The sequence below is a fragment of the Simochromis diagramma genome, unplaced genomic scaffold (genome assembly GCF_900408965.1).
Source record: "Simochromis diagramma unplaced genomic scaffold, fSimDia1.1 OVJJ01000487.1, whole genome shotgun sequence".
Lineage (NCBI taxonomy): Eukaryota > Metazoa > Chordata > Actinopteri > Cichliformes > Cichlidae > Simochromis > Simochromis diagramma.
Window position 1 is genome coordinate 3237399 of NW_024387305.1, and position 243052 is coordinate 3480450.

At 40.5% G+C, this 243052-nt stretch overlaps 17 protein-coding genes across 35 annotated transcripts; 9 read left to right on the top strand and 8 right to left on the bottom strand.

Moving 5' to 3' along the window:
- Positions 1-967: 967 nt before the first annotated feature.
- On the bottom strand, positions 968-26955 carry mafgb (v-maf avian musculoaponeurotic fibrosarcoma oncogene homolog Gb). 3 transcript variants are annotated; one of them, XM_040004483.1, is made up of 3 exons: positions 26545-26955; positions 11467-11532; positions 968-9031 (listed from the first exon to the last, which is right to left on the bottom strand). In XM_040004483.1, the coding sequence occupies exons 2-3, from the start codon at positions 11500-11502 to the stop codon at positions 8552-8554; spliced, it is 516 nt and encodes a 171-aa protein (XP_039860417.1). In that variant the 5' UTR covers positions 11503-11532; positions 26545-26955; the 3' UTR covers positions 968-8551. The 3 variants fall into 3 exon arrangements, with proteins under 3 accessions (XP_039860417.1, XP_039860418.1, XP_039860416.1); XM_040004484.1 differs by lacking the exon at positions 26545-26955 and adding an exon at positions 25635-26417; XM_040004482.1 differs by lacking the exon at positions 26545-26955 and adding an exon at positions 11664-26417.
- A 6708-nt stretch (positions 26956-33663) lies between these two features.
- On the bottom strand, positions 33664-43480 carry pycr1b (pyrroline-5-carboxylate reductase 1b). Its single transcript, XM_040004754.1, has 9 exons — positions 43327-43480; positions 42714-42797; positions 42525-42595; positions 42229-42408; positions 40621-40728; positions 40381-40494; positions 36954-37046; positions 35025-35188; positions 33664-34802 (listed from the first exon to the last, which is right to left on the bottom strand). The coding sequence occupies exons 2-9, from the start codon at positions 42778-42780 to the stop codon at positions 34625-34627; spliced, it is 975 nt and encodes a 324-aa protein (XP_039860688.1). The 5' UTR covers positions 42781-42797; positions 43327-43480; the 3' UTR covers positions 33664-34624.
- An 8815-nt stretch (positions 43481-52295) lies between these two features.
- On the bottom strand, positions 52296-57907 carry LOC120717087 (myeloid-associated differentiation marker-like protein 2). The gene is made up of 3 exons (XM_040004922.1): positions 57112-57907; positions 56602-57016; positions 52296-54839 (listed from the first exon to the last, which is right to left on the bottom strand). Exons 2-3 carry the CDS (start codon positions 56880-56882, stop codon positions 54188-54190), a joined length of 933 nt encoding a protein of 310 aa, XP_039860856.1. The 5' UTR covers positions 56883-57016; positions 57112-57907; the 3' UTR covers positions 52296-54187.
- Positions 57908-63780: 5873 nt separating this feature from the next.
- On the top strand, positions 63781-76883 carry LOC120716833 (UDP-glucuronosyltransferase 2A1-like). 4 transcript variants are annotated; one of them, XM_040004474.1, is made up of 8 exons: positions 63781-64198; positions 70208-70688; positions 70809-70957; positions 71042-71173; positions 71379-71466; positions 72179-72398; positions 72585-72878; positions 73494-76883. In XM_040004474.1, exons 1-7 carry the CDS (start codon positions 63944-63946, stop codon positions 72862-72864), a joined length of 1605 nt encoding a protein of 534 aa, XP_039860408.1. In that variant the 5' UTR covers positions 63781-63943; the 3' UTR covers positions 72865-72878; positions 73494-76883. The 4 variants fall into 4 exon arrangements, with proteins under 4 accessions (XP_039860408.1, XP_039860409.1, XP_039860410.1 ...); XM_040004475.1 differs by having other exon boundaries at positions 74972-76883; XM_040004476.1 differs by having other exon boundaries at positions 75779-76883.
- Positions 73982-96103, bottom strand: aspscr1 (ASPSCR1 tether for SLC2A4, UBX domain containing). The gene is made up of 17 exons (XM_040004473.1): positions 95969-96103; positions 95690-95745; positions 95125-95239; positions 92290-92390; positions 90009-90066; positions 89835-89908; positions 88272-88803; positions 87850-87909; positions 86288-86427; positions 85367-85448; positions 85218-85284; positions 84800-84862; positions 83567-83619; positions 79177-79228; positions 78958-79027; positions 76930-77117; positions 73982-74237 (listed from the first exon to the last, which is right to left on the bottom strand). Exons 1-17 carry the CDS (start codon positions 96056-96058, stop codon positions 74227-74229), a joined length of 1812 nt encoding a protein of 603 aa, XP_039860407.1. The 5' UTR covers positions 96059-96103; the 3' UTR covers positions 73982-74226.
- A 2822-nt stretch (positions 96104-98925) lies between these two features.
- On the top strand, positions 98926-107999 carry notum1b (notum, palmitoleoyl-protein carboxylesterase b). Its single transcript, XM_040004479.1, has 11 exons — positions 98926-99662; positions 100402-100454; positions 100550-100645; positions 102270-102330; positions 103299-103357; positions 105135-105237; positions 105316-105507; positions 105713-105810; positions 105903-106050; positions 106134-106181; positions 106934-107999. Exons 1-11 carry the CDS (start codon positions 99298-99300, stop codon positions 107265-107267), a joined length of 1557 nt encoding a protein of 518 aa, XP_039860413.1. The 5' UTR covers positions 98926-99297; the 3' UTR covers positions 107268-107999.
- Positions 108000-125441, bottom strand: tmc6b (transmembrane channel-like 6b). 2 transcript variants are annotated; one of them, XM_040004471.1, is made up of 22 exons: positions 125341-125430; positions 124198-124272; positions 120144-120307; positions 118467-118597; positions 118136-118297; positions 116424-116579; positions 116215-116323; positions 115864-115948; positions 113718-113969; positions 112760-112959; positions 112535-112679; positions 112250-112405; positions 111745-111917; positions 111559-111649; positions 111357-111454; positions 111119-111214; positions 110949-111024; positions 109959-110092; positions 109094-109270; positions 108925-109003; positions 108719-108805; positions 108000-108617 (listed from the first exon to the last, which is right to left on the bottom strand). In XM_040004471.1, the coding sequence occupies exons 3-22, from the start codon at positions 120197-120199 to the stop codon at positions 108603-108605; spliced, it is 2478 nt and encodes an 825-aa protein (XP_039860405.1). In that variant the 5' UTR covers positions 120200-120307; positions 124198-124272; positions 125341-125430; the 3' UTR covers positions 108000-108602. The 2 variants fall into 2 exon arrangements, with proteins under 2 accessions (XP_039860405.1, XP_039860406.1); XM_040004472.1 differs by lacking the exon at positions 124198-124272 and having other exon boundaries at positions 125341-125441.
- A 2382-nt stretch (positions 125442-127823) lies between these two features.
- Positions 127824-136537, top strand: tmc8 (transmembrane channel-like 8). The gene is given in 18 exon segments (XM_040004394.1): positions 127824-128151; positions 128940-129189; positions 130128-130276; positions 130360-130491; positions 130579-130631; positions 130720-130859; positions 130932-130986; positions 130988-131080; positions 131646-131814; positions 132900-132913; positions 132979-133008; positions 133081-133161; positions 133256-133353; positions 133488-133674; positions 134328-134485; positions 134641-134784; positions 134904-134982; positions 135287-136537. Coding segments are annotated over 18 exon segments (1947 nt in total). The 5' UTR covers positions 127824-128108; the 3' UTR covers positions 135359-136537.
- A 1434-nt stretch (positions 136538-137971) lies between these two features.
- On the top strand, positions 137972-147084 carry LOC120717046 (Fc receptor-like protein 5). Of its 2 annotated transcripts, XM_040004847.1 has the most exons (11): positions 137972-138213; positions 138308-138334; positions 139823-140104; positions 140196-140492; positions 140727-140999; positions 141887-142219; positions 142580-142630; positions 144299-144409; positions 144496-144520; positions 145490-145577; positions 146867-147084. In XM_040004847.1, the coding sequence occupies exons 1-11, from the start codon at positions 137991-137993 to the stop codon at positions 146885-146887; spliced, it is 1731 nt and encodes a 576-aa protein (XP_039860781.1). In that variant the 5' UTR covers positions 137972-137990; the 3' UTR covers positions 146888-147084. The 2 variants fall into 2 exon arrangements, with proteins under 2 accessions (XP_039860781.1, XP_039860782.1); XM_040004848.1 differs by lacking the exon at positions 142580-142630.
- Positions 147085-147191: 107 nt separating this feature from the next.
- Positions 147192-153221, top strand: si:dkey-93h22.7 (immunoglobulin superfamily DCC subclass member 4). Of its 2 annotated transcripts, XM_040004850.1 has the most exons (14): positions 147192-147454; positions 147552-147578; positions 147676-147802; positions 147885-148066; positions 148331-148514; positions 150059-150162; positions 150281-150553; positions 150650-150955; positions 151032-151133; positions 151219-151246; positions 152075-152123; positions 152224-152289; positions 152371-152449; positions 152773-153221. In XM_040004850.1, exons 1-13 carry the CDS (start codon positions 147424-147426, stop codon positions 152437-152439), a joined length of 1548 nt encoding a protein of 515 aa, XP_039860784.1. In that variant the 5' UTR covers positions 147192-147423; the 3' UTR covers positions 152440-152449; positions 152773-153221. The 2 variants fall into 2 exon arrangements, with proteins under 2 accessions (XP_039860784.1, XP_039860783.1); XM_040004849.1 differs by having other exon boundaries at positions 152371-153221.
- A 1884-nt stretch (positions 153222-155105) lies between these two features.
- syngr2b (synaptogyrin 2b) lies at positions 155106-163850 on the top strand. 2 transcript variants are annotated; one of them, XM_040004858.1, is made up of 4 exons: positions 155106-155407; positions 159351-159588; positions 160994-161130; positions 161699-163850. In XM_040004858.1, the coding sequence occupies exons 1-4, from the start codon at positions 155288-155290 to the stop codon at positions 161972-161974; spliced, it is 771 nt and encodes a 256-aa protein (XP_039860792.1). In that variant the 5' UTR covers positions 155106-155287; the 3' UTR covers positions 161975-163850. The 2 variants fall into 2 exon arrangements, with proteins under 2 accessions (XP_039860792.1, XP_039860793.1); XM_040004859.1 differs by lacking the exon at positions 155106-155407 and adding an exon at positions 155431-156229.
- A 272-nt stretch (positions 163851-164122) lies between these two features.
- tk1 (thymidine kinase 1, soluble) lies at positions 164123-168061 on the bottom strand. 2 transcript variants are annotated; one of them, XM_040004861.1, is made up of 8 exons: positions 167874-168061; positions 167703-167734; positions 167194-167307; positions 166530-166623; positions 165834-165923; positions 165147-165266; positions 164597-164810; positions 164123-164498 (listed from the first exon to the last, which is right to left on the bottom strand). In XM_040004861.1, exons 1-7 carry the CDS (start codon positions 167943-167945, stop codon positions 164631-164633), a joined length of 702 nt encoding a protein of 233 aa, XP_039860795.1. In that variant the 5' UTR covers positions 167946-168061; the 3' UTR covers positions 164123-164498; positions 164597-164630. The 2 variants fall into 2 exon arrangements, with proteins under 2 accessions (XP_039860795.1, XP_039860794.1); XM_040004860.1 differs by having other exon boundaries at positions 164123-164810.
- On the top strand, positions 167786-176342 carry afmid (arylformamidase). Of its 2 annotated transcripts, none has more exons than XM_040004857.1 (11): positions 167786-167804; positions 171063-171153; positions 171841-171945; positions 172038-172086; positions 172171-172256; positions 172367-172439; positions 172657-172754; positions 172876-172954; positions 174422-174557; positions 175042-175146; positions 175477-176342. In XM_040004857.1, the coding sequence occupies exons 2-11, from the start codon at positions 171105-171107 to the stop codon at positions 175504-175506; spliced, it is 810 nt and encodes a 269-aa protein (XP_039860791.1). In that variant the 5' UTR covers positions 167786-167804; positions 171063-171104; the 3' UTR covers positions 175507-176342. The 2 variants fall into 2 exon arrangements, with proteins under 2 accessions (XP_039860791.1, XP_039860790.1); XM_040004856.1 differs by lacking the exon at positions 167786-167804 and adding an exon at positions 169451-169960.
- An 871-nt stretch (positions 176343-177213) lies between these two features.
- On the top strand, positions 177214-186603 carry cant1b (calcium activated nucleotidase 1b). 4 transcript variants are annotated; one of them, XM_040004851.1, is made up of 6 exons: positions 177214-177480; positions 177791-177828; positions 181617-182204; positions 182289-182429; positions 183250-183453; positions 184550-186603. In XM_040004851.1, exons 1-6 carry the CDS (start codon positions 177443-177445, stop codon positions 184918-184920), a joined length of 1380 nt encoding a protein of 459 aa, XP_039860785.1. In that variant the 5' UTR covers positions 177214-177442; the 3' UTR covers positions 184921-186603. The 4 variants fall into 4 exon arrangements, with proteins under 4 accessions (XP_039860785.1, XP_039860789.1, XP_039860787.1 ...); XM_040004855.1 differs by lacking the exon at positions 177791-177828 and having other exon boundaries at positions 177224-177480; XM_040004853.1 differs by lacking the exons at positions 177214-177480; positions 177791-177828 and adding an exon at positions 178414-179558.
- On the bottom strand, positions 186484-194557 carry ogal (O-GlcNAcase like). Its single transcript, XM_040004846.1, has 17 exons — positions 194177-194557; positions 193955-194006; positions 193511-193608; positions 192598-192728; positions 192156-192327; positions 191942-192040; positions 191693-191832; positions 191454-191598; positions 190815-190913; positions 190470-190726; positions 190217-190391; positions 189674-189759; positions 189025-189117; positions 188851-188939; positions 188378-188498; positions 188159-188288; positions 186484-187407 (listed from the first exon to the last, which is right to left on the bottom strand). The coding sequence occupies exons 1-17, from the start codon at positions 194247-194249 to the stop codon at positions 187271-187273; spliced, it is 2097 nt and encodes a 698-aa protein (XP_039860780.1). The 5' UTR covers positions 194250-194557; the 3' UTR covers positions 186484-187270.
- A 1971-nt stretch (positions 194558-196528) lies between these two features.
- si:dkey-93h22.8 (uncharacterized protein LOC449943 homolog) lies at positions 196529-205988 on the bottom strand. Of its 2 annotated transcripts, none has more exons than XM_040004845.1 (11): positions 205866-205988; positions 203722-203826; positions 203481-203636; positions 201484-203170; positions 200840-200893; positions 199971-200751; positions 199695-199898; positions 199431-199494; positions 199223-199344; positions 198980-199131; positions 196529-197480 (listed from the first exon to the last, which is right to left on the bottom strand). In XM_040004845.1, exons 1-11 carry the CDS (start codon positions 205959-205961, stop codon positions 197380-197382), a joined length of 3522 nt encoding a protein of 1173 aa, XP_039860779.1. In that variant the 5' UTR covers positions 205962-205988; the 3' UTR covers positions 196529-197379. The 2 variants fall into 2 exon arrangements, with proteins under 2 accessions (XP_039860779.1, XP_039860778.1); XM_040004844.1 differs by having other exon boundaries at positions 199431-199497.
- Positions 205989-210718: 4730 nt separating this feature from the next.
- Positions 210719-238387, top strand: ldb1b (LIM-domain binding 1b). 4 transcript variants are annotated; one of them, XM_040004606.1, is made up of 12 exons: positions 210719-210837; positions 216462-216627; positions 229981-230083; positions 231519-231563; positions 231802-231877; positions 231966-232068; positions 232148-232320; positions 233613-233735; positions 233818-233901; positions 235047-235170; positions 235263-235411; positions 236168-238387. In XM_040004606.1, exons 2-12 carry the CDS (start codon positions 216600-216602, stop codon positions 236396-236398), a joined length of 1239 nt encoding a protein of 412 aa, XP_039860540.1. In that variant the 5' UTR covers positions 210719-210837; positions 216462-216599; the 3' UTR covers positions 236399-238387. The 4 variants fall into 4 exon arrangements, with proteins under 4 accessions (XP_039860540.1, XP_039860539.1, XP_039860538.1 ...); XM_040004605.1 differs by lacking the exon at positions 210719-210837 and having other exon boundaries at positions 216148-216627; XM_040004604.1 differs by lacking the exons at positions 210719-210837; positions 216462-216627 and adding an exon at positions 221678-224366.
- Positions 238388-243052: the final 4665 nt, after the last annotated feature.

A 243052-nucleotide genomic window follows, 5' to 3' on the forward strand; every position in this document is an offset into this window, starting at 1 on the left:
TTTCCTTATCTGGCTTTACTTAAGCCAACAGCACTAAGTTGTAACATGAAGGTGGTTATCAACTCCGCAATTCACCCATATCAATCCAGGTGTTCACCTGGGGGATAAAAAAGCAGTGTCAGCAGCATGTGACCAAACAGACACAGGGACTGGTTTACTGGCAGCAGAGCAGCAGACTGAAAGCAAAACACCTGCAGCAGCAGTATCACATTAACAAGTGTGTAAGGATGGACTATAATTAAATCTGTGTGTTCTGTTAAACTAACCGAGTGTTATTTTGTGTGTGTAATAGTTTTCCTGTATATCAGTGGTGCTCAATGGTTTAAGAACAAGTAAAGAATAAATATTTGTTATGGTTCTAGTGTAAAATAATCTTATATATAAAGTAATCAAGTACACAGCTTAGGTGTATGAAGGTTAACAGGTGCTCTATTTTAGATACTAAAGTTTACAAACATTTTTTGTACAGTGATCCATTTACAGAGGCTCAAAAGTAATGGGACAGTTGACTGTTGCGCAGTTTCATGACCAGGTGTGGGCTGTTCCTTCATTATTCCATTCCCGACCATGACCCATTTACACAGACAGACAGTGTGAAAAATGAAACTTTTTGCTTCCTTTTTTTGCTTCATTTGCTGTACAGCAAATAGTTACACATGTCATAAATGCTTTTATATATTTATGTATTTCCATATATGGACTATTTTTTGTATAAACTTTAATTTAATTGATTATACTGTATTTTTTCAGTACTACAAAAGGCTTTGCCCAGGAAGCTTGCTTGATCTCATTAAACCCTGTACATAACTGTCTTCACTAATCAATGCAGTTATTGCAACAGAATAATGCAACAATATTCAACATAATTGATGACATTGTACGCATTGTTTTTATATAATAAATGCACTATATTTGCTTAAAAATGCTAATAATACTAAAGATTCATGAATGACTAACACGTAGACAGTTCCATTTTAAAACATGTTTATTGGTCATATACAAAATAAAGTAAGCTGTTTATCAACAAACGTACACTATATACATCAATAAATTAAACAATGCATCGGACCGATGATGAAACAGTTAATTTCGTGATTACCCATACCTTGTCATCGTCACTATCTACAAATTGCAAAAAAAATAAAATAAAATAAAATAAAAAAAAAGAACGAGAGAGAAAAAAAAAAGACAATAATTTAAATTGGAAGATAAATATTAACAAAGACTGTCACATTTTAAGTAGTTTCCCACAGAAAGTACTGCCATAGAATAATTTATTACATCCCTTACAGAAATATTACAAAACACAGAATTTCCTATTACAAGGGCTTTTCTGATTAGGTTACACCATATTCACACAAACTCACTACTTTTCAAAGGCTTTAAACGGACCATTATTTATACTGTGTTTCCATGTGTAAGATTTAGAAACACAAAAAAAAAAATTAAATTAAAAAAAAATCCCATGATGAACCTGGCTGAATGCTCGCATCAAGAGTCAAATTTGACGGGGACACTGCTACAATAAAAAATAAATAAATACTAATTTAAATGTGCCGATACCTGAACTCTGTACGATTTTTTTTTTTATTTGTACATTTGATGCAGGCTGGGTATGAACCTGGGACGCAAAAAACAAACATCACTATTGATGCAAACACGAAACAAAATGATCAAAGGAATCCTTGGTTCATTTACTCCTATCGATCAGGATCAGCGGTGGGTGAAAGGGCTTTTAGAGTCCAGTGGCGTGACTCACTACACAGGAAAATCACTGGATGCCTGCATACCGATTGGCCAAGCAGCAAGATAAGGAGTTAATGATTTGCATCTTCTGGAAGAAGTGTGGGTTTTGAAGAAGGGCTTGGTAGGCTGCTGAGTTAACTAAAGCAGGAGAGAATAAGTAGAGTGGTAAATGGTTAAGAGCTTTATCAGACGCATCTCCACCACTCCTTTTCTGTCTCTGTAAAATATTTATAGATGTAGTCTGAGTAGTTGTTTTAGGGTTTGTGATGAAAAGCTTCATTATGACGAGGGTTCGACCCCTGCAGGGGTGGCAGAAAATAAGGTCAGCATGTCTTGACAATCACAGGAGGTCTGAGGTGTCAGCTGACCGTGTCTGCTGAGTGATAGTCTGGATTAAACTTGTGTAATGTTTAACCTTTTGTTTGTTTAGAGATGTGGCACATGGTTTCTCACTGGAAACGCCACAAGAAGTTTAAATGTGGAAGACAAAAATAAGAACTCTACAGGTCAGCAGGAGGCCTTGCATGACGGCTGCATCATTCTCGGTTAGAAACGGATTAAAAAAAATAAAATAAATAAAAACACAAGAATGCACCAATTGTGAAATTTTAAGCAGATAACAATGTTTAACCTCACTGGTGACTCAGCTAGGGTTAAGATTAGGTTTCTGAAACACATTTTTGCTTCTGAAATAATTGCACAGTCAAATGAAATCATTTTAACAAACTCGAAACAACAACCTGTTGCAGTAAGGTGAAGCGGTTTGAGGACTTTATGGACTTATCAAAGGAACAAGTCGCTGCAGTTCTACAAGCCTGAGAGGAGTTGGATGTTCTTTGTGGAATTTAATTAAATCTTGCTTTGTTTTTTTTGTAGTGACTGTATTACTGCATCGCTGCTACACTCTGTAGTCCTCTCACTCTCTTTTTTGTTTGTCTCTCATTGTAGTTACTGTCCTTTATATTTTTATTAACAACACAAAATTTAAAAACAAATGTTGACGTGGATTCTCTACAAATACAAATATCTGAATATCAGATGTAAAAGACTTCAACCTTTTTCATATGACATAAGAGATAAACTGCTTACAAGTCCGTTACTCATCTAAAGTGGGGGTTTGAGTTACTAAAACACACAGTATACTTTTGTTTATCAAATGGCCAAAAATATCAGGCCAATACTGTTATCGACCGAGGAACAGTTTTATGGCCAGGTGAGGCCAGTTCTTTCGTAATGAAACCTCATTGAGGTCTGAAGTGGTTTTGTTGCATTTGCATTTGGTTGCTGTTCTCTTGAAATCTAAATATGAGGGTCAACAGATGTGTCAATCTAAGTGAAGGAAGCCATCATTAGTTTCAGAAAACAAAATATTGTATTCTAGGTGTCGTCCAGACACATGCACCTGACTGGATGTGAGAGACCCATTCTGAGCTAGAAATGGACACCAAACTGATGGAGCACAACAAACAAACATCAGTTGCTGCAGTTTTTGAATGCTGTCTTATTTGCTGAATAAACTGATGGGAGTTGAAGCCAATATCTGCCAATAAAAATGGTGCATCCCTGTAAAAAAAAAAAAAAAAAAAAAAAAAAAAAAAAAAAAAAAAATCCTAAATAAATAAATTTGAAGACTTTGTGTTTTCACAGTTAACTGCTAAGTGAAAGTGGGTAAGCCACACCACATATGCCAGATTTAAACAGAGGCAAGCTGACATTTTAATTTACCAGGTATATTTAAAAAAAGAAGAAGAAGAAGAAGCTAAACACCGCACATTAGCTCTTTAACCTCGTCACATCACACTGTACAGTCAGGAAAACAGACAACTTGACAAACGACTACGATAGCGTCAGTGCTCCTGTGAGGCAGGAGTTTGGATTTTGCCAGTTTGCATAATTAGATGTGTCTATTTAACAGCAGCCACATGTTGACACATTAATGTTTACACAGAATGCTTCTCTCTTTTTTTCGTTTTTCTTTTTAGAAACCAGAGGAGCATAAAAACACAGAGAAGCAGCACACGTAATTGTACAATTTGACATAACTTACAGTCTCAACACAAGTTGAGTTTCCTCTTGTTTTATATGATGTCTCACACAAACACACACACAAGCCCATTCAGCTATCTTAGTGAGGACCTTCATTGACATAATGGCCTCCTTAGCCCCTTACCCTAACCATTAAAAATAAATGCCTAACCCTAAAAAACCAACCAAAAAAACCAACCAAAAAAAACCAACAAGGTTCTATTAGTGTAAGAAATAAGGTTTATAATTCATTTTTTAGTCAAAATATTAAAATAATTATATAAAAAAATATTATGTTGATATCGGATGGTTTAGACAGGTTCCCCTTCCACTGAGACTGCATGTATATTATAGAGTGTGTAAATAAAGTGTTACTTATAAAACTAACAGAAAATTGTGTGGATATTGATAAATACTAAAAAGTGAATGACCTCACAATTGATTTAACAGCACAAAATAAAGCACAAAAACTAAAAGACTCAGTGTTCTGTGGAGGCTAAATCCACTCCACACAGGGTTAGTGGGACCTGTCTACCTTTTTGATTTTAATATCATGTTTTTAGCTGATATTTTAATAGATACCGCTCTTTCTGTTAGCTCAAAAGCGGAATATCTCCACAATAGCTTAATACATGGATCAATTAGTCAGAAGGGATCGACTACAATACAACGCCAAAGATGACCGTCGGAGGAAGGAGAAGAGGAGCAGAAAAGCTTAACAGGAACTTTAAAGGAGAGTCTGGATGATCCAGCAGCCCCAAACTTTCTCTACACCTAACCATAACCTAGTTGTAACCCTGACACTAAAACCACATTTTGAGCCTCAAAAAGGCCTTCAAACTTGTGAGGACCGGTGTGTGTGTCCTCACAAGTGACTGTTGGTTCTCACAAGTATAGAATGCAGATTTCGGTCCTCACAAAGATAGCTAGACAGAAACACACACACACATGCACGCACAGCTGGCCAGTGAAAAACATCAGTGAGACAGGCAGGAAGCAGCAGACTGATGGAGAGGGACAGAATACATTTTTAAAACTCAGATAACGGCATTCAGGACGTACAAAACAGGGCGTTTTCTTTAATATGGAGAAAACACGTTAATACACTGTATGAGATACTGAAATTTGCTTGTTGCTCAATACCATTAGGTGTGATAAGTGATTTTCATTTGACATCTGAAGCTCTCTGGTTTCACGCCTGACTGAACGTGTGAACGTTTATCCGTTCAAAGACTACGGAGAAAAAAATATTTTCAATCACAAACCCATTTATCCTCCTGCGCCTTTTTCACTGTTCACCAGTTTGACTTCTATTTCTGTACAGATGAAGACACTCCTTACTTATCATAGTAACTGCACAGCAGTAGGCGAGCTAACCCATTTTTCTTCACAGTGGAGAAGTAGCAGTTCAGGTAAAAGGCTGCATGTATGTAATGTTTTCATCTGTGTAAATTGCTTCTCTTTCAGCTTTAAAATCAGGTTAAAAAATATTTGAGGCAATTGTACTCAAAGGTAAACCTCACTCTTTGACAGACAAACCATTAAATAGCAGAATAGATTTTTTTTTTCACTTCATAAAACACCATATAACAATTGTTATTTCACTTCCCTGACACTTCAAGAACAGTTAAAAACAAAAAAAAAAAAAACAGATACAACTGGAACGATGTTAAATACACATAACCGTGTAAAATACAGAAGCAAAAAAAACAAAAACAAAATATTTTTTTAATCACACACTATAAAAATAAGTTATTGAAGGAGTGGTTGTGATGCAGCCACAAAGGCCTTCAGCAGAGTTTCACATATTTGCTACTTTGCCTGATGACCTGAATACACAACACAACGCAGTGTGTGAGGTTAACCATAAAACTTCCTCATCTCGTTGGTCACTTTATCTGCAACAGGCTGCACAGACCAAAAATAAAGACACAGAGGCCTGCTCAGAAATACGTTGCCAACGTGAACTCTGCCAAAGTGCAGTTTAGCAAATGATCTAACACGTCTGCAGGGCTGGAGCTGAACGATGAGGGCCGGGGAGGACAAAGACTTTACGATTTGAGAAAGAGTGCAGTTACTCACTGTGTCATCACCCGCTTCAGCCTGAAATCAAACACGTATCAAAGTCATATCCATGAAATAGGGAACGTTATATTACCTCGTCACATACCTACACAGCACACCACACACTAGTTCACGGCTACACACACGTGCCTAGTAGCTAGAGAAAAAACAAAGCTATTCAGTAGTTAAGCCACTTTTGGTACAATTGCAAAATAGAGAGATACTGTATATCAAACAGATTTTGTTATACCTTTTTTTTGTTTTGTTTTTTTATACATGTCATTACAAACGATGCAAAGATAATTGTCTTTATAAAAATCCAGACTCCACCATACATAGACAAAGATTCTTTAAGTATAGAACACCACGTAACACTACTTTTTATGGTAAAGCCCGCGTGAAATATGTGAAATTCAGAGAAATGTTTGTCACCCATGCCCGCTGACTGCACTGTCAGAAATCACAGTTGCAGTTTGCAGTTGTAAGTTTTGCGGGTAAAAACAAGAAAAGAAAAGTGCAACCCAAATTGCTCTGATATGAGGCAAAGGTTTTCCTGCAGGTGTTGTAACCTACAGCAGACTTTGTTTATAACAGACAAATGTATTTTATGCAAAAAAACCCCAAAACAAGACCAAAAAAAAGAAAAGAAAAAAAAAAGCAAGAATAAAATTCAGGCTCTTTTTTTTTTTTGTTGCTAATCTCCATTTTTCTTTTCACTTAAAGAGGACCTATTGTGCTTTTCCTTTCTTTCTACATATGTATACATTATCATGGACAAATAACAAATAGAAAAAAACAACAACCTGTGAGTGAAACGCACAGACAGCTCAGCTTTAGACTGTTTTTCTACTTCTGGCCCTGTATGATGTCAGTGAGAGCAGATTCCCCTGGTAATTTCAGGGACATAGTTTGGACTGTGAGTACAGACAAAGATCTTCTATTTAGGATTAGCAGCCAATCAGAATACAGCCTAAATGAAAAGGGAATGGAGCTATAACTGAACTGAAGGGCTGCATACAGGACCAGTATCAGATAAACAAGCATTATTTCAACTCTGAATCATGCAAAGCCACTCTATGAAACCATGTTTTGAATGTTCTCAACTCATTGGTCAATCCTTCTGCTTACCAGAAGGTTGCCTTAAAAGGGTGAAGAGCTAAAGCAGCTCATGTCAGACACAGAAATGACCTGAAGGGCTGCATCAAGGACTAGTGTTGAATAAATAGGGATCATTTTGCACTGAGACTTATGCAAAGCTTCTCTAGAGTCCAAGAATAAAAATATAGAGATGCAAACGAGCAGAATAGGTCCACTTTAAACAAATGACTTGCCAAGGTACATAACCGTTAATAATCATCATCGTCATTACGTGCTATTACACAGCTCAAATAACAGTGTACGGGAAGAGTTCAATGCTGTCACTAGCTGACTCCTGATTGGTCAGTTTATGCTATAAAGCACAAGCATACGCAACACATCTACACTGACTCTCCACCATCCTTCCACAAGTTATCATATTATTTGTTCATCAGTTATCCTTTTGACTTCTTCTCTATGCATATCACTAGGAGAAAAAGGCACTTGCCCTTCCAAATGTCTTGAATAATCAACTTTGAAGCAAAACTCAAAGAGGCTTTTATCTTCATATGACCATTTCCCTGAAAATTCCCACACTAAAATAAGGTCAGCGAATTAAATAACGTCATCTCCTTTTCCTATAATATGTTTTGGTAAATATTAATTGCCTACCCCCTCCTCCTTTCATAAAATTCAGGAAGTACTGCATGTAATAATGGAAGCCAGTTGGAGTTGAAAAATCGAAGGACAGAGAAAAGAGTAGGTAAGAGAACGCGAGAGTGTGACTTGAAAGTAAAAAGACCATAAGAAAAACAAAGTAAAAATACAGCTACCCAAATATAGCAATACCAAAACGAACACGCGCCACAGAATTTCACAGAATTCCTGATATATAACAATTCACACACAGAGAATACACCTTGGACCTCATGTGAATGACAACACAGTACAAAACAGTAGAAATACAGTTACCACCATTGTATAATATATATATCTTCTATAGTACTTTTCTGAAAAAAGTTCTTGGCTAGGTGGAACAAGATGGGGCCTCTCTGCAGCCACTCAAATCAGCAGGTCACATTAAATTCAATGATTTCCATAGAACTAATCAAGAATAAATGCTCTGATTCTCATATGTGTTTAGGATTGTTTGATGATGTACCAAATTTCAATTTTATACATTTTATTTCGATCAGGCACCTCTTCAAATCTGTGTGCAAATTCGTGACATGGTTATTATGTACTTACTTAAAAAGAGATTCACCAGCACTGAGCACCGAAAACCAAATAAAAACTGTTGGAATTTTCTCATTTTGAGTATTTACAAATGTCAGATTATTTTCTTGATCAGCAATAAGACAGTTTTCATATTATTTGGGATTTCCGGGTCTTCAGTGCCCATAGGAACCCTGTGTATTTGTCCTGCATTGGTACAAGAGTTCTCCTCCGCTTCCATCCTTTCCTTCATCTGCACTGATCAGAAGTGATAACGTGACAGGAGCGTGCCGTGGCGATGCAAGCGAGGCCGCCCGGCTGTTTGTCTGTCAGTGCAGATGGAGGAGGAGTCCGGCAGAGGGGAAGATTGACTCAGATGCAGCTAAGCTCCATCCTGATGCACCTTCATCTCCCTTCCCTTCCCTCAAGACCGTGCGTCTGTTTTTGACTTCACTATTGTAATCACGCTCGTCGCCGTCGCCACCTTCCCTGGGATGAGCGGACCGATGACCGATGACGCCACCCCTCCCCCTCCCCCTCCAGCCCTGACCCCGACCCCGACAGTGGGGCTTCGTGCCACAGTCCTGGCGAAGGTCTGTAACGCCTCGTACTTAGACCTCAGAGCGTCCAGCTCAACGCGCATCGAAGCATTCTCATTGGCCAGTTTGTCCACCTCCTGCTGCAGCTGAGCCTTCTGCTTCTCCAACTCCTCCTTCTGGGTGACACGCTTCACCCGGCAGCTGGCGGCGTAGCCACGATTCTTCAGGGTGCGCCGCCGCTGTTTCAGTTGCAGGATCTCTTCTTTGGTGAGCCCTCGGAGGTGCTGGTTCAGCTCCCGCACCGACATGGTCACCAGCTCCTCGTCTGTGAGGCTGGTGCCATTCTCGCCCGGCTCACGCTTCACCTGCAGGACACAGGAAAAAGAGAGAAGTGAGAGAGAGAAAGCAGCAATGAGTTGACTGTAAAAAGCCCCGCCTGACACCTTTAAGACCTCATATTATCTGTTACTGCCAGGAAAAGTTTATGTGGCCTGAACATTCAGACCTGTATCAGACTCTTCAGTGGCCACGTGTCACCCTGCCAACCCAGAAAACCGAGATTTAGAAGAAGTGGCAGCTGTTGTGCTTTAAGCCAAACCATGACCTTTCTCTAAACTTAATTACCATTAAAGGTGGCTTGGTTAACAACATATTGAAAATAATTCACGTGTTAAATCTGTGACATGATTTAACCATCCACATTTCAAACAGTGGTTTGTGGTTTACCGATTTCTAAATCCTGAAGAACCCAAGCTTAACCCCAACAAACTCTGGCCCCTGGAGTTTTTATTAAATTGTTATCCTAAGTGTTGACAATCAGGGAACAAAGAAAATAATCATCCTACCATGCACTGTTTTGCTTTCTCCAAACTACTGGGTTAGGGTTACCACACATGATGACTCAGGCCTCAGTTAAGAGGCGAAGTCATTCCCTCCACCACCAAACCCTCAAGCCTGCAAATGTAGACTTTGTCATGCTTTAAAACGGGAAAATATTTCTTGTACAAAAACACAAATGAGTACATGCAGCACTGGAAAGATTTAATAAACAAAAAAACAAAAACCCCTTCATTACTGCATGAATTCAGGGTTAAACTTTGATTTAATCATCACAGTTTGGATTCCTCCATCAGCTGATGCAAAGGTCAGCAGATGACTGTGGTGAATGGCAACAGACATAAATGGACCCAGATCACCCTCTGCACCACGTCCTGGACAAGCAGCAGAGAACTTTGTGTGTGTGTGTGTGAGAGACTATGTATTCCTATCTTTGTGGGGACCAAAAATTAGAAGTTCACTATATTTGTGGGGACCAGCAGCCCTTATGGGGACCAGGATTCTGGTCCCCATAAGTTTGAAGGCATTTTTGAGACTCAAAATGTTTTTTAGTGAGAGCTAGTAAGGATTAGTAAGGGTTAGGGACTCATTTAGGCATTCATTTTTGATGGTTAGGGTTAGGGTGAGAGGCTAGGGAAAGTATTATGTCAATTCGATGTCCCCACCAGATATGAATACCACACGTGTGTGTGTTTCTTTTCAAGCTCCTTATTCAATTACATTTAGATGTTTAATTATTTTGTCACAGGTTGTGTTTAATGGTTTTAGTCATTTTATTTTGGATAAATTCAAAGAAGAGTTTTTAGAAGTAGTATAGGAGGTCCCTCTCCCATGTAACCAGCTCCCAGCTCCCAGGACTGGATCAGGTGACCCTGAACCATCCCTTAGTTATGCCGTGAGAGTCAGGCTGCTGGGGGGACTTCCCAGCATTGAGCATATGTTTTTCATGCCTCGTGTGTTTATCCCGCTACAACATGTGAATGATGTTTTTCTTCTCTACTCTGTAGTTTGTGTTTTGTTCTCCTTGTCTGTGATATCTCTGCGCTCTTTTTGTCTCTTCTTTTCCCTCCTCACCTTCCCATCTGCTTATTTAAATTCAAGTTCATTTACATAATCCTTTAAAATGACTGCCCAGAGGCATTTCAAAAAGCCCAGAGGTGTGCCTTCCTTCTAGCATCATTTTGGCTTCAGATGGGCATTTTTTTAAATTCTGCGGTCCTCTGAGAAAGTTTTCTTTTCTCATTTGATCTTTGACCTCAAACTGTACTGAGTTTGGGGTAGGTAATCACTAAAGGAGAAGCATAAGAAGACAAAATTGTCCATTAGGGATAGGGGTATTGATTTTGATGCTTTCCTTTTTTCTCTGCTTTCCCCTCACCCAATCTCAGCAGATAACGGCCCCTCCTTGAGCTTTGTTCTGCCACAGTCAACTTCCTGTTAAAAGGCATTCTTCCTCTCTGCCATCACCACCTCATATGGGATTGTCTCTCTAATATCTTGGGGTTTTTCCCTTACAATATAAATGGCATTGTGAATAAATATGAAATGAGTATTTACTGGTGTATCAGCATCCCTTAGTTATGCCGTCATAGGTTCAGGCTGCTGGGGACTTCCCGTGACCTGAGCACTTCTTCCCACTGCCATGCATTTATATGCCACTGCTGCATATCATTATCTTTAATCTACTACTTTGTGTTTTTCCCGTATGTTGTTATGGGCTCTGTGTCCTTTTCTTTTTTCTCTTCTCTTTCCGCTCATTCTCCGACCTTTAAGGGCAGATGTTTACTCCTTTCTGGGCCTGGTTCTGCTAGAGGTCTCCCGTTAAAAGTTTTCTCTTCCCAAAGTTCCTGCTGTTAGTGGACCATCTGATTGTTTCATTTCTCTAGAATATTGTAGGGTTTTTAACTTACCCAACAGCTTACCCTGTATAACTAAAATAAAATTGAAACATGCACCTGCTTACCTTCAAGGCTTTATTTCCTTTGTTAGTCGTCGTCATGCCACAAGAGCCTTGCTCTTCTGAATGAACCTGTGGAGATGCAGGAGAGCACAAAACATAAGCAGAGAAACATCACAGAAAAAAAACATTAAAATAAACTGTGTTTAAGGACACCCTCTCTTCTAACAGTCAATCAAAAAAAATTGCAAACCAATACCTACCAAGAGGAGTGGAGACATGGTAAATCTATATCTACTATGTTGTGGGAGCATGTTCCACTGTTGTATCGGGGTGAGATTGTATGAGTGAAAGTGACAGAAACTTTTCTTAGAATTTTCCTGACTTCCTGTTTCCTTGTGGTTACACTGACATTGCCCACTACCTTTGTGTTGTTGCGCTCTTATTGGCTGGCTTTCTGCCAATAGGAATGAAATGAGTGTGAGTGAAGAGGAAGTGGTAAAAACTGTGGGAAGGACTCCAGGGGAAAACCAACTGTTAGAACGTCCACACAAACACACACGTACACACACACACACACACACACACACACACGCACGCTCGCACACACACATTCTCCGTACCAAAGATGAGCAGAAAACAGATATAGCCCTACACCTACTGGGGATAAAAATGAAATCATTGATGCCTTTGCACCAAAGTGGAAACGAGACAAAAAAGAATGGAGATACAAATGTGTGAATCAGAAGTCAACAAAGACCGAGCGTGGAAACGCAAAGGATGAGATCAGCCCTTAGAGCGCACGGCTCCATGATGAGCATCTCCGCAAGCTCTCAATGAGAATCTTTGTTTGGTGACCTGTGTGTTTGTGTGTGTTCATAAAGGGCGGCTATTGTAGTTGGTGCTGAGCGATCATCATGAGACCAGTCATGATGACGCAGCAGATTCCGGATCTCTCTCCCTCCCTTCTCTCCTGCAACACAAATTTCTGCTCTCCTCTCTTGACTTTTTGTTCTTCCCTTCTTCCCTTTAAGGGGAGGACAATACAAGATATGGTTGTCAATCACGAGTCATTAGCCAATGAGCATGCAGCATCCCTCAGATTCAGAGTCAAATCAAGCCCGAAGTCGTCATATCCATTTTAAAAACAGAGACAGCAATGGCAATAATTCTCAGATTAAAGCCTCACAAGGGGACCTTACAAAGCAATGGACGATGTAAAAATTTACATCAGTCTTAAAGCCCCCAAATCACACACACACACACACACACACACACACACACACACGCACATGCACACACACAAAAAAACCCTCAAAGTGTCACAATCCAGAAAGGTTTCTTTATTAACGTTGAGCATTATTGTCACGGGATATATCACAGATGAATGCTGCCTTTCATTTACCTCAGAAGTCGTTGTTGTAGAAGTTGGAATTTTAGGTCTATGATGTAGGAGAGCAGCCGAAAGAAGAAGACAGCGTAGAATAACAGAAACAAGAACTGGTACCCTGGATGACTCAGAAAGAATCCAAGATAAAAGATTAGCCTTGTAACAAAGGAGACCTTTCATATTTTGACCAGCCACCTATCCTATCATATGGTGTTATAAGTTGAAAGTTTACCCTAAAATGTACTTTTTGAAGTTTTCTCCAGTGAATTATCAGAAAACAGATCAAAGATCCAGGGTCTATGATATATCCCCTGCTATTGATGCTTAAAGTTATAGAAAAAAAATATTTTCATTTAGACTAGAATCATTTGGAGTGGTTATAAAATGGATTTGGTTGCAGTTTTCAACAACGTTTAAATGTGTTTTTCAGTCCTGTCTAACTTATGTGGTTATTTCATGTACTCTTAGTTATGAGGGCTCAAATATGCTGGAAAACAAAACAGCTTTAGATCCACCCCTATGCACTCTGAGGGCCTGTAACTCAAACGTAACAGTTTCACAGTATGGTGGTTTGCATCATTTCATTATAATAAAGCTATTCTGAGGGGGTCAGGTGGAAACTTTTTTCACTGGACTAATTTCTACGAAGGCGTTATCACACCTTTCTTAGGTGTGATGACATTTAAATGATACCGGGCAACACGACTCTTTTCATTTTTTTCTATCAAAAGACACCAAATGTGTTAGTGAGCCTCCCTCACAACGCATCACTGCCTGCCTGTCTGTTTGTGAGGGGGCTTCAGTGTTTGTGCATGCACTGCCACAAATCCTACAGATATAAATAGCTGCAGATCAAAGAAAAACATACAAATAATTATGCATGCACACACACACAAAAGAACATGTCAAATGCACAGCAAGTTAAAAAAAAAAAAATCAGTTTAAAACTCAAGGAAGTGGTGAAGAGTGAAAAACAACAACAACAAAAAACGCGCAATAACATGCGAGGCTTAATCCGATGGAGAAATGGCACAGCTTCATTTAAAGCATTTGATTTCAGCACTTAAGGTTCTTCTTAATGAGTTACGATCAGTCAGTTAAACACAATCTTTTATTAAAGTGCTTCTTCTTGAGAGCTGAATGTGCCGCTGCACTCTTCTGTTTTTTTAGGATGCAGCCTCCCACAGCTGAGGTGCACGCTCGCACAAAAGATGAATCAAAGACATGAAGACTGAGGTTAGCTGCTGGGGGTTGGGTTGATGCAAACAGAGGGGGCATAAAGGGGGCTGTTTCCCTGACAGGCACTGGTTTATTTCCCTTGTGCCCAAACCCCCCCATCCTCCATCTACATAGAAACAAAAAGCATGCTGCCAAACACACACACACACACACACACACACACACATACTACCCTGCTGCTATGCCAGCGGGGCACAATAAAACACACATGCAAAATGGTTGACTGCGAGTACACAAGCGTTTTAAACAATGTCGTACTCGCATACTGCAGAGGTTTGATACCACATTTAACGTCGTAATTAAAAGCACTTTAAAAGGCACTTTAGATGTTTATATACGCAACATAAAAGGTTGGCATGGTGGTGCAGTGGTTAGCACCATCAAGTCACATTAAGAAGGTTCCTTGTTTGAATCTTTAGGGCAGCCGGAGTGTTTCTGTGTGGAGTGTACTGGCATCCTCCCACAATTCAAAGCAGTTAGGTTAACTGGTGATCCTGTGTTGGCTATAAATTTGTGGCTCATAGACATTTATAAATCAGTTTTCCACTTTATAAATGCCAATTAATTTCCAAAAAGGTGCCAGGTCTATTCTTGAATCATTCTGCTCTATCACAACACCACCGAATGTAATCAGATTTATAAACCGTAACCAAACACTGAGGAATTACAAGCAGTGTCATAAGACACAGTATAAACCCCCAGAACTTCATCACTTTACTTTTTTTTTAATGTTTTTTGTTTGTTTGTTTTTTTTAACATTCTGTTTACACCTGGAAAAAAAAGTGTGTAAAACTGCAAAACCACTAGAAAAAAAAACAGTGATAAAAATTTTGGGTGCAGCGCTCAGCATTAATTAATTGGCTCTTTGAGGGTGACTGCATACATAAGCATAATTTATCTGCAAACAGGTAAATCAGAGTCTGCGTTACCTTGTGTCACCTTTACAGAAGCAACACAAAACAAAAACCTGTATGTCCTAATCCATCATGGTTAGACAACAACAACAAATTTTAAAAAACTGACTAAGACCAGAGGATAAAACTGCAACAAACTGTGTCTTTTTGGGGCATCTGTAAGTCACCCAGGTTGAGGATCATCTGCTGAGCAAAGGCATCGCCATTCATCTTGGGTGGACACACAAACACAAAGGGCCAGGGGTGTCCTTCCCATCATGCTTGTTAGGTGATCGCTGCGGTGTGGTCAATGCCACAGCCACTGTTGCTACAACAGAGCTTTTTTTTTTTGCTGTGGCAGGCTGTATTTTTATGGAGCAACTGAAAGAACGCTGACGACTCAAGAGCAGAGCTGCTTACGGTTACAGCAGAGAGACAACACACACACACACAAACACGGAGGACGGGATGTGAGGACAGGGATGGCAGAAGAGCTGAGAAGCGGTGAAGATGAGTAGAATATGGTTGGAAGGCAAAAAAAAAAAAAAAGATGAGAAAGTCAGGAGGGAGAAAAAAGATAGCAAGGTGAAGACAGAAAAGAAGAGGAGGAGGAAGAGGAGAGGGGCGCTGGTGGTGAAGGAGGACTGAAAGAATGCTGACGTCTCCAGAGCTGATTAGCGTTACACAGAGACATCACACCCACAGCCGAGAAAAATGCTGAGTATGGAGAGAGGACAGGGTGTGAGGAGACGAGGGGGGGTGCAAATGACAAGGGAGAAAGAAGAGAAGAAAAAGAGAAGCAAGTGAATAGGGAGGAGCAGGAGGAGGAGAAGGACAGAGGAGGAAGGGGGGTGGGAAAGCATTTCGGTGAAAATGCATCCTCAACACATTTGTAAGAGCTTAGCTGTGGAGTACAGAGAGTGGGGGAGAGAGAGGAGGAGGACGAGTAGGGGGATAAAGCCCCCCCCCAAAACCCTGAACTCAGCAACGACCACAACTAAAACCTCCAATTAGAAAAGTTCTGAAGCTGATCCAATGCAATGAAACCACTGCTGACCACCTCCCTCTCCCCTCAACCTTCTTTAACACACAAAATAAAGAAAAGACTTCACATCTCTTCCTGTTGACAAATCAAATCCCACAGAAGGGACAGGGGGATAGTCTTGCAAATAAGAGCTATTAATAATAAAACCAATACATCCACACTCAGACTTGGGGAAAAAAATAAATAAATAAATTCAAGCATTTATTTTCCCCAAGGCTCATATTGCAACTCCCCGGGCAAACATTTCAGCGACAACTATCTGTCGGCTGACCGTCTTTCTCAACAAAAAAATTTCCACAACAAAAGTGGCAATGATAGAAGTTAACCGCCCTCTGGATGTCCTTGTGGGTTCAAGAATAATTTTATACTACCCTTTTTTATTGATTACAGCAAAATGAAATTAAACATTCTTGATTGGGAGAAAAGTAACCTGACATATCCTCCTTCATTCAGGCCTTTTTCTTTTGTTCCCCAATCTGCATAAGAGACACGTTGATCCCTGTATGAGCCTTGATTCCTCCTTATCCTGTTGCCTGCTAGAGGCAAATATTTATCATTTTTCCAGTTGACTGTATTCATAACACTGTGTTTCCATTGGCTATGCATAGTGAAGTATTATAAGCATGCAAGCAACCTACGTATTCAACAGCACATCTGACGGCAATGATGCTATGCAAAGGTAGACTGTTGACTGGTTGAAAAGTTTACTTGAACAGAAAAGGAAGTGGCAGCAGAGTTCAAAACAAAGATAGAAGCATAGAAAATACTGTTGTTTTTAACACTCAGTTTCACTTCACTACAGAGAAGTTCTTTGTTTCTTTTAACTTCTCTCTGTTAAATAGAAGGAGCTAAGCTGAATAACCAACAACATCACAATAAAGAACGAGAATAGCTTACAGGCAGGTCGTTTTTTTGACAGCGCCCCCTGGTGACAGCGCACAGTTATAACATTTAGAGAACGATTCGCGTATGACCAAAGCTCAACCAGGTTGCTGCCGTGATGCTAGGCAAAACTTCACTTCACATTCGATGTGAACTATTAGATTACTGGGTCCAACTTTCCTGGCTTTACTCATGACTGCATGATCTACTGGGAAGAGGCACGTTTCATAGTGTCAAAGTATTTGGTAGTAAGTTAAAGAGATTTTTATTGAGATAGTCATGCGCTGTCTCAGGCCTACCTTTTCAAGGGAGCTAGGGTCGCTTAACCACATGAACAGGCGTTTTACAATTTTCACATTCATTAGGCTATTAGGGTCCAGGCGATGTGTATTTTGTCAGCATAAGGTTTTTAGTGTACTTCCACATGTCTGTCCGATTTGCTTGACTATGCAGACTCGTCTGCAGAGATTTGACTTGACATTGCACCAACTATGCATGTGTAGTTGGCTTCAAAGACCTATGAAATGAGTTACAAGTCAACTGTAGTGTCTCCAGCTGCCCACGCTGCAGCAGAATATAAATCGCTGCTTAAAGGTGACTGTGCTTTTGGCATCAGGACCCCTCTGCACTGGAACAACCTGCCTGAGGAGGTCAGCCTCCCAGTAGTCACCTTTAAATCACCTCAATGCATTTGCAATGATTTTCTTTTATGCCATGACATTACACGTAAGATCTTCTTACTTGCTGGTAATCAAGCTTCCTAATTTTAGTTTTGCCATTGACTTTTATTTTTTTATCATTCTGTCTTGCACCCAGGATGAAAACCAGGGTAATAGTGCAGCAGGATGTGATCATGGGGCTAATAAAGATAGATTAAAAAGAACAAAGGACACAGCATGATGAGACATAGACTGCTTTCTCTCGCAGACAAACAGGATGATGAACTCTCTCTGTGCGGCTGGCTTCAGACGGAGCTCTAATTAATCTTGTTTGCGAGAACCTTTTGCCCCGGCCTCTACTGCCACACAGAGAGGAATTTCTTAGAAAGAGACTTGCTATTTAAGAGCCGGTGGCCTGCTGCAGACACACACAGTGGAAAATAAATGGCCAGATTAGGCGCTCCAAAAATGACCCGGGGGCTGCTACAAGTGGGTGTTTGCGCGCATAAACAAGTGAGCATATATAGCCAATGATCAAGAATAGATTGTAAGAGTCACAAGTCATTTGTGATGCAGTGGCATTGCTGCGTTTATTGAATAATCCGACAATAACAACTGCTTTAACTGTGTCTTCTCCTTCAGGCATTTCTCTAAGCAATAGCGGGGGGGAAACACAAAGGATGGCAGCTGAGTGAAGCAGTAGACGCGCACAGTAGGTCGTAGAGAGGACATGACAGAAAGACATAAAGGGAGCAAAACGTAGGGAGAGTGAATTGAAACCTCAGACAGTTACAAAACTCAGCTCCTGGCAGCAGTCCACCTTGGGTTTGTTAAAAAACAGAGCGAGTAGCTCTCATTGATCCCGTGTGGGCCGAAGATGGTGAGGGAGTCGGTAAATAATTAACGATGAGCTCTGTGTGGAGTCTAATTGAGAATTAGGAATCAGATCAGAGATAATGGCAACCTGTGTGTAGAGAAAAGGGAGGAGCAGCGATACAGGACCTTGGGTCTGAGGAGCTGAGGAGTGACAAGGAGAGAAGTCACTAGTATGGGCTATGTGTGTTTGAGAGTGTGTGTGCGTGTGTGTTTTAGGAAAGGAAGCTATTAACTGGAGGTTATGCAGAGCGTGAAATAAGCATGATAACACAGACAGAATGAGGAGATGGAGAAAACACAGGAAAAGTCATGGAGAAGAGGAGTCTAGACCAAGGGTGTCAAACATGTGGCCTGGGGGCCATAACCGGTCTGCAAAATGGTTCAACTCAGCCCACCCAAGTCAGAAAAAAATTGTAGTTACTCCAACTTTTGAAAAAAAAAAAAAAAAAAAAAAAAAAGAAGCATTGTGACATGAGCGTATGACACCGTACATCGAAAGTAACGTCACAACTGCTGGCATTCAGAAAAATGTAAGTTTCCTTCAGCTCTCTGGTTTTTTTAAGCTGGTGCTGGAGGCAGAGTTGTTAACACAACTAATTTCCATAGGTTAGTTTAAATTTTGCCCTTACTTTTCTGCTGTGGTTCACACCATTGCCTGTATGTAACCATTCTTGAATTCAAGATCATTTATCTGAATGTCAGGAGTAGTTCGTGCCCCACCCTCATCCACTTTCTCATCTCACATACCCCTCCTTAGCACACGTGGATCTGCCTCACCTGGGAGCTTGAGTTTCCACTGAGGTCCTCTTCAAAACACAGCCTAAAGAACTATTCTTATTGAACCTGCAATTCTCTTACAAAACATGTTTTCAAATCTAATTGAGGATGTGGTCCCTGCCAGTGAATGTGTGTTTGTATGTACTGTTTGTTGGCATATGCACACTTTTTACGCATTTCTCTTTTTAAAGCACTGTGTGTATTAAAAAGTGTTATACAAATTAAGTCATTATTAGTAATTAAAATCACTTTGACATTGATGTTCTAGCCCCTCATAAACCTATATAGAATCACTTTCACAGTTTACTGAGAGTTAAAAAGGGGCAGCGTGTGTGTGCGTGTGTGTCTGTGTTTGTGAGACAAGTGCGTTATTAAAGGCGAGAAAAAGTCCTGGCGTCGACACGTTTTTCCCATTCCAGGTAGTAAGTCGGAGTGTGATGACAAATTTCCCAACACAAGCAAAAAAAAACTGCACTGTCAGGCAATTGAGCTCTGGCGCCTTTTTTTCATAAGTGTTTTTTTTTTTGAAGAGAGAAAGCATGTAGCGCAGGTTAAGTCATTTCTCTGTGTGTGTGTGTGTGTGCGTGTGTGTGTGTGTGTGTGTGTGTGTGTGTGTGTGTGTGTGTGTGTGTGCGTGTGCATGCATACAAACAGAGCTGCGAGGGAGACAGGGATAAGTTAAACGACACTATAAGTTTATTTCACCCAGACGCCGTGCATCCCAGGTCAGCAATACAAACTCGAGACAAAGAGAAAGTTCGAGTCCAAGAGCAAAGTAAGCACGGCGCGACTCTGTGGGGAGGCATTCATCATTATCAGTCACATTAATGGGAAAGTATCATCAGAAAACCTTTACCACAGGGAGGAGGAGACGTGTTTGTGGTTTACAGAGGTGCACTCGGGGGCAGTGGTCTCTTTTGCACTGCGACATTCTCCGTGACTATTTTAAGGTTTTCCTTTAAGATGGTATGATGGGTATTACGATATATTTAAATGCGCACAGAGGGGCAGAGTATGTGGACATTTTACCGAAGCAGTGCTGCCTGCTTCCTTTCAATCTGATATTTATCCTCCTGCTAAACGCAGCAGTTTAAAACAACACATGACTAACAAAACTTCACTTGTAAAAACCATAAACAATTCTACTACTTTAAAGAAACACGATTAAATGCCAAGAATTGTGAAGTGAATAGTGCTGAAACAACTTCCTGATTTAAAAAGCCTGATCTTCCAGCTTTTCCCAGGCTAAAACTGGACCCATTATACTTTTTCTTTGTGTATATATGACATTATAAATACAAAATATTTGTACAGGCACTGAGTAACAGCCTCTTTGAGCCTGTGAGCCAAAAGCTCAGACTTCAGATTACTCTAAACAGTGAGTTTTAAGTAGATTTTTCTACTCTTTTATTTTGTATTTATCTGACAGTCACAGACAAAAAGCCCATTTCCAAAAGGGCAATTAGTGGAACTAACTTTAATATCTGTTATGGACTGTCTAACAAACAAAGCATTTGAAGATGTCACCTTGGACTGTGGAAAAATCATTACCACAGCTCAGACAAGAAATTACAGATTACTGCAGTAACATTACTTGGTGGTGAAAATAATCATTAGGTGCAGTCAGCTGCTTCTACAAAAAGGTCAAACAGATTGAGAAGGAATTAATAACATATATATATATAATTTTTTTTTCTTTTTTTCATGACTATAAGACGAAAAAAAGATGCAGAAAATACAATGAAACAAAGGTTCCATAGCTTCAGCAGGCCCTAAACGCTAATTCCTCATCAGCTACATTTGCTCACTCTGAAGGTGATTAGATCTAAAACATGCACTTGTTTTGTTTGAGAATAGGTCTGATGTTTACTTTGCAAGCCAGCCTTCAATATGAGGAGGGGAAATGAAAACTCAGTCGAGACACCGGAGGACCATTGTTGCTTGGAAATAATTTAATGCCACAGGTGATAGCAAAGCCGGTGCCACATTCAACGCACACGTATCTCTGTTCCCTCTCTTTGCTCCTTGGCATTGATCCACTCTGTTTGTGTGTGTTTTAAAGCTTCAGAAATTCATACCACAATCCTGGGATCGTCACACTGCAGTTAAAAAATGCGGCAAGTTGGCATAGAGATGATGCAACTGGTAGACAACCGCTGGTGCGGATACTTCTGTTACCAGGGCCTTGCATCTTCGCCGCTACAAGCCAATCACAATATCTCATGGCTGCATCACTGGTGAGGTATGGAATGAATGTGTGAGTGTTATTTTTTTTTAACTGGCGGCATCTCTAAAAGCTCCAAAATAAGCCCAAAGGCCCACAAAGGAAAAACTTGATAACTTTACTCAAAGACTACAATATCACTTCACCGATCACTGAAGTGCACGACACAATCGATTCAGGACCGAAATCTAGATCAACAACTTAAACTGAACTTCAACTTTTTTCCATTAAAAAAAATAAAATAAAAAAAAATCCCTTTGACATGCTGAAATGAGATTTGTCTCATTTTCATACACTTTCTGGTTCTCAGGGAGGTTATGAAATAAGCAGTCGAAGCACTTGTGGAGGGCGGGTACATTAAACGCACACACACAGACTCGGAGACAGAACAACACAAGGACAAGCTGCACACTCACATCGAAGCAAAAAAGAAAACTGAGAAGAAAAAAAAAAAAACAGTGGAGCACAGCAATGATTATGCACCAGATCTGCTTACACCATATTTCATCATTACTGTGGAGAAAAAACACTCAACTATTGATCTGCCCCACTGCTTCCTTTTCTCTCTTCCTCTCTCTCTCGCTCACTGCAATTCAATCTTTTATTCCCGTGTTTACTTATCGCATTTTACTTCCCTCTCACTCTTTTAGAAATCTGCAAGCAAAACAAGACTTCTGAAATGGTTCCCAGTAGTAAACAAGACCATAAACATGCAAACACTACTTAGAAATTATGTTCACAAACACCGAGTTCTTCCTCGCAGACACACATACACACACATACAGAGGAGGTGGACACAATATCAGAAACACCTGTGCAATCTAATGCAATCCAGAGCTGTAGCCCTGCAATAAACGCTGCCTTTGTGCAGTCTCTTTTTTCAATGCAATCTCAGAGCAAGAATGGATACAAAAATCATGAAAAAAACCTTAAGATAAAATTCTTTACTTTAGAACAAAAACATCATTAAACATCATGTCCTCAGACTTTGTTCACAGTTACTGGGTATGGATCTAAAATAACCTTTTGGTACTGACATCAATGTGTCCACATTCAGTTTAAGACCAAATTAATAGGTGCTGATGTATTTTAGAGGGAAAAACTAGATTTACAGTTCTAAGCCAATAAATAAAATATGTGTTCTAAGCATTAGTAACAAAACCGAGGCATGCTGTTGGCAACAGCCTCAGAACATTTGATCAGTTAGGAAAAAATATCAGTTCCACAAAAGTTTGATAACATCACTCTCACAGATGGAAAAAAAAAAGGACAGGCGGTGAAGATGAGGGATTATTTTTCGAAGCTAAGAAATGCTCAGAAAGGAAATTTAAAGGACATATATAAATATATATATGAAAATACACAGAGTCTCTCTAGAATTTTTTTCACTGGATCCACATACGATGTGTTGCTGATAGTGCTGGGCAATTCAAGCAGTCTTTTTCATCTGCCAAATTCCACTTTAACCTCTGTCTATAGATTGTGCTGACCATCTTGAATATACCCAACTCCTGTTGTAGCTCAGTAAATCATCCTTCCTTATAAACACAGCCAAAGGAGGCTTTACATCACACATGAGCAGAGCCTGACGGCCACCTCAATTCGACTCCCTACAACCTTAAAAGAAAACTAAACAACCACCCAAAAATCAATAAACACTGCGTGAAAGGAGGCACATGGGAACCCTGACTTCAACTGCTGCTGGTGCTCCTCGTTCTGCTCTGCAGCCTCTGTGAGTTAGAGCACAGCAGCACCCGTTCTCCACCTGCTGCAGGTTCAGTATGAGTGACCCTCAAGCTCAGAGCGGATCTCCAGAGTAGAACAAGAGCTACTGTCCCCAGCTGCATTAGATCTTGTTCTGAACTGGACTGCAGAATGACCTTAGTAGTGACTGGGCTTTCAAAATAAAAGCATGGGGGTTGTGAACTAGTTGTCTCAGGCTTGTTTTGGGATTTTTTTAAAACATTCAGGCAATCTGTTATATCTACCCAAATTAATGGATTTTAACATTCATCAGCAATATGTGTGTGTGATATTTTTATTCAGATGTTCCATGTGAGGCCCTTTGTTTACTATGACTATCACTGCTCTGCATGATGCTTCAACACCTTGACCACCGTACACGTAGGGCATCAAACAGTGTATATGAACACACATATACTTCCTTCCTCGTCGAGGCTTCAAGACAGACAAGAAGAGATAGAACGCAATCAACCACCATGCACCAAATGTTGTAATGGCCAACTGATAGTAAAATCACTTCCCTTTGTTACATCTCCTTTCTACGCCTCAACAGTGCAGGCAGGAACTCACACACAGCTTTTAACCTTGGTGCTTGGCATACGCACAGACACACACACAGCCCTACAGCAGGAAGATCTTAGCTTCTTGTAGGTGTTTTATATCTCCTGCTTTCTTTGCAACCTCTCACATGTATATACACACACTCACACACGCGCACGACAAGGCAAAGAAACTAGCTGTGGTAAGTAACAAGTGAAAACGCCATCTGTCAAGCGAGAGCGCATTTGCTTCGCCTCAGCATTTTCAGGGGAATGCCTTGAAGACAAAAAGGTCCTTGTTCTCAATCTCTCCACAAATCCCATCTCTCATTCTTCCTCCCTCTTCCTTCATCCCCCCCTTTTGCTCTGCGCGCCTCGCCGCTCTGCCACCATCAGCAAAGTTGCACACATAAGCATTGGTCAGCGTTCAATTACCGCGAACACCAGGGAAGGATGGGAAAGTACTTGACAGAGAAATGCACTTCAAGCACTGATTAAATACTGATACCAAGTATAAAAAGCTTAGCCCCTAGGTTGTGTGTGTGCGTGCGTACATGCAATGAGAAAAGGAAATGGGAAAAATCTGTGTGTGTGTGTGTGTGTGTGTGTGTGTGTGTGTGTGTGTGTGTGTGTGTGTGTGTGTGTGTGTGTGTGTGTGTGAGCGAAAGAAAGACAGTGAAGAGGGAGGGTTGGTGGTGGTGCTCTTCTCTCCAATACTGATACAACTGTTTCATCATTATGACCCTCTATTACAGTACTTGCCAACTTGCTTACTACATACTTTTGATACACTCTGCAGAGTGCTGACTCCAACTAAAGCTGCTGATATGGAGTCATTAGGGGGGTGAAGTTTCTGTTTTTCTTGTGCCCACAGAGCTTCCCTATTACTCTTCAGTGTTTAAGAGTTGCAGCGCTCATAGGCAGAAGATAATGGCCCATCCGCAAGAGATCAATCAGAGGAAATTCTGTTGCACAGCATTATAGCTTCCTTTTTTAGCACACGTCTCAGTGTGGGTTCATTAACCGCCATGGGAATCAGTCCTTCCCCTCAGCCTTCATTTGTGTCTGTATTTTTAATGATATTTACACAGGAGGTTCTTGTTTTTAATCTGGCAAAATCAGACTGTATTTATTTATTTTATTAAGAAGTGAACTAAAGGTTGAGGGGTTAACTCTATAAGGTCTGAAGCCCCCTCCATTCGCTCGTTTTGTATCTGACCCTGGTATGCAGTGGACCCAAGCTCCGGTTACCTAGGTAACTCTCTAATGTCAATCAGCCGCATGTTCCGCTCTCATTGGTGGCTTCTTCGTTAAATACCGTTGAAGTTGAGAAAAGTTAAACGGTAGACCCGCCCATTTCACATCGCTAACCGTTATTTCGCCCCTCTTCGCTCGTAAACGGTGAATGTCACTGACTTCTGGCCGTCAGTATCGTGGCCTAATTTATCAGAATGTGATTTTTATTAAAATTACTTTGGCTTTAAAACATCCGAAGTCTAGGCAATCAGAAAAAAACCCCTAAACAAAGGCTTGGGGGACTCAAACATCATGGGGTTAAGCCACTAGATAACAAACATCGTGCTCCAGTGCACATAAATTAACTAGTGTTTGCTGAATACTACAAAAATGTACACATTTAGGACCATTTTAAAAACACCTATCCTTGACCCCGACTCCGTGACCAGGTCTAATTTCACCGCCGTGAACAGACCTCCTTCCTTCCCTCTACGCCAGACCTTTGTCCGCCCGCCCGCCTGCCGCCGGTGCCATGTTGCCATGGCTCCCTCGTGCCTCCGCTCTGCTCGCGCAAACGTTGAGAAATACGAACGTTGTGATGAATCAGCATCTCTGCCGCGAGCTCAAGCCGGTGAACCAGCAGCAGCAGCACCGCGGCCGGAAAACCGAGTAGACTCTATGCGAGTAAACCCGGTAGTACAAGTCCTTAAAACGCCAAAAAAAATACTCACTGTTGCTGAGTGATACGCGAAGCGAGCGGCTGTCTGTGTGAAGCGGCTGACACAAAGCAAATGTCAAAACAGTCACTCGGGCAGTTCGGCCACAATACTCTCTCTCTCTCTGTAGCTAGCCGCTGGGCGTCTGACAGCTATCGACGCTCCAGCATGACAGCCAGCCGTGTTTTGCCTTGTTTAAAAAAAAAAAAAAAACAGAAAGAATTTTTTTTTTTTTTTTTACATATTTTTATATTTCTACCTACAGCTAAACAACCAGAGAGCAAACGAGACGCTCATATATGAGAGCCCTAAATCCCAACATAGCTAACAAACAGCTGACTAACGGTCATATCACATCTGAACCAGCAGCTGGATGTGTCCGGTCTGTGTGAGCGCCGCTGCCGCCGCTCCAAATGCGAGGCACAGCCAGAGAAAAAGCTGAGGTTATGTGCCGTTACCGAGGGGGGTTTCGGTGCTTTAAGTAAACACTATACATTTAGAAATTTAACAGGCACAAAACAAGGGAATCCCCGGGCACCGCCGCGTCTCCGCGCGGTCATCTAATTCCGACACTTCTTTTTCAGCCTGACAGCCACACTCATCCTGCCCCCTTTGTCTGTCTTATTATGAAATCACCGGTTGGTCGGTAGTGCGTGGCAGCTAGAGCGACCGACCGCGTTTCAGTAGCGCATGTACCAAAGACCTTGATGATGATGATGATGATGATGATGATTCAGCACTGCCAGACTAATGCCCTTTAAACAACAGCAGCGGCGGCGACGGCGGCGGCAGCGCACACCGGGACAGGCGGCAGTGCGCCCGCACTGAGCGGCAGCGACGGCGGCCGTGCACACTCAGCAAAACACCTCTACATTCAGCACTTTCTGAAGACATTTCAGTTTTGATTTCGACAAAGCTGACTCACCAGAAGTCAAACCGGCGCCTTTCGCCCACCCGCAGCTTCGAAAGGTTGACGTCCGCCGACGGTTCGTCGACCCGGTGTGGAGAAGACAGACAGTTGGAGAAATGTTTTTCCGCTCACGCCTTCTCTCGCAGGTCTCCAGATATATCCACTCCTTCCCCGCTTGTTTTAGTCTATGGTCGGAGGCGCCAGACGTCAAATGATGTTTGGATCACGTGGCTTCATTCATGAAGGATCTACGCAACCCGCTTTTAAAGAGACACGAGACACTACTACTGTGTGCTTTAACAACAGGCAGCGTGGAAAGCGTGACACGACAGCTGTGCACATCTCTATACTTAGAGCTAACATTTGAACCTCTGATCCAACAATAGGACAAAGAGCGGCGACACAACCATCTAACACTAAAGCAGCGATGCTCTGAGAGGCAATGGAAATTTATCACCCGACAAGTGAAAGACAGTGCTCTCCACATTTATGACTCATTTATTTTTAATAATGTTGTGTATTTTTAGGAATTTTACCCCTTTGTGTTGAACATGCAGCTGAAATAGGGACTAGGGTATGAAAACGGGTAAACAAAGAGATTAAAATAAAGAATTCAATGCGAAATATTTACCCACTTAAAAAAATTATGAAATACCTTAATGTTACAAGCTAGTGCAGGATTGTCAAACATAAGGTCCCACGGCCAGAGTGGGTCGGCAAAGAATTCAATTCTGTACACTGGATGGCTTTGAAAAAAGGGGAGGACATAAATTATGTCCTCCCCTTATGTACACGTTTTCACCCACTGCTCCTACCGATAAAGACCTCCTCGTGGCCTTTTATACTACCCCAAAGTAATTAAATTATAGATTTCTGTATTTCACACATTTACTTCGTACAATTTAAGCCCAAAGAGTCACAGATTTACTACAGCAGCATTTTTTCATCATGTAAGAATTCAGACATACCGTTTAAATTCTGCTTCATTTTCTTATATTGAGATATCTAATTGATTAAATTTGTAGTTAAATTTCTGTATACTGAGAGAAAGGTTGAGTTTCACTGGTCCGGTCCACATAAGATCAAAGTGTGTTGTATGTGGTTTTGACATCCCTGGGCAAGAGAGAAATACAAAAGAGAAAATTACAAAATACAGCCACTTTTTAGAAGAGGTTCTCTATTTTTTTCCCCAGTTTGAAAACGCGCGAATGTGTAACAAAATGTACCAAATACACTCAAATTAGTTCACTATTCTGTAAGGTGCTAAAGAAGATAAAGAAGAAAGGGGGGTAATTAACATGCTTATATAGCCTGCACATTCACCAGCCATTTAATAAGTTACACCCTGTACCAGCTTGTAATACCTTCGCCTTAATTCCTCATGTCACAAATTCAGCAAGATGCTGGAAAAATTGCTCTGGGATTTTGGTCCACGATAGCATGGTAGCATCACACAGCTGCTGCAGATTTGTTAGCTGCATTCACATCCATGATGTGAATCTCCCATTCCACCACATCCCAGAGGCACTTTATTGGATTGAGATCTGGTGACCGCAGAGGTCATTTGAGTACAGTGAACTCACTGCCTTTCTAAACCACCTATCTGCTCCATTCTGACGCTTAGTTTGAACTTTAGGAGTTTGTTTTGACCACGTCTGCATGCCTAAATGACCAAATGACCTGACCAAATAACCAGTGAGTGTGTATCAGAGAACCACGCAATATAAAATTCTCAAATTTATGCCTTGTATTAGCAAATTAATATTGCACATGACGATAGTATTTGACAAAATGATGGTGATGATGATGGTGATGATGATGCGTCTTAATGAGTCTCTTTGTCCCTAACTTGATGGTCTTGCAAGCAATGCTTGCTCTATGGCAGTAGTTCAAACACGTTGTGATGAGTACTTATCTAACTCTCATGGGGACATATCACAATCATTTACTTGTTCTTCTTTCTTTTTTCTTCTTCTTCTTAAAAGAAAAAAAAAGGATGTGTCAATGTGACACAGCATTATTATTAATGACTTAGCTTGTCAATTTCTAGAGAAACTGACTGCAGTGCTACACATATTGGGCTAGAAGAGCAAAGTATTTTTTAAATGTGTTTAATATCCAGTCCTAACTGTAGTGATTTGCAGTTTTTTGTTGCTTTTTTTAATGGTTTTCTGCCATGTCACCTTTAAAAGGCCACGACATGCAAAGCCACGAAACTGGAAAAACAAAACTTTTGTAATATAAACATTATTTCTTATTGAGTGTAACTTATACTCAATGAGGATTTATTTTTTGACAATTCAAGATTTCATTGATGCTTACTTTAGTGCAATCTTGGACACGCTGGCTCACCTTTTCCATCAACCAAGTCATAATAAATTGCGCTGTTTAAAATATTAGCCTCTCTCACATGAGATTTTGTTTCTTTTCTGCTCCGCAGAAGAGCACCTGTCTGGCCAGTAGTCAGAGTCATGCAACACTTCCTTCCCTGTTTTGTAACACATAAAACAGCCATGAGCTACCAATCCTCGCTTACAGTACAAACAAAATTAAGGGCTGATGTACATTAGTATATCAATATCCATTAGCATTTCTGAGGAATTAACGACTTCACATGCAAGACAAGGAAGCACTCTGCCAATATTAGCAGCCTATTTCCAGATAATGCCACTCAGTTTATAGGGGATAGCTGGTATTACATATTCATTGACCGATTATTTCCACTTGGCCGTGCACAGGCCTTTGAGGAGTAAATCTTTACCAGGCTGCTGAAAGTGAACATAATAATGGGGGGTGGGGGGTGAGGGGGGAGTTGTTATGAAAATGACTAATATATACATGAGGTCAGTGTAGAATTTGATTTAAGAGCTACCCATGCCAAGACTGCTGACGAAAATGTGAGCCCTTGTATAGGATATCAAGGAAAAACACAGTGTTAATGCTCTTTATATGTCGAAGCAGCCCCACTCTTAGTAAAAAATATTAAAATTATGCTAATCCAAATCCAGCATTATTATATGTATATTTTGTGTGAAATAAGCCAGTCTGCATAATGAAAATTCATTATTTTTTAATTTAATTAAAAGCTTTACCTACTTGCTCCTCCACTGGTTTTGCAGCCACACAAAAACGGAACGCCTGAACCACAAAGCTAGTGGTGGAAAGTAACTGATTATACTAACTCATGCATTTAACCATGACTAAGTAGTTGTAAGAAGCACCCTACCTCTAACTGCTAACCCTATGCTTTCACAATATGTGATTTTGAAATGTATTATTGAGAATGAGAGAATGAGAGTCTTGACAGTGGGAGCACAAAAAACCTCCAACAGTTCAAAAAACACGCATGTTAGGTTAATTGACCGTAGGTGTGAATATGAGTGCGCATGGTTGTCTGTCTCTCTGTGCCAGCCCTGCAGCAGACTGACGAACTGTCCAGGGTGTACCCTGCCTCCTGCCCCGTGATCACTGGGGTACGCTCCAGAACCTCCCACAACCCTGAATTTTATAAGCAGAAGAAAATGGATTGGAGTGGGCTTTTTTTCAGCTTCTGAAGAGAGGAAAGATGAAAAAACAAACAAACCAACCCTGCAAGCCACAGGGTGAGAGTAAAATTGGAAGTAATTTTGATTATTTTCATTTTTATTTGTTTTTACTCTTCTTGTTCTATATGAAAGCTATTAATGAGAACAACACACATGAAAAACAAATAAGTGTACTTCTATATAATACTGCTAAAACCGTAGAGAGGGTGCTAAAAAGCTGGTTGATCAATGCTTTTGGTACATCATGTACACACCTGTGCACCTGTCTGATTCCTTGATAAGTATCAGGTAAATAAAGGTCAGCGTTTCCAGGAATCCTTTCGCTCTGTACTTTGCAAGTTGGCAATAGAGGGAAGCCCATACTGCAGATTCACTGGCTGTGTGATAACCGTCAGTGTTTCCTCTTTCTGGGGCCGTTTCACCATACAGCTGCACAAAGCTGATACTGTATCAGCTCTCAGATCACACACAAACACACACACTTGCACACACAGATTGCTGACACCACACTTGAGTGCACAGAAAGCAAAAACAGAGGAACTTGAAAAACAAACACCTATTTACTCGCTTGTCTGTGTGAGTTTATCATTTTGGAGAGGATTAAATGAATGTTTGTTCCATCTATCCACTCCTCTTGGTTTCTGGCACTCCTCCTGGCCTTGACACAATATGCAAACAACCGTGTTACTGCAAAGGTCAGTGATTACACTGATTGAATGGGGATGACAGGTAGCATCTGGCCTACCTGTGGACAGAAATCCCATGCTGAGCGAGAGCGCACACACGCATACACACACACTATGCACAAACTTTCCACTCAGGATTAACTACTACTGAACTGCCATCTTAGACCCTCAGCCAGTGTCAAGATGATTGACACAGAGCACATCCTCTTCACCTTGGGTGGAAGAGAGCCGCCGAAAGCCGCCCGACCAACGAAAGGTAACAGAAGTCTAATAATGAGAAGCAAATGGAAGTCTCTTCAGGAATGGCTAATCTTAACGGACAGCGGCAGGAGCAAGCGGAGAATAACCTTACGGAATAAAAGAGGGATTACCAAGACACTTCAGCGGCAGAGAAAAACCATTGCACGCACAAATAAACAGCCAGAGTCCGCTGAGAGCATGAGGGACGCAATTTAATCAAGGGACACTGGTGTGTGTATTAGTTTAAGGAAAATAAACTAATCCTACAACAGCTATAAATTGTTCAATTATAATGAGGACATGGCTCTTCACAAACCATCACCCTTCTTCCATCATTTTGCTTCGCCATTATGCACCTGTGTATTGGCTGAATACACCCACAGGCCTATCTCATTCCAACACAAAGTGCCATTTGTTAATCCAAAATGTAGCAGCCTGGAGCGCAGTGATGGGCCCAAAAATCGGAAAAGTACTTTACAGACCTGAAGTCTGCAGTAGCTACTGTCTCTTAATTTCCCCAAATGCACCTGAACTTCTGCCCTTTTCTATCAGCTAATTCAAAACTCGATATTTAGGGCCAGATTTACTAAGCAGGGCAAATTAGCACATGCAAGAACATTTTTCTAGGGGTTTCCAGCCTGAAACCATTACTTACATTTGGGTGGCAAAGAAAATAATGTCCTGTTCATTTTTTTTTTTTCTTTGTGGAAAATCTCTGTAAGCCAAAGAGTTAATTTATTTTGGTCACTCACTGTTATATTTATGCATGCTTGACTCATGTCACAGTGGACCTCACAGACTGTGACAAGGAATGGGAGACGAGACTTAAAAACATGGGAATTCATTTACTTAAAAACTTATTAGACTTATAAGAACTTGCATTTATGGGCAAGACAGTGATGCAAAGAATGTATGGATGAGTAGCAGTGTCTGTAAAAAACAGAAGAAAGAAACTAAAGAGCAGCCGGTGGTAAGAGTCTGCAGGAAGGAGTAACTCACTGGGCCAGTGTAGAACTTAAGAGGCTTTTTACCCTCCAGTTAGCTCCTGCAGGACAAAACACAACACAAAACTGAGGCATCTAATACCCACATGGCCCCGATGTGAATTTCACCAGTTCATCTTGACCATGTCTACATACCTAAATACATTGAGATGCTGCCATGTGATTGGCTGATTGGATATTTGTGTTAACAAGAAGGTGAACAGCTGAATAACCTTATAAAATAACTGATGAGTGTAGAATTTATTTATTGGTTAAAATTGTCTGTATGGGAGCATCATCCATCAAAAACAAACATTTTGTAAAGAAATTCTGCTTGAAAAATAGTTACTGGACGTAACTCCAGTTCTATGAGTATTAACTGGGCTTCATTTTTGGTTGTATGGGGGGAATCACTAGAAAAAGCACAAATGGGAGTTTGAGGTTATTTGGGAGGATCGTCTAAGAGTGATCCAATTTCTGAACACATGTCAATTCATTTAACTAATAACCAACCCGGTTACTAACAGCAGTGTAAATTAGAACTTCACAAAATACACACACAGGCAGAAAAAATGAGTAATACACTAATAACGCGCACGAAAAGTGAATTCAGTTTAGGGCTTGCGCCACTCTCTGAATACAGGGAAATCTGACAAGTGATGCAGATTTTTGGGTGATAAACTGTTACAGAATATCTCATGACCTCCTAGAGCTAACCGCTTTCTGGTTAGACGCTTCGCTGGGAACCACTGAACTGATCAATCTAACAAGCTCCACATCAATAAACACGAAACATTTACACATTCATAAATCAGTAATAGTCTTTTAGAATGTTGAGATTCATTAAAAAATTTTTTATTTCGAAAATAATAATTTATTCAACATTTTTGAATAAACTCATGTCTAAATTTATAGCTTTGTGTATATCTGGTACATTTAATCCTAAAACTATTTCTCACTGAGAATTTATTTATTTATTTTTCTATTTTGGCAGTTTTGGTCCTCCGTAGATTTAAGTGGTACTTTTAGTAGCCTACCATCACCTGCTCCACCCCACTCATGTCTCTGATCTCGTCGAGGACTAAGGACACACGAGGACTGAATCTGGAGAGAAAAACCACGTCCCCCACCCTTGGTCATAAGTCTTGCTAACAGAAGGTGTCTAAAATTGGAGTGCGTTTCCTCTTCAAACAACCAATCACAATGCATCTCGAGGCCAGCAAGGAAACACCGGTCTACCTCTCATTATTTAAAGCACACACAAGGTCTAAATTTACCACACAGAGATCTGATTGGGAAAGAATTCAGAAGGCGGTGACCTACGAGAGGACATGATACGCGACACAGGGAGAGTTTAGAATGGAGATTGTATAAAACATGTAATTGTAGCACTACAGCTAATGCTCTTTTCCAATAAGGGAGGTGGTTTAGTTATATGTGATGCTATATTAAGGTTGATTTTTAAGCCTCTATTAACAGGCAGCAGCGTGAAGACGGTAATTTGATCTTTACAGGCGCGCTTAAATGGGTCACATTGATCAGAGGACGCCATCTGGAGGCCAGGGTGCACATTAATTACCAGCTAATGGACATAAGCGTAAACTATAAAAATGAAACATGCATAATGGCGTTCGGGAAACAGGGAAGGAAAAAAAAAAAAAAAAGAGGATGAACAAAGAAAACAGATTCTGTTTCTTTAATATCAACTTTTTGACTTGCATACCAATTCAGTGGCTGCTGCACCAGGTAAAATAGACATTATATGTAACATTATGGGGGTAAAAATTCAGAGAGCAATACAGAAGTAAACAGGACCGGCATATAATCCATATGATCTGTGATGCACTGTGTAGATGATTTAAGCTTTCTTGTTGCCCGTCCATATAGGAACATCACATTGTTCTCCATAAAAAAAAAAAAGAAAAATACATTAATTAGTGCCTTTGGGTTTTATAAAGCACAGCAATGCTGAAGTCAGAGGTATAACAGTTTGAAATGATCTTTGAATGTCCTTAAGTGTTTATATGTGACAGACAACAAAGAAAAAAAGTTAACATTTTTGTTCCATCTGCATTCAGTCTTTGTAACACTGTCAGACAAAGAGAAATGATAATTATTTGGTACATGATGATTTACATGGTTTCATTTCTTTTTTAAAGACACACATTTAAGACGTACATTAACAGCTTGATGTTGCAACCATCTGCTGCCTGGCGTGCACCAGGACCTCATGATGGCCCACTGGGTCATTACCGTTTAACAGCCCCAGAGACCGTAGAGCTAAAGCACAGACAGACAGATTGTTAATGCACTTTTGCTCTTCAGTGAGTGTATGCATACAGCAATCCCACATCACAACATAAGGCGATAACTGTGAGCAGCGTTCACAAGCACATCTGTGCTTGTGTGTAATGTGGCGATGTCATCAAGAGGTCCGCTGTCCGCACGTCAATCAAGTATCAATAAATAATTTTGCAAAGTCATTTGGATTCGATTTCGGAGCAGTCCTGAGTCTGTCTTTGAAATTCTATGGCTGAATAGATGTACAGCATGAAGGTCCACATGTGCACGTGCCGGCACACTTAAACTTGTAACATGTTTGTGTGTCTGTGTGTGTGTGTGTGTCTGCCACTCTGTGTACTCAGTTCTTCTTCTTGAGCCCAGAGCCGCGATTATTGAATAAGCTCAGCCCTGATTTGCTGTTCCCATTAGCCACTCCACCGACTGTGACTCCAGGCTGCTGCAGCACTTTGTCCAACGTGGTTTTCTTAATCGCTGCTGGAGAGATGCGCTCCTGGTCTGCCAGGTACTGCAGCTCCCTGCGAGGACAAGAGAAATACTAATGTCAGGAGTACAGTAAAAATGAAAGGTTGTCTGTGTGTGCCATGATAACTATAACTAAAGGATAAAGACAGACACACAATTTAAAATGTCACAAAACTGAGTCAGGACTAAAAGTGGAGTAAATGGGAAAATGGGTCAATTGAGAAATATACAGTTGCAATTTTTACATTTTTTTAACGACTTTCTGATTTTCTCACCGTGTCCTGATGCAAGAAGCCTCCACTGCATTGATAAGGAGGCTACGGAAGCCACCGCTCTCCAGAAAGTGCAGGGCGTGGATGGTGGCGCCCCCTGGTGAGCACACATTGTCCTTCAGCTGGCCGGGGTGTTGCTCCGACTCAAGCAGCATCTTTGCTGCTCCCTGAAAGTGAAACGGGGACATGAGAAATATGTAAAAATAAAGGAGGTATTGCAGAAACAGTGCAGGTGTTGGCATCCATTTCTATAGAGCATGGACAAGAGAATAAAGTCTGAGGCGTAGCTCAAATAATAAAGTTGCTCTGTATGCCACTAGGGGTTCCATCCATCCATCCATTCACTTCCGCTTATCCTTTTCAGGGTCGCGGGGGGCACTGGAGCCTATCCCAGCTGTCATAGGGCGAGAGGCGGGGTACTAGGGGTTGTGAAGCTTTAACCTCCTGCTTCTCAGCGTCTTCTCTCACTTATCGTTTGCAAATTCTGCTGATCTGTTTTATCCTGTGTCACTTCTGTTGTAAATGGAGCACGTACGCAATGCAGAATCACATTTGATGGCCCCAGCCAAATAGGTTTCCGGCACCATGCTGGTGTACAGCGAATATTTGAATGACACCTTAGATGATTGGTTGGTTACCATTTCTCTTAATTTACTGAGTAAGAAACAAATTAACACCACTTAAAAAAAAAAGAAAAAGGAAAAAAAAAGAGCAATATCATTACCCTTCAATCCAAGAACTGTCTCTAATTCTTCAGCTCAACACAAACTCTGTGTCGTTTTAACTCTCGTGGTTGAGTGAGTGAACCGTACGGCGAAATGCTGCAGGGGCTCGGGGTTTGATTCTTCCCTGCATGTCATTCCTCCCGGCTCTGTCCCTACTTTCTGTACAATAACGGCTACAAAAACAAACAAACAAACAAAAAAAAAAAACAACCCACCCCCCAAAAATACATAACTTGGAATACAATCGTCTTGGTGCTGCATACGTCAACAGCAGTCCTTGTTCTGCTGTGCAGCCTTACAAAGCTCAGGGTAACAGCACAAGAACCAAGCTCTGGTTAGGAGCTCAAATGAGCTCATTGCCAGCTGCAATATAAAACAAAGGAGATGGAGCCCATCCAAACATGGGGTGAAGAAGCAGCTACATGATATCGACACAATAGCCCCCCGCCAGCGAGTCAGCGGTGAAAAGATCCCCCCCACCAAAAAACCCCAAAACAAAACCATGAGATTGGATGGGTTAGCCCATTCAATAAAAGACTAAGGAGTTATCCTCGAGTAAATCAACTGTGGATGCTATTGTTCAACTAAAGGGCTAAAAAAGATACATTTTTATTTTATTTATTTATTTTTTAAAAAGACCAAATGAGTCCCCAGATGTATCTGTGCAGCCCATTCAAGTAATGTGTAGAAAACAATTCATAATAACATCTAACTTGTAAGCGCGCGCGCACACACACACACACACACGAAGCCTGAAGCAACTGCCATGATAACAAAAACTGAAATGAGTAATTTCCAGTAATGTCTCTGATAAACTGCCAAAGCCTAATCACATCCCAACAGCGCCGTATAAACAGAATCAAACTATAAGTTTAATGTTAAAAAGAGCAATTTAAAATTTGTGCAGACCCTGCAGAAAAAGAGCTGCAGGATCAAAATTTATCCTTTTCTTCTTCTTTTCCTCCTCTTTTGGCAAGCCCGAGTGCCCCGCAGGTGTTTATTTTTCTTGGGTTTCATTATTTTTTCGTTGAACAAAAGTCAGCAGTTATCAGACGGCAAAATTGCTGGATGCACTGAAAACAGCAACTCAAGCTTAATAATTTTGTTGCCTCCAAACATGCAGCGTAGCAGATCAAGGAAACTTAATATTTAGAATAAGTGCAACAGAAGAGACCTGAATGTGACACACAGATTTAGCACTACTGACCAACAGGGCCTGAGCTCCAAGTCTGACAGCGAGCCTCCTCGGCAGTCCCATCTTCACTCCTCCGTCTGCGAGAGCATCCAGGGCTGTGAACGCCTGTATAAACACAACATTTTCTATTATTTTAAGCAACAAGAAAGTCATCAACATGTCTTTAAAGCATCTAAACCCATCACAAAAATTCAACATCACCTGGCCCGTTTCAGACCAGAGCCATTCCTCCCTTGGCTTATTTTGAGAGCCACCCCACATTTCAACAGATTTGAGAAATACAATGTTACATAACGGTACGCAGGAAAAGTTGAGGAAGGAATAAAATCCTGGTGGACACAGTCTGCGAGCTTCATCTGCAAATCATCCAGTGCCATGGGAAAATATTTTTGGGAGGCAGAAATGTATCCAACTAGGTCTAAACTGGCCAGCAGCACCACAACAATAGAAGACATGAGGCAATAGTTGCACTGCACAATGTTATTTTTTTCCTCACAGTTCAATTCAGTTTTATTCCTGCAGCATCCGTTCATAACAGAGATCTCAAAGGTGCATTATAATATAAGGTAAGAAGATCGACTGTGAGTTGTACTTGGCGACAGTAGGGAGGAAGAACTCCCTTTTAACAGCAGAATGAATAACAGGGAGACACAACCATCTGCCTTGACTTCTTGGATGGTGAAGGAAACAATGACGGACAACAAACTACAAGTGAGGGTAGAGATCAATTTAAGCTACTGATTAGTTTTCTTACGCTTCTCCTTTATTCTTTACATTCCACTAAATATGTATAGTGTGAGGCAGGAAACTAAATGCTCTCCCAGAACTAGTTTTTACAATATGCTGTTGAACAGCCAGCTCAGAAAAAAGAAAATAATCCTCAGAGCCCGTCCATCCATTCGCTTCCGCTTATCCTTTTCAGGGTCATGGGGGACGCTGGAGCCTATCCCAGCTGTCACAGGGCGAGAGGCAGGGTACACCCCTGGACAGGTCGCCAGTCTGTCGCAGGGCTAACTCACATAGACAGACAACCATTCGCACTCACATTCACTCCCGCATTCATACCTATGGGCAATTTGGATTAATCAATCAACCTATCCCCAGAAACTGTATGTCTTTGGACGGTGCTGCACCGTCCTCAGAGCCCTTCAAATGTATTTAGAAATACCTGCCCAAAGCCAGAGTCCCACTACAAGCAAGTCGTGCCAAAGGCATGCCTTTTTAAACGCCCCTAGTGACTCATTTTGGAAGTAACTTTAAAGCTTTTATGTTCTGTTTATCACTGGAATTAAACTGCTTGTAAAGAATCAACACTCAAATCTAATACAAAACATCTACAAAAGTTTTTAAACACCTCTTTCCCCATGAACGTTTTACTTCTAACACCAACACCATCGTTCAAGAAGAAAAAGAAAATCTGCAAAGATTTCAAGTCAGGATTTTTCAAGTGCGCTTTCTTACAAGATCTCTGCTAAAGCTCAGATTCTATGCAGACATCAGCCAAAGACACATTTACTCTTGATTTCCTCCACCAGTGCTTACATCGGCCTGCTACACACGAAATTTGATGTGACATTTTCGAAAGCAAAGAGGACTGAAATTTGGAAACACACTCGTGGCACTACAGGTAATTACCAAGGACAGGATATGACAAAACTGCCCAAAAATACCACAACAGCACAAACACGAAAGGTCCTTTATATGGACAGGATATATACATACACACCTGCCAATGTTTTTTCCTTTATCTAGACCTCAAGCTTGAGACCATGTGCACAATATTACCAGTCACTGAAAAACAGTGAACACGCAAAGGTTTCTAAACAGTCAGCGCAGTCGTGACTAGCAGGTACGAAGCCAAAACAATGTGTTCTTGAATCAACCTAATCAGAAAAAGAGACATTTTCTGCTTACATCTATGAAGAAGTGCTTACTTTTCTCAACATCCTGTCATGAATCGAACGCTTCACATCATTATTTTTGACATCTTATAGACTAAATAATTTATCAAAGGCTAATGATTAGTTTCAGACCAGGCTGTGAAGCCTGACAGCTGAAGATAAACAGAAGTAATAGCAACCAGTCTTCGAAAAATACAGCGTATCAGATCATTCCTGCATCAATCCACATAAATCCCAGTAGCTCAGTGCAAAATGGAGAGGGTGGTTTGATAAAAATATAAATAAATTCCTCGTAAGACACACTGTAAGATGAAGGATGCTGCAAAATTTTAAAGGGGATCTATTACCCATCTATCAATTTTCTTCTCCTTCTCCAGTTCAGGGTTGCAGAGGAGCTGGAGTGGAGCTCGAGCAAATAAAACAATAACACACTTTTTAAAAAAGTGTTATGTTTACAGTGATGTTGCTCTGTATCATAAATACCAGTGCTGGGGGTGCGAGTACTCGCTGTAGTATAGTACAAAATCTCGACATCATTGGTGGTATAAAAAGGGGAGGAAGTCAGACCTGGAACCAAATACATTTTTTCTCTTTTCAAAGTTGTTTTTTGTTCCAGGAAGTCTCATCTTTTCAAAGTGTTGCAACATCTCCCTCTGTATAATGTGTAAATCTCTAAGCATCTGTACTGATAAATAACTGAAATTGCGATAAAAACTGACATGATCGTACACTTGTGTCTTCAGTCTGGCACAGCGGCCGACGCTGTCTGGTTGGTTTTATACTGATTATATACAGATTACAAGAGTTCAGCCCAGAAGCTAAGAGGTTTTTTTTTTTTTTAGACTGTACAGAGGGCCTGATAAACAAACTTTGTATTTCCATCATGCATAACTATTACTACTTGGAGTCCCATAAGAAAGAAATAAAGATCTGGAAATGAGAATACCAGATTTTGTTTAACTAAGAGGGATCTAAAACGGCTCCTTTCAGACGGTGGGTGAACTGAGGATTTAGATAAAAGCACAGTTTAAAGGGAATAACTGATTAATAATTAACTGAACCCCTTTACCTGGCTCAAGCTTGTCCTTAGGGGGGCTCACACCCGACATATGCATCACATGTCCACATATAGTCAAGATGTCACTGTTACCTGAAATCTACTGGCTGTCTGGAGATAATGTATTTAACCTTGAGCAAATAAAACAAGAATAACTTTTTTTAAAAAAAGGTTACGTTTATCAGATTGCTGTTGATTTTCTATTTGGGAAAGACTAAAACTTCTTTGGAGGCATAGAAACCTTTTTACGCACAAAAACCTATTCTAGCAGAGTCATAATGGGCTAGAATAGAAAATGAGTATAACAGGTCCTCTTTAATGAATGAATTCTGCACCAGGCTCCAATGTAGTCTATTTTAGGATGAAGGATTACTCAGATTATTTCATCTGTGCCAGGCCTCACTGTAATAGCCAAAACCTGGATCCATCAGACTTTACAGTCATCCTTCCGGGAAACAAAACCACCCCCGAAGTGACTTACGTAGGCAGGTCCGCTGCCACTCAGACCGGTGACAGCATCAATGAGGTCCTCCTCCACTTCCGTGCAGAAGCCTACGCTGGCCATCAGCTGCTCCAGTAATTTCCCATCCTCCACCTTGATAAAAATGCCACAGTGACAAAATGTATGTTAATGGGGTTAAAATAAAGCTGAAATCCCACTACCTGATCATACATCTTATCTTTTCTGACAATAAACACGAGGCGATTCATCCCTCTTTACCTCTGCATGTGTCCCAGTGGCATACACTGTAGCTCCCTCTTTCACCACCACTGGAGTGTTTGTCATACACCTCATGACTTTAGGAGCTGAGCGGTACTGAAGCAGCTTCTGTAAAATTAATAGGAAATGTAGGCGATGTCAGTAAATGAGACGTGTTTGAAATCACACCAGAGCAGCTTAATTTAACTTAGTGATATGCAAGACACATGGGTTGGGTATCAGACGCCACCTCTCTGGGGACATCTTAGGCCCTCCAAGGTTTGGAGGCCTATCTCCCCCTACCACCACTTCCCCTGCCAGTGGCGGACTCCCTCAGACATCGGTGCGTTGGTGGTTCTTTGTGTCTGGGGATGGGCGTCCAGGTACACACCGGCTCACTCCTTGGCGGCCCGAGCGAGCCTGGGGCTCGCTCGGGCCACTTCGGAGGTGGGGTGCCCCCGGCCTCTCGGCCTGGGGCTCGGTCACTCAGGCACAGCTGGCTGCCGGCGGAGCTCACGGGCGCGTCACTGCAACCCCCTCTGGCTTCTGCTCCGCGGCTGCTGAGTGAGCCCTCATCTGGGACTCTCCTCAGCTCTTTCTGGGACAGTGGCGCGGCTGCCCCTCTGTTAGTCTTCCTTGGTCTCTTGTGTTCTGGGGGCCTCTGGATGTCTGGAGTTTTGATCTCCTCCATACCTGCTTCATGCCCTGGAGGACGGGGCTGTGGCCCCCCCACACCCTCTAGCAGATCATTACATGAAGGAACCTTTTAAAAAAAACAAAAAAAACAAGCGCAGTCCATGCTCACAGGTGTACACACGGGTGATCACACCCACAAACTACACCCTTTTTGGCTCCTACCTCAAAGCACACTGTGTTCTGTTGATCTTATGTGCTGCACAATAATGTTTAATATTTAGTATTTACTGTCATATTCCCATATATCATTGTGATGTTGTTTATTCTATTACTCTTGTTCTCTTCTGCTTGTTTTCTTTTTTCCTTTCTCAACAGGTGATCCAGGTGATCAATAGATGCATTTTTTTTTCTTCCCATTCTGTTGGTTTTTGTTTTTTGCCCTTCTCCCTCGTCGTCCCTCTTCTCAGCTGTTTCTCTTTCCCTCTTTCTTTCTCCCCTTCTTTCCTCCAGTCAAGTCTGTCCCGTATTCAGCAAGTGAAAATAAAATAAACAATAAAAGGTGAATCAAATGGACCATTATGGCAAGGCTGGGATGGTCAATTTGGTAAAGTAAATCCGTTGGGCATCTTTCTTTGCCTTTAGACAATAATTCTGATGGCAAAAGAGCCAAACGGGACAGGCGCAAAAAAAAAAAAAGATATGCAAGAAACAAGTCAGGAGATGTAAAACACATTTGGAGCATTTACGGTAAGTGTGTACATTTCCTCCTTTCAAAGTACAACAAAGACCTACTTTATCAAACTTAACTCAAATCATGGTCTCTCTATTAAATTTACTCCCAGGAAAATTACAAACATGCAATCATCCACATAGAGAACATGCTGTAAATACCGATTTTAATGCAACATTATTCATATTTTAGTTTATATCTATTTATTAGTGCCGGTACAGCCCCTTTAATTGAAAAAACTGAACTAAGAGAGCAATGCTCACCTTTTCTATGGAGCTTATGGTAACACCTGCAGCACAAGACACTATGAGATGACGGTCCTCGATGTCTGGCCCAATCTCATCCAGAACGAAGGGGATAATGTGGGGCTTTACAGCCAAAAAGAGCACATCACTCTTGTTGACGGTCTCTTTGTTACTTGTTGTCAGGTTCACTCCCATTTTCTACAGGAAAAGAGGAAAAAAGACAGGGGTACTTGTCATGAAAACTGCAGATGTTAAGACGTGAAGAGGCGGGGAAGGACAGGTGATATCACAATAACTATGTGGAAACTTCTCACCCTCAGGCCCGATACCGTGGGCAGGTCTGTGTCTGGGGAGCTCGCTGTAATCCTGTGTGTGGCGATCACACCTGGTGACAGGTGGAAGCAGAGGAATAAATGGCAGCTGTAAAATAAGTCCTTACTGAGGCCCAGAGTCACAAGAAAGATGGACAAAGTGGAGAAAAAGAGCTAAAAGACTCATATCACCTGCAGCAGTGAAGCCCTTCACCAGTGCATGAGCCAGCTGGCCCGCTCCAATGAATCCAACACTCATGATGTGGCACTTCTGTCCTACAGTGGAGGAGGGGGGGAGAGTCATCTCAGTCCACCAGACTTTTCACATTTTACGCCTGACTAGCAGAGAGAAAACGTCCTGGAGCTGGCCCGGACAACAAATGATGGCCAAAGACTCATCTGACACTCTTCCAGCACCCATGGCTGACTCCAGCAGGATATGAGTGCAGTTACTGATTTACAGTGAGCTTTACATCTAAATAAAACCCATCTAAATGCCGTATATCATACAAATACTCTCAGCCTTTATTTGAATGTGCACGGAGCTAAAGGCACTGAGTTTGTGTTTGCAGTGTACAAATCCACGTAAACCACGATTTCACATGTTTTCAGTGTTAAATACTGACTTACACAACCAATTAGCAACTATTAGGGGGCGTTAATCTATGAAGCGTTATCCTTATTGAAATGATAAAGCCATTAGCTAGCCGTTGAGCTCCCTTCCCAGCTAACTTTTTTTTAGCTAGATTTACACTCATAGATGACTGAGAAACATGGCGGATACATATTAAACATGCTCAGATACCTTATCCAGACGCTCCAACTGATGTTTCTGCGTTGATGGATATAAAGTGTCGATGTGACCGCCTTTTCCCGGTGTCATAAAAACACACAAAAAACACCAGTTTTTTTGTGTCAACGTGGCTTCCTTTTTCTCAGCCCACATGTGAGCTCAGAGCAGCAGCAGACATCAAAGAGGACCAATCACGACAGACATACTCGGAGTCTCTGACCAATTGAGATGCTTGATTATGAAATATGGGCGGGGTGGAGTTGCATCAGCTTCATCCCGGGAAAAATACAGGTCACCCTGTGCGTTTCAAAGTAGGTCATGTTCATATAGTGAAACCGGAACTTCCAGCACATATTAAGACAATAATATGTGACCATGAACCGAGTGCTAATCTAATAGAGTATTTAGTCGAGTGTATTAAGTAACAATAACAGTTAAAACACAGAAAATGTCTGTTTTTTCACTATGTAGTTTAAATTTTTATATATATATATATTACCATGAGTTCATTGAGGAAACCAAACAATTTTTTTCTTTGTAAATTAATGTGAACTATTTTCTTCTAAGTGACATTAGAACAAACAACAAAAACTTTGCAGCTGACCAAACACACACATCCACACATGTGCAATAACATTAAGTGTAACTTTTTATCTGACAACATTGTATTTAATTCTATTGTATATAGTATGTTATTCGTTTTATCTTATCCTAGTCCATTGTTTTTCTTAATTTTTGCTGCTGTAACTTTGCACTGCCCACTTTCTTCTGCGACACAACAAATTTTTCACGTGTGGGACTTATCTTATCTTAATTACTACCATAGTGTTTTCTGCCATTTTATACATTCGTGCTGACAGTTTTGCTTGTTTACCACAGCAGCATTTCTTTATTATGTAGAAAAACTACATGAGACGTACTATCTACACTGACAGAAGGGGGAATTTTGCTGGTTTGGCCCACTTGAGATCAAAGTGGGTTGTACGTGGCCCATGATTTCGCATCCCTGATCTCAAGTGTTCAAGAGATGCGCCTGGATTGATAGTATTAATACCAATGCTGGTATTAATATCGGATTAATACTAGTGTTGAATTGAAATTAAAATATTTTTGGAAATGAAAAAAATATACCTTTAAATATACCTCAAACACATGAATTATTAAAAAAATAAAAAGTTATTTAAGAAGCAATTTTAAATAATACCTTTAGGCACTTTATTACTATCATCCTCTCACAAAAACACAATTTGTTTGTGTTTCTTTAGTCGATTCTAGAAAAAATGCCAACGATTACACAAATTGGCAGGGATGAAATAGTTTTTAGCACTAAGAAGGTGTTAAAAAGGAGCTATTAGCCAAAATCTTGGCATATAGTGGTTTGAAGTGTGTCCTTACAAGTTTCAGGAAACTGGAAAAAATGAAGGTTAAAAGAAGTGGCAAGCTTAAAAAACATTCACATAAGATGAACAGTATCTGAAAGTCATGTCCTTAAAAAATCTAGCAAAGACCTGACACAGAACCTGAGGGATGCATCTGACCCTTCAGCTGATCCATCTGTTCAACCAGAACCTCATCAGAAATGGTCTCAGTGGGAGGGTGGCTGTCTTAAGGAAGGGAAACTGGACAAATGTGGAGGTATGCCAAATTACACAAGAGCTGAACTGAAATTCAGTGATATCAGGTCTTAAGGGTAAATTTTGGACTGAAATCACTGTCATTATTGATGTCATTAAGATGATAGGGATGAAGTGGGCTCGGGGTCCGTGAGCAGTGTGGACTATTATTATTATTATTTGATGTGTGTGTCTTCTGCACTGCTGGTGTTCCTGTGTTCATGCTTGTGTACTGGCAGGTATGTGTGGGTGTGTGTGTGGATGCAGGTGTATCTGGGAGCACCTGTTTACAGGCATCTTCAGGCCTGGTGGGTGTGCCCTGCCAGGTGGCTGGCCACACCTAAGGAAATGATCACACACCTGCAGCTGATCAAGCATCGTCGGGGGAGCTACAAAGCAGTGTGGCTGAGAGCTCCTCGACGCTGGATCGTTGAGTGACTTTCCGTCAGTTCTCAGTAAATGTGCAAAGTAAGTGCCAGTCTGCTGTTATGTAAAGGTACGGCTGCCTTTGTAACACATACATATTTGTATGTGAAACACATACAAAGAAACATACTTGTTTCCCCTGGAAACAAGAAAGCAGCTGACGGACTGTACACAAGGAACGGAGACAGAGCACGGGAGTCGGGATCGCACTGGGGATTTATTGTTGTTTGGATTGTTACATCGCTGTAAATAAACGCACTGCCTTCATCAAAGAGTGCTGCATTTTGGGTCCTATTTTCCTCCACATCCCCACGGTCTGCCACGTGGACCGTGACATGAAGAAAGTTAGTAGGATAGATAGATACATTACAGATTACATTTTAACTCCTGATGACAGAGTAAAAAATGTCTAAGATCTACGAAACCCTAACCTATAACCTATCAATATAAATAAAGATTATTTTTCTTGTTTCTTTGTTTTAGTGCTCTGTTTGCCAATACTTTGGATATACATTTTGGTACAAAGACTCTGATATTACTTGAATTATTAGTTAAATCTGGGCTCATCTCAGTTTTAGCCAAGCATATATCACTGAGGACTCTGAGTATCTGAACAGCTGGCGCTTTCAGAGCTCAGCCTTGCATTCTGCTTTATATATAGACAGGAGCATAAGCAATCCCTCAGTGTGCATTCCTGTGAGAAAATAAATGGAATGTGGTCCCGTGAAGAAGACATATCACTTCTTCCCGTAGTGTGTAAATTTAGGCTGGTATGGAATGGGAAACATGAAAGGAACAGACAGGCATGATAGACAAGAAGAGGGTTGAACCTTTTAAAATGTGGAGAGGGGAGATTTTAGCATTAAACTGACAGTTACAGGACAAGTTCTTGGCTAATTCTGAGAATATGTGCTGGTGAAATACCAAGGGATAGGCAGCCAAACTGTATTCATACTCCATAGCTCATTAGCGTATGTGCTATTCAGTTCTGCTTTATTTCAAATTCTGTCAACTCTAAGGGGAAAGAAAAAAAAGAACTGGTCCGCAGTCTCCTGTTAGAATAACAATCGTCTATTCATATTCAGCTCCCTAAAATATCTCAAGCCAATTCTGGTAACCCGCAATGTTTTGATGACTCATGCTTTCCGTGCATTTGATCAAAACGTCAATCTTGTAGAAGATTTGCTGTCTGCAGCACAGAATCACAAAAATGAGGTGATGACTTCTGAAGTACAAAGACAAACCTCTATAAATATCAGTACTTTTGTGTATTTTTATGAAAAGTACTAAACCCACCAGTGTGGCAAGTGATGAAACACACAGTGTTCCTCTACCTGTTTAGACTGAAAATGTGGGATAAATAGAGACTGTGGAGAATTTCTGCCTGACGTGTCTTTAAATTTTCAGTATCAGGTCAATCTTAGCACTAGTGTAGGTGAGAAAATAGTGAAATACATAATAAAATATTACTCATTTAAAGGGGTAAAATTCTAAATACTGATTATTAATGATTATAAATACTAAAAACATACTTAAAGTGTAAAGTTTTTATAGATATGGCAATAAATGTTGTGCAGAGGATCATAAAACAAATGTCCAACTCCTGAAAAGTATGTTAGTTTCTTTACTCTGCGCTCCTTTAACATGAATCACTGCATCAGTGGAGTGTGGCATGGAGGTAATCCATGGTGAGGTGTTAATAGACCCCAGGGTGCTTTGATAGCAGCCTTCACTTTCTTTTTGTGTCGGGTGTTTGTCGTCTTCCTTTTGGCAATATTCCCCAGATTCCTCGTGGGGTTCAGGTCTGATGATTTGGCCGGTCGGTCAACCACAGTAATAACATGGTTAGCAAACATTTTGTAGTAGCTTTGGCAGTCTGTGTGGCACTGTCAGCAGGTGTTAAGTCCTGCTGGAAAAGGAAATTGGCATGTGTATAAAACTTGTCGGCAGAGGAAGAAGAACAGAGTGCTGCGAAATCTGTGCACTCTGTGTTAATATTGGTCAACCTTCATAGAAGTGAGGAAATCACTGTGGATGACTCAAAATAAATTCTAAGATTATTGTATTTATGTTTGAACATCTCTGTAGGAGCAACTCAAAAACGTTTCCAGATTTTGTTTACAACACAATATGCAAGATAAAAAATAAATACATTTTAGAAACCCATCATCACTGTGATCCATGATACTAATTTTCACCTCAACATTATTTGAGTATGCCATCATTTGGTTGACATTGTGTAGTATAGACCCAGGATTGAGCAGCTGATGGTTCTACATATCAGTATATCATATGTTGAGGTCAGCAAGGATTACCTCCAAAAATCCTTGAAGGGTGATTAACGTTTGAGTCCTCTCAAAAGTCCATCCATCCATCCATCCATCCACACTCACAAAGGCCTAGAAACCATTTGGCCAATCATCCAGAAAATGAAAATTCAGATTTAGATCAGTTACTTTAGGTCAGAAAGATTTTCGATTGCCAAAGGGTCACAGAAGCCTTTCCAAGCTGTTCCAAGGTGAGAGGAGGGATACAACCTGAACTAGTTACCATTGTATTTGTATTTAGTAAGTAAGACAACCACACACTCTTCACATCCACACCTACCTGTTGGAGGATGCTGAAGTACCTGGAGACAATCTACACAGGCAGAACATGCGAACTCCATAAAGCCCTCAGGAGACCAGTACATTCAAACCCACCACCATGTCTCCCCTGATAAAACACTCTCCTTACCTAAACAATAAAATTTGAGCATATTTGAATGAAAATAATTAATTTTTTGTGTGCAACTGCAAAAATGTGCATTCTTCCTCAAGCTTGTTAAATATCCCTAAAGCAACACAGACACTTTTTCCTTCTGCAGAAGGAGTGAGAAGAGGATTGTCTCTGCATTTGTATTCATTTATATTCAGAAGAAAAGGGAAAATTGTTGGGAATTAGGGAAAAATATTCCCTTCTGATGATACAAAGTGTCAGTGTTCTTCCTCTTGTTGGTTGCAGAATAAGCTAATTACCCACAAATCTGTTCCATGAACCTAATCTGAAACTAGCTGAAATTTACAGAGATATATCCCCACGACGCTGCCTCTCAGTCTGACAGACAGACAAAGTCAATTTACCACTGCCTGCCTCTGCTCTATCTATCACTCAGACTCGGTATGTGTGCTGAGGCGTGACAACACTCATTCTGTCTTTCTTTTTTTTGACAAAACCCCGAGAGATTTATTAAAAATACCCGTAGAGCACAAATCTTTTTTTCTCTCTCTCTCTTTTCAGCAACAGCAGAAAGCAGATCTAGGTGAAGCGTTCACAACAAATTGTTGCTTGCAGTGGTTAGGGGCCCGAGGTGTGTATTCGTGCTTGTGTTCTTCACGATGTGAGAACGAGAGAGAGAAAAGTAGCTTTGGTGAGTGAGGGGAGATGTGCATATTTAATATCACAGACAGACAGAAATCTTTCCCAAGTGTTGCCATACATCACCCTCCTGCAGTCTGAGACAAGAATAAGCGGCAAAGACAGAATACAAAGGAAATGGCAGCAGGGAAGTTAAGGCATCCAGTGTAATGTCAGCTTTCATTTGAATGTCAAACCCAAAACTAATAAAGGATTTCCCACAGCACATCTCAAAATCTCAGGAACAAATCAGACTGTAAATCCCAGAAGAATCTGTGGGAGAGAAGCCTCGATAATATACTCCTTCTGTGTCTCTATCCTTGGTACCTGTATTTCGCTTACCAGGATGATATTACCGCTTGACTATAGCTCTCGTGTGGTGTGGATAAAGCCATGAGAGGTCTGAGGAGAGCAAACTGTGGTCTAAAGGTCACCCGAAAATATTTGTCTTTTGTTCACCAGTTTTCATCAACGCTCAGTTCAAACGTTTACATCACACTTGCATTTTATAGAGGTAGAAATGCGGGGGTGCTTGTTTGGTATTGTCAGTCTGTACATCTGGAAAGGCACAATGCAAGCTGAAAGGTTTTAGAGAAACATATGCTGCCATCCTAGGGTATTTAAAAGTAGAATGGTATGCAGCTTTCAGGCCCCTCTTCTGTGAAACCAGCTTCCAGTTTGGATTCAGAAAACAGACATGCTTTCTACTTTTGAAATCAGGCTTCAAACTTTACTCTTTGCTAAAGCATATAGTTTGGGTTGGATCAGGTGACCCTGATTCCTCACTTAGTTACACTGCAATAGGGCTAGGCTGCTGGGGGCTTCCCATGATGCATTGAGTTTTCCCCCTGATCACTATGTGCTTACATGCCACTCGGTAACCTATTTAATCATTAGTTATTATTATTCTCTGGCTCTTCTCCACAGCATCATCCTGTTTCCCTCCCCTCATCCCCAACCCGTTGCAGTAGATGGCCGCCCCTCCTTGAGCCTGGTTCTGCTGGAGGTTTATTCTGGTTAAAAGGGAGTTTTGCCTTCCCATTGTTGCCAAGTGCTTGCTCATAGTGATTTGTCTGATTGTTGGGGTTTTCTCTGTATTATGTGAGGGTCTTTACCTTATAATATAAAGCGCCTTGAGGCAAGCGTTGCAACATTCTCCTCCCAAAAATTCAGCGACTGTCCTCCTCAGTTTCCAGACTGTTATTTAAAGAAGAATCGATGCTACACAGTAGTAAAAATGGTCCTTCCCAATCCTTTTTTAGACATGTTGCTGCCATCAAATTCAAAATGAGATATTTTTCTTAAAATGGTGCATTTTCTCAGATTAAATATTCAGTATTTTTTTTTTATTAGAAATATTATTTCTGTGTTCTATTGTGAATGAAATATGGGTCTATGAGATTTGCAAATCATTGCATTCTGTTTTATTTACATTCTATTCTGTCATTTCATTCAGGCAAACAAAACACAATTCAGAAAACACATCGGATTTTCACAATATAGGTTCAACACCACACACTGTGATGGCATGCAGTTCAGTAGCCTAGCAACATATGCAATCAATATTGAAGCTGATTACATAATGCTGGATGTGTCTGTTAAGTACCATGCCGTTGCTTTCATACTAAGCTCCCACACTGTTTTGCATACAGTAGCAGACTGAGATCTACTGGGACCAAAAATCAAGACTTCAGCATTGTTCCACCCAACATTTGGCAAAACGAGAGCTGAGATCCGCAGGGAGAATCTGACACCAACAACATGTGCCATCAGAGATTAGTGACAACAGTGAGCCAGCCGCCGCTCCATGTGCCCCCAGCAGGAAGGTGAGGAGGGGACAGTTATGATGGACACCTGCCGCATCCCATCTCTGTCAGGCGACTTCATCCACTGCTATGTTTAAGACAGAGGCCCTTGGGATAGAGAGGAAAAATGAGTGCCAAACATGGAACAGCTGCTGAATGGAGGTCTGCGGAGGAGCGGGCAGAATGCAGGCCTCGACTGAGCTGCAGATTGCTCTGTGGTGACAGTGTCCATCATTTTCAGTCGTAGCTTTCTCTGGGCTCTGTCATATTCAACTGATGTTACATCTCACTCTGGAAATATAACCCCAGAGAAGAGTACACACGGATCAAGCAGTACCTCCAGAGAGCTAGCTAACAGAAATAATTGAGCAGAATATATAAGAGGATCTAAATGCTTTCAGAGCAACAGACACAACATAAAAATATTACTTTAACAATACAAAGTTATTTTTTGCTACAAAGCCCAGCAGTTTAGACAAACCCTCTTCAGATAATCTGGTATATCTTATTTACTTGTATTTACTTACTAATTTCCATAAATTGGCACAATGTTGAAAATAGCAAATCTCCAAGTCGCACAGTGACGTTTTCTGCTGTCTTAGACAGATTTGGAGATGAGAGCAGCCAACTGGTGGCGGATTTGCTGCTGAGCAGCAAGAACAGTTTTTGCGAGACGTATGCTGTGCCACAGCAGCTTCCCGAGGACTTATTATAATACATCCATAGCACTCACAGATGTGACAGGGCACTACATTGATCCTGGATTAGAGAGATGAGATTCACTGAGGTGACCAAAGCAAAGAGGAGGAGGAGGTAACTGGTATGATGTGTGAGAAATAAATCCAGGGAGGGAGTGTGAAAATGTGGAGGAGAGAGAAATCTTAATGGAGGAGAACAAAGAGAGGCTGAGCGGATCAGATCTCTTCTTGTGTTTTATCCCTGTGAATGCTAGCACCACAGACAGAGAAAGACCCGTCTTTGCGCCTTTTTACCCCCTGAAGGTGCACAGATATGGCGGCGTAAAAAATCAGACCGTCTAGCAATTTAATGATCTACAACCAAAGCCTGAAGAGTGTGTCTGGAGATCTGATGGGTCATACGATCAAAATGACTGATGTCATCCGGTATTTGCACATTAGAAAGACGTTAAAGAAATGAAAGGAAAAGGAAAGAGGCTCATACAGGAGACGGCACATTGTGAACATAGACAAGCAGTCCTGTGTTGGAGATAATTTAAGCCTCACACTGACAAACTTCCACCCATCATTACACAGGTTGTGTTTCACCACCTCAGTCGTGTGGCAGCGGCAGCATGATGCAGGTCATTTGGCTTCATGTCTGCAGACTCCAGAAGTGAATGTAAAATCTGAACAAAACTCACTGAAGTTTAGCTCAAAGGTTTGACATTTTTTTCTGCTCGGAGAAATGGAATGTACGTAGAGACTATTTTCACCACACATGTAAACATATTTTATATAATATCGTGCGCTGAATTCATTATTTATTTTGACACTTGGTGGCAGCAGAAGCCTTAAACACAGCACCGGGATGTTATCAAAGATGGTGTGCAGGGCAACATTAGAGCTCATTTTAAATCAAGTTTCCATACAAAAACAAAAGCAAGGACAACAATCGGTGTTATCATTATTGTTTTGGTCTCTACAAATATCAGAGATCACCAATCAAAGATTCACTAATTAGTTCACTCATGGGAAGATACGTTATTACAGAAAGCTTTAAATCAACAAATCTGAGTTTATTTGAATGTAAAATCACATAGTGTCTCAATACGGTTTACAAGGATTATCACACAGGTCATTTTTAATAAGGATAGTACAACCCTTTTAACTATCAATTAAACAGGATCTATTATGTTCATTTCCATCTCCATAATATTAACTAGAGTAACTTTGCATTATTCACAGCTTACCATATACTGGGGGCTTAGCTACCCCTTACAAACAGTTAGTTTGAAGCCGGAGCTCTGTGCCCAAGATGGCCATAATATTCATATACACTCTCTATGACATCATTCAGACCCAAGAGTAGAAAAAAGATGTCTGAAACTTGGCTTTTTTACATACTTTGACCTCGTTATTTGAATCCTGGCTATGTTTAACATGAGCATCCACCATCGTAACAATATATGTAACATAACAATGTGTACATATGTGACAGAACACAAGAAAAAGCAAAATAAGCACACATATTGAGTTACATGTGATTAATCAGTGAGACTGTATAAACATTTCTTGGCCACCCTGACCACGCTCATAGTGTCCCTTGGTGCGTAGAGATTCCCAGTTTAAGATAAACGGAGGCAGCTACACAGGATAATACGCCCAGCAGCATGTTTCACTGTGGGGACGGTCTTCTCCAAGTCTTTCTCCAAACATAAGCTGTGTCTGTCTGTGGCCCTAGTTTTGTCTCAGCTGACCAAAGGATGCGCCTCCAGTATTTCTCCAGGTTGTCATTAGCGTACTTCAGTCTGGCTTGAAGGTTTATCTTTTGCAGAAGTGGAGCTCTTCTGCAATCTCACAGTCCAGGGGTGCTGAGTCCTAGTGACTGCAATAGCATCCAGAATTGGCTAAGTCATTCGATAGTGTCTTGGCAGTGTTTCTGGGATCTTTAAACATCACATCACATTTTCTTTCCAGAGTATTGCTTGTTCTGTTCTCTGTGGCTCTCTTTGACCTTCTTCACGATACCTCTCTCTCTCCAGTTCTTGAAATGCTGTAATAACTTTGTATATCCATGCCATGCTTTGCATCGGCGATTCTTTTTCTCAAGTCTAAACTGATTTCTTTTGGCTTTTGGCATGATGCTTTCTCAAGCAACAGCTCAAACACTGCTGAGGTTTTAATACTCTGTGTAAATTGATTTTGGTAAATCTTTGTTATTATTATAATTTCGTTATTGGGTGCAAACAGAAATAATCTACGCTTTCTTAAGAAAACTAGTTTGTTTAGAAAAGCTAGGCGGAAAATCCCCTGCTCTGTTAAAAAAGGCGCTTGGGAAAATTTTGACAAAAACTTTAAATCTTACAGGGCGGCTGATAATTTTCTCCTCATCTGCATAGACTGAGGAAAGCATTTCATAGAGAGGCTTTAAAGACACCAGCCTCTTATAAATGCTGTGTCATCGCTTTACTATGAGTGCAGACGGCTCGTGTTTATTTTTGGCAGCCTGAGTCCGTAGATCGTTGGTGTGGGGTTCGCAGATGACAGGGATGCCATGGATGCCAAAACCAGGTTTGCTATTTATATTCAAGACTTTTATGTATTATTTGACCAGAAATACAAGTAGAAAGGAAGTGTGTGTTGTGTCACAGGTCAAGAATAGTGGGAGTGTCTTGTATTATGAGGATTCGGCAGGACATACACTGGGTCCAGGCTGTCTGGGTAAGGCTGGCTCCTAGGAAAGAAGGGGTCAGTTTTGCCATGGTAGGGTGTGGCAGTGAAATTCCACAAGAGTGCTTTCAGTTCAAATTCATGATGTCTCAGCAGCAGAGTAAGTGCAGCACCTGGGTTGGGAAACTTGTGCATTACAAATTTACCTTTTCTATGGTTTTAAACATCAAAAATCATAAACTGAGGCAAATAAATAACTTAAACCAATGCCAAATAAGGACTGCTAGGCCCGCGAGTTGCTGGGCCTATGTGAGGAGACGAATCTTATCCTCTGGGAATAGATCAGGTCGGCCAAATACAGTCCAAAGTTGACGAAGGAAAACACGGCCACCACAACCTTGCTGTCCCACGGACACTTCCCCTGTGGACAGGACGACGGTCTCCATGGGGAGCCGTATTTTGTGTCAAAGCAGAACACTGGCCACACCACTGATGCACTCAGGTAGAGCAGTACTTCAAGTAGGGTGCACACTACCACAAAGCGGTCAAAGGGCATGCAGCACACAGCCTTGGTCCGCTTGCATACAGTCATTATGATCACCAGTGCTGTGAGAGCAAAACAGAAAGCATAGACAACAACACAGTAGATTGTGCCTGCATACTGGGAATACTGACTCCGGTTGGCCAGTGCACCAAAGATGATGCAGGCTACAAAGCCCTGAACAACTTTGAGAAGGCCGGACACTGTGGCCATATAACCCGTCACAATCTGGCCTGGTCTTGCTCTGCACAAGGCCACTTCCGCCCCGTAGGCCAGAGTCCCCAGGATGGAGCAGACGGTGACAGCAATGCGGAAATTTCTGACATCACAGCCAGCGTAAGGGCACTCGGATTGCACAAAGAACAGAGGGTAAACAACAGAGGCCGTCACATACCTGCAGAAGAAGGAAAGAAAAGCTATATGAGTTTATTAAATCTGAGAAAACCAGAGTTACATTTACAACTATGTCTGTAACGTCTCATAAGATACACTATATAAAATATACACTGTGCAGTCTTTAATAGGTCAGCAGTCAAACTATGTTCACAAGAACCTTTGTTTTATTTTCTAAGTTATGGCATTAAATTATGAGTGAGGCTGACCCTTAACCTTCCCATTATAACTGCTTTGGTATAACTGGAAACAAGTTTCTGACGGCAACAAATTTGCAAGTCTCTTGGAGCTATTTCTAAACAATTGCAGATTCTAAGATCATCACTTCAAACAACTGTACCCATGTACAAGTTATTTATTCGTATCATCACTTTGCAACGGTCTGGCCAAGGTACAGCTTGCTAAGGGACATTTAACCAAATATTAATAAAGATGTATGTAGATTTTTCAGCCTGTATGTGTAATTTTAATCCTGTATGGATCCTGTACAGGATCAAAAACCTCACACAGTGACAGTAGTGTGATTATGTGTCCAGTACTGCAATGAAAGGTTAACGTTCTACCTCTGTTAAAGCTGTGACTCTTTCAGCCACATAGGTAAGAGTTGATTAGAGGTGTGTTTACCCAGGAAGTCAGTCCTAAAATCCGTCTGGCTTTAAAGATGGCTGTAATCAAGAACAGTTCAAATATCCCTAAAGTCTCACAATTTAACAACACCTGATCCAAGTGTGTTTAGCAGTAAAGACCAGGTTATAAGATCTCAAACTGCAATATTTTTATCTAGTCAAAACTATGTAGGTTTCTTTGTTTGTGCTTTTTTAAACACAATACACAATAGGTGGTAGAGTGGGTCATCTGCTAATTGGAAGATCCCTGACTCCTTATCAGTGCGTGTGTGTGTGAGTGTGTTAGAAAGCGATTAGACGTTAGATAAAAACATGGTATAAATGAGTGTTTGGGCGTCAGTGGGTGAATGACACTTGTAGGAAATGCTCTGACTGCTCAGCTGAGTAGAAACATTGTATATAAGTCCTGTTCATTTTCCATAAACTTGATGTGGTGAATATTTGCTGTGTTTATTCATTTAGCACATCCAGTATAGCAACAGAAGCATTTATCTGGAGGGACACTTGATGAATTGAGTCCAGTATTTAACTCACATTTCAGATCTGCCTGCTAAGTAATGTAGTTTTTAGAAAAAAAGGCATCTTTTCACCTATGTACATAAATATTTAGCAGCTCAGTGCCAACCTTGCCTGTGCAAAAAGTGAGTGCAGAGCATATAGAAGATTTATCAAAATCGTCTTTTAACTGCCTGATGCTGGAAAACACTGATGGTGATAAGCAACAGTTGCTAACTGTAAAAAAAGTGCAATGGAAAGTGCAAAATTATTTCTTAAAGCTGGAGAAAACTGTAGTTGAATGATAATCATCTGCTGTTCATCACTGAGCAGCAGTTTTACATTATTAATTGTCATTTTTTTCCACCGTTGATTAAATAGCAGATTTAATTAATTAATTCTTGCGAGAATTTGCCAGTGGGAGACGTTGGATCATGGTGTGCATATATTTTTATTGTTTCTTCATTTAAAAGGACTCAGAAGATAATGTTTGTTTCTTTTTATGCAATAATTCATCTGTTAGATGTATTTGGGTATTTTTGTTGGGTGGATATTAATTTGCTGCATGTGAAAAAACTGGTATGATGAGTGAAAGGTGGTCAAAATGTAACTTCCATTTCAAAGGTTGACTCTGTGACTTACATGAGCGTTGCAAAGGCAGCACACGTGACTGTGAGGTTGTCCCAGGATACGGGCAGGTAGCTGTAGAGACGAGTTGCATCCAGGAAGAACACCAGCACTGACATGGCGAAGCAAAAACACCACGCCGCCATGCAGAACACGCCGTGTGAGCCGCTGTAGCCAGCAGTGTGGGTCACCATCGCGATCACAGCACAGCCCAAAGCTAACTGACATAGCCGGGCTGCACCCAGAGGTGAGCAGAGAGCCTTATGGTTGAGATAGGGACCACTGTGGGAATCCATGACAGTCCAGGAAGTGTACAGTGAAATATTCAAGACAGAACTTCTTTAGGGCCTCAAAATTGGCAGAATTTCTGATGATGAGGAGTCTTTTATGATCTCAGGTTATCTGACTGAATCCCTCCGCTTCATGACATCTGTGGGGAAAAGAAGCAAACAAGAAAGAGTCACTCTCACAGATCTGAAACACAAGTATAGCTTCACTTTAAAAATAAGCTCATTCTGTGTTTACCTCTCTTGTCTCATGAAGCAGCCTTTGTCTCTCCATTAGTGCTCTCATCATTCACTTTAAGTCTCCGCTTTGCATCCCTTCAGACAAAATTAAACCACTGACATGTGCGTGGAAATCACCACTGCCTCCAAACTTAGAACGCCACTAATGATGAATGGATGCCTCTGCTTTCAGCTCAAACATCCGGTAAATGTGTGTTAGGACATCAGACGCTCAGGTATTTTGAATTATTCACTCTCATCTCTCTCTCTCAGTCGACTTGATGAGGACAGTCGTACTTATGTGTTGATGAATCAGAGCATGTCACCAAGTGACATGGGGGGGGGGAGACACTTTTTTGAGGTCATCTGTCAGAGCTCAAGCAGCCAGCCAGGCAGGCAGGCACACACACACTCACCTTTCTTCTGAGAGTTTATCCTGATTATTCCAAAATATACAGACTCAAAACCAGGAATGAAGTCGTGAGGACTGTTTGAAAATCTCCTGTATAGCCTGATGAGCCTCTTCCTACTGGACCACATCAGAACCAGGTCCGCGCAAAACTCTCAGCTGATTCAGAACCTCCTCTTGACTCTCGGATCATTTATGCAGACTCTGGCATGTTCGGTCTCATCCTCGTACTTTCCCTCTGTCGCACCCTCGCGCTTACTTTCTCCTCCCATGTGCTCAGAGGACGGGGTGCCATTGGTCTGTCAGACCAGAATGGAAGTTATTTGGGGTTGGGCCATCACCAAATGAGTGTTGGAGGGTTGTGTACATGTGGTTGGGCGTGGAGCTGAAGCATGCAGACACATTGCAGACCCTGTGGAATGAGGTGAAATAAATGACCCCAGTGAAGCTGAAACCCAGAGACTGAATAACAAAACAGGTTAAATATCTGACTCACTAGTTAAATCAATCAATTTAATACAGAACCATTAAATGTCTTGGTGAGCAGAAGCAGCATGACCACACTCTCAGACAATAAAGTGCTTAACATTTTAGTTTTATGGTATATGGGACTTTTTGAATCTAGCTATACTGCACATTATATTTCTAATATCTGCATTTATTACCAACTGATAATAACCAAGAGCGAGCAAATGTTCTCAAGGAGAATTGAACTCAAAAGTAACTTTCTGTAATAATCATCATCATTATGCAGATATAAAAGACAGATATAGAAACTGGTCACAGTGGATTAAGTGCTAAACGTGTACCTTTTGGGATCTCAGAAACAGAAACATACAAAGTTACTTTAAGCTCAAATAATCAGCCCTAGATGGTTGATTTGCATAGCTTGTATCTTAAGCCTTCCCTTTTTTGTGCACCTATTGTTTTCCCTCATTTTTTAACCCAGTGTTTTGTTATTTCATTTCGTACGTGCCAGAATCAGTATGGGGGATGGATGAGGACCCAAACACAGAGTGGAGGAGGCATATCTAAAATGTGTCCAAATGGGAAAAAAAAAAACACAGACGCAAAATATTCACAATCAAAAAGGGAAACAGCAACACACCAATGGAGGAAATACATACACACAGAGAGATGACTACACAGCAGGAGACAGATGGCCAACAAAGCACAGCTGAACTTAATTAAGGCAAGTAAAGACAATCAGGGAAGCGAGGAAGGCACAGACAGGAAGCAGAACTAACATATAACACACAGGTGTCAAACTCAAGGCCTCGAGGGCCAGTGTCCTGCAGGTTTTAGATGTGTCCTTGATCCAACACAGCTGATTTAAATGGCTAAATTACCTCCTCAACATGTCTTGAAGTTCTCCAGAAGTCTGGTAATGAACTAATCATGTGATTCTGGTGTGTTGACCCAGGGTGATATCTAAAACCTGCAGGACACCGGCCCTCGAGGCCTGGAGTTCGACACCCCTGATATAACACATTAAAAAAAAAAAATCTTAAAAAACCCAAAAGAAACCTGTAAACCCTGATACAAAAGAAGCTGAGGGATCTAAACACACGACCAACAACTTTAAAATATTAAATGGAGCTTAATAAAATCCCAGAATTCAAAACTAACACGAGAACAATACATGATCTAAACCAGTACAAAAGGTTCAGAACTCAAAGTTTACAAAAAAGTATTACAGCTCAAAAAAAGAACAAAATAAACTAAGAATAATTTAAGACCTCAACTGGAACAAACCCAGGCAGAGAAATAAAAATTCAAAACCAAAGACCATGACATGGAGGATATACACAGTCCCCACATCCTAAGATGATCCCCACTCTGGAAGAAACACAGTGACCTGGTACTCACATGCAAACAGGAGTCTCAAGGACTGAAACACAAAGGGTTCAGTTTTAAGTTTAGCAATAGTACAAAATAAAACATTCTAAATAATATTTTATATATATATATATATATATATATATATATATATATATATATATATATATATATCCTAAAATATTAAAAATTCATTATTTCTTCTTTTTTATTACTATATGGACTTGATTTAATAAAACATGACAGTCAATCATTCTGAATATTGGTGTTGGAAATATAGCTATATAAATATGAATAAATATGTAATACATTCTCAGTCTTGCTATTACAGCTGACATAAAAGCCGGATGTTATCTAGTTACCCAGCAGACCTGGGCTCATTTCAGAGTGAGATTAATTCATTAATTAACTATGTTGAGCTTAAATGTTGAGCTTAAAGTCAGGGTTTTCAGTGTCATGAAGGTTGGTCTCCTTTTACCTGGCTGAGCTAAAATTGTAACTTGTGTTACCATAATGATCTTGTTGGCAGCTTATTATGTTCAGTTTCATTTAAAATAATGTGGAAGAGCATTTTTTTTAAAATACCTAATCTTGTATTTACAGTACGTTTTATGGGGACAATTCTCTGCTGAAGCAAGCGGTTTATTAAATCCAAGTGTTGACTTGTGTCCTACACTGCAGAAAGAAGATGGGCAGCAGCAGCAACTGTGCTGATGATGAAGCAGAAAGCCTAAGTTAATACAGAATGTTAAAAAAAAAAAAACACTACTGAGATACCGATTATTGTCTCTGGCTGAGTTTTTAGGTTTTGTCGAGTCAAAGAAAGTCTGGCTTTGCTGAACTTGCTCTGTAGTACCCCTCAGGTCTCCTCTGTCATGCATGGTGAAAAGAACACCCAAGTGCTGCACTGGCAGAAGTAACTTTTTGTCCTTATTATTAAAGCTGCAGACATCATGAAATCCTGTTTTCATTTTTGTTTTTTCAGTGTTTGTATTTAACCAAATAAATCTTGACTATAACAAATAACTGAAGAGTTTAGGCACTACTAGTCATTGCCAGGATGAGGTATAGATGGATGGAGATGCTGTAACATCACCCACTGGTTGTTGAAGTCTCATTAAGAGATTTCAGCTAATTGTTTTCACCTTATTCATCTTGATATTTAGAGAGTTGGTTTCATGAACAAGAAGCGGATCTGGCTGAGAAACTGAGAGATGCTTTAGACTCATTGGCAAACGAGATGTGACTGACAGGTTGTTTGCCAGCAAGCACACCTTATGTACAGTGTATAGGATTAGGTAGAAGAAATTATAGTTATAGACTAAAACAGATGGATGATAAACACTGTAAGATAGATAGAATAGTTTATTTCGAAGAAGTAAATGTAACTAATTACCAGTTATGTTTTACATTGCTTCATATGGAGTTATATCTATGTGCAAAATACCTTAATGAATGTTTTAACTTACTCTTGCCTTAATCTATAAAAATAAGGAGAAGACTTCAATAGAAAACAATGAGACAGCTCAATCACTGAGAGGATGAAGTCTATATTGATGCAATTTATTGCTTCTAAACAAATGTGTGTATTTTTGTACTTTTCTTAACTTCATCTGTACAGGTGTTCTTATCACTCTTTTTGCAGAATGTATATTGGATGGGTGTGTGTTTTACAGGTGTTTCCCTACACTTCCACACACAATATAGCATGTACAGGAGTATAATAGAACAATACATATAATGTGTATATAATGATTTTTGATTTATGAGATCCTTAACCTTGTAGAGAATTGCAAGAGACGTTGATATTTTGCCTTTAATATAAGTGAATCTAGGATAGTTTGTGATGTATCATCACACCACGGATTTTTTCCCCCAGATACTCTGTCTCATTCAAAGTTATTTATTGTCACTTTACTATTTGTAGAATATGCACAATTCCCAAATATCATGAATTTTGTTTTACTCATGTTCAATGTTAATTTATTATAGTCAAACCAAGTCTTCATATTATTTATTCGTTTTCTAGTTCATTCAGAAGTTGTTCCAAGTTACTTCCACAGTACAGTAAGTTTGCATCATCTGCAAATAATATTATTACGGTGAAAAATTAGGCTTGGGGACATGTACGATGTTGTCACTGGGGAGTAAAAGTATCCTACAGTAAAATCTAACTTGTTCTCATTTAACATATTAAACATATAAAAAAATGTGCTGAAAAATCTACATCACATTATTGTGCAGGTGAGATTCAGATTTACTTAAACAATATCATGAAGTTGCTTCAATGTTTTTTCTATTTATTCTAATTAACAGCCTGAGTCCATAAATGTTAATATTTGCCCACCTCATGAACAGCAGCAGCCACAGATCAGTCCTTAAGTCTGTGTCTCCACCTGCTGGTGTGTGATGGTCTGTTGGTCTTTTGCACTCATGAGGAGCAGCAGCAAAAGCCAGAGTGAATGACCATTTTAGCTAATTGCAACGGTGCTAGGTAACTAGCTATCCAGCATAAATACACTGATCAGTGTGCGGCCTTGACATTAGCGTTAGCACTGATATTTGACAGATACTCAGTCCACATCCCAGCAGTGTACTCTCACTCAGTTTGTCCCACTGTTGGCAGTAAAAGAGGACTGTTCGTTCACCTCTGGGCCCTCACTCTGTACCACAACACTGCAACTCAGGGACATCAGTACATCACACTTTGTATCACATTAGTCTTGAAGAAGAGGGCTATAGTAGACACCTTGATAGCTTGAAGGAAAGGTCAATTAGAGTTGAATTCAAAGACTGAATGAATATGGTATTTAAAGTAGCTGTACATAATGATACAAATATATGATATGGTTTGCCCAGGAGGCGCCCAGGTGAGGTGTTCCGGGCATGTCCCACTGGGAGGAGGCCCCAGGGCAGACCCAGGACTCGCTGGAGAGATTATATCTCTCGGCTGGCCTGGGAACGCCTTGGTGTTCCCCCGGTTAAGCTGGAGGAGGTGACTGGGGAGAGGGAGGTCTGGGCTTCTCTGCTTAGGCTGCTGCCCCCGCGACCCGGCCCTGGATAAAGCAGATGAAGATGGATGGAAGATGGATGGGTTTGCTTTTACACTCAGCTCTCTTTACACCACGACAAACCGGTACAGCATCTGCATCACTCCAGCCTCAGCACCAAGCCGTCTGTTGATCCCCCGGGAGATCTATTCACTTCAATTCAGTTTTATTTATATATACCGCCAAATTACAACAACAGTTGCCTCAAGGCACTTTATATTGTAAGGTAAAGACCCTACAATATAAACCCCCTATAATACAAAGGAAACAGAGAAAACCCCAACAATCATATGATCCCCTATGAGCAAGCACTTTGGTGACAGAAAAGCTCCCTATTAAGAGAAAGAAACCTCCAACAGAACTGGGCTCAGGGAGGGGCGGTGCATGACCAGACAGTGACGCAAATTAATCCCACTGTTTTCTGGGTGGAGTATGTGATGCAGCATGGTGAAGCTCGGCGTCTGCATATAACCTGATCTAGTTACAGTGGCGCAGCTTGGACACAGATTAACACACTGCATTAAATGGTTTCATGTTTGGTTGAACTTAGTCTCCAATGTTTGGCTCTCTTTCAGTCACTAAAATGTGCCACAGGGCTCCATCCTTATATCTCTTTTGTTACTGACATAATCGGTATTACACTGAGGTAATGTACATTTTTATGCTGGCGACAGTGTTTTTTACACTACTGGTTCTTCCCCTTATTTGGAAAACTAATGTGCTTTTAATAAATATGTAATCTATTATAAATGTGTTCTAAACTCTGATGAAACTGAGTAATGTTGTTGATGGGGTTACCTGAGGATTTCTACCTGTTTATATCCGAACCTTTCAGTTATAAACCTCATGCTGAATACATATCAAAACTCTAAATTTAAATTTTTTATACAGAAACAGTCTCACATTAAAGCATAAAGCCCATAAAGCTCCCATAAAGCTCTCCCATTCCACTAGAACATTCTCACAGGTATAAAGCTCTCAGTAAGAAACCTGTAAAAATAAAGGATTTTCGAAATAATCTTCAGTACTGGAGTTTTTCCTGGGTGCTGTGTTGCTCACTATTCTAAATATTACTGACAGTTGGTCACACAGAAGAGGGTTTTCAGCAAACATTGTTACTCTGAGTGGTGTTATTTATATTTTTACAGACTGTCAGATATGAAATGCAATTCTGAGGCTTTGGTTAGAGTCACCTACTGTAAATATTTTTATCCGAACTGAGTACTGACTGATAAACATCAGAGAAATCAGAGAAAATGTGAGTGGAACTATGAATATAAACGTGTTTTGTGTTTTCCGGTGGCATGGGCTCAGAGGAAGCCTTTAGGTCTTCGATCAAGATAACTGTTGCTTTAAGGAATGTGAGAGTAAACACGACTTGGCATGCCCCTCTTTTTGTTTTACAGTTGTAGATCACAGTGTGTTGTCGTCCAGTCAGAGCGCAGCTCTTAACTCGTAGCTGACCTCTAGGCAGACTACACTCTGGACCTGCAGCTGCAATCTGACATTAGATTTTTCTCACACACTGGGGATCTTTTTGTGTTTCACACACGATGCAGGTTCCCACGTATCCTCTTCTTCTTCTTCTTCCCCTCTCCCTCCTGCTCCTTCATTCTGTCGCTCCAGTACACGGAGGCCATGCTCTGGTTTTTCCGGGAGAGTTCAGCCATTGGTTGAACATGCGGACCATCATAGAAGAGCTGGTGAAGAAAAACCACTCGGTCACCATCCTAGTGCCCGATGCATCGCCGACTGTCAACTACAACAACAGTCGCGACGCCGCCAAGTTCAACTTCCTGGTTTTCAAGGTAACACTGGCGGTTATACAGCGTGTTTGTAGTCTGACGGAGAACAGAAAGAAAAGTAAAGAGACTCAGATTGATCAGAAAAGCAGAATAAACTCTTCAGAACTGAAAGACACAATCCAGGGCTTCAGATCTTGCTCGGTTTCAGATTTTGCTCGGTTTCAGATTTTCCGAGGAAACCCAGATAACAAGCAGTAGTTCTTACGTGACGTCAGAGCTACCTGGCGATGTAGTAGTAATGACAGAATAACACTGATTCATTGTTGTGCCGTTATAGTTGATAGTTGATCTGTTCATAGTTGACCGGGTGACAGCAATCGGGAAATTAAAGCTGCTGTTACCTGAACTATTCCGCAGCAGCACCCGTCTCACAGTGGTACATTCCATGTGTCCACTACTGAAAACATTTATAGTTGACCATAAGTCAGCCTTGCACTTCACTGGACTGCACCACGCTCAATATATCAGGTAAGAATATATGATTTTATCCATTATTTTAAAGTTGAATTGGAAAAAAAGTGAATATTTCTTGCCGTTTATAGTTTATTTAAAACCTTTAAAAAGTTTATTAGAAAGTTAGACCTAAATTGGTTCCATAGCAAAAATATTTTTAAAATTAGCCCATACAAAATAGTAGGGCAAGTTAGCTTAAACAGAAGGAGAAAAGTATGCTTTTCTTAGACAACACAATATCTGAGAAAATATTACATTTTCATGTCATAATTTTCCTTCCATAAAGCTAGCTAGCTATATTAGCAATGATGCTATAAAGTTGTTAGCCAGGGTGTACCCCCCACCCCTCGATCTATGGCTCCAGCCTCACACCCGTGACCCCGACGAGGATAAGCGAAAAAGAATGGCTGGCTATAAAGTTGCTTCAAAATGTTATTTTCTAACTACGTTTTTATTATTTTACAATTACGCACTTTGTACCGTAATTTACACGGTGTTATCGATAGTTGTAATCAACAGCCTTGAAATGTAGAGCCAACCCTGCTAGTTTCTTAGGATTTTAAATAAACAGTTTAAACTTATTGATGCTGCACACAGGTGTCTATCATATTATTTTCTTTGACTTTAATAATGAGAAGGTTACACACAGCACTGCTCAGAGGCAAAAGCTAGTAATACTTGGACAATGGGTAACTTTAAACTTGTGTATTCTTCTACACACTTAGTATGTATTTGAATTTTATGTTCTCCCTCTTTTTATTAACATATTTTCATTGTCTTATTTCAGATTCCAGTTAAGCACAGTAAGATAAACAAGTCCTTAAAACAAGTCCTTAAAATATCCTTTGTTATAAAAGTCTGAACTTGCACAACACTACTAGTAAGTAAGTAAAGTTTATTTATTAAGCGCTTTTCACAGACAGGCAGTCACAAAGCACTGTACACAAAGATTAAAATAAACAGTACAATGAGTAGACATTATACACAATGTAAGAGGTTAAATGTAAATAATGTAAAGAATATAAAATACGTAGATCAACAAAAGGCTTGTTTGAATAGAAAAGTTTTTAACTGGTTTTTAAAAGCACTCATAATGGAATTACATTGGTCAACGAGGTGCAACCTTAGGTCAATGCTGGCGTGGAGTCGGGTGTTTCAGACATTTGTCACTCAGTTGCAGACAAGCCACCAGTTAAAAGAAATGGCAGGGACTATTAGCTGAGTTCAGAAGTCAGTGAGACTTCTGTATCACTGGACAGAGCTCACGACTGCTGTACATCAGCTGTTATTCACATCATACTGATACTGATGGTGGTGCTGAAGCTCCAACTACTGAGTTCCTAATAACAAGTTTAAAATACTGTGCTTCAACATTTTCAGTCTCTTTAGTGGCACTGACTGCAGTCTTGGGCATTTTGCATGTGTTTCACCCAGAATTACCCAAAGATGGATGGTAGGGATAAAACATGGATGGTGGGGAATACCATCATTTTGGTTTGGATACAGCTGGTGGACTCTTTAGGCCTTTAGATAACTCTCAGGATTTCCTTATGAAAATTACATTTCTTGCACAAGCTTCACTTGTTTTTAGAACAAACTGTGAAAAGGTTTTCAGAAAAGCTTCATGTAAAGGTGTTACAACTGAAAAAAGGACACAGATTACTGCACCTGCATTATGATGCACTTGTGGCTCAGATAGGCCATTCAGAACAATACAGAAAGGTAGTAACTGAAAAGTGCACCCTGTCTTAAGGAGTACAATTTGTAGATGGCACTGCTGAAACATGCGAATACTTTTCTGAAGGTTTTGTTATAACAAGTCTTACTTCCAGTACCCCCAGAATTGGATGCTACCGAGTGTGGCGGTTGAACTTCAGGCTTGGTGTAACAAAGCTCCAAAACTTTACTAGGAAATATCCTTTATGCCCTGACAGCACAACATTGAGCTAAGCCAAGCTCTAAAGCCAGTTAATTAACTCATTATTTATTCTTTTTCCCCCTAGTTATCATAGACAGGATAACTTACAAAAACAAAAAACAAAACATGAAGTGGTGCATTATGCAGGTCAGTATTAGTGACACAGAAATTGTTCCTAGCTCCTGGATAATTACAGAGGAGCTTTCATGACCCCCATATCCTCCTCGAGAAACATCCAAAGTCCACGCTGCAATGAAGAGGACAATGATCCCAACGAGTCATGGCAAATGTATGAACCAGTCAGAATTCTCATAAGCCATGGTGATTATTATCAGCATAGGTTTTATGATATTTTAATATAACAGCTGTTTTGGGTGACTTATGGTCTTCAAAGGTACAGTGGGATGCAAAAGTTTGGGCAACCTTGTTAATAGTCATTATTTTCCTGTATAAATCGTTGGTTGTTACAATAAAAAATGTCAGTTAAATATATCATATAGGAGACACACACAGTGATATCTGAGAAGTGAAATGAAGTTTATTGGATTTACAGAAAGTGTGCAATAATTGTTTAAACAAAATCAGGCAGGTGCATAAATTTGGGCTCTATTGTCATTTTGTTGATTCCAAAACCTTTAGAACTAATTATTGGAACTCAAATTGGCTTGGTAAGCTCAGTGACCCCTGACCTACATACACAGGTGAATCCAGTAATGAGAAAGAGTATTTAAGGGGGTCAATTGTAAGTTTCCCTCCTCTTTTAAATTTCTCTGAAGAGTAGCAACATGGGGGTCTCAAAACAACTCTCAAATGACCTAAAGACAAAGAATGTCCACCATCATGGTTTAGGGGAAGGATACAGAAAGCTGTCTCAGAGATTTAAGCCGTCTGTTTCCACAGTTAGGAACATATTGAAAAAATGGAAGACCACAGGCTCAGTTCAAGTTAAGGCTCGAAGTGGCAGACCAAGAAAAATCTCGGAGAGACAGAAGCGACGAATGATGAGAACCGTCAGTCAACCCACAGACCAGCACCAAAGACCTACAACATCATCTTGCAGCAGATGGAGTCACTGTGCATCGTTCAACCATTTGGTGCACTTTACACAAGGAGATGCTGTATGTGAGAGTGATGCAGGGGAAGCCTTTTCTCCACCTACAGCACAAACAGAGCCGCTTGAGGTTTGCTAAAGCACATTTGGACAAGCCAGCTTCATTCTGGAATAAGGTGCTGTGGACTGATGATACTAAAATTGAGTTATTTGGGCATAACAAGGGGCGTTATGCATGGAGGAAAAAGAACACAGCATTCAAAGAAAAACACCTGCTACCTACAGTAAAATATGGTGGTTCCATCATGCTGTGGGGCTGTGTGGACAGTGCAGGGACTGGGAATCTTGTCAAAGTTGAGGGACACATGGATTCCACTCAGTATCAGCAGATTCTGGAGACCATAGTCCAGGAATCTGTGACAAAGCTGAAGCTGCGCCGGGGCTGGATCTTTCAACAAGACAACGATCCGAAACACTGCTCAAAATCCACTAAGGCATTCATGCAGAGGAACAAGTACAACGTTCTGGAATGGCCTTCTCAGTCCCCAGACCTGAATATTATTGAAAATCTGTGGTGTGAGTTAAAGAGAGCTGTCTATGCTCGGACGCCATCAAACCTGAATGAACTAGAGATGTTTTGTAAAGAGGAATGGTCCAAAATACCTTCAACCACAATCCAGACTCTCATTGGAACCTAGAGGAAGTGTTTAGAGGCTGTAATTTCTGCAAAAGGCGGATCTACTAAATATTGATTTCATTTCTTCTTCTTTTTTTTTTTTTTTGTGGTGCCCAAATTTATGCACCTGCCTGATTTTGTTTAAACAATTAATGCACACTTTCTGTAAATCCAGTAAACTTCATTTCACTGTGTGTGTCTCCTATATGATATATTTAACTGACATTTTTTATTGTAACAACCAACGATTTATACAGGAAAATAATGACTATTGACAAGGTTGCCCAAACTTTTGCATCCCACTGTATCTATCCCAAAGGTATTTGAAAATGAGAGTTTTATCACAATTTTCATTATAATTTTTACCACTAAAACACAAATTAAGATTAATCACTAACTTCAGTTTTCTCAATTATTCTTTTATTTTGACTCTTTTTAGATTCTAGAAACTTTGTGAGGCAACTTTTAAAGTCCTAAAATGTTGTATTTTGACATTTTACATAGGATGTTATTCATAAGTGAACAAGAGAAACTTGTATGCAATTTTAGCAGATGGAACTACTTAAACGTCTCAAGCCAGTATTTCTCAGTTTCCTTATTCTTGTCAACAGATGGTGCCTTACAAAAACTGATAATCATGGTGACAGAGCTGACAAGAGAAGCAAGGGACCTCCATCAAGAGTTCAAAGGCTTCTGTCAGTCCTGCTCCACTGAACCTGTTGATGCTGAGGTTTTGCCTCACAGTTAGGATGCAGTGGACAGTTTGGTTAAACTGCTTAATGATGATCTGCTGCTGTATGTACATACAGCAGCAGATCATCATTGGAAGATCCAATAAGAGGAGGTGAAAGCCATTTCATTGCAATATTAATTCTTATCACCCTGGAATATAGTGAACAGGTTAACAAAGTAATGCCGCAATTTGTTCCTTGTACCTTCTGTTAAACTGTGGCACTCCAGCACTACAGCACGTGGGCCAGTCTCTCTTTTCTTCTCTAAAGGCTGTCTGCCTTTCATGATAATATGCCTAGTAGTGTGTCGACTTTCTCCCTGCTAAAGAGTTTTGGCTAGAGGCTATCATCTGAGTTCAGATGAGCCTCTTTTTCTTGTGCTTTTGATGTTTTATTTTAGATGGCCTAACTCAGCAGGTGGGGGTAAATTGAGTTTCTGAATTTTCCTTTGCTCAGGCAGTGCTCCAGATTGGCTGGGTGGTGCAGGACGCCAGATATCCACCTCCATCCTGGTGTAAACAAAAAAACAGGGAATTTAAAGTAATATGTTAAATAAAATAAAATGTTTTTATAAAATAAACTTTTTTCTTAAGTGATGCAAAGATGTCCATTGTCATTTTTATATTAGATAAACCCTTATGCTTAAAAATGTTTAAAAACTGTTAAATTGTAACAGAATGGTTTACAGATAATGTTTATCTTTTTTTTTTTTTTACATGATGCATAATATTTTTTTCCACAGGTTTAAATAATTTGCAGTGGTTTGATACTGATTGAAATACCTGCAAAGTCCTGTTTTAATCCTGATTTCCTTGTTGTTTCAATGTTAAATGTAAAAATGTGATGGAAAAATGTCAGATTTCAGCATTGAATAAATTAAAATAATGTTGATAATCTGATATTGATTTAACATTACTTCAAGTGAATGTTCACTACCATGGAAGCCTCCTGATATAGGACCTCAGTCTTATTTTTTTTTTTTTTCTGTTTTCATTATTTGTTTGTGCTTGTCTTTGAACTCACAACACACCCTTACTAGGCGATAACTGATACTACTGAGCAGTGTGTTGTCTTCCATCAGATCCCTATGAGGAATCAAAAGAACTCTGTGAAGTGTTGATATTTAACAAGAATCAATAACTTGATCAGGGGTTTTTTTTTTGTTTTGTTTTTTTCCCTGCAGGTGCCATACAGCAAGGAGGAATATTTGAGCCCCATTGAGGAATTCATCCACTTCTCCATGCACGACCCCTCAATGCTGCAAGTGGCCATGAAGCTGATCAACTTCATGGGGCGGAGCTTGGACTTCGGGAGGCAGCAGTGTGACGGGATTCTAAAGAACGATCAGTTGATGGCAACTCTGCGGGATGCCGCTTTCGACGTCGTCCTACTTGACTCCTTGGTAATGTGTGGCGACCTGGTGGCTGATGTGCTCGGCGTGCCGCTCGTCATCTCGCTACGCTTGAGCTTAGGCAGTGTTTTTGAGCGTCACTGTGGCCACGCTGTGTTTCTGCCGTCTTATGTCCCGGTAGCTCCTGTGCTGTACAACGACCACATGACGTTCACGGAGAGACTAATCAACTTGGTGACATATGTGGCGTCATCAGTGCTAACCGAACTGGGCTGGAAGCTGACGATGGATAAATACTACAGTGAGATTAAAGGTCAGAGGTGAAATCATACTGATGTCATCGTCTGTCTGAATTAATGAGGCATAAGGAATAAAAGTAAACTAATCCAAGCTTTTATTTTGAAGTCATACTCCTTATTTGCTGTATGAACAGGAACTCCCACCAGTGTGTGTGAGACTCTGGGGAAGGCTGACGTGTGGCTCATCAGGACGTTCTGGGACATCGATACGCCACGGCCAACCCCACCCAACTTCAAACACGTGGGTGGTCTGAACTGCAGACCCGCCAATCAGCTGCCAGAGGTGTGAGCTCTGATCATTGACAGTACTTGTATTCTGAAATGACACAGTTAAATGATGATGTAATGATGATGTCACACCTTACAGGACCTGGAGGCTTTTGTGCAGAGTTCAGGTGATGCTGGTGTAGTCGTTGTTTCTTTTGGCTCCATGGTACCCAATCTGACGATGGAGCGCACCAACGTCATCGCCACCGCCTTAGGACGAATCCCTCAGAAGGTCAGGGCACTCACAGGCAAACAGAATATGGGTTATCAAATCACTGCATCCATTGCAGAATGAATGTATTTAAAGCATTTTAGCATTGAAAAAGTGCTAGTATGAATGGATGAATGAGGAAAGCTCAGTCAAGTGCTTTGAGTGCAAGAACTTTACCTGGATGTTTGTTGGTTCTTTGAACCAATGAGTATATCATTCCTTTCAGGTGATTTGGCGTCACCGTGGTGAAGCTCCACCTGCACTTGCGCCAAACATAAAGATTTCTGATTGGATCCCTCAGAACGATCTGCTCGGTGTGACTCATTTATGTTATTATAGGATTGTATGGAAGGGGTTTTTTGGGGTGGTTTTTAAATTGAAAAGGTGATTAGAAACTGAAATTATTGTGCTGTTTAAAATAAATAAAAAATGTTTTTAAAAAGAGAAATGAATTAAAATAATTCGAATCAAATTTTTTTTTAAGTTTCAGACTTGTGACCTTGTTTTTATGTTGTGGGCGTGTATCCAGGGGGAGGGACAGGGCGTAGACTAATGATAGACAGCTCCTGTGTCACATTTGTTGCAAATTAAAGACTCCATAATACATTTTTAAACATATGTATATTAACATGGTACAAACATTCACCTGTTAATATATTCCATCATAGAATAATCAGAAATGGTGTTTACCTGTTGGCTGCCGTCAGCCTGGGAAGTGGTGGCCATCTTCAACCAAACTGCTAATTTATAAATTGTCAATCATCAGTCTGTGCCCCGCCTTTTCCTCTTGTTACACGCCCACAACAAAATAATTCATTTGTTTTCTGAAACACATTTTTATAAAAAAAAAAATTTAAATAGCAAAACTTGAATTTCAGTTTCAAAGCACTTCTTCAGTCAAAGCGAACTTTTTCACCTTGATTTAGCTCAGTGTGATTTCAAAAGAAAAGCCTATTTTTTCCAACATTTTCAAAAATATTTGTTAGGTTCTTTCACAATTACAGTTTTGTTTATTTCCCCCCTCAGGTCACCCGAAGACACGAGCATTCGTGACTCATGGCGGCACTAACGGTCTGTACGAAGCTGTGTTTCACGGCGTGCCTCTGGTCGGCTTGCCGGTGTTTGGCGATCAGTCTTATAATCTTAACCGTATGAGCCACCTCGGCACTGCCATCGTCCTCGACTTCAACAAAGTGACAGCCGAGGAGCTGGCAGAAGCACTGCATGCCATCGTCAACCAGCCAAGGTAAGGGTGATTATACTGTGAAAAAGGTATTTTATGTACATTTCTGTGCAAAGACCGATCTCCATGCACTTGGACCGTTACTAAATTTTGATTTCCTGTGTTTGACCCTGCTCCGTCACATTAAAAGTGCACTTTTGTTTAACAATGAAACAGCCATGTGACTTCCTGTACGTTTCCCATGCACAGCTACAAGACCAGCATGCAGCGTCTGTCGGCGGTGCACCGCGACCAGCCGGTGACGCCACTGAATACTGCCGTCTTCTGGTTGGAGTTTGTTATGCGACATGGTGGAGCTAGGCATTTGCGGTTGGCTTCACATAATCTGAACTGGTTCCAGTACCACAGCTTGGACACAGGCGCTGTCCTGCTCATCACTTTGATGACTGCCGCTGCTTTGTGTTGGGTGGTCATACGCTTCTTCCTGCAGCAGTGCAGACGACGAGGAGGAAGAGAGAAGGAGGACTGAAGATATTTTTGAAGGTAAATACGTTGCAAAAGCTGATAGGTTGCTTGGGGCAGAAGAAATGGCAGTGGGGGTAAACCAGTCAGAAAGCAGAAGACCAAGAGGTCTCATTCCTCACTGTCCTCTGTCCTTCATGCTGGATTTACAACCAGAGCACGGAAGGTTACTGCAAGTTTCCTTACCTTTCCTAGGGTCTACTGTGCCTCTTACCCTATGAGAGCTGCAGGCTCCAGCCCCTCTTTAACCCCCTAAAAAGTGGGAGAAGATGGATAGATAGGAGTTTGCAAACTTTTAAGAAATGTTGCAAACATCCAAAAAGAAGAAAACATATTTATTATACTTTAAAACCAGTTTAAACTTCTGCAAGGTGAAATAGTTGTCCTTCCTTTCCCTTGACGGCATGTGCTGAGAAAGTTTCAATAGTCCATCGATTTTCTGACTGCAGACACTGCCCCAAATTTTCCCTCCCTAGACACATTCAACAGTTTACCTTAGCAGGAGAAACACAGTTAAGAATGACTGCTAAACCACTAAAGTGATCCAGGTTGTGGAGTGTGCAGCTCACTGGGACGCTTACATGAAATGGTCGGTCGTTAATGAAATTTGTCTCACCTGTGCTTTTCCTGCTAAAGGTCTTTAAGCCTCCAGGGACGTTTCACCTTTAAAACAGCACCTGTTATCTGCTAAACCTGCTGTGAGGAGGGCTGCAGTGTAATGCAAGCAGATGGAGAATCATCAAAGCTGTTTTTCATGTGTGTGGGGGTAGCAACTTTGATAGATGGTGCACTGACAACACAAACCTATGTCGTCTCCTTATTCTGCTTCTCTGAATGCCAAAATCCAATACTTTGTGGCATTTCTAAACTGTAGAATAGAATAGAACAACCCTTGTCACTGTACATGTACAAGAAAATTGTGGGTGCTCCACACCAACTTTACTGGAATAAAATATGAATAGTAGACAGCAACGAATAAACAAACAAGAGAAATATCATTATAATATTCAGCCTTTACCCTGGTGATGGTGAAAATGTTAACTGCAGATCCTGATCAAACTTACCTAGATGTGGCACCATGTGATTAAGTGCTAGCATAATTCAAATTCAATACAACAGACACATTTGTTCATCAATCTTTATTCACTTTGCACTACACTTTTCTCTCAGCAGGAATCAAACACACCAATCTTCTTGACAATTAACGCATTCAATCATTTCAATCTTTATTTTAACCATTTTAAAACCTCTGCTTCAGCTCTGATGGATCAAATCCACTGCAGGTCACAAAGCCGAGCCTCTAGTGAAGCATAGCAAACATTTAAGTTGCATCAGTCTGTCATGGTGGGTCCTCAGCACAGCAGAAGCTTTACTTCTTACCTGTAGAAGAAACGGAAAGCAGGAATTAAACGCACTGCCAACAAAAAATATACACAGTATTTCTCTTAGCTCCCATTTAGCTACCCCTCCTCCTTGTCCCTTTCTTTTACCATGTTATTTTATCTTTTGTTAGTAAGTGGTGTTTCTATGCATGCAAATCTTTTGAGCCAGCAGTAACAGCTGGTTTACAGCTCAATATATATATATATATTTCTTGAGACTGTGTGTCTACATCTTTAAGATTTTTCGGGGGGCATTTTTGCCTTTATAGGATAGTGAAATAGTAAAGAGAGACAGGAAAATGGGGCGAGAGGGGGCGAAAAAAAAAAATGCAGCACAGGGCCGGAGGCCATCCTCGACTTCGTCCTCACCCTCAGTTGGAGCTGTCCCTGAGCTGAGAAATGTCTACTCATTTCTAATCCTGTCTGTTCTGATCAATCCCAATGCAAAGCTCAGCATTTTCAGCTCTGCCTCCTGTCTTTTTATCAGTGGTACTGTCTCACAACCTTACATCACTGCTGCTCTCACTGTCATTTTTAAACGTTGCCGTTCACTCCATCCTGCCTGCACTCTCCCCTTCACTTCTTTTGTGCATTGGCCGTTGCTTTGAATGGCTGAACCCAGGTGTTTGAACCCGTTAGGTTCACTACCTCTACACTGTTACTCCTGCCTCCTTCTCATTTTCACACGTGTTCTGCCTTGCTTGGACTAACTTTCGTTCCTCTTTTCTCCATTGCATACCTCCACCTTTATAGGCTCTCTTCCACCTGCTGCCTCCTCTGACTACAGATCATGACGTCATCCGCAAAAACGATATTCAACAGAGACTCCCGCCTGATCTCATCGGTCAGCCTGTCCATCATCACTGCAAACACAGAAGGGGCTCTGAACAGATCCCCGATGTGATCCCACACCCACCTTGAACTCATCTGTCACTCCTACAGCATACCTCACCCCGGTCTCATTCTGAATCTGAAGTTACACAGAGACCATCAAAAGCTTTTTCTTTACCCAACAAGCATCAATAAGACAGATATTTAGGAGTAAACTGTTTGTAACTTGTCCTTTAAAATGCACACGCAGAAAGTTGATGACTGCCTTCAAGTGCTGATTAATGACAGAGTGAATTAAGGCAGATAAGGAAAACATATCCTGAATATGTTAAACACGCTTTGTTGTCCAGATCAATACACAAACACCGAGCCTGGATGCAATGAAAACCAGTTAAAAACAAACCTGGTATCATCCACCCCAGCGCTGTTTTTCAAAACACCCTTCACAGCATGAAACCTGCAATAAATCCAGTCAGCACGACACAAGGCAGATCATCATGAAACAGGAAGGAGAAGAAGTTTAGTTTAAAAGACGCCGGGCTTTAATCGAGGGCCAGAAAGACGCCAGAAGGCTGAACACTACAAGTGTGCTGGCTCTAATACCGAATCCTCGGGAAAGCATCAAAACACTCTGCCCATTACTGAACACACTAACGAAGACATGCCAACAAGCCTCATATGCTCTGTGTGTGTGTGTTTGCTCTGTAGTGGTCCACACATGGAATCTATAATTCCTGATTCAGCCTCCCCACTTTTTCTTTTAACTTTCCTCATGAAAGACAAAACAGCCACGACTTTCTTCAGAGATGCGGAAGGACACACACGGAGATCAGCCAGAAATAAAATGAACAGAAACACAAACAAGATGAAGACAGAGAAGAAGAGAGCCATGTACCAAACAAAAACATCAATACGGTGACCACCAGAGACAACCACAGTAGAACAACAGAGAGGCGCTGGGACTGGACAGACCACAGGGGCTCGTGCTGTGTGATGTGGCCCGGCAGCAGGCTCTCTCCCTGGGCACGATGAGTGTCTGTAGTGGTCTCATGGGCTGGAGGGGGTGACCATCCTGAACTAATTGGATCATCCTTACATGCATCCTGATCCTCTGAGTCATCACAAATTCAGCTTTCAAAAAGCCATGTCCTATTAGCTGTGGTTTTGTGGTGTGTGTGTGTGTGTGTGTGTTTTTACCATGACATGAATCGTGTGCCTCAAAGCCTTCTGTTCTTTCTCAACATTAAATAAAAAAAAGGGGTGGTGGGGGGCAATGCTTCTTTCTGAGTTAAATGTGTTAGAGGAGCTTTTGCAGCTAACGTGTTTGGTGCAGTTCTGCTGTGCCTACAGGTTTTCTTTGTGCAGGACTGGAAGTTTAATTATTCAAACCGACAGCGAGGACTAAAAGAAGGCAGTGGACTCAAACTGGTATTTGTTTGATGCTTACTGGGATTTGAGAGAGACATGATTGTGAATGTCAGAGTTTCTTTCACTAATTTCAGATCAATTTTCAAACTTTTCCTCATAAATTTTTAATGTGAATGTTTATGTATTTGAAGTCTGTGTGAAATGACAGCAGTCCAGCACAGCGGGCCATAGATGAACGAGGAGAGGATCTTAAAGGGGTGAAATAATAAATCAACCATGTTTTTTTTTCTTCTTCTGATAACTTTTTGGCTGCACCTCACTTTCATGATATCAAGGGTTGATTCCATGTGCTGTTGAAGATGCGTGAAACAGTTATTGTACCTTGTAACCTGTACTTTTCTTTTCTTTATTAAAAAAAACAAACAAACAAACAGTGTTACTTAAACACAGATCCTTTCTCTTTGTATGTGTGCTCTATTTTCTGTCCTGACCTGGAAGTTTGAGCCATTTAGGCACCTTGCCCGGGTCAGATCTGGCAGGTTTGGCGGCCTGGGTTTGTGTCAATGGGTCTTCCTCGTTTTGTGTGGATCCGCTGGCTTCCACTGTAGGCTCTGGGGGAGGCAGCGGCTCCCTGAAGCCACCAGAGCTCGAGGAGGGAGTTGAGGACTGGAGCATGCAGCTGAAGTAGGAAGGGAAAGAAAAAAAGAGAACAAAAATGAATGACACGAGTATGAGAGGATGCTGCACTGAACAAAGTTGTCACATTTGTCTGAGTCATAATTAGTTGTAAAGTGAGTAAAGGCAACATGCCATCTTATGCCAAAGGAAAATAGTCGCAAACTGAATGTTCGCCAAACTATGGAGACATCATCCACTGATCCTGAGGGCCTCTGTGATCCGGGCACTTGAGTTCATATCAATGAAAATTGATTTTAAAAAACTGTTTCAGGACATCAAAGTTGGTTGATCAGTGTAATAAGTCTAAACTATCATAAAGAACATGTGAACACCAATGTTGTCCCTTAATTTCATAGATGAAAACTACAATCATGTAAAGATACGACTAAATTTGAAAACTTGAAACAGACTGAATGTAGGAAAAGGGGAATCTTACAGATACAGTGATTTGTTTTGACCAACCATTTATCCCATATGGTGATTTTTCCGGTTACTGTCTACAGAAAATGCATTTTGTAATTTCCTCTGTCACCTGAACCTGTCACAGCTGGATCAGAGAGTATATCATGTATAACCAAAGTATGAATAGACCAATATATCAGCTGGATATCGATACTGGATTACCTCTGGCTTGCTGACTGTTTATGTCACCCTGTTTAAACAGAATAACATTTACTGAAGTGGACGATATTTAAGAACTTAATTCTTAAAGAGTAGAGTTTGGAAAAAAAATGCTCAAACAAGCACTTTCAAAATTAAAAAGTGACAGCATACCTTTCATATGATCTAACCACCTCTATCATATGCATGTTTGAAAGCTGAAACCCAAACCAAACTGTTCTAAAGCACAAAAAACAGATCAAACTTTCAGATCACCAATAATTACATCTCTTTGGAAACTGGCCTAGCTGTGTGTCGGGCCTATGCATAACTTCATAGACCATCACCTACAAGTTGTAGGTGTTTGCTGTCACCAGGGGGCAGCATCCAAAACATGTGGAACAACTAGTCTGTTGCCTGTACTGCTGTTGGTCCTCCAATCAACCATGGAGAAGACATTAGTTACAACATATAATGAGATGAAGTGAGATTTGCAGCCACGGTCCGTTCTCACACTTCAGTGTTTGCGTTTCTCCCTCTACCTCATGAACTCTGATATGTTTTACTGGGCTATAAACCATCACTGCTGGTTTTCTGGAGGACTGCACACCACCATGTCTGAGTAGGATGCATACCAAGACCCTTGGATAACACCTACACCAATAAACCCAGTGCATCCTGCTTAAATAGGTGGAGTTTTGCTTTTGAAACTATGATGTATTCCATCACAGTGAAGTTCAAGGTTGGTCAGAAAGAAAATACTTGTCAACAAAAGCAAAAATGTGGCTTTTCATCTTTAAAACCTATGAAAATCTAGCTCTGTGTTTTACTTCTAAAGTTATGAGGAATCACACATGCTGGAAAAATTTAAGTTTGACTAACCCTGAGCTTGAAGCTAAACGAGATAGTGATCTGAAACAGAGGCTTTGTTAATGGAGCTGAAGGACAACAGGTGGGGGTGACTTTTGGGAAGCTGGCTCTATCTTTAGACAGACTGGAAAATGGTGTGCGTGTATGTGTTTGTGTGTGTGAGCGAGAGAGAATCTGTATGCGTGTGTAGGAAATGAGGGCGCATGGGGGCACCTGCTGTTTAGGCACAACCTCAAAGGGATTCCAATGATGACAGCTTTGTGACAGGAAAATAGGTTGGTTGCTGCGGGATACAAATGCATATATATATACACACACACACACATATAACCAACTGCACATTTAAAACACACACGGACACGTGCACATACCTTGCAATGGACTCGTTTGCTTGTACGGCTGAGACGGGGGATTCGAGCAGTTCTCTCTTCATGTAAAAATCTGTGGAGTGCACACACACACACACACACACACACACACACACACACACACACACACAGTAAGCTATTGTTTTGTTACATTACATTCCTCGATAATACACCAGTATCTAATCCAAGTCAGCATATGAAAGAAGGAAATCAGACAAAAACCTGTCTTGACATCAGAGCCGAAGTACACGAGCGCACCAGGAAACAGGTCGGCCTGCAGACACACAGAGGAGCAGAGCAGGAGTGAACAGAAGCTTCTAAAAATGTCTGGCACACATTACAATTTCTGCAAAACACGAAAGAATCCAAACAAAACCACCTCCCGCTACACGCAAACCGAGAGCTGCCGCCACATCCAAGTCAAAGTCAGGTTCATTTTTGGGGATGATTCATCGCTCGGGGGACCTGAACCAGCAACCGTTGGTTCTTTGAAGCCGACCACAAATTGAGCACCAATCAAATGGTTAGTGAAAACACTTTCACCCCTGAAGCACCACATTCCTCTCCAGTGATAGTCTTAATGGGTATAATGGGCCAGTTGCAGCCAGAAATTATCAACCGTACAATTATGAGGTGGAAATGCAGACAGACAGGCAGGCAGGGCACACGTCTGTCAGACTAAGAGAAAGGAAAGACAACATCTGCTGCACAGGAGCTTCAGCGAGTGGTCATCATCGCCGCAATGTCTGCAGGTGTAAATAAGTCTGAGCTGAATTTAAGACTAGATTAGTCTAAAAAAAAAAAAATGAGGATAGCAGCTGAAAGCAGAAAACAACTTAAAGAGCTCAGTCAAAAATAATTCTAAATGTAATGCAATAATCAGGGTATTAAGTAAAAATCTAAAAAGATGAGGTGTAGGAGGTGAAAAAAAAAAAGAGACCTCAGCACACTAGTGCTGCTGCGTCGTGAGGATTTCTAGGCACCAGCTTTTAAAACCAAGATTAATCTTTATCATTAAGCCATTCGTTGTTACACTCGCATCTTCCTGAGGCCATCGAGCAGGCTGGCCAACAAGGCCTTCTTCAATATAATCATCATCAGGGTTTTTCCTCAGTGTGTCATAAACCTCGAGGCCAAACGATCTAAACTGACCCACGCCTGGCTTGAGAATTTGTGCCTCTTTGTATTTGTATTGTTTTTTAGGCACGAGTTAAAGCTAGCTAATGTTACCTACTCTTACGAAACCTCAGTGTGTAGAAATAGTGGTGGTGGGTTCTGGAAATTCTTTTAATTAAAACGTTTACGACCCATCCGAGCTGAATTTAAGACTATTCACGACTTCAAAAGGCCTTTTATTGGTAAGTGTGTATGTAAGACATTAAAACAAAATTAAAAACACTAAAGTCCTAAAGATGTTTCTGCTGCTTTCCCTCTTCCTTCATCTAGTTAACAGATCCTCTTACGACACACTGATGAGCAGCAGACGCTCCGCTCCAGGAATCCTGAAAGAACTGATCCGTTTATCACAGACACATACGTGCAGAGCTGTGAGAAAGTGACATGTGCCTCCTAAAGAGCTTTATTACCATGTAAACAAATGCCCTGAAAAAGAGAGGTTCAATAGCTTCCTTCAGTCTCACAGATGAAACTTCATAAACATTTTCTGACTCATAAGCAGGTGACAGAGACCATCAGCAACCAAAACCATTCCTAAAAATCTTTTTAGATTTATATGTGACAACCAAGAACACTAAAATACAACACTTAGAGCATCTTTTCACATAAATTACACAGTCTAAGCACCGCAGCGTTTTAAAATCCACTTTCTGAATCCCGACTTTCAACAGTTCTTACCAATACTACTAAAATCTCTAATAATCATCCTTTAAATGATCTCAAAACGCGCATCAACAATGTATATTGATCAGAAGCAAAATTTAAAAAGGAGGTGGAAATGCTGATTACCCCCGTTATAAACCCATCTAGACTTTTCCATCCAAACAGCTGGTGTGAAGGCTCCCAAAGTGCAGCAAGAAAATATCCTCTATAATCTTCTATTGCTCAATTTTGTTGAGCATGTGTGACTTGCTGATCAGTTTCCTGATCTTAGCCGACAGAAGTGACACCTGGTGTTGCCTTCCAACCGTACCGCATTCAAAGACACTTTCTTCCTCATTCTGATCCTCGGCCTGAACTTCAGCGGGTCGTCGTTTTGACCACGTCTACCTGCTTGAATGTGCTGAGATGCTGCTATTTGATTGATCGATTAGATATTCGTGTTAAAAAGCAAAGTTAACTGCTGTATTTAAGATGTGTCTGCTGAATATATGTTTGCTACAGCTTGTGAATATAAGTAACTGCACTTCTTGTCACTCTCGACAACCTGCTTTTATCCTTGTGAGGTCTGTACTTTGTCCTGGATCCAAAATGACTTAAATCATGTAGAGACTGGGCTCTGTTCAGTTCCTCCCAACAGGTAACTGTTTCCTACATGTGCCTGAAGAACTTCATGGTAGAGGTCATCTCTGTCCACATAAACTGCATATGTGCAAAGACATAATAAGACAGAAACCAGACATTTAAAAAAAAATCTGGACCAGAATTCTTCTGAAGAATTCTGCAACAGTAAGAAATGACTAACGTTGAAGGGGAAAAAAGCTTTTTTTAAAAAGTTTATTGTGTCAAAATTGTTGATTGGGGATTCCCTATAATGCAGTCTTAATGTCCCGATAATCAGCGTAATTGCAGTTGATGAAGATGACAGCTCGAACTAAGATTGCTGCTGAGTTGCTAGGAGGACAAATATCTTTTTTCTTTTTTAGAGGAATGAGGCTCTTCAGACACTCTAATCAGCAGTTAAAATATACATTAGACGCAGCAATGATCCCATAAAACATTTTGCATATAACTTTCCCTCCAGACTCTTAGATAATCAGCAGCGTAAAATAAAGGCTGTAGCTGGGGTCTGGCGGGTTCACCCAACACCACAGGCCGTCTTACACACACACTGTCCTTTCTCTGGTTGCTAAATTGGGACACACTGGCCTAATTGCTATTATTACAGCCCTGTGAGCAGGAAACAATGTGTTACAGTGAAACAACAGGCATTCCTGCAATCCTGCTCCGTTTGGCAGCAGCAGCAACATTTCCATTCGGGAAAAAGACGAGGCCAACGAGAAGAGACCAGTGTATGTGGGAGGGAGAGGGTGAGTGTGTTTAAATTAAAAAAAAAAAAAAAGAAGAAGAAGAGAGGAATGGAGAGAGAAAAGGAAAAAGAGGCAGAACAGATCCTGATGGAAGACAGAGGGGGAGACGGATGAGGGAGGGGATGACTGGTATCAAAGGACTTCTGGGTTGGGAAACATTCCTTTCCTGACATGACACAAAGTGATTAAAGTGTGTGTGTGTGTGTGTGTGTGTGTGTGTGTGTGTGTGCGCGCCAACGTCTATGTGACATGACAAAAAAAGATTAAAGATTCTTTAAATGTGTGTGTCGAAGATTGATGTATAGACAGGGAAGCGGAGCCAGACAGAGTGTGCGTATGGGAGAAATGACACCAAGGCGGATTAAAGATTTTGTTTTTGCGCACTTTAACGCTTTTAAGTCCCTAATGGATAGAGACATGGGGTTGAGAGAGGAGGGGTGAGGCACAGGAGAGGGCCGGAGAGAGGGACCATGTGGGTGCTGGAGTTGGAGGAGGAAAGAAAAGAAGAAGAAAAAAAGGAAAAGAAAGCCAGAGTTGGGGTACAGGAGAGGGACGAGTACTGAAAAAACAGACGGGGAGAGTTCAGAAGGGGATGAAAAGATGAAAAACAAAGAATGACATCAGAACATCAGACGTGATTCAGAGCGATCGTGACACCAAAGGGGTATGAACACACCAACGCAGCCATATTTCAAAGTGCACTTTTGAGGATTGTTATCTTTTATAGCAGTCCCTCAGAGGAGCTGAATCTTGCTCATCATCACAACACGATATCACTTCAAAAATCACTTCAAACATCCGCCTCTTCCTCCACTTCTTCTGTGCGCTTCAGGTTGAATCAAAGTGTCAAGTGAAAGAACGAAAGGTGCCGATGACAAAAATGTTTGCCAAAATAAAGTGTCTAAAAATACAAGAACCAGCAGTGCGCGGGAGTGTCGAGGTGATCAAGCATATGTATCTCTTCACATTTTGAATAAACTCAAAGGCTACAAAGCATCAAAGCTGCCCGTTGCTCTGCGTGTGTGTGTGTATGTGTGTGAGCGCTGGTGTGTTTGTGTGTGTGTGTCGAGATCAAAGCAAGGCCTGTATTAACCCCATGTGCCAGTCTGGGAAAAATCAAGCCCAGCTGGGGTCAAGGACAGTGGAGAGGGGGGAACAAGTGCGAGCAGAAGCGAGGGAAGAAGGGAGAACGGGAATGTAGCGAGGCTTTGAAGAGCAGAGGAGGACCAGCTGATATATTTTATGTCCATGTTGAAGAAAAAAAAAAAAAAAAAAAGGTTTTGTAGTTGTTTTCTGCAGTTTCACAGTGATGAAGTTTGTTCGGTTTAATTCAGCCGTTTTATTACTGAGTATTATTACTTAGAAGCTCTATCAAGGTAATCGAAGGACAGTGTGAGGAGTCGTACCTGGAAAAGCGTAGCTGAAGGGTCATCCAGAATAGTTTTTGGAGGGGTAATGACTGAAAAAGGAATAAGAAAAATGGTCAAAATGATAAACTGTGAATAAAAGTCTATAATACAACATATACATGAACACAGGAAAGTTAATGCTGACAAATGAATGAAAAACAAATGGACGCGGCACAGAGACTTAAGCTTTTACAAAACAACAGGAGCAACTTTTAACTACAAAAAAAAAAAAAAAAAAAAAAAAGATGCTTTAAAAAAAAAAAATCAAATTCACATTTGATTTTTTTCCACAAATCTGGAAACATGACAGAAAAACTGATACAGTTTCAAAGCTTTGTGTGTAGGCAGCACATATCAAGGCTAAAACTGGTTGTTCCTGCTCCTGTCATTTTTACAAGTGGAGTTAAATTTAAAAAAAAAAAAACAATGGTAAAAATAAAAGCAGGTGATATTGCTGATAATTTTAAGGTTGATCATTTTGGGATGAGGTGAAACTGGAGATTAAAACCATGGGTGTGTCGCCAACAAATCTCCAACGACTGTGTGATGTTATGTCGATATGGACCAAAAATCAAAATGTTTCCAGCATCTCTCTGAATATCTGTGCCACGAAGAACGGAGGCACCTCTGAAGGCAAAAGGGGTTCGACTCAGTACAAGGTCTACCTAATAAAATGTCTCTTAAATGCTTACTCTATAAGGAAAAAAAAAGGTTTTGCTTTGGATAGCTGTCACCAAACCTCACTTTCAGTAACCTCATACATCTTAAACTCGCTCAAATGTACCTGCACATAGTTTAAATTAAAAAAAAGCGACATTATCAGTAAAATCTAACTGAAGAAAATCCAAATCCAGGCAATTCAAATGAAAACAATTCAAACTGATAATTTGGATCCAAAACGTTTGTAGAAAATTCCTCCTTTTTCAGGCTCATAGAAAAGTTGGCCTCATTGCATGTAGATCTCTAGAAATTATGAGTTTATCAGCATTTTTTGCAGTTTTGGTCAAAATTCTAAGTGTTAATTTTGCATTTATTTGACACTAGAGGAGGTTGGATTAAGCCAGTCATCAGATTTGAGGTTTTTCAGGTGATTTCAATGTGCTTGTAATTATGATCAGAACTATTATCCTATCTGATTTGGAATAAACCAGAAGCAGAAACTGATGCTGTAACATGGTCAGACCTTCACAGGATGAAGATGACGATTCGGGGAAATGTAACGATACTTACACAGGTAGAAACTGAGCTGAGGGTCCTCCAAGTGACTCCTTACAAAGTGCCTCAGAGCATCAACTGGTCATGAGACAAACAAAGACACAGATTACCAGCTGAAGCACAAACTGGGCTATGTGCAGCTACATTGGTCTCTGTGTGGACTGTAATTCATTTGTCAGAAGGAATTTCCCTGCAATTTGTTGTTCTGCTGGTTGTCGTGTTGCTTTCGGGCTGAGGTGCATCTCATCGCTGGAATTACAGACCTGTCTCATTCTTTCAGTCTCTGTCACTGTGGTGTGGCTACAGTCGTAAATGTGGTGAGGGAGCCGCAAGTAGCTTTCACATTGCAGCCATACCTGTGGCTAGCCAGCTGAAATGAACACTCTCCATACTGCATGTGCACACACACATGGAGGCACACACAAACACACACCTGTCTCTAGAGGCCTGAAGAAGCCCTGTAGAACATATCTGTCTGGAAACTGGACCCTCAGAACCACCTGGAGAGGCAGAGTGGGCTATTTATAGTCTGTACGTTTTAAACGTACATATATTAAAATGTTATTATGTGTACGAGCTTACTTTGGGATATCTATCCATCTTCTCCTTTATCTGTGATTCTCTCAGAGATTTAGTCATAAGCGGAGCCTCCTCCAAAAACTTCCTGAGGAATGAGGGACAGAGAGAGACACACACACACAGAGTTACAATGAAATGAGCTGAAAATAAAAAGCAGGTTGTTTAACCCACAATGAGTAAGATGTGCAAAGAAAACAAAGAATCACTGTTTCTTTCCTACCCCTACTCGTGTGTGGCCGTGTGTGTGTGTGTGTGCGTGCGTGTTACAGGCAAATTGCTTTGGTCGGCTTAATTCCACCCTTAGTAATTGCAGTCATTGACATGGCAGTAGCCATGAGGCAGCCATGTCAGTGCAGACAGAGATTAAAGGATGCGAGCGGTGAGGTCTCAACCTGACGGTGTTTGGTCGATGGCTGGAAGATAAACGTCTACACGAAACAGAACTACTAATTGCTCCCAGCGTGCCATATTTAGAAGCTTTTGTAGTGTTTGTGTGTTGTCTTATAAATGAGAACATGTTTGCAAACACACACGATGTCTCAACAGCTGTGGTCTGCTGACGCCACATCCAGAGATTGCAGAATAAACTTGAACGCATCTGTTTTGAAGAAGCGCTCATAAATAACTAAAAACTTCAAACTGGTCATAAATTTTAAAAAATAAACAAGTAAAAATACAGAAACTTCAAAATGCACACAGTGATGCCCAGCATTCTCCCTGCCTATGGCCTCTCATCACTGCTAGGCTATTTTTGCAATTAAGGGTTATACATGGACAAAACACCGCAGGACCCGAATGCCAAACTGACTAATTATCTGTTCCAAACAGCGCAGAAACACATCGGATCCAGACGTGTTTCTGCAGCAACAAGGTATTTGTGCTAAATACTGCACCCAGTCACTCAACCATTTCCTCCTTCCCCACCTCTCGCTCTTCAGCTGGGCAAAGCGCTTCCGCACATCATCCACGGTCACTTCAAAGAACTCGTCGGGCAGATCCCCGTAGTCCTCAGACTGATGGGATGTGGAGTCCAGGTGGTAGATGAGAGGCTCCCTCTCCACTGGCTGCAGACAGAGGGAGATATAAGAGTGTCCGTAACAATATTTGGATCTCAAGTGTCCAAATTTTAGCTTTATTTATCACAGCAGAAGTCTTGTTTACTTCTCACGATCCCTATTCCCTTTTCGGCCACGGTAGAATTCTGCCCTTCCCTGAGCCTGGTTCTGTTGAACATCTCTTCCTGTTAAAAGAAAGTTCTTCTTCCCCACCATCGCCAAATGCTGCTCCTCCTAAGTGATCGTCTGAGTTTTCTCTTAAATGTATTCAGAATTTACTGCCCAACATTGCATAAATTTTAACGTGCCTTGAATTTAAAGGTTTCTTTAGACAAACTGAATACAGCTGCCTGGGGCTCAGGAGGTAGAGAGGGTCATCTACCAATCAGAAGGTTAGCGGTTCGATCCCCTGCTTCTCCACATGGTGAAGAGCACGTGGGCATTGGACGGTATGTATGAAAGCTGACAACCACTGACCAATAAACATCTACAAACAATTTCTGTACACCAGTGATGCTCCCCCCCCCCACAAAGAGCCAGACCACAGCTGAACCAGGAAACTTCTAAACTATTTGTATTGCACAGAGTTTCACAACAGTTTGAGCCCCTTTTAATCATCATCATCATCCCAATCTATTGTGGTAAAGATGTAAGTTTACCAGCATGTATTTTGTTCAGTGTTCTGGTTAAATGAGGCCGAGATGTCGACTCTGTCAGGACTCTGCATTGAGGTATAATGATGTGAAACTGGATGTACGCATTGTAGTGTAACATAAACCTTATTTTGAGGTAAAGCCTGTAGCTTCTTATAAATCAAATGCAGGTTTTAGTCCTAGTGGCCACTAAAATTACTCTTGGCTTTCTCCACAATCATTCAGATAAGAGTTTCAAAATAAAATAAAACAGCTTCTGGGTGTCTAGACTTAAACGTACAGTTCGTTTACCCTGGTCTGAATCATTTGATAAGATTGTAAATTCAAACTCAAACCAAGGGAACTCCAAGCAAACCAAAATGCATCACTACAAACCACGTGGGGATATTAGCCCATTTATTGGCCAAATGGGTTTGGGGAGCAACAAAAGTAAATATAGGAAGAAGGTGCTGCCTTCTGGACCAGTGGGGAAGATTAATAATTTACGTTGATTTCACGGCTAGTTGCTAACCTTGGCACATCTATAGTGTCTTGCTGCATTTCAGAGTAGCAAGCATAGATTGGTACGGTAGGTTTCTCAAAGGGTCTCGGTGTGGGTGATTTACTGTGTTCAATCCTGCACAAACGAACTACACAAAGCTGGAAAACCAAACAGAGTTCAATTTAAACTGACTAAACACTGCAGATATGAAAACACTGTTAATTTATGAAGGAGTTGGAAATCCACAAAGCAGAGAAATTGGTCATCTGAAATAAAGAGGTTACAGAACAAACTCACCTCTAAGAACTCCTCCGCATCACCCATACTATCATGCTGCACCTTGGTAGTGGTTTTACACTGAAAGGAACAGAAAAGGTCCAGTTTCACCAATTACTGATCAGATCAGGACTGTAAACATTCAATCTAAAAAGGACAATTCTTGAAGCCCACAAAAACATGCCCTTAATAAGCAACATAATCGGATTTGAGGTGGTAAGTTTTCATAAATGTGCAAACACATGGCTTTAACAGAAAACATCAATATGAGCTTCAGATTTCTCAGCTTTTATCTTTCATTGTCTTTATATTTTTGTGAGCTTGTGGTTTATGTTGAAAACTGGTTAATGGCAGCATAAGGGCCAAGAAGACACACTAGCTAATAACAAAAAATATCTAGTGCATACACCTGGCAGGCCGAGTAAACTCAGGGTTTGGCTGACCTTTGTGCTTGAACCGTGGTTGGATTTGGCTTTCTTGGCTTTGGGTGACTCAACAGCAGCGGTCAGCGCTGACAGAGATGAGGATGATGATGAAGAGAGGGAACGTGCAACTCCTCCAGCTGGACCACCGAGGCGCTGACCACCTCCGGAGAAAGGAATGAAAGGAGCTGAAGAAGTAGGAGATGATGGGTGGCAGTTTAGTCCTGACGGCCCAGCTTTTTCACCATCGTCCTCTGGTGTTTGACTTCCTGTGGGAGGGTCTTTAGGTCGAACGGCATCCTGGAGGTTTGGAGCGTCTTCTTGTTGAATGGGTAGTGTGGTTGTAGAAGTGGCAGAAGATGGCAGAGTTGGGGTTTCCGCCGGCTTATCTGGGCTTGGCACATCTGTTGCTGACATTTCTGGAACCGATGGAGCGGGATCCGGCTGCGGGGATGAACTGGGTGTGGTTTCCATGGCAATGGGCGTAGTTGGCATAGCGGGTGTATCCATTTCAGCTTTTTCTTCTGAGTTTTTTTCCTTTTTGAGTAAAAACCTTAAACATAAATCATAAATACAGGGTTTTAATACAGGGTGATTTTTTTATTTTTTTTTTTAAAAAAAGGTTAAATGTAGTTCTTTCCCCTTCAACATAATCTCCTTGGTTCCACTATGGACCAAACCTAAAGCTCCTACTACATTTGAATTACTCCCATTCTGTAATGGGAGAATGGGAGTAATTCGATTTTCCCATAGACCTCAAAACTCCCACCAGTATCGACTTTTGTGTTAGGGTTAGCTATTCATCGCTGCTGATTGATATTTCTTCGTCTATGAGCCAGAGAACAAAAAGCAGTTTGCAGTGTCCACATAAGGTGCACTGGGCGTGTAGTTGTCTTATGCCGAGATGTCAGTGTGCTCTCAGGCCATCTTTTTTAAATTTTACATTTAAAGTGTTTGCATCCGTAAATAAGTCCACGTCTGTACAAGTGACATCAATTGCATCATCAGATAATGAATGAGCCTTTTTTGTGACTGCACCGACGGATCTGTGGTGTAACTATACTATAACATTCCAACAACAAATTTGCCCATTAGGGAGACTTGTGATAGAATGTGTTATAACGGAAACAACTAGTGGCTGATAGCATCGCCAACCAAGTACAGACTTTGTGAAGATATCTACTGGAACATACTGAGGCATCTGACAGAAAATAGGGTGATTTGTGGCACGCACCATCTTGCACCTGTTCACAGCACACTGAAAACATTTGAGTTTTTTGGCCGAGACATTCAGGTAGCCCTATTTGACTCTCTAAGACATCTTCCTTTTCTTCAAAACACAGAGAAGGAGATGTAGCACTGCCAGTGGTTTAGAAGGGACTTCTAGGGAGTGACCAAATGTAGCAGGTGGTGCTAAATCGGCAGATGCAGTTTATTGCTGCAAAAGGAGACCATCTTGAAGGACACTTTTCTGCTTGTCACAGCTGCAGTCATCTTGTAGACTCTCTATATATGATGTTTTAAATACATAATTAATAAAGTCACACCCACAAAATGCATGAAGCATGAAAACTAGCAGCTTACCTGACAATGGCACTTCCTCCGGTAAGACCTAGAGACTTCAAAGAGGCCTTCTTTAGTTCTTCTTCGCCACTCACCTGCACATCCACAGACACGCACATGTGGACAAGCAGCTGTGTTATCATAAAATTCGCTTTCATCTCCTGAGAAAGGGAGAGTTAAAAGACCGCTGCATACCTCATCTCTCATGTAAACACACACAGGAGTGGATCCTGAGTCGGATAGCTCCAACACACTGGTGACGTTGAGATGACATGCACGCACACACAGAGACACACACACAGAGAGATTAAAAATTGCCCAAATGATTTTCATTTGCTTTAAACAAAACCCACAAGTGGTTTTCCTTGTTGAGGATAATAAGCTTGGTGATTTTACAATAAAACCTCATGCAATGCAGTGGCACACTATCAGCATGTGTAAACCATGTGTGCACAATCCCGTGTAGTACCTAATTGAACCATAAATGTTTTACTATTGTTCTCTTCAATTCTGAATATCAAAGCTTTCGTCTGTGCTTCATAACATTCCTTGAGCTTTTTACGTTGCCGCGGAGCTAACATTCATTTCATGGAAGCATGACTTGCTTGGAAAAGTATCAACAAATGCAGTGATGTCATTTAATGGAGTGGAGATGAGGGCTGGACGGATGCGTGAGCACCTGGGACCGCACAGCTGGAACTACTGAGCAACAGCTGCATGTGTGTGCGGGCGTGTGTGTTAGAATGAAGCTTAAACTTCAGTAGAGGAGTGGTGAGAAGAAGGAATGTTATCCTGGCGTGCTTTCATTGTGACAATCTTCACGCTATGGAAGATGGATGAAATGCAGTGTTGAGTCCATTAATCTCTTCGTGTAACACCATGACCAAAGTTTACTTTCTTTCGTGTCTACAGTTTCAGTTTTATTTTTCAATTCTTTTTTAAAAATATTACACTTACAAACCAGACTTTCCAATATAGTAAAAATCTTTCCAAGACATCGATGTACCGATCGAAATAGCGATACCGATCAAAGGATTACTCTTTTTACGCATTCCTCTGGTATTTTTTTTTAGAACCGTATTTTTCAGACTATAAGGTGCATTTAAAATCATTTCATTTTTTTTCAAAAATCGACAGGGCGCCTTATAATCTGGTGCGACTTTTGTATGAATTCTGGTTGTGCTTACTGACCTCGAACTAATTTTATGTGGTACACGGTGCTCAAAAATCTGTCAAAAAATGTTTTAGTGTCACTTTGGGAAGCTACGAAGCTGCAACGTCAGAGCATTACTGTAGTCAGGAGCCTCGCGGAGTAATCTGGGTCTGCTTCAGGTCCCAAAGTCAAACGAACACTGCGGCATCACTGAGAGTTAAAACTGTCTAAATTCGTTCATCTTTAATAAAATGATCAGTGTTGCTGCTTTACCAGGTGGAACAATTAAGTTTAACATCCAGGCATCCATGAAAACAGTTTTTTTTTTTGGTTTTTTTTTTAATTTAACAGAGTTAGAAGTTAGCAGGAAGTTAGCTCGCTAGCTTCCACCTAAACATGATATAGCATGTTCTGACAGAGATTTCCAAAAAAATTAAAAACATACAACTATGCTATAACTTCCAACATAAATGAAGACACCTTATGTATGAAAACCGACTCGTTCATCGACAGTGTGTTTTATAATCCGGTGTGCCTTGTGGTCAGTAAAATATGGTACATTTTTACATCATCTAGTAATTATTTTTCTATGAGTTCATCTTGTAGCTCTACTTGTAGTTCCTCTATATCTTATTTTTTTCACTCTACCAGTAATTCTTTTATTTCTTTGTATTCTAATTTCTTCTATTCTTTCTTGTTCTTGTACTAGTTCTTTGTCTTCTAATTCTAGTACTTATAATTCTTCTATTTAAGTTCTGCCAGCTTCTTCTTCTACTACTTGCTCCTCTTTCAAGTCTTCTAGTTGTTCCTGTTGTCCTAGTACTTCTTCTGATACATATTCTTGTCTTTTTCCCTAACTCTTCTCGCAGCCCTTTCAGTCTTTTCTTCTTACAGTAATTCTTTTAGTTCTTCTCATTCTTGATCTTTTATTTCTTCTTGTTGTAGTTTCTTGCCTTCTAAATCTGATATGTGTTCTGCAACAAGTTTATCATATTCTTGCAGTTCCTCCTATTCCAAGTCGTCTTTTTGTGCAATTTTTCACTCATGAGAATATACACTTAAAGTATGGATCAATATCTAGCCCTTTCCAAAACAAACAAACAAACATACAACCACGTTGCATGATCTAAATACGTGAAGTGAACAGGGGTGAAAAGGGAGGCCCTGTATGCTAGAAATTCTCACAGTAACTAACAACATAAAAATCTATTTAGTCGGCATTCAACACAATTTAATTTACTTTTGAGGCCTTTTAACGGTTGTTTTTTTTTTTTTTACAAAGACACACAGATTCTGCCCCTGTACAAATGTTCATGCACACACCTGATTTCTGGAAAATGTGTGAGCACTTCCCACAGAGTCTGTCCACAGGAGAACGAACCCTGGAGCCGAGAGCCGTCCTCCATCTGTAGTGCAATCCGCACCTGACACGTATGAAACCACAGGAACACAGATTAAGCATAAAGACCAAAGGCGCTCTTTAACCATTAACCAAATAAAAACAATAATGGAAATAAAAAGCAGGTCTAAACTATCAACATGAGACAGTCCAAAGCTCTGGTTAGCATTTGTTTCATTTATTACGGTAAGTTGGATAGTGACAGATCCAACAAAGGGCACCATCTGGATCTGAGTAAGACACTGCTTTTATGCCCCATAAATAAAAAAAGAAAGACATCAACCAAAAAGTAAGCCCACTATGCCTTTCCTTATTTTCTATTATCTTACAGTGGAGGATGAACATGTTAAACATGACCGAAGATTAAAATAAGTAGATCAGCATATATATAAGTAATGGATGTGAGCCCAGAGCACAAGATTCAAACTGCTCTAAATGCTCAGTTTGACCAAGTTTTTCCTACATTAGGATCCGCATGATGTCGGTGAAAGTGGACATCCTCAAGCACAGCAGTCCCAGCTAACTACAGTTTAGATCTTGCGTTTCCAGGCAGCAGCCAATCAGAAGAAAGTTGGCTTTAAACACCTATAACAGCTCGTTTTGGATGGAGGATGAACAGAGCCTGCATCCAGCCCCAGGTTAAGATAAATAAGGATTATTTTGGACTATCCATCATGCATAGCTACTCTAACAGCCCAAGAATAAAACTAAGGAGGAGGAAATAAGCACAATGAGGCCCCTTTAAACACATAATTATCACAGTACGATTTTCTTTAAATTATTTACATAGATTTTTCTTTTGATAGAAGCTAAAAGTAATAAAATCTAAAGTACAAGCACTTCACGCTGTTGGACTCAAACATCTCCTTAAATGCCAAAAAGGAAATGATTTTGAAAATCCCCGCGGTGTTCATTTGTAAGTTCTTGGCTCATCAGTCTTGATACATTTAGCAGGAAGAAAATTCTTTGATAATCAAAGATGATTAAGCTGCACATGTGGGCCCTACCTCAGCCTGAAAATAAGTAACATCAGACATGAGTGCAAGTCTCTGTTGCTCTTTCTCTGAGTCACTCTGCGAGTTGTTTACTCTGCAACGGTGTTGTTCGGCACAGAAAGCACGCTGCATATCAGCACACCGGGAGAGATGAAACGAGGGCTTTGGCTGTCAACGGTCAAACACGAAACACTCCCACAAACCAGTCTGCCCCAGAGGTGCCTGCATGTGTGCGTCTGTATAAAATCTGCCAGGTATCAACAGTCAACCATCCATCAAATGAACAAAAACAGCAGATCAAACCCAGCCGTGAATTTTACAGCATGGATTATGATGCCATGATGTCATAGGAAACTACAGCTCAGCTACAACAAAGTGTTTTGTTGGATAGGAATCAGAGAGAGAGCAGTGACAGAGAATTCAGGCATTTCCAGGTACGGACAATAAAGAAACCCACACACAGGGCTGACTGACCCACACATGAGGCTACTTAAGGCTATTCAAACATGATCATGAGTGGGACAAATAGCCCTAAGGGGACTCAAATTAATTTTATTTATTGAACAACATGCACACCACGCAAATAGCCTATGTGACCTTTCGTAACAGAAGTCAATGCATTCACCTGTTATTTAAAAAACAAATGCGCCATTCAAGCTTAACTTAATTAAACCCTTAAACTTACATAAAACATGTAAAAAATAAAAGTCCTGGTGAGCTTCCTCTAATGGAAGGCTAAAATCTCTTTGCTGGGCACAAACACTTTTATATACAGGAAAAACCCTGGTAAAGAAGTATGTTCTGAACATGTTTACCTTGGCCACTCACGGCTAAAAAGTCTGGCGAACTTTCATCGAGACAAAGTCACTTAAAATAAGTTAAGCAGATATTTTTTCACTCTGGTGTTTCAAATAACTCCCCACATAAATGACTGGAGGCATTTCAAAAAGGGATACCGAGTTGTGGTACTTCTATAAAAAAGGACTCTAGCAATGCCGATCCTGGAAATGAGCTCTTGTTTAATAATTTTTTTTATTAAGAGCATGTTTTGTGTTGCAATCAGACTTGAGGTAAAAATAATTGTTTCCACATTTTTTCTGATTCATGCACACCATGAATCTGAAAAAAAAAAAAAAGTCTCCAAACACTGGATTTGGAGGGTTTCCTTCCTTTCTGACTCTCTCTAACACCCACATATACATAGATGCACCAAGGCTGCTTGCTTATAGGAAAAGTCGTAATCATGATAAATGTGGTCAATATTATAAAGTATGGACATTATTCACTAGATTAAGAGACACTGCGTAGATACTGGAGTTTAAAAAGTGTCTTTTTCTGGGCATTTTCTTCAACTATGAAAGATTCCTAGTTTGAGGTCAGGAGTAGACACAAACTCTTCTTTGGGGTAGCTCCAATTAAGTGCTCTTCTTTCACATGTTCACCATAAGAAACCTTAAAAGATTTACTTCCTTGATTAGATCTTTGTAGCCAAAAGTTGAACTATAGACACCCTGGTTGGGGTTAAACTAAAAGCTGAACTTTTAGGGAGAGTAAAAACACACCACTCTAAATGAAAGCTGTGCACTTGATTTATAACAAGGAAACCAACCAAACAAACAAACCAAAAAAAAAACAAAAAAAACCCAGGAGCAAAGAAGATAGTTACGATTATTTTGTTTTCGCAACAATTAGAGAGCAAAATCATAACTGACATTAAAATCTGACTAATCGTTGAGCCCCAAGTTGCACTTTGTTTGAACTGACCTGGCTGTCAGCTATAACTTGTTTCCTCGTACTCGTCACCATTTCCAGTTTGGCGTTGTTGGGCAGGTTTGCAAACCTCCATGGCCGCGTCAGGTCAACAATAGTCCTCTGAAACCTGCCAAAAATGTTAACAGTGAAGGAGAAAGCGAGCAATTAAATGTTTCATGCGGAGTAGCTGGACAGCTGTGAAGAATGATGTATGAGCCCCAGGACTAAATTTGATCAATGCATTACAAACAGTTATCAAATTTTAATTTGATTTAATTTTTTTGACACATAATTTGTCTTGTTTCTTTTTTCCTGCAGTGACACCGATTTTTTTTAAATATAAGTAAACACGTTCTGAAACCAAAACAGAGTTGTGTAATGTGTGACAATCGCTTTCAACATTTAACTAGCTTAACTTCTTTAACTCCAATAAATTGATGGATATTTCACACATTACTATCCCGCTACTGTGCAGTGCGATTGTTTATGTATTAAAGTGTATTTGGATGTAATCCAGGTGAAAAGCTTTTAATCTGAAGGGACAAAAACTGATTTACAGCTACGTTCATTTGCTCACTTTAAACCGTGATCTTCTGGGTCAAATCCGTGCTTCTTGCAGACTTCCTCCAGCACCTGAAGGCGGAAAAGGTTACAACACGAGTTATGCCACAAAATCTTCCAAATAATCTGATTTCATCCGCACGAAAACGCAAACTGATCAGTCACTGGCTAACAACTGTTAGCCCAGCAAGCTAACTCGGAGGAAAGGAATTTAGTCCGGTTCTGTAACCAAAGCGCGGAATTCAATAAGCCGTCCACCTAAGTAAAGATGAAACGCTCCTCTATAAAAGTTCACCTGCAGTAACGGCGTGTTTGGAGCCACTTTAACTGTTTGCCTTCTCCCATTGGGAGTGAGAACCGTTACAGCTGTACCACTAGCAGCCATTGCGTGTCCTGACGTCACAGTGTTTGTTTGAATAAGCTTTATTGACTCTGTCGCAGCAACACTTAAAGGTGCAGTTCGTTCAACTTTTAAGATTTTCTTCGTCTCACCTTTATGAGCGTTATTACCAAGCAAAATAATGTAAATTATACAGACATTAAAAAAATTAAGAAGAAATAACCCCCACAATGTTCTAGCGTCCCACTGCAATAGTCAAATAGCACTTTAAGAGACATCTGCTAGTCTCTTAAAGTGCTACAGCATGACAAAAATACTAAGAACACAACGGAGGGTGTCTGTTTCCTGAACCCAAACTGGGAGCTAACCTGATAGCTGAAGGATTTGCCTCCGACTCTGCTTTTAGAGATTGAACTGCTCTATTGGGACAGTATGATTATTATAAGGTTTATATTTTGTATTCCCAGGGGAAATAATTTTGTCTACTTGAAACTAGTGTTAAATTTCTGACTTAACAGATGCATACAAGTGTAATTTGTAATTTTTTATTATTGGATCCCATGTTATGTACTGTGTATACTGGCAACTTACTAGAACACTTACATAAAAATAAGACCTCATTAATCATATTAATGCCAACTCTTACTTTCCCTTTTGTCAGAATAAACCAAAGGGGTTAGGGTTATTGACTAGTCTGTCTAAATCCAGCTAAAGGAATTATTTATGAATTATAAACATGATGTGAATTACATGGCATTTAGAGTCACCACATTAACCTGGGTGGACGGGGAGGCTTAAGTTTGGGAAGGTCTTTTCTACACATCCGTTTGTGTTAGAAAAAATAATTTGAGTGGGTTAACAACATCAGACTCGAATGTAAAAAAAAATCTAAAACCAGGTCTATTCATTCTGTGAAAAAAACCCACCACAGCTTGAACTGTACAGTGTGCATCTAAAAACAATATGAAGATCATTACTCTTCCCTTGACCTTAAAAGCATAATAAGAAAACACAATCTGGCCTCATGAGAGAAGGAAATTGATCCTGTGTGTAAACTGACCACAACACAGTCACACACAGTCAATCTGCTCTCCATATGGAAAACCTAATGTACTGTATGTATGCAGTTTGAGCAACAACAATCAAGGCTGTTTTTTCTCAGCATGGATCAAATTGGATCAAAGCTGGAATAAGACGAGACAAACAACATGACAAGTGGTGCCAACAGATGGAGAGGTGTGAGGCCAGAGCTTCAGAGGCCGAACAACTGACTGATTGACTGACTGCTTCAACAGCAACATTTAAAGACAAAGTCCACCTGGGAAAGAGAGACAGGCAGACAGAAATGAATGCGCTTCTCAGTCCTAGTGGGAAATTGCCACCATCTGAACAAACAAACAAACAATCAGTTTCCTTCCTCGCTCAGCAGGACTGAAACTTCAAAACTGTCTGGATAGAGCGCAAACTTATAAAGGCATCTGCAGTGGGTTTTACATGCTGAGAGACCTTTTTTTTAAGTGTTCCTTTCATCATAAAAAACCATCAAAGATCGAAATCAAATTACAGGCAGTGTGTGAATGTTAGTCATCAGAGGACGGTGGATCTGGTGAATGAATGAGGACGTTTAAAGATGAGCAGATGTAAAAGAAACAATATGGGAAAACATAGCTTTCTGGTGTTAAACATATGGCTCATGAGCTACATGTGTCCCACCCATAGGTCCAGTCTGGCCTCCTGGATGGCTTAACAAGATGTGAAAATCTCAGAGAACCTTTCACTTCACCAGAAGTTAACCTGTGTTTTAAGTGGTTAAAATGAATCACATGATTGCAGTGGCTGTACAAACAATTCATTTTATCCAAGTTTCACCATCTTCTTAGAAAAAGAAGGTTTCAGGGATTAAGAATCACTTTTCTTTTGAGCCTAGATGTGCGGAATTATTCTATTCTATTTTTCCAGTGGCTGGAAAAACAAGATCTGCCAGAGAAGAACACACAAACCACTTCATACTGACAAAGATTGTCTTAATGGGGAATCATACAATGTTTTTATTGACCCAGCACACTTGAAATTAAATTGGTCACATATAAAATGACATTGACACCACTGATGAGTTCTCCAACCAGGCCAGCCAGTGCCGGTTCTCAAACTGCTTTGGGATTCTGTTCATGTATCTGTGAGGTTTAACGACACAATAAGAAGTCAGTTTTGGAAAAAATGGTTGTAAAGGAAAAGTAAAAAGTGGAGAAGATGAAGCGCTGGCTCACATTTACAATAAGGATGAGTCAAAGGTCTTCAATACAGTCAACAGTTACAACAGAGTTAATAATTGTCACATAATAATATAAAACTCACATACCGCAAGCATAGATTAAATATTTTACTTGTCAGTAATAAGTGTTGATTTATGCTTTAGTGTGACTCAAAGCGATATCTGTTCGCCCTATCGCTGTCTACACATACCACACTCATGATTTAAAAACTTCCAGCGACCTTATCTCCTGTTGTGAAATAGCCCAAAAGATTATCTGATTATCTATCTTGAGCCACAAACACAAAGAAAATGCAGTTTAACTCTGAAGCGCATAAAAAGCCGCAAAACATGTGCATCAGTGGCGTGACCTTCTGCAGCGGAACGGCGTGTCCAACTGCGTTTTTTACTCACACACTATGTTCATCAAAGACACTTCAAAGGCTGCGCGGTCATATGATGACACAACATCAAAGGGGCCGGGGGTATGAGTGAACCGACTGAGGGGGCGTGCCAGGCATACGCGCGCTCTTGGTGTGAGACCCACGCCCCGCAAGGAGCATCCGCCAACGATAATAACGATTGGCCCGCGGGAGTGAGAAGCACGGGGGCAGGCAGGAGGGACGGGGGGAGGAGAGGGGAGGACCTCAAATAAATTCCCTCTTCATCCGCAGCTTATAAGACCTGAACCAAAAGGCAACAGGTCACTGGATAGACTGAGCTGGACGGAACTTCAGAGATTTTTACGCACGGAAGAACCCGTTTACTGGACGAACTGCACGCGATTTAAGGAAATGAACTGGAACTGCACGCGCATTTTGCATGATTTTGAATCCAGATACCCATCTCTCAGGGCACCATGGAGACCCATAAGCTGTTTTTACCCAGCACTGCTGGTATAGGAGATCGTTTGCTTGAACTCTCCATGCGCTTTCGAAGAACTTCCCGTCGATCTACCCACTCATAGGATATGCTGTGTTTTCTTCAGAGCCCACGCAAACACGCGAGGAACGTTCTCCAGTAATAATTAGAAATGCAGAGCCGTGGTGTGGCGAGAAACTCACTTGGACTGTCCGCGGTGCGCTCCTGCTTGCTGCTGCTCTTCATCCACCTGAGCGCACCGGTGGAGGCGAGGAGAGTGCGCGGCGGTCGGGCGCAAACACGGAGGGTGCAGCAGCAGCAGCAGACGCCCCCGCCGTACAGGGAGCGGGTGGAAGGAGCAGAAAGCTTCCCGTTAGACTTCACAGCTGTGGAGGGCAACATGGACAACTTTGTAGTGCAGATAAAGAACTTAGCGCAGTCACTCTATCCGTGCTCTGCGCAAAAGCTGGACCAGGACATGAAGCTGCACTTTTTGAAGAACGTGTCCGTGACTTGCAACGACGGGTCACCTGCAGGGTAAGTGAATGGCCTGCAGATTCTTCAGAGTTTCTTAATGACCTACAGGCGTGATTTAAAACCACAGTTTTGTCATTAATTGGTAAGAATCTGAGACACGGAGGGGCAGATACACCCAACACCCGATCTGCGTTTTACTACTGGTTTAGATCCGTGTGCTCCATTCCCGTGTCACTCCGGATGTGACCAAAATGGATCAAAGGATCAGATCAGAGAGAGCGCCATGCACGCTGCAAATTAGCGCGTACACGAGAGGGAGAGAGAGGGGCATTTATTCTTGCTCTGGCGACTTTACGATATAGCAAAATTAAGAGTAATGACAACAAAGATTATAACTAATAATAGTTCAAAGATTTATGGGATCACCAGTTAATTCCACTCAATGTCAAAGTTTTTAAACTCTGTTCCAAGTGTAGATTATAATATATTGTGGGCCAAATATGAATTAAATCGCTGTGAATGAGATGACTCTTTCGATATGCCACCCGCATCAAGTGTGAGTGTTCGTGTGCTGCCAGCAGCATGGTGAGTTTCCTGTCGCTATGTGAAAAAACACAACCGGACATGTGCGGGTCTGCAGTACCCTGGCTCCTACAGAGAAGCTTAGTGATCAGAGCCAGATCTGTCAGTTCAGGATAACAGGAAGCATCCCCAGTGTGTGGAGACTGTTTGAATCCATTCATGAATGTGTGAATACATCAGCGCTTTCACGCTGCTTTGTTTTGCTGTTCTTGTGCAGTTACTACATCAAGGAGTCAAAAGGAAGCAAGAGGTGGCTGCTGTTCCTGGAAGGTGAGGATGAAATACACCTGATTCAGACCACACGGGGAACTCAGTGCAGCTATTTGTAACCTGTGTGTATGTGTGTGTGTGTGTGTGTGGTTCAGGTGGATGGTACTGCTTCGACAGTCAGACCTGTGAGAGCAGGTATGAGACGATGAGGAGACTGATGAGCTCCACCAAGTGGCCACTAACCAGAACAGGTACAGGTCCTACAGTGTGTGCTTGCAGCATCCACTTCTACACATTGCCGTCTCTATCTGGCTGCTCATTTACTAACAGCTCGCAATTTTTTTTTGCTTTTCCGAGGCTGCCCAAATTGACACATGGCACTGCTTCTCTTCCTCTCCATCATCATGAAGTGTCCTTGGAAGCTGATTGTAGTAAAACTCCATTAAATAACAAAAATGCTTGTTATCATGAGCCAGAACAGCTGTAGTTATTAGAGTATACAATTAATGAAAATTACTGCTGTCTGAATAAATAAAGCAAGCACACCAAAACAGGCTCCACCTGTTAACCTCTAGAAGTTTCCTTGGGCAAGATACTGTATTTAGTTGTATGTACTTCTGAAGAACCGACACATCCTCTTGGATGAAAAGGAAAACTTTTTCAGGAACCTAAAGAAGCCCAGTTGCTTTTTAAGCACTCCTGACTTTCATGCAGTGGATGAGAGAGAACCTACATAGACATACAGTGTTGTAACTTGCTCAAATAAACTTCCAGAGTTAAACAGACGGGGATCAAACCACTGACCACAAGAAACACTCAAGAATATTTTCTTTACTTAAATTAAATGAATACCTTTAGCATAATTTATACTAGTTTTTGATTTGTAGCCTCAGTTTCACGATTTTAGCTGACAGAAGTGGCACCCAGTGCGGTCTTCTGCTGCCGAAGCCCGTCATGTTGCACATTTAGAGATGCTCCTCTGTATACTTTGCTCATAACAATAGGTTATTTGAGTTACTGCTAAAGCTCAAAGCAGCCTGTCCATTCTCCTCTGACCTCTGGCATCAACATGGCATTTTCATCCAAAGAACTACTGACTGGATAGTTTTTATTTTGGGGGGTCACTTCTCTGTAAACTGTAGAAATGGTTTTGTGGGAAAATCCCAGTTGATCCGTAGTTCAGAAAATACTCAGACCAATCCGTCTGGCACCAATAATAACTTAAAGAAGCTGCTTAAATCACCTTTCTTCTCCATTCTGATGCTCGGTTTGAACTTCATCAGGTCGCCTTCATTTTGTCCACATGCCAAAACGCACTGTGATTTGCCCATTCGATATTTGCTTTAATGAGGAGTTGTACCTAATGAAATGTTCTGTGATTATAGCCAGGCATGAAGGCGTTCCCTGGTTTGAGCAGATCTTGTGAATTCTCTGCACAGCCTCACAGAGGCTTCACTTTCCTCAGCAGGAAATAAAAACTTCCTCTGAATGAATGAGATCCATTGAAGTGTTTGCGTTTCCACTTTAGCTGAGATCGCACTAATCATCGTGAGTCAAACTCTCTGGTTGTTTCCCTCCAACCATCAGGGAACTCCTTGTTTGTTTATGAGTCTCTCCCTCCGACTCTGTATACTTTACACTGGTGGCCAGTGCAGCAGCCACACAGGCTCTTTAGTGCCTACGTGTAAATGCTGACCAAAGCAGAGAAAGTTAACGACTGTTTGTCGCAGGGGAATCACCTTCAACAGTAAAACACAAAGCAGGGTTAAAGAATTGTCGCAGCACATCTTACCTTTTTCTGACCTCTTTAACTTTACAGTTTATCTATAAAGTTACCATCATGTCACATCTCATCCATCTTCCCTCCTTTCACAGGAAGGGGAATTTTGTCTCCACAGCCGGAGGAAAACCCTCACTGGTGGAACGCCAACATGGTGTAAGAAAGCATGCCGCTCCTTCTCTGTACATTTAATGCTTTTGTGCATTTTTCCTCTCATTTTTTTTTCCAGGGATAATTCCTTCACTTCTGTCAGCATTAAAATCTTTATGTTAATGAGTTTGTTTGTTTTTTAACATTTTGGTTGCTTCATATGAATATTTTCAGTTTGTGATCTTCTCTGTGATAAATATATACTTTTACTTTGAAGTACAAGCTCTAATTTGAAAGAAACGGAGTCAGTGTTGCCATGGCTGAGGTGATACTTGAGACAGTGAACTACTTCTCATGGGTTAATGCAAATTTAGCATACTAAAGAAGATTATTGCCTAGAACTATGCTGTTTAAATGTGATACTAAGTTACAAATAGCATTAATTATTGGAAAGCTTTCCATTTTTTGTCTTTTGTATACAGTTACAGTGGTGGATGAGTGATGGGGTCAGCATATATTCAGCATAGATAGCCAAAAATAATGAAATATGTAGAATGTTAAGCCCAATCCTATCACACTGTAGGAATGAATCATAGAAATAAAGCAAAGCATCTTCAGTAGTGTGTCAAAAAATGAACATATGGAGCTGGAATTTAGCATAGCCAACACCCTTTTAAGCTTAAATGGTTTATTTGCAAGTTTCCTTGCATTTCTTGATAATTTCATTTAGAATATATACAATATAAGATACACAGTGATGTTGTTTTTGTCATTATTGCCCGGCTGTCTGTATTGCGGTCGTCTCTGTTCTGTTTTAGCAGTGACTTCTTACACTTTTACTGGCTTCCTCTAACTGCGCTCAGACTTTAAACACACACTCGTGCTTGTTGTGTTCTGTTTACTGTCACACAGCCAACGGGGCTTTTTAATCTGTCAGCATCATCAAATCTAAATGTCTAAACGAGTCTGGCTGCGATTCCAGGTTGCCTGTGTTCTCCTAACAGTGTTTGTCTCTCTCCCGCGCCCCCCCACAGGTTCATCCCGTACTGCTCCAGCGACGTGTGGAGCGGAGCCACCCCGAAGACAGATCAAAGTAAGACCCAGTGCGTGATCGCTCAGTGTGTGAGCTTGTGGCTCTGGTTAAGAGAAGGATTTATAAAGAAAGATTTATCAGTGGAGTCAAAGGGCTTCGTGTGTGGAGCCTCTTTTAGCTCTCAGATCTATAAATTTTTTAGCTTCCTCTTCTGGTTTATTGAAAACCTCATTATATTTTATTAGATGCGTTTCAGGCACTTGGAAAAACATCTTTGATTTACAGCGTTACAAACCAACCCACATTCACTCATCCGTTAAAACTGCAGAAATCAATAAAAGGAGGCGAAAAACAGCATTTGGAGAAATATTCACCCCTCCTCCTGCAACTCTTTCCTCTCTTTTGTGTTTCATCACACGTGTACGAGCTTCATACACACGAATAAAAACAAGTCCCTGCTGACTTTGGCTTCACACAGAACAGGCCTCAGTCTCCCATGTGGAAGTCCTCTGTGTAACTCGCTGTGCCCTCAACTTAACCCGTAGACCAGGGTTGTCACAGATTTTCACTTCACTTACTACGATAAGAAATCTATGACATTATCACAACATTTATAGAAAATTTAAAGTAATTAATATAAGCTTTATTGACCCTGTTGAATTGGGCTGCAGTTATTTCTTTCTTTGCTTTGTTACTATCTATAAATATATGTATACATGTACAAAGGAATACAAAAAAAACAATTACACAGTTGTTTATGCTGTCGATCTTTTTTACAAAATATTGAGATTTCTTCTTTTTTTTTTTTAAATCATAGGATATCGTTGCTATGCAGTTCTCATGACAACCTATGATGACAAACAAAGACACAATCCATAATCATTAGTGACTTATCAATCATAAAGTTGCCACTTTATCCTTTTTGTCTCTAACAGTGAGTGCTTTCTAGCTATCATTCATATGCATTCATACTCTGATGGATTCATCGGAGAGCAAGTCGGGTTTAGTATCTTGCCCAAGGATATTTGGCATGTAACCTGGGGGAGCCAGGGATCGAACCACCAGCCGATCAGCAGCTGACCTGCTCTACCTCCCGAGCTACAGCCGCCCCTTATCGTTTTTTCACTTACCCGGTGAGGTGGGGAGACGAGCCCCCGAGCGGGCTCTCGCTTCTGGTGTCAAGCGTCCGGCAAGCGTTCATAGCGACGTTGCTTTTTGATCCTTCGATGTCGGCTCTTCCTATCATTGTGAAGAAGAATTCTAACAGGGACCATAAATTATAAAATTAGCATCATGATGTATTCATTAGGACTTCATACTAGTGCATTATTATTTATTTATTTATTTATTTTATAAGAAACAAACTCTTTTTCCAGACAAAAATAAGCCCCCTGCTGGCCATTAGAAACAATGTAGGTTTAAGCCGCTTCACTTTTCACATCAGGAGGCTTTATCCATTTTTAATATACAGTCTATGGTCCTATCCCTTTACCTTTTTTCTCTTTATACTGTCTCACCTGATCTGATATGAAGGCCAAGGTCTCCTATCTCAGTCTGCACTCTCTACATCCTGAGTACAGCCTACTGCATCAACAGTCTTAAAACAGTAGATCCTTTGTGTTGTGTGAGGTCATTCAGTTCAATTCCTTTTATTTATATACCACCAAATCACAGCAAGTCACCTCAAGGCACTTTATACTGTAAGCTCAAGACTACTCAGCTGTCTGTCTCCACGACTAAGTATAAATCCAGGCTTCAGTGTGCCACGTGGCCTCATGTTTATAAATAACTATATTCATTTATATTCTATTCATATTTTATTTCTATTTATTCTCAGGTGATTATGCGTTCATGGGCTCTCTGATCATTAAGGAGGTGGTGAATGAGCTGCTGACAAAAGGGCTAGAAAACGCCAAGGTTCTGCTCCTGGCAGGCAGCAGGTTAGTTCAGCTTCATGTGCGTCCGTGCTCTTCACCAAAGGCGGCTGCTCACCGTTAACTCACTGTTTGTGTCTCCAGTGCCGGTGGGACAGGTGTCCTGCTGAATGTGGACCAGGTTGCAGAGCAGCTGGAGACCCAGGGATATACAGGGGTGCAGGTCAGGGGCCTGGCTGATTCTGGATGGTTCCTGGATAACAAACAGTACAAATTCACAGACTGCCTGGATACAATCAGCTGTGCTCCCACTGAAGCCATAAAGAGAGGCATCAGGTAAGATGACGACGATGCTCAAGGAGTGATATAGTGACTTTTTTTTTCCACCAGAGTGTCTAAACGTTTTTTTTATTTAGCCAATACTATCCCTGTGTAGTAGCATGGAGCAGCGAATGAATGAAGGATTGAAGCTACAACCAAGAACTGTGGGAGGGACGGCCAGACAGATTTTGAAAATGTGCGATGGTTTATGTTTGTGCAGGTACTGGGGAGGACTGGTGCCAGAGAGCTGCAGGCAGGCTCACGTGGGAGAGGAGTGGAACTGTTTCTTCGGATATAAAGTCTACCCCACATTAAAAAGTGAGTCACCACACACCCCGAGCCTCTCAGCTAGACAGAAGATGATGCGTCATTTAAAGTCTGACCCACGGAACGTCCTCTCTACCCTGCAGGCCCGGTGTTCGTGGCGCAGTGGCTCTTCGACGAGGCCCAGCTGACGGTCGATAACATCCACCTGACCGGACAGCCCATCCACGAGGGCCAGTGGAGGTACATCCAGAAATTGGGGCAGGAGCTGAGGCTTACGCTTCGTGACGTACCGTAAGGAAGAAAAACGCTCATACACGCTCACAGATATGATAAGACTTCAGTTTTTCTGACACTCTGCTCTTTCTGATTGACAGGGCGATGTTTGCACCGGCATGCCTGTCTCATGAGCTCATCACGAGAGCGTAAGTAAAAATCAAACCATAGATAGATAAATAAGGTAAATTTATACATAAATTGCACAGTGAGAAAATGAACCAGATCTGTGAATTTTAGTATTTCTGATTTTAAGAATAGTGGATTTGTGTGATCTCTGTAATCAGTTTTATGGATTATCCTTATGGCCCTTTTTTTGCAATATGAAGACTGATGATAGCGAACATTTATAAGTATTGCCCCAAACCTCTGCACTGTAAAGCAAATACAGTGAAATCTGAACAATAGAGAACGTGGAGTGATTTCACTCAAAATTGAAATACTTCTTGAAATGTTGTTACGTATATGATTTATATGGGACTTCCAGCTTTTTTTTTTTATCATCTATCATCACACCAAGAAACTTTTGTTTAAGAACTTTTTCATTTTCCACATCATCTATATGAATCTGCACTTGTCAGTTTCTTTGGGAATTCCCAAAAAGAATGATTTTAGTTTGTCAAACTAAAAAGGTCCCTGTGCTGCACCTCACTGTCCCAGAGTTTCCCAGACTAACAAACTGAGGTCCTTTTGTTGTCTGTTTCCCTGGACATAAGGCAGGGATCCATACCCGTCCCCTCCAACTTGTGTCTCCATGAATTTTACTAAATGCACTTGAGAAATCAAACTATGAAATACTCATGAATCATCAGTTTCTTATACTTGAGCGCACTTTTCCTGTGGACTGTTCTTCATCTTAGTAACCTTTGCTCCATCACTTTTGGTCTTCCCATCACTGCAGGGACTGGACGGACATCCGAGTGAAAGGAATCTCCCTCCCCAGGGCCCTCCACTGCTGGGACCGCAGCCTCCATCACAACCTCCACATCAACAGCAGCCACAGCCACCAAAAGCACGTAACCCCTCCCGTGAGAGGTTGCCTTCTACAGCTGATCGACAGCTGCCCGTGGCCGCACTGCAACCCCTCCTGCCCGACCATTCGGGACCAGCTGACAGGACAAGAGATGAGCGTCATCCAGTTCCTGAAGCACATGGGCTTTGACGTGCAGAAGATGGCTCAGCAGCAGGGAATGGAGCCCAAGAAGCTACTGGGCATGCTCAATAACGGGAACTGAGACACATTTTCAGAAGAGTGGATGAAAACTGAGATATCCACCAACAAAATAAACACACAAAAGTGCCTCATGAGTTTTGACAATATCGTTCAGCTGAATACAATCAAACCAGTGTTTGAGCTCTTAAACTACAGTATATGAGATCACATCAGATCAACATAACCTCCATAAATATGCAGTTTTATGTACTGTATCATTTATATGTGCAGGTCCGTCTCCGGAGTTTTGATGGGAAAGACTGGAAACACTTCCCAGTTTGTTGTTGTGGATTTTTCCAGCATGCTCTTTGTGGGACTTGGTGCTCACCTCTAAAATATCCAGTTCAGAAACCCATCTACGGTGCTGCTGTTTCAACCCTTCACCAAATATGCTGCTTTTTTTTTCTCTTTATGGAAAAGATAATTTAATGGGTAATATTTACTGATATAAAGATGAAATATTACTTTGTTCTTCAGGCCACGGTTAAAGGATTTATTTATTTTTCTACTGAAGAGATCTTTTTATATTTCCTTATGGTCAAACACAGTTAACCACCTACATACCACCAACTACATATTTGGCTTTTTACCTGCATGTTTGTTTAAAAAAAAAAAGAAGAAAGAAAGAAAAGTGTATGCTTGTAGAGTGCATTATGTCCATACTGTTCTTCAGGCTGTAAGCCTTATATTTTGTTGTATGGTAGTAGTGCCCACTCCTTTTAAACGCACTAATAAAGACAAATACACGCTGAAATATGACAAAAAGATAATTTACTTACAAAACAGAACAGTGGCAGTTATCACCCAAGAAAAAAAATATAACATCATTTACAACATAAACACACTCACACCAACAAGTAATAAATCCAGCTACAGCATACATACTAACACACAGTAGAATATCTTTCCAGTAATAATAAACTTTTGTTCACATTTGCTATAAAAGTGCTTCTAAAAAAGGAAGGGCTAAAGATTTCTTGTTATGCTGCCCATTTTATTATTATTATTACAGAAAGATTTACCTGTTTCATCCGCTTGTTGAGCTCCTCAGACTGTTCTCTTCTGTTCTTTCCCTCTCATATCCCACCACTGTGACGCTGCCTTTTCTTAAACTCTTTATAAGTCTGTGCATCTTTAAAGTAAACCAGCAACATCACAAGTAACATTCACGTAGATAAATAAACAGTCCCTTTTCCTTCTAACAACACACACTTCAACAATCTGCGTTTGGCAAAATGAAACATCTACTGCTGCATAGTGATTTTGAGTTCCTGGTTAGTATTCCAGTTTTATCCACACAGGTTTAAAATTTCTGTGCTTGGTGGACTGAGGTTTGTCTTCTGGAGAATCAGCTGCCTCAACATGTAGAGTCCTAAAAAAAGAAAGGAAATAAGATGGAAGGTAAGAAAAAGGTTGGATGTGCAGTCTGGTGTTGTAGCATTAGAAATGTTGGTGGTTATAAAGGTGACTGACTTGGCTTTTAAGACGTTTTCCAGCATCTTGTTTCTGCTTGTGGACAGACTGCAGCCGATTGATCAAGAACTTTTTATCTTCTCCCTCCTGAAGACACGCAGGAAAAAAGAAAAAGTACATTTCAGTGTATAACATCCTAGCACTGTGGTAAACTTGTACCGAAAAAAACCCCAAGATCTGTATTTGAACACTAGGTGGTGCCTTACATTTTGTATCTGATCCTGGAGTAAACTGATGATCTTCCTTTGACCGTCCACCACCTGACTATGGAAGTAGATCACTATCCTGATCAACAGAAAAATCACAAAACAATCAAGTGTTTAAAAAGATAACACTGCTATCAGTGATATAGATCGTGTGTGTGTGTGTGCTCACAGAAAGATGCCTGCTCCCACAAACAGGAAAAATGGGTTTTCCACAAAATATGTGTGAGCCTTGGACAGCACGGACAGGCTGGGATTATCTTTTTCCAGTATTTCCATCCAGTGTTTTCCCGCCTTAAACATTGTGTCAAGCGTACGAAACGGACCACACGATGTAGACGGTGTGATGCTGAAGACACAGAAACAACAGATGTGTGAATGCCTTGAGTATTTGTGCAGGTCGGAAAACAAAAGACGAATCAAGTTCTGTTTCTTATTGTTGGAAAAAGCTTTTTGAAACTAACCCAGCCATGAATTTATAACCCTTCACTAAGGCTGAGCTCACATGTGTGTTTGTATCCATTATTCATCTCTTAGGGATACAGTCACATTACAGGGACCTGCCTCCCTCTTAGTGTCAAAAACATGATCTCCTCAAGGCGACCACTTAAATTCCAAGGTTTCCATTGAGGTTTCCAGCTGTTGGACTGAGAACATTATCAGTTCTGGGTTACTCTCAGAGCTGAGAACCAATCTGTTCTTCAAAATCAAACCCATTCGCTCTTTGAAGAACAGTTTGACTTGTCAAGTGTTAACAATTACGTAACCCCTCTTTCACAATGAGTGTAGTAATCAGTAGGACAATGATAAACACAAAAAAGCTACAGTTTGCTTAATAAAGTGCTTCGCAGATTGTGCTGTGCTGCAGGTTGTTTTTTTTAGGATTATTCTGCATTTGTGATTTCACTGGAATAGATAAATGACCTGGTTTCATTCATGCAGCATTAATGTTGATGTGAACATGCCGGAGTTGCAGATGTAGTAGCTAGAGAAAAGGAGGGGGTTAAATCCTCTTTGAGCTGCCTGTTTGCGAGTACCTCCACATGGTATATGTGACACACACGGAGGCGCCGAGGAGGGAGGGGATGCAAAGGAGAGTGATGAAGATGGTGGTCATCTGGCTGGCTCTGTATGGCTTCCTGGGGGCCTGACAGTTCAACATCACACTGCTCTGTGGAATAAAGAAATAACACAAGAGCTGGGGTCAGAGGTCAATGCCTTCATAAGAAGTGTCAGAGGTTCAGGAGAAAGGTTGACAGTGAAGATGTGTCCCACTGAGCTCAGTGTCTACAGGCAAATTAAAGGTAAGACAGCAGAGACGAAATACAATATTTTAAGGCTACATTGCTGCTTAATTAATCGAACAATGAGTCTACAGACATGTGAACACACGATTTAACCATTTTGTATAATAACTGGTGTGTGCAGATCCGTCCTGGATAGCTGCCTGCACACGGGTCTCTGCTTTGCCTTATCCAACCTTCCACAGCTGCCCAGAGCCTGACTGGAGGAGGGCCCAAGCCAGCACCCCAATCAGGCTCCAGGCAGCTGGTTTATAACGAAAGTCAAAACGAAAGTCAAGCTTAAGCTGTGCTTTCAAGTGAACAACGTGCGTTTGGCCTCATTCCATTTTGCATCCAGATTTTAAGGTTTCCTGGTATTATGTCCTGTGCTATGTTGAGGTCTGTAACGTGCTTGTTTTGTTCCTCTGTATGACACACCTGCAAAACAACAGGAGTTTTGGCGAGACAGTAATAATTCACTTCCCCGAACGCCACACTGCAAGTATTTTGAGACACTGGCAGGATGCTGCTTTTTCACCTTTGATGGTTAAGAGTCAGGCTTAACTATTACCCTTCTGTTATAAGTTCCTTTTTGTTTTGTTTGGTTCTTTGTCACACCACCACCCTGTACCTCTAATTAGCTCTCACTAACTCTTTTGCAACAACAAACAAAAAACAGTTCCACCTTGAGCAAGTTTTTTCTGATTTTCTTTTTGAATGTCAGTGTCTCTTTTGTGCATTTACCATCTTTATGTAGAAGACCAGAAATAGTTTGAGAATCTGCACCGCAGGCAGGACTGGACTGAAGAGAACTCCCAACCTGAAGAAACACAAACATAATTCTTATCCATCAGAATGAAGAGCTTGTCGCAGCAGGGCCACTTCACTGTGTGCATATCTAAAGAGATTTGTACCAGGCTAACGTCTGTCCATAGATGAGATCCAGAACGTTCCTGGCGATATCAAACACTGGTTTCCTCTTCCTTTTCAGCACCTTTTCAGAAAACAACCTGCCAAAGGCCAGAGGAGACATGAGATGAGTTAATGTAATAAAAGAACTTGACTAAAAGTACATAAAGAGATAAAAGTTTAATTACATTTAATGACAGAAAAAAAAGACAAACCAAGAAAGAACTTGTTGAAGTGACCCACCTCCAAAGTAACTCGCCAAACAGCGTGTCCAGTAGAGTGAAGATGAAGTCCATGAGCAGGAAGCGATAAAGCTCCTGACCCACAAAATCCTCCCAGCACTGAGATAACAGACATAGTCAAAACAAACTTGTGATTAGAAACCCTTTATTCACACAGTTGTCTACTCTGGTAGCTTCAAAGTGTAATTTCTTGTTTATGTTACCGTCAGGCCAATGCTTTTGTATTCAGGAGCCACCCGACCCAGCCAGTGGAAGCAGAGAACTCCAAGCATGCTCGTCTTCAACATCAAATTCCTAGAAAACACAGAGAGAGACTGTTAACAACCAAATCCATCAGTTCTGTACTCTAACCTCTGACATTACTCAACCACATAATGCTCTGCTCGTACCGGCCAATGGCGACATATGCGAAAACAGAAGGTGACTCGTAGGTCTCCATCCAGCCGACGAGGTTGAACAGGGCAGGTAACAGCAGGTTAATGACAGAAACCACCGTAGGCAGAGACAATAATTTGGCCTCTTTCATCAAAGGGTCAAGATTACGATGGTTTTGCTGCAGGTCCTAAGCAGGAAGAAACAAGGTGTGGATAAGCTGTTCAGTTACATTACTGGAAAATATTGGTTTGATTGTGCAATATTTTGACTATAATCATAGATGTATATAAATTTGAAATGAATGAAATTGTAAGAAAAGTGGGAAATATAAGATGTATAAATAGATTAAATTCATTTTAGAAGCAGGAGGAGATATTTAGATGTTACTGTGATGCACCTAGTCACTAATCTGTGTGATATACAGGAAGTACATCCCGTGTTAACAAGCTCCCTGTTTAAAGAGACATATGGAACAAAGACTTTATGACACACTGGGGAGGACAATCCATCCAGCCTCACCTTGTGGATAAACTCAGAGAAGTAGTAAACGCCAGCCATACAGCCAGTGGTGCTTGCTATGCAGATTGTCCATGCCACTCCATGAACCATCAGCCTACAGAACCTTTTGCAGAAAGTGCTCTTGGTATGCTTTTGAGTCAGCTCTGCCAGCAGCTCCTGGTGAGGGGGCAGGAGAAGGATGGTGTGAGGGAGAGATACAGACCACAATGAATGTTTCAGGTCAGCACATTCCTGCCAGTCAGCGTCTACAATGTGAACGAGCATCGTGTTTGTTTGCATGCTTACCTTGAGCTGTGTGCCGATATTTTCAGACATGATTTGAACAGACTTTTTCTTGATGACTTTAAAATCCCAGCAGCTGAAGGTCTTCATAGTCAAGATACTATTAGATTTGTTGATTCTGAAGCTCCGACCAAATGTTTTCGACATGCTGTTGGGAGATGACGTGTAAACAACAAAAAAGCAAGACTGATGTGGATACAGTTGTATGAGGTCTGTTTTTATCTGTACCTGTATACAAGGATGATGCATGTGATGAAGAATGCCATTCCAATGGTGAAAAAGTATGCGAGAGGCATGTTGTAAGAGAACTGCCGTGAGTCACTTGTCAATGTGGAGGCATTTTGTCCTCCCCCTTCATCCCTGGAGCGCCTAGGCAGTGTGTAGTTAGCATAGTATCCATAGTACATAACGGTATGTGAGAAAGAGCCCTGAGACAAACACAAGAACAGAAACTTCTTTAGCTGTACTTTACAAGCAAGTACAGGCAAATATAAATAAACAAACACAGTGAAAGGTTAACAAATTGCATTGCTCCAACTTGGGAACAGGAACTGCCTGGAAAAATAAATTTTCGTCTTTGTTCTTATTATTACTACACTTCCTGTAAATAAGGGAACATATCAAATTCTTAAATGCTATTTGTTATGCTCATTTCCAAATCAAGCAGCTAAAATTATGTTTGATTGTATTGTTTCTTTGTATAGTTCAGTGCAAAATTATCCTTATTTATCTTATACTAGGCCTTGGTGTAACTCCTCAGTTGATCGATCCATCTATCCATCCATCCACTTCCGCTTATTCTTTTCAGGGTCATGGGGGGGTGCTGGAGCCTATCCCAGTCTTAGGGCGAGAGGCAGGTTACACCCTGGACAGGTCGCCAGTCTGTCGCAGGGCTAACTCATAGACAGAGGCAACCATTTGCGCTCACATTCATACCTATGGGCAATTTAGTGTTTCCAATTAACCTATCCCCGCTAACTGCATGTCTTTGGACTGTGAGAGGAAGCCGGGGCGAACCCACGCAAAAACAGGGAAAACATGCAAACTCTGCACAGAAAGGCCCGGCCTGATGGTGGAATTGAACTCATTGACCAACTTGGACATCTGCTAAAACTTTGGCCATCTTTCGTATGAGCACTTCAAACAGTGAGTGATACTGCAACAGTCATTGCAGCAGACAACTTACTGCTCCAGTGAGGAGCTCCAGTCCAGAGAATGATGTCGTATCCCGGTATGGAGGGTGCACAGCCTGAGGCAGCACCAGGAACGCACCCGTAACCAGGAACAGGAAGATATTAAAAAAGACTAGGGTCTTGAGAAAGAGAAAGTACGAGAGGACTCCAGTCCCGAAACGCCCGCTCACTCTCTTGAGCAGCGTGTGCCACGGCTGGAGAGAGTGCAGGAAGGACAACCAGCTGTACCAGCTCTTTCTTGCAGCCTGGAAGGAGACAGTTTAAAAAAGTCAGGTGGAAAAAATAAATAAATCACTGTAGCAACACAAGACAAACTGGACGTGTGTTTGTGGTTTTCTGAGACGCTGTGACTCATATAGAAAGTCATAAATGCTTGGGCAACAGAGCAATCACACTGGTAGGAACACCTACAGGAAATAATCACCCCAGCTGCAACATGAAAGTCAAATGTTCCATTTTCATGTGACACATTTACAATAGCATGTCACACCCTTAGAGCACCTTGAATAAATCTTTAATATTAAATAATGTTTTATAGGATCGTAAAAGGATGAATTGTGAAGTTTTGATGGAGACAGATCTTGCAGTTGTTACATATAAAACCATGAAGACAGGTCGAACGCTTTTTCCCCCCCGCTGCAGACATTTAAAGCTGAGTTAACAACCTGTCCCTCACTACCACATAATGAATAAGCACTCTTACACATTGTAGCTGTCATGCTACATTTACTACATAGCTAAAGTTTGAAAGGCTTGTGTCGTGACTCAAATGCTTCTTTGGTTCAGGTAGGGTTTACATTTTGTCAGTACCCTGGAATTTCTGTAGAAACGTTTTGCAAAGTAACAAGCTGCACATTGCACAATATCACACCTATACCCCACACTCCTCTACACCTCAGGACCTTGGGCACATTTATCCACAGTGCATTTTATGAGTTTCATTTGTGTTTCCATGTTATCACACCTCAGTGACCCTGACAAGAATAACCCAGCTTAAACTTTAAAAAATAAAAATAAAAAAAACCAGAGGAAGGAATGCAGAGGAGACAGATATGCTCATATATGATTTTATGCTTTGAAATGTGGTTAGAGCAGAACTTAATTTTTTAATCTTGCACTAGCCAAGTACTGACAATTTACACAATCAATCACATATGGGAGATAAACATGACATGCGTTTGCTGACCAGCCCCTGAGCCTTGTGGGGTTCTTTCTTGCCAAGCATGTGGATTGCTCGTGTATTTGAGTTTCAAATTCTTAGTAAATATATTTAAGCTTAAGTTTTTCTTTAGGCATTTCCCGTTGATTTCTTTATTGTTCTGGTATATTGTGAGTCTTAGTTGTGGTATTTTTGAGTCTTTGGTTTCTGTGTTTAGTTTAGAAATATTCTGCTGTTGGGTTTTAGTTTTGTGTTACTTTGTGTTGTGGTTCAGGCTGATTATTATCAGTAGCCCTGGTCTATTCAGAGTGTTTTTGTTGTGACTTCATTTGTCTTAGTTCCATGTTCATGCTTCAGTCCTTCTGTCTAAGTGTTAGTATTCATGTCTGTGTTAGTTTCATGTTTTGTTTTCAGTTTTATCTTGAATTTTATTCTGTGCTTCCTCTCTGCCATCCAATGACAAGCGAACTTTGTTCTTATTTTGGACTTGCTAACAGTAATGTTCATAAGAGTGAAGGAACAGTACCTTATAAACACAAACACAGAAATCCAAGTACATGACAAAGAGGTTATACTCCAGAAACTGATTATTGATAAGACGCAGCAGGAGAACAGGATGCAACTGAAAACAATGATGGGAGCACAATGTGCAAACTGTGCACTTTGGGTCGTCATCTCTACAATTCTCAGCAGTTTGTAGGACAAACTTATCCCTCACAGCAAGATATTATTTGTCACATAAATACTGATTGTATTTGTTTTATACAAGTATTGACACTTTTTCCCTGTCAAAATAAAAAAAAAAAAAAGACATAAACGAGTTAAAGTGAGTTTTGAACTCAGTGTGGGCAAGCGTTTTTTTAATCTTTTTTCCCCTCACTATTAAAAATGCAAACATAGAAACACAACTACAACAGTTTCTAGTTTCCTTGTATCTGTTAAGGAATTTAAAAATCACAGAAATACAAAGGATAACTTACAATGATGATGTAATATTTAAGTTGACTGCAACAGGAAAGCTTCTTGTTGGAAAGTATCCGTTTCTCCTTCTGCATTACTAAATTCCTGTATACAAAAAACAACAAAGGATCATTTTCAGTGACATGATGTGAAAGAGTATTTACAGACCAGTAAATATAAACTTTGTAAATACTCTAATGATATCAAAGATTGTAGATCATTACATTTATTTGCAGTGTTTAAAATCCAGTATACAGTGAGAATAAGATGTGCAGCTAATGTCAGAAAGAGTAGAACTAAGCAGGCAGTCAGTTTATGTGGCTGCAAACATAAATAAAACACAAAAGAAGCGATGACTACGAGCAACATGCCTGATTTCTTTCTTCTCAGCGACACTCAGAGGCATTCCTCGAAGCATCCTCACCCGGTCGCTCACAGGCAGGTTCTGCAGGTTGTTCACCAGACGTTCCCTCTTACTCACTATAACAAACACAAGCGACATCATTTATATTACATCATTCTAATGCAGTATAATTTAATCAGAGTAAACAGTGCACATCACTCGTCTGACAGCTTCCACCTTCTGCATCTGTAGTGTCCCCCTCCATGCCGTAGCTTCGTATGGACGGTCTAGAGGAGGGAGAGAAGTCCCGGATGGATGGTCTGGTCTGCCGGCGTCTCCTAAGCTTCAAGGTCTTGTTGCAGTACTGAGAGATGATGGCTCCCCTGTTGCGTCCTGCAGAAATGGGATCAACAACAATTATTTCCTCGAAGGAGTTTCATGAAACCAGAGAGCTCTTCCAACTTCTTGTTTCACCCAAACAAGAAGTTGGGTGAAAGAAGAAGTACATTAAGGAGCACCGTTTGATGCAGATAAACTGCTAAAGCTTTAAATCTTGCAGACTTCTTGTAAACTTTGTGGCAAGCTAACAGAAGCCACCTCGTCTCTTTCTAGCAGCTACTTCCCCGCAGCCTGTGTGGTAACTCTAAAGGGAGACAAAGCATTTACTGCACTACATTTATTTTATAGCTGTAGCTACTCTTTATATAAAATATAAATATAAATAAATTATGTTACATTCTTAGAGATTAAGCTAGCAGGTTTACAAAAAAAAAAAAACTTTGGGTGGCTTGGCGTGTATTAAAAGTCTGGTATATAGTCTAAGTCTATATAACCTCCCAGTTGTGTTTCACATGCTTAAAATATTGCACCATGTTGCAAAGAGATAAAGCAATCTTCATTGCCACCTTGTTTCTCCTGAACTGCCACAGACAGGAAGGTGATAAACGAAATGCTTCCTGCTGAAACACATCAACACCATGTTAACACCTGCTACACCAGTACCTCATTTTACTGGTCAGCACTGCCCTGTCCACTACAGTGGTATACTGAGCATTTATTTAGCAAGTTACTTTAGAATATGATAGAATATACCATACTGAATTCATTAAGTTACTTTCTAGGGCCACCTAATTATTTTACACTCAGCATAACATTAAATAACATTTATTTATTTTAAGTTGTTTTTTTTAAATCAGTTTATTTTTTAAGCTATTCCAACAAACAAACAACCAAACACCCAAAACAAACAGATAAGCAAAAGAACAAAACAAACAAACCCCCCCAAAAAACAAAAAAAACAAACAAACATTTTTTTTTTATTTTTTTAATTAAAAAGGATAAGAAAGCTCTTTGAACAAGACCAACTTTCAGACAGTATTTTGTGTTTTAGGTCTGTATATTTCTCAGAAACTACGGCGAACATGCTTCTAGAACACTTTGCATTAAGGATTTTGACTGGATTTCAACATAAACCAAACTGTGGTAACGATTCTCATTTCTCATTCTGTGGTAACTGTTTGAGAAATCTGATATTTTCAATAATGTAAAAACAAAAGGAAAACAGCATATAGACTGTGTGAGACTGTTTATGATTTAAGTTAGTTGTAAGAACATCTTTTAAAGAGTAAAAGAAACGTGAAAATGTTCTGACTTAGAGCTCTGCAGCTGTTACATAGTTTTAAAGCTGACTAAGCCAACACACTATTAGTGATTAGTGCTGGATGGATTGCACTGCATGCCCGACACGATTCAAGTGAACAGTCACCACACTGAATCAGCATGTGTCAGAAATCCTAGAGAGGAGTGTCAAAATTATATTAAAACACATGTTGGACACACACAAAATAATCCAGATGAGTGTGCTCATAAGGTTTTAAAACAAACTGATTTATTTATTTCTATGTATAATACTCTCCTCATGATTAATAGTTGCTTGTTGCAGGACTCACCAATGGTGCGACTGGGCATGGAGGACAGGATTTTCAAGGTGTCCGAGGACCAGCCTTCACCTTGGATGGGGTCCATTTCTCTTTCACCGCCATCACATTCCAAATCACTTGCCCCCTGCCTCCTTCTATGCTCATGTTCAGGGCCACTCAATGGCATATTGTCTGAGGATAGAAAAACAAATAGACAGAAAATGATGCCTTTGCAATTCAACGCAGCATTGAAAGGTATTACAAGTGGTAAAGACATTTTAGGCATGAAGAAAGAGAATATATATTTTTTATATAAATGAAAAATAAGAGTTCATCACATGCAAACAGTCTTTCTTTTTACCTCGACTCTCCTCATCCAAATCACTCTGCAGCTGCTGCAGCTCCAAGGCACTGGATGCTGCTCCATTGTCACTGTGTTCTGCAATTAGCTGCTGAAATGAATCGTGAACACCTTCCTCATCTGCCGGGCTCCTGACAGAGAGACGCACAGGCTTGAGGACCGATAAAAAAGGAAATAGGGTGGTACAGACTAGGCTAGATTCAAAGGCTTCAAAGTGCTCTGAGGGCCAGTGACCACTGAGTAACCTACAGATAAAACACTTTCTGACTTAGTCATCAGTGGCCCCGGTGGGAGTGGGAGGCTGCGAGCCTCTTCCTGCACCATCTATATCACATTTGGGCAAAACAAACAAACAAACAAACAAACAAACAAAAAAGCGCAATACACAGTCCAATGTAAAAGTCTCAAGTCATCTCTCATTTTTGCTTCCAAGGAGCCAAAGTTTGCTTATTGTTTTTTTTTTAAAGTTGTCTTGCGTAATAGTTCTCCTGAAGGTCTTTCAAAAATGCCAAAAATTACCTACAAAGTGATTCCCAAAGAGCTACAAGCCAGAAACTTTGCATAGAAATTACAGGACAAAAAAAGTGCCAGGAATTTACAAATAAAAACCCCAAACAAACAAAAAAGACCTGCCACGGGACACGATTGTTGCATCTGCTTCTTTAACTGTACCATCTACTGTTCAAAACTTCATCAGAAATGATCTCATTGGAAGGGTGTTGAGCTGTTCTTAAGTAAAGGAAACAGGGGATGGTATGCCAGATTACACAGAAACTGAAAGTCAGCGACACCATGTCTTATGGAGCAATGAATCCAAATTAGACATGTACAGAGGTCAGGAGAGAGGTTCAACAGCGAGTATGAAACACACAGAGGAGGATATGTCGGGCACCAGTCTGTGTCTGGGGAAACTTTTCATACGCAAAATGTTTCATAGATGGTAAAAAAGAAATGTCAGACAAATATGACAATTCACACTCACGAATGTGACCATGTTGTTCATATTTTATCCGTTTCCATTTACTCATGCAGCCATGCATTAAATAATAAAAGTTAATGCGTGCATTACGTTGACTGTGTGCCAGACTGACACAAAGTTTAAACATTTTCTAACAAGGTTCTTGGTTTTGGCTTATTGTAAAACCATTTTGACCAAAATGTATTAGTTTTAACATATTTCAGCACCATGTCCTGTCTCTAACTAGTTGCTGTGGGGCTGTGGTTCCTTGCCTTGTATCCCAGTGAGTCAGGCCCTCTTAGAAAAAGAAAAAAGTTGCCTACTCCCGATTTAGATACTGTACGCCTAAGCCAGCTAGAGAGACCATTTGTCTTTTTAGAAGGACAAACAGCAAGTTCGCTTCCCTTTGACTTCTACACAGGAATTAAAAGAAGCAAGCATGCAAACAGTCATGATCTGTTCAACCAAACAGAAACAAGGACAATAAAGTGGAGCTCAGCAGCTGGTCGCATTGTTAAAAAAAAGAAAAGGATAGGAAAAAAAACGACAAAAACTCTGCACCAGAGTACAGTCTGATCTGCCTTCCCATTTAAGCCTTCCCTCCCGCTCTCGCGGCCTTCACGCTAAGAAAAAAAAAATATCGACAAAATCAAAATGAAGAGTGTGAAAACAAAACAAGAGTAACATGAAGTGACACAGAGCCCTACAGTGACACTTACTCCAGTCCAGCTTCCATAAGCGGGTGGCTCAGGTCAAAGTTAACATTTCGGGACATTTTCCTTCTCTGCCGACAGTCTCGATGTATCCAGCTGTAATTCTCAGGTTCACACCCGCGCCTGCTCAGACCTGCCTTCTACTTCCACCATGGTGTTTGATCTTCTACCTGGGAGGAGGGGGGGGGAGGATTAGAAGGTGGGGCGTTAGTGTTAGAGATAAAGGGGAAGAAAATGCCAGCGCACTTGCTTGGAATTTGATTGCCCTGGTCTTGTTGCTGCTTGCCCTGAAAGATTATTAAAGTTACAGGTGTGCTTAAGTGCAAATGTGTATCAAGTGTCACTGCACTGTCAACATTCCCTGGCCTTTACAAAGAGAATAAAGTGACCTGCATGATGCATCAGGGAGACTTGCTGTGAGGAACTGTGTCACTTTGTCTACAATTCTGAGAGCTCCACTGTGGTGCGGTTTATAATAAGGCCTGTGGCCAGAGTCAGATGGCACTGTGTCACCAGTGACATGAATATTTATGAATGACACATGAACAGAGACAGACTAACACATTGTACGATTTTTCTATCAGATCGTGTCATATAAGAGATTTTGAGGAAGCATGTTCGATGGCTTGTTTGCCATTTAAATGGAACATTGTTCACTTGATTTTCTACTTTTATTTCTGGGCAACTGCTTCATACGGTAATCTAACTTTGGAGCAGCTATAAATTCTGCTCTTTGGACATGATAGCTGACTGTAAAAACAAACTCCACCTACTTCAAAGCTAGGAGGCACAACACATCTGGGAAGATAAAATGCGATATTAAACTAAAAGAATAAAATAAAATAAATTAAAACATTTGGCTTTTGGTAACAGTGACTAACAATTTACAATCTAAATTTGGTCAATAATTAATGATTTTTCCTCGTTCTTATTATAAAGGTAACTTTTCTCTTGACATCATTTTAGAAGATTTTCTGATTAATAATTTGCCAAGAAAGTCCCTGATTAACCCTTCTCTATCCATTATTATAACTGATCTAAATTATATCTAAGCTTTATTAATAACACTTACAGAAAATTAAATGTAGGATAATAAAAAAACAGAAACACCTGTCCACAATGTCTTCATATTTTACATATTTATGGTTGTGGTAAAAAACAAAACAGCAAACCCATACATGTTGGTGTTTGTTTTGTCAGTTTGTCTCTGGCTCACAGCTTTTTATTACATACTTTTCACTTTTGGAGCATAATCTGTCCTTATTCTTTAATTATTTCCCTCAAATGAGGTCCAGTGGTTTGAGGGATGCTTGCAATGCACCTATTACTTCTTTCTTGTTAAAGAAAGATTGGGTGATATAGAAAATTGTGTTTGTGGTTCATCTCTCACAATATCTGTGTTACAATACTTAAAAAGCACTTTGAGTGGTCAGAGAAGAGAAGTGGTCTATTTACTAAATGATTTAAAAGCCATTATAAAAGCTTGAATGTATCTCAATTATTAATGGAGATAAGAAATTACAATATGGATTTTAGAGCCAACTTAAAAAAAACCAAAAAAAAAAACCCAACAGCACAGTAATTTGTAAGATTGTTCAGACTCATCTCAACCTTATGGGTTTAATTATCAGATTCTCAAACAACAGACAACTGGTCTGACAACATAACAGAGGCTATCTGTGAAAACAATTTCAACTCCATCAAACATTAGATCCACTTCCTGTTTACATGCTCCCACACTAGAAACATTAGCTCAACAGTGCTCATGATAAGCAAATATAAAAAAACAGCTGAGCTGGAGCTGGTTTGCTAAGACTATAATGCTCTAGTATGATACATGTGAGTATTTCCTTTGCATGTCTCTGTGGAGATCAGTTAGCAGATAATGCAAAGCTTATCATTCAATAAGCTATCAAAACCCACACACTCATATAAGAGGAAACTTAGGTTCCAATCATTCTCAGAAATCCCCACAAACTAATCTATTGCTCAACCACCAGAGAGATCATTCTCTACCAAGCTCTTACCCTTGTCACATACAACCCAGAAAATCAGTCATGTGCCACACTTTTTAATCCGGTGATATCCGGTCATGTAAATAAATGGCCTTCAATATTGTTTGTTCTTCAGGGAAACTTGATGAGCCAGTATAGTGCTAACAGGGACACACACACACACACACACACACACACACACACACACACACACACACACACACACACACACACACACACACACACACACGCGCGCACACACATTATAAATGGCTGTCCTGACCCAGATCACTGCAGTAAGAACATCAGGAATTACTACACTGGATGCACGCTCTACTTGGTGAGCTTCAGGGGCACCGCCATCCTTTACGGCTGCCACATTGGTTTTTGTCATGAGCTTCATGAGCCGAGTTACGTCACCACAGCCCTGTCACCGGTACGGCTTCCTAATGCAAACAGCATTTTTCCAGTCCTCTTACTTTGGTTCCCCTCCCCCCATTTCCCCAGTCCCCCCCTTTTTTAGTATTTTTTTTTTCCTCTGATCATTTTCAACTCTTTCAACAATTCCAGCATATTTAGCCAGAGCAAATCTGCAGTGACACAGCAGATACATATCAGCCACTGAAATCAGTACATATCATCTTATTTTCCTAATATGACGTATATAAATATACATCATACGACTTCTTAACTTTTGACACAGATAACCAGAATATATGAAATGAAATTAACATGAAACAAACATGATGCTACTGCAATAATGGTATGCATCTTTAAGTAAAATTCAATATCGATCATTTTTCATTGTTATTAATAACAATGAAAACTTTGGGGTGCATCCTTTCTTCAGCTTCTGATGTCAGGCATGGCAGAAAACAGGTGGACACCACTGGTTTAATGTGATTGCCACTTTGAAACTGTACTGCTGGGCCAGCAACAAACAAAGGGTGCTTAGTTTAATCATTCCACATGAATGATGATCCACAAACATAAAAGACAAGACCTGGATTGCTGGTTCTCTTGGTTTTTGATCTGTGTGAACATATGCAGCATGGAAAGAGTTGGGAGGAGCTCTGCATATCAGTCCAGTCACCAACTAAATGACTCCATGGCTGAGAAATGCCGAATTACCAATTGTTTAATATTTTTTTTTACTGCACTTGCTCTTTTCAGGCTCTGTTAGGACAATCTACTGCACACATATGGTTTCCCTCCCTTTCAAACATACTTTTCCGATTACCAAATTGTTTCCAGGATCATGTTTCTGCACCCATTTCTTTCCATATGCATTTCACGCGCATAGCTTGTTATGCAACTAATATTTCTATCTCAAATTTTCACTTCTGCAGGACAAACAAGCAAACAAAGCAGGGTATGACCCATACAACACTGCTCAGCTTGAGTCACTCTCTGTATTTTGTCATACTGTTTCTCCTATTTCAATGTCTAAGTGCAACTAATATTAAGGCAGTCCTCTGAGAGCATACAGTCAGTGCAGGATACCGTGGGAATGGGTCAAACAGAGAGCCAGGCAGGGAGGTCAAAGTTGATCTTAAAGACAGCCAAACAAAATAAGCCAGAGAAAAATGCACACAAGGAGTTTGATGTAGGGTTGCTTGAGTATAGTACAAATGTTTTGGTCAATATGAACAATCATTCATGCAGATTGAAATGCAACTGTAATTGGACTGAATACAAAGGCACAAGTAAAAGCTGAGGAGAGGGAATTTGGGTTTTTTGGAGTAACGAAAGCAAAGCAGGAAGGGCTAAAAGACAAAACTAGGGTCTTTTACAAAGCTCAAAAAGTAGCACGAACATTTGGACAGATCCAACTGGAGGGCCATGAAGAGGAGTTTAACCAAGTCACAATGAAGACACCACACTCCAAAAATCAACACACTGTATGAGATCATAAAATGGTCTGATAGTATACAAAAAGGAATTTCTCCACCCTTCCAGCTTTCAAAAACTGAGAAGTGAGTACTGAGAAAAGCCAACAAGAGGCAGCAGCAAAGCCCAAAGCTGCAGTTAACATGGCAGCAAAACAAAGGCTTGGATTACAATACCTCAAAGTTTGAGTGAAGCCTCGTGAAAGGATGGAGAGAAAGAGAGGTAGATTTTCTTGCAGCAACTCTGCTTAACTGTAAAGGAAATAAAGGTTGGGCGAATGGGCATATGATGAGCAATAAAAACTGTAAAGATCATACCGTAATAGACAATAATGCAAATGTGCATGCAATTAACAAAGCCAGGCATGCACGCACGTACACACACACACACACACACACACACACACACAGAGCAGTCACTCTGTTATTCAGGCCCACAATAGTCTCTTTAATTCAGAACAGAGGACTCTAAATGATAGGTTTACTCCTGGCTACATCACAGAAACTGCAAACTACAACAAAGATTTAAATGAATGCCAGTAGTGCACCTATTACGTCTTCCTTGTTAAAGAAAGATTGGGAGATATAGAAAAAATATGTTTGTTTATCATCTCTCACAGTATCTATGTCTGAATACTTAAAAAGCACTTTGGGTGGTCAAAGAAGTGCAATGTACTTGGAGGTCTATTTACTTAATTATTAAAAAGCTAGTATAAAAGCTTGATCTTAATTATGAATGGAGATAAGAAATTATGGTGAGGATTTTAGATCCAACTTTTTTTATTTTTTATTTTTTTTTTTAAACAGCACAGTAAATGGTAAACTTGCTCCGACTCATCCCAACCTTGTGCGATCAATTATCAGCTTCTCGACAAACAGACAACCGGTCTGACAACATAGCAGCGCTATCTGTGAGAGCATTTTAAGCTCCAAACTGCAAACTGAAACACAGATCAACCTTTTAATCTGAACGTATCTGCCAATTTGGGAAAACGGAGACCGTTGAAAAAAAAAAATCTGCCGTAACACAACACACAACAAAATGCTTATTCAGAGATTCCGACGCTGTAATTACATCCGCAGGCTTTTCTGCTGAACACAGCTTACAGAAACAAAAAGAGCAGAGTCACAGAGCCCTTTAAAAACACCAACTTCTCTCTTTGCCGTCGGTTAGCTTAAACTCTAACAAGAGGCGGTCGACAAGTTGCAGAAGACTGAAGTTGAACTTTAACCAAGTTGAATAGAAATTACAAACAGGAGCAAATGAAAATAAACAGCAGCTAAACTCTCAAAAAAGAGTCACCAAACGTATTCACTCACCTACTCAGAATCGTAACAAACCCGCTTATCTTTAGTAACCGACCGCTGTCAGTCATAACACTCGGCACACTAAACTAGACGGCGGGGACAAACCATTAAAGGATGCTGGGGTTCTACTTTAATATAAAAACTAGTAAAATTATAAAATATAAATTACTTCACTCATCGAAAAACTAAGCTAATACCTTATTGTGTGATATGATTTCCAAACGATTTAACATACTCATCTGTAAGACCCGTAACTGATAACAACGTAATGTAAATTTGACCCCCCACAGAGTTGGCACTCTTGGTTCAGTCCTATTCGCAATTTTACAGGTTTTTTTTCAGTGGGGCAGGGCTGGGCACCAAGAACATCCTAGTAGATGTGGTTGGAGAGAATGAGGTCGTGTATGATGGGGAAATAAAGACAGTGAAGAAAACTGGCGCACAAACGCCCAAATACGCGTGCATTGAATGTGGCACTAAAATGTGTCACTAAATAAGTTTTTTCAAGTAATATTTATTCAGACTCTACTTAAAAGTCATATTCCTACTAAATAATACAAAAGTTATACAAATAGTTATATCAAAATATCCTTAAAGTACTTAAAAGTGCCCATTATGTAAAATGTCTTGAGTGACAGGTATCATAATGGATCGTAATTATTGTTTAATTGTATGTATATCACTCTAATGGTGCAGCTAAGTATTGATTGATTTTAATTATTTATATTATGCTGGGATGTCTGATCTATAGTAATACAGCATAATTTACTTGTACCTAAGTAATGTAAACGTCCATGCTTTCAGCCAAGGGTTTCAGAAATTGTCAGATTAACAATAGTCCAGCCCAATAATGTTCATAATGTAGCATCAGAGAGTCAATCATGTGTTTGTCGAGGGCTCGGTGCCCCCACACCGGACATGTGCCTCCTTGTGAACATGCACAAATTGTTACATGGCCTTCAAAGTGTAAATACAAACATTACTAGCCTAGCTGTGACTTAACATCTATTCAAAGACTTAGAGATCTATACTTACCCTTTTACGCACTTGTACAAACATCTGTAAAAACTATAAATAACCTGCATGAGGCTCTTTACTGAATGACAGTTTTATTTTATGTCACTTAACTTAACACATAACTGGGTTTTAAGAAGATGACATATGTGACATCTTGCTGCCACTGGATATAGAAAGCAGTACATAAATTTATTTGCAGAGTCAGTTTACTAACAAACTACCACCCCCCAGCTGTGGAGACACTTGCACAGCTGTCTTTTTATTTTGCTGTAGAACTATAACCCATAAACTGTTTTCCTCATAGGTTTTTATGTGTGTACATTGGGTTGTTTTATCTTTTATTTCCTCCACCCTCTTTTGGTTTTCTGGTGGTTTTCTCAGCTGGCTTAAGCATGTCTAAGTAAAGCACACTAAGGGGAACTGGTTAATCTTCATTTAAAAGGTTCAGTTTCTAGATCATACCTCAGTATTTTGCATACTAGTTTTTGTCATAATTTCATAGGATAGTTTAATTTGAACTCTATCATGATTTTTACATTTGATATTCCTCTGAAAAGGTGATGCTCCTCTATAATTTAATGGAAAAAAGTAGCAATGGGCACATTTTAGTGTGCCATGTGTTAGTCCTTGGCAATGTCTACATCCTAAAAGTGTGTACACTGCTCCTATGATGCAATGGAGATAAATTATAAATCCGGTTAAGTACGAGTCCTGAAATTGTTATAATAACCCAGTAACACCACATAAAACTGAAAAGTGTGTCAGTACAAATGAAAATCAACTCTAAGTGTTACAGTCTCCACTGAACTGAAACCAGTGGTGTTGAAAGAGTGCCTAAGAAATGACGCTCATGCTTATGTTTCGTTGTAAATGGTTTTGACTGGAAATTTCAGAAGACTTAGATGTGTGGTGAGTGGGTGTAAAGAGCCTCTTTGCTACGGCAATCAGATGCCTTAGAGCAAATGGTGCAACACTTCCAAGTGCAGCTGATTAGTCAGTAAAGAACTAACTGAAAAAGGAAAATGATGACTGTTTACCCAATTATTTCTATTTCACTGATAGTTTAAAGATATTGTGTAAACAAAGTCTAAAATTTAGCCTAAAATAAATATTTGCTTCGCATTGCACTGTGGTGGATTCCACTGACGCAATCAGCTGTAAACAGATCGAACTGTGTTAGAAATCATTAGAAAGTACTTAAAATTAGAAAATGTATGAATGTATTAGAAAATAATGAAATTGTGGATATCAACACATTAAACAACACCAAAAAGTTTTCTGTAGCACATGTCCTGTCTCAGGCCAAAACCTTTATCACACTGTCACCCACTAACACGCCTGCCTTAAAAATTTTTCAACTTAGTGTTTGTCAGTCCAGTGAGATTGGGTGTATTTGTTGCAAACTTGTCATCAGTCCAACGCCTGGGAGTGCATCCTGTCATGTGATTTCCTGAAGCTGTTACGTTCCCCCTCGTCGTGAACAGATCTGACATATTTCACCTGCAACAAAACAGTCAACCATACACAGAGAGCTTGAGGAACAAACAAACTCCTGACCAGCCATTCAGAGGTCTTCATTTCAGCGTGACGATGTGTGTGATATTTTTAATGCAGATAGCGGAAGTAACTTCTCTCTTCACACAACTTTAAGTTGCATCTTGCACGGAGAAGCTTGTTGAAATGCTATCTAGATGAAGTAAGAAGTTTGGATACTTTTTACTTTTATATTTCATTTTTGATTAAAGAGGAAGTTCAAGGGGAAAATGGAGGCGCACGAAAGTGTCGACTTTAAGAGGCTCATGTCAGGTAATGAAAAAAACAAATGTGCCTGTGTGAGTATGTGAGAAAATGCTGTGCTTGTTTAACATGGTGTCAGTACTCACAGTATGTACGAGTGTGTGAGACTTAATGGCAAACTGACCATTTGTACTATGCTCGGTACACGGTCCCTTGGCAGTTTACTGCCAGTTGATTGGTTTCCCTCATGGTTTTAATCTAACACAGGTCACATCCAACACTACAAATCTTGTAAAACATTATAAAGTTTTGACTTATTAAGATGTGTGCGTTCTTACCTCAAACACAGAAGCGACAGAGAAAAAAGTAAACTGTTCCAAGTTTGCAAAACAATAGGAGGTGCAAACTAAATAAATAACTGATATGGTTGTTGATGTATTATTATTATCTCACTGAAAACTGAATACAGCGTATTTGTTTTTTGCACTGCTGACTGAAAAGATAAGACATTAACAGACTTAAACCCTCAGATATCCAAGTTGCACAGATCGTGCAGAAACAATGTTTTCTTGATTCCTTTTAGTTTCTTTATGTTTGTTTTATGTGATTTTTTGTGATAACATGAACTTTGTGCACATATCGTGTTTTGTTATATTGCGTTGTTTGTATTATGTGCATTAGGATCTTCTACTGTGAGCTAAATATACCTTTGGTTACAAAGCAAGCAACTTGACTCTGAACAAGTTACTTTAGTCATTTTTAAAGCTTTTTCTTACCTTTTACAGACAGAGCAAGCAACAGTACAGCAGCTTGCTTACAAACTTGTACTGTAATCTACTTTTCTGTGTTCACCCCAGAGGAAAGCACAGTGTCCACCCTGTCTTCAGACTCATGTGAGTACTATCAGACTGAGATATTTGACCTGCTGCCCAGCATTCAAGCTTCCCGACCTGAGCAGAACAGACATGACTTTTCGGAAGAGACCAACCAGGGTGGCCGAGAGGCCGGGGAAAAGAGTGGCCAGCTGTCCAGAGGACCCAGAGACAAAACATCCATGCAGCCACTCAGAAACTTGCCCATGTGTATTCAGGGAAAGAGGGGTGCCAAGTGAGTAAATCTTTTGACAGACTTCCCAAATCTGCTTCTTTTTGATCTACGTCTTACTTTGACATACATGCAGTTAACTTGTTACTTAAATAGAATACTACTGATTTACTTAAAGAAACATATTACAGTTGCGTATGTATATCTTTGAGCAGTTGTTTCCACATTTTTTTACTTAAGACCCAGTAGAATGATGCTTATGATCCCGCACACCTGTAGGGAATATTTCATTGGCACCTACCAGGATTGTTTCCAGATTTTTTTCAAAGCACAGAGGTGATCTTGGAAAAAACAGGGATGTGATATCCTAACCGTCGGCTTGATTTTCAGGCTTATGCTCAGCCCGACTGTGCTCATGATGAGTTTTCAGGGTATTACACGTGGCCCTGAAAACTCATTAGCACTGAATAGCTGTTTAGCAAATAAGCAAAACAAGTTCTTAGAACTTTTACCCAAGTAATCACTCAATTAAGTATTAGCACCAAGGAATAGCTTAAAGTAAAAGCACATTACTGAATCATAATTATCATATGCTGGTGCTTGATCTACAGTAGCAGTCCAGCAAACCCTCCTCTTTAATTTCTGTTTCAGCCATCTTAGCTGACTAAAACTTCTTAACACATTACAGCTGTGGTTGAGAAATGCTATTGTTAAACAAGTTTGAACCAAACGACAGTTACAAGTGTTAACAGAAGTATTAAGACAACAAAAAAGTGTTTGAAGTGAGCACTTTTTCTTGTACAGACCTCAATCATTTGCTGACACACTTAACTGGTACTTGGTCAGAGGCTATGCATTAACGGATGTTGGATTTCTTTAAAACATAAAATGTCTGATAGCTTATATACATGGTTAATTTCTGATTAAATGTATCATGATTAACCTCTAAAGCCACCATGTTAAATTAAACAGGAGTTCGTTAAATTTATGCTATTTTCTAGGGAAAGGAGGAAGCTGGAAATCAATGATATTAATTTTTGGGAGTCCTGGAGGAAAACCCAGAGCACCAACAGGAAGAGGGTGAGGGAACAGATAAAAGAAGTTCTGTCTGGCCTGGTGCCATGGCGGCAGACCCTCCGCACCATCGAAGGTGAGATAGATTTGTGGTGAATTAACTTAGTATGTGCTGTGACTGAACCACTCAACTATAACTCACCTAATTATTTGTTGCAGGCAAGTTTGGAGTTGGGGTGAAGTCCTATTTTGTTTTCCTCAGATATCTGATTTACTTGAACCTGCTACACTGCGTTCTTATCGGGGGTTTCATTGTGGGTCCATCAATATTTTATCGCACTGACGAGTATGGTAAGTCAGCCGTGACAACAGATGGCAGCAAATTAACCACAACTAGGAGCTGACATCTAAAAATAATTATTCTCTCTGATTTTACAGAACCGTTAATATTTAAAGAAAGTGACTCTGCTTTAGATTTCTTCTTGGGAACAGTAAGCTTTTGTGTTCTAATCTACGTGTAGTATTTATTAGCAATAGCCCCACATGTTTCCCATAATCTTTTCCCTGTCTTTTCTGCAGGGCTACGTGAATCGTTCCCTTGTCTTCTATGGCTTTTATACACGAGGATCCCTGAATTTAAAGTGCTTGAACACACCGTTGCTGTACCTTGCTGGAATCTTCTCAATCATATTTTTAAGTCTCATTCTGGTGGTCCGCAGGTAAGTGATCCACAACAATGCAACATAAGAGGTCAAAATGATGTTTTATTTACGTACATTCGCCTGTGATAGAACAACAGTCGGCTACAAGCACACCTGGATGCTCGGGAAGCGTTACAGCATGAACTGTGAGCTATAAGATCTTCTGTGGCTGGGACTTCACCATCCAGGATCCCACTGCTGCCGCTCTCAAACACGGCTTCATCAGAAATGACCTCAAGGTGAGTGGCGAGGCACTGACACCCTCATAGTAAATTAGCCAAACTGGTGGTGAAGTTTCTGAAAAGTTTGTGAAGTCTTTAAGTCTAACTATGTTTTCATACATACGCCTCAGAGAAGAATAAAACGAAATAAATATAATAGCAAGACCACCAGTGACCGCCCCCCCAGCCTCCTACTGGATGCACGTATTGTATCAATTTGAAAATCCTACATGACTTCCTTCGACTTACCACATTCACAAGATTTTCACAAAACTTGACCTCTGACCTTGACCCTGAGGTTGAGATCACTGAGATCTGAACTCGTTAGTGGATGCACTTATGGTATGAATTTCAAAACACAGCTCCTTGTTCTCAAGTTATCACATTCACAAACATCCTTTAACACCCGTGGGGTAAAATCATGTGCAGCATGGTGGCGCAGTGGTCAGCACTCTTTAAAGGAAAGCTGCGGACAGTTTAGGGGCTCTGTATGTGTTTACTGTACTTCTGATGTTTTGCTGGAGTCTTCGGGTAGCGGTGTGGATCAGATATGGTCATCACAATAGTTTCTGCTCCTCTACAGCTTTTCCTGGAGGAGCAGAGTTTCTCTTTAAGGGCGGCTCAAAGGACACTTGGAGAGAAGGTCCGTCTCTACCTGCTCAGAATCGTCCTGAACCTGATTACTTTATCTCTGCTTGGTGGAGCCTTTTACCTCATCTACTTCGCCACACAAACATCTCTGAAAAAGGTAATGGTTTGATGCCAAGTATTGCTAAATAATGTGGTTTCCTCTTTAGCATGTATTATGTTATTTGATTTTGCTCCCCACTTTAGTATTTCTATCCGCACTTGTCTTTGTCTCCTTCTGTTTTGTCTCCTGTTTTATCTTGTTGAGGACTCTCTCCAGGTACATTCAAATAGTCCAAAAAGATTACCTCTATCTGCTTTTTTAAACATTTACATGACCTGTGCTACTTGGTCAATTATGTTAACTGTTTTCATAAATAGTTGGATAGCACATCACTATTATTGTGGGATGGCATGTGGGATGATCTCCTTTCATAAAGGGTGGCCTGGTGTTTCCTATGCTGCAGCAGTTAATAAAGGAATCAGTATCCTTGGTATTTGGGGAATTCAAACAGCTCTTATTATGACTGCCATGCAGTTCATTCTGAGTCATTTCTCTAACCTTCCTAATTGATACTTTCTATTCACACATACTCTCTGTGTCTCTAGCTCCTATTTTCCCTTCTTAGAGCTTGTTTGCCCCATATTAATTTCCACATGTGTTCATTGTTTCCACCTTTGCCTAATCAGCCCTCTGTGCAGTCCCTTGTTAAATGTCAGCTGTTTTTTTTTAAGGCAAGCTGGCTTTCTGTGTCTCCGTTTTCTTTTTTTTTTTAATAACAACCATAAAAGTTTTACCTTTTTGTTGTTTAATGTGCTTCCGTGTCTTGAATTTGGACCCGCTCTCCTTTAACGCCTAACAAATATGCTTTTTTAAAACAATACTTTTGTCTTTCTTGGTTTTCTCATTCCTAAAGTAAATAAATATTCTTGCTTTGTTCAAGTACCGGCTTTGGGTTGAATGCATCTGTAACCGGCAGTACTGTCGATGGGTTGGTCTTAGTCCTTGAGCAGACACGTTACCACTTCCTACTGGTGTTGCCGTGGGCCGATGTGCAGCCCTTCTTCGTCTCCCAGGCTGTGGCTCCAACATCACCCACCAGTGTGTGAATGTGGCGTGAATGATGTGGACTGTACGCGCCCAAATTCTTAATCCGTCAAGTTTTATGTCATTTGTTGAATTCCTAGAGCTTAATGTTGTGGTCTGGACACTCTGGACCCACTGCGTGGTTCTTGTCCAGTATTCCTCCTCACCATCATTGTCATCTTTCCTGTTATTATCTTTGAAGTATCCTTACCATGCAGGGACTGTCACGCTTTTAGGAGCAGCGACATCAACTTTTACTCTACATGCAGGCACACATGTATTTGCATATTTACTGTTTCTTTTCTTCAGGAGCATCTTCTTAAAGCTGGCCTCCTTGGGGATCTATTTATTTTTTGTCTTCACAACAACAGAGCAAGATGCCAAGGTGATACAGAGCTTTAATGACACATCATCAAGGGTTTAAATTATTTTTTTGAATCCATTTTAAACAAAATCTTTGTGTCTCTTCACTGTTTCAGTGCAAGGAGAACCAGTTTGGTAGAGAGATGTACAAGCTGTCCATCTTCAACTTCCTCGCAACTTTCTTCAGTGTCTTTTTCTTTAACTACCCCAGGAAGTGGGTTTGATTGACATTAACAGTCTGTTTCTTTCTCAGTCATCTTTGTGGTTTGAATGGAAAGATCAGCAATGTCTCTCCTTAGTAGATGACAGGACAGATTCGATCTAAGCCATCTCCCTTATCTTTAACAGGTTGGTACAAGAGACGTATCCAAGATCCTCGCTGGCCCGAATATCAGGGAAACAGCGCTTCCTGATACCATTCAATGTGCTGGACCTTGTTTACAGTCAGACTGTATCCTGGGTGGGAGTCTATTACTGCCCTCTGCTGCCTGTCATAGGAATCGTTTCATTGGTTGTCACGTTCTACGTTAAAAAGGTTAGATTATTATAAACTCTTTATATTCCTCACTTTATTATTTTCTATCTGTAAATTGGTTAAATAAATCTGTAAAAGAAAAATCCCAGCTGTCTTGGGGAGAGAAGCAGGGTACGCCCTGGACAGGTCGCCAGTCTGTCGCAGGGCTAACACATAGACACAGGCAATTGATACAATTTAACACACATTTGGGAAGCTGTAACACAAAATGTTGCCCTTTCTTACAATAGTAAAGATCTTTAAAATAAATCCTTTCCACATCAGATCCAAAGGTTAATCGCTTTCCGGTCCAAGCCCCACATCTGGTAAAGTTTTTATGCAAATCCAGCCAGTGTTTTGAGTAACCCTACTAAAATAGCATCCTAAATCAGATTTTAAAAAATATTGTTAACAGATAGGCACAAATCAAGATGATCTTTAAGCAAACAAGAAGCATCAAACAGGTCAGCAGGGGGAAAAAAGCTTGAAGGAGATAGGTAAGATGTACTCAGGTGAGCTGAAATAAACAAAACCGTCTGGCAAATAAAATCTGAAGGAAAAACTGACTGATTTGGGGATAAAATAAGTGGAGTACATTAAGTAATGGCTATATAGAAGTCTGGTTTTAGTATAAAATGTGTTCAAACCTTTTTGCTCTGCCTCTGTGTCTTCAGTTCAATGTCATGCGGTGTTGTGTGCCAGAGCAGCGGATGTTTCGAGGGTCCAGCTCTTCAGTTTTGTTCCATTTCATGTTGCTGCTTGGTCTCTTCATGTGTGCAGCGACACTGGGCTTCAACCACTATCCGCTACAAAGCACTGAGGGCAGAAACGCGTAAGGTTTCCACTCCAGCTGCATCTAACACCGCCTGTCCTTCTTTCTTTTATTTTTAATTTGAAACCTTTTAGGATCAGAATTAAACCCATATTTATATTTTATCTTTATTTACTGCTCATTTCTCTCATTTGCATTACCTCTGCCATCCCAAGGTCCTCCTGCGGTCCATTTAGAAATGAACAAACAATGTTCACTGTGACTGGAGGCTGTGTGAAAAGTCTCCCCAGCCCAGCCCAGACCACTATCCGCTACCTGACTTCTGAGGCCTTCGCCCTACCACTAATACTAGCAGAGATGTAAGTATGCAAATAACCCCGCACCCAATACAAATATCAAACCTGTATTTGTAGTGTTGACCTTTACCAGCTCACCCTCCTTTAAGACTGTTTAAACACTTTTCGTTTTGTCTCCTCAGCATATTCTTAACCTCGTATGTGTCTCGGAGACGAGCCAATCAGAGGGCCATTGAGAGACTGAAAGACATGCTAGTTATGGTAAGCACATGTCCAAAATCCTTCCAGTCCCTCCACCATATTGGCTGGTAAGTGGAAGCTGGAATGCTTCAGGCTAGTTACTTTAAAGCTCCTAAATAAGTGAATGGGTTAAGAGCCATAACTTTTAGGTATCTACATAGACCTACAACTACATAAAATCTTTTCTACTGCACATGTGCAAAGTTACATGACAGTATGGCTCATTACTAGCTAGGTCGAGAGCATCAAAGGCTCCTGAATGACTGCCATTCAAGCATTTCTTTAAAAATGTTTAAAAATTTGCATGTATGTGTTTCCCCCACAGAGCAGCTCTGATAAGCGTTTCCTGGTGAAGCAGCACGCCACGATGCTGAGACAGCGAAATAAGCACCACTGAGCTCTTTCTGCGGTCATTGAAGAAGACGTCACGCTCAGTCACTAAAAACATCCCATCTATGCTTTTAAAAAGTGGCTTTGGTCTCCACAGACTTCCTCTTAAAACTAAAATACGGTTCTGGCTGCTGACAGCCAGGCCGAGGTGTCAGGTGGCCGAAATGAAAAATGAAAGTGCAGGCTAACTCTTGCTTTATAAAAGATAAGAGCCACAAATATAATCTTTTCCCCCTTTTCCCTTTTTATATTGTAAATACTTTAACTATAAAAACCTTCCTCCTTTTAATGGCAACAACTTTATTTCTATAGCACATTTCATTACATATAAACTCAGTGGGCTTAACACATAAAAACACAAAAATGTGTGTGGGTTTGCTGCCTCGAGGCAGGGAAGACAGCCAAACAAAACAACAGCACTTGTCCATGAATACAGATGTTTCCTGAGTCCAGATTACAGTGGTAGCGTGCACAGACAATACTAGGCACGTTATGTTACTAACTTGTTGCTGTTTTATCTGTTAATCTGTTAAGGATCTCAAGTTTAATTCCAGGAGGAGACAAATCCAGCCTCAGGTGGTCACGAGGTAGTGCCGGTCCCAAGTCTGGATCAGTGGGAGGGTTGCCAAATTATTTCCTTGGGTAAATAAAGGGAGCAGCTGAAAGTACCTAACACCCTGAGTGACACAACTTGGTTTAATGAGTATCACTGTGTTAGTACAGATGGGAGTAAAGCCCTTTAAAACAAGAAGCACTCTCAGAGCACAAACGTCCACCAAGGTGTCTCACTCTCTGGGCAGTATTTACTTTTACAGGAACAGTATTGTATTTTGTACATTGTCCATCCTGTTTTCTGTTCTTTTTAAACATACTTCAAGAGGTTTGCAGTGCAGTAAAAACAAGTACAAAGTGTGGACTTTTGTTATTTCCCCATTAGTCTACTTTCCATAATTTTGTGTATACTTATTTTTTTATTTATGTATATGTTACATGTGTCATGCTCATTTTGCAGTTATTAAAATTCAATTACATATTTGGCAGAAATATCAAGTGAAAAAAGTTTTTGAGGACAAGTTTGTTTTCCCCAAAAAAATTCTTATTGGGGAACCCTGTACACATCAAGTATTTAAACGGTTAAAACCTGTTACTGTACACAATAACATCATAATAAAATAAATAAACTATATTCACAGAGCATCCCATATGAACATGTTCTTATCAGTTTGAACACTTGATGTCATTTTAAATAATTCTATATAGGATTATCATCACTTTGACCTTCAGATCAATCTACTGAAGGAGAGGTCAGAGGTCAAATGTAACATGGTGTTTTAAACCATTATATGGTACTTGCTATATGCTGACAATACACACCACACTCACAAGAATTATAGTTGCTAAATTATAAGGCTTCTTTTTTCCAATGTAGGTAAAAAAAATATGTCTTCGTTAAATCGGTATATTCGAGCCGTGTGAAGACGATTTTTTTAACTTTGTGTAACGTCTTTGCATTGTTGTTTTTATGCGTGTTTTGTTATATTTATGTTTTGCAGACATGTGACCACTAACCACATGAGCTTAACTTGTCAGCCATTCTAGAGCCAAGGGAATAAAACCTTAGTCATACTGGTGGTTGATCAGCTGCCAACCACCAGTCGTGAGGGGAAAAAAAGTATCCCAGACTGGTTGGCAAAAGCCCGTGCCCTTTGGTAGAATATTGCTGAGGTGGTAGTTTGAATGGAAGTGATAGACTTGTCTATAAACACTGTCCAGCTACTCAGAGCTGTAGTGAAAAGTGGGATAATAATCTGGAGACCATTTGCCTTCACAGTAAAAGCTTTCTTTTGAAACATGTTGGAGCTCTAAGGCACAATTTGTACCTTGAAGGCAAACTTTCACCATTTCCAGTTGCGTCACACTTTTTTTTTTTTAGGTTTTACTACCCCTAATACTTAGCAGATGTTTGAAGACAAACGTGGAAAACTACAGGCAACCAGGTAGTAATCAACGCAATCAGTAGGTGGTTTTTGGTGCAGCACCTTCTTTGTAACCGATTTCACCCAATGAAAGCCAGTAACCTCCAGAACCACCACCAAACAGTCGGGGAAAACACATTTTTCTCTAGTAATGGTTATATCACACCCAATATGGTGGAAAACACCTGAGCAATGTGTGCATAATGTCACAGGAGAAACCTCTATATCTGTGTACTGTCCCATGTCCGGAGCAGCTGGCCTGCTTGCATCTTTTTTGCTGATGTCCCTTAATGTGCACTGTCCCTCTTAAATAAACAAATAAATATAGATACCAAAAGCTAAATAAATAAACTTATTCCCATGGAAGATGAATGAAAAACTTATATCAGAGCTTTTTACCACTTTAACTGTATTGAATGTTTTTGACATGTTAATCAAAAGCATTTAAACTATTCATCAAAAGGAAGCAGGCTCATTCTTTTATTTCTCCTAACATCTTGGGTGTGGTGTGGATTTATGCAGGTTACGGATACAATTTGTTGTACATAAGGAATGTATGCACATACACTTGTAGAGTAAACAAAATATGTTGAAAGTATGGCGGTCACGGTCACTCAAAGACTTTAACTGTGGCCTCACTGTGTCCTTTAATATTGACTGTGCATGTTTTTCTCCAATTTGATCAAAATCTTTGTGCACATTTTAGCTATATTTGCATTTGACATCACAGAGATCCTTAAAATGAAGTTAACAGCCCAGTATGTTATCTGCTTGCAACACATGTGTAACACCCTTGCAAGCCTTGGCAAGCTGAAGAAACCATGCCCAAAGGTACATGAGAGGGTTATGGAGAAACGTCAGGCTCTTTATTTTTTGCCAGTTTTGGGTGAGTTGATTAATTTGATGTAAAACTGGGAAAATTTATTATTATTATTGTTATTATTGAATAATATTGTTAACGTGTGTGTTGTTTTTTCCAGCTGTGGCAAGTTTCCTCGTCAAGATAAGTAAGTGTGTTAACTGGGTGCTTAAGATATGTGGCTAAGATGACAGAGATCTTCACGCTTTTCAGATGTTTGCTTCTTAAAAATACTCTCAGAAACAAGGTTACAGTAATGTGGACAGTCAGTGTTCGAACAAAAACAACAAGAAAGTTGATATTTTCTTTAGATTTTAAAGTTTTATTGTTCACTTTAATGAAAAGCATTCAATAATGTCTGATGTGTTTCATTTTGTATCAGTCAGCATAGTGGTGCTGTGGTTATCCCTGCTGTTTCACAGCATAAAACTTCTAATGTGTCTTTGTTTTCCCTGTGTCTGCTGGCTGTAATTACAGATATGAGTCAGTAGTCGGTAATACCAGGAAAACCACTTTTCAAATTCTATAAAGCAAAATGGATTAATGAGTGTCCTGTATGTGATTTAGGACCTTTTTATTATTATTGATGTACAAAATTGCCAACAGCAGTTAAAGACTGGTCCCTGTAAGGTGCAAATCACCATTGCTGGGGTTGTTACTAAAAGAAAAGCAATAGATTACATATTACTCTTAATTTTAAAGAAATGAATGTTTTTTGTAATTTGTTTCACAACTCATTGAATTTTGCCTAACATGGCCTGAAAAGCTTTTGTGATTCCACAAAGTGCTGTAAACATCCCTCTGAGATTTTGGCCCATTTTGACATGATATCATCACACAGTTGCCTCAGATAATCTGAATCTCTTCTAACATCACCTCTCAAAGGTTGTATTTACGTGATTTCTTGATGCAGCAGGTCTGCCGGTAATCAGGCCTGGGTGTGGCTAGTGAAAATGAAATCAGCTTTTAAAAATTCCCAAATAATTCATGATTTAACAAGCGGGGGAAATTACCTTTCCAGATAGGTCCAGGTAGGTTTGGAGAGCTTTTGCATTTACTTCTTAGTTTAACATTAAAAATGTTTTTGATTATCTGAAACTTTAAAGAGTGACGAATATTTAAAAAAAACAAAACAAAACTAAGAAATCAGGAAGGGGGGAAAAAAATTCCACATACATATGTTTTTTCCATACATCAAAGGTATCTATAATTTTGTACCAGTGTCGTACTAACATTACAGCCTGGGAAAAACAGTTCAAATAAATCATTAAAAGTCCAATATTACAATGAAATCCATGCCCACGCAGGTTGTAAATAAACTTCTGACCACAATTGTACGCTCAAAGTCACTTACCTAGGTCGCTGCATGTTGATGCTGAATAGCATCTTTACGCTGAGCAAACATATCATGGAGTTCATCACCTTGTCTCTGAGGCCGACCCCAGTCACCCTTTTTAAGAACCTAATTTCTACAATTCAACCCACAATCTTCCTTCAGTCACTACACACAGCTTAAGGTCACAGGTAAGAGTAGCAACATAGACTGAACGGTACTTAGCCGGTGTTATTGAGCATAGTTTAAAATCTTTTTATAGTTTCAAGTTTGCATGCACAGTTGTTTCATTTGCTTCTTTAGGTGGATCAAGCTCTTTTCGCCCGGTGCTGACTGGTCCTGACCTGGCCTTCAGTGGCCCGAGGGTGGTTTTCCGTTGTGTTGCATCTAACGTCTCCCCACCAGTCATCTATGAGCTGATAAAGGATGGACGTGTGCGAATTGGCCGCAATAGAGATTTTCAAGGTGGCCAAGTTGCATCATTCCCTATCAAAGTAACTGCAGCGTCAGAAGGGTCATACCACTGCAGGGCCACAGCTGGAGGAACCAGAGAAATCAGCAACAGCATTAAGCTGAGAGTAGTCAGTGAGTATCGGATGTTGGGTAGTTTATTAAAGCTTACTCAACTGACTTTCCCCTTTTCTTCACCAACTGTCTTTTATTCCCTGATTTCCAGCTCCACCATCATATACCAGAGTGACCTCTGAACCCTTCCCCCCAGTTGCATACGAGGAGTCACGCATGGCCCTGAGTTGTGACGCTGAAATGGGGTCCAACCTTTCCTACAGCTGGTTTTTTAACAGGAAGGAAATAACATCTTCGACTTCTCTCCCCTTCCACTTTGTGGAAAACAAGCTGCTGGTGGAGAGGGTAACTCCTGAGTATGCTGGAAATTATTCTTGCAGTGCTTGGTCCAGCGTGAATGAGATCAAAAGGATTTCCAGCAGCACAGAGGTCCAGGTGACAATCAAAGGTACATATTAACAGAATTTACAAAGTTTATAAATACTACGTTAGCTACTTGGCGCTATCAGCCAGTTTAGTTCAGAAATATCTCATGAAACACTGAATAGATTTGCATGCAATTAGGTCCATTGTAATGTTCCCAGAGGGCATTTTTAATGAGTTTTCATCAGCACTGAGGGATTGATATTTTTTCTATTTCAGTGAAGTTAAAAAAAACTCTTCCTCCTTCCTCCTGCACCAGTCTATGTTTCAAAGCCAGAGATCTCCTTCTCCGTTCATAAAGAGGGAACCAGTTACCATGGCAATGTGACGTGCTGGTCAACAAGAGGGAGCCCTCCGGTGAACTTGTATCTTTTACTAGACGGTAAAGAAGTGGACTCCGTCACAGCAGCTCAGACCCTGGCTGCCTGGTTCCTTGTAGTCGTAGTCCCCGAGCTGGACATGGGAGAGGCACGATGCCGGGTGAAAACCGAGAATCAGGACCTCACAAGTGAGCCCGTGAACCTGGAAGTAGGTATGAAGATGTGTGAATGATCTCGGTCTTTACCATAGACTGTAGATGGATGCAGCCAATGCAAAAGTGACTTAAAGGTGCATTCTTTTACCTGTTGCCCATTAGAAATGCTTACATTACAATACAGTATGAAGTTCAATGTGTAAACGATTCAGATAGGGGGATTATCTAGGATTTCCATCATGATTTGTCACTATTTAAATAAAACTGAACTGAATTGAAGTTGCGTTCAGTAAGTGTTGATGCAGAAAAGGATCCAAAACAAAAGACTGACCGTTATTTAGTTGAGGTTTATGAAAATCCACAACAGAGAATCAACTAATGAATCCAAATGTCTGAAAAACTCATAAAGCATAATCAGCAGGGAGAACTGAACTGAACAGGCCGACAAAGGGAGGCAGCGACTACATCCACAAAGAAGTGAGAGACACCTGGAAGAGACAGAGAAGTAAAACTAAATACTAAACACACAGAGGCTGCCAAAATAAAACAGGAAGTAACTAAAACATAAACACGGCTCCCACAGACCAAGAATTAACAACAAGACATGGGAACAAACTGAAAACTCAACCTATGATAAAAATAAAAAGCTCAAACACATAATAAAAAAACGAAACTAGAATTACAAGAATAGAGACAATCACAAAGAGGAAAACTCTTAAGTAGGGACAGACACAGGACCAAGACAAGTAGACTCAAACCTAAGAGCACAAATTCATGAGGAAAGCGTCGTTTTTCTAGACTTGTTTTTGCAACCAGACGAAACGCCCTCTGCTGGCCATTAGAAAGACTGCATGTTTAAGACACCTCTGCATTGATATGTTTTACATGAAGTCTATATTTTATGTGATTTGTGACCCTCTCTTCCTTCTTCTTTGTCTGTCAAGTTCCAGTTGGAGGAAATGTGAAAGTGGAGGTGGAATATCTGTACACAGCTGATTCCAAACTGACTACAGCAAGGCTGAGCTGTCACGTCAGCAGAGGAACCTTTCCTTACATCTCGTGGCTCTTCAATGACTCTGTCCTTCCCTCTGAGTCTCATCCGGATTCCCACACTCAGCCCATCCTGCCTCACATTGCCTTCGCTGACCGAAGACGATCCCTCATCCTCACTAACCTCAGCCCTGAGGAGTCTGGGTATTACCGCTGCAGGGCCAGGGACAGCTACGATGACTCTGGGCCCTGGGTGGAGAGTGCAGCTGAGCTGGTCCAAGTCACAGGTGAAAGACCAGGACTAAGAGAGGAGTAAAACTTGTGGAGTAGTCATTTTGGGAAGTATACTAACTTGCTTTATTATTGAGGTTTATAAACTCTATGTAATGGTTCTAATCTGCAAGAAAACATACAGTACCAATTGAAATAAGCAGTCATGATAGATCATTTCCACCTTAAGACCGTCCCTTGAATCTTTATGCCACAGTCCAGACATGAGTGTGGTATTGAGCTTTTTGTCTAGCTCTCTCAGAGAAGGCCAAATTATGCTTTAAAAAGGATTTCTGTTCAACCCAGGCTTTTGTTCACATGCATCATTTAATATAAATGTGTCTTCCTGTGGGTTTCTGCACTTTTTATGCCTTCAGTCAACTCCATGTCTCAAGCAGCGTCCTCAAACGAAACGCCACCAAGTCAAAGTAAAAATATTTTGTTTGTTTTATTAATCTTATTTCTGCACAAAAGTTTGGGGTCATGCAAAAAAAAAAAAAAATCTAAATATTTTAAAATATTTGTATTTATTAAATGAAAGTGCAGAGTGATGAAAAATACAGTCGATTAAATAATGAATTTGAAGTTATTTTGCCCTTTAAATTCTACTTTTGTCCAAGGAGTAGAGTTACAGCATTGCAGTCTTCATTGATTGTCAGTAATTCCTTTTTTTGAATTCTTTAATTTTCTTTTTTTCCACCCTTTTTTTGTGTCTAAAGTCTTGATTTTTGTGATTATAGTTAGGATTCCTGTTATGCTTCCTTTGTTATTCTAGTGTATTACAAATCTTAGGTCTGGTTTTGTTTTTACGTTGTTGTTTTTAGTAATAAGTTTTGGTTTGTGATTTCTTGCATTTGGGATTAAAAGAGGATGCTAGGGATAGGGTGAGATGGTGGCAGACCCCTACAGGGAGCAGCTGAAAGAAGAAGAAGAAAAGAGGGTTCTTGTTTATCGTGATAGCCCCCCTTGTGCTTCCTGGTCTGTGTCATCTTGTTAGTAGTAGGTGTCAGTATTCATGCCTGTCAGTCTCTTTGGGTTATTCTCTGCTTTTACTTTGAAAGATGTTTTCTCCTGTGCCCTGTGTCAGCGTTGTTTCCTGTCTGTTCACCTGCCCCCCCCCCCACCCCCACCCCTCTGTAGCTCTGCCTGTCTTTGTGACATAACCTGCTTTGGCTGTTTAGCGTAAGTGAAACTTCCTGTTCTGATCCTAGTGCAGTCTCTATCGCGATCTTCTGCTCTCACCCCCTTTTTTCAGATTTTGAGTTTTTTGCATTGCACTTTTTAAAAGAAAGTGAATTTCAGCGGGCTTTTTGTTTGTGAACTCCATTGTACACGAAGCACCACCTACAAGTGAGACTGGTTTCATGGGTACTGAATAGATGCAAAAACATCACCTCAATAGGCAAAAACAGATGTGATTGGTGGCCAAGCCAGACATACAACCAGCTGTTTCTTTCTTACATAATTCTTGCATATTTTGGATCTGTGCTGATTGACCTGTTGTACGAGGAAGCTGGCTCCCGACAAGAGCGATCCTAAACGTCTGTCAGCTAAATCCATTTTAATCTGCACAAATCTTATATTTACCTCCACATCATACCCCAAACCAGAACATTTCCTCCATGAGGCTTGACAGATTTGTTCTGTTTTACACAAATTTTCTTCCTTTTAATCCAAACACATTTGGACATCTGTAGCAATTTTGAAGCTTGAGGTTTGTGGGAAACATTTGATAAAGGGAGACAATGAGGTGTTTGTGTCTCTGTCAGGAGACTCTTTGTATTCTTGTTCAGTCCTGCAAGTTTCCAGCATTGAATATTCTTCCTTTGTTAGAATAGCCTTTGGCCTTTTTAATGAAAACAAAATGTGCGTAAAAATGTAACTGTCATTTAAAAGTCATTAATGATTGATTGATAACGTTTTATTGCTTATTGCTTGTCATTTGCAACATTTCTGGTACAGTTTATACTATTTTATTTCAAAACAAATATGCAGTTCATTCAAACTTGTAGATGTCACAGGTGACCCTAAACTTTTGTGCAGCAGTGTGTGCGCTGCCTCAGAGTGTGAAACTGTCTTCGTCTCATCTCTTTCAGGTTTTTGCGTGAACATCACAGAAGCTGTCACCATCGCATTCTGCTGCTTCGTTCTCCTCATGCTAGCAGTGGGTTCAGCCTGCGTGTACAAGATGTTTGAAAACAAGCAAGGTGTGTGTGAGAACCAGGAATCCACTGATTGGTACACACGCAGGAATTCCTATTAAAACTTCTTGTCTTCTTATCTGTTGTTCCAGCTCATACCAACAGTGTTCCAGCAAAGTAAGTTTTATACCTGAAACACTCCAACTATAACTAAGTGTGATCATCTTATATTTACATAACACTTTAAAGCCTGAAAAATGAAATAATGCAAGAAAATTCTTTTTTTTAATGGAGTATTTAGCGAACTTTCTGATGAAGTAAAAAAAATAAATTAAATACTAATTTGCATATAAGAGTTGTAGTTTGTATCATATTTGCTACATGTGGTATTGTTCTGCAGTTTATTCCTTAAAAATGTATCATGCAATTCATTGCAGTGTATTTGGGTGGGGGGGGGGCAGATAATAATAACAAATATTTTTATTTATTGTTTTATTCATGAAACACTTTAAAGAAAAAATTTACATGACAACCCAGCAGCTAAATTGATTAAGTAAAAATAAGTAAAAATCTGGAAAGAGAATAACAAAAAAAGACAGAAAACACAAACGATGAAACAGAAAATAATAAAAACAGCTGAAATACAGTAACCTTACATTGAACTACTGAGACATAATCACATTAAAGCAAGTCTGTATGCTTTAAAATATATATATTCAAATGTCACTGAGCTTTACCTCCATAGGTAAGCTGTTACAGTCAAAGCATCTTGGAGTTTGACTTAATTTCTGAAGAGTCAGACGGGTTCGATTCAGCTGCAAAGTGGCTCAATTTTTTTAAATGACCTGAACCGAATGTGCTTTAAAAGGGATCAGCACAGAGTTGAGCTTATTGCTTATTGCATGGAAACTTTCAAAGTTTATGCTTTTCGATGGAATATAGATATTCTGGCCTTTAAAAATATTTTAACCACGAACGGGCTCATATCTAAAATATCTGGACTTTGATATGGCTCTTTTGTTGTTGTGTTATTATTTGCATGTGCATTCTTTACATATTTGCTTTTATAAACTGTTTAACGCTAAGGAAGGATTGTTTGTTAGTTACATCATCCTCTTCATAAATGTTTGTGCCATCTCACCCCAGCTCTGATGCACTCCAGTCTGAACTGACGTCCCAGTCAGGGGGAAATATGGCTGATACTACTGCTACAGATTGCGATGTTCAAAATCAGGTATGCAAGCAAAAACTACAATACTACTATTCAGGATCAGTGAAATGTTAGTGTCCAGTCACACTCTTAATGTCCCTTTCTTTCCTATAATTAAGAAATAAGTATATGTAAATTCACTGAAGGATTTCTGTAAAGAACTACTGCATTTGGTACATAAAACAAGGAACACATTTTTCTCCACTTTCCTTAGTGTGTCAGTTTTCCTGTCCTGAGCACAAATTCTATATTTTTCTCAGGGGGATATTTTTGGAATCTGATAGGAAATCACACATGCTTGAACAAACTGATGAGAAATAATCAGTGTACAGGACACATAAATATATAGCATAAGCTTTCAGACTCAAACTATGTAAACTACATGAAGATTTTGAAGATGCCAAACCCACAGACTAGTGAGCTGCACCAATGGTTCCTAACTGTAACAAAACATTAATTTATTTGTCAGTTCTTAACCTCTACACCATAACCTCCACACTGGCATTTGCCAAAAAATGATTGAGGGAATTTAAGCTGTTATAAATGGCTTTTTGACCTAAAATCTGTCAAAAATACGTGAGTCATATCACTATATATATCGATCACATCAAGTAATTTAGAGCCAGAAAGAGCATTCCTATCAAAAAGCAGCTGCTGCAACCAGACTTTTATATATCCTTTATTTATCCAGGTAAAAAGTGTCATTGACATTAAAAATGTGTTTTTCAAGAGAGATCTAGCCGAGGAGGCAGCAGAAACTGTAACAAATATAACATCACAGTTCTAAAAACTTACTGGAAGTAAACAAGAAGGACTGGATTGATGACAATATTGGCACAAATATGCAGAGTCATAAAATACTTCAAAAACAAGTCATTTCCTTGTTTTACGTATAAATCCTTCATAAATCCTGTTCACCACAGTCTATTTACTAAAATAAGCGATGATATTAGACGTTAAAAAAAAAAAAAAAAAAAAAAAAAAAAAAAAAAACACAGAAAGACATTGGAAATCACTTTTTGGCACAACACCAGTGTCCTGCATAACTACTGGTATGTGTGCTTGTGCCCTGATGTTTCATGTGTGGTGCCAGCTAATAACAAAAACAGTTCCTGAGGGTCCTCGCTCTCTGTTGTTCGTGTGTTTGTGTGTTTAGATGTGTGACTGCACAAAGGCACTTATTTTGAACTGTCAGTCATGCAAAACTGTTTTTTCTGGATCCATGAATAAAAAAAGTGAGCAGAAAAAGTTCCATTTAAGCCAAAATCAGCTCCCTTAGATGTGATTGTAACATATTTCTCTCTCTCTTTCAGATCACTGAGGTCACAGTATGATGCACAAGACTCCTTCACCTCCTAATACAATATTTAATTTTAAATGTTTATATTATGTTCATATTTAATGTTCTTGGGTTACTGAACTTTCTACATGGCACTGTTGGAACATTCAGTTATAGACAAGTGCGAAATTGCATTGCCTACCTCCTGTATACTGTTATTTTGATGCAAATAAATTTTTAATGATTAGATTACTTTTTGTTTCTGGTGTTTTTGCTTTTTTTTTTTTTATTAAAATAATGCAAAAACACATCTTACTTTCAGTTTTACTTTACACTGTGTTTCACGTGATATTCATAGCAAACAACACCAGTTAATTAGCTGATATGACAGAGGCACGGAGCAGGGAGGTCCAGAGTAACACTATCAGTTATTTGCACATGTTTCTAAGAGGGTGTGTGCGTACTTTTCCACATGCATTGCCTAAACACACAGTTTAAAACTGACAACTGTCACACTTGTGTCTGACAGCAGCTCCCTGTAATAATTTTCAAGGACTAATGTTGTATTAAAGTCTGTTGTTTTTCCAGAAGATGCTTGCTTCCTTCTTTGTGGTCATTCTGGGTAAGCAACACAAAGGGAACCACAGTAAACTTAATATTTCGCAATGTTAAAATCTTCCAATCTCTTTAGTTTCTTTCTCTTTTTTTCATCCCTGCAGGGTTGTGCTGCTGCTTCAAGGAAAGCAGTAAGTGAGCGTTACTGTTTGTATGTGTGTATTTTAATTGTGTTGTTGTTGATTCTTTCTGTGATATTTTCATTGTCTTTCTTTCTATTTTTTATAGGTCAGTTTTTTCTGGGGCATCCACAACTGTATGGCCCCAATGAGGCTTTGGTGAAAACGTATGTAGATTTTCAATGTGAAGTGCCAAACCACCCGATAAATCACGAAATCCTGCTGCAGATATTTAAGTGGGTACATTCAATTTAACCACTGTGGTGAGACACGTTACATTAAATGATGAAATTTTTCTAATTACTACCCTTTTTACAGGGAGGATGACCCCAACAAGGCATTGGGTGAATACACTTCACTGGAAGGGGAGGCCGCAAACATTCCCATGCTTATCAAAAAGCGTTATGACGGCTATCTGAAGTGTGTGGCTAGCGTACAAAACCGCTCCATCTCTCATATTAATTCCACATCCAGCAACCTACACTATTTAAAGGTTATCGGTGAGTCCCTTTATTTATATGCATATAAACAGTTGCTGACTATCACTCTGGGTTGTCTTTATTATCTTTTAATTATTTTTTTAATAAAACTGTTTCATTGTGTTTCACCAGTGCTTTGGGTATTACAAAAAAAAAAAACATAACTGCTTTTGTTTTTGAAGTTGGGGGCTGAAGTTTGGGGAAAAAGTAGTCAGTATCAATAAGCATTACTGTTGTTCAGAAAGTGCACCAGGATCTCAGCCTGTTCTTGTGTCTGTCCTGCAGAGCCGGTGAAAGGTGCACAGATCATCAATTCTGGTCCAGAGGACTTCTTTGAGGGAGAAACACTTCAGCTAATCTGTCAACTTAGCGCTGGAAATTATATCTCCTACAAATGGCTGCACAATGATCAGCTTGTATCGCCGTCTTCCCTCCGTCGTATTTATGACAACCAGCTCACGATCTACAGGTTAGTGACAATCAAATGAAGCAATCCAGCAGGTGCATGTTACTAATAATCAACAGTCCACTTACATTTGAGCTTCTGACAGCGTAGGATTATCTAAAAAACCACGTGCTGCAAATCAAACGCACTTGATTACCTGATCATCACCAAGTGCAACCAAGTTTAAGTTTAGTGAAATACAAACACAGCCAACAGCTCATACTCACTGTCAAGCACGATGGAGAGCTGATGATTTGGGCTGGTTTTGCAACAACAGATGTTTTCAGTCATTGAGTTGTTCATGAACACCTCTAAGTATTGCACAGTCAAATGTGAGGCCATCTGTCCAACAGCTAAAGCTTTGCCCAAACTGGGTCATGTAATGATTCCAAGCATACATACAAATCTACAACAGAATTAATGAAAAAGAAAAGAATCAAGGTGCTGCGAATGCACAAAGTCCACACCTCTGATTTAAATGCTGTGGCAGGACTTTAAAAGGGCTGTGCGTAAATGAATACTACTAAAACTCAATGAAATCAAGTAGTATTTTAAAGAAGAATGGGCCAAAATGTCTGATGTTTTACGGTGGCCCTGAGAGGCCTGCAACTTAAGAAAACACCAGTAATAAGAAAAACGCTGCAAAAGCACACAAAACACAACGGAAATAGGAAAAACAACAACGGAAACAGGAAAAAAGAAAACATAAATAGGAAAAAACAGATTTCCAAAAGCACAAGGGAAGTGTTTCTGGGGAGACAATAACCCGACGGACATGTTGCAGGAACCCAAAACATGGTAGGTGTGTTTTATCATGATTCATATAATACTGATGATGGAGTTTTAGGCTAATAGTTAGGCTAACACACTTACCTCTCATCTTTTCTTTCCTCACAAAACCGATAGATCCTCCACTTCTCCACAAGTGTCTCCCAGCGCAATTCTTAGCATGTTTTGGTTCCTGCAACTGGTCCGTCGGTTTATTGTCTCCCCAGAAACACTTCCCTTGTGATTTTGGAAATCTGTTTTTTCCTATTTATGTTTTCTTTTTTCCTATTTCCATTGTGTTTTGTGTGCTTTTGCAGCGTTTTTCTTGTTGCTGGTGTTTTCTTAAGTTGCAGTCCGTTTGGCCTCTCAGGGCCACCGTAGATGTTGCTGTTTGTCAGTTTAAACAAGAGAAAACATTGCATAACCATTAAGAATAATCATTTAAGACTGATTAAGAAATCATCAGCTAATTTACAAAACAGTCATTCAGACCAAATGTTTTGACAGATACAAGGTTTTTAATTTACCAGGTAGGCCCACCCTAAAGCATACCTGATATTCTTCTTTTGACTCTAACAGAAACTAACAGGGACCTGAAACTAGTGTGATTAGACCATAAACTTATCAGAAAATGATTTAAGAGTCAATCTCTCATAGACTCTAGAACTCCTCTAGACTTCTTTTACGTAACTGGAGGAGTCGCCCCCTGCTGGCCATATATTGACACCTATTTTTCCTGTACAGTCTATGGAAACAATAAATTCAAATATTACAGGAATAGTTTTCTTTGTCACCCTCAGAACAAATCCTCAAGACAGTGGCTCCTACAAGTGTGTGGCTACCAACGTCTTCAACAAAACAGTCTTCACCTCCAACAGCTCTGAAATTGAAATCACAGTCAAAGGTTAGCACTCATTTTGTGGGGAAAAATCCTCCTGGTCATGTTTTCGTAAATTCATCATGGTTTGTTTTTTTGACAGCAGATCAACAAAATAACATCACTCTTCTTACTCTTCTTTCAGAGTTTGTGTCAGCCCCTGACATCTCCTTCACTGTGTTAAAGGAAGAGCCACAAAATTATTTTGCGATAGTTGTCTGTAACTCAACACGAGGAGATCTGCCTATCACCTACTCGCTGTACCGTGGGAAAGAGCAGGTCATCAACATGACAGTGGAAGAGAGACATTCCGTATTTAAGCTTCCTTTGGTCATGGACCGCCACTTAGGCTTTCTCAGATGCCATGCGAGCAACGGAGAACAGACCACATACAGTCAGTGGTTGCCCTTGCATGTTGGTATGTTTTTAAAACTGTTAACAAATTACTGAGATAAGCATGTGTTTTTACAGTTAACATCTATTTGTCTTGACATCCCTTTCTGGCATCCAACAGTCCCTGTTAGTGGACCTGTGACAATGCATTATGACTACGACACTGGAGAAAACTACGCTGTAACTGCCCTGAGGTTCTACTGCAAAGCGGAGAAGGGATCACATCCACACTATCAGTGGTTCCACGACAAAACCCTCCTACAGGATCGAGGAACCTACTACTATGTGGTGGACCAGATGCCACAACGATCGATACTCCTGCTATCTGTGGGGAGGGAAAGCGCCGGGACGTACTACTGTGAAGTATCAGACAGCTTCGACAACAGCACCGCCATAAGCAGCAAGAGGCGATATTTGGATAAAGAAGGTACAGTTGATTTGAGTCAAACATACAGATACCAGGTGACAGTTTGAATCATCTCTTCATCTTCCTCCCCCTCTAGTGCTGAACCGCATTCCTGACTTTGTAGTGGGAGTTGTATTTGGAAGTTTTGCCTTTTTGATTTTCCTGATGTCTGCTTGTTGCTGGATTGGAGTGATTTTCAGTGAGTACAGATGCTTTTTCTTTCATCTCGTTTTGCAGCCTTTGCATTTGCTGCTGAGAAATAACATTATTCACTTTCGTTTCAGGGAAGAGGCAGTATGGAGAAAAGTCTCTGTGAGTTCTTTGTTTAATTCTGAAAATGCTGAAAAGTATAGTAACTATAATGTCAATGCTTCCTATGTGAAGGCAACTGTGCTACTTCCTCCAGAGTCAGGTTTTTCTTTGTTTTTATTGGGGTGTTATCCACCATAGGCCACTGAAAGAAACAATGGTGGACTATAAGTAACAAAGTAAAGTGGCCCTGCTTCCTGTTTTCCTTTTGCAGCACAGCGGCTTTTGAAAGAACAGCAACAATGAACGTAATGTTCAAGCCTAGATTCTTATTTGTTTGTGGTTAAATATTAAAGCTATCAAGGGAAAAACTCTACTGTATATTAGATGCTACACCCTTCTTGTCTACAGTTAAGACTCACCATCACAGGGTTACCAGAGAGCTATGAGTACATTTGCGATCCTGTCTTTAATGACATGTAAGATTTGGGGAGCTAATATTGAACATGGGGTACTGTGGTTTGGAAATTTGGAAAAATTGGGGTTTTTTTTATGATAATGGAACTGAAACAAGTGATCAATGTGTCTTATAAAAACGTCACATGAAATGCTACTTACTTATTTTTGACTTCACTAAAATGGGTCAGCTTTCAACAACCTAACAGCAGTTTAAGATATAAATAACGAATGAAATAAAATGAATAACATGGAAGTCTGTGGGGATTGAATCACATTGGGGTATTAAAGTAACTGTAGTTGTTTTGAATTTGGCTACTTTTTTCACACCCGTTTCTCTCCTTCCCTTGTACGGGACTGTAAAAATGTCTGTGCTTGCACACTTAATCATTCTTACGACAGCTGTAGCCTACATGTGCATTTTGTACTTTGCAGGTGGAGCTTGGAGATGCAGAGAAGCAAAGCTGTATATGAGGACGAGCTGGTAAGTGGCGATTTCTTTAGTGCATTCAATGACATACTGATTATATTGTACCACTTTACTCCCAGCACAGTAAGCACCATTCAATAATGTCTTCTTATAGGACTTTTCAGTCCACAGTGACGATTCTGATCTGCTGAAAGCAACGAGAGAAGATGAATTCGATCAGGTGAGGCCAGATACGTTTCTTTTGTCACCCAGTTAGAGATAAACAAGCCGTTGAAGTATTTTGTTTGTTTTCTCCCCTCAGGCATCTGAAGACTCTGAAGATGAATGGCCCCAGATTCAGAAGAAGACTTTGAAGGATGAACCAGTTTAAAGAACTACATGTATGTTTGCTCTCTAAACGTGAACTGTTGTAGTGAAATAAACATTTGGTCAGTGCTGCAGCGTCCTTACAGCATGAGCACTTTTACCAGTTATCTGTAAAACATTGTGAAAGAGAAGTTAAGTCAGAGGTGCCAAGTTTAATACTGATGAGGATGAGGGAAACAAAATTAAGAAAGAAAGAACTCTCTTTAACCAGTGGAATCATTTTTGACCCCAGTTGTATATTTATGTGTGGCCTTGTGATAATTTTTGATTGCAAAATTATTTTCTAACATGAGTTTGTCAGTTTACTTGTTCCACGGATTTTCTTTGTGCTTTACAGGAATTGGGCGATTTGTATGCACGGATTAAGGAAAGTTATGTGGGGTAATTAATGTGTTTGTTTGGATTGTTTATTTTTATCATGATTTTCACTCGTAACCTCTACATTGTAATGTTTTGCAGTGAAAACTGGCTAACAGACCAGGATATAGCAAGCTCCGAGTGTTGCAGAAAATATTAAATATTACACATTTAAAAACAACAAATTTGTTCAGACTGTGTCTGAAATAGAAGAAATGATGAAAACACAGCTGGGCTATGATGATTTTATTGTAATTATTTGTTGGTCAAACTATTACAAAGTTATCAGTTCATCTATATTTTGGTGTGAAAAATGATGATAGCATATAATTTAGCATAGCAATTTTTTTATTTTTTTGGGGGGGGGGGGCGTGGAATGGTAAAACGTTTAATACAAGAATTCTCTAAATAAATCATCTTTCGTTTGTACATTCGTGTTTGCCTTAACTCATTTCTGGATAAAGACTTTTGAAATACATAATTGACTACTATATAAAATTTATGAATTTTAGTCATACATGAATGAGCTTATGGCCATTATAGTCAGTAAAAACCACTTGGTTACTTGACAAATAATCAATTTGTTTCGTTTCTAAAATGTTTTTTAGAAACTTTGCACACTTTCTGTTCTGCACAATGTTGCCGCCATTTGTGAAAGCTTGTATCTACCACTGGAAAAAAAATACTTTTTTTTGCCACCTATACATCATCTATGAATAAAAATCTGGGGTTATGATCTACTTTTTTAAAAATTCAAATATCTAAAATGTATTTTTCTAAATTAGATAATAACTTAAATTTTGTGTCATTGCTGTGAAATTTTCAGATAATAACACAAGATTTTGACCTATAGTTGGCTTTCTTTTGTGTCTGAAATAAGCTTCTTTATTCTTAGCCTCACCACACCTGGAATAAAAATGCACTACATTAAAATAAAACAAAACATACATTTAACATTGAATACATATTTGATACATTGGGGTGGCTGTAGCTCAGGAGCTAGAGCAGGTCACCTATCAATCTGAAGGTTGGTTGTCTGCTCCAGTCTGCTCTGCTGCATCTATCAGAGTGTGAATGCTAGATGAAAAGCACAGAAAAAAGTGCGTGTGAAACGGTGAATGAGGTAAATTGTATAAGAGCACTTTGAGTGTTCAGTTTTATATAAGAACCAGTGCATTAACTGCAGTTTTCAAACTCTGCAGAACCATTCAGTAGGTGTAATTGGTCCAGTTCTAGAAATTCTGGTAAGTAATGGCTCTCAGAAAATGAAGATTTCTGCAGGGAACCTCTGTAGAGCTTTAACAGGTAAACAGGGTCATTCCTGAATTATGCTTCAGTGGGAAATCTACATGACCCCTACACCATTACCTCCATGGCGGTATTTGCCAAAAAATGACTGAGGGAATTTAAGCTTTTAAAAATGGCTTTTTGACCTAAAATCTGTCAAAAATAGGTGCGTAATATCACTATATATCGATCACATCAAGTAATTTAGAGCCAGAAAGAGCATTCCTATCAAAAAGCAGCTGCTGCAACCAGACTTTTATATATTCTTTATATATCTGGGTGAAAAGTGTCATTGACATTAAAAATGTGTTTTTCAAGAGAGATCTAGCCAAGGGGGCAGCAGAAACTGTAACAAATATAACATCACAGTTCTAAAAACTTACTGGAAGTAACCAAAAATGACTGGACTGATGACAATATTGGCACAAATATGCAGAGTTAAAAAATACTTCAAAACAAGTTATTTCTTTATTTTATGTATAACCCCTTCATAAATCATGTTCACTACAGTCTATCTACTAATATAAGTAACCAACCAATTTCTGAGCCACACAAGTTTGAAGGCATTTTTGACGCTCAAAATGTGGTTTTAGTGTTAGTGTGTTAAGTTCTTGTTAGGTTTAGGCTAAAGGTTAGACATTCATATTTGATGGTTAGGTTTAGGGAACGCATTATGTCAATTAGATTTCCTCACTTAGATATAAAATGCAAGGATGTGTGTGTGTGTGTGTGTGTGTGTGTGTGTGTGTGTTTGTTTTTCAGAGGCAAACTTATTTGTCCCACTAGCGTTTCCATATCTCATCAGTTCTGATAGTTTGTCTGCGTTTTTGAGTCCTTATGTTGACGCTGTTATTATTATCATTTTTGTTATGATCGTATTATCGCGATGGTTGTTGTTCTCTCGCTGAAGACTCCAGTGAAAAAATAGCCGAAAACGCGCAGTAAGCGTCGGTAATCCTGAGCGGACCAATCACAGTAGCTGATAGTTACTTCGCCACCAAGTTTTGTTACGACGTATTTCCCGCTGAAGAGTAACTTGGCCACAGTTTTCTGTGTAGCTCCGCCCCTTCTGCGCACAGCGGCTACCTCAGGTGTCTCCGAGCTGGTCCCACTTGAGTGCAGGAGGCGGCGGTAGCTGGTAGTTTTAGTCGACTGTGACCGGAGCGTTGCTTTCCCCTTAGGTCTACTCGCACCGGAGGATCGGCTGAATGGCAGACATGGAGGAGACGGGCGGTGTAAGTGCGTACGGAGCTGCGCTCGCAGGAGGAGGTTTCGACTTTTACAAGTTTATCCGCCAGCCTCAGACCATCGTGCGCTTTCTCAGCTGGGTGAGTGCTGTTTGTGTTTGAAACTGAAGGTCCAGCGGGGTATGTGAGCAAGTCCGCGCACAGAGGTGAAGAGATGAGATATGTTGGTAATGCCGCGGGACAGCGGGCAGCTTTGTGCGCTTCCTCCGGCGGGCGTCTTATTTACAGCAAGACTCTCCGTGACAGCGCCGCGGGTCACCCCCGCTGCTGCTGACTGAAAACTGCACTTCCGGGAAAACACTACCTGCCAGATATCGGCATTAATAATTAACTCCTTATAATCCACAAGATTACATTCTCATAATTTCACTTCACACAGCGGATGGAAGTCGATGTTTTTAAAAGTCTTTATTATTCGAGGCTGAAGCGACAGAGTAGGTGGTGTTTACATTAAAAAGGGGAAATCGTGCTGAGAGAAAGTTCTCGGAACTTTTACAGCCCTAATCACCTGTTGCTGGGTAAATCTTAAGGCACGCAGAATTTGGGATGTGCAAAGTCCTAAATGAATCTCAATGAGACCGTTGATATAGTGAAAAACATACTGTTGTGCAACCCTGAGTGACTGAGCAGACACCGAAGGACCGTTTTCTGTCCTTGAACACTTCCTAGTTGAAATCGAGCTACGACATCTCCACAGAATGTACTAGGCTTGACTGTCGTGTGCTTTGTAAATGAAGATTAATATTCTCCCGTGCAGGACAGGCCCGGGCAAAGACGAGCGCACACATTAATCTGCAGCGTGAACAGTTTTTAGTGTGGCAGATGAGGACAGACTGTGCCCTTGGCTGTAGCTGTTGTCTGTGTGCATGTGTGTGTCAGTGGTAAACAGGGGCTAACAGACAGGTAAGGTGACACCCGCTACTCTGTTATGCTTGTTGAATGTCTGCTACTGATCTCCCCCTGTGACTGGCACACATATGCAGTGCAGCTGTGCTCATCTCAGATTCTTCCAGCCTGGATCACTGTGTATCTCTGGTGATTTTAATCTTAGAAAATGACACCTGCATGTATGATTGCACAAAAGAGGAGCACACCTGGTCCTGGGACCAGTGTTATCATAGTTTTTATTTAACTTTTTTTTTCATTTTCCATTAACGCTGGCATTTATTGCAATATTGTGTGTAACGAATGAATTGTGTACCAGTGAATGGAATATGTTGCCCGGCTGTTGTAACTAGGCAAATATTTTTTTTAATACAAAAACTTTTGCAATATCATTCAACACAGTTTAACCTTTATTGGAATACCGCATTACCACATAGTGTGCTCCAAAACATGGGAAAAGGAGAAGTGCGAACCGCCTCCAGTTCCTCAGAACTTTCCAACAACATGATTGTGGGATTTATCTTCCTATTTTGTACCAGTTTTCTTAGTAAATATGACTCACCTTACATTCAGTCATCTTACTGCTTTTCGTAGCTTCTCCAGGGCAAATTTCCTGCATGCCTTCCTGAGTTTGCACTTATAATTCCATATGATTGAGAGACCTTTCTAAGTATGAACAGCAACTGTTGCTTAAGTAACAGTTTTGACCAATCTGACCACAAACTTAAGACATTTCCTGTATAAAGGGTATGTCCAGTTGTTTCTTTTCCACAGAGTCTTTATATTTTTGTTATTTTGATCACTTGTATTGTTACATATTTTTGCACACCTGTTTGTTTTGGGTTTTTTGTTTGTTTGTTTGCTTTTTGGGTGGAAGGGCTATAACAGCCTTACCTGAAACAAAAAAGGGCATACACTCGCTCCTGGCCATTAAAAGTAGCTACACCTTCCCTGAAACAGTATATTTATGTAACTAAATGCGTGTCATTTAGGTTTAATGCAAAAACAAGTCATCTAAACAAATCTTATTTGCGTTGCTTATTGACTGAAAGTTCAAATCAACATGTGACACTTGTGCGTCAGTTCGACATTTGTTATTCATTGCACAAACACTTTCTGTTCTTTTAAAAATGTACAAAAATTTCCATCTACTCCTCTGAAAGTCCCCGTCTTACTTTTGTTCCATTTTAGGGAACCCCCCTCCCCGCTTTTCACTTCTCCAATGACTCTGTCTGCAGCTCATTTTCTGTATCGTTGGTTTCATCCCACCAGCAGGACTTTGGCCTTCTTTCCCTTCCCACCAGTTAAACAGTCTCTCTCTGTCCTCCTCCCAGATCTCATTATAAGCAATGTTAGGGAGCTGGTGGCATCTCAGGAATCACATGGCAGGCAGCTGCACTCAGAAGTAGGTCACATGGTTAGGTGGGTAACCAGAGCACAGAGAAGCCAACCACGGGACAGCCTGTCAGAGGGAATAAACACTCCACATACTAACATGAAGGAAAGTCCATATTTCAAGAATTGATAGTAAGAAAAGACGTTATGTTATAATTATGTAGCTTGTCCATTTTCCACAAAAGTCACCCGCTTTTGTTGTTGCTAAACAGTTTCATTTCATTTTGATAGATGTGGTGTGAAGACAAGACAAACCTGGGGGTGTTTGCTAACTTTCTCACGAGTTCTAAAACAAGGCCTCTTTTTGATCCTACTTCCAGCTGTTGCATACAAAAACACATTATTGAAGAATTGGCTGCTTAAAAAAGTATTTTACATGTTGCCTTCATGGTGGCTACAGCACATTACGTATTTTCTAGGAACTTTCATTTTTCATAAAGTTAGAACAACGGCTGTCTGGAAGGAGCTGAAAAGGTCATGTAATGCCTGCAAAGAGTTAAACACCTTCACACGTTTGAAGGTCTGAAAAACAAATAACACTTGAAAGCACAAAGTTCTTTACTTGCCCAACAGGTTTAATTTTTGATCTGCACGCCAACGTTCTGTAAGCTACACTGAACTCACAGATCCAAAGACAGGTGAAGATCTTTTCTTGGTTTTATGTTTATTAACAACAGCATATCTAAAATGCAGATTGTTGTTTTCCATCCATTTTGCCAATTTTGGTGACCTTCACTCTAAATATCCAACCTCTGCTTGATGCAGAGACACAGACACACAGTGATACAGCACTTCTTTAGTACTGACACTGATGTCGTTGGGTTCTTGGCAATACAAAGTGTCGATCCTATACCAGTGTAAAATTCATAAACTTTATTCCTAACTATAAGTAAACATCAGACATGGCATAAAAAAATGACTGAAACAAAATGTAACAAGTAAATAAATACATAAATGTAACTATTCATCAGTTACCTAAATAATGCATAGTGCAACCAAGAAAAAATATTTGTATTTTTTTGTCATTGTAGTTTGGTATGAGAGTCATTTCTGCGTTTTCCTGTCGTTTAAAGTCATGCTGGTTTCTCTCCTCTGGTCTGTTTCACCGTGTGCATGATGGGAGACAAGTAAAGGATGATAATGTTACTGTAACTGACAATAACCCTGACAAATGTTAAAGAGAGAGCGAGCAAGAAGCTGACAGTGACAGAGCTGCCGCTGCATTTTTATCAGGTTTTCTGGGTGGTTTTTTCTTCTATTTTAAACCACGAAGAAAAAAGTAGAACTTGTTGGTTTAACAAACCTAAAGTATCTCCAAACTGCTCACACAGTATCTCCGTCTAGCCTATTGTAGCTCTCCAGGGCACAGTTGTACATGCCGAACATCACATTGGATGAATTTTATTTTTAAACAACAATATTATAATGGTGGATTTGCGGCACATGTTACACATGATAGAAAAATATCTGTTTTTGTTGACTCTTAGCTTATTGAATTCGCTATGAGCGTCACAAGTTTATATGTACATTAAGTCAAACAAGATCAGCTTAAGACTGGACACCTCTGCCAGGGCTGAGATATCCCTGCACATCATTCATAAATTGAGTCCAGGAGGATGTCTGGACCCTGATTAGTTTGAGATATTTTGAGCGATGCAAACATCAGCTTTTACCAACAATTCCGCATTTATTTACTCTTCATTCGTTTTCATTAATGCCCGCCTTCTTTTCTCTTTTTCTGTAGATTTTTGCCATGGTGGTGTTTGCCTGTATCACGGGAGAGGGCTACGTCAACACCCCCTACGAAGCTGAAGCCAAATGCATCTTCAATCACAACGACTCGGCGTGTCATTATGCAGTCGGTATCGGGGTGATTGCTTTCCTGGCATGTGTGGCCTTCCTCGTGTTGGACGTTTACCTGCCTTTTATGAGCAACGCAGAGGAGAGGAGGTTTGCTGTCGTTGCTGACCTGGGATTCTCTGGTGAGCATGAACGTTTATTTTTATAAAGATTGCACAAGGAAGAAGAGACTGACAGAAAAACCTGAGGCAATGACAGGCAAAATAGTTGGTGGTGATGCAAAGTGGGTGGGTGTGTTTGCAGAAGTGTGTTTACAGCCTGGTGCAAACATAGTTTCAGCCTCTATATGTAATTTATCTATTCGTAGCAGCTGTAAAGAGGGCGAAACCATTTTTAGAACTCACTCATTTGGATTCTGTGAAGAGTTAAAGTTGGGGCATGGATGCTTTGATTGACAGGTGATAGGTGATTGCTATCTCCTGGGCCTCACCTCTGCTGATTAGAGTCACCGAATTGTACCCTCGACTCTGTTTGTGCTGTTGTTTCCCTTTGGAGCATCTGTCCTTGGGAATATAAATTACCCACTCCTGACATAGAGGGAAGGGTCACTACATGTTAATACAAAGTACCTCTTAGTGATCACCTTTAATCCTATAATGCAAGGGTGTCAAACATAAAGGCCCAGTGACCAGAATGGGCCCAATAAAGACTCAGGTCTGGTCCACTGGATGGCTTTGGACAATGTGCAATGTGGAAGGCATAGATTTTTGCATTTTAACTGTGTTTTCATAAGTTTTAGATTTATTTATTTTTTTCCTACGGATAAAGAGCTCTCCCATTGCCATTCATACTACACCAAATTAAGATAAACAATAAAATAACAGAACATTTCCCGAGTTTGAGGTCAGAAATATGTGTTTCTTCTTTCATTCATTTCAGTGACCTAGATAAACTCAAACGTATTGTTGAAATGGCGCTTCTTTCTTCTTTAAACTTGGTTCTCTGAATCATTCGCGTCCTGATGGGAGTGCTCTCTTTCAAGATGATACTCGCATCCACTTGGCATGAGCTAAATGGCTACAGCCTTTGCAGTCATCACATCATAAACTAATTGAGCATCTTATGGAGATTATAGATTGAAGTGTTTTCACCACAATCGTCAAAAACGCAAGAAAGCGAGTGATTCATGCATTCAAGCTGTTCCTAAAGCGTGAACTTGTTCATGTCGAAAGCCTCTGAGTGTTGGTGTAATCTGGGACAGGCTGCTGACTGTTTCCCTGACATAACGCAGTATTCATCATTGCAACATTAGACGTGGAATGAGCTGCAGGGTGGAGGGAGGAGTATGACCTCACATATTCAGATGAAAATAAACAGACATCGGCTTTCCACAGTCAGCCATTCTTCAGGAAAACAAAAGAGTGTTAGTTTGGAAAAACGGCGCGTTTTCGTGCGAGCAGATGGAGACGGGGGAATCCTGTTGTTTATCTTTTCATATCTGTATTTTCAGCTGAACGCTTTTGTTCCTCCATCCAGTGAGGAAAAGGTGATCATTTGTGCGTCTGTTTCTCTGGATGTTTGTTTTAGGAGTGTGGACCTTCCTGTGGTTTGTGTGTTTCTGCCTGTTGGCCAGTCAGTGGAGTAAAACTCCCGATGACCACTCAATCCCCAAAGACGCCGCACGTGCCACCATCGCTTTCTCCTTCTTCTCTATCGCCACCTGGGTGAGTGGGATTGCGGCTTTGATTTAGTCACTTTATCATTCAGTAAAATTTAGTTTTGAAAGTATTTTGTAGATATTTTGATTGTGTACTTGATGATGCTTTTTTCTGATTTAAAAGAGTGCTTTAACATTTTAGAAAATGTACTGATTCCCTTAGATGTGTTTGTTAACCTCAGTCTTGTAGCTTTTCATTAAGATTAAGATAAGTGTATCTATGACAGAGGATAAGGAAAAGCCTAATAAGTCCACTCTAAAGAGCTGCTTACATCTTGGTGCCAGATACCACAGAGCCCCTTCAAATTGTATTTCTAGCCTATTCCTCAGCAGGTCAGAGCTGCTTCTGGCAGAAAACAGGGGTTTAACACACAGGTTTTAGGCAGGAATGCTCAGTGTTTTTTGGCTCATCAGTGCATAATGAGTGTCTCCCATTAAGTTTTTAATCTTGTGTAAAATTTGCATTATTTCTGTTATTGCTGAAAAAATGCTCATCGGCCTCTCGTGTGATTAATTACTTGCACATTTTTCACAGAAGCTTGAATGACTTCAACATTTTTATTCTCATCATGCAGGGAATCCTAACATACTTCGCCCTGGGTCGTTTCCGCCATGGTGTAAAGGATGTTGCCATCCCTACCTACACGGAGACGGTGCCGGATATTGCCACCCCTTATCCTCCAACCTATGCCCCCACCTCCTACAATCCCACCACTTACACCCCCACCACTTACACCCCCACCACTTATACAGCCTATCCCAGCAATTTGCCTGACATCCAACAGCAGCCTCCTCTCGCCCAAAACCTCCCGCCCAAGGTAGATGCCGGCTACCAGCCGCCCAGCTACTGAGACAGAGGGGAGGTCACATGGGCCAGGTGGTGTTGGTCTGTCGGTGGACTGACTGCAGTTGCACTGCACACCCGCAGAGCTATATCATATTGATGTGGTTTCACGCTGATTTAACGATGTCAGATTTGAGAGCCTGAGCAGTGCAACTCCATGTTAGAGAAGAGGAACACTGCTGTTTACGTCGGTGGGTCTGTGATCAGGTCTTAAGACATCAGGCTGACTGCTGAGATTAGTGCTGATGATTGGGTAATCTGACCTTTGACCCCTGTGCAAAGATGCAACTTTTACCTCAAATGAGCAGATCCTGGAGGTAGAAGAGGGTCACATAATGTGACATTATGAAGAGTGCTTATGACAGCCACAAGTGGAAGAGGCCGGCATTTAATGTGTTGCTCATGAATCTGTTGGAACTTGAGGATATGCATTTATACAAACAATTCACAAGTAAAACTGCCATTTTCATGGTTGTATGTGCCTGATTATATTTTCTTATTTGGTCATATGTTTTGTTTTGTTTTGTTTGTTCAATTTATTAAGCCTGTGGAGATGCAACTAGTTTACGAGGTATTAAATTAATTTGCAAATGCGAGTTGACTGTTAGTGTGAAAAACTACTGTAAAGCCAAATTCTGACAGAATTGTATTTTGTGAAACTTGGGAGTCTACATACAACCATAAAATGATCTATCCATAAATGTATTCTTTTCCATGTTTACTAACTGTGAGGACCCGGAATTTAATCAAGTCTGACTGAGGCAAATACAGCAGATTTGTGTTTGTAAAAAAAATTGGTTAAATGTTTCCAGCCTGCAGCAGCGTTCATTGGACTTTGATCCCACCTTTAAGATAGGGAGGAGACTCTACACAACTATGCATTCATTGAACAGATTTACCATATCCTAATACAGACGAGTAATTTATTAACTGCCATTTACAATGCTTTCTTGCTAGCCTGTGAACAGATCAGCCTCACACTTCCTCCAAGGTCTCAGTGACATTTTGTTTCCTCAACACTGATTATTATCTGCTTCTCAGTGTTCACTGTGGGAGAGGAAATATACCCAGTGTGTTAGTATAGTTACAGAATAAGTGCTTAATTTGCAACATGTGCATTCACCACATACACTTAGAAAATCTGGGGTTATGCAATGTTGCTTTGTGCCCAACAGTTAAATGTTTGCTGGTTTTTAATCTCAGCTGTTGTCGATCTGATTACACTCGAAACTTGGCCTGGCATCAGTTTTGGCGTGGGTGTGCAAACTCTGAATTGTCAGTTGGATGGGCTCATACTCACTAAACATTTTTCTTATGCTTCTGCTTTTATATCCGTGGATGGGGAATAAGGTTTGTTCCTTTAAAGATGTGCATAAATTACTGAAGCCAACTGCATGAAAACTTTGCTTATTTATCATTTATGCATCAAAGAGAGAAATTTGAATGACATATATAAGATGGTGAATGATAGTAAATTGTGCCATGATTAAATCTTGAAGTTATTTTAAGGTTAAGCAGCTGTGCATCACAGCTGCCCTCACTGCTGTGCGTGAATGATTTTTGTTAATTTCCATACTGTTGAAAGTTCTGAAATCAAAATTGGCAACCCGTAGTTGTCAGTGAAAGGAGCTTGAAATGATTCAACTATTTTTTTCTTTAACATTATTTCCTGTTTGCAGCTTCAAAAGTAAGCCATATCTGCCTCAGTGACAAAAATGTAAAGTGATTATTTGCTGCACGTATCAAGTACAAAGTATCCTGCATTTGTGCTTTTGCTTAAATGTTAATCATAACTGGGTTAATGCACATAGCCTCATGTTTTAGATGCGAGACTGGTTTGATTTGCATGGTCTGCAAGTTTTATAAACACTGATCAAATTGTGCTTGGTTCATTGGTTTTTCTATCATTTCCTGTTTTGTTTTTGATCAAGTTCAGTTTGTTCTTTTGCCTTCGTGTCAATGTCACAGATGCACAACTGTTGAATAAAGTCATAGGTTCAGGCGTCTTGTGCATGCTGCGTCATTCATATGCTGTAGTAGTACAAGTTTAATATAGTTTGCAGAGGATATGCTGTACTTTCCCATCCCAACATGACAGCTCACAGCACAACCTTTGAGTCTGCCTGGATTTAAACAGGTTATTTTAGGCCTCAGATGCTTGTGAGTGTATTTAATTACATATCACAGTATGCACTAAACATTTACATCTTAAAAGTAAAGAGTTCCGCAGAAATGGCAAAGAGTTGAACCACACATTTTACTTACAATATATAGTAAAACGTTGAGTCTGTGTTTCCATTGAGTATGGCCTTGTGAATGTCAGTACATTTGTTAAACACCTTACATTTACTAATGCTACAGTTCAAGATGTCAAAAGCAACCTAAACTAATGTTACAGATATCACCAAAACACTGAATTCTGTGACAGCAGGTTGTTTACTTAGATTCAAAGTTATTAAGTGCGTCAAGTAAATAATACACACACACACACACACACACACACACACACACACACACACACACCAAATAATCTTATTTGATCAAATTCTTTAGCAGACATACAAATAATTAAAGATTCAGTTATTTCAAATAAAAACCCATTTACTCTGCAATCCACACCCACACACACGTCTGAACTTGTACACCAAGTCTTTGTTTCGTCTTCAGAGGTGTAGAGAGGAGAAGAGCTTCCTGGGAACACCGCTGTCCACGAGTTTTCCTATGAGGGCATTTTGTGGAGTTTCGTTCCTGAAGGGAGAACTGTTCTCTTTGTCAACCATCAGACCTCCGTAACACTTTCTGCACACCGCCTGATATTTGTCTGCACCACCAATCACTTCCACCTATGACACAGACAAGACTTTATAAGTATACAACAGATTTATTGCAGACTCTCCATCTCCAACTCTAAAGCACTGGAGAAAATACAGGAAATGGTGAGAAAAATTCTCATTTTATATCACTGGATTTTCTATGGCATATTTTCATTCGTTTGAAGTCATCAGCATCATGCTCATCAAAGATGGGTTAGTTCCAGTTAAATCCAGAATCACTAATTAAATATAAGTGAACACTTCTTTTATGTTTTTAATATATTTACTGCATACAGACACTAAGTCTGTCTCATCACCACCCTTTGAAGAGTCCTTTTTATCACAGCCTCAGTTATGCCTCCTCACCTCCTTTTCAGCTCCTAACCTCTTGGTGTAGGCAGCTTCTTTGAAACACTGCATGCAGACAGCGTGGAGCTTCACTACACTCTCCGCCAGAGGAACAAGGTTCAGGATGTTTCCAAACGCCTACAAGAATGTGCAGGACAGCAGAAAAGCACAGTCAATATCACTGAATGAACAGAGGTATAATTGCATTACAAGAAAAGAATAGACAATGTAGTGTGGAATAATGAGCGCATTGAGCCGTCTGCATCAGTTCTGCTCCTGCAGATTGTTCAGCATTTCCTTAAAAATGTTCATCGTCTGGGACATTTTGTTACCCCTTTGTTAGATTTGTGTTCTCATGAGTAAATATATTAATTTATTTTATGTTGTGAAAGAAGTTTTCTGATTGTCATTTTATTTTGAAAAGGATTTTATTTTGGTGATTATAGATTACTTCACTTCCTGTTCCTGTTTTGTTCCGAAGCGCGAACTGCTGAAGTAATGTATGGTTTTTCCCTCCTGTGTTGTTAACAATAAAAGAAACGGGGAAAGTAATCAACCACCAAGTGTGTGCATTAGTAAGAGAACATGGCCGAAGAAGAAGACAACTCTTCGAGCTCAACACCCTTTTTCCCAGAGCGGTGCTTGGTGTTGCCCTGCAGCAGCCACAGTCTACCTGTATCACACAGATATGTGGACACTACTCACCTTTCTCTGGAAGGTTCCATCTAAGGCAGCTACAATGATTGTCTTCCCCAAATTAGCCATCTCCTCACAAAACTCCACAGCATCTGGGAACTGCAACATGAAGGAAGCAGAGAGTATTTAATGAAGGTCTCTATGCAAGTAAAGACCTATTAAATCAAATAATTTTTTTAAGCACTGGTCATTCAGGCTAGTGCAACTAGCAACCTCAGATGGCTGACAAAGTAACAAAACAAGATTCAGTGATGACCAATTTTAAATAAATTAAAAATAAGCTAAAATGTAAGTTTAGAATAGCCTAAGGGAGCACATCAAATGAAATTCAGAAATTACTTTAAATATTTTAAATCCCAAATTTTAAGAAAATGGATGAAAAAAGTAAAAATATATAAAAGAAATTACTAAAAACAAGGCTAGAGAAAATTAAAAAAAAAAAAAATAAATAGCACAATGGCTATTAAAATTTTAAGAGTGTAAGAAACTAAAACAACAAAACTGAATAAACCCAATATATTAGTTAAAATGGAAAAATAAATAAAAACAAAGTAAATGTCTATCAAAATATCTAATAAAAAAAAGAAGGACTTTATTTTAAAGTCAGAAAGGTAGCAGTATAGGATTTTTTTCAAAAAAGGAGAGAAAAAAACCCACAAAAAACAATGGGGTAAATGTAAAATGTAAATATATAGATAGACTTACAAACTGTCCTTCATCGATTCCAATCACACAAGCTCGTAGTGCCAAAGGCCGCACATCCCTCAGACAATTTGCTGGTACAGCTTCCATTGTGCTTCTAAAAGATGTACCAGAGAGAAGGAACTTAACTTCAGACAGATGATGTGCAGTCATTGCATTTGCTGTGACTGACCTGCTGAAATATTTACACAATCCATTTGCACACTTAACTCCTCCACAGGAAAATGCACATTGAGAAGTCTCACCACTAGAGGTCAGCTGGTGCTAACGTGTCATAACTTGGATTAAGGTAAAAGGAAGCAGCAAACGCAGCTTCTCCTCTATTTTTATTAAAACTCACCTTTTAGAGAATTACTTAATTGCTGTATTTGTTTGATGTTCATTATTATATGAAGACAATCAGTGGGATTATGCTTTCAGGTGTTCTACCTCTGCTGTATAACAAAATTATTGTTAAGAACTAATGTGTCCAGGGAGAGCACTTCCAGCCTAAGGTGTACTTGTCGGAAAATTGCATGCAGCTGTGCACAAATTAAAAATGAACTACTAAGCAAGACTGCATTGGGCTAATGTCTCCTCTTCCTCCTATTATGAAAACCAGAGGGTATTTCTGTGGATATGAACAGCTCAGCTAAACAACAAAGTAAACAGAAAAAACGAGGCTTACTTGTCATGAGTGGCCATGCCCGTGTCGGAGTACCGTGTATCTTTGGCATATTTGATCACCAGGCAGTTGTACTGGGCTATCTGGAAACGGCGCACTCTTCTCATCAGTTCAGTGCTGCAGAATAAATAAAGTTTGCAAACATCAGTTAAAGCCGGATGTTTATTTTCTACATGGACATAAAACTAGTGCAGACACTATACACGTAGGCGCGGTAACGAATGCTACATAACATGATTAGTATGAAAATAGTGCAAAAATCTGTGCACTGATCGTTAAAATGTACCATATGCTGTATTAATGTGTATCAACTGTACGCTGTACAGTAACATGAACTGTTTTTATGAATGGGAGCCGGATAAACAATGCAGAATTTGGCGGGAAGTTTTGATTTGGGCGGAAAATCTTCATATAGTTTGTTTTAACATAATTCTACACGTTGGGCACGTAAAAAACTGGCTAATTAACGGCTCTAAAAAGGCTTTCTTTAGGTTTATAAGTGAAGAACCCACCTTTTGCCTGAAAACATCGGTCCAAAAATTACCTGCAAACGACAACAAAGAGTCGACGTCAGGACGTGAAAGTCGGTTAGATAACAGTTTTTATCACCACAGGTATGCACCGTTTAAAGTTATTTATATTTTCTTAATTACCTGAGGGTAATTTTTGTTGTAGACACCTACCTGAATTTGTCCCCGGGCTTTCCTCGGTGAGTTTGGTAGGACTCTTGGGAAATCTACGCAGTCCATGTTCATTTAAAATACACAATAACTTAGTAATAAAATAAAATAAAAAAACAGACAAAAAACCAGGTAATTACAACCGCTACTATCAACAAAACGATAACGTAGTCAGGACACAAGAAGTTGAATTTGCCGCGCCGGCAGTTGTCAGCGGATTTATCCACAGTTCGACCAATCAGCACAGAGTCACGTGATATAGTTTGCCCCAAACAGGCTCAACGGCTCATGTCTGCCACTATTGACCAATCAGAGCCAAGAGGGGTGTTTCGTTAGCCTAAAAAATGGAGGGCTAAAGAAAAGCTCTCTTTTTTAGGCTAAAAGCGCATATTTTCTTTAATAATTTACAGTTTTATGTTAATATTTGTAAAGTAAGACCCCTATGCGCTTACGTAAAATAATGTAAGTAATGTTTGTATGTTGAGTATAAAAGCAAAAGGTGTTGTTTCATATATTTTATGCATTAACATACAAGGAGTATCTACTGTATATGAGGTTAATTTTACAAGTTTGATATAATTGCAGGGCCACTTGATGACATTTCACTGTAATATACACTGGCATGTCAGTTTATTAAGTACACCTGTTCAACTAGTTGTTTGCACAAGTATCGAATCATGGAAGCAAGGTGGTCAAGACAACCTGTTCAAAGAAAGTTCAAAGAAAGGTGATCATAAGTATTTCAGAAACTGCTGGTCTACTGGGATTTTTTTTACTTTGATGGTTCAAAAACGAGAAAATATCTACTGGATGGCAGTTCTCTGGGTGAAAATGCCTTGTTGATGTCAGAGGACAATGGCCAGACAGCTTCAAGGTGATAGGAAATACAACTCAAATAACCACTCGTTGCAACCAATGTGTGCAGAAAAGCATCTCTGAATGAACAACATGTGGAAGCTAGCGCAGGAGACCACACCCGGGTAACCCTATTTCATCTAAGAGCAGAAAACTGAAGCTACAGTTCACATTGGCTCATCTTAATTGGACAATAGAAGAAAAAATGAAATGGAATTGGAAAAATGCTGCCTTGTATGTCTGCTGAGAGATTCAGATAGGGCCAGAATTTGGATGCATGCCTTGTATCTATCCATGGTTTTATATTGTATATTTTCTTGACGAAGTTTTGCCCCCTTGGTAACAACTGAGCATCATTTAAGCACCACCTTATTACAAAGCTTGTTTATTTATTTATTTTTTGTCTTCATCCCTTTTATAAAAACAATGATATGTAGATGGAGTTTAGTAATTATTATCTTTGGTGTTTATGAAACAAAACAGTGGGCCTATGTTTACTTATTTTGGCCAAAGTATTTATTAACAAGGCTAAAGACCCACAGTATTTACATGCTATTCATCTGTATGTGTATGTATTAAGCATGTATCTCTGTTCTTCAAGAAATAACCTCACCACTGTTAACTGTAACATTTTTTAATATTTCATTTTGTTTAATATCTATTTAGGTTTAATTTACTAAACATCCGATTTTCATTCAATGCACAGTCTGTATTTTCCATCAGCTGCCCCATGGGTCATCCAAATGACTGTGGTAAATAGATTCCAGCTACCTTCTGTTTTCCTTGTTTTGTCAGCTTTTTTGAATAATTTATAGTTTATGCTATTACTTGTCCTATGGCTCATTGTAGTGTAGGTTTATTCGACATTACATTAGTGTCACCTGCACTGTTTGTTAAGCTGTACTTCCTGTATAGCTGTGCTTTAGGTCACATGTTTGATCAAATCCCGGAACTAGATATAAATAAAGAAAATGTAGCTTTTAGCAACCGTTACTTCCCATTTTTGTAAAGTAAACAATACGGTTTTAAGCCTCTACCACTCCCTGTCTGACATTTCTGATCTATAAACGACCACGTCCACAATAGACATGGCTGATTTATTTACTTTTCTAAAATGAGGGTCAGTCTGAAGTTCAGTCCACAGTAGAGAGCACGTCTTCTGTATTCATCAGCCAGCGACGACTTTAAACACCACAGGAGAAAAAATAATGCACTGGACAGAGATGAAGAAAGACGTAAGAGCTTAATTTTTATGATTTTTTGTTTTTTCTGTGTTATTAGGATTAGTTCAGTCTTAATTCAGTGTGAAAACAAGTAGAGATCACCCACCCTGCACAGGATTGCGTTAGGAACCGTCTGCAAAATTACCTGGCTTACTGAAACAACAGACTTGGGCAGTAATATAAAACCTATAAGACATATTTTTCTGCTATTATTTTTTTAATCTTCCGTGTAATGAGAAAATGGAGTGCGCAATTAAATCCCCCATAGAGGGCAAACACCCGGATATTGGTACTTTGGATTGTAAGATATGCTTTATTGATCCCTAAAGTTGGGAAATTACTGCGATATCGCAGCCAAAACTCAAACACAACCCACAACAACATAGTCTAATAAAAAAGAATAGAGCAATAAAAAATACAAAGTCACACAACAAAATAGTTTAATAAGGTAAAATATTCAAATAAAAAAGAATTCTGTTAAATAGTGTAATAAAGACCGATAAAAATTTAAATAAACTACAACAAAAGAAATATACAGAAATTATATAAAAAGCTGAATATAATGTGATGAAGTGCCTCTATAAAGTTGGTGTGTCTGACATGTCTTTATATTCCCTGTAAAGCACTTTGTAATAGATTGCTGTCTTAAAAAGTGCTATATAAATACATTTTACTTCCTTACTAAAATAAATTTAACAAAGCAAAATAAAACAGAATAACACGTACACTACTATAGTTTGTAAAAGTAATTGTCAGATAACAGTGCCCAATACACAGTCTAACTGTAGTGGACAGTTCCTGCAGTGTGCATTTTATAATATTTTTCAGTAGAATTTTTTTCCTTTCTTTTTTTTTAGCAGCCCTGGTGTAATTTCACTCACCTATTTCACCTTCCAAATATTTTTTTTAATGTTTTCGTCACAACTATATCACAGGACTCCCATTCTGATAGCAATAAAAAGAACTTGGAGTAATATAAGCACCAAAGCAGCGGTGTAATTGCGGCAGCAGAAGGCGCTGTTCACCGTATTTACGTCGCTGGTCGCCGGCTGATGGTGGTTGGTGTCTGTTCTTTCATGGCCGCGCAGCTCTCATGAGTTTCTCTCTCTTGCAGGAGCTCGAGAGGCAGTATTCCCCCAGCAGGTGGTCCCCCAGGATGTCGGCCGACGACGTGATCAAAGCCCACGTGAAGGCTTTAAAGGAAGGTGGGTTTGTTGTGAAGCTGGATACACACGACTGTGAAACCCGGCTGTGGCGAACAGGCAGGGCAGCAAGAACACAGGTGTCGTGCCAAATGTCGGATACTCGGGGACATCTGTGTCCGGGTCGATTATTTGTGCCTTACTTTGAAGCTTTGACACGCATTCTGACAGAGAAGCTACAGTTTTTCATTGTGCAGCATTTATAAAAACACTCACAGTGCTTAATGACTTACTCTAAGACTTCCTCTTTAATCTGCCAGATTACAAGATCCTACACCTGTGCATATTACGCATAAAACTACGTATTTTGGATATTTAATGTAGTGTGAGTACTTTTTAAAAACAAAACCTCAGTGAATAAGTAATGCTAATAAGTCTCTCTGTCATCATACGTGTAGTTTTAAGGGCTATAAACATATTTGGGGCATTTTTTTTTAGATCTATAAGTCTTAAACCTGAGACCTTTTTCCTGATAGAAATCACCAGTTTTGCCTGTTTTCATTTTTGATAAATGTTTTTAATTTAAGTGGTAAAATCTTTTTCTTTAAACAGAAAACAGTCTACTGATATGAAAATACGCAGCATTGCTCAGAATGATTTCTAATTAATTTGTCAGCAGTAGACAAACATGCATTTGGTCTCTTTGTATCTGTAATCATGGCGTCGTACCTAATGCTGTCTGCTGTTCAGGTACGGAGCGAGCCCGTGGTATGGCTCAAACTTTACTCAATGTCCCATATGGGGAGGGAGATGGAGAGAAACTGGACGTCTATATACCCAACATCAACTCTCTGGGTACGGACATGCATCGTTGCCCCACACACTGTTATCCTCCAGGTACAGAGAAGCTGGTATAGCATTAACAGGCCTCATCCTCTCTCTTTCAGATGTCCACCTTGTTGTTTACATACATGGAGGCTACTGGCAGTTTCTCAGGTCTGTGCTGTTGCTGGAATCTCTACATTTCTAACCATAATTCGATTTCTGGGTCATTCATTTTGGGTTTTTGTGGTCACACAGCAAAGAGGAGTCTGGGTTCATGGCTGTTCCGCTCATTGATAAAGGTGTAGTGGTGGTTGCAGTCGGTTACGACATTGCCCCCAAAGGTAGTCTTTCCATTTTTGACAGTATTGTTTCCGTTCTCTCAGGTGAAAAAGGATGATTTAAGAATATGAACTGAAAAATGTCAGCTTCCTGTTGTGACCTTTCTTTTCAGGTAACATGGACCTGATGGTATCACAAGTTCGCAGGAGTATTGTGTCTGTCGTTCAGCAGTATTCTCACATCAGGTAGCATTGCTTGTTTTTTATATTTGGATTGTATTGTATTTCTTTATTTCTTTAGTTCTTTAAACCTGATGATGAGGAATGTGAAAGCTCATCATCATCAGGCTTGAAGGATGTCATCTTAAAGCCTCCCAATCTAATGAAATTGTATTTGCAGCTGACTAAAATGTCACTGCCTCTGTTGTAAACGCACTGTGTGTCGTTCTGATGATTCACTCAGTGGTCTGTACCTGTGTGGCCACTCTGCTGGGGCACACCTGGCTGCAATGGTCCTCTCAACTGACTGGTCGCAGTACAGCATCACTCCCCAGATTAAAGGTGAAGGCTGTCAGTTGAAACGGGACATGTAATCAGTAATATAATAAGGCAGAAGTAATTCAGTATTAACAAAATAGGAGGTTAAAACATGATACATTTTTGTTTTCTGATTGTGTTTTAGGTGCTTTTCTTGTGAGTGGCATCTATGACCTCCTGCCCATCTTGTCCACCTACGTCAACGAGCCTTTGAAGATGACAGAGTAGGTGCCTCACTACACTACAGACTGCGGGATAGCTTGTTTAGTACAACTACATACACCATCCCTGTTGTGTTTGCAACTCAATTTTTACAGTTATCTGAGTTTAGAAACACCAATGTGGACATAGACTCTGTGCTTGGTAACAGTAGTTATACTTAAAGACGGCAGGTTTCAAAAAGTTAATATATTAATGAAAGCGAATGATGCAGGAATGCGGTATCATAGTATACTCGCAACTGAACATCTGTTGAAGCCCTGTCTTTTTGGTAGTCCAGCAGATGTATTCCCAGCAACAATGTCCATTCAAGGGGGAAATGATCCAAATCTAATTCTAAAAGTGAATAACTGGAAATTATTTTTTCCCTTTAATGTTGAAGTTACATTCTAGTTGGTTATTATACCAAAAACAGATCTAAGTTAATATGCCCTGATAAAGGCCAAATTCACCAGTTTTGCCCAATTTATTGTTTATTATGAGCGCTTAAGGCCTCAAAGCCCTTTTAAAATTGGTTATTAACTAGTATCTTAATATTTACATATATAGATAAAGTAAGCTGGACTCTTATGAATAACAGGAAAATTGTGGTGTTACAGTTTAACCTTTCAAAATTAGCTAGCAACCTACCTCTTAAGCTGTCCTACTTTACTACATGTGCTGCAGACATAATAAGAGTATGTTCTAGAGAACGTTCATATGATGTCTCAAAATTTTTATTTAACTTCTTTGTTGTCTTGTGTTTTATGTAATGGTTGTTATAGTTGTAAATAATCCTATCAGAAATTCCTGGATCCAGAGCCGGATCAGGATCAACTGTAAAACTGAGTCACTTGAAGTTTGGCTAAACCTCACTTCTGTTCTTACCGTTTTAGGAAAATTTCTTTCTAACACACAAACTAAACCAATCACTTAACCTTCTCAGCAGTGTTTAAAAACAGAGTGGGTGTAGTTAGAAATAAGTTACCAGACCTAGCCTGCTTCTCTTCTTGAGGCTACATTAATTGGTGCTAACACACCTGAATGTTTGGAGGATTGCCTTGGAAGCTTAGTGGTGTAATCCCATTGTTTACAAACTGAAGTTGGGTTTAAAAAGTAATTAGACTTTCACAACTTGTTAACACTTTATGCAATTTCCCAATTTAATTATCGTACTTTCTCAAACTTGGTAGCTGAGGTTGGTTGATGTGCACATTTGTCTTCCATCTCAATGTGTAAATCTAAAAAGTCCTTAAACTCATTTGTCATTGTCCAAATGAGTTTAAGGACTCCTGCAGTAATCCATTTGCATTTGGCTCTAAGTGTCAGTCCGTGTGACGTAAAGAGCATTGTGTGAACGAATGTCGTGATGCTCAACACAAAGGAGAAACTGTGCGTGTAAATGTCCTGGTGTTCATCTGTGTGTCCTCCGTTGGCCTGTGGTGCCAGTCAGTGCCTCATTCCTCTGTCTCGTGGGTGTCTACTGTTTGCAGGGAGGTGGCAGTTAGGAACAGCCCCAGCAAGCTGGTCCCTCAGCTCAAACTCTCCTCCTGCAGCTGTCAGATTGTTGTGGCTGTTGCTGAGAACGACTCGCCAGAGTTTCGCAAGCAGTCTGAGGAATTTTACAAAGTCAGTACCCGTGTCTGAGAACAGATGCAGTTAATGATCGGTGTATAAGAATAATTCAAGATAAATGATTTAGCCTTTAAAACTCTGATGCTTTGTTATGCCTTTTCTTTGCTCCACTGCTTGTTTTGTCCAATTTTCAATTAGAGCTTGTATTCAATTTGCAATACAAGAAAAGCTCCCAAAAATCTAAATTCAAGCTAGGAAATGCTTGTCATTGTTCTTATAAACAACATTTAGTGTATTCCTAAAATGTTCTGTTAAATCATCTCCTGGCCTTGTGGTGATTTGGTGTCTCCACCCAACAAGCAACAGTCTTTTAAGATGTAAATCACAAGCAATATGACCTGACTCGGAAACATGGGGTCAGGCTTTTTCGTGTGTCTTTTGTTGGTGGAAACATCAATATACTTTCTAAATATGTTGTTATGCAAATCTGATATTTCCTCTGCTCTTTTTCTTGCTACCTCTTGTATTTCCTTTTAAGACTTTGGAGGCGTCAGGGCTGAATGTCACCATGGAGGATGTGGCGAATACAGATCACTTCAGTATTATTGAGAAGCTGGTTGACGGAGAGTATCACCTAACAAAGGTAAATATGCAAACAAAACCAAAGTTATTGAAAATTATTATGAATGTCAGTGCTTTTTTTTTTTTTTTTTTTTTTTAACCACTGACCCTGTCTTTCAAAGCTTTATGAGATCAATATACTGTATTAACTTATAGCCTAGTCAAATTTCACCTCCTAACATTCAGCCGCTCTTTTACTAAAAAGACTAAAAGTTTACAAGTCAAAAAAGTATCTCTGTAGATTATCTTTTCATCAAATGTTCAACAAATGTAGTTGTTTTTAACCTAATTTCTGCACATGTTTATGGACTATACGTTTTGTCATCATCTTAATTTCCTGGTTTCTTTGTAGCTTCTCCTGAAGATGATGGGGAAGAGCTGAGGTGTTTTATCCATCATCTAATATCAACATACCTCGGTATCAACGAACACCTCTGAACAGAGCCATCATGCAGCAACACTGACTAAAATATGCATTGTTTCAGATTTGTACTCTGGTAAATCTACATTTTGTGTCCATTTGGATCCTTTGTCAGTGAGGTGCCGTGGATTGTTTTGATGTCTAGGTTCACTGTTTATGACCTTGTTCACTGTAGTTACTGCTTCTTTTTTTTTCTTTTTAAGGCCTAAGCTTTGTATGTTTCAGCCACCATGCTATGAAATTGTGTGCCTAAAACTAAGTCACATAAAAATGGCAATGGTAGTAAAACTATAATTTTAGATTCAGTTTGCACAATAGCTGTTAAGTAATCTCTTAAAATGTTTGTCCTGTCTCGTACCTTGCAAAGTCGATTGTTAGTTTTGGTATATTTCCGGTGTTTGTGTGTGGGTGGGTCTGTCTGGTTTGTGAATTGTATTTTTTTTGGGGGGGACAACAATAGGAGCTTATGTCAACAAAAATGAAACCGAATGTAGCTTTTTATTATAACTTCCACAATGCTTATATGTCACCCAGGGAACTTTAATATGTTGTTGCTGATAAGGAAAATAATGTGTCTTTGCACTTTTTATTTGATTATAATCTAGTTCAAGAATCTGAATATTCAGGCGTTATTTTAAATTGCAGATACAACAAAACTGAAACTGATGCACATCACTACTTATGGCCATTACTCTAACATCTGACAAAACTGTTTACATGACTATGTACACTGTGTTCTGTTTATCGTTACTTATAAAGAGAACAATCAGTAAATGTTTATATTTGAGAAGCGTCAAGTCAAATTTATCTTTGTTTATTGTTTTCTTGTTTAGGAAATGATTTAAACTTGGATACAAGTGTGCAAAGGTAGTGAGGGACTCTAAATCCATTACTGTACTTAGAAAACAACAATTACATATTTGTGCAGTATAACTAATGAAATATTCTATTTTAAAATATTACAGATACTTCATTTATATTGAAAACTATAAATGGCAACTAATCAGTGATGTTTTATTGTTCTAAAGGCAGTTCCAGCAGCAGTTTTACTGTACAGTTTGGCCCATAAGTTTTTGGATAGTGATAGATTTTAACTCAAGCAGTGATTGAAGTGCAGACTTTCAGCTTTAATTCAAGGGCTTTAACAAAAGTGTTTAAGGATTACAGCAATTGTTTTTCGCATAGCTGCTCATTTTCAGAGGCTTAAAAGAAAATGGATCAACTAGAGTAAGTCACAATATTAGGACTGTTTTGACCCTTGGATGAAAACCCTTCGCAGTGTTGTACAGCCTGAAGTCATGGACATCACCAAATGCTGTTTTTCCTCCCTTGAAATGCTTTGCCTATATTTTTTTTAAACAGTCAGTGTAATACTTTTTGTGTGTTGTTGCAAACCTAACTTTAGGCTATAGAAAAAAACTTCACATTATAATGTAAATAATTCCACATATTGAGTACTAAAGTAATAAGGTAGTTTGATGCTAATTGATGCTAACTGTAAGTACCCCCTTAAAGTCTGGAAACCCCCTTGCTCTCTTTTAAATAACACAATCATGCCATAAATAAAAAATAAATACATACATAAAAAGTTAAAGCACATATTTTAAAATACAAATGTGTGTTGTTTTAACTGACGTAATAGTGTGGGTAATTGTGTACTCGGTTGGTTCAGGAGCGCTTTGTTTTGATCTTGAAGACTTTTAAAACGACGATAGTGACGATTACAGTGGTTATGATGACATTTCCCCTGTCAGCTGGATATCAATAGTAAGTTAGTAGTCATGGTGATTACTGAGTCATAATTTGGATGTGCAGACGCCCAGTTTAGCTGCTCCGGAGTCTCGGAACAGGAGGAGCTAATCATCGAGAAACTTCCAACCGAACAGTCCTATCAAAGATGGACAGCCGGGCTGATTTACAGACTGTCTACACCAGGTGAGTCCTCAGAGTCTCAGCGAAGAACTCGACCTATTGAACCCTTGAAGCAGTTCACTGATTTTAAATCCGAGGAATAAATGTTGGTAGTAACGTTAAGATGCTAGCCGACGCTAGCTGCGTGGCTAACGGGAGCCGGTGCGTTTCTAACTCTCATAAAGTGTTTAGCCAACTCTTATGTGGCTACTTTAAATACGTTAAATCCTTTAGGTTTTCACAGTTTGAGGCTCCAGTCTACGGCTGTGCTTGTGTGAGAAAGTCGGGCAAAGTTTACAAACTGCCAGGGGGTGATTTGTTTGGTTTTTTACAGGTCGCCTTATCTCTGCTTTCGTGGCCGTGTGGACGCAGGTAGGCACAAAGCGACGGGGGGTGGGGGGTTGGTTATTCAACAGGCAACTAGTGAGAGATGCCTCACTTTATCTGGGACTTCGGCGTTTTTATTTTGTACTTATTTACACGTTTAAACAGTGTCCCACGTATTTACTAGCTTAGAGAGATGTGCTGATCTGTCCCAGTTGTTAAGATGATGAGCAGAAAGGAGAGCAGCTAAACTAGTCTTTACAGTAGAGAAGTGAACGCAGAGGTTTACAAAACTGTAATATAAGACCATAAAACAAACAGGATATATTGTATTTATCCCAAAAGTTGTGAAACTCTCAGATTTGTTATAGATGTTAAATAATGAACACAACTTAAACAGAATAGATTGAATAGCTCTAATAAGTAGATGGCGATAAAGGTCATTACAAATAAAAAGGCTATATTATCTATATCTTATACAAATAATTTAAAGTTAAAATATATAATAATATAATATTAAATGGTTATTAAACACGTAGTTCGGTGTAACAGTGAATTTATGAGTTTAAGAAGTAGAAATCACAATTAAATACAATGCAATATATTATTGATGCCAAACCTTTAATCTGCCCAGTTTGTGATATATCAAACTTAGAAATTAAACAAAATATAGGTATTAATAATTGTGCAGCTCATTTTGCTTGTTAAGTGATATCACAACAGAGATGTGTGTCCTCAGACTGTTGTAACTTTATGGTCCTTCCTATGGTAAATGGAACTGCATTGTTTCTAATGAGCACCAGGAAGCAACTCAGGTGAAAACGGCCCTCTGCCCCTATGCTCTGACCTCAGCCAACCCTTTTCCTTTCAGGTCATACTGAGTAAAACTCAAAGTCTGTTTTATATAATTATGGTCATTTTGAGAAACAGAAAGGAGGATTACCCAGGATATCGTCACTGGTTAAGGATTTGTCAATCAGAAGACATTGTATAACAGGAATTCACAATATGACCACAAACCAGTGGGTGATGACACTTTGACTCCACCCATCTTTCGTACCATTCATGGTTCCAAGCTCAGCTTTGTTTATTCATCCTTAAATAAAATAAGGAAGAAGTTGATGATTGGTAACTAGAGAAAAAAATGATATTTTCCTTCATTTGCTCAGAAAGGTTTTATCTTGACCTTGAAAACAGGGTGTACTTCTTAGGTGATAGCTTTGTTAACACAGCTGAGAAATGACCAGGGTTTATTGGACGTTGAAAAGCAGTAAAAGTCAAGAAAATAAACTTTGTCATTCGGCCACTTTATAAAACATGGTTACAACGTCCTTTACAGAACACAATAAAAAAACAGATCAAAGTAGAAATGGAGTTTGCCAACCTTTGTGCCTACCTTTATTTGTCTTTCTTGGTTCCCTGTTGTTCATTAGTTTTGTTAAAAATGTAACCAATATATTGTTGGAAAGCAAAGCTTGGTCCTGATTCAAAGTGCTTCAGGATGACCTAAAGGTTCATTGAGCTTACTCATCTGTAATTGCTGACCAGGGCTCCTTTGTTCTCCTCAATTCATTATTGAAACTTTCTTGGCTCTGCAGGAAGGGGGAGAAATTTGAGATAGCCGACAAGCAGAGAAAAGGAGGAGACTCTGCGAGATCAGATATTCATGTTGAACGAGGGCTGGCGGTAGGGGGACAGGGAGTTTATTATGGGAAGCGTGCAAAGGAGAACAAACATGACAGTCGTGGCGTGTTCAGGAGTGAAGAGGCGAGGCAAGGGTGAATAATTGAACTCTTCATACAGTGTACAGTGAGGCTGTGTCTGGCTCTCCAGGGATGTGAATTACGGGCCGTATATTCAGTAGCAACAATGAAGGGTTTGTTTCATAGCCAAGTGCTTGCTAATTTGACATGTGTGTATTTGTGTATGTGGTTTGGAGAGCATGTTAATCGGGAAGTCTGAACTTGTCTAGAGAACTGTTCAAGAGGCAGTTCTCTGGAAAAACTGTGGTGGGAGATTATGTGAAGTATTTCAATAACACGAAACAGGATGTTGCCAAGTCTTTTCTGGTTTGCTTTTTTTACACAAATTTTCAGATGCGAGTCTTTCGAAGCATAGGCTTGTTTCCTGTTTAATGTCGTTGCTCTTTAACAGAGAGAGACAGAGTTTTATTGATGCTGCTGTGATGATGCTGATATAATTTGACTATAATTTTGTTTTATTTAGTTCTGCTATTAGTGTTTAATTTATAGCTGTAGTAATGTTCACTGTTTAGGATTAAGTTCTGCGGGATTGCAAGTTGTTGTATAGCAAATAAAGTGAGGTAATCTTTTAAGATGTATGCTAAATATATTTTTTATAGTTATGATAATGGAGCATTATTACAATACTTTATTAAGAGCTCAATCTGTTTTAGTGGTGCAGCTTTTTTTACTGTGCCGGTTTATCGAGGGTCACCTTGGCACCCTTTGCTTTTACAAAACAAACACACTTCTTGTGTTTCAGGCAACTTACTCACTATTTGTGAAACGCGCAAGTACCCATTTTTAACTGAGTAGACTGTGGTTTGTTAAAACAGTCACTACTGTTGAACTCAACGTTTATTGAGCATACTGTTTAACTTTTGTCTTGGTGTCAAGCTTTAATACATTCATTCACTTAATGTACTACCAGCAGAAGATGACAAACTGATACAACCACACCTCTACGCATCATAAAAACATGTTTACCGGGATAATTTTGTGTCACAGAGTAACTAAAAAATTGTGTTATCAGGAACTGAGCATCCCAGCCTTGCTTGTAACTGGATGACATTGCATTTTTCTTGTAATCTGATGAGCTTTTCTCTGAAACCACAGAGGGACAGTGCTTAATTGCTTAGTGTTGTACATCCTGTACCGCCACCCAGATCCTAGCACATCTCCTGATGTGATATATGTTGCTGAATCGTATTTGCATACAAAACGTTAACTTATAGCCTGCAAGTCCCTTTATTCTGCACCCTCCTGTTCTGTCCTGTTCCTGTTCTGGTTGAGAGTAACAAAAGAAACATGAGGTTCACATTTTGGGGGGGGGAGTTAAATTGCACAAAGGCTTCCTGTATATAGTCTGATAAATCTGCCCTGTTGTTTTATGTTGCCTCTGTTTTATGTTACTATTAAACTGATTGTTTAAAGTCTTAAATGTCTAACCAGGGATGGCAGCTCCACATGGTTAAACATTGTTGTCACATAGCTCATATGTACCAATAATATTTACCAGTGCTTTGATTTTTAAATAAACTGATGAAATAAACAGAGCAAAGATCTGGTAACTGGCACCCCCTCCATTCAGAGGAAGTAGGATGGGTCAGCTACCTCCTCGGTTTTCTGCCTGAACAGCACAACAAAGACCTGCTGTGAATACAGAACAATAGGAACAAGAGCCCAGTTTTCCTTCTGGTCATCCTCTGCCCTTTGTTCATTCTTTCTATATATTTCAAGTTTTAGTCATTTTTCTACTCAAAATTCAAAGTTGAAAATTTGATTATCAGCTTTCATTTTTTTACAGTATCTCATAATGCACATGAAATGTTTGACGTGATATGTGTCGATATCATTTGTTTATTGTTTCCATTGTTGGAAAGGGAGAGCTCATCATCATCAGTTTCTGTTTTGACTATCAAAACGCAGTTACACAAATATTCAGTAAAGCTTGGTTTGAGCAGTTTGATGTAGGAACCGTTTTCTTTTCCAAGCACTTTGTTCTTTGTCAGATTTTGACTTTTTATATTTCATTTTTTAATGTATCCTCCATCATGCCCCTCTGCTGATAATCCTCTTTGTGTTCATTTCCAGGCCATAATCACCCCCAGACCACAGACAGTAAGGATGAAAAGGATACTTCAATGACCTCCTTTGGCATGGCTGCGCGAGGCCTCCCTTTGGCCTTAGCATCCATGACTCAAACTGCTACCTCCGACACGCGCTTCCACCCAAAATGGCGAGCGATTGCCGTGGCGACCCTGTTCGCTTTAGTGCTCATGTTATATTTGCACCGGACTGTAGAGGACTGGGAGCGTCCAACCAAAGGTTACTACCGGAACAGGGTTCACAGCTTTCAAATGCTCGATGAGGGTGAAGATGACTTATTCAGGGACACCAATAGACAAATTGCACGAAAACCCGGCCGCCAGCAGAGGAGGGAAAAACCGTACAATCACACATATCCTTTGAGTCCACCTGAGAAGACGCTGCACGGCACCCGTTACCGCATAGGAGTGATTGCAGACTTGGACAAAGCGTCACAGAGCTCAAAGGATCAGACGTGGTTCAGCTACATGAAAAGAGGTCACCTGACTGTTTCAGCCTCCGGCGACAGATTGGAAGTGGAATGGGATGCGGAGACGGTCACCCTGGAGAGTCATCTGGCTGAGAAAGGACGAGGTACGTGAACTCAGTGAAGGAACTCAGATTTATAGTTGCATCTAAATATTGTTTTTGTGCTTACATGTGTTAACTCCTCTGCAGGTATGGAGCTATCTGAGCTGGTAGCATTCAATGGTCACCTGTATACTGTGGACGACCGTACAGGTGTGGTGTACAGGATTGAGGGCAACCAGGCAGTTCCTTGGGTTATATTACCTGATGGTGATGGCTCAGTCTCCAAAGGTGAGTCCTTTTCAAAACTCCTGAAGTCTCAACTCACAAACTCCACAGTGCTCTTCACACAGCTTCACACTGGGAGCATTTCAGAAGCAAATAGTTTATTCTCTGTTTTTTTTTTTTTGTTTGTTTGTTTGTTTGTTTTATCTTTCTGCCATGTTCTGCACCTGCTCTGTGAAACTTGATCTGGCTTCTCTGAAAGATAAACCTGGTTTCTCTGAAAGATAAACCTGGTGTTGAAAAAATACACCAGGAAGTGTCCCTGCAGGGAGACTTCTGAAACGTGCCAGAATGCAGCGCTTTCAAATATAATGTATTATTGGGTTTATAGGGATCTTTGTGTCCAGAGGAGGAAAACAATCTGAACAATATGCTGGTCTTAAACAACACAATATGGTTCTTAATGAAATAAAGACAGATAACAGCAGCTGTGGATATGCTAAGGTGGACTAAAGATGGCCAATTAAGTTGGTAAATTAAAAACACAACACGGACTCCAAAACTTCAGGGATCATTTCAGGGAACAGTCACCCTGTTGAGACTATTCAAACCAGTTTATAATGCAATAGAGAGACTGCTGTAATGAGACTTGTGATGCACTCTCCATTGGATGTTAATGGTCCATTTATTTAGCAATAATTCAGCGTACCACTGCTCATGTAAATCCACTATTAGGCAATAAATTAAATATGATAAAACTAAACCACTGCATGGTAGTCCACTTGGTTAGTCAAACACTGGCGCTGTCAAAACAGTTTTTCTTTGTTCATTTGAAAATAAACAACCAAAAATGTCTCACTCGTGTGTCTTTTGTTTGCTTGTGCAGGTTTCAAGGCAGAGTGGCTTGCAGTAAAGGATGAGCACCTGTTTGTTGGAGGCCTGGGGAAGGAATGGACGACGACTTCTGGGGACGTCATCAACAACAATCCCGAGTGGGTAAAAGTTGTTGGCGTCAGTGGGGAGGTGGAGCATCAAAACTGGGTGCCGCACTACAACGCCCTACGGAGTGCAGCGGGGATCAAACCACCAGGTACTGTTGGGTGTGTTTTTGGGGGTTTTTATTGTTTTGTTTTGTTTTTCAGTACAGTCTGAATTAGTAATCAGGCTTTATTTCTATTTATTATTAAACTTCTTGAAGACCAACTTATAACCTATAAATTTTGCTAAATGCTTATGTTATATTTGCCTATTTAATTAAAACAAAAATCGCTGATTTACTGCTTTGAGGTTTTTTGTTTGTTTGTTTGTTTTTGTTAAATACAGATTTCATATCTTTTTTTAGGACTAGTATTTGCAGTTTTCTTCTGAAACTACAGTCAGACCAAAGTCAAGCTGGCCCAGTTTTCCCTGTTAGTGTAGCGAAATGCAGACGGAGACAGGAAATGTTTTGTAATCCTCTCATGAGCCAGCATGGCTGCTATGATGACAACAGCAGTCCACAAAGTTGTACGTTACCAAAAAACCCAGCTTAATCCAACTTTTGGCTCTTTTTACCTTCTGTGCAGCCAAAAACAATTGGTTTATGGGTTATTTAACAGAACAGTAACACACAGGTAACAGTCAGCACTTGTTAAGTAAGAGGTCAACTACTTCTCTCTCACGAACTGGCTAAACATCAGAGAAAGTTGCACTTTTGTCCTCCCAACACTTTGTTTGTCTTCTGATGTAGTCAACTAGATATGCGAGCTAAGACTTCCTGTTCTGTGGGAATGTCATTGTTAACTGAAGGGAAAAAAAATTATACAAAGCTAAGTTGTCTTCAGACAATTGTGAGAGGGTTTCATTTCATTCCCCTTTTGCGTTCCACATGGCTCTCACATGTGATTTAAAATAGAAACCAAAACCTGAATTCTTGTCGTGCCAATAATCCTGTCTCTTGCCCACAGCTACTGCTATACATTGGTTTATAGGGACTAAAGACTTTAAGCATAAATTGCGTTTGAATTCTGGTATAACTGGGCTTAATGGGAAGCTTGATAATGTATAAAAGCCAAATTCAGGCACAAAACAAAGAGCTTAAAAAATTATTGAAACCAAAATATTTGGGAAAGGACAAAACATTGTGAAACGTGGAAATGACCTCCAACTCCTTGCATTCATTTCTGTTACCTTTCCTTGCTCTCTAGGCTACCTTATCCACGAATCAGCAGCTTGGAGTGAGCGTCTCCAGCGGTGGTTCTTCCTCCCTCGCCGTGCCAGTCACGAGCGTTATGAAGAGACGGCAGATGAGCGGCGTGCCACCAACCTCCTCTTGTCCTGCCCTGCAGACTTCCGCTCCGTCAGCGTGCAGCGCGTCGGACCGCTCAACCTCACACGTGGCTTCTCCTCTTTTAAATTTGTCCCAGACACAGATGATCAAATCATCCTAGCCCTAAAATCAGAGGAGGATGCAGGCAAGATCGCCACCTACATCATAGCGTTTACACTAGACGGCCAGGTGCTGCTGCCTGAGACAAAGATAGGAGATGTAAAATATGAAGGGCTAGAGTTTATTTGAAAGAGGCAGTGCTGAATATGCAGCGTTCCTGTGCAATATGATGTGACCAGATTCAGAGATTATATAACTAAGATTATTGAGAGACACAAGAAAAGTTAAAAGGGAAACCCTGAAGCATAGCTGTGTGTCGCCAACCACAGACTGGCTGACTGATGCAGCCAAAAAACAAATGTTTTAAAGGCATTACTACTAAATTTAAGCACTGCTACATTGCCGTCTAAACTTCCTGGTTTGACACTACTGAGTCTGTTAAACACCAGATAAGATGTAGATCTCTTTTCCTGCAGCCGAACTCTGCTGGTCAGACACTCAGGGAAATGAGACGAAGGAGCATTTAAAAAAAATAAAAGTTAATGTTCTTACATTACTTGAAATATTTAAGGTCACTTGTTGCTTTGGATTTTATTTATCCTTTTGGATACACTGAGGTTTTGTCATAATAGAAACGGAACAGGCCCAAACATGTTCACTTGTTTTATTTCGGCTGTTCTGTAAATGATAAGTTATGCTACGTAAGTCTAGAGGGGTGTACTATGCAGCAAAATTAAGCAGGTAGTGAGATATGTTGAGTTTGGAGTCAAAGTTTTCAGTGTCACAAAGGTGACTTCTCTTTTACTTTCGTTTGAGATCATTATGCTGAATGTAATCTGGGTTTTACAGACCAGCATGCTTTACTCACTTGTTCTCTCATGACATGAGTGACACGTTCCCGTCTGAGGGGATACATTTTTATATAGAACCTGTTCAGGTACTACTGAACAACAGTGCAGTAAAGTTACCGTGGCACAAACTGTGTCAACTTAGTGATGCAGAAAATGCATAAATAGGTGTTTTTCTTTGGTCTTACTTTGTTACTAAGTCTAGTTTACACTGTCAGTATGACATCCTGATAGAAGACCAGAGAATTGATTAGTCTGTAATTATTAAAAAGAATATTCACTTAAGAAAATCAGATATTCACTTTAATTCGGTCCAAAGACTGAGTGACCCATATCGTCTTTATTATGAGGAATTCTCAGACTCAAATGCAGTTTGAATGTTTAAATGGATCCAGTTTAAAAGCTGTAATACGCAGCTGTCATATTAGAAATAAACCCCAGCATGAAGTTTGCACTGCATGGAAAAATGGCCTAATATTTTTTATGTTCTTCATATCACTTCATGACCCATTTCTGCTGATTGGCACTCCATCTGTTTATGTTGTGCAGAAGAGAGTCAAAGGACATCAAATGCCCCCCTTTCATGTGAGTGAGCACAGAGCCTGAAGCAAAAGGCCTAGGGCTGCTTTCACACAGTTTTCAGATCTTCCAGCAGGATGTCACTCTGATTTCTTTACTTCGTATCATTGTTACCGCTTTAGCTTTAGTAAACCTGTAGACTTATTGATTGTTTGGATTGAAATGTATAAGGCCTTTAATTATGTGGTCTAGTTACAAACAGGTGTACAGTTCTGTACACACACACACACACTATAACCTCTTCTTTGATTTTCTGTTAGCCAATCAGAACACAACCAATGGATTCTTGGTTTCTTTTGGCTGGTTGGTGGTCAGGCTCTACGTCTTTTTTTTTTTTTTTTTTTTTTTTTTTTACTTTGACCATGGTGCCAGCAAGAGATCTTGCACTCCACATGTGCTTTGCTTACTGCTGCCCGAACCATTGAAAATAAAGGTTTTCAGATCAGAGGGGTACTGTCCACATGTTCTGTGTGTAAGCTTGTCTGAGCGCACACACACGTTAATTGTTACTGAAGGTTTTGTCAAACCAGCTTATGCAAAGAAAGCCTGGCTAAACCAAACTTGCTTCCTATTACACCCCTCAACTTAAATGTTGCCTCACATGTGTTGAGTAATTATGATAAGCTTCTCAAGCCAGAGAACATGTGAATCACCAGCTGTTTAATGTAACCATAATTAATCATTAATATATTCCCTGTATCCCCTGAAAAGATATTAAAATTTCTTCTTTAAATGTTCACGTGTGAATCGTGATTTTAAACAAGAAACCAAAATCTTAATGTTGCATTTGCTGTGGTATTTCGTGGCATTTATTTAACTTGATTAAATCAACAAATTCATCTACAAAATACCTATACAGTTTACAGTTTCATGTCTACAAAATCAATAGTAATGCATTACACTTTTCACTATACATTAGTTAGTATTCAGGTTTAATCAGGCCTTTCAAAGACTTGGCAATGGGTGCAGGATCACACAGATTAACCGCCTAACGTGAAAACATTTTGAATCAGTTTAACGTGCTCCAAAGTTAGCGATTAGTCACATAGCAGATGTTTATCTCCTCACTTCAAACCTGAGGAAAGTACTCGTGAGCAGTTTTTTTTTTTTTTTCACAGGCTCGTTGCCATTACAAGGATGTCTTGCGGTAGCCCGTCCATCTGTACGAGTTTGAAGGAGCCCAGTTTGGAATAAAAGTCGAGCATCCTCCGATTGCTCTGCCTCAACTCACAAAAGGCTCCTCTGGACCCTAAAAGGAAAACAACAATGGTAACTTTGGAGTTTTGTAATAAAAGAAGCAGTAAAGGCTTTATGTGAAGTATTTCACAGATGCAAATATTCTGAGACTAACTTTATAATTAGGTATATATGGGGGTGTTAAAAGGAGACCATTATGCTTTTCCTTACTTTCTTTCATACATATACTGTTAGAATGGTGGATACACACAATCTTAGAAAGCATTTCAAATCATAAGGTCAGCATGTGTAAAAGTAACCCCTGTGAGCTAACAGCGTGGGCTTCAACCTGCTCAAAACACTCAGTTTCCTACAGTTTCTCTTTATGTTGGTGACTACATGCATCCCTAGTATGGTCATCAAAGCCCCACCTATCTCCTGCTTAAACGTTCTTTCTGAGTGGGGCAGCCAATCAGAAGAAAGCTGCCTTAAATTGAGGGTAGCTTTAAAGACAAGAGGAGCTAAATGTCTTATTTCATACAGGATGAACCTATTCACAGCATAAGATTATTATGAACTGTGATTCATGCAAAGCCACTCTACTGGAACCCAAGATCAAACACGTGGAGTTGGAAAAGACCATAACAGGGCCCTTAAACAGCAAAGCAGCTTATATTATAAACATCTATAGATATAGAATGATATTGCTCTAAACGGAACAGCTCCCCCATGTGGTTAATTTTCTGCCTCATAAACCTCAACATGTGCAGTTAGATGAGCTTCATCCAGAATGATCAAGTTCACAGTGTGAAATCTCGACCTACCACTGCTCCTGATGGAGGACAACAGCTGACCAATCATGCGCTTGGCTGGAGAAGGATCAGTGACCCGAGGGAGCATTTCCAGAGCAATCACTGAGGGGAACTCTTCAAACACTGAACCACTTACTGCCCTCTGGAGTTTGGAAATAGAATACAGTCAAGTGACAGCATTTATGGTTATACTGCATTCTAGAAAATTTTTCACATCTTGCTTTGAATCACCTGGATCTTGGCTGCAGCTGGTTTGGCATCAGTGAGGGCCAGTGCATAGCCACACAGCCCGAGGTCATCCTCCAGGATAAGACCACAGAGAGGGGAAGGAGAGATTTCACCTGCTGACAGGCTGCGATGCCCCAGGGGAAAAAAAATAAGATGAAGAGGAAGATCACATTCACAGAAGAAAAAAAGGTTTATCATCCCAAGTAATTTAAAGTGCGTTTTAACAATATACCCGCTGTATATAAAAGATTGCTGTAGCCATCGTGACATCACTTGTTACTATCTTGGTGTTTTGAAAATAGACGTTCAAAGTGAGGGGCGGTTTTTCCTGAGAACTCGAGGAGTGATGCATGCTTCCTGCTTGTGCAACTTGTGAATCACGTGGACTTTTAATAACGAGGACCACAGTTTCCAAAAATCAACATGAGGAAAGTGGTTAGTGAGGTCACATCACTAACAGAGTAGCTAACTCTTACCTGTCACTGATAAGTGGAGACTGAGCCATCAGAGCAGAGTTGCCTTCTCCTGCTTTCTGCATCTCCCTGAAAATCCTCTCTACCTCTGGCTAGAAAGAAAAAGAAATACTCCATAACATCACTCCTAAATTTTAATCGAGAGAAAACTAAACCACTGATGATCAGCATCTTCACCTTGTCCTCAGGGCAGTACGGTCGTATGCAGTAAACTGCTGTCATGGGAGGATGTCTGAACAGGTCTCGGTTTCCATGTCCTGGCAGCATCCTCTGTTGGTGCGGAAGAAAACAGACACCAGAAACCCAAAGTTTAAAAATCAGGTGGATCTAGCATCACAAGGTGGTGCTTATATAGTATGCACTACAGATGGATGGTAACGTTAAAGATGAAAACAATAAAATAAACGTTTGTGCACATAATCACTGTAGCCAGAAGCTCAGACATCAGATTGCTTTTGTTTTCACAGACAGTTTTTTTTTTTGTTTTTTGTTTTTTTTAAAACTCTTGGACCTTGATGATGTCAAGGCACACAGCACTGGAGGCCCCGCCCACCTTTATGAAGGGCAGCCAATCAAATGAAAGCTGGCTTGAAGGGAGAGGATATAAAGCAGCTTGTTTGAGACAGTAGAAGAACCAAGGAGCTGCACCAAGGCTCAGTATAAGATAAAGATGCATTATTTTGAACTGTGAATAATGCAAAGCTACTCTAGTGGAGTGCAAAAATAAAATATGGAGCACAAAATATCAGCTGGAGACCTTGCCTTGTTACTGACTATTATCACTGCTGTGATTTTATATAACAACTCACTGCACTGCTTAGTTTACCTGGAATTCTCCAGACAGGCCTCCTCTGAAGCCCCAAGGTTCAGGATCATCGTTCAATAACTGGGCTGAGGGTTGGCTGTGGCCTCCTGTGGAAGGCAACACACAACAAAATATTAAAAGCTACAGTAAGCAGCTTCAGTTCACACTTTCACGCCTCATTTAACCAAAGCATAATCACTTCTTTTAAAAAGATGGAAGGATTAATCATCGAGCTGATAATCTAAATGCAGTTCCCTGCTGATTTTCATGGCTGCTGCAGTTTTTGTTTGGAAAAAAAAATGCTTACAAGCTCGTCTCTTATTACAGGTAACAGTGGGAGCAGAAAATCACACAAACTGAAAGAGATGCTCCAGCATTTCTTAGTTTCAGAATTCTTCAAAGAATTCAAGAAATATCTGTTTATATAGATGTAAATTTGAGTTTATTGTTGTTTATCAAGTGTTATTTTGTCCGTATTGTGATATGGATATTTTGCTACTAAGGGGTCTGCGACGTCTTTCAGTGTTGGTTTGCAATATGAGTGGAATATATTCGTTTTCTCACCTAGTGTTTTCACGTAGGCTCGAGCCAGACCGACCCCACTCTTGATGTCACAGATGTAGTTGTACAGATCGTACAGGATGCTGCGGTTCGGGGCATTTGACAGGCGGTTGAACATCTGCACCACTGCCTCACACATGTTATCGAACTGCTGGGCTCTTGAGCACCACTCTGCTGTCTGAAAAAACAGAAAACAGCTGTAGGAGGACAACATGTAGAAAAATGATCTGCGTTTGTATATAAATATAAATACTACCTTGTCTGTCTCTGCAGCTGCTGCCTGACTTTGGTTTTTGAGCCAGTCCAGCTCCTGCAGCATGGTCCTGGCTGTGGTACCGTGTTCGTAGGGCAGGTAGAAGAGGTCTGACAGCAGCTTCAGGTCATCCAGGGTCAGAGGCTCAGCTGTGTACAATGGGTTCTCCCCGGGACCAGGAATGTAGGGGCTCTCACCCATGTCAGTCTGCATGGGCTCCTCTTCTGATGACTCTTTCTTCAGGCGAGGATGGCAAGGGCCTGGAAGCACAGACATACCGTGTATTAAAGTGACAACCACCCGTTCATGTCTTTTAATATCATTAAACCATATTTAATAAGACTCTACCTCCTGGTTGATCTGTGCTCATGAACTCCTCCAGCCAGTCAGTGAGGGCCAGATTCAGGGCTTTCTGTGGGCTGTAGCAAGGATCCTGCTCTTCATCACCTGGAGGTGAAGGTCAGAGAAAGTGAGACAATGTTTAAGCTCCGTGACCTCACAGACAGCACGGAGTGGATTTCAGCAAACACAACGACAACGCTGACAGCATTTCCTGTCAAAACTGGAAAAATAAATCTGCACCATAAATAGATGTTGATGTTGCTTCCACAGACAACAGTGATTCAGGCATTGTGGGCCTTATGAAGCAAAAAATACTATTCAAAATATTCCAAAAAGTGCATGTTTTTCTTTTTAAATATGACGTCTGACTGTCATGGCGTGGTTGTTGGTGTCAGGCAGGCTGAAGTACTCTTTGTGGAAAAAAGGAAAAGAAAAAACCTTGTTGATGCCAGAGGAGAAAGGCCAGACTGTTGGCTTTGAGCACTCCTGAAAGCATCAGGAGCAGGTTGGGTTCACTATATTATGATTGCAAATTACTTTCTACACAGTCGCCGAATGCACTTGGGGGTAGTCCTGTAATGTTTTACCTTCTACAAAAGAAAAAAAAAAAATGCATTTGTTAAATCATGACTAACAGAAACTCACCCATCTCCACATCCCTCGGTGCTCCTTCGGCAGGTGCTTTACACCATGTCGCCAGAGTGTGAACGGCCACGAAGTTTGGGTAAAACTCACAATTGGGATTTGTGAGCACTCCTTTCAGTTTTGGGATCAGATCAGTGGGTCTATCCTTTTTGAAAAAAACAATAATATATAGACACCGGAGTCATACGGGTACATACACACAATCTAACACTGTTAAAATAAAGAAGAGAAAAAATAACCTTATAGGGTCCAAGGAAAAGCCTTTGGGGATCATAATCATTGGCATGAATGTTGTCCCAGATGACTGGTGCCCTCTTCAGGACTGAGGATACCTCCTCTATGGATTCAACTGAGATTTTGTGGGATACTACTTTTGGACCTAAATAAATGAAAAAAAAAAAAAAAAAGTAAAAACAAATGAATAATTAACCTTGGGGAAATTCAAGATCATGGAAACAGGTTCAGGCTCCGGCTGAGTGTAATCTTACCAGTCCACAGTACGTCAATGCCAGGCAGGAGCTTCTCTCCCACCGTGTTCAGGTACGAGGACTGGGTTACACTGGGCGTACAGAAGACAGCACAGTAATCTGAAGATAAAGAGTGAATCATTAAGAAACTGTTAGAATAATGTGTATTATTTTCTACCACAACGCTCCCTGTTTAACTGGACTGTAACTGGACTGGACTGTTTTGCTGTCTGACCTGTAGGACAGAAGAGGAAGACTTCGGGCTCTCCTAAGTGCATGTACACCTCGTTAGTGATGGCCACTTGAGCGTGGGCGAAGGAGCTGAAAGCCTGCTTGTCAGCTGGACACATCTCAGTCTCGATGTCGTCAAAGAGTAAAGAGAAAGACCTGCAGCCAAACTCCTTGACCTAAGGAACAAATGTAATTTCCGTCAGTGAACAGGGTCAAGTGAAAGTTAGCATCGCTTTGCTTACAGCCAATGACATAAAGAAGGCTATTCCACCTAGAATTACACTAGCCTCTGTATAATTTTACTACCCCACTTTAAATGCATCCATTTTACTGCTAAGCGATGCGCTGTCCAAACCCTCGGAGAGCCACAAAGTGAGATACAACCAATTATAAATTATATTATATTTTTTCTGCTGCACCCATCACCTCTGCTTCCAAAGTCCTACCTGATCTAGTTTCCTCTTCAGGGCAGCTACTTCTTTAGGGTTGGAGAAAGTAATGTCCAGACCGGGTGAGATTGCATAGACGAACTCGACGTCGTGCTGTTTCGCTGCTGATATCAGGCTCGTTAATTGTTCTATGAAAAGAAAAGGGACAAAGAAGAAATGCTATTTGATGATGCAGTTCACAAATTCTGTTAATGATCCCTTTACTTCCCATCAATGAACAGATTTAAAACAAAGAGTTGAAGTGACATGGTTTAACCTTAGATTTAGCTGCTTTTGTGTCTGCGGGGAAACTTTACGAGCATATACAGGTGGGTCTGAAGTCCACTGACTTGATGAGGGGTCATCAAAGACATGATAGTTTGAAAAAGGTTAAACATCAAATCGTCTTCACTGCACTTCAGATTGTAATGTTTTTGATAACATCCAGACAGTCGACCCAAAGACACTTTAAACACGTCTGAGGAGATAACTATGAGTCGTAAGGGGATGAGTTCGGAAGAGCTGACAACTGCAAAATGACCAAACTTTTATTATTTTATGTGTTTTAATTTACTTTTATTGTTTGGGGCTCAATTTATAACCAGTTTTGCACGACTATTGAATGAGGACTCAGATATGCACACGTAAATTTAAACACATAGTTTCAGTTCCATTGCAGTTAACTGGACGTTGCAAATTAGTAAGTTGTTTAACATACTGAGGAGGAAATATAGTACAGATTTTTTATTTAAACGAGCATTTGTTAAGGTAGCGGACTATGCATGGAGGCACAACTGCTCTGCTAATAGATCAGGGAATTAGTCAGTGTTACTTTTAAAATTAAAGACAGGTGCAACTGAATTTCATCTGCTTCCAAGGCCAGAAAGATTTTTGTGGTTTTGAATTATGAATGTGATACGGTGAGACTCACCCGCCTCCTCAGCAGCATACAAGTCTCTCCAGTACATCCTGTGTTTGTAATCATCCTTGGGGGCGTACAGGTATGTGTTCAAACCCCACTTCTGTTCCCTGCAAAACCAAAACATTATGCCAGAGGTTAGAAATTCTCAGTGCAACATTTCTAAATGTTGGTGCGCATCCTGATCACAATAAAAGCTTCTAGTAATAACAGAAAATAACAACCGAAATTGCCAGTGTAAGAGAAACTGTGACAAAAGCAATGCAAATCACCTGCATGTCATTTCATTCATGCAAATGATTCAGCGCAACTAGTTTTGGATATTTAAAAAATAAATAAATACATGAATATGAATACAGCTATATTACATATGTCAAAATCAGCAGCTGCTGTTATTACTTTCAGGAAGTGTGTTCATCATTTCCAGTTCTTCGCTTGGTGCCTAAGACCACATACCTCTTAAACAGTTCTGTTCTTTGCTCCATAGTCCACGGCCGCCCATAAAAGCCTGTAACAAGCAAAGGTCGACTTACACTTCAAAACGCGTCATCTTACCAAAAGTGATCAATGCATGATTGATTAATCAGATGCATTTTAAAGCGGGCAGCTGGAAGCATTCAAGAATCTGTAATCTAGCGGAGCCGCGGTGTTTGGGCCCCTGATTCCGGGTCTGCTCACCTTCTACTACGCCGCTGATGAAGCGCCCAGTCCCGGTGACGGGCTGTCGCTTGGTACTGTCCGGTTTCGACATGTTTTCCTGTAATATTCAGTCTCTTCCTGCTTTTTGACTTTAACAGTGCTCAGTCTGCAGCCCCAGCTGTGACACGGCGATACTGACAGTCATGCTTCTGCACGCCAACCTTTGAATTGATTCGCATTTATTGCACCTTATTCTCACGCCTGCGCAGTAACAGTCGGGTTAAACACCTGCAGCATTGCGCAACATCGCGCTAACGCCAATAAATGTCCAAACCTGTAAATGGTCGAAACAGAATCGCAGCTATTGTTTGGTGCGGATAACTGAAGTTCAGCTCATATTCAGACGCATGTGTCTGACTACCGGGTGGACGTCTTAAAGGGACAGTGTGCCCACAACTTAAAGGGACAACACACCAAAAAAAACACGCAGGATGCCACAGGAGTTCAGTATCTTCTACTAACTTTTACAGTTTTAATTTCAACATACCCGGTAGTTTGTTAAGTTAGTTTCGAGAGGGTTTTTTTTTTTTTTTTGCTTCGTTTTAGTTTTTATTCTTTAAAAGTTTTTATTTTATAGCTTAGGTTTTATTAGATTTAGTCTTCTTAATTATAGAAATATGTAACAAGCAACCTTATTAAGTACACCTGTCCAGCAGCTGCTTGTAAAGGTGGGTGAATCGATCCAAGCATCTATACCAAAGCTGGTCTTGGTGTCTAACGTGACAGGATCGATATTTTGTTTTTATCTTTGAAGTTCAGCATGTAGCCCACTAAAGAGTTTTAAATAAACGGTTTTACTCTTCTTCTTCTTCTTCTTCTTCTTCTTTTTTTTTTTTTTAATGAAAAACATCTAACTCAAGATCTGAACAACGTCTGAAACTTTCTGTGTTGATTGTCACATCTATTTTATTTACAGCCTATAAGACATTTACAGATTGACCCAAAGTGATTTAGAGAAAGGCACATTTATATTCCAGGTAAAGTGGAAAGAGTGAAAGGTGTGGTTTTTGTATTAATCAATGATTATTGTGGATAGTAAAAATCACCTACCCTTAATATGTGTTCAGAATTTGCACATTAGTGATCCCATAAATCATGACACAATGCTGGCACATTGATAAGCTGCGTTTATAGATTAAAAGTATCTGTATCGGTACCGCTATTGGTAGTACTGGCCCTGTATTTACTTGGTATCAGATTGATACCAAAATTTGTAGTATTCCACAGCAGCTTATGTAAATAGCCAATCACACTGCAGAAAATCAATGCATTTAGGCCTCTAGACACAATCAAGGCAACCCTCTGAAGTTCAGACTGAGCAACAGTTCAAACATGGCTGGTTGTGCCAGAAGTGCTGGTAATTTTCCCACACAAACGCCTGGAGGGTTTAGAGGGATGCTCTCTTGGTGAAAATGTCTTGTTGAATGCAAAAGTCAGCGGAGGATGGCCAAAAATAACCATTTGTTACAATCAAGGTATGCAGAAGAGCATCTGTGAACAGACAACCTGTTGAACTTAGGTGGGCTACAGCAGCAGAAGACCACGGCAGCGCCACTCCTGTCAACTCAAAGAACAGGAAACCGAAGCTACAGTTTGTAGGGAAACACAAAAATGGGAAAATAGAAGACTGAGAAAATGTTACCTGATCTGATGAGTCTCAATTTCTGCTGTAACATTCAGATGGTAGCGTCAGAATTTGGCATGAAAGCAGCAAGTCTTGTATCAATGGCAGGATGGATCCAATGGCCTTATATCACACTCCCTTATCTTTTCTGAGGCACAAATTGCAGTTCTTCTTGGTAGTTAATTACTGAAATAAACTGTCTAGATCTTTGCATATAAATCAGCAAACTCTTAGGAGATCGCCCAAAGAACTCCCACTCCTGAGTGTGTGGTTTTGCGAATGCATCATCAGGCTAATTTTACTTTTGTCCACAAAATTGCTGGCCCTAGTTTTTTGAAGCCAGGAGAGGATTTTGTGGTGGCGGAAACTAAGTCTAATCCTAAGTACTGTGATGATGTTAAGATATGTGAACAGTCTATAACAGTAAAAACACCTTCGGGAGCTCAAAATCTCAATATATCAAGTCTCCACAGATAATTGGTGCTTTCTAGTGATTCTAGATGTAGATTTGTTTTTTAATATGCCAGCAATTTAACTAGAGGTGCAGTCACTATCAGTAGCTGCAGTCCAGAATCACAGGTTTGAATCAGAGGTTTTTTAAGGACTTTTTTAAAATGGGGTCACTGCATAGACCAAAAGAATCACTTGTGTGGGCCCACGGGAAATTATTTTTATCAGAAATAAATTTCACACTTGATGACAATCACTTGAAAATTCAACAGGTTATGATTTTAATTGTCAACCAACAATTAAGGAGACCCCCCTGAAAAACATAGCAGCCAGATTAATGCACAAGATGAAACTGAGGTAATGCAGTGTGGTTACAGCCATAAACATTGTTTATTCTATGTAAAGAGCAATATATCACACCCTTTATTTCAAGCTCACCAATGGAAAGTAAAGCAGTGGAGCAAACCACTGTCTGCCACAATTATCTGGATCTGGTTCAACATCAATATGATGTCACCAAATTTTTCTTGTTTAAGTTTGGTATATGTTTGTGAAGATATAAACCTAAATGTCTAATAAACTACTAGAACAGATCCAAATGTGGACCTACTGGAAAAGTGAACCCCTTCTACATTAGTCCAAGCCCTCAAAAACGTTCATTTAAATCAGTCCGGAACAGCAAAGAAACACACAAATCAACACAATAACAAAAGCTCCTTGTCAGAGGTAAATATCTACATGAAAATATCTAATCACTCAAATTAACCCAATTAAACAGAAAAACAATAAATTGCCTTTTTTTCCTATACAAACTTTTCTCAGTGCTCTGGAATGCCATAAAAACCTTGTCTCACATCAAGTGCTACATGTCAACTTTGCACACGAGTAACTGCATGCATACAAGTGCTACATATTTGTACATATAAACTGTACACATAAAAACCTTCATGCATTTACAATATAGTTTATCAAAACATGAAAACTTCTAACAAATTTTTCCCATGCCAGTATAAGCACAATGCTCTGAGGTTTGTGGAAAACCCCCCCCAAAGCAAACGCTTCCATCTTTTCTTCCAGGCTTGTGCTGCCGTTCGTCCTCTCGGCTCTGCTACGTCTTTAATCCTCTCTGAGCCTGCTTCAGCAACGAATCAAAGTCGAGGTCCTCAAACTTGGTCCTGGAAGGAGACGCTTCTGCGTCTCTGTTTGCATCTGAGAAAGAGAGGGATGTGCACATGTTCACTGCTGTGTTCAACAAGGTGAGGAGGGTGTCCGCGATGTGTATTACAATATAGTGTGAGAGCACTGTAGCAAATACAGCTTTTGTGAAGCTTCAAAATTTCAGTTTATGATAACACTGTTGCACTCTAACTCTTGACCAGCAGTGACACTGGCCCTTAATCCAAGTGCTTCATCTGTCTGCGGAGGCTGCGTGATAACCCACTCTGCCCTCCTTCCCTCTCAGCCTGTCTGTGTGGCCATTCTTTTCTATGAGCACTGGAGAGGATGTGTGCCCTATTTTCAATCAGCAACACCTGGGCCCAGAGCACCGGTGCTCTACAAAAGTCAATAGGGATTAGTTGCTGGGTGGCTCTCCTCCCTGAAGCCTGGAATGTTTATTTTAAACCAAACAGCCCTTCTAAGAAATACTAGAGCTGCTTAAAAAGAGCAACAAGCCCGTTTACTGGACCTGTGTGGATTCAGATACAGATGCACCTTCACCTTTACGAGGTGCCTCGGGCACAAAAAGTTAGAAAATCACTCACCTAATCAATTTATAACTTACACTAGTTACACCACCATCATCATTCATCTTTCTGATTAAGGTTTTCAGCTGTACACAGCGGTGCTGTTGGAGTGCTCTATTCTCACAGAAGTGAGTGGACTGTCATGATAGACTCGAATCGAACATGCTAGTCCTGCTGGGAAGTCATGAGGTGTTTTAGCAGTTGGTTTCTGTTTGTAATGAAACAGATTAAATGTGCACAATTATCATATATGACACCAATTTTAATTCCCAACCCAAAGAGATGACCCACACTGTACAGGTTGGGACACCTCTGGGGTGGCATCTTTGGCTCTGCAATTAAAGAGCATAAACAACAGTTGACTGTGTTGGGTATAAACCCCCTTTTTCCTGTGCTGAACATCTCAGCCTCATGTCTGAACGAGTACTGTGGTTTCTTTCTTTCTTTTTTTTAAATGCCCGAGAGCAACTTTCAATTTTAATCTGTTGGATTTAGTCACAATGTCACATCTCTACCACTTCAATTATTTTTTTTGGTTGTCTGGCTACATTTAATATGATTTCATTCAACTTCTTTTTTTCCTTTATTCTGGTAGAATAAACCAAGCGTGTTTCAGCCTGTCCATTCTCACACAGCTATTATAAGGCCGGGCTTTTATTCCCTTGCGGACGCCACAGATGAGTAGTTGTTCTTATTATATTTGTAGACCTTAGCTTGAAGCCTGCATGTGCTGCTGGTGCTCTTATACTGTGCAGAATACACAGTATACTGTCTGTACAGTCATAACAAATTGAAGGATACAGCGTGTGTAGGTTCACCTGCCGTTTCATAACACAGTAGTTTTTAGGGCAATTTTTTTTTAGTCTTTTCCAGAGAAATTTTTTGTTTTTTATCGGTTTGTCCGGTAACTCTCTCCTTTCACTATAGTGTAGTGTTTGTCTTGGCTGTTGGTGTTAGACCTACCGAGATCCGTGTAGTTTGTATTACAAAACTGCCGTCTTCCACCAAAGCAGATGTCGAAGGGCAGCTCATCAGGTTGCCGTAGTTTCCCACCATTATCGATGGCTGCGAAAGCATCTTCCATGTTGTAAAAAGTAACGAAGGCATAGTGGTCACTGTGGGAACCAAAGATGTTGAGTTTAATGGTGACCCATTTCACTGTAAAGCCAATAAAAAACGTGTTAAACTGTAATGGTGCATGCTTACCCCCTATCTCTGAAGTGAAGTGACACACACTCCACCTCTCCAAACTGAGAGAAGCGTTCTCTCAGTTCATCGTGAGTCATGGACCTGCGGATGCGGCCGACGTACACCACCCGGCGCTCGTCCTGTGTGAAAGAATTAAATGCGATATAGTTACCGCCCACTGGAAAAGTAAAAAAAAATATCAGTACGTCAGATGAGTTTTACTCACTATGGCTTTCAGTTTCTGAATCCTTATCTCGTGCTCTCTCCTGAGCTTCCTGGACTCTCTGCTGCTGCTGCACGGACGAAGAAAATGGAGAGTGAGATTTTGCTCCCACTGAATGTGTCAGTTATCGCATAAAATCAGGGGCAACGACAAGTCAGTGCGATTGTTCCTTATGTCAAAAGTTCGCACTAGTTCTCTTTGGAAGTTAGCAACAACTGCACTGTATCTGAACTGGATGGTTACAGCTCATCAACAATATTCACTGACCTGCAAAAGTCTCTCCACCGCTTACAGCATATTTGTGGAGATGGCGACCGAGACCGGGATGTGGACCGGGACCAAGATCTGGACCGTGATCTGCTGTATCTTGGTGTGCAGCACCCTGACCTGTACCGCCGAGGAGGGGATCGGGACACGGAGCAAGAGGGGGACGATGAACACGAGCTGCTCTCTGAACGCTTGCGATGGAGCCTGCAAGATCGACATATTGTAGCCACAAAAGGCAAAAGCTCAGGCTGAACGTGAATGATAGAAGATGAGTACCTTAATCTTTTTGGAGAGCGAGATGAAGAGCTGGATGAGGAAGAAGAAGAGGAGGACCGGGAGCTGGAGCTTGAATCGGACCGTGGTGATCTTCTCCTGTATCTCCTCTTCTCTCTGCCTCTGACAGGAGGGCTGGGTGGAGGTGTCGGGAAGGTGCATGGAGCGGTCTTGTCTTCACTCCTCCCACGATCTTCTTTGGCAGCACAGTCTGCAAACTGCAGAGCTCTGTCTGTGGTCTCTGATCTGGCCCTGGGCTGATTGAACTGATGCTGCAGCACAGACTGTGTTTTAACAGTTGTAATCTGGTTCTTCTCTTCACCTGCAGCTTGCGAGCCCTGGGTCATCACATGGTGCTCATTTGTGGTTTGAGAAGCATCCTTGAGTAAAGGGGGCTTAGCTCTGCTACGCTGAGAAGCATTTACAGGAGAATGATCTACAGAGCCGCAGTAATCGTGATCGGCAGATACGTGCACAAACATGTGGGAAGAAGCAAGAGCTGCAGCTGACTCTGACTGAGTTGTGTGAGTCTTCCTGGACGGCAGAGGACGGGGGTCAATTATCTGAATAGCCTTGGATGGAGGATTTTTCCGTCTTGCGGGCTGCTTAGTGCTCAGAATGATTTCAGTGCTGAGGGGCTCAGGGATATCCACAGCCTCCAACACTTGGAGTTTCTGACTTTCTGCAGTGCTTAAAGATTCAAGTGGTCCCACAGAGGACATCGCCGTTAATGAAGCAGCACGAACAAGCGCGGGCTCGTTCTCACAAACTCTCTCTTCTTTAGCTGGAGGAGGAAAAATGAAAAGAGGTTATGTATCACAGGACGTGAGCCTCCATTAGTACACCGCTGCTAGTAATCTGACAAAATTCACCTTGTGTTTCCTCAAACTGCTCCAACAAGCTGGTCAGATCAGTCGCTTCAATTCCTGATGAAGGAAAGAACAAACGTGAAAAGACCGCTTTGGAAGACGCTCGCCTTTAGTTCTCTCTCACTCCTATCATCATCACATTTAACTCAAAATAATAACAACACCATGTAAGCTCAAACTCCTTGGGCTTTCTTATTAATATGCTCTATGAGAAAACAGTAAAAATGAAGACTGAATCTTCTACTATGCAGAGTTTTTTGGACAGCCTTTAACTTTGCATGCGTCTCCTGTCTGCACACCTGTCTCCACGTCATCGTCCCACACAAGTTTTACCAGTTTTTCCTGGTAGTTCGCAACATGTTCCTTTCCTGCTTTTGTTGTGGAAAGCAAACAGCTTATAAGTACTCTACTGCCGCACTGTGGTGATCGCAACATGATATATACTAGCAAAAAAAGGAGAAAGTATGCTTCCTGGCACAAAACATAAAAAATAACTGTTGTTTTAAATCAGGCATATTTTGCCTTTGAAAATGTTTTCCCCAGATTCCAGTCTTTAAGTCGAGCTAACTGGCTGCTTCTACATTTATTTCACAGTCAATCAACTTCTGTATATTTCCTAAAATGTGAAACTACTCCTTTGTGTTTACCTGAGTCAGCTGTTGCTCCCTGCACTCTGCACCTGGATTGAGGAGGTGGTGGTGGTTCCTCGGGAGGACTCATACTGTGGGTTAGGACCTCGGTTACTGCTCCAGAATCTATGTGAGTGAGGGGCTGACTGAAATGTGGGCTGACAGAGGAACATTTTACTGGTCTCTGTGCGTCAGGACTCGGTGCCTGTGGAGTTTCTGGTAAGCGCTGGGGTCCTTTGGGTGGGCTCAGACTGCATTTTTGAATGTGTGATTTTATGCCCTGTGAGTTTTCTTGTCCCTGAGAGATATAGGAATCATCTGCTATTTCACTAAATGCTGTCTTCATATCCTGAAGCGGTGCAATGCTCTCTTGGCTATAATCTTTGATTAGAGGGGACACCTGGGGATTTAGCTCTGAGGAACATGTCTGTCTCTGAAGAGGTGCAGCTGAGGATTCAGTGTGGAGTTCTTGAGGCTGTCTGTTGCTCTGCAGGCTTGAATCCCTGGACAGAAACTCCACTTTAGGTGCTGATGAAGAGTTGGAAGTGGATGGTGATGCTGCCTGAAGAACTGGCAGGGAAAGGAGGACAGGATTTGGGGGGTCACTACTAAGTATTGTTGGCTTCTTCACTGGACTTTTCTGGCTTTCATGAAGAATGTCCGGCAGTGGACTGGCAGGCGAGAGGACTTTGGATTCAGTCCTTTGGTGATTTAGTCTGCTGTGATTTACATAAGTGGAAGATTTGGCTTCTGAGGAGTGAAGCTTGCGTGGTGAAGAGGCAAGATGGGATGACTTGAAATCAGGTTTACGGGGGTCTGGGTAGTGATGCGGCATCTTAGGTTTGCAGCCGTTTTGTTTCTGCAAACAGAGGATGGGGGTCAGCTCCTTAGGGGGCTCAGGAACAGAGGGCCACTTGGTAGTGTAGTTCCCCTGTTTCTCTACCAGGGGTTGTCTCTTCTGGCGCAGCTGTCTGTACTGTTGGAGGCTGAGTGATCTGGCCTTTGTCTGAGCTTTAGGCTGCTGGTCCTCAGTTTTGCTATAATTCACCTCTGAGGACGTTGCTGAGGCTTCAATTGCTGGATTTTCAAGTGTGTTTGTGCTGTTCAGTGGAAGTGACTCACTTTCACTAGTATGGCAATTTGTGGGATTGCTCTCATTTAATCCATTTTCCGATTCATCCAATGAAGCCACTCGAACGGGGCCAAAGCTCACTCTTTTCTTCCCTTTGGATGGGGGTGATCTGGAGTTTCCATTCAACAGCACGCTCTTCAGGACTTGCCCGCTATCTCTTCTTTCATCTACCTCATCTCGTATCTTGGTCTCTCTTACAGGCGCCTCGTCATCAGATACTACATTTATCTCTTCATCACTGTCTCCAGTTGGTCTTTCGTACTTCCACACCTCTTCCTGGGAGAATATGGTGGGATGTGTCCTCGGCTGATCCCCTTCCTCCACACGGAGCTTCAGACAGTAGGGATGCATGAGCTTCACCAGGCTGACGAGAGAAGTCGAGGTAAAAACCTCGACTTCGGCATCTGCCTTTTTATTTTTGGGATGAAACATCTGGCCTTGTAGCTTAAACATCTGTGACAGACCGCTTTTCTCTAGTTTGCCCCCCTCGCCTTTCTCCCCATCACTCTGAGTTGTGGATGCTGTAGTTGGTGTTTTAGATCTTGGTCTAAGTCTCTGAGCAAACGATGATCCCTATTAAAAATGAGAGAGAGGAGTCTCAAGATCTCATACTGCATCTGCTGCGAGTAACATGTCACTTCCTTCCTACCTAAACACAAGTTACCATGGTGATCTAAAAGAGCTGAAGTTGTGACACAGAAAAATCTTTATTTTATTTACAGACACCTCACTAACACACTAATCCTGCTTTGTAAATTTCCACATTAGCTGATCATCATTAGCTTCATGATGAAGCAGTCGAAACGCTTCTCCTACTTCTTCTCTGATTACTAGAACAGACTGTGGACAATACAAGTAATTCTTCATTCTAGTTTCTACTCACCACGGTGTTGTCCCTGTACTCTGCCTGGCGGAGGAACTTGGTGTCTGGCAGGGTGTCGAAAGGAGACAGAGTCCTGCCGTCATCCTCCACACAATCCAGCATCTCAGTCAGGGCGGACAGCAGGCGCTCGCTTTCTTCCTCAGCTCTGCTCTTGCACTGAAGCGAGAACGCCAAATCAAAATACATACACAGCCAGTGTGACTGAGTGAAATCATTTAGATGAATCTGCTTTGACTCTGACCTCCGATGCAACAGTGGAGTCTTCCAAGATGGCCAGGATGGAGTGATCCACACAGGACTGTGTGTCCATGTCCACGCCTTCCACACCTGCCCTGCTCAGGACTGGCTGTAAACACAGGCATGACACTTCAATGTCCATGTTATACTGATTTGCATGCACACACATTAGTATATTTACACCTCCTGCTTAATAAAAAACCCCAAAACACTCATTTCCTTGGGTGTGACCAAAAGATCAGGAAGCATGACTCTAACTCCAGAGCAAAAACAGGAAGTCCCAGTTCTGACAAAAGTTCAAAAAACTGTGATCAGATCTGATACTTGACTCATGTTTAAAAAGCGAGTACTTGTCTATCACACATAAACCCACACTGACTTATGTATCGTCCTAAATGAAATGCTGTTATTACAGAACATGATAGTTTGATTGCTTACTGCACTCAGCACTATCTGAAGCATTAGAGCAGCTGAACGGTGGTGCAGCTAAGTTGTTTATTAGTTTGTGGAATAAAGCGGTTGTGACTAAAATATTAAGACTGTCCATAATGTTGTCCATTTCAGGGTTTAACATAACCAACATCTCAATGACTGTGGGCCAGTGAAAAAAAGTGCATCACATGGACAATAGTAATGGACCACATCTCTTAATCTTCAGGTGTGTTCAGTCCTTCTGCCAAAGGTGCAGAAAATCAAGTATCTAGTGAAACATTTACAAACATTCGCGAAGAACAGTTTGCTGTAAAGAGCTTGATGAATTTGAGTGAGCTGCTGTAATAGGATGCAAACCTTTAACAACTCAGTTTGTGACATTCCTTCTCTCCTAGATTTTCCACAATCAACTGTAAATGGTATTACTGCAGAGTAGAAGCATTTAGAAACTTAGCTCAGCCACGTAGTGTCAGACCACGTAAAGTTACAGAGCGGGTCGCTGAGGTGCACAGGGCACAAAAGTCTCACTGCTCTGCTGACTCAGTAACTCCACAGGACCAAACCTCCTCTGGCATTAACATCAGCACCAAAACGGTCCACCAGCAGCTTTTTCTTACATCATTATTCACAAAATATTTTTTTTCTAAACTGCGTCTTTGGATAGCTTAAACATAAATGAAGCCATCCTTAACCACTCCCACCCACCACCTCATTACTATACAACGAATAACTCAATCAAGAAGCTGGTGAAAGGAAAGGTGCCTGTGTTACGTTGGATACTGGGTCTAATAATTTGACCTAAGAAACCCTATAAAATACTATTTATTTTTTAAAGATTTAAATCTGTGACAGCACACTTATAACTCACTGGGAAGCAGGAGTGCGCATCTTTGTTTTAATAGTATTTCATGTTATTAACGAACTTTGCCTATTTTTTGTGGCCGCTGTTTAAAAGACCCCTGCAACTTTTTTAGGCTCTAAATGTGATTATGTGGCTCATGCTATTAAATCAAGAACTGTGTGGGGTATTTAATCCATATACTATAACTAAACACAAAGAGGAGCAGACACTCAGTCAGACAGCAAAGGATTTCTCTTAAAGGAAAGAACAGGAAAGTGAAACCTCAGTTTTTAAGATCAAGTTGCGATGAATGAGTAGGAAGCCGACTAAGGCCCTAGAGGCGGGTGTAACATCTGTACAGCACCTCTGGGAAGTGAAGCAGCTCTCATTTCCTGCACTCCTCTAACCAAGCATTTGCTTGACAGGGCAGCGGTTCATTTCTGTGCCTGGAAATATGTTAAAATTAGGCTTCCGGCAGTCAAGCAAGGACAGCAGCTGGGGGATAGTTGAGGGAAATAAAGCAGCGTGGGTCGTACGGAGGGCGCTGCCTTATCTGAACATCTTGTACCTTCGCGGGAACTCACCGGCTTCCCTCCGTTTAAACGTCTAAACTAATAAACATCAAACTAGACACGAACAGCCTCATTAACTAGCTTGTCATTTAGCATTTCCCGCATCCAAACCGTCCAAATGACAGGCGGATCGATCCGCTCCCTGACCACTACCTGAGTAGTACTACGAGCTCGTTTCAGCCACGTGTCGTTATTCGCGCATGTGGCCTCGAGAGCAGGGGAAACACGCCCGACTAATGCACCGAAACCCGCCACTATGCAGTCTATTTTATGACCGATGAGCTAAAGTGAGGAAACCGGTACCTCGTTGGGGGTGTTGCTGGCCATAAAGTCGCTGTTGCCGGCATTTACTTCCCCGTCTTTCCCCCTCCACCGCGCCGCCATCTTGCCTCTCCACATGGTCCGCTGGCAGGCCGGAGGGAGACACGTGGTCACCGGTTGGAAGCGCGCGAAAAGCACTGATCTGAGATCGGATTGAACTACGTTAATCAGAGCGAGGACACGAGTAGAAATCAGATCCCAGGTCAGCTGTCTGCTCGTCACGTTTCTCATTGATTATTAATTAGTTTTAGCTTAAAAAATAGTTTTAGTGACCCACAAAGCGAGACGAATTAGGGACAAATAAAGGAAGCGGGTTTTGAAAATGAAAGGTAAAATAAAAGGCAGCTTATTAAAGGAATCGTTTTTCTTTTCTTTTTACAGGATCGTATTCAGAAGCACTTAAATGTTTCTGGACTGCTTTCATTCCACCCAAGTTATAATCAATTCAAACAAATAAGTAAAAAATTAACTTATTAAAAGTTGATTCTTGTTACAGGTTTAAATTTTTCATTCATTAGTTATTGCTCAAAGAGACACCTTGTGGCGGAAGAGTCTTGTTACAGATGTTATGTACAAATATAGATATAAGCGATAGAAAATGTGAACTCTCTATAAAAAAACAAGTTATAAAACCAATACACTCAAAGTGAAATGTTAAATTAAAATTAATTATTCTAATATGAATATAAGTGAAAATGGTCCAGGTAGGAGTGATTTCCTGTTCCAATAATAAAATATACCTGATCCACATCAGTATCTATCTAGTGAAGTATCTAGCAAAGTGAAAGCACTATTCAGGATTTCTGGCTCTTTAACTGATACCTTTCTTCTTCTTAATTTGTTCCCTAGGTTTTGCATTAAGATTTCATGAGGTACCCTACCACTGCTGTAAGAAGACCCACCCTCACAGCCTCCATAGTCTGGCCTCGCTGCTCTTCTTGCTCCCTGCTGGCTCTGGAGAAAAGATCTCACTTTGTGCAGAGAAGGACACATGCCACACAAATATGTATAATTTATAAAGTAGCATTTTAGCAAAATAAAGGCAGAAACAGTCAGATACAGCTCAGGCTGCCTGACATTTGTTTGAATCTGTTTTATGGCATGAAGCTTTGATGGAGAGAGCACTAATGGTGTAAGTGGGAGTTATCTTCTAGTGCTTTATTATCGCTGGTGTTATAATTGCTGAGAGTGTGGTAAAAATATCAGTGCAAATGTTCGGCATCAGCGGCTTCATAAAATGTTAGATACCATAATAAGCTACATTAAAACTCAGTCCTTGAAATGGTGACTGTAACCTCCTGGTTTCTGCCCCATCTACAAAACAGGCTAACTGATTGTGCGCATGTTCAGACATCACAATATTTGCTTTGCCAGTACTTTTCCGTTAGAGATTAACAACGGTTTTACTAACTTGTTTAACTTGAAATGGGACCTTGGTGAGGTCCAGTTTTTCCAGTTTAGTCTTCACGTGGACTCGAGGCCACAGAAAGCTTTAAATGAGTTTGATTGATTGTATTTATTGCTTGTTACTCATACAGTTCGGTGTGTTTGATGCTTTGTTTCGTTTCTTTCCTCTTCATCTTGTGCAGCTCCACATCATGTTAAGTCATATATGAGAAATTGTTATTATACATCTGAGTAATAAATACAACTGCTCAAATCAGTATTTTCAGCTGTGGTTGATTGCATTTGCATATTCAGTACATCAACTATGTGCTTTCCTCTTGTTTCCTTTTCTGTTTACTGTTACACTTTGTTTCTATTTGATTATGAAGTTGAGCCAATCATCGCTCAATCATTTCTGCAGGAGCTGAAGAGTTTGCTTGGTTTTGATCTAACAACAGATTGTTGTCTGTTTGTTGCCTCTGTCTGCACCATAACCAGATGAGGGTGGCCGTCAGTAGTTATAATGTCTCCCCATTTTGTGTGAGTCTTCACCTGCATGTGATGGCAAATACACGAAGCTTCAGACTCTGATCAGGTGTGGCTATATTATATTATATTTTTAGTTTATTAAGGAACTCCCTGATCTGTCTGACTCTGCCAGCCATTTGCCTCATTGCATGTGAATAAGCTGGGAAGAGGAAATGAAATAAAGAGACCTGGACTCTTATTACCTAATAAATAATAAGCTTTAAAAATAGAGATCTTTATTCACTTTTTTATTCACTTTATTCACCTGGTTAGCACTAAGTGCAGGATTTAACACAAAGGTCTTTTGTAAATGTAAATGTTAGATCTCCACCAGGTGAGAAGAAGCTAACCGGCCACTCACCCAAGTGCTGAACTAACTCATAAAACCTATGCGACGAAGCACGCTATGAGCTTTTCATAACTGACTGGATATTTTACGTAAAGGAGACCAGTGGTTTTAAGATAAACTGCCTAATTATTCGTTTCTGTACAAGCCAGAGGAGAGATATGCAGCTGAAGGTCAAAGTTGTTGTGCACACATCAGATCCTTTTTTAAAAATTGTGCACAAGTTGTCGTGCTGTATTTCCTTGAGAGTGTGGTGCTAATTCTTCTAACATATTATCCCAATAGAGCACCTCTCTCCCAGACTGCAGGCTTGCTTGTGTTTTCCAGAATTTCCAAAAATAGAGTGGGAGGCAGGTTTCAGCTATCAGACTCCTGTTCGTGGAACCGGCTCCCAGTTTGGCTGCAGGAAACAGACACCCTCACTACTTTCAAAATGGGGCTTCAGCTGTCTTTTTCTTTTAATAAAGCTTATATTTAGGGCTCAATCTGGTGACTGTAAACCATTTTTAATAACTATGCTGCTATAGACTCAGACTGCTGGAGGATTTCCCATAATGTACTTTTCACTCCCCAATGTGTTTATTGTTTGTGGTCTCTCTGTGCTCTTGTTTTTTCTCACCTCTTATTCTTGTCAATCAACAACAACAACCACAAGTTGCATGTAGATGCTCCTCCCTGAGCTTGGTTCTGCTGGAGGTCTGTTCCTGCTTGCTCATAGGGGATCGCCTGATTGCCCCTCTGATATAAGAGAAGCTCTACTTGCAATAAAAAACACCTTGAGATTACTTTAGTTGGTGATCTGATGCTAAATCAATAAAACAGAATTAAACTGAAATCAGCTGAATTGAATACTCAGCATAATGAAAGTCAGACAGATTAATTTCATAGCATTAATTTTACACTTTTATATGACTGACATAATTTAGGTCCTGGCTATTTAAATATATTTCAGGGAGAAATATCTCATGTTCCTATTTTTGGGTCATGGAGGTGGAAATATTCCACTGCTGCAATGTATTTTCCCCACTAGATGGTGATATTGTACACCTGCTATTACGTTCCACTCATTCTTTTGTTTTCTATTGGATATCAGAAGTTGTGAATCAGTTCATTCTCAACTCCATACCAGCCACCTACAGTTAAAGCTATTTAAATTTCCATAGGTATTTGCATAATAAATGTCAAGGTTGTTCACCTTTCTGTTTGTGCTATCTCGTATTATCTTGTCTTTTTTTTTCCTGTGGAGGACTGTGGATGTGTCTGTCCTGTTATCTTGTGCATACCAGGAAGGAGCTGACCTTTCTGCTGAATGTCATGGTGGAGTCAATGGCTGCACCAGATTAGCAGGGAGGAAAAATGTACTCTCTGATATACACTTTTAACAGGGTACCACACATACCCTGCTCATTTACAAGTCTGCCCGATATGTACCTATACTGTACGTCATGTCTACCTTGCAGTCTGCTCAGCTTGTCGCCTGTTTCCCACTCTTTTTGTTGCTTTATATAGTTTAATCCCCTGTCTTCTTCTGTTCTGTTGCTTCAGGTCTCTTCAGCTGCCACACACCGACGACCTCCCACCTCATCTTCCACAACTCTTGAAACACATTACTGCCTGAAATGGGGCCAAAGCATCCTCCAGTCTCCAGTGTGAGTGTGTTCAGGAGTGTGCAGAGGCAAGTGTTGTGTGTGTGTGTGTGTGTGTGTGTGTGTGTGTGTGTCAGGAGAGGCAGTTCTGTGTAAGTGGGTCACCTTACTGCCGCATCCAGCGCACAGCCACCCTGCCACTATATGTCCCCACAATCACGAACACCCACATTTAACCCACTCTCCACACACCACATGCCCCCACTTTTATCCTTTTTCTTCTTCATTTTTTATCCTTTTTAAAATTTATTCCTTAAAAATAAGGAAAATATAAAATTCACTCACTAAGTTCTTTTAAGTGCCAGCCTTCACTTTCATTCTTGGTGGGAAGAAAAGCTCTCCTGCTTTTCTTTCATGCCTCATCTGTCCGGTACTTCTCATCTTTTCCTCACTCTTGACCTGCAGGAAGACTCCCACAGTGCTCTTTTGGCATGTTTGAATTTTTAAAGAACCTGTGAGGTCTAAGGAATCGGGTATAAGCTTTCCTTTATCACTCTAACTCACACTTGCTGCATTTCTCTGTGTGTGTGTGTTTGTCTATATGACTTCCAGTCGTCTTGGCTGCTCGGTCATGCAATGTTTTACGTGTCTCTTATGTGACCTTTCAAATATTGTGTAACACTGGGAGCAGTGTGTTATAAAAAGGCAAAAGCACTCTGATCTTTAACTTGACACCTTCTCTATGGGGGAAAAGCAGGACACACAGGCATTACTTTGGAGACTGCTGAGTTGGGGAGCTCTGTTGCTTTCGTCCTCGTTTGATTTTTTCTTCTTCTTTGCTTCAAGTAAGTCTTCTTTTTTTCTTTGCTTTCAAAGCAGAGTGGAGGAATGCCCTCCCACATGGTTCAGAGAACATCTGTTAGTGAGAAATGAAGGCCTGAGAGAGAAAGAGAAGGAGGGGGAGGTGGTGCGAGGGGACTTACATTAATACAGAAGACGAAAGGAGGTGAAGAAAGAACAGGAGAGCATGCGGAGAGGTGGAAAGGGGAGGAGGGAGAGTGACAAGACCTCAGCTGGGGGAGACCACCCTTTCTGCAGATCAGCAGAGGTGAGACTATCCAGAGGTATCCGAGAGATAGTGACTTACAGGTGCACATGTTTCCGTGCACGTATGCATACAAACACACTCGGCATGGTAACAGAAACCTACATCAATAATGTAGCTGAGAGAAACAGGATGCAGTTTCTGCCTTACATAAGAGTTTACAGACGGCTGGCTCGCTCAGAACAGCCTCTTTCATTCTCTGCTTTGCCCTCAGGCTGGATGCACACAAGATTTCTTGAGCTAATTAACCACCACATTTGCCTTCCAAACAACTTTAACAGATAACTATGCAGCAACAAAGGCATGAGAGTGGCACTAAAGCCATTTTTAACTTCAGTCTACTGACTTTAGGTGATTTGTTTTACTCTCTAGAGCAAAATTTTTCAGCAGTGCTTCTGTAGCTGCTAATTTGCTGGTTCCTACATTATTAAAGTATTGCAACAGGCTTGTTTCTAACAGGCATGACTAATGACCTGGGAAATGAACTTTTGTCTTTGCTGCTGCGCACATACTGATTATAGTCAAACCTGGCAGCACCTAAGCGTGTGGCGTGTTTAATCCAGGTCACAGAGGGTCGCAGAGACATGATAGAGGTTCAGTAGGACTTGGTATATTAATGTTTGATGGGCTATATCCTGTGAGGTAAAGCAGAACAAGTCAAAATCTACTAGAGCATTTTCTAAGATGGCAAACATTGCATCAGCTTTACACGAGTATGTTAGCAGCATACTGACATCAGCTACTGTTAAACTTATTCCAATAACATTTTTAATACTTTTTAAGTAATGCGACACTGTCGACACAAATAAGAAACTGTTGCTGTAACACACTCTTTAATCTATATTTGAAAAAGAACGGGCAATTTTAGTTTTTTGTTTAGGGGTGGCTGTAGCTGAGGAGGTAGTCCAGGTTATCTTCTAATAGGAACTAAGCTCGATTCCTGGCTGCTCCAGTCTGCGTGCCGAAATATCCTTGGGCAAGATACTGCTTTCATCAGAGTGTGAATATGTGTGAATGCTAGATAAAAAGCACTTCTATAGAAAAAAAGCGCTTGCACAAATGGGTGAATGAGACTTGCTGTATGAAGGCCTTTGAGTGCCCAAGTACAAGTGGGCCTGTTAAGTAGGTCAGTTAATAAGTTGACTTATTGAGGAAGAACTCAACATATATACAAGCAGAGCAGTACAAGTCTAAACCAATTGTGCATAGAATTATTTAGAACTTCACTAAACAAACCTAAAGTTTTTATGTAAATCCAGAGAGTGAAACAGAAATAAACCTAAGTATAGTGCTGATGTGGGAGAGTATGAAACCATAAATCTGTATGTTGGATTTATGAGGGGATGAAGATTAACAACCTGTTATTTCAGTCGTGGGGCTGTGAAAATCACCATCACAGGAGCATTTCTGGCAACTTCATCAGTTTTGTTCCTGTTCTGGTGTCAGCTTTGGAATTCCTGATATACCTGCTGTATGCTACCTGCTGTGCACCACACACAGAGTCAGCAAAATGTTGACCGCCTAGAGAAACTTCCCTCAAGAGCTGTCGGGCATCACGGAGGAGCAAAAAATGAGTAAATATTAAGCTAGCATTCATCAGGTGGACAAAAACAAACAAACAAACACACAAACAAAAAAACATTTCAAATGAGCATTAGTGCTGCTTTGCATCTTCTGGGTGCATAAATTGGCAACTGCTTGCTGATGCATTAGCTATAACAAGTTATTGAAGTGATAATTTGTCAATATTGTATTTGTCTTTCCCCAAGTGGAGCCAAAATAATCAGTTAATGCTGGGTTTACTGAAGTGTTTTATAGATTAGTGAGAAAAAAGGGGGTAAGAAGAAAAAAACAAGTTAAAGGAAATGCGCATCATAATCCAATAAAGTCTATTGTAAGGCAACACAGCAGGCAACGGTGATACTTGATTAGGTATTTAAAAAACTGCTTTCTAGTTCTCCTTTATTATTTTCTTCTCCGGTGCCTTTTCTTCACCTTCTTGTTTTGTGTTGACTGCCTGTCTTTTATGCTGTAATCTCCCTCCACGGCTTCCTTTGTCTCGGTTATTTCTCTGTTATGCAGGCTTTGACTATCTGCAAACTGGCAAATTGTTAATGCGTGTGCATGCCTGTGTATAAATGATTGTTGTAGAGTTTAAGACGGCGTGTTTTCTGCCCGCACCCATTTGAAAGTATGAACTTGTCAAATATGTCTCCATGAAACTGTTAATGTGGGCAGATACATGTGTGAATCACAGTTTTCATTTATAAAATTGCGTGTGTAGAAGCTCATCATGCTTGTGCTATCCTTTTTCTGCCACATTGCCATGGCGACAGTGCCCTCCCGGGGTAATGGGGGACGAGTGCGCCAGAGCTATTTATTCTTTCACCCTCCCTCTTTCCCTCTCTCCCTCCATCCATCTCCCTCTCTTTTCCTTCGTGTGTCTCTCTCTCATTCTCTCTCACCACCTCTCTCACTCACTCCATCTCTGCCCTCTTCCTTCTGCAACCTCGCCGTCTTTCCCTCTCTCCTTCTCCCTCCTTCCTCTGCTCTTTCTTCCCCTCTCTGATTGGCTTAACGCTCTCCTCCTCAAAATGAGATGCTGCCTAATGAGACAGAGGGTGAGGAAGAGAGGGAGGGGGGACAAAGAGCAAGTGTCTTAAAAAAGGCAAGTAGGAATATGTGGGGGAGGCAATCTACGCAGACTTGTGTTGCATGTAAAGAGAGAACCAGATTTAACAAAAAACTCTGTGATGTCATTCTGGAGGGAAACGGCACGCTCTTGTTTATAATTAGACATCTCAGGAATGTGCGTATGTGCAGAATGTGTTGTATTCAGTCTTAGGATGTCAGTGGGGGTCATGACCTTTCTAATGGCTAAAATCCCTGAATAAGCACAATTTATACACTGCTCAGCCACAACCATTAAAAGCACTGACAGGTGAAGTGAACAACATTGATTGTCTTGTTACGATGCAGTGTTCTACTCAGAGACCTTGCCCTCACAATAAAGAACACAATAAAAAGCCCCTATGTTTTGATCCGACCGTCAAACCGGCCCAGATCCCGATCCAAATGAGCATCTTTGGGATGCACCAGAACAAGACCAACCCAGCACCCAAAGTTGCTGCCAGGTGTCAGACATCACAGGAAAACTCCACATATTCTGATGGGCAGAGCTGCTTTTGCAGCACCATATTATAATTGGTTTAGCAGTGTAGCTGATTGGTGAGTAGGCGTTTATTTTATTTCTAAGGTGAACAAGAAAGATTTTACCAGTATTTTACGAGAAAATAACTGCAAAAAATTATGAATATGGAAATAAAGATAAATTTGGGTAACTAAATTCTACAGTAGCAACCAGAGCTGGGTGACTTAGTGTGGAAGCAAATGGTTAATTTGCATATAAGCTTCTAAGCTCCTAAGCTTCCAACTTGCAAGTCTTAAGTTATGAACTAATAAGCTGCATAAAAACAGCTAACTGCTAATTAGTGGTAAGTAACTTATAAATACAGTGACAGAACTTCACATGTCAAACCCGAGCACAGATTTCTTGGACATCCTGTTAGTACAATTAATTTGTCTTATAATTGCATTTGCCTTAAAGTGCTCCAAAAGGCGGCAACACCCACACTTGAGAAGTCCATTTCAGTGATTTAGATTAGCTGAGGTGAAGTGTAGCAGACCTCCATTAACTGTAGCGGCCTATGTTTGCATCTACATCAAAGCAGACCTGCCACTAATAATATTTTATGTGCCAGGCTGCAAACTTATTTGTGCCGAAAGGCTGAACATGCAAGTCTGTGGGATCAGACCTGATTCAGGAGCCAGCCTCAAGTGGTCATACAAGGAACTGGAGTTTTTGGCACCTTTTCAGCATTGAAATAGCACCCTGGTTACGGACCACAAGTTTACAAGATATCAAATGCCAGGAAAAGACCACAACCATCCATGTCGGTGGCACTCAGCCACAAAGCCAATTTGTTCCAAGTTAAATTGTTTAGGTATAATATATATCTAAACTTACAAAAAAGAGGTAATGTGATTTTCCTCAAATTACTGGGTTCTGGGGCTTTGATCAAAAGCAGACATGCATTTGTTGGGAACTATTGTCAGCTGTGGATTAATACGCATTTAGTTACAAACTGAGTATTTTGGAGTAGCAGGGAAGTGCACTCAGGATAAACTGCAGAGCTCATGTATAACTACATGGCTCAGTGATGTAGCTTAATAGTTCTTTGGCAGAGAGGAAAAAATACTTGTTAATCGCAACAACTCGCTGTCAGAGTCCTGTCTTTTATTTATTTATTTTGGCAATTAGAGTAGGATAGTACCTGATGTGTCCTTAAGCGGTCAGGTGTCATGTCGCTTTTAATGTGGGCCTAACTACTCTCTCCTCCTGACACAAACTTGAGCATCTGACCGAGAAAGAGAAATGACATAGTGATGGAGGGAAGATTAGGGCGAGATGGAGGCAGTGGGAGGGAAAGGTAGAATGGAAGAAAGAGTAATAAGGACTGAGAGAGAGAGACAGCGAGGGGGGAGGGAAGGGCAGGAGAGATAAATGGCCGAGTAGACAGGAAGATGAGTGAAGCGAGAGAGCAACACTGTGTGACATACTGCAGACAGGAAGACTAACGGAGCGAGAGAGCGGATGGGTGAGAAAGGGAGGCGAGAGAGAGGGCGAGAGAGAGGAGGCATGTTAGTTGCATCCTCCTCCCTTTTTCCTCACCCGTTTCCCTCCCCCTGCCCGTAGCAGACCTTCTCCGGATGGTAACAAGCCACTCAGACAGCTGCAGCGTGCACACACACACACACACACACACACACACACACACACACACACACACACACACACACACACACACACACACACACACAGCCAGATTTCCTGAGGATCATTTAAAGCTTCACTTCTCTACGTGTGTGTGCTCACGTGTGTCTGTTTGTGTGTGTCTGTGTGTCTGTGTGTGTGTCATTGTAGCAGCAGCAGTAAAAAAAAAGGGAAAAAAACAGTCTCTACATATTTAAAGGAGGGAAAAAAGGGACCCACATCACATGGTTGTTATTCTCTCAAATCTGCCTCTCAGGTCACTTTGACAGTCCACTCTCTCTCTCGCCCTAGCTTACTCGCTTGCTCGCTCACACACACATTCGCACACACACACACACTCTCTCGCTCTCTCTCTCTCTAGCACTCAGCCGCTCATTCCCTCCCTCTCTCTTTCTCTCTTACTCCCTCTCTCCTCCCACCTGAGCTGTAATTTGCAGGGCTGATGAGGGTGAGGGCAGAGCAGAGGCAGGAGCAGTATTCTCCTCACTCGATAACACGCACTCACTTACACACTTGGACACACACTCGCAGTGTGATTCACAGTGTACAGCTACAACTGAGAGAATCTGATCCTTTGTGTGTGTGTGTGTGTGTGTGTGTGTGTGTTTGTGTGTGCTCTTTTTTTTAACCTTTTCTTCCCCTCTTTCTCTCTTTTCTCTTTTCCTCCCTCGCCGTCACTCACTCACTCCCTCCCTCCCTCACTCACTCACTCCCTCTTCTCTCTCTCTCTGCTCCCTGGCGGTGTGTATATGTGTGTGTATGTGTCTGTGTGTGTGAACCGTGGGGATAACAGACGCTCATGTGAGCAGCCTCAGTGGCGGCAGCAGTGACTGGTGAGAACGAGGAGAGAGAAAAGGAGAGGAAGAGAGCAGGGATAACAGAGCCACCACCACCATCATTCTGATCGGATTCACACCAGACATGTGAGAAGATGTCCGTGGGCGGCTGCGCGTGTCCCGGTAAGTAGCTGCCGTGGTGATGGTTGTCTTTAACGACAGCCCTGCCGCTGCTGCCTCTGCTGCTGTTGCCAGCCGCTGACTTTTTCTGGTTGTTGTTGTTGTATTTTGGTTGGTGAGTGCAGCGGCTGCTGTGGCGTGACCAACTGGGGCAGAGAGATGGGGAAAGAGGTGCCCCGAGGCCCTAGGGCTCTGTTTGCAAAGGCTCATGGGAGGTCACCCTCTGCGATGGCTGATGAAGTGCAAAGAAAATACTAGGATATATGCAGCAAACATGCATTCTTCTTATCATCGCACTCTTTTAGTTTCAAGATGAAACGCTGAAGATATTTGCTTGCGGCGCGCACATCTGTGCATGAAGTTGTTGCAGTGGCACCGCTAATGCAACTTCTTCCTCTTCCTCCACCAGTTGTTGTTCTTGCTGTTTCTGCTGTTGCTAATGATGCTGATGCTTTCTGACTAATGGCCCAGGTTAACAGCAGAGTCCTTTATAAGTTACTCTCTCATCCAAAGTGGAAATCTGACAGCGGAGGTAGCGGAAAAGAAGAGAGGAGGGAAAAAAGGGATCAAAGTGTGACATTTAAAGGGCAAAGATCAGTGGCATGAATCAAAGGCTTGCATGATTGATTTTGCTCCTCTTTTCACAGAAGAGTTATTAATGAATGCTTGATGTTTCGTAGCTCACACAGGAGTATGCTGTTTAGGATATGTGAAGAGGGAGATGAGGGGATGCTCCTCTTGCAGGTACAGAAGCAGTTTTTATCACTGATATCAAAGTGGGGAAGAAAGTGCCCTGCTACATCTGTGGGACGTGATTTTTAAAGATTCAAGTCTTGTTCCTTAAACAAAGCATGGATGTATAATAGCCTTGTTAGGGAGCTTTTTACCTAGAAGTTCTCTTTAAGTTCACAAAACGAGGTCAGCAAGTGCACGGTCGAGTGGGAGAAGGGCAGACGCTGATCTTACTCTAACACAATTACTTGCACCTCTCTCTGTTCGCTGCTGTTTTCTGTGACATCTGAGGCTTCTTCATTCATGTTAAATATCTGTCTTTGGGGTTGAAGAAGTGTCAGTCATATCGCCACAGTCGTAGCTTCATAGGCCGTTTTCATTTTGCGCCATGATAACAAAACAGCCCCGCAGTCCGACTGTTGTATGTCACCATTTTATTAAAATTGGTTGAAGTTGAGTATCGGCTACAGGGCTTCTGGGAACAGAGCCACGGAGAGCGACCTGGAGGGAGTAATATCCGTCATATTAGGCCACCATATTGAGAGGCGTGCGACTTCTGAGGAACTCCCCGCAGTCCCCAAACAGTTGTGTTTAGGTGTGGGACGCCTGACAGCAAACAGATAATTCTTCTGGTTTTATTGACTTTAATCAGGCAGAGGTGGAAAGAACAAGAGAAATAAAGGTCTAGAAATAAACCCTGCACTGCTCAGCCTCAGGCAATATATTATTAAGTGTTACAGCGATTTATGTAGCACTCCTGATAGGATGTGTAGGACATGAAATATAATCCTATAGCTGCGAATGTATTCATAATCATGATAGATGCTCTTAGAATCTGCTGCTGTATAATTCTCAGCAGCAGGAGAGGAGGAAGGAAGTGTGATAAAGTTGTGAGCTGCTGTGTGTATTTATGTGCGTGTAGGGTGCTGCATAACCCTGACGTGGCCTCCTCTCTTCTCCTGCCTACCAGGCCACAGCGGCCACAGTGGTCAACCCTCAAACAGCCGGGATGTGGATAAAGAAATTTAGCCAACCACTCATCAAGTATCGTATTTCCCTGGTGCCAGTCTCGACTTTAGTCATTAGAGAGATGGAGCACTAACTGGTCCCATGTTTTGCGGTCTGGAAACTCTTTAGCATTGCAGATTATTTTAAAGGCGGAAAGTTTCGGAGAAGCAAACTGAGAGACAATGTCAGCTCGTCTTGGCTTGTACAGTTGCAGCTTGTAGACAGATGAATAGGAAGAGACACGACCGAGGATGACGGATCAGAAAGCTGGATAGTATAGAAACATGTTGGCAGACAGATTTGGTATCAGCAAGGGCAAACTCTCTAGACGCACCAGATAACAATTTGTCTGGAGCGCACAATGGTACAGGGAATATGGTGCATCAGAGTTTTCGCCTGTGTGTGTGTGTGTGTGTGTTCAATCATGTGTTTTCAATCTCTGCGCAGCGCTCCGTGTTACAAAGGCAAACGCTGCCACCTCAGCCGTTAAACAAGCCTGCACAGCAGAGGCGAGAGCATTTGTTTAGAACCGGGCCTTAGCTATCTTGTGGTCAGATTGCATACTTAATCAACGTGGTCATGGAAATTTCCAAAAAGACGTATGACTGCACTCTTCTGCGCTCCACTTTTGCTCTCATATTGTTCTCTCTGGTGTTCCCCTTTTTGCTTTTGGCTTTTTTTTTCTGTTTTCTTTTGTATTCTCTTTTTCATTTTCTCCTCATTTTTCTTTTTTTTTTCTCACTTAAAAAAAATATTATTGACAAAGTAGCTTCTTGTCTGGTGACATCTTTCACTTTTCAGCTCCTGGCTTCATAGATGTCGACACATATTTCGCAAAACCCAAACTTTAAAAAGACAACACAACTGTGCAATCTTACTTTCTCATGCACATCTGGTGACCTTAAAGAATACGTGTGATTAATACAGCTTCAGTCACTCACACAGATACACATGTATACACAACATGAGGTAACTGAAAACCAATGTAAACACTGCCTCCTAAAACGGAACAATCACTTCCATTCATTCAAGTCAACTTCAAATGAACCCAAAGCTTGACCCTAAAGTGACGCTAGTTAATTTACACGCTTAAGTTGCCACCCTCTTTATATAATTAAAACACGATCAGAGACTCTGTGAAGGCTGACTAAATACAACAGCATGTAAAATGTGAAACTATATAATTTCTGCCTTTCGGTTGCTTTCGGTTGCTTTCGTCTTGTTCTCTGTTGTTTACATTCCTGAGCCGTGTTCAACGCACAAGGATCCTCCCCCTTCTTGTGTGGGCTCACAGTTTGTACGTGAGTGTGTGTGTGTGTGTGCGTCTGGATGCACACACACAGCATGTGTCCTGACATGTGGATGACATAAACAGTGGGCCGAAGTGTGTGAGGGAATAACTTTACTCAATGGTTATTGTGTTTTCTGCTTGGAGATCAATTAGATGACTTCATACTATTCTACACTGACCTTACAGTAAAATCCACACTACTCTGTGCCCCCCTCACCTCTGTGACATCTCCCCCCCATACCTCCCCTGTCTCCCCTCTCCCACACAGTTTCAGTCTGCACTGTGTATATACCTTCATCCTTCTTTCCCCTCTCACCCTCCCCTCACTCCCTCTTTTTCTTTGACTCCTCTGATTGCTAGCGTATGTTGGCTGGCTGACTGGCTAGAGTGGGGGAAGCGGTGGGGAGGAGTAAGGAGGGAGACGGGGAAAGGGAAAGAGAAGGAGAGAGAGCGACAGAGAGAGAGAGAGAGAGAGAGAGAGAGAGAGAGAAGGGGGAAGGGACTGTGCCCTCTCATGCAGAGAGTCACATGGTGTCCCTGATTGGAGGAAAATGAGTAAAGACTGCAGCTCTGGCTGAAATGGCAACAGACAAAAACGCACAAAGGCTGAGCTGTTTAAAAACGGGTTGCACAACAAGAGAGCCTGGAGAGGAGGAGGAGGGTGTGACAGAGGGGAAGAGAGAGGGAGTGAGCAGACACCGAGGAAAGATGTGGATTAAGGGAGGAAGAGGAGGAGGAGGAGGAAGCAGGAGAAAGGAGGGAGAAGAGGTGATGGGGGGGGGGGGGGGGGGGGGGGGGCAGAGTGCAGAAGAGCCAAGAAAAGAGAAGCAAGTAGGAGATGAACACTGTAGGAGAGGGAGGGAGATGGAGTGGGTGAGACAGAGTGAGAGAGAGAGATCAGACTGTGTTTCTATGTTTTCTGCAAGGCTGAGCGGTGACGTGATTGGCTGAGGGTGTGTGGGGTGGGGGGGGCAGACCTGACTCTGAGATCAGAGACAGACAAAATGGCTCCCAGAGAACAGAGAACGCAGCATCAGGGCACTGTCATCTCCACTCACACAGCTGCCAGCTGACACCAGCCGCCGCCACACACACCCTCACGCACATCTGTCACACACACACTTAAATCTAAGCTACCTGCAAAATGCCAGGGAGAAAAGGGGGTGGCGGTGTTGGGGGGGGGGGGAGTGCAACAGTGAAGATGATGGATAATAATATAGATCATTAAGTTACTACAGCACATGCATGATTCTTTTGACACTTAAAGTAACACACTCATATAATATATTTCAATGCCAAACTGGCTCACGGCTGAGCCTTTTCCTGATTTAATCCCTTCACCTCTTGGCCTGTTATAACATGTGACGCACTTGCCGCTGAACTTCCCAGGTTGCAGTGTGTCTGTGTTTGCCTGCCAAAAAGATCCTGAGTAGGGAATTCACCCAGTGAGTGAGAAAAAAAAAAAAACTGTAGGGCAGCATGAAAACAAAGACACTGGCTCACTGTGGCCACGAGAGGGCGCTGCTATCAAAGGACAAGCTGCAGATTGTAGGTCAGTCCGAATTTTCCACAGTGATTTCTCCTGACTGTAAAGCAGATGAATGAGTGATGGATCTCTGCTGAGCAGCAGCAGATCCATTTATATTCAGTGTCGCTTGTTTTGATTGTCGCACTTTTGTTTTCTCTTGCAAATGAGACGCATCAATAACAATTTCCCGTCTGACAGTTGAGCTGTAGGGTGCAAGAGATTCAGATCGTTTAAGTAAAAGCAGTCAAGTCCTTTCAAAGTAAAAGTCCCCACTAAAAAAAAATTACTTATAGTATTTAAAAACTATTTATTTTTCCGAACAAAATATCAATAGTCCCTGTGTTAAGCTTCATTATTTTGGACAGGGGACGTTAACATCATCTATGATTTAATAGAGAGAGAAATTAATAATTTATTAATATTAATCCTATTATACATTTTTTTTTAATTAAATAATTTTCTGAATGGATAAAATAAGCTTACTCAAGCTTTGAGCTTTACAATATCTTTTTTATTATCTAAATCTGAACACAGAGGGAGAAAAATAAGACCCAGTTGGGACTTAAGCACCACTGAAATTAGTTTAATATCACTGTTTTGCACAGACTAGCTGACAAACTCAGCAGTATTAGTATTACATGAGGTTGGAGGGATAAAATTCTTATAAATAAGACCATTTGATACTGGTTCTTAAATGTAAGGGGTTTCAACTTCTATCCCTGATTGTTATTACCTACATTGCTTTTCTGTACACGCACGTACACACACACACCCTGTTTTTGGGGTCTCCTGTGATTTAAATACATAAGTCAAAATTACTTATCTTTAAAGAGTTATTTCTAACTTTTGATTCCAGTGGTTGTTCATGTAACGAAAGATTACAAAAACACCCAACAAGATATAGTAAAGCTGTTTTGTGATTAAAATTCTAGAGTGAGGCTACCTGTGCACATCTTTGACCAGGTGATATAGAAGCAGAACCTGATGTTTGTATTATCTTGAACTGATGTTAAAAAAAATCCTCCAAACATTAAACATATTCAGTAAGCAGCAGTTCTCTGGGCAAAAATGCCCTGATAAATATTAGGAGAATGGACAGAAGGGTTCAAGCTGATATGAATGCAACAGTAACTCAAATAGTTGCTTATTACAACCAAAGAATGACAAAGAGTATCACTGAATGCACAACATGCCAAACTTTGAAGCAGGTGAGCTACAGCAGCAGAAAACCCATTCCTGTCAGATGAGAATAGGAAATCTGAGGCTTTGATTTGGACAAATCAGACCAAAATTGGACAATACAAGATTGGAAAAACATTGCCTCCGTTTCTGCTGCAACAACAAGCAACATGAAAGCATGGATCCACCCTGCCTTTTTACCAACAATTCAGACTGCTACTGGTGGTGTAATATGTGGGACATATTTTCTTGGCACACTTTGTTCCCCTTACTAGCAGCTGAGCATTGTTTAAATGCCACAGCCTACCATCTCCATCCCTTTATGACCACAGTCTACCCATCTTCTGATCGCAGCTCCCAGTAGGATATCATCCCATGTCACAAAGTCAAATCATCTTATAGTGGTTTCTTGATCATAACAATGAGTTCACTGTACTCTAATGTGCTCCACAGTCATAGAATCTAAATCCAACAGAGCACTTTTGGGATGTGGTGCAACAGGAGATTCACATTATGGACGTGCAGCAAATGTGTTATCATATCAATACGGACCAAAATCTCAGAGGAATGTTTCCAGCACCTTGTTGAATCTGTGCCATAAAGAATTGAAGCAGTTCTGAAGGGAAAAGGGGGTCCAACCTAGTACTAGCAAGGTGTGCCCAACAAACTGTCTGAGCAGTGTATATTGCACAAGATACACTTTTTTCCCACTAAAGCAACGGCACACTATAACAGTGTGGCAAAAACTCTCTGACAGTAGACTGCTATTAATCTCACATTATTGTCATATTGTCCAACTTTGCCCTCATGTAATAACTAAGTACAACTCTCGAGATTAGGAATCTCTTCTGTGAGCGTGTCCTGGGCCCAGATGGGATGCTGTTCAGTGGCAGAAGTAACTAGAGAAAACCTTCCCAGGCTGAGGGAGATCATTTGAACTCCACAAAGAAATCCTCTTGCTGTGAGCCACCATGCTGCTAATTAATGTGAATGCTACTTTCTTCTGTTGTACGTTTCTCTGTTGAGATAAGACATTTTGCTTTAACCCTAAACCTTGAGTCCATTAAAATAACTACAGCTGAAGTTCTGCGTCAGTTAAGTGTCTGCAGCTCTTCTGGCTCACAGTCTCTTTGATCTAAAGCTGGCCACTGTTAGAGCTCATTCCTCCAAAAAGTGGCAGCTTGTCTTTTGGATCTTTTATCAGAGCTGAATCAGACAGAGAGATCTCTGTCCCCCCCCATCTGATCCAATAAAGGAGTAAAGAGGCCTGAGCTGCCAAATGTATCAAATCTGGCAGGCAGACACCAGTGAAACGAGCCCCAGAGACATGTAGCTAGCTTCCGTGTGGACAGTGTGTGCCACTGATGTGTCTAAAGTACTTATTTAATATTGTGAAGTGGGAAAAGTCGAGAAACAGTAGGCATGCTTTTAGCTTTGGGAAAGAAATGCAGTGAATGCTATCTATGAAAAGAGGAGTGGTTCTGTTTTCATTCCTGTTTGGGGGAAAAACGGAAAAAACAGCACTTAACTGATGTCACTCATTCTCCAGTTGGAACTCATCTTTGAGCTGGGATCAGCTCGGTCAGGGCTTTTTCTGCAGTCAAACCGACACAAAACTGTCCTGAGATCAGTGCTTAGGATTGTGCTGAAGGGAGGCTGGCGGGAATGGTTCTTATCAGAACTCTGGCAGATGCATGTGCAGTTGAGTTTCCTGTGGACTAGTAAGTGGAAGTGGCACATTGCACACATTTGCACATGTGCACGATAGCATGCACGCACACACATGCACATGCGAGGCAGACACACACACACACACAGACTGTAGGCATCCTCCTTCCCCCTCCTCGTGCCCCTGAGCCTGACAGTCTGGACATGGAAGATATCAGAGAGTGGGAGAGGCATGAAAACACAGACTCAGGCTCTGAGTTAGATCAGTGTGTAGCTGTGAAAGTGCATTTGTAGGTGACAAAATGGCGATGTCAGAACAGCTAGAGTCTGAAGGAGGTAAGTCTGTCTTGCTGACCTTTTCCTTTTTGCCTTTCTCACAGCTGACGAGGTAACAAAAACCTCTGAGGTCAAACAAAACGGTCGAAAAGAAGAATTTCTGATTTGTCTTTTATTTAAAAGCAAGAACTAGTACAGCATATTTATACCAAAATGCTGTACAAGTTCAGTCTCTTACTCTCTTTTTATTGACTTTAACAAAGGTCAATTTAAACAGGTTGCACTTGTGGGTTTAAAGTGTAGGCTTAGTGAAAACACCATGTGTGCCCGCTTTGAGCACTTATTATACATGGCTTTATGGCTTTAGGTGTGAATGTTTAACTGCAGGAAAATGAGGCAAGCTGACGAAGTGAGGGTTGGGCAGATCTGTGTGAGTGTACCCGTGTGCCTCACTGGTTGGGGTGCTGGTTGAAGATAAGGCTGTCCCTATGCCTGAGAGCAAAGGAGATGGTGTGTGTAAGCCCTTCAAGCCTTATCCTGACACACCTCCCACCCCCACCTCCTCTCCATCACCCCACCACGCACACACGCACTGGGGATTAACCCCGTCATGTACCATTTCAATGGGTGAGCTTGGGGAGACACACACACACACACACACAGGATTAACCCTTGTGTGTCCATTTCCATGGATGTTTCTTAGCCTCTCTCTCTGGTTGTGTCAGCAATGATTGCTCATGTTGCCATAGTGACAGGGGCCAGCCAATGTAAGATAGGCAAATCCACATAAGTCACCCACAACAGACACTCTTAGCTACAACAGACTACACCTCCCCCTGGTACTAGACACACAAAGATGCTGCCAAAGGACTGACAGCAGCCTCGTGAGCTGTGAAGAGCTCATGTCACAGGCTTACCATGGTCAAACCAATATACATAAAGTCAGCCCGGGCATCTTTGTTGCTGGTCGGGTGAGAGACAGGCCTTATAGAGGCTTATCCTCTCTACATGCCTGGCTCTGGGAGACAGTGCACTTCACCATACTCTGGATTTCATACATCAGAGTCTACAAAGAGGTTCATATTTGAGTTGCTGTCTTCATTTTGGGCATATAAGAGCAGCAGATCCCGGCGGGATAGATGTCCAACAAACAGATCCATCACTTGAAAAACATATACAAGTATTTTAAATGTATAAATGGAAAAAAGCATAAAAATAAAAATACAATAAAATGTATTACACCTAGATTCAGTGTATCAAAATGCCTGCATGAATTAAAAAAATATAACATAGTAATAATAGTAAAAATAAAATCTGGATGAAAATGTGAGAATAATGTTTAAAAAAATGTGCAAAAATTGCATCTTTACTTATATCTACTGCACACATTTAAATGACTTATAAGTAACTGAGAATTAGATTATTGCATTAAAACTATCATGTATTTATATCATGTGTACAATGTAATAAAGAATCATGGAGCAACATGTATACGGGCACACAAACTGCATACCACTGCAAATACACCCCAGTGCAAGTCTGGTTCAGGATAAAATATTACACCATCAGAACAACAAATGGGATTTTAAATATCAGACAAAGGCAGCAAGTCATAACTTACTGAAATAACTTGTTTAACTGATGCTTGAAGTTTAAATTGTTCTGCATACCAAAATGTGTAAAAATAAACTTAAAAAAAAATCACATTTCTACTCATGTCCGCTTTGGTGTATATATTTCCAGTCATTTATATGTGTTATCTATACTGCAGTTAAAAGGTGAAGATGAATATAATATTAATAATGATGATGATAATAATAATAATAACGACGCTGATGATAAATGTTATTATAATGTTGCAATAATGTCATATTACTGATCAGCACCAGTGTTTAGTCTCACTCCCTCTGTGAAGACCTGTTTACTGAGCAGCTCGCAACAGCGGCTTAATTTATGAATAAATCATTTATGAAACATTGTTTTCACTCCCAGTGTGCATGGGTGGTGTATTAATGAGAACCGTGTTCGTGCTGGTGGCTGTAACAACCTAAAGAGTGCAGCAGGAAGGGAAAGTTCTTTAGTGGGTGAAAGGAAACTACTTTACATCCTCGATATGGGATAATCTGTCTTTTCTGTCCTTTGGGGTTAGATGCTGTAGATCAAACAGTTTGCGTGTTAGATATGACGCTTGCATAAATATGGAAAAATTGCTGTCCTAATACTGCTTGTTCTTTTTATATCACAACTTTGGACATATGGGTGAGATCTCTGCTGGCTGTGATCTGAATATCTGATTATTATTTGAGGCGATTTAAGCAGATTTAGAAGCCTGTGGGATTCTCCTTTTGGCTTAGTGCTTTGTGTGTGTGCGTGGATCTGTGCGTGTGTGCGCGCAGACTCAGAGAGGAAAAGAGGGTAGAGATTCCTGATGTTAAGGGATTTACTCGTCCACCTTGGGCAGTTCAGCATACAAACTGAAAGGCAGAATTAACTGACAAACTTATTCTGCTGTCTTTAAGTGTAAATTTATAAGATCTTGGTGTACTTTTGACCAATGGGACTGCTCCACTGCAAATGTATGTGCATCACGTTTGCATCCTGCTTGGGCCCAGGGTCTTGGTTGTCACTGCCTCAGCTCAAGCTGATTGCAGCAAGCCTATGTTCACTAATTAGGTAAACATGACAGCCACTTTGCAGTCAGCATGATCTTTGTCTCCACGCTCATCTCCACTGAGTTGCATTAGGACAATTCTCATCTGTGTCAGTTACAAGGAAGGGATATGGGATGCAGGGAGGAGGAAGGGAAAAATGCTTACCAGACAACCTTTATGTGCAGTTGTGCATTAGTGGGGGGAGGAGGAGCAGAAGTGGGAGAGGGCGGCTGGCGGTGCTGGGCAGAGGAGAGAGGAGCAAATGCATTGCAGAGGGAGAGGAGGAGGAGGGCCTACAGCTATTGTTCATGTCCTCCCGTGAACAAAGGGCTCATCGGGGTCCATATGTAAACCCACAGCAGGCTTCAGCCCACTGACAAGGCCTCATGCGGGACAAAACATAACCGACCGACTCCCGCAATTTAGGCCTTATTCCGTTTGGAGGAGATTTTTTTATTGATCCAATTCAAAGGGACGTATTGTGTGGGTACGTTGCGTCCAGCCAACCGCCGTCCAGCGGGCCTATCCGTTTTTACGCACGGAGCGTACACACGGTCTATCAGCACGGATCTGTAAACATCAATTTTCTGATTGGACTTCTTTGCAGGTAAAGGGTCGCCTTTCCCCCAAACACACTACTCGACTCTAACGTTTAGCTTTTTTAGCGTTTACAGTTGGTGTAGGAACTGCCGCCGGTGTAATTGCTCCTCTTTTTGAGTGCTTTTTCGTTGCGAAGGGATTTAACGCTAAGGCGTTAGCAGGAAGGCTAAAACCAGCTAACTGGTTACAAACAGTTTTCTGGCTAGCTGACGTTAGCCTACCCCGCAGGCCTACGAGGCAGTGTTGTACACAGTCACCGTCGCTGTGGTTGAGGGGATCGGGATTATGTATTGTGTCTTGTTTGTTCACATAAATGTATTGCTTTTCAGATTATTATTGTTTGGCGTTTTGTTGTTAAGATCGCGCGAGTCCCGTAATAAATTTAGCCTAGCTAGCAACTATATGCTAGCTTGGTGCCATTCTAATTGCCTTTGTAGCAACTCTACATCCAATCTTCTTTAGCAGTTAAATTTATGAAGCATAGATGCCGAAATAACCTAAACCGGTGTCACTTTACGTTCAAAGTTTAACAATGTGGTTCAGGTTTATCCGGCTCACAAATTCCGTTTGGATACTTGTCCCTTATCTTGTCCCTTGTACCAATCATGGTGGCAGTCTTGAGTGGCAGGAGTGCACAACCACGACAGGTTATATCCCCATTTAGAGGAGACTTGATGTTGTGATATTGGGTGGATTTTTGGCGGCTGAGCATGAAGAAAAGTCAATAGTTGAGTGTTTTTTGGCATCCGTGCCAGTTTGACAGATGATCTGCTCTAAAAGTTTCTGTCCACAAGCAGATGTGTGTATGTTTAATGTGTATGTTTCTGTCGACATTGTGTACTGTGTGCTTGTAAAAGAGAGGAACACGATTCCCAGTGGAGGAAGTGGAGTCCAGCTGATGTGATTGTGACTGCCTGTCATTAACCGCTAACGGGAGAGGAGAGGAGCTAATGGAGCTCTCAACAACTAATGGACACACAAAGAATCGATTATTTATTTATTTATCAGTCTTCTGGTGGTGCATCCAGCCCATAGCATAGTGTTGCACATAGTAAACAGCTTGTTTTTAACTCGATTTGAAGCCAGGGTTTCAAATAGATGAGTGTTTTATTGCCTTTTCTTTTTAACTTTTTAGAAAGATGGAAATGTTTTATGGCTCTATACTCTTTACGGAAAACTTTTTTATTAATTTACCTCTGGGTCTGTAAAAGCTGTGATCGCTGCTGTTATTCACAACATATTTGAATGCAATTCCTCCTTTCACTAGACTGGATTTCATAAGGATGCATAGATTAGTGATTTATAGGAACAACATCCTAATGTGTGTGACTTTAAAGGTTAGGCAGCTTCTGTCTGCCCACCTCACCACAGTGTGTCTGCAGATATGTGTTATGAAGTGTAACTAGTACTTTTTACTGGTTTAACTGTTTACTATACATCTTGCGTCACTGTGTTCTCATTTCATAACAAACTTTCCTCTGAGACAAGTCCCCCTCTTTGGTTATATCTTTCCTTCAGACATACAGTGACATAAATATGTTTAATATGCAGAGACACCACAGAGAGATATGAAGGAGGTGGGGCTTCACCATGGTGACGCAGAGGTCGTGACCCAGAGGCCGCCACGCCTGGATGGCCTTTATAAGAGAGCCAGGCAATTAGAGTAGAACAGGGACTGGATCTTTATGTGTGTGTGTCAGTGTCATCAGTATGTTTTCTCTTGTGTTTGGGGTTCCTTCTGACTTACTGTTTAGTACTTCATGGTAAGGCATCAGTTTCTATGGTAGTGCTGCATGAGGCTTCTTCCATTGTGTTGTTTTATATTTTAATGCCCCAAAAATGAGCCATTCAGGGAAGACCATGGAATGAGTGCAGTTAAAACTGGACCATACTGGTTATTTCAGGCTGATTAGGCATCAGAGGTGTAACAGTTCTCCACTTTTTACTTTGGTTTTCAAAAAAAACCCAATTTTTAGCACAGGTCCAGTTATTCAATCATGATTGGATCATGGACCAAAAAAGAAACTATGTATTTATGTATCGCCGCTTCAGTTTTTAGCCATATAATCTTTAAACCTGACAACTTTACCATACTAGCATGCTTCAAGTAGGTAAGGCAAGATCTGATGCCGTATCGTGGGCCTTTGCATCTTTTCAATCTCAGTATTACAGATTCGTACAGCCCTGTTCGACATCATCATCTTTGGTTTTGTTGTTTTTTTTCCCATAACCTCAGCTTTATCGATATTGAAAAGTTTACTTTTTTTTTTCAGTTAATAAATTTTTTATCTTTATCTTTTGTGTCTAAATTTGGCATACTTACTATACACACGTCATGTTCTCCGTCAGGTCACAAGTTTTCATCTGCCATAAGTTAAATATAATAATATATATTACAAATATATACGTCACTTCTATTCCAGGCTGTTCCTCCAAGTCGTTCAAGCTGTACTCCCCCAAGGAGCCCCCCAACGGTAGCACTTTCCCCCCTTTCCACCCCGGCACCATGCTGGACAGAGACGTGGGGTGAGTTTCATTTCTGTGCTGTGTTTGTAAAGCTTGCCAAAAATTAGTCTAGCTGACTGCTTATGGGGCCAACTGTGTTGTTTTTAAAGTATGTTTTCTGTTAGCTGTCAAATGTTTTTCAAATGCTTCTGTGCATTCAAACTGTTGTCACAAAGTTTTTGCAGTGCGTTTACAATAACCTTACAAGTTATCAACTTAAGTAGCATTATCCTCACTTTAGCTGTCTCAGCTCCGCTCTACAAACACGGCGAAGGAAATCTTGTATCTTTGCGTAATTACTTTAAGCCTTTAATTTAAAATCAAACCAACAGATAGAAATCCTCCTCAGTCTGTTTTCCCACGTTTTGTGAGGGATCAGTGTAGCCACTCAATGCTTGCACATTCATTTCAAAGTGTGTAGAGAGATGAGCACATGCAGTAGGTGTGACTGTGAGCACATCAGTGTTGCAAGAGTGTGTTATATTAGAGTGAAGCTGGCATGAAGCGTGAATTTTCCTGGGAAATTTTAGTTCAATATTTATTTAATCCGTCCATTTTTATTAGTTACTTATGGCACTTACGGGCGAGGGGGCACAGCCTATCCCAGCTGAAATGGTCAATCACATAGCAACACAGAGAAATGACACACTCACGTCCCCATCTATGGCCAATTTAGTCTCTCCAATTACTGTAACATTCGTGTCTTTGGTCTCTGGGAGGAAGCCGGAGTACTCAGAGAGAACGCACACAGGGATTGGGAGAACATGCAAACCTCAATTAATAATTGAATGCATTACGCTTTAAAAAAGCATCAAGCCTTGAGATCATCTATTGGCATAATAATGTAATAACTGAGTGATGCTACCTTCCAGTATCAGATCCTAAATATAAGCCGTTTTTCAAAGTGTTGCATACGTTGTACAATATTACCACGCACTGGTAAAACACCTTTAATATATGAAGGTTTATTCCTTGTATTTAAGTAAAGGGGGCCCCGCTGATCTTCTGTCATTGAGTGAACATTTGCATCAGTACTGCTTTAATCCAGAGTAGAAAAATGTTATTCATTCATCGTTTACGCCACGAATTATAAAGGCAATTACCTGCTGAGCTACTGTGAGCAATGTTTAAACCGTTAACTGCTGTATGAGGTGAAAATTTACAGCCAAAAAATTGCATTGAATTGTGTAGCTCAGTAAAGTTGGAGAATATAGTTGTTTTTTTTAAATTTTGGTTGTTTTTCCACCCGTTGTCATTTTGCAATAAATAAATAAATGAATCTGCTGCAGTTGTTGATTGTGTCTGTGCATTTGAGAATTGATATTTACCGTCTCATCCAATTTTTGCCATGTTTGGCTCATGTCCCGGGGTTGTAAAGGCAGACTAGCTCCTTGAGGAGAGCATATTAGCACTATAGCTGAATGTAATAATGTCTCTGTCTCCTGTTTCTCTACAGCCCCACTCCAATGTACCCTCCCACATACCTGGAGCCAGGAATAGGGTAAGACTACATTGTTTCCCATTATTCCAGGCAGGTTTAAAAACCGTAGTAATACAAATACAGATAAGATTGTGAGATTTTTTTTTTCCTTCTCTTAATTGCCTAGAGATCTTGCAGTAAGACTGTAAGCCTTAACTGGGTTAAACCCTGCTAAATCTAAAGAGTCTATGAGAGCTGTAACCCTACTGCATTTTGATGACTGTCAGCTTTTGTGTTCTTTTCAATTTGTTTCTTCCAGGAGGCACACACCATATGGCAACCAGACAGACTACAGAATATATGAGCTCAACAAACGACTACAGAACTGGACAGAGGTTTGTGTGCATACACAGCCACATACATGGACGCTAAACGCCCCCAAAAAGGTGTTTAATGGATAACTTTCTCCTCTCTACAACGTAGGAGTGCGACAACCTGTGGTGGGATGCATTTACTACAGAGTTCTTTGAGGACGATGCCATGCTGACCATTACTTTCTGTCTGGAAGATGGACCCAAACGTTACAGTAGGGAGCTGTTTGAATGACACAAATCAGATTCAGATTTTCAGAATCAGATTTTTCAGATTCCGATTTCTTCTTACAGCAATTGGCCGGACGTTAATCCCGAGGTACTTCCGGAGTATATTTGAGGGCGGTGCCACTGAGCTCTACTATGTACTGAAACATCCCAAGGAGTCCTTCCACAATAACTTTGTCTCCCTCGACTGTGATCAGTGCACTATGGTCACACAGAATGGAAAACCCATGTTCACACAGGTGTGTATGTGCAGGGGATGTCTGTGGAGGTATTGGGGACAAATACAGCTGGTACTTCTAAAAACTGATATTTAAAGATGAAATTTCTGTCTATGTCCATCAGAGTAATTCTATTTCGAGACAAAAGTTGAAATATGGAGATTAAAGTTGTTTCAAGAAAAATGGAGTCGGTGGAATCTTCATAATTAACTTTAGTAAAAAGGAAGGAAACAATTTCTCTTTTGGCACGTAGACGTCAAAAAGGTGGTGCAGGAAGCTGCAGCTGCAGAAGGAAAAAAAAAACACTCGGAAGAGTGGATTTGCACAAAATGTAATGGCTGGCAGTGGACAGATGCAAGGATATCAATAGTTCCACCCTCATCCAATAAAGTGGATGTATGCTGTATCACAAGACAGCTGATCAATTTGTTTCACCAACTCATCTAAATAAGGCATTTTGGAAAGGGTATAGAAATCTGCCTTGAAACAATAACTGTAATCGCCACATTTTGACTATTTCTCATCTTTAATCTCGAAATTTCAACTTTATTCTCAAAGTGATCAACATGTTTCTTTTCTTAATTTGGCCCTAATACTCAATAAGATGTAAATTTAGCTTCTCTCTCACTTTAAGGCACTTTTCATCTGATTGGCTGTCCATTACAAACAGCAGATTGGAGCATCTGGGTTTAGAGCCGTGTCCCTGAAATAAACGTATCAGGAATATTTCCTCTTATTAACATACAGATACATAAGTTTAGAAATAAAATAAAAAATAATAAAACAGATTGTGCAGATCAAAAACTGGTCGTCTCCTCGAGTTACCTGCATGCTACCACAGCATTAAGGACGTGGTTAGTTGCCGTTTTAATCAGATTTTATGAGTGTTTCGTGCATTCTGTCGTGCACAGAATCTCTGTCCCAGGCTCTCCGCAAGTGATTATTAACTCGGTTGACATTGCATTGATGATAGATGTGACCTTTTCTTTCCACCTCTCTCCAGTCTTATTTTGAGTATAATTACTGTCCCAAAAATGGAAGGCAACATGCAGCTTTGTTGATCATGAAGTCGGCTCATATCATTGTCCTTTTCTGCAGACAACGTAGGGATTTGTTTTACTCGTGTAGTGAGAATCTGATATTCTGTATAACAAGAATTATTTAAAAAAGTATTTTCGAAAAATTTCTTAATGAATTCCCTGCTGCAAAAAACACTGTAATCTTTAAATGTGTAAACATGTACCCACTCCTGCATAGATTCTATTCGTCTCTCTTCGGTTGTGTACTAACTCCAGTTCTCTGATCTTCTGCAGGTGTGTGTAGAAGGACGCTTGTACCTGGAGTTCATGTTTGACGACATGATGAGGATAAAGACGTGGCACTTCAGTATCCGACAACACCGTGAACTCATTCCTCGTAGTATACTGGCCATGCATGTGAGTGAATGCAGAGGAAGTAGGAACCCACACCCCCACACGCTGTTTGCTAGCTTTCTAATCTCCTTTCCATATGTTCCAGGCCCAAGACTCTCAGATGCTGGACCAGCTGTCCAAAAACATAACAAGATGTGGCCTGTCGAACTCCACCCTCAACTACCTCCGAGTGAGTACAGTACATGTGCAACATTTGGATTTGGAAAAATGTTCTTTCCTTGTGTCTTGATCGTGGTCCAGATGTAATTTCGTAAGAAAACATTTCCATCTCTGAAAACTTTACAGGATGTTAAACAGTTAATTAGGGACATTGAGTAACCTGCCAAACAGCAGCATATGTTATATACAGCATCACTGAGTAGAGTGAGAAGACTGTTCAGAGCAGTTCCTTCTTTTAAAGCACTTTGAATGATTACCTTCTGGTTTATAAATGAATATATAGCTTGTAGTCAAGGTGTGTACAAACTGGAGACTTTATTTTTGGACGCTTTACAGATCCTGTGGGGTGACAACCAACATAAGCACATTGTGTTCATGTACAGTAAAGATACAAGAATGGTTGAAATGGTTTATTACTAAAAACTGACCCTGTATGTAGAGCGTTTTTGACTAGTAGTGTCTCTGGAGAGCAGTGCTTTGCTTGAATCTCTTGTTTTACAAGCGTGAAGCTGCTGCTTGTTGACAGGAACCTTTAAAACTTTAAGGGGATATTATAAGTCGTCATCTTGGCATCATTTTACCAGCATCTATGTCTGCATAATTTACATTTCATTCAACAGCTATTTCCCCATTTGCTTTTAAAAAAAAGGCTCTTCATCCTCTACCCGACTGTGCAAATAATCACAGCCGTTTATTAAATTTTGTGTGTGAGACATGAGAAAAATACTGCCTCTTTAGTTATTGGTGACATCCCCTTGCAGAACAGTAATGCTTTAAATGTTCTTGTATGCTTGACAAACAGGCCCAGTTGGATACTAGCAGGCTGTTTGTTTTTCTGCATCTGGCGTGCCTCTCATTTTAAACACAGCACGCAGCACCACCTCACATCCATGTGAAAATTGATTGGAACATGAGCTTTAGATGCCTCTGTAGTGATTAAGCCACTCTAACGTTGCCGCGAAGTGATAACAAATTGTTTTGCTTGATGTTTTATCCCATCGCATTGTCTGATCTCAAACTTTCAAGTCAACCAGTGATGCTAATAATGCTGAACACCAGCTGATAATGCTGGTAATAAATCAAGCGGAGCATCTCTAATTACCTTGAAAAATGGGTAATCACTAACCTGTGGCATCTCTCTGTTCCTTCCTCTAGCTGTGTGTGATTCTGGAGCCCATGCAGGAGCTGATGTCCAGACACAAGACCTACAGCCTCAGCCCCAGAGACTGCCTCAAGACCTGTCTGTTCCAGAAATGGCAGAGGATGGTGGCACCACCTGGTAGGTGAACCGCATGATTAGATAGGACACGCAGACACGTTGATATGTGGTAACTGGATGTGTAACTTTCTCTCTTTATTCCTTATCTGTAGCTGAGCCATCAAGACAAGCCCCTAACAAACGGCGGAAGCGTAGGATGTCAGGCGGCAGCACAATCAGCGGAGGAGGAGGAACTAACAATAACAACAACAACAAAAAGAAGAGCCCTGGTAGTGGCTTCCCACTGTCCAGCCAAGTTCCGGTGAGTGCTCTGGTGCCATCTAGTGTCGATCATTTGAGCACACATTATCATTTTGCTCTTTGATAAACTGCTCCATGGATTTGCTAAGGAGAGTTCAGATAATCGTGGCAACAAAAAAGCGGGACTCAATAAACCAAAGTCATTCTGTGTACAAAAATATGAGGACTGACTCAGATTCTGTAATCCTAACCCTAACTAAAACACAGTTGAAACGTCTTGTTACTGACTGAGCTAGTAGAAGTACAAATGTCACTTTTAAACCCTCTCATGTTTTTGCAAACACCTCATCAGGGTTCATTCTTGTTTTGTTTAACTGTAAGATAAACTTGTGCCATTTAATGCATTTTTAATATAGCCGGGAAAAGTTACTAATAGCAACCCAGGAAAATAAAAGCACTGTGCTATGACTTTTGGGTGAGTTCCATACTTTCATTTTCATGGTAGAAAATGTATTCATTTTCTTTAAATTCAGTTGTTGTCATTAGTCTATAGCCATTACTTTTGGAATTAACATTTTAGATGTTGCTTGACTGTAATCAGGTCAGAGCAAGTGTTTTAACAGTAAATACATCTTTATTATCAACAGCTGGTTGGTCAAAGTTCCTGCCAAAACTACAGCAGGTGCAAATGAGAGGTGGCTTTACAGGGGGGGATTCAGAGGCACTAAATGCATCGCTTGTATGATATAAAATCGTATGCCATCTGTTCTAAGATATTCATGTGGTCTGATTGTTGTGCTGTTTTGTAACTCCGTAGGATGTGATGGTGGTGGGAGAGCCCACTCTGATGGGAGGGGAGTTCGGCGACGAGGATGAGCGCCTGATCACACGGCTGGAGAACACACAGTTCGACGCTGCCAATGGCATAGATGACGAGGACAGCTTCAACAACTCTCCGGCGCTGGGCTCCAACTCGCCTTGGAACAACAAGGCTCCTTCCAGCCAGGAGAGCAAGAGCGACAACCCCACCTCACAGGCATCACAGTAGAGCCCAGAGCCCCGCATCCTCAACCTAACCCCTCCCTGTCACTCCTAGGCCCCCACCCCACCTCAATAGCCATGACTGCAACAGTAACAGTCCATCATCTGCTCTCCAATCCAAACACCACTGTAGCGCTCAGATTCAAGCACAGGTAGCCCGAGGGGGCTCGGACTGTTTTGCCGAGCTGGAGGAAGTTTCACAACTTCGATTATTGCGGTGACTTCCTGATAATTAGGCACTGTGTCCCACCTCTCGCTCCCTTTTCGTCATTTCATAGACAAAAAGTCCCATCTGCTCTTGCCAATTTTCAGTTTTGGATGGCAACCGGGTAGCACGAGTGATGATTTAGTCCAGGGGAGAACTGTGCACGCTAAAGTATCCATACTGAAGTTCACATGTAGGAACAGGTGGGGTGGAGGGGAAGGTGGCAGTCGGGCTTCAAGATGGTGGCGAGTCGCTTAGGGACGACTCGTCCACTCCTACGCTAAACATGCCTCTGGATTCTGGTCTGCTCTGCTGATGTGCGGGTCGCCCATAACGTTTGTTAATAGAGTGTGTGTGTGTGTGGGTGTGCGCTTGCATGCGTGCGAGTGTGTGTTTGTGAAAGTTTTGAGAAGAGAAAAGCAGCAGCGTGAGTTTAATGGTGGCTTTGCTGAAGCAGATGGACCAGGATTTAGAATCGGTATGTAAAACCATTTGAAATGAACACACTAATAAGAGAGGTGAAATGTGGCACTAGGGAAACATCAAACACACAGACGCGTGCGCGCACACACACAACCACACATAATGATTGAAGGATTTTGAGTCCCCCTAGTGCCCAAATATCTCTGATTAGACTACAGTGAATGCAGTCTTTCAAACAGAACATTGACAACACACACACATGCACAGTCTTACACACACACACACACACACACACACAGTTACACATTTTAAGAGTTTTTATACAGTATATATTTCCCTAGAATGTTTTTTAATTTGTATTAAACGCCTTCATTTCAATTGTTACTTTTTTATTTTCTACCAATACTGAAAAAGCTACAGACCAAGGAGCAACACAGGACTTTTATCCCTTCCCCCTCTAAAATATATTGTTTTTATCTTTTATGTTTATAAAAGAGAAATACTTTAGTGTGGATGTTTTTATTTTGTCTTTTTGTTCCTTTTTTTTTTTTTTTTTTTTTTCCTTTTGAGATTTGAATTTTTGTGTATTTGTGCTTGTATATTTAAGGTAGTAGCAAAGTTCTGTCTGACTGTAATAAAATGTATTCTTACTTAGATTTACCTAAAGCCATCCCAATCTAATGTAAAGAAACAAAAATAGGAAAAAGGAGAAAATTCATGAACCCGTCCCCTCTACCTTCCCACCTGCTCTCTTTCCTCCTCCCTCTTTTTTAAAAATGTAAATTACAACTCCCCCTGGGGGTACAATGCCACCATAGAGAGATGGTTTTACTGTTTATTTTCTTTAATTTATTCAGAAATTCAGTCATGTATTCATCTATACAGAAAGTGATTTTTTTTTTTTTTCACTTAACATTCACAATTTTGTGTATTACAACTTGATGTCAAGTGAATGTGCTCGCTGAACTTTAGTTATCCGGTGACTTTCATGTTTCGTCACTGGCTAAACAGATTTTTTGTTTTAAGAAGTTTTCTGTCTAAATTGTCTTTATTTGTATTCATAACCAGAATCATACACATCTTCTTAAACCAGCCTCACATTGAGTTCAGTCTGCATATTTGGTAGCAATGCTGAGTCTGTAAAGTCTAATAAATGAACAGCTGAAGCTCTGTCATTGTTTTGTACATTTCCATTTTGTTACTGTTGAATCCAGCAGCAGTTATGACTGAGTTTGAATGGTGACTTGTACCTTCTCCAGACCCTGTAGGAAAATCATTGTTTGATATATATTTTTTTGATTTGGTTAGTTTCTGCCCTTGATAATTAATGTATGGTACCAATAAAAAGATACATTTTCACTTTAAAAAGCTTCTTTGTAGTTGATTGTACTAAATTTTACACTCAAAGATTATTTAAGCCAACACTGTTTTAGTTGCATGTTGTGTCCTTTTGGCTTACATAATTTTAAACAACATTATGTAGTGAATATTTGGCAAACACAAAACAGCTTAAACCCTGTTGCATATCTGGTTACTGTTTATTGAAAGCTTATTTTTGGATAAAACTTACACACTTTACTTTGTGTGTTACATAGACTGATCTGCTTTCATCTCAAAAGAAGTGAGACCATATAAGCTAAAAAGCATAAGAAAATGACTCATCAAACACACGATTAACTGCCTGGTTTAGGAAAAAGTGCAGTTACAGCGATATGTTTCATATTTTCCGCTTTTGATCACAACTCGAAGACTAAGCAGCATTAGATTGTTGTAAAAAAACAAAACAATGCCCTTTTGTGCAAGATTACTATTTTAAAAAACTAGAGGCCCTAACTGGACACTTTATTGGGTAGGTTCTCTGGTATATCACGTTATGTAACTTTATGTTAAATTACCTAAATTACCTAGAACCTGGAGTATGTCCTCTCTGGAAGTCCATAAAAAATGCACCTTCTTGAATTCCACATAGGAGGTGTTGATACTCTGGGTTTCCTTCATGTAAACTGCCTTTAACAGCCTACATGTTTAGTATGCTGTTTACTTTTGTGGCGCAAGAATAAAAAAATAATTTAGGAACGGTAGCAAAAATTTTTTTTGTAGTTGTCAATGTTAAAAACCCTCCAAATCTTCACAAGATTATTTTGCATTAGTGAAACATCTCAAAAACAAAACAAACAAAAGCAATGGTTTTGAGTTTTCTGCATACAACAATCATGAACCCGTCCTCTCTACCTTCATACAGTAGCCATAGATGCCCGGGGTGAAAAACAGAAAGCGTTGATGACAAATATTTTTGTTGCTCTCCTGCCTGTCTCCTCGGTAGTTTATGAATTATAGTACATCCCTCTGTTTTTTCTGAAACAGACCCTTTAGAGCGCAGCTCCTGTTCTACAAGTCAGTGTGAATTTGTCTGTCTCACAGGCTTGAAGCTGTCCTTCTGGGTGTCCAAAGCCTGCAGGTATTCTGCCCTACCGGGTGGTTAATGGCTGTCAATCAAGTCTACATGTGCCCTGAAACACACATCTACAATAACATTGATGGGGAGAAGAGAGAACCAGTAGGCTTCTGACACCAAGGAACCAGAAATGTTGCCCTTATTGGTGAGACAGATTTCATATCTTTTCAGAGCGGCAACCAACAGTTCTGTCATTCAGGTTTCATCATCAGTCCTTTGTTTATGTAACAAAACCCCCCAAATCAACATCAATAATGTGCCTTCTTCACCCATTCAGTACCAAAAAGCTTTTTATTTTTTTCCAAATTGTTTCCACTTGTATTTACAGAAGTGAAATCAAGAGGCTCACTGTGGGTTACCAACATCCTTCAGACATTTATATACACCCCGCCTACCTACCATCATTATTTTTAAACAGGTATGTATTCCTCTTATTGTGCCACATGGTACCTTCACAGCTGTAAAGGCTATCATTTGATCTTGTGCTGGGTCAAAGAGCAGACAGTTGGGACACAATAGAAGATTTGGGGAGAGTCAATTGTCTTTGTAAGTCCCAGCAGAAAAAATTATGTATGACTGATTGGGACGATGCACAGTTGGGAGACCAAAAAACAAACAAACATGTGCTGGAACCAAGGCCCTGAGCTGGCCTGGTGTTTGGCTTTGCAAAGTGTAAAATGGGCTGCTGTATTAAAAAATACTAGTTTGGTTTATTTACAGAAACTCTACATGTGAAAGTTTTGCGCCTTTCTACTGTATTCTTTTAATGCACATCAAATGTGCATTAATTTACTTAATTTAAAAACTAAAATATTATTTTTCAAACTGCACTTATTTTTTGGGACATCTCAGACTTGTCTATATAATAATAGAAAACAATTAAAAAAAGAAATAATGCCCTCTGCTGCCTGAAAAGTTTTAAGACAATGGGGTGTGAGGCGTTTTTATCCCATAATTATGGAATGGTTTTACTAGCGTAGCCCACATGAAATCAAATTGGCATGTGGATGAAGTGAAACAAGTCTGACAGACACTCCTGATAGAAAGAATAACATATGTTAAAGAAATTAGTAATAACGAGTAGTTAGTCTTTTGCGAGGCTCATTGTTTGCAACAGGCTTAATTATAAATGACTCATGAATAAAATGAATCATTGTGCTCTATGGCAGGATAATTATGAACTAATCATTAACTAAAGATTCACTAATGTAGTGTCTCTCACTTTGATCTCTAGTAATTAGTTATTTTCTATTACATACTCACTGTCTATGACGTATTGGTTGATAATGAAAAGATATTATTGATTATTGATTCTTTATCAATTTCCCTCTTGATTGTTGATAGAGCTCATTGTGATTATTCAGCAGTTTGAACCCAGTGTATAAATAGTGACTCAGGTGTGTAAATGCTCCACTTACATGATTCTGACTATGACTTAAAGCTGGCAAACAACCATGCAAGCATTTATATTTGGATCTTATACCATTCTGATGTACAGAACATTTTAGACCCCTCTTTAACAGTTATTAGGGAAGTACTTTTGAATGATGCATCAAACTGTTCCAGATGAATTCTGTACTTGTTCTTTATTAACTACATTGTTACAATATTGTTGTGTTATTGGATTATCTTGAAATATATCATAGTATTTTTGCATTATTAGCTGTCTGACGCTGCCCACAGCTTCATTTAAAACGCAGTGCATTAGCGTGAAATCTAGTGAAACACTCTCTTTCAAAGGTCTTTATGTCTGCTGATGTGTTACAACAGAACTATTGAGCTGTGCTGGCATCAAGTAGCTGGCAGACAGAAATGACTGCGGTAGTGTTTAACTTTCCTTTCTGTTTCATCATCAATTTTAACCTTAACAAAGAGTTTCAAGCAATGAGCACCTGCAAAGTTAAAACCTTCTTAATGTTCTCTCACACTCTATAAACCCAGTTTCTCTCCTCTACTCCTTTCTCATTAGGTTCTGATTTTCTTCCACTCTCTTCCTTCGTCTCCTTCTCTGTCTAATGACGCAGTAAAAGCAGAGCTTGTCTAATTTATTTTGGAAATTGAGGTGGTCCATGTACTCCTTACCAGAAATATTACCCCTTGATTGTAAAAGTTAATTTACCAAAAATGCATGAGGTCAAAATATGGACGCATTAACTGCTGTTTTGAACTACAGCCAAAACCATTGGGAAATATATTATCTCGGTCCTGAGAAACAGGTCTACCATAAAGACGGCAAAGCACTTGCTCTAATTCACAGATACAGACAAAATGAACGTGCAGTATGAAGTAGTTAAAAGGGAGTTCATTCATCTCAACTCACTGCATAATTTCCACACAACTCCATAGGAAGCAGTCACATAAATATGACAGAAAACTGCTGCTGAAAAGCCATTAAAAGACTGTAACTTTTACAGAAATAAAACTAAGATGTGAAATTAAGCTCCAGGATTTTAATGTACTGAAAATAAATTACAGTCAGAGGTGGGTAAATGTTTATTTCTGCTACCGTAAGCAATCTTTGTGGTATAAAGAAGAGCTTAATAGTTGGACTGTAATGAAGGCCACAAGCTGAAATGAGCTGGGCAAACAATAAAGTTACATACTTTAAGACAAGCCTTAACCCTTCAGACTGTATGCTCTTCTCTCTGAACCTTTGAGATATGTGAAAATATGCCAGAAAACTCTTAAACATTTATTTGCTGTGTCAATTATTTTTTACATTTACTCATCAGGGGCTTGGACATATTGATACTCTTAAATGCTTAGTGAAACTTTCAATTTTCTGTGGACCTAAAATTTCATATCACTAATTTGATATTAACTGCAATAGACTTATAAAATGATCTTTTCATCGTCTGAAAAAAGGGTGTTTGATTATGTAGTTTTGCTGCTTTTCCCGCCTTGTTTAAAAGCAACATGACTGCCAGAGAAGAGGTCAGGTGACCATTTCACGTATGAGCTTTGCTGTTTTCTGGAAGTGTATTATTACCTCACTCAACGTCTTTATAAACACAGTTTTAACAGAATTTAATAAATCGTCACAAACATCTAAGTGTTAATAGAATACACAAATCTGTCGCATCATAAAAAGTACTGTAATCATTTTAACACTTTATTTGTTTTGTAATTTAGAATCTTTGGCTAAAATTGTGTGATATATTAAAGCAAATAGTTGTTTTCCCAGGTTGATGTGGGATCAACATCACCAAGAAGGGGCTGTGTAGTAAAGGTGCACTGGCTATAACTACAGAAAATATAAAAATAACGTTTAGACTCTTTGTTTAATTAACATTGTCACCACTTCAAAAATGAAACAAAACAAAACACAAGCAAAAAATGGACTTTTAGCTGTCTACCATGTCGACAGGAATAAACCAGTCATATCTAAGTAGGCCTGTAACTGGGAGCCACCATCCGAACGTGGCCAGCAATGTCCTCACAAATAAAGACGGTATTATCTGAATGAATCTCCAGTGAAATAGGTCTGTACTGCTGTTTGGCTTGATTGTGCTTCACTTATATGTGCAACAAAACCTTTTCTGTGAACCACAACATGCTCCAGTTTTTTTCGTAATTGC

What these genes read in the sequence shown, in the direction of transcription:
- mafgb (XM_040004482.1), bottom strand. Translation starts at nt 12,014, where the DNA reads ATGTGTGTGTGCGAGCGTGCGTGTGTGTGTGTGTGTGTGTGTGTGTGT. An exon ending in CCATGTCTCCACTCCTCTTG is followed by an intron (nt 11,533 to 11,663) that starts GTAGGTATTGGT and finishes GCATCTCCACAG; the next exon opens with GTTCATTCAGAAGAGCAAGG. An exon ending in AAGGAAATAAAGCCTTGAAG is followed by an intron (nt 9,032 to 11,466) that starts GTAAGCAGGTGC and finishes TGTGTCCTGCAG; the next exon opens with GTGAAGCGTGAGCCGGGCGA.
- pycr1b (XM_040004754.1), bottom strand. Translation starts at nt 42,780, where the DNA reads ATGAGTGTTGGATTCATTGGAGCGGGCCAGCTGGCTCATGCACTGGTG. An exon ending in CCACGGTATCGGGCCTGAGG is followed by an intron (nt 42,409 to 42,524) that starts GTGAGAAGTTTC and finishes CTTTTCCTGTAG; the next exon opens with AAAATGGGAGTGAACCTGAC. An exon ending in CCACTGGGACACATGCAGAG is followed by an intron (nt 40,495 to 40,620) that starts GTAAAGAGGGAT and finishes ATTTTTATCAAG; the next exon opens with GTGGAGGATGGGAAATTACT.
- LOC120717087 (XM_040004922.1), bottom strand. Translation starts at nt 56,882, where the DNA reads ATGGATTCCCACAGTGGTCCCTATCTCAACCATAAGGCTCTCTGCTCA. An exon ending in GCTGCCTTTGCAACGCTCAT is followed by an intron (nt 54,840 to 56,601) that starts GTAAGTCACAGA and finishes CTTCTTCTGCAG; the next exon opens with GTATGTGACGGCCTCTGTTG.
- LOC120716833 (XM_040004474.1), top strand. Translation starts at nt 63,944, where the DNA reads ATGCAGGTTCCCACGTATCCTCTTCTTCTTCTTCTTCCCCTCTCCCTC. An exon ending in ATACTACAGTGAGATTAAAG is followed by an intron (nt 70,689 to 70,808) that starts GTCAGAGGTGAA and finishes CTGTATGAACAG; the next exon opens with GAACTCCCACCAGTGTGTGT. An exon ending in CCCTCAGAACGATCTGCTCG is followed by an intron (nt 71,467 to 72,178) that starts GTGTGACTCATT and finishes TTCCCCCCTCAG; the next exon opens with GTCACCCGAAGACACGAGCA.
- aspscr1 (XM_040004473.1), bottom strand. Translation starts at nt 96,058, where the DNA reads ATGGCTGCTAGTGGTACAGCTGTAACGGTTCTCACTCCCAATGGGAGA. An exon ending in ATGCGGAGGAGTTCTTAGAG is followed by an intron (nt 86,428 to 87,849) that starts GTGAGTTTGTTC and finishes CTCTGTCTGCAG; the next exon opens with CCAGTGGAGAGGGAGCCTCT. An exon ending in GCAAACGAGTCCATTGCAAG is followed by an intron (nt 77,118 to 78,957) that starts GTATGTGCACGT and finishes TTCCTACTTCAG; the next exon opens with CTGCATGCTCCAGTCCTCAA.
- notum1b (XM_040004479.1), top strand. Translation starts at nt 99,298, where the DNA reads ATGCAGAGCCGTGGTGTGGCGAGAAACTCACTTGGACTGTCCGCGGTG. An exon ending in GTGGCTGCTGTTCCTGGAAG is followed by an intron (nt 100,455 to 100,549) that starts GTGAGGATGAAA and finishes TGTGTGGTTCAG; the next exon opens with GTGGATGGTACTGCTTCGAC. An exon ending in CATGAGCTCATCACGAGAGC is followed by an intron (nt 106,182 to 106,933) that starts GTAAGTAAAAAT and finishes CCATCACTGCAG; the next exon opens with GGACTGGACGGACATCCGAG.
- tmc6b (XM_040004472.1), bottom strand. Translation starts at nt 120,199, where the DNA reads ATGTCCCGAAATGTTAACTTTGACCTGAGCCACCCGCTTATGGAAGCT. An exon ending in CATGCCCAGTCGCACCATTG is followed by an intron (nt 116,580 to 118,135) that starts GTGAGTCCTGCA and finishes CCATTTCTGCAG; the next exon opens with GACGCAACAGGGGAGCCATC. An exon ending in GGACACTACAGATGCAGAAG is followed by an intron (nt 116,324 to 116,423) that starts GTGGAAGCTGTC and finishes TGTTTGTTATAG; the next exon opens with TGAGTAAGAGGGAACGTCTG.
- LOC120717046 (XM_040004847.1), top strand. Translation starts at nt 137,991, where the DNA reads ATGTTTTTCTCCAATTTGATCAAAATCTTTGTGCACATTTTAGCTATA. An exon ending in TGAGCTGGTCCAAGTCACAG is followed by an intron (nt 142,220 to 142,579) that starts GTGAAAGACCAG and finishes TTATGCCTTCAG; the next exon opens with TCAACTCCATGTCTCAAGCA. An exon ending in ACCAACAGTGTTCCAGCAAA is followed by an intron (nt 144,521 to 145,489) that starts GTAAGTTTTATA and finishes ATCTCACCCCAG; the next exon opens with CTCTGATGCACTCCAGTCTG.
- si:dkey-93h22.7 (XM_040004849.1), top strand. Translation starts at nt 147,424, where the DNA reads ATGCTTGCTTCCTTCTTTGTGGTCATTCTGG. An exon ending in GCGATATTTGGATAAAGAAG is followed by an intron (nt 150,956 to 151,031) that starts GTACAGTTGATT and finishes CTCCCCCTCTAG; the next exon opens with TGCTGAACCGCATTCCTGAC. An exon ending in CAGTATGGAGAAAAGTCTCT is followed by an intron (nt 151,247 to 152,074) that starts GTGAGTTCTTTG and finishes TGTACTTTGCAG; the next exon opens with GTGGAGCTTGGAGATGCAGA.
- syngr2b (XM_040004858.1), top strand. Translation starts at nt 155,288, where the DNA reads ATGGCAGACATGGAGGAGACGGGCGGTGTAAGTGCGTACGGAGCTGCG. An exon ending in TGCTGACCTGGGATTCTCTG is followed by an intron (nt 159,589 to 160,993) that starts GTGAGCATGAAC and finishes TGTTTGTTTTAG; the next exon opens with GAGTGTGGACCTTCCTGTGG. An exon ending in TCTTCTCTATCGCCACCTGG is followed by an intron (nt 161,131 to 161,698) that starts GTGAGTGGGATT and finishes CTCATCATGCAG; the next exon opens with GGAATCCTAACATACTTCGC.
- tk1 (XM_040004861.1), bottom strand. Translation starts at nt 167,945, where the DNA reads ATGAACATGGACTGCGTAGATTTCCCAAGAGTCCTACCAAACTCACCG. An exon ending in AAGCCCGGGGACAAATTCAG is followed by an intron (nt 167,735 to 167,873) that starts GTAGGTGTCTAC and finishes TGTCGTTTGCAG; the next exon opens with GTAATTTTTGGACCGATGTT. An exon ending in GGTTAGGAGCTGAAAAGGAG is followed by an intron (nt 164,811 to 165,146) that starts GTGAGGAGGCAT and finishes TCTGTGTCATAG; the next exon opens with GTGGAAGTGATTGGTGGTGC.
- afmid (XM_040004856.1), top strand. Translation starts at nt 169,934, where the DNA reads ATGCACTGGACAGAGATGAAGAAAGAC. An exon ending in ACCCAACATCAACTCTCTGG is followed by an intron (nt 171,946 to 172,037) that starts GTACGGACATGC and finishes TCTCTCTTTCAG; the next exon opens with ATGTCCACCTTGTTGTTTAC. An exon ending in TTACGACATTGCCCCCAAAG is followed by an intron (nt 172,257 to 172,366) that starts GTAGTCTTTCCA and finishes CTTTCTTTTCAG; the next exon opens with GTAACATGGACCTGATGGTA.
- cant1b (XM_040004851.1), top strand. Translation starts at nt 177,443, where the DNA reads ATGGACAGCCGGGCTGATTTACAGACTGTCTACACCAG. An exon ending in TCGTGGCCGTGTGGACGCAG is followed by an intron (nt 177,829 to 181,616) that starts GTAGGCACAAAG and finishes GTTCATTTCCAG; the next exon opens with GCCATAATCACCCCCAGACC. An exon ending in TCTGGCTGAGAAAGGACGAG is followed by an intron (nt 182,205 to 182,288) that starts GTACGTGAACTC and finishes ACTCCTCTGCAG; the next exon opens with GTATGGAGCTATCTGAGCTG.
- ogal (XM_040004846.1), bottom strand. Translation starts at nt 194,249, where the DNA reads ATGTCGAAACCGGACAGTACCAAGCGACAGCCCGTCACCGGGACTGGG. An exon ending in TTTTCCTTGGACCCTATAAG is followed by an intron (nt 191,599 to 191,692) that starts GTTATTTTTTCT and finishes TTTTTCAAAAAG; the next exon opens with GATAGACCCACTGATCTGAT. An exon ending in ACCGAGGGATGTGGAGATGG is followed by an intron (nt 190,914 to 191,453) that starts GTGAGTTTCTGT and finishes CTTCACCTCCAG; the next exon opens with GTGATGAAGAGCAGGATCCT.
- si:dkey-93h22.8 (XM_040004844.1), bottom strand. Translation starts at nt 205,961, where the DNA reads ATGTGGAGAGGCAAGATGGCGGCGCGGTGGAGGGGGAAAGACGGGGAA. An exon ending in CGGTGGAGAGACTTTTGCAG is followed by an intron (nt 199,498 to 199,694) that starts GTCAGTGAATAT and finishes TCGTCCGTGCAG; the next exon opens with CAGCAGCAGAGAGTCCAGGA. An exon ending in CTTCACTTCAGAGATAGGGG is followed by an intron (nt 199,132 to 199,222) that starts GTAAGCATGCAC and finishes TGGTTCCCACAG; the next exon opens with TGACCACTATGCCTTCGTTA.
- ldb1b (XM_040004604.1), top strand. Translation starts at nt 224,333, where the DNA reads ATGGCGATGTCAGAACAGCTAGAGTCTGAAGGAG. An exon ending in GAAAACCCATGTTCACACAG is followed by an intron (nt 232,321 to 233,612) that starts GTGTGTATGTGC and finishes GATCTTCTGCAG; the next exon opens with GTGTGTGTAGAAGGACGCTT. An exon ending in CCACCCTCAACTACCTCCGA is followed by an intron (nt 233,902 to 235,046) that starts GTGAGTACAGTA and finishes TCCTTCCTCTAG; the next exon opens with CTGTGTGTGATTCTGGAGCC.